Source organism: Fistularia commersonii, chromosome 16, assembly GCF_037954325.1.
Source record: "Fistularia commersonii isolate RoL2024-O1a breed Wild chromosome 16, RoL_Fcom_v1.0, whole genome shotgun sequence".
NCBI classification, from domain to species: domain Eukaryota; kingdom Metazoa; phylum Chordata; class Actinopteri; order Syngnathiformes; family Fistulariidae; genus Fistularia; species Fistularia commersonii.
This window is the reverse complement of record NC_141299.1, coordinates 5,423,596-5,707,751: the sequence shown is the minus strand read 5'-3', so window position 1 is coordinate 5,707,751 and position 284,156 is coordinate 5,423,596. Positions and strand designations below refer to the sequence as shown.

Sequence of the window (284,156 nt, the reverse complement as noted above, 5' to 3'; positions counted from 1 at the left end):
ACACAGCAAAGTTGGCCTAGTTTAACCTTTCATTGAGTCCTTGTGGGCTAAAGGTGTAATTAACATTCATGTGCATTAGAATCTCCTGTCCAAAAAAGCTCTATGGAAGCATCCAGATAAAACACATGCAGACCTGTGAGCAACGGACAGGCCATGCCGGCCCCGGCATTTCATCTGGGTGTGTTCATCAGATGAAAAAGTGGTTGCATATCCAAGATGATTCCCTCCCAGTACAAGTTGGGACGAGGGTCAGCATTCCTATGGATGATAAGTGGCATGTAGCATGATGAATTGATGAATTGTAAAGCTCGTATCAGATTCACCACTGAGAAATGGTGACATTGCTGATGCCACAAATGTAATTTGATCAAAATGGTTGATTCTCCACTGAGATTTCTAAATGTTATCTCATAGGAATTTTTTATCCTTCCTAATATGACTATGGAAAAATAGGTCATTGACATCACACCTTGATATTTTGTGGTAGAAGTTTATATTTTGTACCCAATTTATTTAGTTTTACTGTTGTTTGCTTGAAAAATGTTTGGAAAAAAAGGTAAAATGTCAAACACCAAATCCATTTGCCAAATCACAACTAACATGATGAGCCACATTTGTGACTTGCTAGTCAGGCTTAAGGTTAATCTTGCACAGACCTTGAATCCATTAATGGTTTCCATTTACTCTAAATATATACAGTTATGTGAAGTCTGGAGTGTCAGTATTAGCTTCATACAATTAAGAATTGATTAGAGAAATCTAGAGTTTTTCAAATCAGTGTTTTCTATAAACACTGCAACAAGTAGATCATGGTTCTGTTTAATGAAATCATGTAATAGTACTGATAATAAATATCACAGCACAAGCTCCTTGTTACAATCATACACTATAGATTCATACACAAGTATAGAGGGAAAGGCATACTGGATGTAGCCTTACTTCTTCATGATATACATCTGGCTCCAAATACAACCGCTCACTTTCATTTCCTAAAAATAGGCCCTACCAAGTTTGGCCTTGGACAATGACCCTGCAGAGGGCATCATCCTCTTCCAGTCAAAGACCACGGAGATGGCGTGTAGTATTACTGCAGTGAAGGTACAACTCATACTTTGCAGTGCAAAAGGCTGACTGGATTTGGAGGAATCGTTGTCACTATCATTTATAGCAGCTATGTTTCAGGATGAAAGCATTGCTTGCATTATTGAACCCGTTCCCTGCAGTAAGAGGAGAAGGCATGCATGCTTGGCACATGTAGCCACCCTCTACTATCTCTGCTTACCACTGTCAGAGTCTATCAACCTGGATACAGAATTACAGCTGCCACCCTGTTTTTAGAACCATGCTCAAAATACCAACCACTGATTGGCTGATTCTTTCGTGACATGTGGGAAAGATGTTCTGATATTCTCCAGAGGGGGATACTGGCAAGGGAGACAAGACAGTTCTTGGCTTCTGAACCTAACCCCAAATCCAGAATCCTTCCGGTCAGCCGGCCAAGCATTGCTGGCCTTCTACTCACAAGACAGTGGCAGCTGGGAATCAGTTGCATCAAATGCTTATCATTCCGATCATTAAAGATGAATTTTTGTTTATGAATTACCCACTCCCATCTGGGTCAGAATATGGTTATTGGTAGTGGAGCTGCCCGCAGTCCTCACAGAGGAGCCATCCAGGAATGACTTGCAAGACTAGAATGCCATATCTTCAACAGCTGACAGGGTGTTTGTGTGTGTGTGTGTGTGTGTGTGTGTGTGTGTGTGTGTGTGTGTGTGTGTGTGTGTGTGTGTGTGTGTGTGTGTGTGTGTCTGTCTGTCTGTCTGTCTGTCTGTCTGTCTGTCTGTCTGTCTGTCTGTCTGTCTGTCTGTCTCTGTCTGTCTGCCTGTCTGCCTGAGTTTGCGCATGTGCAAGTTAGTGTATGTGTGTGTCTGCACCTGTCCATGCAAGCAGAATGTAGAGTGGAATGCTGGTGTGTGAGTCAGAGCAGTCTCTGCTGATATTGAGCGCCGGATGTAGTTTGTCATCCATGTTTAGAACTCATGAATATAAACATGCCCTTTAAACGCGAGCTCAATCCATTAGGTATATCCTGGTGTGGAGTGCCATTTGACTTTGCATCATCTTGCAATCATTAGTATCATGGAACCTATGCCGTGTATCTTTATAAAAACAACAGGTTGTGACATATGTTTGAGAAGGGAATGAGCAGTATTTTAATTTCTTGCTGTTCATTTAATGCAAATATTGCCAGATGCGATAATACATCTGGCATCAAGTCATAGTGGTCATGTCAGTTTTTCACTGGCCACTGTACTGTACATTGGTAAGACTGTCCATAGGGAAAACAATGGGCATGCACAACACCCCCAATACCCTCTGCAAAAAGTGAAGTTATCAGTTCACCCGCTTGAACTAGTGTATTTGCAGTCCCTATGTCCTCTATTGTAAGTCGCTTTGGATAAAAGCGTCTGCCAAATGCAATGTAATGTAATGTAATGTAACTGCAGCAGCTCATAATGAAAACAGAGGTAGATGCTTACTGGTTTCCCTGGTTACTGTTGATTGGCAAATATCATTGTGCACAAGCTGTTGACCAAAGCATATTTGTTATGCTTCCCCACAAGCTCCAGTACGTGCAAACCCATCAATATGGATATCTTCAAATGCTAATGTGTTTTATCTGTATTACTGAGACAGTTGGGTCCCTGTCTGCTGAAAACTTAATGAAAGTGATGACTCATCCTTGACTGCAGCAAAAATCCAGGCAGTTTGTAGCTTATGAGTAGGGTCTCTCTCAGATCTTTAAGCAAAAAGGGGTCTAACTTAGAAGTGGCATGATAATATCCCTCCAGGGAATGTTGAGGAAATCTGCATTAATGTGAGTTGACTTATCTTGGCCCTTTTTTCATTTCAACTTAACAAAATATTACTGTGAAGAATTTGTTCCTGTGACTTTGACCGACAATGATCGATTCATTAGTCGCTGGAGGGAGTTGTCCAAATACCTGACACACATGTTTGTAATGTTTGAAAGATGTAAAACTGCAAGAAGCAGCAAACAAGTGAATATAAACAGATGCAAATTTCCCTCTGTGAAACCAGTGCATTCTTGCTGTGTATTAAAATGCCACAATTTGGTGATCAGGCTAAGCTTCATTTAGTTGTTTTGTTCAGTTTCTTTTTTTCTCAGTGCATAAAAATGTTTGTAACATTTAATGTTCTTTCTAAGCCTCAAAACCATTCTGCTTTCAAAACACAGTTGCGGAGTATTATGCAGCCACACCACTCACTGGTTAGGGAAATCCATCAGTGATGCCAAATATCTCAGGACATTTTGCAATTGCAGTGTAGTACCATGAGAATGTGCATTGCAACAATGTTCGCGGGAACATCTGATTTACAGAGGTTTTGTGTTTGGTTGTTTTTTTTACCCCGTGATTCACTATGCATAACCAAATAATCCCTTCAATTTCACAACACATAATATTTGACACAAAACAGGATATGCTTGCTAACACCGTGTTTACTTATTGTGCACTGATTGTTCTGCTCTCTGTCAGAATTTCCCACTGCTGAAGCTGAATTCACTCGTCCGTTTTGTCGGCCATCCTGCAGCTTCAGATATGTGTGGTTTCTTTCACCAAGTGCTGGAATCTGTTGTGTTAAAACATTTAGCCCCGTGAGTTTTTCATCACTACTGCCATTACTTATAACCACTAATTAACTTCAATATAAATATGTAGCCAACGCAATTTACTATTCTTTAGCCACCCCCACAATCCTCTGTCCTCTAAGAATTTATTGGGAAATATTGATTTACAATGTGAGAAATCATTACCATTCTGATGAGGTTAAAGGAGTCTGAATCAGCACCCTTTGAGTTCTTTGGCTCAGCTTGACCAGACAAGCGATAAATATGAATTGATGCACAATGATATAGCACGCATACATGTTGGAAAATCCCTAATTTTGTTGATTTGTAGTTGATTTTTTTTTTTTTGCTGATACTCTTTGTTGAAAAGAAATAAACAGAGTGCCTGAATTGGTATAGGTGAATGAACAATCAGCTCATCAGGACAACATTTGCAATCTTCTTCTGACTTAGACCCACAAGGAGCATAAACAACAGGATGAGATAGTTCAGTTTGCAAATACTCAATCAGTGAGTAAGTAATGTGAAAGGATTCCTAGAGAGCGCAGAGAAAATCAAGTGTGGATATTTAAGAAACAGCTTCGGAGGCAAAATACTTTGCATGGAGATCTATGAATGTGTCCTGAATGACAATGTTTAAGACTTAAAAGGCAGATACGTCACCAATGAGGTTTCTGCCCTGCACTTGCTTGGCTGGGTATGCAACCTAGATTTCATATTTCAAAGTATCGGTCAGCTGTTAAATGAAAAATGCTGTTATTTTACATTCTGGGATAAACAAGATGAAATCTTAAGCTATGTTTTAAAAAAGGACCTTCAATTATTTTTGACTGGCAGTGGTGGTTACAACTGGCATTCAATAAAGTTTCAAACCACAGTCATTATTCCTTCAAAATTCCTTTAAAAAGAGTCTATCACTGCAGTCTTGAAAACTAAGGGTATAGTTTCAAAGGATGAAAAAAAAGAAAATTGCTAAATAAATATTATATAAAAAATTGATAGAACAAAAATGATAAACTATTGGTTACTTTAATGGAGTTAAAAGAAAGTCAATAACAGAGAGGAAATAATTTTGATTTTGTTATTGTTATTTTAGAAAATGTGGATTTGCCAAATTCTCAAAAAGCAATTTGCACATTGAAGAAAAAAAGCTAGTTCTGCAGGTAAGAAGAGATTTCAAAAATAGCATTGTGCAAATGATGACATGAAAGTTACGAAATGATTATTTGAAACAAGTGTCAAGGATGCTTTATATCTTTCTCCCTTGCAATTCAGTCTTGTCAGACGGACTCATGAGTAAACAGGAAGTTGTTCATCCAAGGGGATTCTTAAAGCATGAGTCTTTAGGCAGAGGTTTTGGCCACATAACCCCCCACCTCTGCTCATCCAAAGAGACTGTCGGGATATAAGGCTTGCTTGAATGTAGTCCTCGCACACACCGAGTGGCACAAAACTTTTTCTACATGAAACTAGAAACAAACACGCAAATAATAATGAAAAGATTTGATAATATACCTCAGGGACTGAGAGCTGTTCCATGCATTGCCGTCAATTACAATTACCGTACCATCTGATCAGTGCATGTGTAGTTATAAGTTTGACAAAACTGACTGATATTCATACCAAGTAAGAAAAATAAGACTCAAAATAAAAATCATGTCAGACACCAACATCATAACCCCTACATGGGAGACATGAACATTTACTTGAACGGCACAGGACAGCAACAATTTGGCAAAATTCCAAAGCCACTTGGAACGGGTGCAGAAATATCTCAGATTTTTAATTGCACACAGCTTTTGTCATCTCACAAAGCTCCATCTGTGTCATCTTCACATTCACATCCTCTAAGCTCCTCTGTGGCCCTTCAGAAGCCGCAGCTGCCCATCGAGCCAGAGGTCAGTGGCTAAGGGCTTAATTATGTGTGGATTGTTGTTGCGGTGAACTGAGAGGGCCATCATGGGGCCCAAGCCTGGGGGAAATGTAACGCTCACACTCCGATGAGGTCACACAAACAGGAGCTTTGTGAGGAGAACGGAGAGAGGAGAGCAGAAAATATTTTCTGAAGCTCCACATTATACCAAAGCCATGTTTTGATAAGTCCTGGTCCTGTTCCATTTTTCAGCTGGACTCAACGTTCTACCAACGCCCAGGTTATTGAGTGCTATTATGCAACTCATCGCCAGAGAGAAAGCTTCTTTTTAACACTCGTCCAAAGGATTGTTATCTTTGCCATTATCTCAACCTGCAATCCTTCAATTCCTTGTATCTCATTGTGAGTATGTTCCTGCATACGCGGTAACAGGGCACACTGACTGACCCATGTCTCATGGTGCTTCCTGGCCATCACTCATAAAGGAGGGTCAGGATAAGAGTGTGGGATTGATGTTTAGAAGACTGCTGAGTAAGTGGTTTCATTATACCCTGAAGCTATCTTCCCTCCTCTCCCTCTCTCTCTCCTTCTCTCTCTCACACAAGCAGCCATACGCACATGCATTGCACACACAAAAGCATAACCAGCTGACCAACTGACACTCTGTAATCTTTATAGGTCATAAAGATGTGAGACCTTCCTCTTAAGCAATTTCATCAGAGGTTTCCAAGAGCAATAGATCTGTGTGTACGTGTGTGTGTGTGTTTTGCGTGAGAAAAACAGCAAGAGACTAAGGGGCTGCTATTTCCTCACAGGGCCTTATTTCACACAACGACCACCAGTCGAATATTATGACTTCACCCCTCTGCCGCCTGTAAGGAAAAGGGACAGGACAGTAACATTGACTACAAAGTGTTCCCAGGCCTGCTGTTAGGAGGTGAATAGTGTAACACACACAAATAATACATACACTAAGACTGTCAGGAGTAAGAAAATGTACATACAACTCTTGAAAATACATTGCCAGCCTTTAATTGTTAGTCGTAGATGCTAAAGGAGGGGAGAAGATGGGGGGACGAGCTCAGTGAATGAACTGGCTGCTTCCAACCCCTTATTAAATGCCATAACACCCTGCCTAATGTGATTTCTTTACCGAAATCGTGTTTGACATAGCGCATAGCAAATTATGGTGTTTCCCATGGTACACATTATCTAATAACTAAATCACATTTCCTCAGGTATGTGTAAGCAGGATTATAGCTGCTCCTCTGGCTGCGGTGGTCATGGGTTATGATTTTGCCGGCACTGGACACTGAGCAGGGTCTCAACACAGAGCTGGTATTCTTGTTTAAACTGTTAAGAGTGACTAGCGGATGACTTGAACATTAGTTATTTGTTGCGAGAGAAGCCAAATTCTCTGTGTAGCTATGTGTTTGATTTAGCTCATCGCAGAAGTTGTTGTATTTGGCTGCTTTTGGGGGCGGCGTGGCGCAAGAGGTATAGGTCCCTGGAATCAAATATTCCTGGTTCGATTACCGGCTCCTCCTGGTGTGTCACAGTGTTGTTGAGCAAGACACCGAACTCCTAAATGCTCCCCTGGCGCTGATAGACCCCAGCCAACTGCTCATGGTTCATCCAGATGGGTTAAATGCGGAGAAGGAATTTCCTCACAAGGGATTAATAAAGTATAAATTCTTTAAGAGTTATGTGCAGTATTCATTACGCTTGTTATACCCAAACTTGGCAAATTAATACCTCTCCTGTATACAACGCTCAACTGATGGGCCTGGTGTAGACCTCAGTAATTTCAAGTCAACTGCTCTGTTTACCCACATTGCTCCCTGACATCACCAAACACATTTCACCCCAAGCAGGAGAACAGATGAGGAATTGAGGAGGAACTGAAGATGCTATATATTCATATAATCCACAGTGTGGGAGGTATATATTTAGTGCACAGTTCACTGTATAAATGCACAGGCTAGAAAGAATCCTATCAACAGGCTTTGCAAGTTGATATCTAAACCACGCGGTACAGCTTTTAAGCAGTAAAACGAACAATATCATAACCTAATAAAACCGATGGACAAATCAAGAGTATGACAATATTATGACAGTGTTTAATTTAAAAGCAGTCATCATTCTAATGCAACAGAATACCTTCCCCTCCTGATTCATTTGGACAATTATCATAGGGATAAATTGACATTTCAGATAAACAGTCATTTTTTCAGATTACCTGTTAGTTTGTGTAACTCATACATGCTGGCTATGTGTACCGCAGCTCAGGAATTTCTGTTTGTTTCACCTAAAAGATACTAAAATGAAGTTTTATATCAGGTTATGCCTCAAAACAGTGGCCATATGTAAGAATATTCAGAAATTCTTGTCAAAATCTTCTTGTCTCTGCAACTGGACTTGAATTTCTTCACTTGAAGACGTTTCTGAAGAAGCGTCTCGGGATAAAGGGAGCACCCCTCAGATGAGGAGTTAAACATCTTTAAGTGAAGAATTTCAAGTCCAGTTTCCAAGACAAGAGGATTTTGAGATGAATTCACCATGACGTGGATGACTGAGAACCTCCACAGACAATATTCAGTAATGGTTGTCAGGATTGTCTTATAACCAAAAACAGCCTGTTGTGGAGAAAAATGTCAGAGAAATGGGGGATGCAATTTGCAATTTGAGCAAAGAAACCATGGGAGAATTTAGGATGAAATTGACCAGCTGGTGTACAGTGCACAGGATCCCCCTCCCCATAAAAAGATTGTCAACATACTGGTTTATTCAGGTGGTACATTTCTGATTTCCTGTTCCTCCTATTTGAATCTTTTTTCCAACACTCACAGGTGCAGCTATTGAGAGGACTCAATTGCTGTTAGGCAGGTCCATCATTCATTATAGATAGAATGCAGTATTGGCTCATAGCAATCCACATGCTTCTGTTGGCAATATCATACTTTCAATAAATTTGATGGCATATCCAATTAAATTGCATGAAGGCCACACAGCTTTGATTCCTATAAACTTATTAGATTAAGAAAATGTCTGTAGGCGGTGCTGGTGAGGGACTGTAACACTTTTCATAGTCTTAGAGTTGTTCCAGTGAGCAAGTGCTGATACAAAATACTGATGATCATGCTTTGCTACTAAGTTTAACCAATAGCAGTAGCTGTTGCCAAATGGTAACTTAAGTGCTGCGCTTGGACTGAGTAAGACAGAGATCCCTTCCAGAAGCTTTATGGTTTATCTGAAAAAATTAAAAGTGTGTGTGTGTACTGGATAGCCCATATTGAGTCAGACACAGCAGTGTGTCAATCATAATTCATTTCTAACTAGGCTAGAGGGCTTTCGTGATGTCATCTTGGAGAAACAGAGGGACAGAGGAGTGTGCGTGTGTCCGTGCGTGCGTGCGTGCGTGCGTGCGTACGTGCGTGCGTGCGCAGAGCGAGAAAGAGAGACAGACATACACAGGAAGGCAGAGAGAAACTGAACTGTCTAGAATGGAAAATACCCACAACTTACTCCACAACATTTTTAGATTAGATATACACTCTATGTACCAACTATTCGTCATGTTCGTGAACATTAATTGGTTTACATAGTCTCATTTCAGGGACTGATCTAACTTTGGAGACAAAATGCAAATTCCAGTGATGTAAATCATTGCACTTTAAACTCCGTGAAAATTTGAGATGAGGTTAAAGTTGGGGAAAATCACCAGGATATGAATGTTGGTCATTCATAATGGTAGAAAAACACAAAGATTCACTCCTGACTTTAAAAGCACAAATGATGAATTTACCATGAATCTACGATCTGCTCCAACATCATCCCTCTTAAACACAAATTTATTTTATGTGTGTGTGTGTGTGTGTGTGTGTGTGTGTGTGTGTGTGTGTGTGTGTGTGTGTGTGTGTGTGTTGCTCGGCAGTTGTGGTCATGCACTAGGGATGTTGATAAAGAATGTTGCAACTTTGGCCCAGTGAACTCAGACACACAAGGAAACACAGGCTGTAAAGCAATGAGCCAGAGCCCTGCTTGACAGGAGAGCGTCTGAGTGGTGTGGATGTTGGAATGGAATGGCTCCCAGCACAGCAATATTGTTGCAGCTATAATATATAAGGCTCTGAGTTCCCCAAAATAACTGGATATGGCTGGATAATTTAAGAAAGTGGGACCTGAAGTACAACTGGTGATTCAGCAAAAAACAATTGGCCTGGACAGATAAAATCGATAGCATAATAAAATTTCCATTTGTTAAAAAAGACGTTCATTCTTTCGAAACAGAGTAGAAAGGATGCTAATAAAGCCTCAGGCCAGCATGGGCTGTTGTCTCCCTGAGCCCGTCCCAAGCCCGGATAAATGCAGAGGGTTGCGTCAGGAGGAGCATCCGGCATAAAACTTTTGCCAAAACCAAACATGCGAATCAAATCTAACAATCTCTTACTGGATCTTTCGAGGCCCGGGTTAACAACGACCGCCATTGGTACCGATGACCTACAGGGTACCAATGGAAACTGGGCTACTGTAGGTCAAAGAAGGAGAGGAGGGTAAAGGTAGTTGGTGTAAGAGAGGAGGATACAGAGAATAGGTTTGGATGGAGAAGGTTGATTTCCTGTGGTGTCCCCTGAAAGGAAAAGCCGAACGGAGAGGTAGAAAGGATGCTACTTAATTGGCATGCTTTAAAAAGTTATTCAAAGTCTGTTTTTCACTGTATTTTACACATTAACATGGTGCAACGTTGGCACTACTTTTGATTGTTCCACTTAAATTGATAGTAACATCGTCGTTACACAATTGATTAGTTTATAAGGCATAAGAATCATCATTGCAATAGTCATTTCATTTGGCTTTGGGTTTAAATGTCCACCTGAAAATTGTTACTGTCAGTTTTTCTGTAAAGCCTCTTCTGTAAAGCCATTTCGACTGCTTTTGCTGTTACACTGGTTGGAAATTAATCAGCACCACAATTTTTTTTATTTTTCATTTATTTAATTTTTTATCATTTCTATTTAACAGCCGCAAAGTCAAAATATACGCAAACACACAGACACACGCACAAACACACATGGCACACTGGAGCAATTGTAAATACACATACTAGACTAATCTGGAGTAATACACTACTTCCCCCACTTGTATACACAGTGGAGGAAGCTGAGCAAACCACTCTGAATTTTGTGGAGACATTTAGAATTAAAATGATTCTTTCTAAATTTCAGGTTAAGCATTTCTCATGTTTGTATGTGTTTTGTGTGTCTGTCTCATACACTGAGGTATTAAATAGATGTATCTGTATGAGAATAGCATTATAGTATTGTAATTCTATTTCAGGGGTGGGCAATTATTTTGGCTTGCGGGCCACATTTCTTATTACATTTTTATGCGAGGGCCAACAAGGTATCATGGTAATTGCACAAAATGAAAATAATAATATTTAAATTTTTGGGCATTTTATTTCAACTTTAAAATCATTATTAATCATATGAATTATTCTTTATTTTAATTATTGACATTAAATTTTAATTACCGTCATTATTTTCTATGTGATCATCCATACAAAATTCAACAAAAGGAAAAAAAAGGAGTTTTTAAGAAAATACATCATTAAGAAAATAGTTTGACTGGGGAAAAATGCAAAAAATTGTGATCCCATTTTGATATAAAAGCATCCTTTTACACGTATTTTCTCAACCATTTGTTTTAGAACAAGAAAGGCATTACTGCTGACCCCGCACACGCATGTACTGACAGCTCTAGATAAAATGGCACCATGTGCTTTTGCAATTTAGTCAAGTTTGCAAACAGCAGTCAAAGAGATTTAGAAAGCTGAGTGTTTGGGGAATTACACGATTTGACAACATTCAAACCCCTTTGTTCTGATTTAGAGCTTTACAACACTTATTCAGGTCTCACTGAGTCCTTGGCAACTGGGTCACTGGTCACACTTTCAGAAAGTAAAGGTCAATATTGCTGACTAATCTACAAGCCAATACTTGTACCAGCAAAGACACGATAACAAGTTGTGAAAACAGTCCGACTCAAGTCTTGTGTATCAAAAACAAGTCCTTCATGTTGCTCAGAGATAGTGAATTTCAGTGCTGTAAATCACCAAAGCACTCATGCATAATTATCATACAGCAAATTTGCATCCACAGTTTGTGTTCCTTATACTCTGCACTAAATTTACCTGTCGTATTGGACATTTCGTAAATGTCCTCTTTAATGTGTTTCGTACCCTGAAATGGTGGTAGATTCTAAAAATATTCTGAAAATTCCTTTGCAATTAGAACATTATACAGACATATTTGGCCAAAAAGATTAATGCATGGTTCAGTTTCTAAGACAATATCCAAAAGTATCCATAATGCTACACTATATCTTCATAACACATTTGTCATGTTAATCTGTTTAATTGCCAATGAATTGGGATGCAAGACAGGATAATTTGGTTTTTTTTTCTCAACTTTTTTACTTCAAGATCAAGTGAGACACTAGAGTCAGTTTTGCATTAACGGATGTATCATTTACCAGTGATCAGCAATGGCAACGCCCTGTGATTCCAACAGATCACTGGAGAAACAAATCAGACTGGATACATTTTGCTGTGTGGCTGTGGATTTTTTCGCTAACTGGTGGCAGTCAAATGTGGGTGGGCAGGCTCGTTGTGATGTGACTCCTTATCACTTTCTCAAAACACATTGTAATAATGGATGTAAGAGCCACTGGCCTGTAGTCGCTTGGACTGCTGACATTGGCCTTTTTTCGGTAGGGGGATGATGCTGGAGGACTTCAGGCAACGTGGAACTGGGCAATGGGGTTAGGATTGGTTGAATATGCTGGCAAATACACCGACCAGTTCGTCGTCGCAGTCTCTCAGAGCCTTATCAGTTACTCTGTCCGGTTCTCAAGCTTTGCGGGGCTTCACTGATCGCAGTTTACGCCTTACCTCATGTGCCTGCACTGTGAGCTGCTGGGGGTTGACGTGTGCGACCTTTCCATGGCTGATGGCCCCGCCTCAAAGCAGATAAAGAAGTGGTTAAGTTTCTTAGCCAGTGCGAAGTCACCATTAGCTACCATGAGGTAGTTGGACCTATAGTTGGTGATATTTTGGACTCCTTGCCAAACCTCCCACATGTTACTGTTGCTGAACTGATCCATAATTCTCCTCTTATATGATATTTTGGCCTCTCCTGGGAAGTGGTAATTTGTGTGGCTGTCTTCTCATCTTTGCAAGCACACCAGCCCAGCAACCTACTAATAGAAAATGGAATTGTGGTGTTCTAACATAAGAACAACTTTATTAATCCCGAAGGAACATTGCAAAATGTGGTGTTCTGCTGACATATACGTTCTTGAAAATTATACCTGTTTTATCTGTCTACATAAAAGAGTAAACCTATATCTCTCACATTAGTTCACTACAGGGCCTATGGTATGTCTACTGACATTATATGAACATAGATCAAATCCACCTGTAATTCAAACTAAGAGATTTGAACAATAAATGATAGATATTTTCATAAGTTTATGGTTTAATATCTGATGAATTACAGTAACTACTTTTGGTCATTGGTGTAGATATAAGGCTATAAAATGCTTAAATCAGAAAGGAATTCCTTATTAGTACACATTGTGTCTTTGTATCAACAGCATCAAATTATGATACATGTTTTTACATGGTAGGTGTAAATGCAGTCAACAATTGGAGACATTAAGATATGTTTTTACTGTGGTATTAAGTGAACTTGTGTAATGGTTACTTAGGGCTTAAGCTGCTTTGTGAGTGCTCTGCTCACAGGAAGTTCCCACTGCTTTGGCTATCAGAGCGGATAATGAGTGTTTGTCACCCACTTTCGTCACAATTCTCTTTCTTTGAAACATTTACACTCACTGACATCTAGAGACACAGGCATAGTTCTGCAAAGACCATAGATCATTGCTCGGCAGATCTTTTCCCACACCAGCAGCAGCTGACAAGCCAGGATAAGTGTTTAATTTAATTTTAAGGTGATCAGAGATCCTGGGTATGGTTTTAGCAAGCTCAAATACCTGAAATTTTTCATGAGAATGTTTTCTTGTTGCCAATTTCATTTTGGTTTTGGGTTTAAAATAATCTGTTTGAAAAAAAATAACAAATGAGCTGTTTGATATTGTTTGTAAAAATGTAACTTTTATTTATTCACTGACATAATAGAATTAGATTTTAACAGTAATATGGTAACATTTGAGACTTCTGTTCAGCGCAGAATGCACAGTTTTACTTCTCAAATGTTGTCTTGGTTACCAAAAAGACAAGAGCTAGAGGCAGCAAAATGCCAAGAATGTATCTATCTTGAAAGGGTTGTTGTGAATATGTATGAGGTCAGGTAGCTTCGTCAAGAAGAAATTAGATGCATATGAAAGAAACCCACCACGATCCTGAGTGCAGTATAAGCGGCAGATGAATGGATGAATAAACCCCCAACTGAGGACTTTTCTCTCTATAGACTTTATACATAATACCAGCAGGAAGCTCAGAGATGATGGGCAGGAAGAGGCAGAAATCACAGATGGGTTTGGAACATCAGCTGTGCTGAAGGTTGTCTAGGACATGAATCTGAGAGCCATGAGAAACCTAAAAATTCACGTCACGCACCATTATATCTCTTTCCATAAATCTGCTTTGACCTGGCAAAATTACAGTACCAGCTGAGACAATTTGTACAAAATAAGGTGTAACTAATTTGACATGACAACTTGGAAGGTAATCAGTCAAGGATTTACTTTAATTTACAGGAAATGTGTCCAAAAAGCAACTCTGCAGTCCATTGGATCCTGTGCATTGGATCCTGTCCCATTCTACCTTGACATGTGTGGGTGGATCCTGCGTGTTTGTTGTTGAAGCAATAATAGGAGATATTTAGGCTTCAATCAGAATTTAATTCAGCAGTGGGTAAAGTATACAGAGCTCTGGGTCTGATCTTCTATTCCCTAACAAGCAATAAAGTGTGTCAGTTCACACAGTCTGACTGCCTATGTTTCCCTGACCTGCTGTTTTTATAATACAAAGAATGAAATATGCAGTATGAAATATGTAGGTGTCTTTTTCTCATTGATCACTGACAACTGTTATGGTCTTCCCTTCCCCAAGGATGTAGCTTCCATGGACTGGTCCATCTTTATCTGATTCCTTATGATTATGATTCCTTATTTATCGGATTCCTTAACACAGCACACACTTCCTCTGTCTAAAGAACCCTCAGTGCCTACTTGTTTGTTTTTGTTTATCATATGGAGTGGTTATCCATTTCTCTATAATTGTCTTCTTTACTTGAGGCCCTCTATTGCGGTCAAGCAACAGAGTTGCAAATGCACATAATGTTGTTTTGGTTGAGGACACATTGTTCTGCTTATGCACTCCTGTTCTTCATGACATCTTAATGCACTCAATTAGGTTTTAGTGATTTATCTTCCTGAATATTCCATCCATCTGCTCGATTATCCTGCACTCAGGGTCACAGGGGATGCTGGAGCCCATCGCAGCAGTCATCGGGCAAGAGGCGGGGTACATCCTGGACTGATCACCAGTAAATCGAAAAGCCACATATATCGACAAACAATGTTTCACTCACTCAATAATTCGGGGCAATTTTACCAATTTTTATCAATTAACCTGCATGTTTTTGACAGTGGGAGGACTGTGTCACGCAGACACGGGGAGAACATGCAAACACCACACAGAATGTTATTGAATTTGTATTGTAAACTCCTAAATATGAATATTGTATTGATAATAATTAATTATATTAATAATATATATTACCAAATATATAACTTGGTAAGAAATAATAGCCTGTTAATAATGATTGAGCATGATTGTAAAGCTGTACCGGTACATCACAGGTAGGGGAACTGTATTTCATGTAGGTCATACATTCTTATCAGGTTATTATAAAGTTTCAATAGGTTTTGTGCTCTCTTTCCTTAAAATATAAGCATTTCTGTTTTCTGCTACACATTTGCAAGAGATTTGATAACATACAAAGCTGCAAATTTATTGACCAGTCTCAAGAAATGATGTAAACAATTAATGTTATACTTTGGATTTGAACAACTGTAAATACTTTTGATTACGGTAATCATGCTGCTATTTTCTTTAATTGATTTGTCAACACATATGTGATTGTTGTCCCCTGTAGACTTCGTATGGGATTCATGAGAGACTAAGAGCGGAACTCTTTCTAGTATGATCTCTGTGATACCCTTTGATTATATACTAGTCAGTACAAACTAGAGCCACAAAAACAGCTTGACTGTTGCAGCTGAAAAAGGCAACGTTGAATCTTTGCAAACTGTCGCAGCAACAGCAACAGCAATCAAGAGATGACTGCATCCAGATGGCCAGGTGGCTTATTTTGGCCCTTTCATCCAAGAGGCTTCTTTATGGTGTTTTGTCTTCATTACTTTTATTTTGCACCAATGCTGCCCACTTTCTGTCATTATCTTTCCTTTTATTTTAGACTCCTACACCTACTTGGAGAGATTAAGCAACCCCACAGTCCCCATATTTCATTCCCTCCCCACTTAGCCTCCCAGCAGTATTATATTCCATTATAGGTTCATGACTTTTCTGAACACCAAACACTCTGACCTTGGATCCAGCCTTCACTCTCCAATCTTAAAATAGCTTTTCGAAACACATTTCCAAATGAAACTGAATGACAGTGATCAGGTTATAGCATGACTGTAATTGAGCATTAGCATTATCACTTCAGACAAGCAGGTTATACTCATTGCAAATGATCATTAGCGATCCGGGCTCATTACCAGCTCAATTACATTCTATTCAACTATGGATGTTCAGATTTATACCAAGAAACTTCATGGAGGAACTTGAAGTGTTTGATAACTAGTCATGTTTTAAGAGCATGCTTGTAAAACTTCAGGAGCACAATGAATTTTCAACTTTTTGGATACGCATCAATTCAAACTGTTCATCGGTTGCATGAAATATAAAGTTGAAGTTCTAGAATTGATGCCAAAATATGTGTTTTGTGTGTTCACTGACCGATAACCCCCACAATCTTATCAGCCCTCCCATCTTGATTCAAAGTGACTATTGGAATTCCTTCGTGGAGTTACTCAGATATCCTGTTCATACTGACATGAAAGACTGGTGTTGTGGATTCAGTGACCTTGACCTCTGATTGCTAAACAATATTCATTCCATCAGCGAGTCAAAGACAGCAATTTTTCAGGACATGAATAGAAATCCAAAATCAAAACCGCTATTTTTTCTCTGTGATCTTGACCCTTGACCTGCCAAAATCACAACTCATTCACTTGTTTCCTATTCCAAGGGAACATTTTTACCACCGATGGGAAAATCCCCCGTGGCCCAATTGATATTTTAGCTTTCAATTTTCATTATTTACTATTAGCCAGGAATAGATTTAATTATCGCTGTTTTTTAAAAAACATTTGCATGCCAGATTGTAAGGTCCAACAGAGGTTAATGTTTTAATCTGACAGAGGTTGTTCTATATTTTTGTGTAGAACTGATCAATATATTTACTGTTCATGGTTCAATAAGTTAGAATGGATTCAAGTGTTTAGAGATTGAGCTGCAAATGCAATTCTGGCATTGATTTGACACTTTGTGCAACACTATTTGTGTTGCTCTAAAAAGTCAGGGCGCTTTCAATGTTTTCCTAAAATCAAGGTTGTACCCATTGAATGTCAGCCTGCTTCCCTTGTTAATCGATGCGCGTCCATATTTTATCAATTCCTATCCATGTTGTTGTTGTTGTTGTTGTTGTTGTCTGCTGTTTACTTATTTGTGGATGTCTTTTGCTATCTTCTAATTGTCTCTATTTACATTTTTATTTGACACTATAACTGTTATGGTGCTGTGACAAAAGAATTTCCTCTATGGGGATCAATAAAGTTTCTTATATTTACGGTACAGTTAATTTGGAAGGTGTCATTATTTAATGATTATGATCACATATCAAATAATGAATTCATTAATCAATATGTAATTATAAAATGTTATTTTCAAAAGAATGCAGCCCTGAAATGCAGAGCTGCCAGTTTCTTTTGGAGTCGGTCCCAAGCCCGCATAAATGCAGGAAGGGCATCTGGAATAAAACTTATGCCAAAAAAACTTTAGAAATCAAACCTATGACTTCCATATCAGATTGTTCGAGACCCAGGTTAACAACAACCGCTATTGGCACCGATAATCTACCTAACGCCAGTGGAAATTGGGCTACTGTATGCCAAAGAAGGAAAGGAGGATTGCATGAGGAGGAAAGAAAAGGCAAGAGTGTGAGACTGAGAGTAGGGACTTTGAAAATTGGGACGATGACAGGAAAGGTTAGAGTTGCAGAGAAGGAAGTTGGATATACTGCATGTCCAGGTGGAAAGGTAGAAAAGCTAGCAGCTTCAGAGCAAGGTTTAATCCGTACGATCACGGTATTAATAGGAAGAGGAATAAGGTACGAGTTATTTTGAAGGAGGAGTTTGTCAAGAATGTTCTGATGGTGAAAAGAGTGTTAGACTGATTAATCTGCAGCTACAAATTGAAGATTTTATACTAATTTTGTCAGCGGCTATGGGTGGATGTGAGTTAGAGAAGGAAAAATTCTGGAGTTAGTTAAATGAAGTGATGCAGCATATTCCCAGAGGTGAGAGTGGTAGTTGGTGCATATTTCAATGGGCATGTTAGTACAGGAGGTGACAAAAAAAAATGATGGGGAGGTTTCGCATCCAGGATAGGAACACAGAGGGACAGATGGTGGTAGCCTTTGCAGAAAGGATAGAAATGGCTTTGTTAATACTTTTTCCAGAGGACACAGGAACATAGGTTAGGACCACACAGGCAGAGTACATCTTGTATAGACAATGTAATCTGAAGGAGATCAGTGATTGCAAAGAAGTGGCAGAAAAGTGTAGCCAAACAGCATAGGATAGTGGTTTGTAGGATGAATTTGGTGACAAAAAATGAGGAGGACAGGGGCGGAGCAGAGGATGAAGTGGTGGAAGCTGTAAAAGGAAAAGTCTTGTACAGTTTTCAGGGAAGGCATGCAGCAAGCTCAGGTGATAAAAGATAGACGGGGGAATGTATTGACAAATGTTAGAAGAGTGATGGGGAGATGGAAAGAGTATTTTGAAGAGTTGATGCGTGGAATTGTGGCAACTACGGAAGAATAAATTCTTGTGGAAATCTTGTCGTGGCAACTGAACTTGAATCTTTTTTGCTCATCTGAGAGGCTTCTTCAGTATGAAGAAGGTCAACAGTCCAGTGCGGAAAATAGGTTATGAAACATGTTCAAGCAAGTTGGAATGGGTGGAGAAAAGTTTCAGGGGGGATGTATGATAAAACTCAGCCAGAATGAAGGTATACAAGACAGCAGAGAGACCATTGCTGAATGGCTTGTCAGTGGCATTGAGGAAAAGACCAGAAGCAGAGCTGGATTCAGCAGAGATGATGTTGAGATTCTCTTTGGGAGTGATGAGGATGGATAGGATCAAGAATAAGTCTCAGAACAACATCACATGTTACATACTTTAGAGAGGCCAGACTGAGATGGTTTGGTCATGTACAGAGAGGAGATATTGAACATAATGGTAGGATGCTGGGTTTCCAGCTGCCAGGCAGGGGGCATAGAGGAAGACCAAAGAGCAGATTTATGGATTTAGTGAAAGAGAACATGAAATTGGTTGATGTGAGAGAAGTGGATACCACAAATAGGGTTGGTTGGAGGAGGTTGACTCCCTGAACAGAAAAGCAGACATACACTGATGAAAGTTCCCAGATTCTGGAAAAAAGACAAACACAGCAAAAGAATGGATTGTAGTTAAGGCTATCAAAAACAAGATCCAAACACCAAGAAAACAGTGAACACATTTCCCACAAATTGTAAGTAAAGCAAACGCATTAAGAAAAAGTATTGTCAGTATCATGATATTCAGCAAACGCCTGACCAAAATGCAAGGAGGCTCTGAGGAGGTGAGATGTTTAGGGGTTTATTTACGATGACAGGAAAGGGGAACTGTGCTGGGTCTGTGTTGATTCTGGAGTCAGAAGTCTCACGAACTTGCGGCGAAGCCGGTCAGACATAGCACTCTGGAACCAGGGACTTGCAAGAAACAGCCGAGTAGTAGACCAAAAATCCTGCGCCAAAGGCTGTTATTAAGGCCAGTTCTCATTTAGTTAACTTTACCCTTGTTTTCAGGGTATGCACGATCTTGGAAAAATACCGATGCGATGCAGTAAATGATGCTATGTCACAAAGATAGAACATTAATACGATCTCCGATACAGGTGATATTTCAGATAAGTTGTGTGATGCTAAGTTGTATGATGCTACGACCAGTGGTACCTCTGCGGCAGCAATCTCTGCCTGACGAATCAAACTAATTTCAGCTTTATCCATAGAGTAGAAGTCACATCAATGTGATCCTGTACATTTATTACAGATAATAGCCCAAAGAAATTCTTACACAGAAATAGACTGCACGCACAATCACAAACTTTCTCTCTTTCTCAAACTTCTAAAGAGAAAAAAGGAAAGAGCTTTTTTTTCTCTCCAAAATGTCAAAGTGTTATGCCAGTGTATTAATGAATGTGCATCTTCCCATCAAATCTTCAACATGCATGAAGTAAAATTCCTGGAAAACTACTAATGAAACTGTAAAGGGCGAAAAGAATTGGAAGTGTATTGAACCTAAACACTTGATCATTAGGGAAAAAAATGTCAGTATTGAGTAATACCAGTGGGATTAATTTAGCTGAGATTACAGTGCAGCCTACAACGTGTGTGATCCCCATAAAGGCCAAAAATGGATCTTATTTCATACATGAAACACAGAATTCCTCTTATGAACACTAACAGTAAGGCTAAGTGTTGTATATAACAATAGACAAATTAGCACTTATCACACACACACAGGCACACAAATACACCCGTACACTAAACAACCACCAGAATATCCTCCCACACACATACAAACAAATCCACACATTAAAAACAGTACAGCTGCACTGTGATAGTTGTTGGGTTAAATGAAGTAAAGCTTTACCGCATATTTGCAGCTCGATGGTGAACTTTGAGATGTGAATTATGGGTGAAAAACAATTCAAAGAGCTATCTGAGAATTTACTAGCATCAATCCCTTAGTAAAGAATGGTGCCATATTTCTTATAGAAATTCTTTTGTTTTAAGTTCCACTTCAGTATCTTACAAGACGGTCATCAAAACTGCAAAAGGGAAAACATTGGACGATATGTGGCGGAGAAAAGGAAAACACATGGAACTGAGGTCCAATTACAATCAAACGTGTTTGTATACCCAGAGGATATTTACCAGCCTCATCAACTGATCTATGTCAGCTAAAGAATGTGTTAAAAGTATCAGTTTTTTGTGTTTGTTTTTCTGTGTGTGTGTGTGTGTGTGTGAGTGTGTGTGTTCATGTATGTGCTTGTGTGTGCATGTGTTATGAACAAAGGCAATTTATATCTCTGTGCAAAAATCCTATTCAAGTTCGCTGGAGTTCATGACATAGCCAAGAGCATAAACATATACAGGGGAGGAAAATGTCATATTTTTTGTGAATAATAACTTCTCCTGAAATATATGATCCATTACCAGAGAAGACCAATCACTCCACCCCCCGGTCTCTCCTTTTTCTTCCGTCCAAAACATGCTCTCGTTTCACCTCTTGATTCAATAAATGCTCAGCTAACTCAAAGCAGATTGTGCAACATTTTATATTTTGCTTTTACTCGTGTTTGCGCGCGCGTGCACTCACACATGCATGTGCGTGCTAGCAGTTCAAGTGCCAGGGGCTGTTTATCTGACTTCACTCGATCATGAGTCCAAACAAAATGAAATTGAATATTTAATTCAAAAAACTCAAACAATCATTGCAGGACACAAATATGCTTCCAAACAAACTTAATTTTTTATTCCCACTAATGGTGCAAACTCACAGACACACATCCACACACACTGACACACACACACACACACACACAGGACACACAGGTGATCATCATTGTCTTCAAGTGGTAGAAAACAAAAAACAAATGTTTAACCTTAAGAATAGATCACCCCATTGCAAAAAAAACAAGCATTTGTAGAATTTTGGACAGAGTATTGTCTGTCTTCTCTCAGACACAATGGGTTTGGATCAAATTTCTATTGTTGTGGTCCAAGAGGAACCAAAATTACTCTCAAAAAAGCAACAGATATGTCTCTTTCCAGCAATAATGCCCTAAAGTCTCATGCAATTTTATGAGCAACCATTTTCTCTCAACGTAAACATTTCAGCATACTATTTACTCATCAAGATGTTTTTGGATTATTCCCCTTTTCTTCACTGTTCTGATTTATTGATGTCAGTTTGGATGAGACTCCTTGTTATGTTAACATTATTGCTGGTGTGTTATGACCCACCCCCCACCCCATGGCCCGTTTGATTTCTTTGGACTCAACATATGCAGTAAGCAGAGCGGTGCATCTTTCATTCAATCCTCTGAGCCCTGAAAGCCTGTCCCAGCAGTTCATTATTTGAGCTGAGGAACCCCCCACTGGCTTGTGTTACTTGGATTGAAAACCCTCTCCAAATTATCATCACAAAAATCACAGCAAGGACAATTAGGCAATTTTAATGGATGAATCTAAAAGGAGGAATTGTGAAAAGAAACTTTTATGAGAAGAGGTGCAAAAGGCAAAGGCACATCATCACTTTGTCAGACATTATGTTGTATTGTTCATGCTTAGGGAGGGGTACAATCATTCTTTACTCACGCCAAGTCTTTCATATGACTGTGCTTTGGGCTTGAAATGGATTCTTTAGAAAAATAGCACAAACCTGCTCACACATTACAACATCCTGGTAAGTGAAAACGAGTACCCAACAGCTTAGGTGTTGCTGAAGACATGAGTGTCTGAAGGACTCTTTGCAGTAGTATGAAAGATGTTAAGAGTGACAGACATTGTATGGAAAGGAGAATTTCACTTAATACAGTGAGAAAAATGAAAAAAAGTCAACATAAAAGTCAGCATACTGTCAACAGTATTAGAAAGTTGAGTAATTTCATTATAATAATGACTCACTGCAGAACCAAATAGGTTAACGCTCCATCTGTAGGCGTGCATACCCGCATATGGGCTTGTGTTCAGATGTTTGTGCCTGCATGTCTGAAACAGGAAATAAAGAGGAAAAAAAGGTCCCTTTTACCAGATCCGGTGTAAGGAGATGCCTGGTCATAGACAGACCGTGGTGTAAGAGGAGAGGTTTGAGCTAAGCAGACACTCAGTGGTTACAAGCACTGTAGCAAAAGCTTTGGTGGGAGATGATGGATAGCACAGGCAATACACTCGTACACAGGATTCAGTGCATGCAAGCACACTTTCTCATCTGGCTGGCACATGACACCATTTTGCTGTTTGTACATTGACACAAATAACAGACTACACACATCCAAACAAGCTTGGTGGCTGTTAATTTGTCGTCAGAATACCCCCAGGGAGGTCAATCATTCAGGGATTCTCTCCCCTCTGGAAAAAAAAACAATGCAAATGTATAAGTTATTAATCACTTAATCAACTCAAGTCATCTGACCTTTTACTGGAAAAGGATCGAGTGAGATGAAAACAAGTCATAATTTAGGAAGTGATATGAGGGATATCAAGATACCCTGGAAATTAAGATACAGGCAATAGTGGCCTGTGGAGACAGAAAATGAGGCTGATACAGTTGGGGAGTGGGACTGTGAGAAGGAGGGAGGACTAAATCAAAACCATATGTAGGCTGAATCTCCATTATTGTTCCCAACTCAAAACAGCTGGACACTCTTGGCTAATCCATCAAAATAAACATCTTCTCAATGGCCACAAGCTACAATGGCCCGTTAGTCATTCTTACACAAGAGCTTTCTTACGCTGTCACACTTGCTCGATCTCCGCACCCACGAATGAAATGCGAAAGAAACAAGCAAAACATCCATATAGTTCACCCAGATTTAGTCATACACAACACTACATAATGTTTATACTCAATGTACATTGATAGTAACTGTGTGGGATTTTTTTTTCTCAAATACCAGGCTACCTCTTTTCTAGCTGTTCAGCCTAAATGTACTGGCTGAATGTCAAAGCATTCTTGAACAATGATTTCAGGCACAAGGTAGGTGAATCATGCAATTGTTTTGCTCACACAGTCCTCATTTATGCCATTAGAATTTTCATCAATTTACAAACCGCAGAGAAGTGCTTCAAAGACTGCCTTCAGGTCAATATGTCTTTATTGAGGTTCTGGCTTCAGTCTGACCATGGATGCCAAGTAACCTGTTGCCAGTGATGTCAGTACTTAAAAACTCTGGTTTGCAACATTTTAAAGGAGATTTAGGAGAAGGAAGTGAGTTGTAAATTGTAAAAGCTGCTTTTATGTCATGTTGCTCTTCTTTTTATCGCTCCATTGTTTTGGTATCAATAGGTAGAGGTCTGTCGAACTGGCTCGCTCAGACATCAAAGAATTGAACGTCATTAAAAAAAAGGTGATCTTGATTTTGTCCAGAGGAAGAAAAAAAATAATAATACTGACTATAAGTCTGTCACATTCATCACAAAAAGCAACAATGCCTTTAATGTTTAAGAAAATAGTACCTAACTGTCAGTTTTTCATTTATCTTAGTCATATATATATTTTTAATGCCTTTTTTTTTAATTTTCTACTTTTAAAGATTGTTCCGTGACAGAAATCATCCAGGAGCAGCAGAGAGTTCAGTCACCTGCAAAATGTTAATGAAAAACACAATTAGTGGGAGAAAAATTACAACAAACAACCAAGCGGTGGTTTGTTGGAATTTTTCTCTTCATTCCAAATCCACATTTGAGTGTTTTAACTGTGGGTACACCAGGTATATGATGATGAAGATGTGTTTCAGCTTTCTCTTTAAATGACCTTATAATAATTAAAAATCATGTGTGTACACACACCATTCAAACCAGCCCACACTGACCATCACACACTCACATGACAGCTGAGCAGCTTTCTGCTTGACTTATGCCTGATGCTCCTAGGCGAGTAATCCCACCCATTAAAATAAGATTGTGCAAATTCTTCGATGTACTATCTTGAATTAAAATAAAATTATACAACATTTTGGGTTATTCTGCAAAGAATTCTACAGTTTGAGCTTCAAATATCCTTCCTTGGACCATGCAGAGAAAAACCCTTAGCAACCTGACATAACAAGGGGATTGAAAAAATTGTCCAACATTTTTCACTTTTATAAGAATAAAAGGACAATTTGCCAGTTCAACTTCATGGAGAAAAAGATGACTTTCATATGAGCAGGATGAAATGAGGCGGTGGTTGCTTCATTTAGGACTGGACATAATCAAGTACAGTCTCCTCCAGACTAAAGTGAAACACATACACACGCATATCTGACAGTGCTAATAAGAGAGGCAGAAGACCAAAAAATAGGATGGTTTGCAGATGCTCAGGAAAGTAATCGCACTGATTTTAAACTGAGGCTCTGACATTCCCAGACATCTGGCACTGTGTTTTAACAAACTCGACCACAGATGCTAAAAAGGGTTGAATTTAAGGATTGAGGGGAAAAGGGAAAAAAAATTGTAATAATGTTGCAGTACTAATATCCAAACACATTGTATCAGCAGGAAATAAAAAAATCAAAAGAGGAAGATTAAGGTCTGTTTTTTTACTAGAATGATTTAAAGTGTATATAAAGGTGCAAAGGGAAACACAAAGAGGAAACAGGGAGGAGACTGGCGAGTCTCTTCCTAATGTTGTCGATGAGAATGTCTGTGGCAGTCTGAATATTTTGCCACTGTCCATTGTTCATGTGCCCATATGTTTCCTACAAAGAACATATCTCTTGGCTTTAACTAAAGGGACTTGGATAAAACCTTGCCAAAAGACCAGGGTGTATAGATTTGGATATTTGAGTGGCCTTGTGCTATCACTGTCCAGTATCCTTCCTCTTCATTGTTTTGTCTTTAATTTCAACATTTCTGACTTGAAGATGCATTAAAATGTGTCCTGTCTGTACTTTGAAGTGTGTGGCACTGAGGGTAACTTACATCTGACCATAAGGCCACCTCATATCTCCCAGTAGGCTTTGCTGCTTCTCCTGCCAAGAAATACTTTGTAGGGTTTAGATCTGGAGAGGCCATATCCTGCTGCCTCCCCTGCTGTTGGTGTGTGTGAATGTTTGTGTGTTGGGTCAGGAAGTTAGTGGATTAGCATATGCAGTAAAAGTGTGTTTGAGTGTCTGCTTATGAACCCTGATGTGTTTCAGGGGAAAGAAGACTGGACTCAAGTTTTGTGTCAAACTGCATGTATGCCCTGTGTTCTGCTTTGATGAGGAAAAATCAATTTTCTCCATTCACACAAAACAGATTGCCAATAACAGCCCCATCATGGTACTGTATCTTTGATAGAATGAACAGGCCCTGGTAAATAATTTGAAAACTGTACAAACAGTGCAATTTATACAAACTGAAATTCTATTTTAAATGAAAGGAAATCAAACACAAACATAGTAAACAGCCAGTTCTGTCATTCACACTTGGTAAAGGACCGGCTATTTAGCTTGAAAGGTATATTTTCTATTTTTAATTTCTTGCTGACCACACTTTTTCCCAAATTTTTACAATGGTGCACCTCAGAGATGGGAAACTCAAAGCAAGAAGGTCCCTGGTTCAATTCCGACAGTGGGTCTTTTTCTGTGGAGTTGCATGTTCTCTCTTTGTCTGCATGGGTTTCTTCTGGATTCTCCAATTTCCTCCCACAGTCCTAAATATGCAGTAGGAGACAATAAATTGTTCATACATGAATGAGTGACGGAATGGTTGTATTTCTCTTGCTCATTGACAGCTAGGAAAGGCCCCAGCCCCGCTGCGGCCCTGAGAGCAAGATAAGTGCAATATATAAGAAATGAATCACTAAAAAGATGTTGTGATGTACCTTTGTTTCGTTTTGTTTCGTTTCGTTTGAAACTATCTGACACTTTCACCTCTAGAGCATTCATAACAAACTCCTCTTTCAATATAACTCCTACTTCTAAACAGTCCACCTTCCTTCTCCGCATCACATCAACAAACTCTCTAGCTTTTCCTGTCATTGTCCCAATATTCAAAATCCCTTTTTAGAGTCCCAGACTCTTGCTCTTCACTCTCTGCTTCTAAACGCACCCTACGTCTTTCCTTCTTCAACCCACAGAAGCCCAATTTCCATAAATACCCTGTAGATTATCGCACTAATGGCGGTCGTAATTTACTCAGGCCTCAACCGATATGAGAGTCGTGGGTTCGAATTGTATATTCAGTTTTGGCACAAGTTTTACGCTGGATGCCGTTCCTGACGCAACCCTCTGCATTTATCCAGACCTGAGACCAGCTCAGAAAGAGACAGGCTCCCCCAAGGCTGCTTCAATCCCGCTAGTGAAAAATTACTATTTGCAAAATGGCAAGCATAATAAAAAAAATGCTGAAATAGGAAGCCATCAGCAAACAACTTATTTCTGTGATTAAATATTTTTTTAACTGATGGATCCTTTTCCAAAACTGCAAATTACATGCAAATTTAAAGTGACGTTCTTTCCAGCATGCCAGGTTCACTTGAGCCTAGTTTGATCACTGTCCGTCACTGATACCCTGTCCTTCACATTACCGGCACATCATATTTACCGGTAAATCATGACAACGAGAGGGCTCTCAAAGTCTCTGAGTGTGAAATAGTATGACAGTTTATCCCAAGAAATACAATAAATACATATATCATTTAACATGACATGGGATCAGCCGGATTACTGTATGGGATCGTAAAATCTTGTCACTGTGTTGTTGAGCACAATGTAACCACAAGTGTAAGTCTTCTGAAAAAAGAAAAACAGGTCCTCCTATGTCCTCCTATTTTTTTAGTCAGAGGGTCTAAAATTTACATTTCTTTCTTTTAAGTGAGAGGGACAGGAAAAGGTAGAGATTCTTCACTGTTGCTCAGCACAAACTTCAGACTGTTTCGGGATAAAACTCTCCTGATCTCAACTTGCTTTCCTGTTAAAATAAAAGACTTGACAGTTTTACTCAGGTTGCAGAGTTCACTGTGAGGTCTTTGCTTTCTCAGTTCTTCTTGACTCTACTGAAGAGTACACCACCAGGTACCTACTACCAAATGAAAGGTCATGTGTGCTGATGCAGTAGCTACCTCTCAGCAGTGAAACCACCTCTGTAAATTGTCTTGAGAATCTATGGAGACAATAGTAAGTCTTTCTGTAAATTGGTGGAATGTTTCCCCCTTTTTGTAAATTCAAAACTTAAGTTTTGGCCGAAGGGATGCATTCGGTAAAACAGCACCTGGATATGTAGGCATGTATTCCTTGCTCACTCAGCAGAGACTTTTGGACCCCTGTCAAAAATCTTTTCAGTGTGCAAGAGCAACTCATTTGGGTTACAGGAAGAGATAAAAAGAGGAAAAAAAATAACAGAAACGCCTTATTGTTGGTGGCTGCCAGCATTTTAATCATTCTGATGAAGGTAAAAGCAACATTTTACCAGAGAGCAGTCCTGTCACCTTAAAATCTTTCCTATATACATTTATAAAAACAATTCCAGAGAATACTGACAATATTGATAAGTTAGCGTGGCCATATTTTTTTCTTATGTCACAATTTATATGTAATTAGCAAATAACACCTTTTATGTTCTTTACCTGTGTTCCTTCATTACAAGTTACATCATCAAGAGTAAAGTCCTCAACAAAATTAAGTGGCTGGAAGCAAAAAGCAGATTTTTTTTTACAGGCTTATTCTTAATTCAAAGGCTCAAACACATTCTTTTGTACCTAATAGAGATCCCAAATTATCTAAAACAGTCTTTGGAAGAAAATACATAGGACATAGACAACTGCAGGATATGTTATGAAAAAAAATATTGGCACGACATTCATTTTAGCAGATCTCCACCCTTGGATAGGTTTGACAAATTAAATCAGTTTTTTGCAAAGACACCTTATAAGACCACTGATTATCTCCCTCGATCTGAGGCTCCACACCAGATCTCACCCCGTGGGGTCAAAATGATCACAAGAACGGTGAGCAAAAATCCCAGTACCACACGAGGGGACCTAGTGAATTACCTGCAGAGAGCTGGGACCAAAATAACAAATGCTACCACCGGTAACACACTCCACCGCCAGGTACTCAAATCCTGCAGTGCCCGACGTGTCCACCTGCTGAACCCAGTACATGTCCAGGCCCTTCTGAAGTTTACTAGAGAGCATTTGGATGATCCAGAGGATGATTGGGAGAATTTCTTATGGTCAGATGAAAGCAAAAGAGAACTTTTTGGTAAAAACTCAACTTGTCGTGTTTGGAGGAGAAACAATGCTGAGTTTCATTCAAATATCACCATGCCTACTGTGAAACATGGGGGTGGAAACATCATGATTTGAGACTGTTTTTCTGCAAAGGGACCAGGATGACTGATCTGTGTGAAGGAAAGAATGAATGGATCCATGTATCGTGAAACTCTGAGTGAAAACCTCCTTCCATCAGCAAGGGCATTAAAGATGAAACATGGCTGGATCTTTCAGCATGACAATGATCCCAAACACACCGCCTGGGCAACGGAGGAGTAGCTTCATAAGGAGCATTTCAAGGTCCTGGAGTGGCCTCGCCAGTCTCCAGAACTCAATCCAAGAAAAAATCTTTGGAGGGAGTTGAAAGTATGTGTAACCCAGCGACAGCCCCAAAACATCTTTGCTCTAGAGGAGATCTGCATGGAGGAATGGGCCAAAATACCAGCAACTAGTGTGTAAAAACCTTGTGAAGACTTACAGAAAACATTTGACTCCTGTCATTGCCAACAAAGGTTTTTACAACAAAGTATTGAGATGAACTTTTGATATTAACCAAATACTTATTTTCCACCATAATTTGCAAATACTTTTTTTAAAAATCAGACAATGCGATTTTCTGGATTTTTTTTTTCTCACAACTTGCACAATTGGTAGCTGACTAAATCCTTTTTTGCCCCACTGTATACCGCTTATCCTGCAGTCAAGGTTTCAGGAGCTGTAGCCTATCCTGGTTGGCATTGGGTCAAGGGCAGCATTCATCCTGGACTTGTCGGCTGTTGATCACAAGGCCATGTACAGAAAAAAACAACCATTCATTCTCTCATTCAAAAGTTTTTGCAATTTACGGCCTCCAGTATTCATACTGTTTATGCATTCTCATCTCTTCACTGTTAATTTTTTAAATTATATTGTACAGTAATCATGATGTTAGCCTGCGTGCATCGCAACCAACCAAGATTACATGATTTCCCTTGCTATCACGCCCTGGAATTTTAACAACACAATGCTTTGGCAACACTTAACACTGATCCAATAGCATCCCACACACCCACACATATGCAGGGACGCACACAAAAACACACACACACATGCGCCTTATCTTTTAAACCACATATAGAGGCCATCCATCCATCCTTCCATCATCTGCCGCTTATCCTGCACGCAGGGTCATGGGGGATGCTGGAGCCTATCACAGCTGTCATTAGACATGAGGCAGGGTACACCCTGGACTGGTCGCCAGTCAATCGCAGAGCCATATTGAGGCTATTAAATGTAATTGTTCCATTTGTATGTCACAGTAATGAGGTAACTAAGTGTTCCCTTCTTCATGGTCTCCCTCCAGAGAACATTCAGTGCGTACCTCGCCTCGGGTGCTAAAACACTTGTTGGAGGAGAAAAACTCAGGTCTGAGCTCATATATTGTTCTATAGTCTTTTCTCCATATCTCTTGATCTACAAACACACACGCACATGCCCACACGCACACACACACACACATGCACATTGAGAAGGGTTGTTCAGCAGTCATTTTAGACTTGCAAATGTGATTCACGGATGTAGCATTGTGAGCACGATGGAAGGTTCATGATATGATTTGCCAAAGTGCGCTAGTCACCATGAAACACTGCCTCATAATGTAAACACACCTGTGTCCTGTTACAGTACCAGTTCAAGACCTTCTTTCCCTCATCTCAGCACTTGCCTAACCCCTAATTTCCCTACAGTAGTTTCTCACTCTTCCACTCCACTTTTGGTCAAATAAGCTTGCCAGTTTCCACTGTCTTTCCTTCCTCACTCTTTGCTCTCAGGTGTCCTCTTCGAAGAGGCTTGCTGCTCTGTATATTTGATGTTAAAGAAATGCCCAAAAAATCTGCAGAAATGCAGGGTTAAAAGTCTGTGTGTGTGTGTGTGTGTGTGTGTGTGTGTGTGTGTGTTTGTGTGTGTGTGTGTGTGTGTGTGTGTGTGTGTGTGTGTGTGTGTGTGTGTGTGTGTGTGTTTGTGTGTAGGATACATGGGGATGAGCAGAAACTAAATTGAAAACAGATGTAAGCTTTGCAGGAAGTTTTAAACACACACACACACACACACAAATACACACAGCATTACAATATTTCTCATTTATAGTAGTCTCTGTAATATAATACTGTCATGCAATAATGCCTGGAGCTATATGGCAAATGTAAAATTAAATCAGCTATAAACATGAGATAAGATCCTCTACAATGACTGTTGATGACTACGCTTGAATAGGGTAAGGGTTAGGTTAACATAATTTGGACTGGACACAAGAGCCATCTGAAGGTCAAAGGTAACTGGGTCAGTGTGTCACTGTGAAATGTATGTGCATACTTTTAAATTTGATCTGTTGCTTTTTTTAGATATCCACAGAGAAATTAAGTTTATGAAGCTGAATGTATGAAAATGTAATTTAATCCTTGTTATTGTTAACTTGGACTTTTTATTGTTTAAGTTAACTTTCAGGGTTGCAATTTGATTGGAATAGAAGTTGGAGATTTCTTTAATTCATATTAGCTTAAGAATTTCTTAAGAAATCAAAGAGATTACAGTTTGTGGTAAAGCCCACAGAGAGCCGAGCAGGATTTGGGTTCCCAAATAAATGCAGTTTGTTCTGTGCTGTTGGGTCTGTTTGTGCTCACCAGATCCAACAACACACAATGCGCTGCAGACAGACTGATGTTACAGCAAGCAATTAGCATATGTAAGTGGGCAAGAATCCCATTGTGGTGTACCAAATTGCCAATAGATGTGTGTCTCTGTCTAAGTCAGTCCTGCACTGTTGGGGAAATAGAGCTGTATGGTTTTATTGCATTTCTTTTGTTGTGGAATTTTGATATAATAAGATTGGGAAGAAAAGATCCCATCATAAAGTTGTCCATTAAACCAAGCCTATTATTATAAGCCAGTATGTAGATCGAGGACTTGTGAGCTGCTTTTGTTTCAATTTTGATCAGTCTTGAGTTTGAAGATGCCTTTGGGATTATATGCCAATATATTCAGTTTATGTCGGGTCAGGATAGAATCATTCCTTTAGGAATGGCTCTAGTAAATGGCCTGGCAGCTTTACGGCCATCATAGAAATTTGGAAGGGCCATGTCCAAAATTCCACAACTTTCTGGAATGTAAAAACATGATATCCCGAATTCACACAACATTTCTTGACATTACAGTACTTCATTGCTCCACAAAGCTAAGAACTATCAGCGGATTACACTTGGTGAACACAACTGCATCTAATCTATTTGTCAAGCAGCAGTCAGTGACGTGACGTGAGGTTCATGGCTGGTGAGGCACTGACGTCATCAGTCAGATTTACAAATATGAACCCTAAAGAGTAGCTTATTCACCATTTTGTTGGTAGCAGTTAACGTGTTTTGTGTAAAATATCATGTCAGCATTCGTTACATATACAAATTTTAGCATAGGAAAAAAAAAGCATAATTAAAAAAAAAATCGCTTACCTTTACTTATCAATGAAGTCCATGCGCCGCTCATTCTGAAGAAAAGCATCGATAACTTGCTTGTAGAAGTCTTCCTTATCTTTCTTCAGATTTAAAAGTCTCTCTGTCTCAATGGAAATCGCTGCCAGTGAAGACGGTCGTCCTTGATCGGTACTGTTCCGATTTGTATGTTTTGAACTTGTAGCCGAAACGGTGACCACCGGCCGGAGCAACTTTGTCGCCTCTGGAACAGTTTGGATGAGATCCTTCTGGGCCAAAGAGTTGAGAATCTGCCCGGGAGATTTACATTCGTCCCTCACCGTTTGTGAGCTACACAGCCCGATGAGATCGGAAAAAAAATAACTGGATGGCTGCACTTGACTTGCTAACTGTTTACTGTAGCTTGCTATTGCTAATTCTCTTATTCTGTAGCCGAGTAGTAAGAAGGATCCCTGGGATCAGCGGCGCCCTCTACCATGAGGCCCAGTCACTGCGTGCCTCACTTAATGTCTCTTCGCAGTAGTTTTATGATCGTTCATCACAAGTAACACGTAACAGTTGTTGATAAAAAAAAACTTTCACATATCAGCTAAACTGTGGAAATTAGGTTATATATTAAAAGTGTTTTTTAATAGTGACATATATGTAGACAGCAATACCGTCTCAGTGCATAGCATGCCAGCACAGTTAGCATAATCATCGTGTAATCCATAGTGGGCTCAGCTGGTTGCTGTGTCACTGCACGTCTCTTCTTCATATTTGAACAGTAAATGTGTTTTTTTTTTTTCAGCGGTTTTAAAAAAAAAAAAAACTAAAAAATTGTGAATTTGAGTGGAAAATTACTTTATAGTACAAATCACTGAATATATATAACCATTTAATTTACGTTTTCATTTTACATTTTTTTTCTTTCCATGATGTCAGGTAAGGCCGGCCTCCCCTGCCTCTACCGACTGCACGTCATTGGCAGCAATATATATTTACCCAGACATCTCTAGAAAGTCATACCCCCCTCCCCTTTGGAAGTAGTCCAGCTTTTGTAAAGTTATGTAAGTTATGTTTCCTCTTTCATCAAGTTGTGTGTTTACACTTAGTCTGAGTAGCAGATAACAATTCAAAATATCTAGAGTTCCAGAATCCTGTCCCATGTCCATGTCTGTGTATGGATTCCATCCACCCATTGTGTACCGCTTATCCTACTCAGGGTCGCAGAGGATGCTAGAGCTTATCCCAGCTGCCAGTCAATCGCAGGGCCACATAAACAGACAGACAACCATTCGCTCTCTCATTTGCACATCTGGGCAATTTCCCCAATTAACCTGCTGCATGTGTTTGGAGAGAACCCCACGCAGATACAGGGAGAATATGCAAACGTCACACAGAAAGGTCCCCCGTCGGAATTAAACCAGGGTCCTTTGTGCTGTGAGGCCGAAGAGCTAACAACTCCGCCGCAATGACACCTGTGTATGGATTCCATCATTGTTAACTGCAACAACTGCAGTTACATTACCTGACTGATGTGGAAATGTGAAATTGTGCACCCTGTTATGAGGTCACAGACAAAAAAACAATAATCCATTTTGGCATTTTTAATGACTATAATGACACTGGCAATTCTTATGGATAAAATAAGCTTGCATCCTTATAGACATACCAAATATATGTTGATGTCCTCTGGGAGCAGCAGATGTATTCAGTATATAATCTGCTAGTATAGTGTATATGTGACCAAAGTACGTCAGTAGTTGTTAGGGTGAGGGTCAGGTTTTGTAGTTTTCAATTAGGACATGTAACCAAAATATTTTAGAAAACATAGAATTCTACTCAATGCTCCTGTACTCACACATCTTCACTTACTCTAAACATTGGTATGTATGAACATGGTTTTAAAGTTATTCAAAGGCAGTTTGCAACCTTTTTTTTAACACTTTTTCCTTTAAAGGAGCTCAGGTTTTGCTCAGGTCTACTTCTTCTTTTCCGTTCAACTGTTCCTTTATGGGGGCGCCACAGTGAATTACTTGACTGCAAGATTCAAGATTTGAAGTGTTTATTGTCATGTGTAAAGTCTGGAAAAGTGTTATCCTGTACAATGAAATTCTTACATTGCCATCCGCAGTGCATCCAGATAAGTATTGATTAATAAGTAATAATAATCATACTGTAGTAACTGGATGTAACTCCAGGGCAATGCAAACAGTACTGGGAAATGAAAATATAAACAGAAATGTAGACACTATTACAAATGTGAACAGTTGTGGCAAGATGTGCAAGTTAAAGTTGAGTGCACCTTTGAGTGTGCAACTCACTAAGTGCAGGTGGAGGTTGTCCGTGTTGCATGTGAGCATGGCCCTTAGCATGGTGGCAGCTCTCTTATAGACTCTGGGTTGGTAGATGCTCTGCAGAAAAGGCAAAAAGGTTCTGGTGATCTTCTCAGCAGTCTTTACCGCTCCCTGCAGACATTTGCGGTCCAGGGCTTTGTTGCTGCCGTACCACGCCGTGATGCAGCTGGTTAAGATGCTCTCAACAATGCAACTCCAGAAACTACGGAGGATCTTCAACAATATGCCGAACCTCCTCAGCCTCCTCAGAAAGTACAGTCACTGTTAAGCCCTCTAAGCGTCTGTGTGGTGTTAAGGGACAAGGCGAGGTTCTCACTGATGTGGACACCCTGGTAATTGAAACTGCTCACCTTCTAAAGTTCAAGACCTCGGGTGAACAGAGATTGATGAGGTCTCCTCTCCTTCCTCATGTCCGTTATCATCTCTTTTGTCTTGACCGTGTTGAGGATTAGGTTGTTGTCCTCACGCTATGACCTAAAGGTCTATAGGCCTATCACAAACCTCAGGATGATGCCCTCGTGGGAGGTGAAACAGCTATAAGTGAACAGACACAGCTATAAGTGAACAGAGTGTAGAGGATGGAGCTGAGGACACATTCCTGAGTAGTGCCCATGTTTGTGATGATGTTGGCCAAAATCCTATCACCTATCCTGACAGACTGGGGTGCAGGCCAAGGGTGGACATTTTTTGGGTGAGCTTATAGGGGATGACCATGTAGCTGTAGTCCTCAAAGAGTATCCTGATGTATGAGTCTTTGTTTTCAAGGTGGGAGAGGGACTAATGGAGGATGGCGGCTCTAGCATCTGAGTTGAACCTGTTGGGGCGGTGCGCAAATTGCAGGGGGTCCAGGGTGTCCAGAATGTTGCTCTGGATGTGGGTCAGCACTGCTCTCTCAAAACACTTCGTAATGATTGGAGTGAATGCTACTGACCTGTAATCATTCAGCTAGGTGGGTGGAGTTGTCTTTGGAAGCGGGACAACAGTTGTTTTCTTGAAGTAGAGATTGGATATGGAGGTGGAAACAACAGCCAGTTTATTGGCACACACTTGGAGGGCTCCCAGATCTCATGATGTCACAAGAGATCTCATAACAAATCACAATGTCATCGACAACCATCAAAGTTTGTGATTATCCCTGTCTAACCACATCTGTCAGCCTGTCCATCACCATAGCAAACAAGAAGTGGGCTCCTTTGCAGGCCCACTTTCACCTTCAACTCTTCTGTTACATGTACAGCACACTATAGTCATACTTATAGTTATATAATGTCCTACCATTATGTTATTTCTCTTCTGTTGAAAAAAATGCAAGAGTGAGAAGCAAGGAGGTTGACATATTGTACAGGACTGTATCTGTGAACCAGGCCTCCATTTTCCAAAGAGGAATATCTGGTATTATTTCATAATAGGAAAGAATAAGTCATAAAAACATTATGAGACAATTTAATTGTTTCATTCAATAGTGCAACCAATTTCAAGTTCTTGAATTACAGCAAACAGATCTGCTGTGCATGTCTCTGTTAAGCACTGGCCATTCACTCTCTGTGCCTGCCTTATGTATGACCTATGATAATGATCCATCTATGCGTCACCTTCGACCCCACAAAGCTAAAACAGGTGTGTGCCCTGTGATCTCTAAGCAAGGAGGCAAGAATGTTTTGGTACACATGGAGTGCCCCTGCTGATGCTGAGTGATGCGTCTGAACTTTTTCTGGTACCAGTGGGTTATTGTTTCATGAGCCTGAGGTAAGATGAGAACACTAATTCTTTCAGATTTTTCTCACTTTTGCCCAACAGAAATCTGTGTGTTGACTTTGGAGTTTTGATTTAGAGCGATGACTTCGCAATTCATCATTTTGTGCATCTTTGGTTGTGAAGACATGAATGTAGCCAGGTGGCCAAGGGTCCCATGCTTGTCTCAACACACTTGAATACACAGAACTAAAGGTAAACAACCTGCAAACAGGAAATCCTGCCTGTCAAACACCAGCAGGACAATGACGTCAAATTTTTGACCCCCAATTGAGCAAGAACTGTATTGTATACATACAGATATTCCTTTACTTTGATGTTATATCATTTTATTATGATTTAATATGGGCCAAAATCCACTCTTTGAAACTGTTTAAATGAGCAATACCATGTTTTTGACTGTTTTTATCCAGCTATGCAGATGCTATATTTGATTTGCTGTGGGTTTTGTATATTCAGCCCCAACAATGTTGGTTTCTCATTTTGTTGTGCAAAAAAAGCCACCAGCAGAAGGTGAAATATTTTGGCCCTAAAATGGATCCTCAGTAACCAAGTCGCTATTGTCCTATTTGATCAATATTTGTATAAGCATATAAAAACAATAATAAAATCTCTTAAAAATTAGGACAAACAAAGAAGCAAACTAAGAGGCAGAAGTCAGCAAAAGTCACCGTTTGCTAACAGAGAGAGCATCTGTTGTAAAGCACTTTCCTTTTTGTCAAGGGACGTTCACTGTCGACTTAAAGACTGCTGTGATGACTGACTCATCAGCTTCCTCCGTGATCATGCCGGTACCCAGTCATCAGATGCTACTTCTGCAGTAACGGGTTGTTGACATCATCGCAGGAGAACATTCATCGCTTCCTCAAGCCGGCTTCAGTCATTTCTCAAGGATCTTTTGGATGCTTGTGAAAGAAATCTGCAGGCAAGGCGCTTGGCTTTAGTGTCTGTTTAAAAATAGCATTACCAGGAATTTGGCCAACAAAATGCAACAAATACACCCTGACAGAAGCGGGAAGGACGCAATCGTGGATCCTTAGGAAATTGTGTATGTCCAATTTCACACTCCTTTCTTCGCTTCTCATTTCTTGGAAAGCTATGTAGACTAACTTCCGTCCCTTTGTTTCCCTTGGACTGGAATTTGAACCCAAAACCAGCACAGTGTGGCATTATTACAGTTTATACGAAAGCTAAAGTTAAAACAGGCAACCTGTATACATCATCAACCCAGCATGAATTGTGCTAGTAAAACAATGGTGCCACCTCTGGCTTAAAATATATGTTATAAACTGTGATTTTTCAAGAAATAACAATTCTTTGTGCTTTTTTAACAACACATTCTAGTATGAGGCAACCAGTAAAGCATATTTATGCCTATTAGTCCTGCCAGTCAGGGTTCCATTCAAACTCAATGATAACTTTTTCACAAGGGGTAGGTCAGTGATATGGTGGTGAAATGATGGGTAATTCAATAAAAAGTTCATGAGACTCCAAATCATGAGCAAAAAAATGCTACGAGAAAGTTCCAAAACAAATAGATACATATTTCAACTGCAAGGTTTCTGGCAATAAATCTTATGCTTTCATCCATCTTCTGCCACTTATCCTGCACTCATGGTTGTGTGGGATGCTGGAGCCTATCCCAGCTGTCATCAGCAAGGATGCGGGATACACCCACCAGTCAATCGCAGGGCCGCATATATAGATAAACAACCATTCACTCACTCATACATTCGGGGCAATTTTCCAACCCTTGCGCCACCATGCTGCCCTATCTTATACTTCCACTTTGACTTATTTTGATTAAACTCCTGTAGCCTGAACCCCCCCGTCCAATATCAACCCCAACCTTTTCAGACTGTACCATATTGGAAGTGGCAGTACAAATGTCACAGTTCCCTGACATTCTTTTGGCAGCTTTATTTTCAAAATAGTATATGAAATATGATAGGGGGAGCAGCTTGAAACTGCAAGTTCACATGGGTAGCCTTATTTCATGCACAAATGTGAAATAAGAGTTCTTACAGAATAAATCAATAGTCACATAACCCATTAACTGTCTAACAGCCAATGGATTATATTGTATATTATATTATAGAACTATTTAAGTACCTGCTATATGTAAGTGTGTACTGGTAGTCGTATACTGTAGATGCAATGCTAAGATCCATGACATTCATAGATATGCAGAAATATATAGATATCTACCAAATTACAAAGGCACAATCAAAACTACTTTTTCTAGAAATCTTGGCATTGTTGTTGTGGTTAGTGCATTTGTTATCAATTTACTTTCTTTATGCTTTGCCTAGATTGTTTGTGTAAGTTGATGTGAAAAATATTTACAGAGCTTGCATGGGAGTAAACGGCACAGTACCTCGTAGGCCTTGGCAAAAATGATAAAAGAGTAGGGAAAAACACGATAACATGTGTTTCTATTGATAAGTAATTTTCAATCTTTTTCTGGCCAAAAGTGATTAAGACCAGGGGCCCTGTCATTTTTGTGTATCTCTTGTTCGAGATAGCTAGACAAACAGACAGATAGATAGATAGATAGATAGATAGATAGATAGATAGATAGATAGATAGATAGATAGATAGATAGATAGATAGATAGATAGATAGATAGATAGATAGATAGATAGATAGATAGATAGATAGATAGATAGATAGATAGATAGATAGATAGATAGATAGATAGATAGATAGATAGATAGAGAAAGAGGGGTGCAACATAATGTTTTTGCATGTGTGGGTTCAGGCTAAATCTGTTTAGCTTGGACTGAGAGGTGAAGCACCAGTTTGCCAATGAATAAAACCACCCTATCTGAGTAGAAATTGCCTTAAGGGGTCTCAAGTAACAGATCTCAGTTCAGTGACTGGCAGTAAATGGTTTCATCAAGGCATCAAGGGGTCTGTTTCGATGTTTTTCTCTGATTTTGTGTGTCCTTTGGATGCCAAATGCAGAACAGCCTCAGCAAAGTGTCAAATTATCTTTCTAAATGGAACAAACAACAAACAGACCATACCCTCCTCAGCTTTTATTCGCCAATCAAAACCCTATGCAGTCTTGTCAAAGCAGGCCTGAGAATGGTGTTTGTGGATCCCGCTAAGACTTCACAAACAAAATGATCAGCCCTTTTGTCCCCTTTTCACTCCCTTTATCCCAGAATCATTTTCCCATTCCTCTTACTGTGTCAGCATTCGCACGCCTTCTTTTTGAGCATATGGTGATCTAGTTGAGAATCCTCTGTAATAGTCATTTGAACCTCAGTGTGCAGTTGAGTATCTATGTAGACACTGATATCAGAATTCAGTCTGATTTCAACCTGACTCCTGCCACTGTATTTGACAGAGCTGTTTTGGAAATGGGCAATCGGAAAACACATGCACACACACATACACACATACATACATACTTACTGTTCTGTAAATACCACAATGGACTGTGATGCCCTTTAAGATTCTAAGTGGGAAGTTGCCTGGTGAGGAATAGAATTTCCAGATGGGATGCAAGAGAGAATCCCCAGTGTGAATTGAAACAGTTTGAGAAGGAGCAAAATAGAACAGAGGAATGTAAAAAAAAAGGACAAGAGAATATGGAATGGATGAGATTCAGCAATGTTTTCATCAATGTATCCACCTTTTCATTGTATGAATATACCATTTACTGCATCTGTTCACAAAATTCACCAAATAAGAGGCAAGTGCTAAGGTGACCTGAAAATAAAACTGCTCATAACATTCAGGTTACAAGGTATTATATATATCCAGTTTTAAACCCCAATGGATCCCAAGGGCCTGGTCCGTATTTGGCTTGGCTTGACCCTAGAGGTAAGCTTATTAGCGCTCCAGCCTGTGCATCCTATACCCCCAACCCCTGAATACCAAATGCAGATTCTTATTGTTGTAAAGCAAAAGCAAGGAAGACTATTTAGGTTTGTGAAGCTTAGAAGTGACTTAGTTATCTAGACAACAGTCACTTTCCACTAAGAGAAAAAGTATGCATATTTTCCCCTGACTTCCAATAAGGGACAGTGTTTGCGTGTATTTTTGTTATCTGTACATGGGAGTGAGGTCCTCTGTATCTGCACCACAGAGCAGCCTTAACTGACGAAACAACATAATCTTAGGACTATCACAGCGCACTATTGCTGCAACGCCTCAAAATAGTCATGGGGACATACCTGGTTAAGACATGGAAGTCAGTTTCCAAAGAATCACAGGAGACACTTTATCTAACAACACTTTAGTTAAAGACCATGGGCTACGCTGTCCCTAAATGAAACCTATAGCCTGTAGTACACAGTAATTCAGAATGTGTGCTATGTTTATTTCGGCTCAAACTAAACGTGTGGTAAGATGCAAGACTTGATCATCCGTACCTGACCATATTCAAGTAGCAGTATGAAACAGGATCTTTGACTGCATGTAGGTGCAAATCAGAAAGGAAAATACACACCCTTCAGCATCCTCATCTGATATCTTGACAGTTCCTGTTTTTAGAATAGCAACTATATAGGATATCGGTAATTTACAAACACATGTGTATGCTCAGTCACATAACACTGCCAAGCAAAGGAGGAAGGAGTGCTGCTGAGAACCTTTAAACAAAAAGACATTTTTAGAAAGGGGGAAACAAAGGGGGGAAATGACATGACGTTGCACAGGAGGGAATCTGAGGGTCATTGGTTTCATGATGGACACGCCTTGGAACGGTCTCACACATACACATTCAAATGCTAATTTCATACACACACATTTACGAAAGGCAGCCAAGGACCTTCCATTGGTCTCAAAATAGCCATTTCCTTGTCTTCCTACTTATGTACTCATATTAGAATCATAAGGATGTTTTGCATCCATGTTCTATTTCCTTCATCAGTCCCCAAGTAAACCAACATGTTTCATCAAGGCATGTGCCTGAAACCCATGCTATAATAAGTTTCTATTTCTGTCACCTCCTTTCAGCCATGCAATTCATAACTTACATAATTTGAGATGCTGCAGTCTTTACTAATGCCATTGTTACTGTCTGATATTACCCAGAATTTATCATAATTATTTCAGTTGGCGTCCATTTAATCATATAAGCCATGCACAACATTTAGAACAATATACTGTGTTTTCAAGACTAGTCTACCAAGCAAGTGATATACTTTGTGTGCCTCCAATCAACCCTAACTGCAAAGAATTGAACTGAGTTGAATTGAATTGAGGAGAATTTATAATTGAATTATCAGAACCAACTTTTAAAATGCAGGTGATAAACTCAGCAAAGTAAATCAGGAAATACAATAAGAGCTCCTGTCAGTAACTTAAAGAAATGTTTAATGTGAAGATGCAGGACATGTTAAGATGTCTTTCTCTCACATGCATGGGTTACACATCTGATTTGGATTATATTTGTTACAGATTATATAATCATGCCTCCCCTCTCTTCTTTAACTTTCCTCATTAATTTTTCTTAACTATTTGTGTGTTTGGCATCAGGTGAAGACAGAATTAGTGTAATAATAATGACTTTAAACAATATATTTATATAGCACTTTCCATCAAAGTGCCATACAAATGAGAGAATATAAGAGTAGAACTCAAAATAAAATCAAACTCACACATTATTTCATTCCTCCTATATTGAAATCGGGGATATGTTGTCCTTGAGGCTTCCTTTTAACCTACAGCATGTTTTAGACTGTGGGAGGAAAACTAAGCGAAGACAGGGAGAACATTCAAACACCACAGAGAAAGGCCCCGTGTCCAAGTCGAACCAGGAACTTTCTCGCTGTGAGGCAGGAGCACTAACCAATGCACAACTGTGCCTACAAGAAAATAAAAACAAAACAATATATAACGCAATAAACAAACAACGCAGCCTTCAGCTTTGATTTAAGGCCTGTCTAATGTCAAGAGGCATACTGTTCCACAATGTCAGTGCACAAAAAGAAAAAAGCCCTGGGAGTGCAATCTACATCCTGGGATGGATGACTTCACCTGGTCTGATAAATAAGATGGTACCAAGCTACTGACTATTTCATAGGTGAGGAGAACTTTGAAGAAAACACCTCAATGTCTGCTCTCGCCAACACAGAAGGCCAGTGGAGCCAGGCTAGCATCAGAGTAATATGTTCAAATTTACTTGCACTCGCTGCTCTATTCTGAACAGTGAGCAGGCCTTGGACATTGTCTGTGGGTAGCCCAGAAGAGCATTGAAATAATTAAACCGCACTGTCACGAATGACAAAACAGGTCTGATATTAGCAGTGATTCTAAGATGGAAGAAAGTGACTATGGTGACATTTTAATATGAATGTCAAAAGAAAGCATCCTGTAAAAGAACACACCAAAGTCCCTAACTGTCTCTGCACTGAATGACGCCACCGACTAAGGACAGAGTTAAACTGTCATAAAGATGACTCAGTCTCACTGGTCTACTGGTTATTATATCATATATGTATAATATGTATTTATTATGTTTTGACTGAGTTCAGAACTGAGAACCAGCTCTAAACAGAAACCAGACAAGCAACGAGTTTCTGTGCATCCAATCCATCTATGTCTGATGGCATGTACAGTTGCAGATCGTTTGCATGGCAGATAGCAAAGTTGATTTGAAATGCACACAGAATCTGGCCCAGTGGTACCGTGTATAATTAAAACAGCAGCAAACCCAGAACAGAACCCCGTGGAACCAAATACCTCACAGAGCAGGGCTCGGGAGAGGTTTGTAACTAATATACGAAATGCCATGTTAAAGAAATCATACAGAAAGCTTCAAATCACTTACTGTGATTTGAAGCTTTCAACACAATAAAGTCAGATAATCAGATAAAGATGGACACGAGTTTATGGGTAAATGAAGGGATTTTGTTGCATATGACTTCTAAGGCGATATAACTCCTTCAAGGGAACATGTGTAGCTCATGTACAGCTTCACATTTACACACATGTATCTAGTGGTGCAGAGGTGCAGAACTAACAACATTTTCTCAATTATCCAAATGTCAGGCCATATGGGATGGGTCTTCCATGTAACAGGAGATCGAGATTTGATCGGGTAATGAGGGATGGGCGGTGGTTGTAAAATGAAATAAGCTCCTCACTGCAGGAGAAAATAGAATTAAGATTCCACATGCATGGTCACCCTTCAGTCAATGACACTGCTTTTGATATTTGATCACATCAAATCTAGTATGCAAGGCCTGCTCATCTGGGGCCAAGCTCATTATTTTGCTGCCTTCTCTCTGTATCAAATTTCTTTGATATTAAGATGATAAGTCAAAGGAAGCCCAAGATATTCATTTCTTTCCAGCTCAAATTGAAAAAAGAATGTCAAAGAACCTCAGTTATATGAAGTTTTACGAAATGGTATCAGCTCTATGGAGTCTTTGCCAGTCCATATCTCTTTTCTAAGGTCTGCACACAAAGACGGTGGATTGTTGATTTCATGTGATTTTCTGTAGATCTCATTGTCACAGTCAATGCAGAGGTGGTGAGTTATTCCTGGTTTGAACAAACATTGGTCTTTCTAGCAAGAAATCAAGTTTTCAAGCCAGTTTACAAGATTGCATTTCACAATATTGCCCTGAACCAAATGCCTTCATAACATTGACCAAGTGCTTTGCAGTGGGAGACGTCTGTTCAAGTCCTGGCAAGTTGTAAGGGTGGCAGCGTGTGCTTGGAGAGCGTGCACCTGCTGCGGGTTGTTGCGCAATTGGGATCATATGGCTGGTACTGGTTCCCGGCCATTAGTGAGGGCTTAAAAGTCAGAGCTTTGACCCTCAGTGGTTGCTAGGTCATTCGCCAATTTCCATTTCCCACACGCTCCTACTCCCCTGGCAGTGCAAATCTGTGCATCTCACCGGCCACCCCACCCTGCGCCCCCCCCCCTTCCTGGTGTGGCTGCGCTCATCCTACATCCCCTCTACCTGGTCTGTGTGTACCTGTTCATTGGTCTCAGTAAATTTGCGGTTTACTTGCAAGTTTACTTACTTTGCAAGTTTACTTAGACCAATCCGTAACACATTTCTGTTTTACAAACTCTACTTTAATCAGAATGTTTTCCTCCAAAGTACCTAAACGTCAACAAATCTAAATGGTTCTGACCTCTCCTATAACTTATTTGAAAAAACTACAAATGAGTTAATCTGCGCTCAAAGCCACTCTGTTTTCGAAGCTTCTGTTGTTTTGACCATGATAACAGGTTCAATACGCTCCCCATCTCAGACAGGATTCAAAGCTCTGCAAGGTTCACACCAAAGTAGGATCCTAATGGACTTTCTGACCTTTTCATTCATTTCTGCAAGATATGAAAAAGACATGATAGTGCTACATGAGAGGCTGCTCATGGTTTTGTGACTTTGTGGAATAGATAAGCCTTATTGGTGCACTACTCATCCAAGCATTGCATTAACATAAAACAGCCAAGCCCTCGGGGCCACCTAATGTCCATTAAACTCAGCGGATACACATCTGGTGGAAAAGCTAGGGCAACCAGCGTTGCAGTTTCCTCCTTGCCGGGTTCACTGTAGGACTCACAGGCAGTAAAAAAGGCGCATCCATAGGGTAAGAAAAAGGTGCAAGGATTTGGGCAGATTAAGGACAGCACAACTTCCAGAAGAAACAAAGTTTTACAGTATTTAACCATTATTTTAGCATAAAGACCATGGTGGTTTTCCCACCCGGTAAATTCACTGGTATGTCATGCTAAAAAGTTTCAAAATAATTATAGACACAGTGAGACCAAAAAGAGACAGGAAAACACCTGATATTTTTGGCTCCCATTTCATGCCATGACATCGTAAACCCACACTCTGCACCACCACCAGTTACAAACTATAGAGTAACTGATCAGAAGTGATTAGATAGCTCAGCTGAGCTCAGTCCAGTTATTTTGATGTATTTTTGTTAATAATGGCACATTTTATTGCAGCCTGTCAGACTCGACTATACCCTGATTATGAGTACAGGTTGGACAACAGGACAAAGCACATTCACATGGAGTGGAACTAAAAGAGGTTGATCACATCAGTTCCAGTGATTTGGTTCAGAACATATGGCAGTAATATTCTTACAGTATGGAGAACAGAATCAAATTATTAAAAAGGTTTAACTGATCGACTGATTCAATCATTCAATAAACTTGTTTATATGAAGCCTTCCAAAACTCAATGTCTTTGTATTTCTTGTCCTTTGGCTCTCCTCACTGTTAGTCCTCAAATTGCCCGTGAGTAGTTGAGAAAGAAGCGTGATTTGATTTGTCGCACACTGTCCTCATGCACTCACAGTAAAACATTACAAAACATTTTTAGTTTCTTCAAGGTCTTTTGAGTAGGCTTTTGGAAGGGGTGGTTGCCAAAATCCAGAAAACATTTTTCAGCCTTCCTTTAATGCTTCTGATCTGTCAAGAGCAGTTTTGTGTGTTGCTGATTTTTAGATATCAGATGCATAGATGTATGCCTTCCCTTGAAAACAAGACTGAATTTAATTCCCACAATGGTGGTCAAAGTGCCAAGAAATTACATTTAAAAAAAGACTCCCTTCAAATGTCTCTTTCCAGAAATCATGACCCAGTTACACAGGATAATAAACAGATTTTGTTATATACAGTCTACAAAACTTGAATGTAGAAAGAAGACAGTGCCTCATAGACAAAAGCTGCCTGACATGATTTCTAGATGTTATTACTTTTGAGTTTCTGAATGGATTCCGCAGCACGACAGCACAGAAACCCATTCAGCCTCATTCCATTAAAACAGACATCTCTATGACTGATGTACACACTAAAACAGCCTGAATGGCATAACTGACGAGAACATATGTATGTCTAACATCCCAAATCAGTCTGATATCAAAAGAGTGTAAAATGAATCAATGATATGATATTAAATGCACTTTTTACATATAAATATGCAATCATAGCACTGTTCTATCAAAGGATGAAGCAGGCTGGACAAATGAGGCATGCTGTAACAGTCAAATTGCCTCTTTCTCAGAACAAATGCTTAACATTTGTTGCTTAACATTGTTATCTATTCTGTATACATATCATCTATCAAAAACTAACAACTGTTCTAAAACTTTTTTTATTAAATTACACAATGCAGTCAGCGTGGGAGATGATAAGAAGACATTTTGCTGAATATGACAAGTGGTGCTTTGTGATGTTGATTTGGTTAGACAAGAGCACAGACTGAAATTAACAATTTATAGTTTCTATCGCTTTTGTGAAAACCCAAATATTAGATGTTATCCAGAGTTTGGGTTTTGGTGAGTAAAGGCCACTATCCAAATTTAAACTAAAACTAATCTAGCATGAGGTGCTGGCTACTTTAATGCATGCTGGAGGTACCATGTCCCTGAAATGTTGGTGTAACAGTTTTGCAGGTGGGGATGCTTCCAGATCCCTTTTACTGAAAATCAAAAATAGATATTTTACATAATGTATTCTGTTTTTAATATTGCCATTTGTCGTTTTGGTTTTCATTTTTAAAAATACTTTATTTTCTGAGGAATTCCTAGGTTTTGGAATGATTATAATCCAAGGATCTTGGCCCTCTCATTTCCTCTGTATCTAGTTGTTTCTTACTTTATTGTGAAACCCCTTGTGTAGATGGTTGGTTCCATCCATCCGTCCATTTGATAGTGACTGCCAGACGTTTCATTGTGGCTCATGGACACCTCTGGGTTCATCTAGTTTACAGCATCATTAAGTAGAGAAAAACTTTGTGTAAAGAGAATACAGTACATTACGCAACAAGACAAGATAACTTTTTGTGATTTTTAACTGCTCCAAAAATGAAATCATGGCATGTAGCATGAAAAAGAGGGTGTCTGGGTTATTCATCACCTTTAGCCTTATAGGAATGTTACAGTTCTCAGCAGTTTTGAGTAAACCATTAAATCAACAGATCTCATCTGGCATTGATATTTTATAAGAGCAGAGCATATAGTTTGCCAGTAAAACAGGGTAGATCTTTTTTTATGATGCCGTGTAATTACAGGGACCAATTCATGATACATAAGGCAAATGGGAGCATTTTGTAAGGATTCTACTCCACTGAAGACTACGTTAAAACTGTTTTGACAAGAAACAGCCCCTGTCCCACACACACTAAATTGTCAGTAGTATTACATGGAGCACCAGGCTGCATTTTGTGAGGTGAAATTGATTTTAATACTAATTTGTTAGCATTAAACAATCAACAAAAGTTGTTCAACCAACTAAAGTAAACCTATAACTTATGGTGTAACATGCAAATGTCAGTTTCTCAGACACCGAGCGCATGTATATATATATATATATATATATATATATATATATATATATATATATATATATATATATATATACATTCCCAGAGGCTTTCTTTGTGTCTTGCAACTTATGTAAAATTACTGCCGTATCTTCTATCGTCTGAAGGCAACAAGATAGTTATTTTTTTTCACGAAGTGTTTCACTCAGACAATATATCATCATGGCATTTGGCTAAAATTGTGGAAATCATGAAAACTTGCTGCAGTAGTCTTACACAAACCTGCCCTTCACATGTCAATATCGCACACAAAAAGAGACATGGAACCAGTGATGTGAAAACTTTCTATAAAAACATACTAACATACAATCTGGACAACCTGCTAAATTGTAAACAACTTTACTTGATGATGATATGAGCTCAGATTTTACACTAATCACAAAATTAGAACGAAATGAATACTTAAAAATAGTACGACTAAAAAGAACAATAATAACAATAATATGTATGAACATGTTGCACTTGCTTCCCAGAGTTTCCATGGTTATGGTATGTGGCCTGTGGACTGTACATAAATGTATCTGACATGGAATGGAAAAGTGTGTTGTTAAAGCTCTGCTGTGGTTACCAATATTGTGTGACCCACTGTGAGCAAAAACACATGCTTTGCCGGCACCCATATCTGGTGCCAAAATGTCTAAGTGGAATGCCAACAGGGGGTCGAAGAAACCTGAAGGCGATTTAGACATGATTCTGGTAACACTGCACATTAAAGGAGGACAAAACTGTAACACAAAATGGCAGCGATCAGGAGGACACATCAGAATAAAAGTAATTTTTAGATTTTAACATGGATTATAAAGGTCAATTCTCAGGTGTTGCTGGTTATAACTTCCTGTAAAGAGGGTACTCTCGGTTGTCTTCATTGAGGTGAATCTGAGGCTTGAGGTGAATCTGACAACCCGACTCCTCTACCTGCTGAGAACAGCTGGGTTCTGTCTTGTATTGGAAACTGCAATGCAAAAAAAAAAAAAAAAAAGGTTTTATGTCACAGTCCCATCTGGTCTCATTTTATGTCTGTAATATTAGAGTATATTTTGTGAACATTTTGGGGAAATCAAAATAGATTATGTTCGTATAGTGCTGGAAAAAAGTGGTCAGGGAAGCGAATACTTGATAGATGATGGCACATGGGTTTGAATTTTAAGGGAGTCAGAAGTGAAATGTAGGGTTTCTGCATGTTCCTGTATCATCACATGTGAGCATAATATAAGATGAGGGTGTGAGCAGCACAGTGAAGTGAATGATTGTGGTGCCAAGAGTTGACCTCATGTGGCTTGTCATGCCCTTCTCATAGAAGGTATTTGAAGTTTGACTCAAGTCTCTCAGATCTCACATGTGGCTTATATTTGCTCTGAAATACCTCCCAGATCTATAGGCTGCTTTAAAATGGATGTAAACATGAACCTTGTTTCTCAGACCATCTTTATGATATCTATATAGTGCGATAGCTTCACAGAGGAGTTAGGTAGAACCGTTTACCATATCAATTCCTGTCAAAATCTTCTTGTTGTGGCAACTGGACTTGACTTTCTTCATTTGAAGACATTTCAAACCCCTCATCTGAGAGGTTCTTGAGTTCTGATGAAGCATTCAGATGAGGGGTGAAATGTCCTAAAGTGAAGAAATTCAAGTCAAGTTGCCACAACAAGAAGATTTTGAAAAGAATTCACCATGACCCGGTTGACTGAAAACCTCCAAAGACATACGCAAGCAATGCTTGAGTGTGTAAAGCGAGTCAAACATAAGGAGGGTAAGAGAAATTTCACAAGACTTTTGCATTTTTTTACATAATCCAAGTAAAATGCTAACTTGGGAGTGAAGCTGAAAAACACTGAACAATTGTGGTTTAAAAACATATTTCTGAGTTTCCTTGTTCTCTCATTCATGAATGCTGAAAAATATTCCCCAAACTTTGTGCTTGCTTGTCAGTTACACAACACTGTGGTGTGGCATCCTGCCTGTAATTCTTAACGGCCCCAGTTTCTACTTCAGACTTATGGAGAAAAATGCTCCTTAGCCGTAACTGATGATGGACGTGTGTTTGATACTTTCTCAGGCACATTTCTGGGAACTGTGTGAGCTCTGTCAGAACAAATCAAGTGTAGGTTGCAACATTTTTAAGGAGCTGAAAAGTCATTTCTCTGTGGGGTTTGACATTTTGGGGGTAAACTGAATCTTGATAATTGTATCTATAAGTTGAAACCACCATGAATACAGTTAATTCTGTTTCATTCCAAAGTAACAGCTATATGTCCTGGCATTGCATGCAAAAGAATTGTTCAGTTTATTGCTGTTGGTGCACACTGTGCATACTGGAACACAGGAAGAGGTTTGCCGGATCATATTCGGATCATACTTGCAGACAAGTCATTGTCTGCAAATGATTCATGCTGCTTATGGTGAGTTTGTTCCTGGGAAAATCACAGAGAATGGGGAATAGTTAAGAAAAAGGCACATTTCTTTTTCTGACAAGCAGAAAGGAAGTTCCTTTGAAATTAAAACTGGTTACATGAAAGTGAGTGTCCCTAAAAGACCATATTTTAAATTATATCCTGGGTACTAAATTGAAATAGTCATTAGTTTAATGGCTCAAGCCCCTACTAAACTTCATGATAAATTAAAATATTACTTACCACGCACATGCATGGTGTGACTGCATACATGGGGCAAATGTTACTTACTGATGGCTAAATCACACTAATGTTTTGAGGTTTTACTTGTTTGTGTTAGTGTTTCTCTGCCTTTAAAGTGGGAAATACTGGAGGAACTTGCCCTTTCCTTTTTTTTTTAAATACATAGATGTAAAAACGAGACACGGTTATTTTTCCAGATAGTTTCCTTTGCTTTAAATTACAATTACCAATTACACAATATAGGCCTGACACTAAACCTGTCTTTTGCCAATACCCACATCTGTGGTTTTCATTCAACCTGTACAAAATATGTAATTCACATTTAGAATAGGATGCAGTAAGTTTCTACATCCAAATTGTGTATTTTCTGTATGGTCTAGTTTACCGCTTAATATTTTCCCCAAACTATCATGAACCTTTACCGATTATTCGTGTTGTACCTTCTTTTATGTACTTGGCTGTCTTTTTGCCATCCTATTTAGCTTTTAGATGATGCCAAATAATTGAATAGATTTGACTTTAGAGCCTTTAAGAGAGGACCTGTGTTTATGCCCCAGGGGCCTCAGAAAAAAGGAAGCAAGATGGAAGCATCACAATACACAGGGCCTCAACTGGACTAATGACAGAAACCTGTTTTAGATTAGGCTTTGCACACAAACAGGCTTATGTATACATGTATATGACCCAACAGAAACTCGTACAGTCTACAAGTGGACAGTGGAAAGGCTGCCATCGGTTCTGATAATATGTTGCCTGCAATTAAAAAATAATCTATTCTGGCAGTTGGTCTAGGAGAGCTTACATGCAGTAAACATAGATCGCAAAGGTTATCACATTATCTTTATTCAACCATTCCCTCTTTCCTTTGAACTGTCAAGGCGTCATCTTTTTACCAAATGCTGCTCTCTTTCCTGAGCTAGCAAAGCAGAAATTCAACATTGAGGTGAACAATACTCTATCCATTGACCATACATCAACTCAAATCTTTATAGAATCCAGATATGCAATTTACTGTCAGTAATGCACTGAGTGTGATCATTTGCAAAGAAACAGTAATGCAATTGAGATAGAGATCATGGTTTATTTAAAAAAAGCCCCAATTGCTCTGTGTTAACTCAGCCAAGTAAACAATACATCATAACCACCATTCAAAACTTCATACTCAATCTCCATGTGATTTCACACTTTGCATTATTTTTAGCCACAAGTAGTATTGATTACCTGTTATGATGACATTATGAATAACCTGGGACAATAACTGCAGATAATTGAGGGCTCAGAAATGGTCAAAAAAAGATTTAAGCTTTTGTCCTTTGTATCTGACATGTTAATATACAGTATTTTCTAGTCTACCAGGGCACAACTCATTCCTTTGCGTCAAGTAGATCAGAACACTTAAGTTGGACCACTCTAATAGAATATGCATGTAATTTGGCTGATTTACTCTACCCAAAGCGTACATGTACACTCTATCTGGCAGCAGTCATACTGCCAAAATTTGTGATGCTGGAGTTAAATCTAAGCCAAGCACTGCAGTAGTAATTCATGTACCTTCACACACTTTCTCCATAGTGGGTTCTGGGTCTCAAAAGTGGCCTCATCTGTATATTATTTCAATCATAGTTCACATCCTTCCCTTGGTGCCTGCCTGGGATGGCAAGGAGAGAAGGCTAAACAGCATGAAAGATGTGAGAAGGCTTTCCAACTCAGTCTTTGCCCCTCTCCGCTTCATCGTTTCTCCAGTTTTTTGAATCTGGCTTCTGAAATGACAAGTAAATCATGACCTTTTTAATGGTCAATACTTGAGCTCCAGAAAAAAAAAAAAAATCAAAATGAAAAATTATCAGATACTATTATCTTTGCAGGCATCAGGGCAGAGTCGATTGCAATACCACAGTACCCTCTACTGGTGGTCTTCATAATGATTTCTGGCATCTGCCAAATCACTCGGTGCTATAATTGGTAAGTGCAATATCTGCCAGAAAAATTGCTCTCACTTAAAGAAATTGAGTATTGCAACCATGCTATCTAGGTCAAATCTTTTAAATCCATAGAAAACTGAGAATGTCACCATTTTTAACAAACTTGTGTAATATGGTATTGATATGATTACAATTGGAATTAATTTTTCTACACTGGCTGATAATTCATTTATTCACGTACAAGCATCAAAACTGATCAAAAAATGTTAAACATATTTACTTTTTTCTTATTCTTCAAATATTCATAAATACATTCACAATTTATTGTCATAAGAAGCCATTTCTTACCCAGTTTTTTTGAGTAAGCATCCAGTTTATATGCAGCATGTTCAAGTGCAGATACTTGCTCCTCTATTTGATTTATTTGGTCCAAGTAGGGCTGAAGGCTAGCATCTTAAGAAAACAGACAACACCCAGATGAAAAATGTCAGTAGGACTAACAGTTAAGATAGAAAAACACTATACTGTCAGTCTGTGTGCCAAGGGAAATGCCTTGAGATAATCTAATCACTGTTCAATATACTGATACTACATGTAGTGCGATACTACCAGTTCAATGTTCCATGTGTACTTTTCTCCTAAAATGTCAGTCAATAAATTTACAATTTTCTTTCCAGATCTAAATATATGTATATATCAGTGGTGGGCTGTCCGGGCTTGCAAGGCCTTCTCTGCTGACCTATAAAATATCTGAAGCACAGACTGATTTTAATTATGTATTGTCCATGAATACTTATTAAATAATTCCAAATGGTCGGTCTGCTTCCTTTCATAGCTTTTTCCCTGGTGCGATAATGTCAGCATGTCACACGCCCTTTGATTGGATAGTCAGGGTGTACTAGCCAGAGCTAGCAGGCTGCATCTTTAGCGAGCTGCACGAACACAAATATATTGTGTTGATATAACACCTAACTTGTCAACCCATGATGGCTGAAGGAAGAGAAGAAATTGATGTGGTTAGAGATTTATTGTCAAACCCATTTTCAAGAAAAGCTGGACATCATTAAGAAAGGTCGGACAATGGCGAAGCTAGCAGGCCTGTTACAGCGAGGAAAAGGACTTGTCCGTCACTTTCAGTCCACTAACTATGGGCGGTGCCCCTGGCTCACAGGCTCCGAGGTACACTGCAAATTGTGTTGCTGGGAGTGCTTGTTCTTTCCCATTGATCGGGGCTAGACCATTGGCTAGAGTAAAGAAGTTTTGTGAAACCGCTGAGTGAGAGAGAAGCAGACACAAGGAACTCTATGAGGCCACTGAACACATTGCAGGCGCTCCAAGTGCATGAAGAGGTCAAGCGCAAGATCCTTGCATACACTACCAACTCCATGGCAAGATTCTGGGCAATATTATTTGCCAGACACAGAATAATTTTTCAAGACCACGAAAAACTTGTGTTTGTCAACCTCCTCGACCCCAGACGTTTTGGGAACACAAGAAAATTTTCCCACATGCAGCCTTTACCAGCTTAACACTTTTCGATCTGTCTCGGCTTCAAACTGAACTGACTGTATAGTATTAGTATACCATGAATGATTTTGCAGAACTAATCTCCCACTGATTTCACTTTCTTCTTCTTCTTCTTCTTCTTCTTCTTCTTCTTCTTCTTCTTCTTCTTCTTCTTCTTCTTCTTCTTCTTCTTCTTCTTCTTCTTCTTCTTCTTCTTCTTCTTCTTCTTCTTCTTCTTCTTCTTCTTCTTCTTCTTCTTCTTCTTCTTCTTCTTCTTCTTCTTCTTCTTCTTCTTCTTCTTCTTCTTCTTCTTCTTCTTCTTCTTCCGGCTTTTCCTGTTAGGGGTCGCCATAGCGAGTCAACTTTCTCCATCTAACCTTATTCTCTGTATCTTCCTCTCTCCCTCCAACTACCTTCATATCCTCTCTCACTACGTCCATAAATCTTCTCTTTGGTCTTCCTCGAGACCTCTTGCCTGGCAGCTCCAGTTCCAGCATCCGTCTACCAATATATTCACTATCTCTTCTCTGTACATGACCAAACCATCTCAGTCTGGCTTCTCTGACCTTCTCTCCAAAATATCTAACATGTGCCGTCCCTCTGATAGACTCATTCCTGATCCTATCCATCCTGGTCACTCCCAAATCACTTTCACTTTCTTCAGCTTAAAGAAAAAGCTGAGTGAGAGCAGAGGGCAACTGTACACATTTGTGTGTTTGGCGCTGACCATCCCCAAGTCCACTGCTTCTGTCAAGCAACCATTTTCAGCCCTAAAGCGAATTAAAATTTATGCCAGAAATACAACAGGCCACGCTCGACTTTCAGCATTAGCTTTGATGGTGATAGAAAAGGACTTCTTGATTGAGATGAATCGCATGAATAATCTACATGCCAGAGTAATTGAACCCTTTTGAAGGAAGAAAGGAGAATGGATTTTGTGTATAAATAATTTGAATTTTTGGTGAGTAAAATGTTACTATTTCCTTAAATAATATTGCGATTGAATGAGGGTATTGTTATTCGATTATGTGTGTCAGTAGAAGGAGACTTGTGTACTCCGGGTTTGTTTCTTCAGCAACAGCATTTATTGTGGCTACACGAGTTATCTCTGCGATGTAACAGCTCTTTATACTGCATTTCTGCATAATAAGATTATGTTTATAACCAGTTAGTGAAGAGTGGATTGATGAATGGAGCACTGTAAAAGGCCTAAGTGTCAAACGCCCCCCATTGGTCTACATACTGTATATGATTTAAATTGTGCATCACAAAGCCCGAAAGCGAAACGGAAAACTACGCTGAGTTTGACAGTATTAGACGGACATTGATATAACGTCAAGCTCTTAATGAAATATAATTGTAGTTTCATTTAAGGAATAACACAGGTTAACAAGTAAGTAAAGGTAGAGTAAAACTCACATTTGGTGTTAAGATCCTGCAGGTTGCGGCTGATGTTAACACTGATGTCTTTCATCTCCATGTATTTCAGACTGGTCAGTTTATTCATGTTCTCCAGCAGGCGGTAATCTTCGCAAGTGGCTAAAAATGTGAAGAGGTAAAAGTGCACCACCATGTGAAAAAGTACAGTATATGTCAGAAATAACGGGTTTGTGTGAGTGCATTCTAACTCCGGATGAGCATGCGGGTGTTCATAAGTGCATGGACACAGCGAGAACAGTGTGGTGCTTGATTGAAAGACCTGTAAGTTCTCCTTGCAGAAAGATTGCCATCTTTTCGAACATATCAGTGCACAACTCGTTGATATCCGGCTCGGCAGGCTCCACAGCTTCCTCTGCTGTCTCCACACCTCCATCACCTCGAGGAGCACGTTATAGGAAAGACTTAGTCAATAACTTGTCGGCCCAGTAACTAAAGGGAAGATTTTTGTGGATTTATCGAAGTGATGAAGGTCATGCATTGAAAATGATCGCATAAGATACTGAAGCCGGGGACGGTTTGATTATCAAGTACTATTAGCATTAGCAGCTACGGAGGGTGCATGTAAACATTGCTCACTGTTGGTGCTGGGCTTCTTCGATGTGGGTACTGGGTTTTCCGCAGCCTCCTCTGCTCCTTCACCTTGCTGGCAGGAAGTCCCGGCCACGTTCAGAGCCGACGAGTGGGACGCGGGTGACCGGGAGATGCTGTCCATTGCGGCGGCATCGTCACCCGTAGCAGCCATTTTGTTCCTGTTTCGACGTTCCCTCGTCACATGAGCCGCTTGATCACGTGACGTCTGCTCGCATGCCCACGCGCACGCGTTGCCACACCCTTGTCATGTTAAGCGGTCGATTATTTTTAATGTCGTGTACGCATTATAAATATGTTAGGGGAAGATATAAAACGGCAATACGTTTAAATACATAAGGAACTAAAAGTATTTTACCACGCTACTGATAGGATTATTATTAAGTTTTTTATTATTGCACGCTTTACAAATGACAAATTTATCGTGACAAACGAATTACGTTTTATGTTTTTTTTTCTCTAACTCTTCCACTCTAATTGATAAATCATTTGATGGAATACTGTAAGATAAAATTTCGTGTTATTAACTAAAATAATTAAATCCCAACTTCACAATAAATACATAACGTTATTCATGTGCGTGCTGATTATTAAACGCCACATCTTGAAAACCAGTATTTCACAATGAAGACAGTAAAATGTGTCCCATTTATAAGTGTATGTAAGTGCAGTTGTGCACCCCCTAAATAAATCCACTGAATGAGACCTACACAGTAAGTGTAACGAACGGTCTCTTGTGATGTTTTTACACATATAGGACAAAGCATTGGGATTTATTTTAATTCTCCGGCCAAAGGCCAAACACGCATGAGTGATTCCAGCTGAGGTTGTTCTCTTCTGGCGACAAAATATGAGAAAATAATATAATCGCTTGTGAGGCATTTGCGTGCGTTTGCAAGTCGAGTCTGCATTTTTATCATACATATGATGAATAAATGTTTTTTTCTTTTACACTCTCCGCCTGGTTTTTTTTTCTCCCTTACATACGACTCCAACGGTAGTACAGCTTTCCAGCATTTTAAAAGCACACGAATATCTCAGAGACAACCCTTTACTCTCATTCATACCACTATAGACTTTACACTGAAATTTTGCAGTATACTATAATGAGGATTTCTCACTGGGAAGTACACAATATTTATGAGAGTTGTCTTTTTTTAATACGGTAATGAGTAAAACGGTTTGAGCAAAAACAGTAGCAAAAACAGTAACGTAATTTTGCTCATGTTAGTGTAAAAACCGAGATCCCGTGCGTACGCTGGGCGCGAAGCGTGCTTTCTTTCTACTTCCGCGTCACACCGGTGTGGGCGCTGTTGGGGGGGAAGCTAGCTCGTGACAGCCTCGTAGCCAGCGACTGGCTGTAAACATGGCGGCGTGCACAGCTATAGGGCTGTGCCGAGCAACCCGTTACTACTAGGCTGAGAAAAGGAGACACCCCAAACATGGAGACTGAAGAGGAGCACATAACAACGCTCCTCTGCATGGGCTTCCCAGACCCAGACGTGATAAGAAAAGCACTCCGGTTAGCAAAGAATGACATCAACGAGGCGGTTGCCCTCTTGACTAACGAAAGCCCCGGACTCGGGTATGGATATGAGCCGATGGAGAGTGGGCCTGCCCCCGGCGTGAGTACCAGCGGAGACGGGGAAAGCAGCGGGAGGACTGGCACAGGGGGGTTCGATCCCCCTCCGGCATACCACGACGTCGTAGACAGCGAGGTAAGAGTGACTTTCATTTCAGCAGCTGAAGGGACGAGGGCGGAGAACATGACTAATAGTAACTTGGAAATAGTGGGCTCGCCCATTTAACTAGCTAAACTTAGCCTCTTTGCTAAGCGAAAGCAACGAGCCAAACCACAGGTGTCAGAGCAGAATTGGACTCATTCTCCTTTCCTGCAAGACAAGTCAGGCCCTGGAGTGACTTCAGATTTAACCTGCAGACTCGAAACCTCCTCTCCATAGTACTCGATCTACATGACAACTCTCAAGTGACGAACTAGCCTAGCTTGTAGCCTGCTAGCTGACGTCAGTATTGAATTGTAGGCGCCAGTGTTAGCAGGACTATGAGTTGCAGCAAAGATGTGACACTCTCGGATGTTATGAAATCGCAGATATAAGCGTAGATTTACGCTTCAATTCTCTGCTCTGGGCAATATATTCTGGTCAGTCGGGTAGATCTCGCCTGTCTGCTATACACATGTTGGTAGCATTAGTAGGTACGCTAGTACGTGAGCTGATCGCGACCCGAGCTTCTGTCAGCACTAAATTACCCACGAACCAGACATATAGAAGCAATTTTGTTATTTCTGTGATTTATGTGCCCATTTAACGTATGGTTGGTGCGCATTTTCAGCCCCCAACGCGTTCGGTGTAGGACTTTTGTGTGGGGGATTGGGATGGCTCGGTATTTAATGCCCTTTGGATCGTTGGATTTGTCAATGACAGCCATATGACAGTTGACAGCATTATACCGACAGATGCTACCATTTTGTCGCTGTGCTTTTTTTCGGGAAGCTAATATATTCATCCACATTGCACTGGACACCCGTTAATACACGTACTCTCAAAGCAAAAGCTTTTGCATCATATGGCGTGTTGAGGGAGGATGTCCGTGCCAATGTCACCCCAAACCTGTTGCTTTTCTGCATCTCTCCTGCCTGCCAAAGAACCTTCACCTTAAGCCTTAATATTCATTGGTCCTCTTAGATTGTATCAATACAATCAATACAATTGATACAGTGATCGTATAGAAACGTTGCTTCTATGAGATTTTAAATATAGGTCAGTAGAGCATTTAAAAAATATAAATCTTGGGACGGGACACCTCTTCTTCATCTTCACTGGAAACTGTAAGTAGGCTGTTACATTATAATTGGTGTCATTTATTTGAAAGTAATACCCTCTGTTTGCAAAAAAAAAAAAAATGTGTTCTGTTTTCTTCAGTTTTCAAAAACAGCCAAAAAAGAGGAATCACACACACTTATACCATATACAAAGCAGATTAATCCAGACATATCTGTATATCCTTATCTAAACTAACCTGGTAATAATTTTTTAAAGCAGGTTTTATAATGGTGGTGTTCTCACACTTTGATACCATTAAAGAGCATTGTCTCTTTCCAATCAGGTGATGATACACTGATACCTATGATACCTATGCACAATTTAAGAAACATGCCATAATTATGAGATTTAACAAGACTTAATTTGGTTTATTCCCTTTTATTTATTCCAGTGCCTACTTCATTGGTACTCAAGACGTGTGCCATAGGTTTCTATGGCCCCATGATATCCACCTATATATAGCCTTGCAGTTTCCCTGACAAACACAAGCACAGGGCCCCAGGAGGGTTGCTGGGTGCATAGTAACTGAGGGACATGAGTTACCTCATCATGCTATACAACCCCACACATGCGGTGCCCTAGAGACCTGGAGCTTTCGTGTTTATCCATTTTCAATAGCCAGTTTTGGGGAGATTATGAATGATGTTTGTTAAAAGAAAAAGACAGAAACTATTCACTTCATACATTATTTTCCTCCTAATTGGACTGACTCAGCTTTGGTCCGGCTGAATTGTCATTTACTTCTGATTCTGAGATTGCCAGAAATAAAATGTCACCTTGTTGACTCTGTAAACCTAGTGTTTGGTTAGTCTTTCCTCCCTTCCTTTCATCCATCTATCCATAATTTCTAATTTTCCCAGAAATGGAAGGGGTGAAATATGATGCTTGTCTATTGGTTTCTTCTGTCCTGTCCTCCTTCCTGTTCTAAATGTGCAATATTTAACCTCTGTGTATCAGCACATAGTGTTGTAAACCTTACTCTGAATGCAATGATCAATTACAATGCTAATATGTAGAGAGATATTCAATTTTTAATTTGATACAGACGTATTTCCCTATGAGATTCAGATACACAGCACTCAGGGAAAATGGTCAAATGATTTATAGGTACCTGTATTGGTTATTTATAATTTAATAAATGCTTAATAGCATTACTGTCACAGTTAAGCACATGTTTTTACACATGATTGTAAATCAAGCTTCCACATAGTGCTCTATTGAGTACTTTAAGTACGATCAAGGGTTGCACGATATATTATTGTAGACAGAGTATATTGTAACTGGGAGCATGGGGATTTCGCAACATGGCCTTTTATTTGATCCATCATTGTTATTCATAATAGTTCTTCATTATAATCCTTTGTTGTTATGTCTTTGCTATTACAGGAAGCTATTTGCAAAGTTTTAATTCAGTTTATACTCCAATTAAATAATCAATACTGTATTCAAAATCAGCGATATTTTATCCCAATTTTTATCCCTGTTATGGTATCTCTCATCCCTCTTATGGTAATTATGGAGATCTTCTCCATCATTTTGATCATCTTGCATACAGTATCAGCGATTTGTCATACATTAGCACAGATTGCATTTTTTATTATTACATAAATAAGCAACAGTAATCTGAAAATCATATTATTATTGCTTAGCCTTAATGTAGACATTAATGAATGCAATGCTTAATTGCCGCAGATGTATGCTGTGATGTCCAATTCCCATTATTGTCATTATTTCATAGGAGAGAATGGTGCAGTTTACTCATTAATATTCAGATATATTCATCAATATGCAACCAACTGTATGATTTAAATAATTTAGTGATCCTTAGTCTGTTTTCTCCACAGAGATACTGCCATTGGATATTTTGTTTTTTAATGGCATTTGTACTAAACCTTCAATCTAGCATTTAAGAACTATAAGTGTACATGTAAAAGTTTGAACTTGCCATTCCTATTGTGTGTGAACTTTTCTTTCCAAATATGGTCAGCTTATCCTCTTAACATGTTTTCAATGTCCAGCATTGTCTCGTGTCTATACATCATGGTTAGCATGGTCACTACATCCAACTATGAACCATCTGGATTTGTTTTCAGAAGCATTTCTTCTTTCCCTTTCAGCTTTTCCCTTCAGGGGTCGCCACAGCGAATCAACCTTCTCCATCCAACCCTTTTCTCTGTATCCTCCTCTCTCACACCAACCAACTGCATATCCTCTCTCACTACATCCATAAATCTTATCTTTAGTCTTCCTCTAGACCTCTGCTTGGCAGCTCCAAGCATTCTGAAAAAATAGAGACAAAAAATGTCTAGATCACGAGCAGCAGGAGAGGAAACATTTTCCAAAAACTTCCTTTATACAGTCATAGAAAGGGGAAAGAAGAGAAAGAAAACCCTTTACATAGTCACTATTGGCTATTCATACAGCACATCAGCAAAATTTGTCACTCATTGTTCACCCATCATGGATGAATCATGAGCAACAGGCAGCCCCTTAGCAGCGGCCAGGGAGTAGTTAGGGGTTCACTGCCTTGCTCAACAACACTTCAGTAGGCTAGGAGGAGCTCGGGAATTTAGCAGGAACATTCAGTTCCTAGACGACCACGTCTACCACATGAGCTGTGCCGCAAAAGAACAGTTTCACATTCATTATAAAGGAATTCTTTGCATTAGAAACATCTTTGTAATTTTGTCAATGATTTCCATTGCAGAGGAGCAATGATGAGAACGGGAACTGCTCTGGGGGAAGCATGGAGTTTCCCACCACCAACCTGTATGAACTGGAGAGTCGAGTCTTCACTGATCACTGGTCTATACCATACAAGAGAGAGGAGTCCCTGGGCAAATGTCTCATTGCGTCCACCTGCCTTGCACGGCATGGTAAATGTGTGTGTCTGTGTGTGTCTGTGTGTGTCTGTGTGTGTGTGTGCACCCATACCTCATAAGTTTTGTTAGACTCAGCCATCTCCCCTTCATTGTTTTTGAGTGGGAAGCATGTTTTGTTTGGACTATGGCTGTTTTTCACACATTATTTTTGACAGTTGTGTTTCTTGGCTCAGTCTGTCCACAGCTCTTGTCACAGCCCACTTTCTCTAAGATTAGCTGTGAAATAAATATGTGAATCTAACAATTGCATCTCTATCAGGTCTTGCTGACGCAGATGAGAACTGTAAGAGGTTTATGGATCGGTGCATGCCAGAGGCCTTTAAAAAGGCAAGTAATAAAAGCAATTATGATTGATAATCAATCAATAAAAGCTTTATTTGATAAAATTATGTTCTGATGATTAAAAGATATTTAGACAAATTGTCCTCATTTTTGCTTTGTTCTTTTTACAGCTGCTAACCAGTAGTGCTGTGCACAAATGGGGCACTGAGATTCATGAGGGAATCTACAATATGCTTATGTTGCTGGTAGAGCTGGTTGCCGAGAGGGTCAAGCAAGATCCTGTTCCTATCAACCTCATGGCTGTCCTGACAATGGTGTGCTTTTTCTTAATATCAGTCTTTTAGTGTTAATAATTTTCATCTTTACCTTTTCCCCCTTTACTTCTTTACCCACATGCATTTTCAATCACTATTTTCTCAGATTATCATCAAAGGGATTTAATGAGCCACTAGTCATCAGTTAAGAGAAATGTAATTGAAGATTCTCATTGATTTTGTAATATTATACATATATACAGTAATTCACTTACATTATACTAGGTGCCTTAAATGTCATAATTACCTTTTGATTTAATCCTTATGATTCAAGACTTCAGTTGATCAAGATAAAGAAATGTATTTGGCATCCTTCAATAAAGACGTGGTTTACCGGGCTCCAAAAAATCAGAAGTTACATGTATATTCTAATGGTCTATGTCATGTGTTATTCTGTAGGCATTCAATCCTGATAATGAGTACCATTTTAAGAACCGCATGAAGTCATGTCAGAGGAACTGGGCTGAAGTGTTTGGAGAAGAGACTAATATGTTTGCTGTTTCTCCTTGCAACACCTATCAAAAGGTCAGTGTTTGTATAGTTTATGCATAATGATGCAAGTACTATATGTGAGCTGGACTGGTATTTCTGTAAATGATCTCCTATCAGCTTTGGATTGTTTTATAGTCATCCTGAGGGCAATGAATTTTATTTCCCTCGTGTTGTGTACCCGAGGCACAGGCATTTAGCTTAATATGTGGGAATGACACCCAGCAGATATTATGGAATGTGCTTGTGTTGTGAAATTTACAGTCTTCCCCAATTAACTTTCTTTGACGGTTATCTGTTTCAGGAACCTCATGGTTGGCTGGTCGATTTGGTAAATCGAGTAAGTAAATGAGCAAAATCTGATGTTTCCTAACATGCAGTACAGTATACGCTACATGTTTTCTTTTGTGTTTTTCCCCCCTCATATTTCTTCTTTTTTTATAGTTTGGAGAGTTGGGAGGATTCACTGCCATCCAAGCTAAGCTCAATACTGAGGAAATCGAAATAGCCGTAAGAGCACGTTGCTATCCCCCTTTCCCTGCTTTGTTCCCGGCGTACCTTAATAGTAATAAATTACTTCCTACCCTTAGTTATGGATGGAGAAATGGACATGGAGCAGACTTTGAGACAGCCTATACAGGCAAAAGGTCATTATGTCCCCCACTGCTCTCAGCTGTGATGTGCTGAATGTCCCTCTCTTTCCCCATCACAGTAATATTCACTCACAGCCAAAAACACCCTATCATCCCCCCACTATGTAGTGGTTGAAATGTTCTGTTGTGTTACACATTCTGTGGCATCCTTGTACTGATGCTTCCTTCTGGGAACCTGGCCGGAACCACAGCAGTGCATGGCCATTGATTTGGTGTGTATGGACACACACTCCCTCTAACCATTAGCATACTAATAGTTGAGAGACCGGTTGCACAGCACCATTGCACTGCTCAGTTGATTTGGGAACCCAGTGGTTTCTAAGCTGTCAGACATCTAACATAGTCAACAGCACAGGAGTTAGAGAATCTGTGAAGGAGAAAATATAATGGAAGAAGATCTGCTTTGGGCTCTCCAGGGTGGCTCATTCATTTGTCTGCTATGAAGAGGAAGTCAAGTACAAAGGGGGTGGATTTACTGCATGAATAGAGGAAGGAGGTGGAGGAGATGAGAGCAGAACAAGTCTAGAAGCAGAGATGCAATATAGTTGGAAAAAGAGCGAGGGCAACAGAGGAACCATTCATCCAAGCATCTGTGATTTATCACTGGGTGACAAATGACAGCTGGGCTCCTGTATTAGGCGATCTGTTTACGCTCCTGCCTCTTGCACAGTATCAGTTTAAACATGATCTGACCCCTAGCCTTAACACTCATTTGAGTCCAGTGGTAAATTTATGTTGTTGATTTGCATCCTATTTCCACCATTTATGATGGATTATCAGGGTTTTTACTCATCCCATGAAAATTTGAAATAACTAGAAAACACTTGGAGAGAGAAAGTGAAGCAAAATGTCCCCCTAAGTCTGTGCTGTCCTAGAAAATAATTTAAACAGCCTATTTTTCTACATGAATTTCCAAACCCAGGAGCAAATTCCCATTGCCTCTCAAGTTGATGATTGAAAAGGAACGTACATATAATTCAATATATGTATCAGTACATGAAGTCAATTCAACTTGCTGCTTGGAGGAATAACTGATTTAAATTTGCCCAAGTAACTTGTATAAAGTAGTTCCAACTCATACAGAAATCAAATATAAAATTGTAAGGTAATGCATAAATAGTCTGGAGCAGGACGATGGCACTATCTTAATGCAGACAAACTAATTAGATTGCTGAGAGTTCATGCAATGATTATAGTGATACTGTTGCTATAGAAGAAAGAGACTGAGCTGTTGTGAGTTGTGATGACAGGTGGTCGTACCACAGCAATTTGGTTTGGGTCATTCCTAAGGGGTCTCTCCGTCTGCCAATCTAGTGTGTTTCGGCTCTCGTCCAACCTCTTGGAGTTTGCGCTGAATACCTGAACTCCAGCCTTGTCCAGGTAATGTTCTATGCTCACACGCGCACACACACGCACACATAAATACACATAATACTTACCTTATTAGTTCTGTGTGTCCTGCCTTTGCTATAATTGAAATGAATTGCACCTGTACCTACCTATTTTAAAATACCTATTTTTTTCTACCTATACTGGGTAAAAATTACTTGTGTTTCAGATGACCCTTAGGCTCCATTCTGAGTTACATCCTATTTTTATTCAATGTGTCTATTGACTGTTTGCTCCCCTAGTGGTGTGTTTTTCCCTACAAGGATAAACAAAGTTTCCTGTTGTTTTTCCTAGCCCATGCTGGATCCTGTTATCCATAAGATGATCACATATGTACAGAACCTGGAAGAAAAGGATCTTAAAGACAAGGTAGTGTTTCATATTTGTCACCCTAATGTGATTCTTGCTTTTAAATCTGTTGAAAAAGCCCTAAGGCAAAAAGCATTTGACTTTCACCACAAAGGCCTGTTTTCAATTTCCTGGCGAGGAATTAACATTGGCGAGGATCTCAGCACACAGGAATTTGACATTGATTTTTTTTTTTTTCTTCATGAAAGCAGGATAGAAACATGGGGATATATTTTCCAGGGATTTCACAAAAAATGTTGAGCCAGCAGTTGTGATATGAATATTTGTAATATCTTATTCTGTAATGTGTCATTTTAATCATAGCGACTGGTGAGCATCCCTGACCTGCTCTCTGCAATCAAGCTGCTGTGTATGAAGTTCCAAAGGGAGATGGTTACTGTGGTTGATGATTTGCGTCTGGACACACTGCTTCGCATGCTCAAGACCCCTCATTTTTCTACCAAGATGAACTCACTTAAAGAGGTTAGCTATCATAGGAATTAAAATTATCAATAGTATTTTTGTCAGTTTGAGTTAGAGCCCATTGATTGATGATCCTGTGCAAATATATTGTGTCAGTTTATCAATCAAGTAATGTGATCTTTATTTATTTCACATTTTATATTCAAAATATGTCATTAGTTGCTGATATTGATCTGATCTTTGCAGAACTGGACAAGTGTCATTTAATCACTGAAATGACATCTTAACATCCAGTCAATGTGAAGTTGTAATCTTTAGCCATGGTTCTTTCGTTACTTTTAACTATATATATATATATATACATATATATATATGTATATGTGTGTGTGTATATGTATATATATATATATGTGTGTGTGTATATATATATATATATATAATTTATTTATTTATTCGGTTGACATGTAATGTTTGACCATTTTTAATATTAAGTTTTCTCTCCAGCATTATACTGATATACAGTGCCATAAGTTGTAATTAATTGTTCAAAAATATTGCATGTTGATAGAAGCCTTAATATGACAACATCAACATTTTGCGCAAATATCCGCTGATTTATCAAACATACTGCACCAGCTAAAAACATTCAAAGTCTAGCTGTTGTTTATCAAACTGTATTTTGTCTAACAGGTGACAAAACTAATAGAGGAGAGCACAGTAGCAAAGACTGTGAAAAATGCCATTGATACAGACAAACTTCTAGACTGGCTTGTTGAGAACTCAGTCCTGTCAATAGCACTGGAAGGTAAGAGCATGTGTTACACACCCTGGCTAAAAACAAATTGTTTTTAACACCTGTAATAAAGTTATAAGTGAAAAAAATCATTATTGTAAAAGGAGAGGCACCATCAAAAAATTGTGCATAATGCATAAATACTTTTGCACCAAGCTTGAAACTCACTGTGTTTATTGCATCTTACTTTTCTTACTTCTAGGTAACATTGATCAGGCTCAGTACTGTGAGAGAATTAAGGGAATCATCGAGCTGCTGGGTAGTAAACTGTCTCTAGATGAACTCTCCAAGATCTGGAGAATTCAGGTCAGGACCAATACACACATTCAGATTTAGCATGGCAAACTTTGATAATCTTTTAATTTGATTTAAATATTTGCATTGCAGGCAGGCCAATCATCCACTGTGATTGAAAACATTCATACAATCATTGCTGCTGCTGCTGTAAAGTTCAACTTTGATCAGCTCACACACTTGTTTGTACTCATCCAGAAGGTAAGCGGTATAGTCTTTTGTGGGTGATTCAATCAAATCTCTTAAAAATACTAGACAGTTTAATTTTGATGGTAATTTATTTTGCATGTGATTTAGAGCTGGGAAATTGAGAGTGATCGTGTCAGGCAAAAGTTGCTCAGTCTCATCGGTAGGATAGGCAGAGAGGCTCGCTCTGAAACGACAACAGGCAAGGTGTGTCACCTCTCTTCACATTAAACATTCACAAATAATGAGTATGGATTGATAACAGTTTAGGTTTCTTTTTTGGAATAGCCCTAAACCTTGGCGCGTATGTCTATGGCTCTCCATTCAGGTGTTGGAAGTGCTGTGGGAGTTGGCACACCTCCCCACGCTGCCTACCAGTCTGGTTCAGCAGGCACTGGAGGAGCACCTTGGCATCTTGAGCGATGCATACGCTGTTAAGGAGACGGTGAAACGCAGTTACATCATTAAGTGCATTGAGGACATAAAGAAGGTGAGATAGATCCGCAATACTTTCCTCTGCAGATGAGTGGTGTAATGTTACCCGTGGCTGAAAGAAATCAGTGATTTCTTCCAAATGATGTTCATGGCTTTTTGTATACTGGAAAGCCAGTACATTTTGAAACTGCAGTTTAACAGTCTTTTGCTGTGGACTCCACACTCCAAGCATGTATGTGTGTGACAGGTTTGCTCTGAAGTTAGCAAGTATTTGTTTATGCCGCTTATGACCTTTTATCTCAGCTTGTTTTCAGCCTTGGCATCTTTATGTGCTCTAGTTTACCAATGAGCCACACCTTTTTGGTTACACAATGCGTCAATCACAATTTTCATTTTTTTTAAAACCTCCTTCAAACAAGGTAAAAGTCAATTCAGTGACCTTTCTCTGCTCTTAGCTTACTTTCACTGTTGACTGAATCCATTGGAACAATTCACCACTGATGCTGGTGAAACCACGTTCAGGCTGTGATTTGAGGCTATGCTGTGCTTTCTCGACTTGATAATGTTGAATTACTGATAGTCATATTCACATTGTTCTGCACCATGTAATTCACGGGTTTCTCCTTTGTCTGCTTGTCATTTATCAGTTTAGTTATTTATTTCCAACTTTGTTGGAATGATTTTTGATTAAAAATCAAAACATCAACTGCAACAAAACTACACTCGTTCACACGGAATTGTGCACTCATAAACCTGAATAAATAAAGATAATTCAAGGACCACTTAAAGATCATTTTTTTCATGTAGAAGCAGATATATCCCCAATTTGCAGAGGTGTGTTATTCTGAAAACCAACCAAATTACAAAACTCATGTGAGTGTTCAATGAAAATGGCTGCAGATTCCATAAAAATACCCAAATACATATTTTTAGCAGACTCCTGCAGTGCTTCTAACGGAGACAAAGTAATTGTGTTGAGCGGCGTAAGCAATGTGTTGCAGCTGGATCTCGGGGGGTCTGTCGGTTAGAAAATCATGACTAAAAAGACTGATTTCATCCAACTCTCTTTTTCATCTTCACCCTAGAATTTCACATACGGTATCTGTACTCAGGTATGTACTTGAGTTTGTGTAACTCATTTATCAAGATTTGTCCACTGAAATCCCTTAATTTCCATGCAAAACATGTCAGATTTCGATGCCATGGTAGATCAGTGGTTAGCCCTTACCTCACAAAGTGTCGGTTCAACTGGGCCGTTTCAATTGGGAAGTCGCTTGCCCTCTATATGTTTGCGTTGTTTTTTGTCCAGGCTCTCATGATTTCCTCCCAAAGTCCAAAACATGCAGTAGGGTTAATGAGAACTCTAAATATTTCTCTGTGACCCTGTTAACGAATGTTATGAATGAATTAACCAAAAACTATTTCACACATTGCACAAAGGAAATACTGTTTGCTTGACTTTTGATAAACTTTTAGTCAAACACTTTATGGATATTAAATGCATAGCATCTATCATAATAGAGTATAAAGAAAGAAAGCACTGTTTGAATAAGATGCCATCGGTGTAACAGGAGTATTCCGGAAGAAATGTGTTTTATCGTTTTTTTTTGTGTAAATCATGTAGGTGGTCCAGTCCTATATCTGGCAAACTGGTGCACCTAAATTAATCAAGCTATAGTTATTGTCTTTGGAAGAAGTGCACTCTGTTTTTAAATCAACTTAATTTATTCTGCATTTTGAGGGCTGACCGATTGCTTACGGCCATACATACTGAAGTCTTAATATTTGTCCTACCTTAAACAAAATGTATGTTGTCTAGACTCACACTCAGGAGGACTCTAAAGTCAGCGACATTCAAAGTTTATTTCTTAGTGGCTCTTGGGGAAAGAGGAGAGCATACAATTTTGCCAAAGTAAGAGAAAAAGCACACATCGTTTATTACAGTTTCACCCCACAGTCTGTTCTATATCGCTGTTTCACACTTGCAAAAAAACATGTATTTGCAGAAAGGGCCTGGGGATTCATTGGACACAGGCTGATCATTCATTTTTGATTATAACATGGGACAGTTTAACCAGGTGTTTGCTAATCTTGGGTTTTCCTCACTTAAAGGTTTTGGCACTGACTAACATTTACACAGTGGTGTTGATCTAGTCCTGGTTAAGAGTTGGCTGTTGCTGATTTATCTGCTGGATGAGTGGTCATCTTTGGTGGAAGTGCTTGCATGTTTGGTGATGAAATATGAAATCAAATCAGAGCCATATTTATCTAATATCGCAACTTTAACTTTCCCTTTGCAAACATTTGCAAAAAAATGCCAAATGCCAAACTTTTTATTTTTGTTTTGAATCTTTAAAACACTATATCGATATACACCCCTGGCTCGGATTTTCTTTCTCACATTGTCAAGAAGCCCTCCCTACAAAAATTGTCTTCAATGGCAAAGTATGTGCAATTAATAACTTCATATTCATATGATCAATAAGAATAAAGAGGACTTTCAGAGATCACCGTTTTTGTAGTGTCATTGTTGTAGCCGTTATGTGCTCCTGTAGTATAATTGTGTGTGTGTGTGTGTCAACAGGCCTCCCAGCAGAGCAGTCCTCAAACAGTTTGGGTGGTACCTGCACTCCGTCAGCTTCACGAGATAACGCGCTCTTTCATCAAACAGACCTATCAGAAACAAGACAAGGTGACACTGCAGCACTAATTGTCAAAGCTCTTGCTCCCAATCACTGTAACAATTATTTTACACTACCTTTCCCCTCTCTCCCTGTAGAGCATCATTCAGGATCTGAAGAAGAATTTTGAGATTGTCAAATTGATCACAGGATCTCTCGTGTGCTGCCACCGACTTGCTGTGACAGCAGCAGGAAATAATTGTCTCTCAGGCTCCACCCTGGTGGATGGCCGATACACCTACCAGGAGGTTTGCATTTGCTGTATTATCTCTTGAACATCATTTCCCCGGGACAGTATTTGTAATGATAGTAAATTAATCCAATTTTTTACTGCTCATTAAAAAATGCAGAACACCGTTTGATTCATGACACATCTTCATTTTGACATTAGTAAAGTCATTTAGATTTTATTGACCGTACATCTGTCCTTGGTTTTCATGATACACAGGCAGCATTTTTCATTAGGCAGAACAATGCAGTATGATGATGGTCTCTTAAGCTGATTTGTATCTCTGAATCTATCTTTAGTATCTGGACAGCCACCTGCGCTTCTTGGCCTTCTTTCTCCAGGAGGCCAGCCTCTACCTAGTATGGAACAGAGCCAAGGAGCTCTGGGAATGCCTGGTGTCTGGGCCGGATGTCTGTGAACTTGACCGAGAGGTACGAAAGTATTATGTAAATGTACCTTCGTCCTCGGCTATTAATTTTTTTTTTAAAGCTCTTCTCTGTATGAGTGGTCTTGAGGACGTAGATGATCATCAGCAAACCTTTTCTGCCATTCATATATAGGTACACTTTCTCAAAAATAATTTAAGATAATCTATCCTGGAAGCAATCTGTAGGGGGCATAGCTCCACCAAGGTCAATGTAATAAAATATCTGTCAGCATGCGAAATGGCTCTGCATAAATTTAATCGGTAGTCCATTGCTCATGCTTCACCTCAATCAAGGCCTGGTAGTTTACAATCGTGCAGTCAGATAGAAGGACAGGCAGGAAAGGGCATTGAATGCATAACTCGACACTTCTAAAAATATTAAACATTATTCAATTTTTTGCTATTTTGATTAATTTTTGACTACTTTGATTCCTCTGTAGAGTCTGGCTCATGATTTGCATGTCAAGATTGGTTTTGATGTAGTCTATGGTCACTCTTGTTGGTTGTCTTTTTGTTAAAATTACCAAGCAGGTTTGATAATTATTAGTACAGACTTAGAGACTGTGTAATAAACTTCTTTGGGCATAGTCAAAGGTCATGATGGTTGCCAGAGCCTGCCCCATGACAAAAGGAGTTAATACAGGAGATCGTGGGAACACACTGGTTGTGTGACAAAAAAAATTATGATCCTACAAATGTGCACCTAATGGGCGAAACTGGTTTGTCTACAACTTAGAAACAAAGAAATGTTTGTACAAATCAACCATTAACTATTTTTGCCTTCCCAAAGCTTCTGTATTTTATTGATTCTTTTTATTAGGTTTTATTCAATATATGTCATTATTCAAGTTATATCTGCTTTTGGAAACTAGTTGAAGACATTCCAGTGCAAGTACGCTAGAATGTTATTGAAACCACCATCCATCCTGTCTGTGTTGAATCTGTAAAATAACTTGCTCATAATAATTATGCATCCAATGCCCATATCTAAAGTTACCAAATTGAAACTTTGACAAACTGTGTTTTGATTTGTACAGATGTGTTTTGAATGGTTCACCAAAGGACAGCATGACCTTGAGAGTGATGTTCAGCAGCAGCTCTTTAAGGAGAAGATACTAAAGCTAGAGCCATATGAGATCACCATGAATGGTATCAACAGTCTTTCAAAATTACGTCATTATTATTTACTATGATGCAACACTTAATATGTTCTATATGGTTCTCAGGTTTCAATCTGTTCAAGACATTCTTTGAGAATGTTAATCTGTGTGACCATCGACTGAAACGGCAAGGAACTCAGCTGGTCTGTTGATTTACTTTTTCTTTTTCAAATTAAATTTCTTGTTTTTTTTTCTGTTGTTTTTTTTTTTTAATTTAGAGCATTGAAAAATAGATCCTAATAGTTAAAAAAGTAATGTCTTATTTCAGTGTGTGGAACGCCTTGACCTAGCGGGGATGGATTTTATCTGGCGCATCGCCATGGAAACCCCTGATGAAGAAATAGCCAATGAAGCAATCCAGCTCATTATCACTTACAGCTATACCAACCTCAATCCCAAGATGAAGAAGGTGCTTATGCACATGTCTTTTCATCTGTTTGTGAGTGAGTGAGTGAGTGAGTGAGTGAGTGAGTGAGTGAGTGAGTGAGTGAGTGAGTGAGTGAGTGAATGAATGAACCCGGTCCTGCAAATCCTTTCCAAATGCGCCTAATGATAATAACACTATAACTATAGCCACAGTCTTGATTACTTAAAGATGACATCAAAGCAGTTTGTTTGCACCATCATTATATCCTAATCAGAATATATAACAGGCCACAAAAAAATTATGTGTAAGTTTCATAAAATTTCTTAGTATGTTCCTTCGCACATTTAACCTTTGTTCCTCTTATCATATGTTTAAAAGAAAAGGTCTATTCTGTCCCTTAACATTTACATTTTATCTCCTCAGGACTCAGTGTCTTTGCACAAGAAATTTATTGCTGATTGTTACAAGAGACTAGAGGTATATGGTAAAACATTGCTCCATTTGTTAATTTGGTACAATGCTGTTCACTTATCAGCCATTCTCATATGTAATTTCCTTTTTTTCAGGCTGCTAGTTCAGCCCTGGGTGGGCCAACTTTGACCCATGCCGTCACTAGGGCAACAAAGATGCTCACAGCCACTGCAATGCCCACTGTGGCAACATCTGTACAATCACCATCCAGGTAAAACAACAGGACAGCTAATGGTTGCTCAAGAACCTTGTTAGGGATTAAAACATTTATATAAATGTTGTGTCGAGTGCCTTAGAAATCCCTTTTTCAGTTTGAGAATTGTTAGGATGTTAAGATAATTTAGTAATTTCTATATTAAATAATTTTCTCTATTTGCTATTCTAGTTATACAGTTAGGCCAAGAAATATTTGGACAGTGACACAATCTCTATGATTTGGGCTCTGCATGCCACCACATTGGATTTGAAATGAAAAAATTACAATGCAGTTGAAGTGCAGAGTTGAAGGTTTAAGTCAGTAATATATATGATTAAACATGTAGGAATTGTAGCTGTATGATACAAACGTTCCTGATTTCAGAGGTTCAAAAGTAATTGGACAAATAAATATAATCCTAAGTAAAATGTTACTTTTCAATATTTTGTTGAGAATCACACACTGTCCAAAGCCAAGTATAATACAGTAGTGCAAATATGAGCCAGAATTTCACTCAGATATCCAAAAAATCAAATCCTATATTCAGACAAATATGAAATATGGAGGTGTAACCTTGTCTTAGAATAGTTTAAAAATGATACTGCAAAGGTTGGAAGAGACATTAGTGCTGCTAACTGCAGATTCTTGCTTGCATTTAGAGCAACAAGTTTAATATTTTGACTAAGCACTTGTTGCTTGCTGGATTTATATCGCAATGTTTTAATGAAACCATCCTATGGTCATATTTCAGATCCACTAAACTGGTAATAATAGAAAGACTGCTGCTTTTAGCTGAGCGTTATGTCATCACTATAGAGGTAGGATCTTCGTTTCCACAATTTGAAGTGTTAATTATGTCTTTGGCTAGTACTAAATGTTGTGTCTCTGTAGGATATGTACTCTGTTCCTCGTACAATTCTACCTCACGGGGCCTCGTTCAATGGACACCCTATCACCCTTCACATCACTTACGAGTCAACCAAAGACACTTTCAACTTAGAGGTACTGTAACACTCTTCCTGGTGTATGATAATGTACTTCTTTGGATTGAATAAAAGTTCCAGAGGAAACTGCTTACATTTTTTTCGTTATACAGACCCACAGTAATGAGACAATAGGAAGTATCCGGTGGAAGATATCCGAGCACTTGAGCTGTCCGGTGGATAATGTCCAGATCTTTGCCCATGATAGTGTGGTAAGTGTTGCTGACTAAAAGTGACACGTTCCATGTTCCTCATTTGTTAATAGACCATTATTATCTGTCACTCCCTCATTAAAGTATCATATACCTCTCCCAGTCATGTGTTTCCCCTGAAGCCAGTGCATGTTTAATTCTAAAAGCCATGCATTGTGAATTATTTTAGGCAGAGGGCCACTAGTCATTGTTGGCAGTTTTGTTCACTGCATCTATTATGTGGCAGGGGAAACACTGCCTTGAGCTATCCCTGTTATTTCTCATTTGATCCCTTCACTTTCCCCTCACCGTGTGTTAGTTGACCATGAATCGGGACCAGAAACTCCTGTCCCAGCTCGGCTTTAGTGATGAACAGAGCCTGACAGTGAAGAGTTCAGGAACAGGCACACCCTCCGGCAGCTCAGAGTCCTCAGCCTCTGCCTCAAGTAGTTCCAGCTCTGCTGTCTTCAATTCTGCCTATGCCTTGGAGCAGGTAACACCTAAATAACAAGCAAATAGGCTTAAAGCTGGACTTGGATGTTTTGAGCATAACCATTTCTGATAACTTTGCTGTGGATTCTCCCCCTTCAGGAGAAGTCCTTGCCTGGTGTGGTAATGGCATTAGTATGTAACGTCTTCGAGATGCTTTACCAGCTAGCAAATTTAGATGAATCAAGGTGAGATGGAATCGCTTTTTTTGCCAAAACAAAAAGAAATGCTTTGAGTTGCCCATGTAGAAAGAGTGTTTTTATTGTGATTTATGAGTGTGCATGTTTTCTAAGAAGAAAGCAGGTTTTGTAGAGCTACTTGAACTATATATTTTTACTCCTTGGATCTGACATAAGGACAGTCATGGGGACTGAAATTAGTCATCATTTAGTTTGAGGCCTTATTACTTTAGCTAATTAAGATGAATATAGATCATAATGATGAAGACATATTAAATCACTTCTAGTGGCCAATTATTTATGCTTTTTTGTTGTATAGGATCACCCTTCGTGTGAGAAAGCTTCTACTGCTGATCCCTACAGATCCAGAAGTGCAGGATGCTCTTGACAACTTTGTTCCCAAAGAATCCAGTGTCTGGAGCCATCAGGTTCATCAAGCTTTCAAAATACTCTCAGATTACGCTGCAATTATTTTATCTGATAAGTGTAAATCCTGTGATTATTAGATGCTTTGCTAGAGAGCTGCAGTTAGACTGATTAAATGTTACTTTGCATCACAACTTCATAGCTTTTTCAGATTTTCTTACTTATTAATGTCTTCTGTAGAAAACACTGTTCACCCTTGGGCAGGGAACAGGCTCTCGCTCTCCATCTATGGCTTCCAAACAACAGCACCAGCCCAGTGCGACATCCATCTTAGAGTCTCTCTTCAGGTCCTCAGCCCCGGGCATGTCCACCTTCAGAGTTCTGTACAACCTTGAGGTACGCATGTACATACTTGTCACAGTGTGATAAATATATTCAATGTTTCCCTATAGTGGAAATTTGATGGCACCAATTATTAATTTCAGGTAGAGTGTTTTTTCAAGCATTAAATATACAGATAACGTCCTGTGTCATAATTTCTATAGTTAGAGGTTGAAAGAATGCATGACCTTTTGCTTTGTTTTGTTTTTTTTGTCCTCTTCTCTCCTTAGGTGTTAAGTTCAAAACTCATGCCTACATCTGACGATGAAATGGCCAAATCTAGCAGCAAGTCCTTCTGTGAAAACTTCCTTAAAGCAGGAGGCCTGAGGTAAACTCACAACAGTGTTATAAGACATCTTTAAATCTTGACCAAAGAAGGTTACTGCAGTTCCTTAACAAACTGTTAGGAGGCATTTGATTTATGAATTATATTTTATAAGGCTAAATCCCGGATTTTTGTAAAATTCCACCAACACATTAAAGACATTAGAGAGTTCAGACACCAAAAGCACTTGTGGGCTGAAATTGTCATGCATTCATTAATTTTGCAGCCTTTCATTTTGGTGAGGTCAATCTTTTTCACAAAGCTCCGCTCTAGGCTTTAATGTAAATTTTTCAAAGCCATTATTTCCTTGTGTTTGTCTTTAGTCGTCATTGTTTGAAATCACTGTGGGTCCTTGTCTTTCATTCTGGTACTTGTGAAGTTGGTGCTAAATTTCAGTTGAAGAATTAATAAAAAGTATTTAACATGCTCAAAGCCATAAAACAATCGGTCAATACTCATTAAAAGTGTGCATATATGCCATATAATATCCTTTTCTCTGAAAGGAAACAGAAAATTAGAAATGATAGTATCTTATTCATAAGAGTACTACAGTATGTCTCTGTTTTAACCTTGCAGTCTGGTGGTGAATGTGATGCAAAGAGATTCCATCCCATCAGAGGTGGACTATGAGACCAGACAAGGAGTCTATTCCATCTGTCTCCAGTTGGCCAGGTTTGAATGTCTCTGTCACCCAACGATTGATTTTCCTGACCTATTTTGAGTCCACACTGATGATACTCAGCTGGTATGTGCAGGTTCCTTCTGGTGGGCCAGAGCATGCCTGCTGTTTTAGATGATGATGTCATCAGAGATGGTGATGCATTGTCGTCTCGACCGTTCCGTAATGCTGGACGTGCTGGGCGACAGCTGTCTCTTTGCGGAACACCAGAGAAGTCCTCCTACAGACAAATGTCATTATCAGAGCGCTCGTCCATTAGAGTGGAAGAGATCATACCTGCTGCACGTGTGGCTATCCAGGTATAACAAAGGCACTCAGTGTTCTTATCTTGATTTCTCATAGGTAAATCCACAATTATTTGATAATTTGCTTTTCTTTTCTAGACTATGGAGGTGGGGGACTTTACCTCAACCGTGGCTTGTTTTATGCGTCTGACCTGGGCAGCTGCTGCAGGACGCTTGGATCTGGTTGGCAGCCCACAGCCAATCAAAGAAACCCATAGCTCACTCCTTCCGCAGGGTGTCCGCACCAGAGTCAGCAGTACCGGTGAAATGAAAAACCTGTTTTTATTTTGAGAGCTAGTTTGTTTCATTCTGCAGAACCTGCTTTGGATTTCTTGAACTGGATTGCATTTCATGTACAATCTGGACCTTATCATTAACACTTACAATAACACAACAAATACAGAATAATAGGAACAAAAAATACATCTTAATTAAAGACAATAAATGACAACCAAACACAAAGAAATAGAATTAAAGACAGTATTGTAAATCACTTTTTGAAGATCAGTCTTTCCTTTGTACAGCCAAAGATAATAATGTAATCAGTGTTTCCTATCATGATCAACCAACACATTGGGATTTACAAATTGGCCATGAAGCTCCTTTGTCTTCTTCAGATGGAGCTGAGTTTTAAAGCTGCATGAGTCATTTTAGTCAGAGAAAACAGCTTTTAGCAATTCAGTCACTCCTATAAAAAGGCTCAGGTACTTACAGATACAATAAACAAACAACGTATAATAAAGCTTTACAGTAAATAGCCTTGTTCATTTTCATTGTATGACTAGTTTAATTTCCTACTTGTTCATTGCCAACTACAGCGCCAACATGTCGAGCACAAAAAAAAATCAAAAGTGAAATAAAGGTTTTATCCTCACAGGGAGTAACTGCAGCTCCAGCAGTGAGGGTGAGACCACACCAACAGCTTTGCATGCTGGGATTTGTGTCAGACAGCAAAGTGTTTCCATCAAAGATGCCATCATTGCTCGGGAGGCTCTGTCACTTCTGGTCACCTGTCTGCAGTTACGCTGTCAGCAATTATGTAAGACCCATGCAGGAGTACATACACATTGAAAGAAATCCATCCAGACATGTGATAATTACCCTTTTTAAATATTGGACCTTTTGATGTTAAGTTGTGTAGTAGTAATAGTAGCTGTATTTGTACCAACCCCTCCCTATCCTTCATTCTTTGCAGCCTCGTTTTATAACCTGCCCTCTGTCAATGACTTCATAATTGATGTTCTGCTTGGATCTCCTAGTGGGGAGGTAAATGTTTTATCCTTCGATTGTTAGCATAAAATGTATTTACACTATTGCAATGTCTGTGTATGTATATATGTGTGTGTGTGTATATGTATAAAAGTCCTTTTGCTTCCCCTGCCACTTTTAGATACGCCGTGTAGCTTGTGACCAGCTTTACACTCTGAGCCAGTCTGATACTTCAGCCTTCCCTGAAGTTCAGAAACCCAACTTGTTTCTCCTCTCAGTCGTTTTGACTGCTCAGTTACCTTTATGGAGTCCTACATCAGTCATGAGAGGAGTCAACCAGAGGTAATTCATCACAAATGCTCCAAACTGATGAAAATGTAAAGAAGTCTCATATTATTGATGCTTTTTATCCTCAGATTGCTATCCCAATGCACAGAGTATTTTGATCTTAGATGCCAGCTTCTGGATGATCTTACAAGTAAGCCAACCATATTGTCAAGTTAACATTTTAAGCAATATATCTAAAGTATTGTCATTTAAAAAATGAAACAACCTTTTATGGAATTATTGGGGTTTTTTTTTTAAGAGCAAGGCTGAAAAGTTATTAAAAGAAACAGTATTATTTTAAAAATTGATGGCACGTATTGCTATTTTCAAGATGTTTCTTTAAAATTACACATAAAATGGTCAGATGCTTTCAGGTATCCCATGAATAACTAAAATATGTCTTATTGATATGGACTAAAGTCTCAAAAATACTGATCTTTTTGTCTGCCAGATATAATAATCATGTGTCAGAAATGTCAGGTAAATAATGTTTAGCAAAATTCCTGCCTTTGCTCGACTGTTTTTGACACAGAATGCTATCTTCTTGTTTTTGTGTAGCTTTACAGCTTAAAAGTGAAATTAGAATAATGTTCCTTACTCTTCAATGAGGGATCTTTCTGCACCAAAGCAAACTAAAACTTTCTGCATGGTCCACCTCCATATATAGAAGGTTGATTCGTTTGCCTTGGTTGTCTCAAAATTCAAGTCAATCTAAAATGTAATGGTGGTGCATTTTATATATCTCTACAGCTCAATAGATTTTACAAAGTGTCTAATTATTTTTTACTCCCCTCCCTTTCCATGTCCGTTGACCTGTCCCTATGCAGCATCAGAGATGGATACGTTAAAAGTCAGTACCGCCACCATGTTGGAGGATGAGATCTCATGGCTTGACAACTTTGAGCCCAGCTGGAGCTCTGAGATGGAGACCAGCGAGGCAGACAACATCCTCCTGGCAGGACATCTACGACTTATCAAGACCTTGCTCTCTCTTTGTGGGAATGAGAAGGAACACTTAGGTTAGCATGTAAAGATTTTCTGTTAACACAACCCTCATCCTATCATACATTTTTCCTATATTCAGCATTCCACAAACATTGTGCAACTACCTGTAAGTTAGTTTTTGTGCTCTTTCTAGGATCTCCTTTTTCACTAATAGGGTTAGGGATAGGGATTTCAAATAGCCTACTAAAGGTCTGCAATCAATATACTCCGTAATTAAACATGTTCAACTTCATTCCAGATTTGTGAGCAACTGTATATTCTATGGTTTATTGCCAACTACTTGTATGTTACCAGCTTTTCCACCCCAGTCAAAGTTAAACAAATGTTTCATTTATCTTTGCAGGAAGTAAGTGATAGCCTATATTTTGTGCATGTCAAAAACAACTATGATTCCCTTTAATAAAAATCAGGGCAGTTATTTGACCATATTTGTATTTTTTAAAAACATTTTTAAGGTCCTTCCCTGATCCAGCAGTTGTTGGATGACTTCTTGTTTCGAGCCTCACGCATCATCATTAACAGCTCCAACCCCACAACTTCCCCAGCCCCGAGCCACGACTTCCACCCCAAGTATGGCTTTTATTCGCATCTATTGTTCGTTTTCAGGATGGTATTGATGTATTCTACTTTTTTCCATGGAAAAATTAGACAAAAAAATGTAATTCGGAAAACGTAATTTCTATATCTGGAGACTAGAAACGTAGCGGTAAAGAGTGCAATAGAGATGTTATGATCTGTCTCCCGCACTCCTTATTCAAATGCTGAGAAATTAAGATGGCATTAAACATTCTTTCTCTTTATTGTTTGTTTGTACGTTCAGATGCAGCACAGCCAGCAGCAGACTGGCAGCTTACGAGGTGCTGGTGATGCTGGCAGACAGCTCACTACCCAACCTTAAACTAATAACCAGAGAGTTACTGTCCATGCACCACCAGTCTGATCCATCACTCTGTAAAGAGTTCGATGTAAGATTCTAACATTTATCACAGTGTATTTTTTTTTGCATTATTTGCTTTTCTGGATGTTGAGTTGCACAACTACTTCTTTTTCCTCCCGTTAGTATCTGCCCCCAGTAGAAAGTCGGTCGGTCTCAGGCTTTGTAGGATTGAAGAATGGTGGAGCCACATGTTACATGAATGCTGTTTTCCAGCAGCTTTACATGCAGCCTGGCCTACCAGAGGTAGATGTTTTCCTCATCCTCTTTGCATAGTTTATTCCCCAGGAGTCTGTTATCACTGATTGTTTTTTTGTTTTAATTGGGTTTAAGGCTTTCTTGTCCATTGAAGATGAAACAGACCAGCCAGAGGAGAGTGTCTTCTACCAGGTTCAATCTTTATTTGGTCACCTGATGGAGAGCAAACTGCAGTACTACATACCTGAGAACTTCTGGAAGGTATTATTTCAGAAATAAGCACTGATTTGTGTCTTATTAGGTTTAAAAACATGTTTAACCCTTTGCAAAGAAATTCACAATGCATGTGTATAAACATGGCCTTTAAGATCTGCACAACGTAGTCACATACCCGTGTCCACATGCAGTGGTAACCGTTTTGAAAATCCTCTAACAACAGTGACAGCAAGCAGTAGTAAAGTGGTTCTTGCAAAAGGCATTTATCAACAATGACTCTATAGAAATAGATCTTACCTAATATCCTCATAGACCTATCCATTCTTCATTGTGATACAAGAGTAAATTTTATGCAATCTGCATATCGCTCATTAAATACATCCTTTATTCTCAACCATGTCACTGGTTTTAGCCATCTTGTGTTTCTAAAAAGAAAGTGACTCTGTAATGTCAAGTCGCTCTCCACCTTGGTAGTTAAGGGTAGGTCCTCAAATTAAACTCATCTAGCCAAGATAATTGGCTTGGATTGGCCAGATACTAAGGAACACATCCGATAATACACCAGATGGAGGGGAGACAGATAGATAAGCAAATATAAAGAAAACTTGCAGAACGGATCTTTTAATTTCATGCATATTGATGACCTCAGATCTTCAAAATGTGGAACAAGGAGCTGTATGTTCGAGAACAACAAGATGCTTATGAATTTTTCACCAGTCTGGTGGACCAGCTTGATGAACATCTCAAGGTAAATCAAATGCGATTTCAAGAAAAACAAACCATGCACAATATGAAAACTACCTGTGTACACAGTACTATACAATTATTAATGAATCTTTACTTTGCCAGAAAATGGGGCGAGAGCAAATATTCAAGAACACTTTTCAAGGAATATTCTCCGACCAGAAGATTTGTAAAGACTGCCCTCATCGGTGAGTCCAAAAGAATATTATTTATGTTGTCATGTAAAGATCCTTCAAAAATAACATCTGACCTTGTATTATTTAGGTATGAGCGAGAAGAAACCTTCATGGCCCTGAACCTTGGTGTGACATCATGTCAAAGTTTAGAGATCTCATTAGACCAGTTCGTGAGAGGAGAGGTGTTAGAAGGGAGCAACGCCTATTACTGTGATAAATGCAAGGAAAAGGTCTGTTATTTTGACTTTTGCATTTCATGTTTTTCTTTCAATACAATAATATTATTTGTACTAAAAGCTGTTTTTTTTTGTTTGTTTTTGCAGAGGACCACAGTAAAGAGGACATGTATAAAATCCCTCCCCAGTGTTCTTTGTATCCATCTCATGCGCTTTGGTTTCGACTGGGAAAGTGGACGCTCCATTAAATACGATGAACAGATCAGAGTATGGCGCTTCCCTAATCCAAGAATCATATACTGTGCTTCTATTTATGGGTACCTTAGTGATACAGTGCCTAGCTTTAGCTTCAATCTTGAGAACTCAAATCCTAGATTGTCTTGTCACTTCAATGTTGTGAAGCTTTTAGAAGGAATGTTTAAAGCCATTTATCCCAATCAAAAGCTATCTAATGCTTCTCTAACCAAGTGAAAGAAAATCCTTCAGTTTAATATTCTAACTGATGCTGATGTGCTTGTTGCACAGTTCCCCTGGGTGTTAAACATGGAGCCTTACACCGTCGCTGGAATGGCTCGACAAGACTGCAGTGGAGAGGGAGGCGAAGGGCGAAGCGACGGGATGCCGGGAGGGTCCCCAAGGAAAAAAGTTACAATCTCTGAAAACTATGAACTAGTGGGTGTAGTTGTCCATAGTGGACAGGCACATGCAGGACACTACTACTCCTTTATAAAAGATCGACGGTAAGAGGCACTCTATCATGCAGCAGTCATTGTAACTGGATCTAACTTTACCTTACTATATTTTTATATAAGTCAACATATTTGCAGGGCTAAGGATATTCACAAATTAGGATCTTAAATGTTCTCTGTGTGAGTGCTCCAACTCATCACTCAAGAGGCTCTTAACCAGTGACTACAGTAGTGGAGCGCTATACTATAGATTTCTAGCAAGACTTTATAAGAAATCCTTTAGGGAAATGGAATTTTGTGTTCTCAGAGATTATTTATTTATTTATTTATTTCCTTTTTTTCAGGCTCATGACAGATTTTAGATTTAAACAGAATGGAGAAAAAAGGCCTTGATCATGACTGAAATGCTTTGTAGCAATCTTTCCACAGTCTTAAAAGTGCCACTATGGGTTACTATTTTTTTCCTCAGAAGTTTAATTCCTAAAACTAATTGCTTGAATCTAGCCTTTAAATATTTTGCTGAATTTTTCTCACATTGCAATGTCACTTTGCGGTTGACCTTACAGGATTGTGTGGTTACATAATACGGGACAGGAGGGGGTATTACAGAACTATCAACAAATCAGTTTGTGTCATCAAATTCAGCCCACTATCAGTTTCAATTCCTGATACATTATTTACTAAAGCTTTACAGAGTAATATATTGATTGAAAAAATTGTAACATGTTTATGCATTTTTTTTGTTTGTTTTTGTGTCCAGTTATTTTCGTCCAAACAGTTGTCATTGATGAGACACCTCCTTTGTATATGTCAGTAACTTTCACTTGAGGATCATCTGATCAGGACAGAATTTGTTTCAAGGGCTCAAGGTCTTTGTGACCTAACAAATAATAAACAATTTCAATAACAACTGAAAAAGTCTGCATAAATAAAATATGATGAATTGCTTTCTCCTTTTCAAAAAGTCAAAATCTGACATCTTTGGTTTCTTTTCATTCAAAATTTTAAAACTACTTCTGGGTAGATTGTAATGTTTTCTTGTATTCTATTTCGAAGACATGGTTTATGCTTTTCTATCCTAATTACATTGTTTGCTCTCTCCTTACCTGTTTTTAGTGGTAGTTCCCGTGGACGCTGGTACAAATTTAACGACAATGTGGTGGAGGAGTTTGATATGAATGACGAAACTCTGGAGTACGAGTGCTTTGGAGGAGAGTACCGCCCCAAGGTCTATGACCAGTGTAAGTAAAAGCAGAAACTGCAGTCTATGTACACTGAAACTGAATTAAAGTGTGTATTAAAAACAAGTTTGTAAGACATGCCCATCACTAGTGCATATGGTTCACCAAAATGTTCCTAGAATGAAAAAAAAAAGAGAAAATTACATCAAGTTTCAAATGAAATCTGAAAGTATATTTTCTCCTTTTTTTCCACTTTACATCATTTATTATTATTTTAATATTGGAAACAATGTTTTCTGATAGTAATCTTAAACTCACACTTAACCCTCTAATGCCACCCTTCTGGCACAAAATATCTGCAGAAATTTATTTTCCGGTAATCTATTCAAGTGAAGAAACAATGCTGAAGAGTTGCCCCGTGTGTGTTTTTGTATTTTATCGTGTAGCCAATCCATACCCTGATGTGCGGAGGAGATACTGGAACGCCTACATGTTGTTTTATCAGAAGATCAGTGAGCAAAACTCACCTGTCCTGCCCAAAAAAAGCAGAGTGAGCATCATGAGGCAGGAAGCTGAAGACTTAACATTGTGAGTAAATGGTTTTTATCTTGAACGTTTGAATTTAGGTCATGATCATTTGCATCATCTATCACTTTGACACCGATCCGCACGATCAACAGTCAATTCCAAGCCATCTGGACACTTCACAGTGTCGCTCACCCTCAGTCTCTTTCTCTCTAAATAAATTAATATCTAAATAAACGATTGTTTATTTTATGCATGAATAGTCTGATTTTGTTAAATATCTATTTAAGAATGTGTAGTGAAAGATATCATTTATTTATATAATTTTACTGTCAGCATTCCAAACTTTGCCTTCAGATCTGTTTTGTAAATTTAGGTCTCCTTTTTTGTAAAAACTCCAAATTGTTTTGTTTTTTTTCATGTTAAATACACCTCATTGCTCACTGGAAAGTTTCCTTTAAAATTAAAGTTAGCGAGAAATTTGTCTTGGAATTAGCAAGAAATTACCAGAAAAAGTGGGTAGAAATAATTAAGTAAAAGACATATCATTTAAATTTCTAGTTATTAAAGTTTTACATATTAAAATCAGATGACTGACACAAATCACTCAGTGTATTATTGTATTGTGTTTCTGACTCTCGAATTAAACATTTACCATGGTAATTATTATTATGAAAAGAAGCCTAAACAGCATTAATGTAAGATTAGATCAGCTCAGGTCAACTTAATTAGTGCAACCCCTTTTACACAGCTGTGTTGTAAATATTTTCCAGATCTGCCCCGTCTTCCCCCGATGTTTCACCACAGTCCTCTCCCCGCCCCCCCAGAGCCAACAACGACCGGCTAACTCTCCTCACCCGCCTCGTCCGCAAGGGAGAGAAAAAGGGCCTTTTTGTGGAGAAGATGCCCGCCAGCATCTATCAGGTAAACTAACATTGAGCTGCTGATTCCTGTAAGAGCACTTGAAAAAAGACAGGAATCATCCGGGAGCTCCTAACCTTTTGAATTCTCTTTCATCTAGATGGTGAGGGATGAGAATCTCAAGTTCATGAGAAACAGAGATGTCTACAATAGCGACTACTTCAACTTCACCCTCTCTCTGGCTTCAGTCAATGCAGTATGTCTCTTCGGTGTTCATGTGCTTCTCTGAGTCATGAGGCTCAGAGAAGCACTTTTATCCATGCTCTTTTATCCATGCTTACTGTTTTAAATACAATGCATTCACAATAGAATAATTTTTACTTTGCTATTATGTTATATATTAAGTCAAAGGTCAGTGTGAAATGAATTCTTCCCAACAGTCCATTTAGAGCTTTGTGTTACTCATTATTTGTTCTATTTTCTAAATCCTTTAGTTCTTTTCCCCCTTCCATCATACAAATTCTTTCGTCCAACTGCTTCAATTTTCCCTGTTCCAGCAGTTTTGCTAAACCACCTGAAATGCCATAACATCATAGCTATACTAAATGAATAATTAATCCGTTTGAGTCCCCTTCATGAGGTGCTTTCATATTTCAATGTGTTATACAGACCAAATTAAAACATCCAGATTACCAGGCCATGGCCAAAGAGAGTCTGCAGCTGGCAGTTCACTTTCTCTTCCACACCTACCTGCACACCAAAAAGAAACTCAGGTGAGTACAGTCATATCACAGTTGCTCCTTTTTCCATGTGTATCCAGACTTTCTGTCCAACACAGACATGCTGTTATGTGCATGTCCCACAGGGTGGACACTGAGGAGTGGATGGCCACAGTGGAGGTGCTACTGTCTAAGAGCAGCGAGGCCTGTCAGTGGATGGTCCAGTACCTAGTCGGGCAGGAGGGGAGAGAAATCTCAAGGTTGGTAAATCCTGTCAAGCGGCTAAACCTCCTTGGTTGTCAACCTCCTTGGGCAAGATACTGAACCCCAAGTTGCTCCTGATGGCTTGATTAGCATCTTTCATGGCAGCTCATCAGTGTAAGAAAGTACATGAATAGGTAAATGACACCTAGTGTATAACACATACCTAAAAGGTGTCAAAGCACTGGTTGAGTGGAGACCAGCGCTAACTTCCAGCGCTGTCTCGGGCGGCTACCTGCCAGAGTTTCTCTTCACCTTAGTGTCTCTTTTTCCTAAATTCTCTACGTCTATCTTTCTATTACTTCTTCTTGCTTTCTTCCCTCAGCCGCAGGGAATCTTCAATCTTTGCAGTTACTGCTAACAGTTAAGACGATTCATATTTCATTATATTTCTTATTCTTCCTCCTTTCTACTATCATCTATTACTGTTATGTTTTTTACTTGAAACTCTGGCACAACAATTTCCTTTGGGATTAATAAAGTTGTTCTCATCTCTCTCATTTCAGTCATCAGATAAATCTGTATTGGTAAACACTATATTAGATGCTTAAAAGCTGTGACCAAACAACAGCTACTTAGAACAGTATAAAAACAAAGGGTGTGTTACCTTTTGATAAATAGTTTGTGATTTAAATTAGGTTTACTTTTACTTAAAAGCTGTCGAGCCACATCTGCAACCTCAAGGCCTGTATAAATCTATATCATTATGAAAAAAAGGCTTTCAAAAACTGAATCTGTTTTTGAACGCCTTTTCAGTCCACCTGCTGCAGGAAAGCTTTTGCCTGTTTGCAAGAAAGCGGCGTCTGAGCTACATCAATTTTCCCCCACAGATTTAACTTTGTAACAAAAAGGAGAGCAATCAATTCAGCTCCTTGCAGTTCCAGGAGCATCAAGCACAGTGTGCTATATCTTTAAAGGCGTGCTGTTTTTTCTCACTGAATCTTGGCGGAGATTTGATCGCTGCAGCATTTTGTAGCTGTCCCAGTGTCACGCAGTACTGCATTATTAGCTGCTGCCAGTGTTACATTCTAATCGTAGTCAATGCCTATTCAACTCTTGTCAAATATTTCCTCCATTGGAACGTTGCTACAACCACTTCCTAGCTGCCTACTAAAGCTGTCAAGCGCTCCTTTTTCCCCAATGAAATTCTATATTTGCACAAACACACTCTGTCTGGATGCCCTGTGAGCTGTTAAATGTCATCACAATTGTTCCGGCATGGTGGTGGGCCGGCAGCAGCCCACGCTGGAATGTAAATTGTAAGACTCAAGACAAAAATGTGTTTTTAAGAATGGTGTTGCCCTACAACACTTTGTCTGTAGGCGTGGGATGATCCAACACTATTACACTGCTGGTTCTTAAACATAGGATGCTTTTTCTTTCTCTCACACACACATGTCGAGGTTTATCAAGTTTAATTTACGATATTTTATCAAACATAAATACGAAGCAATGTGATAGTCCAGAATCTATCTTCTTTTCCTTTTGGCTGCTCCCTTCAGAGATCGCTCTATTTATTCTCTGTACCCTCTTCCGTAACGCCAAGTAACCTCATGTCCACTTTCACTACATCCAATAATCTTCTCTTTGGTCTTCCTTTAGGCCTCCTGCCTGGCAGTTCCAGCCTCAACATCCTTCTACCAATATATTCACTATCCCTCCTCTCTACATGACAGAGCCATCTCAGTCTGGCCACTCTTACCTTATCTCCAGCTAATCTAATGTGCTATCCCACTTATGAACTCATCCCTGATCCTATCCCTCTTTGTCACTCCCAAAGAGAACCTCAATGTCTATTCTGATACCTCAAGCTCTGGTTCCTGTCTTTCAGGATTCATTATACACTATTATTAGAACACCTAACATTAAAACAAAAACCCCATAGCTACATTTTTTACATCACATATTCTCTGTCTCCTGATCAGGGTGTGTCTATTGGAGTGCTGTGTCAGGGAGGTGAGAGTGGTGGTCGCATCCATCCTTGAGAAGACACTCGAAAGCGCTCTTCACTTTGGCGATCCAGGACTGGATGCACTGACCGATGCCCTGCTCTCCTTATTGGACAAAGATGTTGCTGAGAATGTGAAGAATTGTGCACAGTACTTTAGTCTCTTCAGTAACTTTGCTCAGAGGGTAAGAAAGGAGAAGACCCACAAAAACATTGATATGTTTCTGTTTGTAGTTTTCTATGACGTACAAATAAATTAGATCTAAAATATCCTGTTCTTTGTCTCTCAGGGCCATGGTCCATGTCAGTTGCTGTTAAAACATTCAGCCTATCGAAGGATGCTCATCTTCCTTTTGGGAGCCAACAGGCAAAACAACCAGGTAGAACTGTGTTTGCTGTACTATGGCTTGGTTCAAAACATGGTTCTACTCACTTTCCTTTTCCTCCTTGTTTCTCCCTGAGAAAGAAAAGACCATCATTTTCAGTTGCTAGACGTGTAGGTTAAATGGAGTCAGTGTTGTTCTCTGTATGTCTTCGTAGAACCGACGCTGGAGTCCAGCCCAGGCTCGTGAGTTTCTCCACCTCCACAGCACCCTTGCCCTTATCACTCTCCACTCTGACCTCAGCTCCCAGCGGACACACGGTGAGACCCTCACTCTTGGCTCTCCCTCTCACGCACCCCACGATACAAATAGTTTCTACCATCTATCCCTCATTTTGACTCTTGTATTCTCACCCCTGTGTGGCACAGCCCCAGAAGGGTTCAAGCTGCATGTGAGTAGCGTTCCACCTTCCACCCAGCTCCTCCACCTCCACTCAGACATCCTGGCCTCAGTCTTCACTCCAGAGGGACATCCTTACCTTCTTGAGGTGGCGTCATCATGAACTATTTTTATGGCTTTTATTTTCATGGAAATGAAGAATCCCCCTTGCGATAAAGTGTTGTTGAAATAATGGAACTATCCCAATCGGATTTTAGACAGTTAGTAGTATTAACATAAAAAAGGCTCCCAACCAGTATGGTGATCATTGTCCTCTTTTCTGCTTTTTTTGTTTGTTTTTTTTGTGAATATCCAGGTAATGTTTGCCATGCGTGAGCTCTCGGGCCCCTTGTCTCTTCTAATAGAAATGGTGAACTACTGCTCATATTGTAACGAGCCCTTCTCCCTGGGAGTGCTGCAATTACTCAAGGTAACTTTCTGAAGATGACCTGCAGAACTAGTGAGTAAATCTTTATTCGAGGTTTTCTTAACACTTTGTCTCTTGCAGACCCAGCTGGAGACGGCACCGCCCCACGAACTCAAGAACATATTTGCAATGCTTCAGGAGTTACTAGTGAGTGATTATAGAATCAGTCAGTCATCTCAAGACTGTATCAGCTCTGCCGGGATCAAAATCATTTTTAATCAATTTCATTCATTTCACTTTAGGTAGTAGAAGATCCTTTGCAATCCCAGAGGCTCAAGTATGCATTTGAATCTGAGAAAGGCCTGTTGGGTAAGTTTGAATTTCATCTGAATATTACTGATATTGACTACATCCTGTATGTGTATGCTTTGAAAGGACTTAGTGAGTTTGTCCCAACAGCTTTGATGCACCAGAGCAACAATGTAGACAGCAGACGCTGCTACCAGTGTGTGAAGTTCCTGGTTACTTTGGCCCAGAAGTGAGTATATTGCAGAGTCAGACATCAGGGCTTCAAAGATATCTTTATTCTCCTAGTAATTCTCTTGGTAAAACAGTTTGCATGATCTTTTGGCAAATAAGCCAAGCTAATTTGTTGTTAAGCTGCACCCACTTGGTTGCTACATCCCTGACATTTAACCATCGGTATCTGATTCTGTGGCATTTTCAAGTAGACAGAAGATGTTTTCCAAAGCTTTCATTATTAAAATATATGAGGGAAATAAAGCTCAATGTGGCCTCCTCTTCTTCTTCTTCTTCTTCTTCTTCTCTAATAATGTGAAGGACAATCGTCTAGAATAACACTGACCTATAATCACTTAGTGTTTTACGCTTCTGGATGTTGTGAATAATGACTTGTAGCAATGGCTGAATTCTGAACCTGCTTTCCGCTTTAGGTGTGCTCCTGCCAAGGACTATTTCAAGGACTTGTCTGGTCACTGGAGCTGGGCTGTACAATGGCTGCAGAAAAAGGCACATTTCACTTAGGCCTTTAAATATTATTTGACCATTATCTGGTCTTTCCTGTTTTTCTAAATTGTGCTTTAATTTTTTTGATATCAGCTAATGTTGTCTGTTGAATGTTGGGTTTTGTTTCTTCTGCCTACAGATGACTGAACATTACTGGACTCCACAGAGCAATGTCTCTAATGAGACATCAACCAATAAAACTTTCCAGCGCACCATCTCCGCACAGGTACGTACACAAACACACACATGCACGCAAAGTATATACTGTATATACTACAGACAGATTTTCCCGGTAAGGATCCCATTTTTTCCCCACCACAGGTAGACCAATAAACTCACTTGTACTCCTGTCTGTCTTATACACATTGCAGGACACGCTTGCCTACGCCACTGCCTTGTTAAATGAGAAGGAGCAGTCTGGCAGCAGCAATGGCTCCGACGGCAGTCCCGGAAACGAAAACGCCGAACACAGCCTTCAACAGGTAGAACTTCATCCCAGCCCAGGAACTGTAAATGGCTTTTCACATGAGAGGCGGCAATCTAAGCAGGAAAGGATAAAATGGAGTTGCTTTTTTTCGTTTTTTTAAGCATTCTACAGATATTAGCAGCAGTGTCAGAGCCGTTTTGTTCGTTCTCTGAGACCGCCGTTCCTGGCAGACTCCCATCGCACGACACAGTTGTCAGACTTGTTCTGCAGCTGACATGAAAACTGCAGATAATTAGTCTGTTTTTCAGAAATGTTAATCCAGCTGGCATAACAGCTTTACGCTTGCCTCACCATTTGTTTCTGTTCTTCCAAATAATAAAGCAATCTCTGCACCTTTTCTCTCTGGCAGGGTTCCGAGTCTCCTATGATGCTCGGGGATTCAAAGAGCGATCTGGAAGATGTGGACCCCTAGCACCTGCACTTGGCAGGACCCCTCCAGGATAGAGGTGGTGGAAATCTGGGCAGCCAATGGAAAAGGCTGCACTTTGCCTCTGATTGGTCCGGACTGTTTGGACTTCACAACATGCCAATCAGAACACTTTCTCTCCTGGTCGCTAAGGCAGCGGAGAAGCTATGAATAAATCATAAATTACTTCCTTTCAGACCAGCCAAGGCAATGATGAAGATGCATTATCATTAAGGGCGGAAGAGTTGATTTACGGGGGACGTGCAAAACCTTCCACAATCATGGATGACTTCAGTTTATCCTTTTATTCATTCATTCACTCAGAATGACAGCGAGACGGAGGATAAGTTTGGGTTGTGTTTTAACAATTTTCAGCTCATATTTGCCAATGTATCTACATAGACATATTCATATTGTAAAGATTTATTCCATAGGTGTAATTTCTGATGTAAAATAATATTTTAAAGTCTCCTGTGCTCTTCTCCACAGCCATGCAATTTTAAGAGGTCACACTAGCTGCTCTGGAGGAACTCTGCTTGTAGATGCATGTACACTTGTACAGAAACACCTCCACACATGAGCACTTGGGAGGGGTGGGATTCAGTATGCACTTTATCGTCCAGCCCAGTCTATTGTGACGTACAGCAGGATGGCTCAGTTCCTCTAGAGCCTCCTCGCACTTGTGTCCTCTTTTCTCTTTTGCTTTTAACACTATTTTCAGTGCCACTTCGACAGACACATGGAAGTCCTTAGAGCGAGCCACTCAGCTTGTGATATAACCTTTGACCCCCGGTTACTGCGCTATAGCCATGGGGGCACAGTACAATAGCTGTGTCCCGGACACGGGGCGGATCACGGCCCTCAGCAGATCAAAAAGAAGCAGTGCCACAGTCAGCACTTTCTCTGCTGCCATGCGCTGACAGGCAGCATCGTGCTGGATTTTACTTTTCTCATTGCTGTGTTTTATTTTCCTTGCCACCCTCTTTGACTCTGGATGAATTTGATATTTGTAGAGGATGCTGAGGGACTCAAGCCTTATGCAAGAAAAGCTGAACTCGAGGCGCATTGATGGATCACAGTGGGCCATCGATGCCTACTGAGAGGGAGCTCAGGAGCATGTTTTACTTTTAGGTGCCAAGGTTAGACACAAACACACTACAACAAATATTTGTGTGTGTCATTGCATCCACTTTGCTTACAAACACACAAGAACAGGTCCTCACCTCACTGTTACCTCTGCTTCATCAGGTTTGATATTGTTTTTATTATGTTTTTTTTTTTTTCTTCTTTTGCTTCTGTCTACCTTTGGAAACGCACAGAGGAGCAAACCCAAATGTAGCCTGAGTCTTCAGTCGAGAAATAGCACCCAGGTGAATACCATCCCAGCCCAGTCATCAGGACTTGAAGTGCCTTACCCTCGCATTCCCCCCCATCCCACCTCTGACGCTGTATTGTCCCGTCCACGAGGTGGTGTGACATCTTCGTTCCACCTGTCCTGACTGTGGCACAAACAAGTGCATCGGGGCTGCTTCCTCCCTGTCAGATCCAAACTAATGCAGGGAAATTTCCTCTGTGTGTTGTGAAAAATGGACTGAAGGATTGTAACTGCTGGTTGTTAATTCTCCGTATGTGGGTTAGTGTTTGAGGGGGGAGGGGGGGTTTACCCAAGAGTTGGCGATAATACAGGATTTTGGTGTTGGTCTCATGCTGCTTCTTTTCACTCTGTACTCACGCAGAGACATTTTGTAGATACCGATTTATGCCAGATAGATTTAGGAAGCCACATTTACAATCAGTTGTTCTGAACACATGAGCCTCAACTAGCTTTCCAGATTAGCTCTCAGCTTTAACAGGTCAATGTTTACAGTGTGAGGACCTACAAAGCAATCATGCAAAATGGTTTTACATTTGGAGTTGTCGTGTGATCACTCCACTGAGGCTTCTCTGCATCCTAGCTGTAGCCTCTGAGCCCAAGGAAAGGTTCCCACATCCCCTTCCCTCCCCCTCCATTTCACTCCATGTGAGTGTCATGTTGTGCTCTGACATGTTTGCATGTGTTGCAGTAAGTGGTGGTGAAGTTTGTCTTTTGTGTGTGATGGAGGAAAAAAAAGCACCCCCTAAACCCCTCGCCAAATGTTGTTTGCTGTGTAATTTGGTCATTAGCACTTGCTGTCACAAAGACACACAACTTCTATATGGCTGGTTGAATATTATCTGAGGGAGCTGCATGCAGTCTGTGCCAAGTGATTCATGGCCGTGGCAACATGCGTTGCACTCATCCAAGAGTCTCCTGGTTCAGCCCATCTGCTACAACAACATGCCTATTTGAAAAAAAAAAAAAAAAGAAAGGAAACAATCTTAAAAACAATCATTAGTTTTAATCCTGGGATAGAGGGAGGGACGGGGAAGTGCGTGGGTCAGTATTGGCATATTTGCGGGTTTTTACTGTCATTCAATTTTGAAATTTCACTTCTACCATCGCAGGATTCTGTAATGCATGTTAAAACTCACTTTTAATTTGTACATCAGAGTTTGATTAAGGGGAAATTTGATATAAAATAAACTGGAATGCACAACCTTTTGTATTTTTTTTAATGTGTGCTTGCTGTGTGTATATATATATATATATATGTTTGTGTGTGTATAGCTCTATGCCAGGTAAGAGATGAAAACTGCATTAATTTGATGCACCTTTATTTTCATCTGTACCGTCTTTTCATTCATTTGCCATTTTTTATAGGTATCGTTGCCATCTCAGTTAAGTGCTCTGTCATAGTCAAGTAACAATTCATTTTAATACACATATTCACACATTTTACTGTAGCATTAAACTATTCCCATCACATAGGGTGTTTCTAATATCTTGGCTCATCTACAAGAATGACCAGGGTAGAAACATCACCAATTGAAAGAGCCGCTTGCATTTAGTGCATTCAGTTGTATTAATTGATCAAATTAATGTGGCTGTGTTTCAGGATTTAGGATCTCATCATCTTGTATTTTCCCCACTGACAATGGATAAGAATGAAAGTAGGAATACTGGAAGGTCAATCTGATTGATTAGTTCTTCATGCCAAAAAATGACAATAATCAGACAGTAAGTAGTTCATTGAAAAAACATCTAGCAAAAAGATTTTGGACTGAGACACAAGTAGCAACACCTTTAATTAGGGCTTTATTTTCCATATTGAATTTACTGCAGCTTCAGAGCCATACGAGCCATTGTATGTTGCTGTTCAGTGCTCAGGATGAGCTAGTTTGTTTTTCAAGCATTAAGTGAAATAAAAGCTCCTCCTTTTAGACTTTGGTTCATGTAGAACCTTAAGAGACAGCAAAACAAACCACTTAGCTCATTAGTCAGGTTGATTACTGCCTGCTGCCCTACTGAGACACACTTGTACGCCAGCCACTACCATGGCCTGTAGGCTCACAAAAAAACTTTCATCAGATGGCCGTCACAGAATTTATTTTATTTGTAGTTTTTGATGTCAAGCAGTCGCTTTCTGGAAAATAAATAGCACACTAATGTCAATTTTAGTTTGATAAGTATAGACTGTGCTAAGTCAGTTCTTTCAGCATCAATAACCCTAAATCACAGTGGTGTTTTTTTTCAAATGTTTACAACCCTTGAAACAAACGAATATATTGTTGATATGGTGAATATATTGACTTTATATGGGGTCAAGTACTACTACAAGATGATTTTAAAATATAATTTTTAACTGGATTCTTTACTATCTCTACAATTGATCAAGCATGAAAAACAGGTTTCGATGTCAATGAGATGATAATGTGCTTTTCCAGAAATAATTTAAGTGTTATACTTCAAGTGTTGAGAGACAGTATCAAGCAGGGGTCGTCAGAGACTGTTTTGATGGTCTGACGCGACAGCACACAGCCATACCACTCACCACATCCGGTCCTGTGACCCTATGAACATGGCAATGGTTGCCAATAGCAACTGGCCTCAAGATAGCGGAGCCCTGAGGGATAGCGCTACAATCAGTGAGGGTCCAGTTAACAGGACAGAAAATTTCAACCTGCAAAAGACAAGGGGTTATATTTACAAGACAAGAGTAAAGGATGTGATGTAAAAAAAAAAAACTATATACATATGTGGTAATGCAAAAACAATTGACCTGCTCTTTGTCAGCTCTATGAAGGGATTTGCATTCCAGAGACGGAACTTGGCAGCAAACCGCATCTGATGTCACCCCTTCTCTCACCACACAACGCTTCCTGCCGCCATGATGTGGATCTGAGTCGAACAATTTCTCAGCAGTGGATCTTGATGTACAGCCTGACAAGAAAAGAGCTGCTTGTTGACCAGTGCAGGGAAACGCACGTTCATCCACAAGTTTAGGGCTCAATCAGATGAATCAGATAAAAACACTGACTGTGATTTGCAAGGAAAGCTTAATGTATAAACAAATGTAAATACATGGATAGGTTTCACCAGATATCCCACTTTACTTGGGACACTACAAACATTTTATTCCTATTCCTTGAAATGCATGTTAACTATTCAACATCTTTGCTGCTTTCACGGCATCCAACAGAGGAAACTGGAGATTGTGGTAGGTATACATTTGTGAATTCGTCCTAAGCAACACTCTACGATCTCCCTCGAAACGGGGCTCAGATGAGACGTGCCATATTTGGGATGTATTCTTATTGTAGACAGATAATTTGACAGCAATTAAGGTAAAGTAAGCTGAAAATAAGTAATGCTGAATACATTATGAAATCGAGCATGGGATTAGTTTTGACATGATGAAAGCAAAGCTCAGTATTTGGGTAGGGAGCTTGCAAATTGAGGGAGCTTGGAGTGCTTTTTCCTCTCATCCTCATCAACACTGTTGATGGATGAATAAACAATAGCTGACCAAGAAATTCAACAACAACATATAAACTTATTTTGTGTGCAGATACTTATCTTCAACGTCTTATTTTTTTAAAAATCTCCTTTTCATCCCAGTCATCCCAAACATTCAGAATAAAGGTTCTTGATGCTTTAAAACTCACAGTCAGCCCAAATTGCATGCTATATGTACTGTACCTAATAATGCAAATCCAAATTTGTTTAAATAAATATTCAACTTTTATCAAAACTATGACCATGATAAGCTTTGTCTTATTACTGTTAGATTTTGTCAAATTTCTTAAAAGCATTTCAACTCAGCTAAAAATTGAAAATCAATCAATAAATTTAACATCCTTTCATAAGTTTTGAATATGTTAAGAAGCATTTATCATAAACAAAGTATAAAAGGAGTGTTTGATGTACCAGATAATTGGTGCTGCTGGCTGGTACACTCTGCATCTCGCCCAGACTGGGGACTGGGATGAACCTTGCACTGCAGACCTGCCATCACACAGCAGCGGGCCACGGCATACACTCCTCTATCCCCTGCACCCTTATATGCAACACACTCCATCTGCCCACCGTCCACCTTTTGATGAAGAAAGTGTGTTACTTATGCATTGTATTTGTAAAAATTATATTAAAAGCATAGAGAGAAGCCACTCACGGTAACGGTTTCTCCTCTGCCCACGTGATCAGGAGCAAAGCTGCTGCATCCCATCATCTCTTCGGACGCACGACAGCGACAGGTTGCCTTGTCTATGTTTGAACCCCCTAATCTCTCTGACCACACTGAACGACACAGGAGCTCTGCAGCTGCAAACATATACAAAATGCTAACAACTTACATGCATGTCTATGTGTCTTGTGTGTGTATGTGTGCAGGTAAATCACTAACTTGCTACTTTACTGATTGAAGGCATAGCTGCCACCAGGTTTGGAGTCGTAAGACGATGTGTTTCAGACAGAGAGAGTAGGTTGATTGTATTGCTGGTTGAATAGTGCAGCAACAAATGCAGAACCTGGAGGGGTGAAGTGTTCTGATTGGATGACAGGATCACTGCCGCTAGACCTGCAGATTTGCACACCAAAACATAAACCAGTTAGGCTGCCGCAACACACAGGTTTTGATTTTTAAGTGTTTTTTTTTTCAATATTTATTTTGTGCTTGTATTTGTGTGTGTGTGTGTGTGTGTGTTTGTTTGCTTAGAAGTTTATTAGGACAGTGTACAATTACATTAAGCACAGAGGCAGAGATGTTTGTACCAGATTGTAGCTCATAGCTAATTTCCATCTGTGGTCCTGGACAATACAAATATAAAACTGTACAAAATAGACAATATATATAAAATATACAGATAGGCAATAAAATAACTATACAATATATAAACAGGCAATAAAATATGTATTTTGCAAGTTGAAAGTGCTATCGTTGTGATATTATTACTTTGGTCATCAGGGGGCTATCAGATGTTACCCAGAAGGGTACCATCTGATGGCAAAATACCCTTCTGGCATTGTTAGTGTGAGCGTGTGTGTGTGTGTGTGTGTGTGTGTGTGTGTGTGTGTGTGTGTGTGTGTGTGTGTGTCTGTCTGTCTGTCTGCCTGTGTGAGAGTTGGTGCATACCTGCTACATGTGCAGCCGCCTGCGAGGTCCCACTCCTGGAGGTAAAACAGGTGTTGCAGTCACTGCTGGCACTCACGATATCATCACCGGATGCAAAAAGATCAACACATCGGCCAAAGTTGGTGCCACCTGCTGCCTGGGACATGAGCTGGTCAGATAAATTCACCGCCCCTACTGTGATGACCTGCAATGAGACAACTTGGACTGAATGTGTGTGTGTGTTTGTGTGTGTATGGAATGCAAAGAGCCATCAGTATGTAAGGGTTCGACACCTCAGGCTCTGAAGCAGGTGAGTAGAGGCAGGCATCGTCCCTGTAGTTCCCGGCCGCAGCGACCACCACTGCACCCTGTGCCACCATGTCCCGACACGCCGTGTTTAAAGACTGGCTGAAGGCACCGATGAAAGGCAGCAAGACGATGACTGCATCTGCCGGCCGGCTTTTTAAAAACGCACGGATATACTCCAATCCTGATTCAGAAAAGACACAAGTCTAATCGATATTCATGATGCATTCAAGTTGCTCAATAATCATTCATATGTCTGTGGAGGTTCATCCAGGTCATGGTGAATTCTTCTTCAGTTCTGAAGAAAATCACGTCCAGTTGACACAACAGAAAGATTTTGTCAAGTATTCATTCATATATTATCTATACCGCTCGTCTCGTACATAGCTGTCATTGGCACAGATGTAGGGTTCACCCTGGACAAGTTGTCAGTCAATCAAATGGCCATATAAAGTTGCCAAATATTGCAAATATGTCCCGCCATGCTTTAGGGTTTTTTTTATATTGGGTGTAATTCTTCATGCCTATACAACAGAGCTGAAAGGTTTTCTTCAGTTGTTCAAAGCGCAAAAACATTCATTTAATTTGTCTCTTCTGTGTATGTAAAAGCTGCTACTCATGACAGCCCACAGAATGTTCTGACCACAATTATGAAACAGTTATTTTTCTCAACATAAAGCTGTTCATTTTCAAGTCTGTGGACTGACAAATGAATTTCTGTTGTTTTTAGCAAATGTATCATGTAACCCCCTTATTGGTACCACAAGAAGAGTATAATTGTACCCAATCATATTTCTTTAGAAAGAAAAAAAAAAACAGCAGACGTCTGCACTGTTATTTTTCCCCATAATAAGTCAGTCACACGAAAACAGATAGATAGAGCACATCCAGCACATAGAAATATTGTTTTTGGTTTTAACAATCCTTCAGCGTTGACTGGTCATTGGTTTTGGTGCCTTTATGTCATGTTATGCCTTTATGGTGCCTATACTGACACTATGTACAGCTATTGTCAGTAGTCAGAGCTGAGTCCCACCTGCCAGAGCTCCAGACACGGTCCCCCTCCCTTGACAATTTAGCACACGGACCAGGTTCACGCCTGCACCTCGAGCAATGCCAGAGTCCGAGCCGCTCACCACCCCGGCCACGTGCGTGCCATGACCGTCACACAGACTGGCCTGCGGGAAGGACAGATTCGACAGAGCTTACAACTCAGTTCGCTCTGTTTCGTGATCGACGTCCAGTTCAAGTAAGATGAAGGTGAGGACACTCTGTTATTAGTCGCATTTAAATTGTAAGTTTTCTCAAAGTTTGGGAAGTTTGTAACCTGTCTGTGTGCTCTGGTTCCATCTTCTTCAGGGACGCTGTTAAAGTCTGTGACGAAAACTCGTCCATCAACCTCTCTGTGGGAAGTCTGAACGCTGCCATCCATCAAATACACCACTGCCATCCCTCCGTCATCTGCACAGTGGAAAAAATATCAGTGTGCATGTGTGTGTGTGTGTGTGTGTGTGTGTGTGCGTGAAGCGGAGAGAGAGAGTCTGACTCACTGGGAGGCCTGTATGTTCCATTTTCAGAAGTGATCCCGTGAGGCCGCAGTAACTTCTGAAGGTTCCAGGGGGCGCTCTGGGCAAAGATGAATGAGTCCTCCTCGATGTAATGAACATGTGGGAGTTTCACTGCCTGAGAAAGATATCAAACATGTTTGCCCGCCTGATACAAAAGTAAGAACCTATCAATTATAAATGGGATGGTGTCCATCCAATTTGATCACGGTTGTTTGAAAATGTAATGTAAGTAGAATATACATGACACTGTTTTAAGGAGTCGTGATGAGTTAAACCTTTTTTTCTTTGTCCTACGTTAGATCTGATAATAGTCAATGACATTTGACATTCATATGTTATCGATATGTGTATCGAGAAACTCCTTCAACCAGCGATTCACATCAAAAATATACATTCAGTTATTTTCCTGCCTTAAACTGATATCAAGTGGTGAATTTAGTCCAAATATGGAGTAGCCACAAATGTAATGTAATGAAACAATTGAGCGAGTGTGAGCCCGACATCGGACAGCTATTACACAAAGACAGTATAAAAATGTAAAAGAAACAAGACAGAAGACAAAAATGAAATTAAAAAACGTGAAAGATATTTGCAGGTACGAGCCTACTGAGACAGCAAATGATCACATTAGGTGCTTTAAAACTGCACAGAGATAATCACTCAGAATATTCTGAGTGATTATCTGTATTATTCGTTTTCAAATTTAATATTTGTTATTTATTCAAAAGGAAAAATGACATGATTGGCAAGAGATTGGTTGTTATATCTGCTAAAAAGTAAAAGGGATAGTCACTGGTCCACCAGTGTCTTGAGAATTATCTTTCAAGAGGCAAGTGAGAAAACTGATCATTGTGAATACCGTAAATATATTTGTGATTATAACTTCATTAACTTAAATGACCAAGTTCAGAGGATGTAGAGTACATTTGAAAAAGTATTACAACACCAAGCAATAACTTTATGTACATTTTTGTGTGACATTGCGCACAAAAAGTCTATTTTGGAAGCAATAGAAAACTGCGTCTTTAGACATTTCACAATTGATATAAAATGTCCAAAAATAAATCTTAATCAGATGTCCTGCAACTTGTGTTTAGCATCAGTCGGGTCTAATTTAGCTTTTAAAAATCTTTGCAGCTTAGGCTTCAGATCATATAACAAGGCATTACACCCTTTATTACTGTGAAAGATTAAGTGTTGCCTTCAGACAGGAAAAGTACAATTTGGTGATTTAGTGATGCACTATGAAGCATCTGCTATGTAATTATTCTAATAAGTGGATATTTGAAAGGTCATTGACAGGCATGTCTTTTAGTTGGACACTGACAGGGACAAAACTACTGCAACAAAATAACACAGGAAGTCTCAATAAGGACTGATTTTTTTTTTTTTAATGCAGATCCGTTCTCAAAGGCATCATATACATTTGTGACGCTAAGACTCTTACACACTGACATTCCCTGAATGATAATGTCTCTACTTTTAGGTTCACTTATTGAGTTTAAAAACAAAATGGCTGCAAAAAAAAAAGTCTTAGTTACACAAAACAGCAGCAGCAGCAAACTGGAACAGAACCCTGGGAGATTGAGCTCCTGACTGCGTAACAACAATCGCTTCACAGAGCCAGAGGTCGGCACAGCAATACAGTGGATGACAGGATTTAAGAACTGTTTGCTTCCAAGGTCCATGTAAACTGTCTGAGCTCAACAGTTTGTGTGAATGCCTAAAGCTTATGTAAACACAGTTGCTACAAATTGCAACCTCCGTGGCATCCATTATAACCTCTGTGGAGTTTTGTTATTAAGCAGTGTATGTGTCACTCTCATGACGTCACCTAAAATTCTTCTCCAACTTCATGTTTATTTTAAGCGGCTTCTTTATCTCTTCCGTGCATACAGTGATGCACGGCTTTCCCTCTCCTGCACGAAACAGTTTGGGCCGGCTGATTTCAAATAAGCCTCTCATCCATTGTTATTGAAAGATCTTAACCCTAGAGCACTAACGTTAAAATAAGTACACCATTACTAACATTGGGTACATTTTACCCAATACAATATCCTGGATAAAATAAAGTTTTCATCAATTTATAGATGGCCCAATGGAATGAGGGAAACAAACATACAATTAATAACATCAGAGAGCAATCTGAAGCTACACAAGGATCCATAAAACTCAGACGATGGAAATCACATGACAAGAATTGTGTGGGTGAAAATCACCCGATGTTAGTGTTCTGGGGTAAAATATATAAAGTAAAATATATAGAACCAGTTGGTAAAGAAAGGGGTACTTGTGAGTCTCTAAAAGCATATTGAGCTGCGGGCCAGACACCCACTCTTAAAACCGTCCTATTTCAGAGAGCTGATACAGTAGTTAAGGTTAGGAAAGTCCCTAGTTATGCTACCATATGCTTCCTCTGCTGAGGGATATCCCATAATACACTTCTGTCATTCCTCCTATTCGTCCTATCCTGTTTGCACTTATGTCCCCTCATCAATGCATGATAGTAACCTCGTGGCTTCTTGGGAGTCCCTTGCAGGTGTCCGCTATTGTTATTTCTTTTATAATAATGTAACCATGTAGATTATGTGTTTGTTTTGATTTAGGGTTGTATGTTGGTGCTCTTGGAATTTGGTTTGTCGTTGTCGGCAGTTGCCTAAAGAGGTGGGGAGAAAGTAAGGGGTGTGATTGGTTCTACCTGCCCTTGTTTTGTGGGGACTTGTTTTGCTGACGCGCGGGTGAGAGGGCAGCTCGGGTCCGGTCAGACCCGTAAGTGAGTACGAAGTAAAGGCTCTCCTATCCTGCCGTAGCAGTATGCTTTTAATTAAAAAATTCTTTAGTTCTTTATTTTGTAACCCGAAACACCCATGGCCCTGGCACGCTACTGTTAAAAAGTTAGGGTTACAATAATAATAATTACAAATACGTCTTGCTCAACAACACTTTGACACACTAGGAGGAGCCGAGAATCGAACCAGGAGTGTTCGATTCCAAGGACGCTTGCGCCATGCCACCCTCATTTAATATTATGTCTATTAAAGTTATTGTAGCTTTTCAGTCAGGTAAAACACCTGGTTGACGGTAAAATGTCCGTTTAACAAGCAATAGCTGTCATTGGCCACAGCCACGCCGCACAAGGCTCCAATACCTCTTTTCCCGCCAATCCCGGTAAAACCCCCAGAATTCCTTGCACCCCAAAATCACACACAAGCATCAACAAAAATTCCAACATTCGTGACTCGCTACACTATTATTCTATCATTTCAACTATTAGCATGTAACAGTCACTGCCACAGTAAGTAGTAGGAAGAGATCGTCTCTATCACTTTCTTGCCTCCTATCTCTCTGTCCTCTCTCCGTTTTCCTCTTTTCACCCTGAGCAGTCGAGGCAGAAGGCTGCCGACATTCCATCCAAGATTTCTGCCTGGGAAAAGGCAATCATTTCTCCACCGCTGTCGCCAATCGCTGACTTGTGAGGTAATGTTGGGTTTCTGTGAGTCATTTTAAAGAGTTTGATCCAAGAGTTTGGTCCAAACCTGCTCTACATGTCAAGTGTCATGAGACAACAATATTTTTACTTGGCACTATATAAGATTTAATAGATTTTAAAACATTTTAATCTACTGTCAGAAATATGTGTTGTGTTTTTTTAAGCCTGTAAAACTGTAATAACTGAGGTATTACCACATCGAGCATGTCGCTGCTCATCTTCACCAGAAACCCCATGAGAGCACCGGAGAAGGTCCTCAGGATCTCCAAGATGCTGCCGCTTCTGGCTGCTTTGGCCTCCAGCCTCCGGATGGTCCTCCGCAAATGAGAGCCGTGCGTCCCTTGACGCAGAACGACGAGGTGGTGATCCGAGATGCGCCAGGATGCCTGGAGCGCACCGAGGAGATTTGATTGCTTCAATTCAAATATTTAAAATATCATAGTAGATATAGAAATCATAGACAACAATCTCTCAATATAACACGCTTTTCTAGAATTTTTCCCTTAAGTGAAACTCCTCCATGAGTGATGAGGGATTATTCTCCGGCCGGATTTTCCTTTTTCCCTATTTTTTAATTTTCGGAAATGATGCTTCGAGTCTTATTGCCTGGTTATTACCTTGTTACTCCTGAGGATCTCTGCAGCCGGTTTGACTCCGTCCTCCCGGATCCGATGTGGGATCACCCGGTCGTTTTCGGAGAAGTCTCGCGTACTTGCGGCCAAAGATGCGCACAGACACAGAGACCAGCCGATCCAGGCTGCGGTGCCGCGCATCCTTTCACGCACGTCTCTGGGTTCCTGTTCAGGTGAAAGTCAGATCAAGCAGAACACAAACAGATGATGGCTCTTTTTCTTATTTTGGTGTTTTGGTGTCTGCGGCTGCCGTGCGCCCTGCGTGTGATCCATTCAGATTTTGGGGGTGTATAATGTGTGTGTGTGTGTGTGTGTGTGTGTGTGTGTGTGTGTGTGTGTGTGTGCGTGGGGCGGGCGAACAATTGATTCTTGTGATCTGAGGCGGAGACTGTGACGTTTTCACGCCACCGCTTTTATATCGAATGATTGACTTCCATTTGAGAAAAAAAAATTAAAAATCGCACTTTTGAGAGCCACCCCCCTCCCACGCACACACACCACACACATACACCTTTTGACTTGGGCGATCACTTGAGTATTTGATTATGACACATTGCAAACGTGAGGAGTTTAGAAAAAAAAAGTCTGACCTCCAGTTGGCATGGTTGGAACCATGGCGAACTCCTATTTAAGGTTATTTATTTCTTTTTGCAAGTCGCATTATACGAGATAATAGCAGCATAGAAGATGAATTAATGAATGAGTAATAATTATGATAGATCCATGGATTTTTTTCTCCCCCAGCTCAGCTAAATGAGACTATTGAAGAAGGAGGATTATCCGGAGTCAGGGGACAGAGGGGTCAGACTCTCAGCCTCACCTCAGTCAACTTGATGTGAACGGTTTGAAATGAACTTAATACTGTTTTTACTCATTTCATCAACAGCATAACTCCTCACAGCCTTTAATGCATACCAGTTAGGCTTGTTTGGTTGTCATTCTTGATCTATTCTCCCTCCTGAGGTTGGATACAATTCTAAAAAATGTCACTGACGAGACCTTTTGATTCCATAGCTCTCCGTCCTGCATCCTCTGTGTTTTCTTGCGAATGTCTTTTGGCTGCAGATCAATCGGCTGATCTCTGATGGAAACAGTTGCATGTGGCGTTTCTGCCCAAGGCCAACCAACATGGTGGGATGAGAAAAGTATCTCAACAAAGTGGAAAAAAAAACAATGTTTCGCCTTTAAGAAATCAAACAAATATGGCGACAGAAATGAGAGCATGTGGAGCTTTTACTCCAACATGGCATCTCCATGGCACAGCACCTGCCAAGGATGTGATGAGGAGACTAGAGTGAGATATCTTAGGACACCCTTCCTTAATCTAGAAAATCCGCTGGTCTTCATCAGTTTATCTAGGTCAGGGGTGTCAAACTAATTTTGGTCCGGGGGCCAAATACAGGCTAATTTGATGACAAGGGGACCGGACCAGTAAAATCATTACCTAAAAGCATCACTCAGACTAAAGTTTTCCTTTGTTTTAGTGTAAAGGAGGTAAGTTATAAAAATCATTATTTGTAATGAACCGTTCCTCTAAGAAAATACATGACGAATTGATATTAAAAATGACTATTAAAAAATGATTGATGAAATTACACCCTAAAAATATTGTTGTGTTAAAAGAGAAAATCTTGTCACTGTGGGAAAATTTGCCACTAGAATTTATTAAAAAATGGATTGGTGGCATGTATAAGAGGAGGTATAATGTTTACAAGGCTAATGGTGGCTATTCGGATTATTAAATCAGTTGTTTTGATTTTGCCTGGGTTTTTTTTTTGTTTGCTATCATTTTTGTGTTTTTTTATAGAAATAAGAAAGAAAAGATTGTTTTAACAATATCACTTGATGTTTTTTCATCAAAAATAATTTTATTTTCAAATTTGAAGCAAAAAAATGCATTGCAAAGTCACTTTTTCATTTTTCCCTTGCCGTTTTTTTTTTTTTAAACCCACTGCATAAAACCCCCAGATGCATGCGAGAAAAAATGCGCGGGCCGCACGAACACACAGCTTTGATTTCAGGCAGGGTGCCACAAAATATTGTTCCGAAAGCCGCAATTGGCCGCGAGTCTGAGACCCCTGATCTATGCGGATATGCCTTAGTTGGTTGAGCAGGCATCCCTTCAATCCTCCATACTGCATGTTAAAGTGTCCTTGTGCAAGACACTGAAACCCCAGTTGCTCCCGATGGCCCTGTTAGCGGTGTGTGAATGGGTGAATGTGATCCATGTAAAGCGCTTTGGACCTGCGAGGTGATTGAAGTGCTAGGGGGCGGCGTGGGGCAGAGGGTAGAGAGATTGTCCTTGAAACCGAACAATCCTGTTCGATTCCGGCTCCTCCTGGTGTGTTGTAGTGCTGTTGAGCAAGACAAACTGAACTCCGAACTGCTCCCTAGTCGCTGATGGACGGCATCCAACTGACTTAAATGCAGAAAGGGAATCTCCCCACAAACTATAAGTGGGGACATTTATTCTTCAGATAACCTGGAAGGATCTCACATTCAGTAGGTTCAAACTGTTCAGTGAATGAGACAGTTATGTATCTGCACAAGTGTGATCAACTGGCGACCAGTCCGGGGTGAACCCCGTCTCCCACCCCAATGACAGCCGGAACAGGCTGCAAAACCCCGGTGATCCTGAGCGCAAGATAGGTAATGCATTCATTATGCTGCAGATAATGAACGAATTTGGAAGGAGCTGCGGTACCATCCATCCATCCATCATTTACTGTTTATCTTACACCTACGGTCGCAAGGATGCTGGAGCTTATCCCAGATGCACTGGGTGAGAGGTGGGCTAAGCCTTGGACTGGTTGAGCTGCAGTACCTAGCATGATAAATCTGATTTCTCTGGCCTTCCTCCATTTCTGCCAAATGAATAAAAAACAAATGTAACATTCTATAGCTCTTTTTTCATCATGTGAGCTTTTTAAAAACATAATCCTTTGCCAGTGTCTATCGATCTAGCTTTAAACCTGATACTCTTCCAGTTTATAGTTTAGATTTATTCTGAGTCCATAAACTTGCAATTCTTTCTTCCACTATAGGTGCAGGACAATAATTCATTTTATTCCTAGAAATTGACACACAACCTCCACAGAGGTCTTGACCCAGATTTGGGGAATCCCTGCGATAGTCAAGATTATACAAGAAGATTAATATCCCACACATGTTCAAGATTTTAGATCCTATTTCAACACCATCTGCTGATCAACAGTTAATGGCAATAATACAACAAAAAATTACAGCAATCCATTTTGGCATTCATGTTATGAGGGAAAAAATGTATTCAGCTTCAGACCTTAGAAAGTAAAGTTTTTTTTCTGATTACATAAAAACTTCAGCAGGGACCACTTAGTTTGGGTAGAAAGGCCTGCGATAAAATCACTGCTGAGCTGAACCCAAACACAACAAGGCCAAGTCAAGGTATCTGCAATGTTTAATATTTTAATGCAGGTCAATTCAGTAGTGTACAAAACAACTATGATTGTGTGTGTGCGCACATGCACATGCGCATGCACGCATGCATGTGTGTGTGTGTGTGCACTCAACCCTTTCAAATTGTAATGTAGTGACACCCACTGGCACTGTTTTGCAGCTTCATTCGCACTTCACACACAAACAAACATACTTCATGCAAAATCATGAGTGAGTGATATCTGGTTAAAAAAACATCCTACACACAATGTGGTATTTTGTGATTCAGCGTCCTCGAACGATGAAGTGGCGGCCGGCCTCAGACCAGGTTCAGAGCGGGGCAGCTGTGGCAGCTCGGGCTCCGGGGGAGTGCAAAGAGAAGTTTGCTGCTGTTCAACTTGTGGCCTGAGAAACCTGGCGGAGCCTCAGCATGCCTGCAATCAAAAAGGAACTGAGTAAAAAAGAAAAAAAAAAAAAAAGGGGAAGGGCAGAAATAGAAAGTCTGGTCTAGTTCCAATGTTTTGTGCTCATTTTCTTTCTTTCCTAGGAGGCAGGATTGGGTAACTGTGGAAGGCTTAAGAACACTCATGTACTTACTAAATAGTGTAGTATCTACCTTTTACTACATGGTAAGAACACATTGCTTAAATCTGTGCAAAGTTGGAACGTTGATCGTCTGATGAGGTGTTCTCCAGTCAGTTTCCTCACATAACTCCTTCAGTCACCGTATTCAGGCGGTCAATGTTGCTTTTTCTTCCATTTTCCTCTCTTCTCTCCCCCTGTGTTCTTCTGCCAACGCTACTCCATTACATCACCATTATTTTTTCCCGTAGCAATAAAATATTATCTTCTGTGTATTGGTGCAGTTCCCCCCCAGACACATTACTGTGCTGCTGTCGCCATGTTCACTCTCTTCATGCTGCTTAAGAGTCCTGTGATACTAAGGAAACCATGGGGAGTCATTAGTGCCTGGTATCACATGTGTCTATGGGCCATTAGTAGTGTGTGTGTGTGTGTTTATGTGTGTGTGTGTGTGTGTGTGTGTGTGTGTGTGTGTGTGTGTCCCATGTCCCAGTACCTCTCATGTTTAGCATCTGCAGCAGCATACACTAAATCCTCTCGGTTCTTCTCCTGAGTCCCGGGAGCCACAATGACCTATTAAACAGACTCTCCATTGTCAAATCCTCACCTGCAGCCATCACGATATTTCCAAAGTTGTGTGTCTACCTTGGGATAGCACTGGCAGAGGCTCCACGCAGTTCCGACAAAAATCAGAGTGACGCCCAGGGCGCACATTGTGCCGTAGATGTGCGGATGCTCCTGAATCATGATGAAGAGGCCAACTGCTACCACACAGAACCCCGCCGCTATCAGTCCGTAACGATACGGTTTCCCCTGTGCCATAGCCGCTGTAAAATAACTGTGCGGTAACCACAGACGCACTGGTAATACCTTGAGAAAACAAAACTGTTGTTTTGACTCTGGCCTTGAAGGTCAGGGTGGAGAAAGTGCAGTTAGGGTTCCAGTCTGCTGCCTATTACAGCCTGCAGACACAAAGCTCAGGTATAAAGTTGCAGGTGTGTGTATCAGAAAGGTGACCTTGGTTCAAGCTGCTGGAAAGAAGCAGGCTCTCCGCTTCTGCACAATATCCTTATTTAGCACTATTTAGTGTTTGTATGGGTTGGATGTCATCTTGGTCTTTCCAGGGTTCCCTCTCCTCCTTTCCGAGCGGGCCGCCGATAGCTCTGTTGATACTTCAACCCAAGTTTATAGTAACATTACAACACAGGACTCACAGCGGGCATTCCTCAAACACCAGATACAACACAGACGTGGGAGAAACACTGTATTGACATTCAGCTGTTACAGGTTCAGGCACTTTGCATTGTTGTTGAACTATCAGTGAATCTTGTGCAAAGTTAAGACTGGAAAGAGTACTGATATAAAAAGGAGGAAACTGTTGAAATGTGAGGAATGTTGTTAAAGTAAAGTGGTAGCAGGTCAGTAGTGGGTCACATCAATCAAAGCAGGCTGATAAAACATTCAAAAGAGATTATTATGGGAGGCTTGATGCCAATCTGGTGGCAGGTCTCTTTACTTTGTAGCAAAAGTTAGATTAAGTTTTTTGAAAAAAGTGCCTTTAGTATAGTGAGGCAAGTAAAAAAGAAAACTTGTTAATAAACAGCTAATTAATAGTTAATTGAACTTACTTCGTAGGTATTTTACTGTTCATGAGCAATCACATAGAAATTTTTGGAAATATTTCATATAATCTTTTTGTGTAACATAAAATTATTGATTTCTAATTAAGGGTTGCAGGAGCAAATACAACTTTTGCCAGACACATGAAAATGTATCCCCAAGAAAAAAAGTCAAACGATTGCCAATTTGTATTTAACTTTTAAGAAATGTCGGAAAACATCTATCAACATGGAACTTCTTACAATCCAGGCTGATAATTACTTTCCAAGTTATCTATAAATATTTTTGGATTGTTTTCCGAATGTTGCAATGAAATGCTTTTCAAGGAAAAAGTGCTTGGAAAAAAAAACCTTTGGAAATGTCAGATTAAAACAATAATAATAGTAATCATGTTTAATCAGACATGTCGCTACCTTTGCTTTAACTGGTAAAATGTTAATAAAGTTAAGTTTAAAAAAAGTCTAATTTTACTATTTATTAATGATAGTTGTTACACGCTAGCTACCATTGTTCCATTCACAATATGCCTGCTTTCTAAACCCAGGGGCCTCATGGGGCCCAGCTTTGTCTGAGTGTTTAACCAGCTGCAACCTCCTTCTCCCTCTTGGTCTGTGTTTGAGGCTCGCTACGGCGTGCTGACCCACAGCCCTCAGCCCTCAACTAAGGTTCAAAAGGCACTGACAAAAAGAAAACAAGTCCATCAGCGCGAGAGGTTAAAGCTGCTCATTGTGTTCTTGGCTCTTCATCACCGTGTCGTAGGAAGGCGGGGGCTCCATAGTCCAGGGCGGTGGGGTTGATGGGAGGGAGGGCTCGGGGTCCGGCGCCCTGCTGACGGAGTCCGCCGACATCTCCCGACGAATCCGGTCCAATCTCCTGAAGAGAACCATCGAGAGGAAAGTTTAATGTTTATTGTGATCCCATCCTGTTTAATTTCATTTATTAAAATTCTGCTTTGCTCACTTCAGGCTCCTGCCTCCAGCCCACACCCATCATCTGACTCAGCCATCAACCACAATATGTTATTCACTTTATCTTACACTTCTAACAATAAAACCATAGACTCCCACACATTCTTACACTTTCCCTAATACTTGAACTCCTTTCTCTCGGGTTACTCACACAGCTCCTTTTCTTTCTCATACAGCTCATTCTCTCTTTTGGCGCCTATTTATTATAAGCCCCCCATTGTGTCTGAATCTATGAGTAAGGAGCAATTACAGAGGACTGTCTCACTTTTAATGGAGAAATGACAGACATAATATTCCAAATTGAGACTTACTGAAATTCCGCTTGCAAAGATTATACATGTTTAACTTTCAGTTAGCACGTGTATAACTTTCACATAAATAACATGTAGCATTCATGTTTATATAAAGTATTTTATGGCCTTTTCTTTCAACTGTATCTATCGAAGGTTGAGCCGTCTGTAACGCCAGTTTAAAAGCAACGACAAGAATGACACGATCTTAATATCACATTGCAATTCAACATCAGACCCTTTTAATGCAACTGATCCTTCTGTCCTCTTACTCCTCTAACAATTTGAGAACTCAACTTACAATATTGTCATGTTGTTTTTCCAAACTCTTTACTTTAGTTTGCACAAAGATTCCCTGCAATGGATCCAAACAAATTCGACAACTCGATCCAGGGTATAGGCCCCAATACATTTGAGGTCTAGAAACACTGTGTTTTGTCAACTTGCGGCCAAAGGATAGAAAAAGTCTTGATGATGGAAACTTTGCTCCGGGAGTCTCCTCTTTTACAGCATTGGACAATGAGCAGAGGACGCCTTGTTTAAATTTAAATGCTTTGGTCGATTACCTCAGACAATGCCAGGGGTGTCTGTTAACCACATGCATGTATTTTTCTTCATGACCTACTTCTATAATCAGGCCGTAATCACAAAATCTGCCACTTTCTCCATCCCGCTATCAAAAGCCTGTGTTCTTCATCTCTCTTGTGCTTCGAAGCCAATGTTTGGGTGCAATGTTTAGGTTTTTGAAAAGCACAGGGCGCGATGACTGAGTCAAAGCCTAATGCACAGGGCAGCATTTAAACCAAGTTGAGGTCACAGAGAAACAGACTATGGATCCTGTACCATAATATGTGTATTGTCCTAGAACCTGTGTATCGCGATACGATAGTATCAAGATGTCACTGCAGTCGCAAGATCTGTTAATCTGCTCCCTGTCAGCCCTTTACACTCTTGTTTCTGGGAAATGTTCGCGTCAAAGCATCGTGCGCTTGTCTTAAGTTCGAGTGTACCTCTGGATGGCCACGGCCTGCTGCGGGCTGAAGCGCGTACCCGTGCGTGGGTGCAGGAGGTAGTGTCCGGGCACTGCCACCTGGAGATTCTTCATGGCCATGCAGAGCCCCACGACCAGAAGGCCCACGCCCCCCAAGCCCACGATCAGCCCGAGTCCGAAGAGCGGGGCGGATTTCCCCGGCAGGCCCAGACAGATGACCACGACCCCCCCCGTGGTCGTCAGCAGCAGGCCCAGACACAGAACCAAGCCCCGGGGGAGCGGCATCTCCGGAGCCCCTGCCCCCTCAAGGAGTCCCTCCGGCGGCTACAGCCGCGCGTCCGCTCCGCCAGCTGCCGCCAATGTGCGGGGAGTGAGGCGCGGCATCACGGCCGGATGTGTGTGTGTGTGTGAGTGTGTGTGTGCGCGCGTGTGTGTGCGAATTTACAAAGAACTAAGTTGTGCGTGGAACAACGCGGACACATGCGAGCGGCGAGCCGTCCGTGCCTTCACCGCCGCCGATCGTCGCGCCGGCCGACGGGAAATCTTGGAGCGGGGCTGCGGAGCAGATGTGGCCACTTAAGCTTTGTCATCGCTCTTCTTCTCATCATTAAGTTTCATGATGCTCGCATGGCGCCCTCCCACCCGAGATCCCGGGGGCGAAAAAAAAAACAAAAACGAAAACTCAGGGAAAATAAGAAAAAAAAAAAAAGAACACAACAAGCCCTCCGCCGCTCAGCCTGTATATCCTGCGACCTTCCACTTCCACTTCCACGCCTCTCCCATTGAGCGGATCCTCCGCCGGGCTGCTGCTTCCTTCTTCCCGCGGAGGAAGCACGTCCGCCTTTTTACGAAGTGACTGAGAACAGGGGGAAAAAAAAAGGCGAGGTTGGGGGTGGGGTGGGGTGGTGTTGGGGGGGGGGGGTGATGTCGCGCGTGACGTGGGGTGGGGGGGCCCGGTGTGGAAGGTCTTTCCTGTGAAGAGGAGGGCAGGCAGGGCGGCGCAGCGCTTCCACACTGGCGCTTCTCCCGTGTTTAAGCGAGGCTGTTTGCACGGGGGAGGGAGTGTGTGTGTAACTAACCCCTTGGGGGGGGGGGGGGGGGGCATCTTATTTCTAGAGCTGGATCTCTCTTAATCTATTTTCTGGTGGGAACTTCGGAAAAAAACGACTGACATCTGAACTCCTGCGGGGCGCATCCTGCGGGAGCAAGCGTGTACGCGCAAAGACGAGGGCACAGCTCCAGCTCTTGACTTCCGACTCGGCGAGTTGCGCACAGCAAACAAGGAGCGCCGGACATTCACTCATGTCAACAACAAGTCAAAGGCGGAGGCTTCTGGAATCTTGGCTACATCCCAGATGGAGCTTTACATGAAATGTTACCTCTGCAGGAATAATAATTATAATAATAGTAATAATAACAATAATAATAATAATAATTATAATGATAAGGATCTTCTCCTTTTGGCTTTTCCCTTCAGGGGTCGCCACAGTGAATCAACCTTCTCCATCTTCTTCTTATTATTGTGATAATCATCATTATTAATGCAATATAATATAATATAATATAATATAATATAATATGATATCTTCTTCTCCTCTTGGCTTTTCCCTTTAGAGGTCACTACAGTGAATCCACTTTCTCCATCTAACGCTATTCTCTGTATCCTCCCCTCTTCCACCAACTACCTTCATATCTTCTCTCACCCTGTCCATTAATCTTCTCTTTGGTCTTCCTCTAGACCTACTGCTAGGCAGCTCCAATTCCAGCATCCATTCACCGATATATTCACTATCCCTCCTCTGTACATCACCGAACCATCTCAGTCTGGCTTCTCTGACCTCTCCAAAACATCAGACCTTCTCCTCTGATGGACTCATTCCTGATTCTATCCATCCTGGTCACTCCTCAAGAGAACCTTGGTATCTTCATCTCTGCAACCTCCAGCTCTGCTTCCTGTCTTTTCGTCATTGTAACATGATATCATGCTATAATAAAATATAATAATTATAATTACTAGTATAATAATAATGATTATTATCATTATTATTATTAACCACTGAATGAGGGCGCGGTGTTTAGTGAAAGTGGTTATTAAATCTAGTTCAATGTTGTGAATGGTTGTTTGTCTCTATATGTGGCCCTGTGATTGACTGGCAAGCAGTCCAGGGTATACCCAGCTGTTACCTCTCACCCAGTAACTAATTAATACTAATTATTTAAAAACAAGCAAAAATGTTGTGGTAACTCAGTCTTTGGTACAATTCCAACTTTTTTGCTTGGAGTTTTCATTAGTTCATTAGTTTCATCTGTGTTCTCCGGTTTCCTCTCACAGTAAAAGCAACACGTTCATTGGAGATTTCCAAATCTCCCAAGATACACTATGCATGAGTGAATGAAAGATTATTCCTCTCTATATGTGTGCCAATGATGTGAGAGAGCTGTGATTGCCTTAAGGCCCCCGCGACTACAGGATAAAATATACACCAAACTTTATTTGTACGAATAGAAGAGATATCTAAAAGGGCATCTTGATATGATTAAAGTTCCTCCTCCTCCTCATTAGTTAAAAATTGCAATACTTGACCCCACAGTCCATAACAAGTAGGTCAATTGGAGACCTTATAATTGTTCAAACATGTGAATGACGTGTGTATGGTTGAATATCTCTATATGTGGCCCTGCCAGCAACTTGGGATCAGTCAAGGGTGAATCCCACTTACCTTGACTTGACAGCAGGCATCAGCTACAGCCTCCCTTAGTGCAGGAAAAGCGGTATAGAAAATGAATGAATGATGTTAACAACAACAACAACAGCAACAACAATACTAATATTAATAATCATTTTGATAATAATAACAATAACAGGTAGCACAGTGGCGCAGAGGTTAGTGCTTAAGGCTCACAGGGTCTTTCTGTATGTTCTGTTAATATGTTGTATCCATGTTTCCTTGGATTCTCTGGTTTCTTCCCGCGGTCCAAAAACACCCAGTAGGTCAATTGGAGACCCTAAACCGTCTAGGTGTTTGAATGACTACCCTTTCCAGGGTATATTCCACCTCTAGTCAGGTTCCAAGCCCCCTATGACCCTGAATGCAGGATAAGCTCTATAGGTAACGATTGGATGAATGAAGAATTATTGACATAATGTCAATCATAATCATGATAATAATCAAGTAAAAATCAAAGTAAAAAGTTGGAGATGTAAAATATTCTCTGAGTCAAAGTTGCTGATGTACTGTGTTATGGAGGCAGCACTGTATGATATAAGCATTATGCGTAGTCCTGGAAGGACAAAATATTTTAAGTAACAATAGAAAACATTTTGCACTTGGTTTATTCTGTAAAGATCTTTTCCTTACCAAGAAACTCATCAAACTTTTAAATCTTTTACTTTAAATTTGTTGAAGGTCATAATGGTGGAGATGTGAGTGTCAACTGTTGGTTTTTGAGCTCCATTCCTCCCCTTGCCACCGATTCCCTCTCACACAGATAATTTTACCTCATATTGACCGGATCTTTTCCATCACTCATCCATTAGTCGCTTTTTGAGCAGCAGCTGGTTCACTTTCACCGGGCAAAGGGAAATGCAATTAATAATAAATTTGCTGTCCATCTTAAACGTGAGGCCGAACTGGTTCCATCGAACGTGAGTGAGGTTCATCCTCCACTTCAACACAATTCTGGGTTATGAGTGAGTTTTCTGGACCATTATTGTTCTAAAACTTGTCTGCCACCGTTTTTCTTGGGATTTTAGCAGGATTGTTATTCCCTCCCACCAGCCACCCGATCAATGAACTGCATAGTTAATGATAGACGGTGGATGAACAGGTCCTGCAAGAATACAGTATGTCCCACCCATATTTCTATTTGTTCAGCTGGAGGAGGAAAAGAGGGCGCACATATTCAGAGACAACCCTGACCTTAAGCATGGGAATGTTTTGGTCATTTCCTTGCCCTCTAATTCGAAGTCATATGTTAGCCAGCGACTGACGTAATGTAAAATGTAGTGAACTTCAAACTATTTACACTGAAGTACAGATTTTAAAACCACTCCAGAAAGTACAGAGGCATAGAATGGGTACTTAGTTGCAGAAATGAGAAATAAGCTGCATCTGTAGCTTTCCAACACTGGATTATGCATGATAATCTGTATAGAGACATTTCCTTTATTCACAACAATTATTGTTCATTCACCCATTATCTATACCATGTATCACGCACTCGGAGTTGTGGGTGGCTGGAGCCGATCTCAGCTGTCATTATGCGGGGGGCAGGGAACATCTGGACCGGTAGCCAATTGAGATCATATAATTTAGAATCTCAGATGAGATGAAGCAGAAATAATAATAAGAATAATTATTATTGGTATAATTATTACTTTATAACCCATTCTGCAATTCAATTCAGTTGTCAGGTTGTGGGCTGCAACATCCTATGAGTGTTCAGTGCACTTGTGAAATGGCATCCACTTTCTCTCAGCAACAGTATAATGATTTTTTTTTTTTTTCATTTTTTTCATTTAATTCTGGGATGAACTATTCCTTTAAGAGGTGGGTCTGTTGGTAGAATTTGTGACTTCACAAATATTATGTAAGTCCATATTTGTCAAATTATCAGCAGACACAAGTTGTTAAATTGTTCTTCTGACGAAGGACGTGTTTGGTTTCATCCTGCTGACTTGCGATACTTCAACTGTTAGTCTGTAAGAAGCATTTTATAAAATAAGGCTTGTTATGCATCAACTTAGAGCCTCTGAGTCACAAATATGAAGATTGGATTTTGAAGTAAAGTGAGAGGCATGATATATCTGCCTGTTCATCTTTTATAATAAAAATATTTGACCACTTATATAATAATTTCTAGTATGACAGAGGAAGAGGGCGGTATTTTAGATTTTAATGCGCTATATTTGCTCCAAAAACTATGCCAGACGCACTTTATATTATAAACAAGATTATTTTTATCACTTGATACATGTTAGGGTTGAGCTTTTGTGTATGTCATTAATCTGTCATTTTTCTACATCTGTGAAGATAAAAATCCCAGATTGGCCCATTTTCTCCAAATATGCCACAGAGAAAAAGATACACCTATTTAGAGACACCAATATGAATATATATGATAAAACAGTCTGAGAAAACATGAATAAAATATACAGGAAGAGGTTGTCTTTGCATATAAATTAACCCCAAATTAAACTGGAATATGTTTATAATACAACTGTCATATGTATCCATTAGGCACAGTGGGACGGTGGTTACGCTTCCACCTCAGAGTAAAAAAATCTGATTTTGATTCTGGCAGGGACGTTTCTGTGTGGTGTTTGCATGTCCTTCTCGTTCCTGTGGGGGTTCTTTGGCCTCCTCATTGAAGACCCTAAACTTCCCATTTGTGTTAATGAAAGAGTAAATGGTTGTTTTTGTTTTCTCTATATGCATCCAGGTGATCAGTCCAGGCTGAACCTAGCCTCTGGCCAAGTGACAGTTTGGACCTGACGCTCCGAGTGCCCCTTGTGACCCTTGGTGCAGAATAAGCAGTATAGATCATGAGTGAAAGAATAAATAAGGGGATGTAGTTTCATTCCATGTGTTGACAAGAAATTAAATTCACATCCATCAAGTATTTTAAGCAGTATAGAGAATGGATAGATGCGATGGAAGGATGTATCCATTGTATCAATCCATCTAAATGAAAGTGAAAATAAACATTTGGTAAAAAAAAAACCTGAAACTATTTCCTTTTGCTGAGATTAAAGTTTACAGCGGTCCTAATTGTTTAGAAAACTACAACACTTAACCTTGTCTTCTCCTAAGACCTTGAGCTCTCTCATTGCATGTTCCCAGGAGGCGTGGCATTATCTGCTTTTGCGGTCCTGCAAGGCATCCTCCACCAGAGACAGAGGGCGGCTCACACTAAATGTTGATCTGTCCAAAGTTTCTGCCTGGTTAGGGGTCGTTTTTTCCTTGCCACTGTCTCCAAGTGCTTGCTGCTGAAGACTGTGCTTAAAATATCAGATGCATATCCATCATTTTACACACTAAACAAACGAAAATAAATAGATAGAAGCCATTGTTAACACATGAGGGACTTCACATCTGCCGGCTGCAAAATAGTAAACCTACTCGGCAGGATTATAGAGAATCAATTTCCACAAACTGGGTTTTTATAGTATACGTGAAGAAACGCTACAGGGTTGTCCTCAGGTTTGCCTTTTTGGCTCCAGACATTGTCATCAGAAAAGTTTTAAGAGCGAATATCTTGCAGACATATCCATTTTCCCTGTCGTCAGATGTTCTGTTATTCTGAGAATGGTTGAAAAATGGGCTGGAATGTGTAACCACAAGTCCTCTGTTTTTCAGTCCGACAGCTGTTTCTCAAACATGGTGTAGGAATGACATGCCAGTTTATAATCTTTCAAGTGCAACTTGTTGCAGTAAATTCATAGCAATTGATACATTACTATATTATTATAGAAGTAATTTTATGTATGCACTGTATGTATACATGCATGTGTATGCTGAAATGGTGCATATTTTCACAAGTTAAAAGTCGGATCAACATCCTATTTTCCCAAACATAGCAAATAGCAAAAATAAAGGATTTTTTCAGAATATAAGTACCAACTGAGCCCTTGGTTCGATTCTGGGGGGGGGGGGGCTTCTTGTGTGGAATTTTCATGGCTTCTCCATGTCAGCGTGGATTGATTTTCTATGGGTTCTCCAGTTTCCTCCCTCAGTCCAAAAACATGCAGTACATTGGAAACCCTAAGTTGCTCAGGTGTATGAATGACTGAGTGAATGGTTGTATATGTGGCACTGGAATTGACTGGTGGCCAATCCTGGGATAGGCTCCAGTTCTCAAGCTACCCTGACAGTGGGACAAGTGGTGCAGGTAATAAATAAATGAATTGATAACTATAGGAAGCAACTATTTTTCGGTTCTAGCTGTTGACAAGAAATCAAGTTCACATCCACCTAGTATTTTGCAGAAGTTGTATTTATACATTTATACATTCTGTTCTGTTCTGACACGTTTTTGTCCTCTGAATTTATTCATGCCATGAATAATCAAATTGCTCCTTTAAGTACTTTTTTTTGCATGCTCCTGGGCTCGTCCACTATACCTCACACATCTCGAGCCCGCTTCCTAAAGAGGTATTATTCCCTTAAGTGCAGCTGTAATAAATGTAAAACAATTTTCCGTGCCAAAAAAAGTGCAGTGTGTATTTTGACATATAGTCCTTGACTTTGACTGTAGCAAATAGACAGTGTCACCGAATGCACCAATATTTAGAAGTTGTGCTAAAGCTTCTGTTTTAAAGTTTTTTCTTGTCTTCAGAAATCTAATGAAATCTAGCTTTCGATCTCACTGTACCACTTTTATAATTGTGAGGCACCATCTGTTGTAGGAGGTCATGTGACTTGTTTGAAAACAAAACAATCATTAAACGATGGTGAGCTTAAATTGCAGCCGTAGTCCCTGCTCCTCCCTGCAGTAAAACTATAGGCATGAATTTTCAAAACCTTTTTTCATATTTCCCTCAGACGTCAATATTCTGAATACACTTTGTGTAGCTTTTATGCGCATTTTACAAGAATTCCACTTGGTTTTCTCCCTTGAATTACTGCACATCAAAGTAGCCAAGTAACATCAAATGTCAGTTCTCACAGTTGAAGAGGTGCTTAAATGACAAAGCAAATAATTGGGAAAGGTGTGCTTAATCTCAGTTTTATAAGATGACATTCACAGGAATAAACACATACATACAACTCACACAATACAGAATTTGTTCCTCCTTGACTTTAATTAAATATAGGTGCATATATTTTATAAGTCCAGTGTTTTCCGTGTGTGTGTGAGTGTGTGTGTGTGTGTGTGTGTGTGTGTGTGTGTGTGTGTGTGTGTGTGTGTGTGTGTGTGTGTGTGTGTGTGTTGATGACAGATCATCATTGTATTATCATATCTATCAGTATTGAACCATCATTGTTTACAGAAAAGCTTTTTTGTCAATTAACCATTATTTCCTGAAAGCAATATGTATAGTTACTCAAAAAAATTGAATGTGTCCAGCTTTAATTATTATCTATGCAACCAAACTTATAATTTGTTACTGCAGAACTTCCAGATTTTAGGAGCAACCACAAAATCATAATAGATTTCCTCTCCTGGACAAATATTATGTTCAAATAGTAACCAGAACAGACTAAAATAACATTTAATGCTGGAAATAGAATACTTGGTCCATTTTTAGAAATTACTCATGCAGTAAAAAAATGCAGAATGATGACAGGAGGTACAGCGCCGATGTCATTGTCAGCTCGTATTTAAAGCTCACACCGAATTGCCAGTGAGTTGTGAGAGGTTTTGTCTGATCAAAGTGAAAACTCATGAGGTCAGATGAGTCATTGTTTCCCTTCATTCAACAAGCCAAAGAGTATAAGACGATTACAGGCCCAGGCGGTCAAACCCAGCGTGAAGCATCGCAGCCATGAAAAATCACATTTAACCAGTAACAAAGCATGTTAATCCTCTGCTGATATACACTATTCAGGGTAAAATTCTCATCAAAATAGACTCGGGAAGGATCGACATTTCATTGGCCAGAACTGTTGAATTGGAAATGAAATCCTGGATTTTCTGAGTGTGTTTCTTCCATGATAATAGATGCCCTTAAGTTAACCTGTTTATAAGAGGAATATGGGTATTGGAATTGTCTATTTCAAAAACTGAGGTTGAGATTTTGATTTCAAACTCAAGCTACTTTCAGTGTGAAGACTTTAAACCTAACTTACATGTAAATATTTAAGTTTGTAGCAAACGAGTAGCATTAAATTATGTCAAATCCCATGAAAAACTTAATCTGGGCTTGTGTTACATCATGTGTAACAACAACATTAAAAGAGAAAGGGAGTTTATCTGAAAGATAATTTGATTTCCAGCATGTCCAAGTTACGAAGGCATCAGCACAGTAAATAAAATTCGGCACAATCAGTGCAGTTGAAAAGAAAAGACCAGCATTCTCATGAAGCCAGACTCAGTTAACCCTCAGATGTTTGAGAAATGCTGCCATATTATATCCTGGTGACATTATGAGAGAAAAAACACAAGCACATTCATTTATTTATGGATTTGGCTATTTTATATTCACGCAATTAATTCACAAAATTCATGAAATTAGTCACCGTGGTGTTATAGTGGTATTTGTTTCTTCCTCTTTGTTAAATATTTGTCAGTTACTCTGTAACATTCAGCTTAATCTATATATTACTGTCATAATTTAGCTATTAATAGGAGGTCTATGTATGAAAATCATGATACATCATTTTACTATTCATTCAATACATATCTTTGTCTGGTTAAGACTTTGGTTTTGAAATATCCTTAAGGATTTTGAAAAAAATCATTTTTAGCTATTTTGATTCTCTTAAATTGTATGGTAGATTTACTTCAGTAAAATTGTGATTTACAAATATCAGCTCAGCAGAAAATCAAGAAAGTAGGAATACATATGAACAACTTTGTTACAAAGACATTACCAGAAATCTTACATGAAGAGAGAATTTTTTTGTATTTCAAAGATTTTATATGTTAAAGGTCAGATCTTTTCAGGGGGATTCGGTACGGGGTAAAATAAAACTGGATTGAAAGTAGCCTTCGGTTATATAGATTTAAGTAGTTGTGCTTCCCATATTGCCCAGCCCAAATAAAAGCGTTGCGAGCAGGGTTATTTTGACTTTTAAAATGGTCTATAAAATCGTAAGTCTCAGTTGAAGTCATAAGGATGATTTCAACATGAAGCATATATTTTGCTAAATGAGTCTAGCTTGTCCTCCATTGTGTCCAACTCCTCTTAGTCTCAGTTTAGGGGAGTTTGGTAGAAATAAAAGGTTTAAAATACATACATAAAGTGTCTCTGTGCTTCATTTTTGGTTTTATAAGGCTTATCTAGCTGTAATTTCAGATGTGAATATATCTATATACCTTTGTTGGAATCACAGAAAACAATGTAAAACATGCGAAGACATACACCAGGGAGAAACATGCTTCAAGTATTGAAATGTCACGTCACAGCATCTACTAAGTCTTAGAAGCCGCCTATCCAAACTGAGGCCAGATTGTCACACCTCGAAGCTGATCTCTCTCGACTGACCGAACAGGGGCTCTGTCGCGAGGTGTGTGTCTGAGTATGCGCGCCGCAGGTGTGTAGAGCTGCATGTGGTTTTTATGGCAACTTCATAGGGAGGAGGGGGTCCTAGCCATGGAGGAGGGTGAGGCGTTGGACTATAATTCCCAGGGTCCATCGGAGGATAGTCGAATTCCTCCCCACGTGTGCCATGTCTGTGATACTCCAATGTCCTGCAGGTATCAAAACAGAGATCGAGGGCAACCAGGTCTAATCGAGCCTTAAAAACACTAAGAGATTTAGAACTAAAAGCATTTGGCATTATAGGAAAGTAAACAGCACTCTATCAACAGGATATAGAAGATGGAGGGGATCATGTTTCACTGAATACTGAATATCCCTATACTATGATGAAGAATATTAAAATGCAAGATGATGAACTCTGTCAAGCAGTGGCATGAGGAGGGACTCGAGTTGCATGATTTTGCCTTTTTTTAAATGAGTCAATGGGCTGGTATGAATTTCTCTGATTTCTGGTTTCCCCTTGACCTTGTAGGTGTGGTGAGAGAGAGGATGGAGAGTGAGCAGTCGTATGTGAAGCCAAATGACTTCCTCTCTCTGCATGACATGCCCACATCACTGGAAAAGTAATAAACTTCATCCCCCAAAATGTGTGGGGGACTGACTGCCTCATGTCTGTCAGGCTGAGCAACCAGTATTGCTCTCAGTGGATCAACAGTGAAATGGACTGGAGGAGCCATTAATATCACTAATGTACAACAGGGATATTGTATTTCAGTGAAACATAATATTCTTGTGCTTTGTTTTTATTCTGGTCCATTATAAATCATCCTTCTGTCTAATATGCGCATTAAAACATATTATAATAAGAATTGGCTACCTCTGTACCTATCGGTTCAATCAGGTAGACTAAACACAATATACCCTTTCATAACTTAGTATTTTATGATCGCATCCCTTTTTATTCCCCCCTTGGATTTCATTTTTATATTCTTGTTCTAAGTCAGATTTTTTTTAGACTTTTGATATTTACACTTTATTTCTTATTTGTATTGCTTGAACTGATGCTAGCAACTTTGGCTGTTCACTTTTTGCTTTAAAAATACAATTTCCCTATTTTGTGCGACTGATAGAGAGATGTTGTACGTTACATTATGTTACATAATACTGTCTTGTCTGATTTTCTCTTCTTATCTCATTTTAAATATAAATTTCCTAATAACAACCTTCTGGGATTTATAACTTGGCCAGTTTATGGCTCACTTGGCCAAAATATTCTGGCACACATATTACATTTGAAGTAGTTTATGAGTCAAACCAGACAGTGTTGGGTTTGCTATCTTTACTCAGAACCTGTGTGAAGACAAAACAATGACTTGGCCTGACCTCAAGGCTGTGCTGTAACCACAATCTATGATGAATCATTCATGATTGTGCAGGTCTTCTTCTCTGGACAGAATAGTTCAGAACAAAAATGTGAACCTATCAGTTGCTGAGATTGTCATAAAAATCTTGCTTTTATCTAAATCAAACACAGCAGTTTTGAAGGCATAACTTCCATAAATACAGAGATTTGTTCAATTTTATGAAAAGTTAGATACAAGATGAATAGTAGTCATCTTTTTCTTTGGTTATTTCTGTTGTTTGCAAATTTCCAGTAAATGAAATAATACCTTCCTGAAATGTCCAAAGTTTTGGTCTTTTTAGTAATTTTAAAAACAATTTCCAATAAAACAAAAAAATAAAAGATTTTTCTAAAATGAAAAAAAATTGAAAAGTGAGAAAAATTTCTGTCCTTTTGGATTTCTTTCCACTGACCAAATTTCAAGGTTTTGCATAAATTATTTATTTTTCATTAGTATGCATTTTCGGGGGGGATGCCATAACTATTTATAATTTTTATTATTACTATTATTATTATTATTATTAGGGAAGTGTAGTAGCTGAACTAACCCAATAAAAATATCCAGTCTTTCAATTATTCTAAAGGAAAACAATTTTGCCAACTTAATGGAATAATCCCTAGCATCAGAGGGAATACATACTCTTTTCTTTGTTTTCTCTTTTAAACAGATGTTCAACCATATAAGTACAATCTCTTTTTCACCCACCTGGGCAGGACCCCTGATTGGGACTCTGGAAAGCGTCCCCCCGAGTGTGTGAAGAGGCCATGACTGCTGATGTTAGAATAGTCGTTGAATGGATAATGCGGGCACTCGGAGTCGAACTCCCGGTGGTTGTAGTTCACAGCACTCTTGCTGTTCATGGCCCAGAAGAGCCCTAAGATGAGCATTACCACCCCCAGCACTACGCAGCAGAGGGAGAAAGCCTGCAAACGACTCTGGTACGAGGTCAGGAACGCTGTGGAGCCCCCGGTTACGATAAGGAAGGCTCCGATGAAGATTGTTCCATGGTGCAGGGACGGCATCCTCCCTCAGGACAGAAGCTGAGTCTGAGGCTGCAGTGTAGGCTGTGACCAGCTGGATAGTGTCACTCAATACAAAAAGACCCACGCAGTGTGTGCCCCATGCACTCTGACAGGGACCAGACATCCAAATGACTTGTATCCAGTTTTATTCTCTCCAGACATCCAAATTACTTGTATCCAGTTTTATTCTCTCTGACAGGCTACCATCTCAGAATTCTACCAGAGTCTTACTTCTTTGTCCCCATCATTTTTACTTGTCATGAAAAACAAGAGAAGCGCTTGACTGAATAGTCCATGGGTTGGTCCTTCCTCCCTTTGAGGCTCTCCAGCTGCTTTGGAAAAGTGCAAAAAAAAAACCTTTACTTTTTGGCATGGAAAGAAAATAAAGCTGTGTGGGGCTTTGATGCACATCAGGCTGTGTTTATCATCAGAGCAGATGGACGAGAGAACGGCAGAGCCCATTAAGAAATCTTTACTGGCGCCCCACCCTCCTCTGTCTAATGTGTCTGAAGGGCACCACTTTAGCCTTGTGTGTGTGCGCGTGCACATACGAGTGTGTTTGTGTGTGTGCATGTACGAGTAACGCTATCTTTGTAAGGAGTAATTTGATTTTCAGATAAAGGATAGTTTTGTATTTAATTTTTTAATGAATTCCTCACACCTTTCGGGCGCCATATGTGGATTCGCACGCGGTAGCATGGGATTTGGATGGGCAATGTGGTAAGATTCATGAAGGATTGAAGCATGCTCCAAACCTAACTTTAGGGCGAGAAAAAGTGTGTGTGTGTGCGTGCGTTTGTGCGTGTGTGCGTGTGTGTGTGTATGTGTGTATGTGTGTTCTTGGTCTTCATTGTGCTGTGGGGATGCAAAGCTGTTTTCAGTTACTGTGAGAACCCAAATTTCTGGGGAGAAAAGAATAGTGCTTCATTTCAGAGGTAAACATTTGTATTTGTTAGGAACAATGTTGGGATAAGTCTCCATGACATTGTTCACAATGACTTTTCCCTCTCAAGCCAATTATATACAAATGGGTTTTGCATGTTTTGAAATTGTAATAGGTTACACATTGAAATATGAAACAACTCAATCATAATGTCAGAAGAAACCATGCTTTATTGCAACATTTTCCATTATTTAGACTCATGAAACACAACCACAATATATCATAGATAGATAGACTTATCAACATAGGAATAAAATGTGTGTGTGTGTGTGTGTGTGTGTGTGTGTGTGTGTGTGCGTGTGTGTGTGTGTGTGTGTGTGTGTGTGTGTGTGTGTGTGTGTGTGTGTGTGTGTGTAGAATTAGATCTATGAAAAATATGTATACAGAAAGAGATGGCTTAAAAGTACTTCCATAATTATAATGGAGGGTATATAGTAAATACTATATACAGTATGTATAGAATGCGATAGTATTAATCAATGATAGAATCTTAAGAATCTTAAATATCCATCCATCCATCATCTGCCGCTTGTCCTGCACCCTGGGTCGCAGTGGATGCTGGAGCCTATCCCAGCTGTCATCGGGCGAGAGGCGGCACACACCCTGAATTGGTCGCCAGTCAATCGCAGAGCCACATATACAGACAGACAACGATTCACTCACTCGGGGCAATTTTCCCAATTTTTTGTCAGAATCGCACAAGGGTCCTTTCACATTACTAGACTGAGGTGTTAACCACTGTGCCACTGTTCTGCTCATCCAAAAAATTCACAAGAACTATTTACATTTGTTGATAATGCATTTAACCTGTATATATTTAATGCATTAATAATGCATTTAACCTGTATATATATTCTTTAATTTGTATGTTGTTTTTTTTGCTCTCTACCTCGCCACAACTTTCTCAATCTGAACTGTTAGATGGGTTACACGAGACGAGAGCAGTAGCTATTTTAGTGGCTGTTGCTGACCTTGCAATTATGCAACAAGTACTCAGGTACTCAAGTACTCTGAAACATTCTGGAAACCACTCTCAATTCTGCTTCCAATGCACAATTCGAGTTTCCCTTTTTTTTAATCAGTTCAAGTGCAATGATTTAGTGAAATTAATTCAAATTGTATAAAAGACAATGAAAATGAAAGCTAAAGGTTGCACAAAATTTTCTTATGAGAGGTAATTATCGCTACCACCGCCTGAATATGACCAGTGTTGGTGTGCGAAAACCTAATGCATGACTTCAAACTTGACAATGTGTTGATTTGGACACAGTTCTCACAGCAATTCTTTTTTCCACACTCCTTCAACCAGCATTTACATGTAATTCTGGCGTATTGAAGCTCAGTGTGCTCATGAGAACATAGATAAAAAGCCATTGTCCTCTAAGCCCGTGTGATTTTATAAACATACTACATACAACTTCATTTACATTTTTGTCAGCAATTTGCTCTTTAAATTAATGGAGATGTTGAAACTGTCTTTTATGAGGGTGATATGAGTGTTGTATACGATATAATAATATACTGTTCTTACACTGCTAACTGGATGACTGTTTGCACAGCTATGCACATAAGATCTGTAAACGACAATTGCACAGCAGTGTAAAATTGGTACTACCCCACTCCGTCCCTCGCTCAGTCACATCTATTTTTATTTATTATTAATTCTATTTATTATCATTTATTTCTGTTTATTAGTTTTTGTATTTCACAAAACTGTACACAAGACCTGTACATTTTCCTGAGTTATGTCACATTCAAATTAAAATTTGTATTTGTACTCAATGCGCCTGAGCCATTCTACCCCCATAAATGAAATTTAGGTCATCTGTGTTGGACTTATATTTACTTCTTCTGTTTTTCTTTTATTAACTGTATATTTCTTTTCGTACTGAGCATCTTACAGACCTGGAAACCAAATTTGATTGACAGCTTGTGCTCTGCATAACAATAAAAATCTCTCCTATTCTATGTTGTCTGTTGGTTCCCCAGCTTTGAAGCCTTGACACTACCATTTTGATTGTCACTAACTGTTTTTTTTTGTTCATTTTTTTTACGCAGAGTTTACCACATTTGGACAAGAAAATGAAGCGAGAACGTTGCTGCTAAACCCAATACCACACTTTAGGACTGCAGTCTCAAGACTGGTAGAATACAATCATTCATTCATTCATTCATTCATTCACTCATTCATTATCTATAGCCCTATCCTGCAGTCAGGGTCACAGAGCCTACCCCAGCTGTCAACGGGAAAGAAGACATTCTGGACCGGTTGCCAGTCAATTGCATGTAGAGATAAACAACCATTTAATTGTATTTTGGAGACCAGATTCTGCTGTGCTCAAGGTTGCTTGACCTAGAAATTCCCCAAATCCTGCTTGTATACAGCAAAAACCACTGTACTAACATTCTGCAGAATCTATTCGCCAGTCTTCATGTCAATTCTTCCTTGCCCAAGATGAATGGATGTGACAAATATGCCTGATAATTTGCTAAACTGTCTGATATTACAGTAAAAAGGGGGATATGCAGAGTGAAATGCAATTTGAGTTTGCAGATTTTATTGGGACATATTTCTAAATTTGTTTTCAGTCACAAAATGAAACTCCATGGTTGATAATAAGGCAACACAATCACATGGCAAGTTTTACAAAAAAATGATGATTATAGTTCCCCAAGCTGACTCAATTTTGTCAAAGCAACACAAGCTGCAAGTAGAATAAGAAGAAAAGTTTGAAAAAAATTATCAGAAATACAGCCCTGGAAATAAAATCCAATAGCCCTGATTCTAAATCTTCCTCCACTTTTAAGTCACCCTGTAGAAGCAGTAAGCCCCAAATTCCCTCTAATCACTCTCGGATATAAAATCTTTTTTAATAACGTTAAGCGGAAGTTTCCATCTTGAGCATTCTAAGTATATATCAGTGACATTTTGACCTTTGCACTTGAACTAGGGATAAATAAATGTCAGCAGTGAAAGACAAAATCTGCACTGTAGTTAGTCAGTGCCAGTATGCGTATGTATAACATTTGGCCTCATTGATTAAGATGTTTTAGTTTCTTTGGCCCAAAAAGTGGTCAGGTTTGTATAAAGCAAATGTATGTGTTATACAACATGTGATAAAGTAAGCTATAAATATGACTCTAATTCTGAATCTGACACAGACATAATTGTGCAAAACAATATATTTAGAAACTGGTGACATGGCTACTCCCAGTGTTTCTGATGGCTATAGGAAGATTATCAGAGATATTTACACCCTAGGACCAGACCAACTAACATCGGCCAACGGGCTATCGAAGTGTTCCTTTGACAATGATTCAAAGAAATTGCATTTCTTTTTTTTTTTTTAATAACCGTCCCATTTCCTGGGTATTTTAGCAAAAAGTGCATTCAATGATAAACTAAGATTCAGTCCAATCTGTTGTACAGGACTGTCTCAGAAAATTAGAATATTGTGATTAAATTCTTTATCTTCTGTAATGCAATTACAAAAACAAAAATGTCATACATTCTGGATTCATTACAAATCAGCTAAAATATTGCAAGAATTTTATTATTTTAGTATTGCTGATTATGGCTTACGTCTAAAGAAATCTCAAATCCTATATCAAAATATTAGAATATCATGAAAAAGTCATTTTTGTTTTTTTAGTTGCATTACAGAAGATAAAGAACTTTATCCCAATATTCTACTTTTCTGAGACAGTCCTGTATATCACTGTTTTCCTGGCTGAACCAGGTACACATCTCCATGAGGCACGCTGGATGGTGTGACAAATTCTCTGCTTTTCGATTGGTTAACACTCAGAGAGGCTACTTGGAATTTTGACCAATCATAGAACTTGATTCACATTTAATCCCGCCTATTGAAAAACTGACCAATCAGCATTTGGCAGGCGAGGGGCCGGGTTATGACCGAGCCGCGCTCACCTATCGCGGTAAAGGGGTGATCGGGGGTCTCTGTGTCTCTGTGATCGTCCAGTCTGGTAAAGCGGACTTAACCTTTCGAGAAGACCATGGATCCCCTGGTGTATGTCGTGTCTTTGCTCGTAATGTTCCTGCTGTGGATCAGAGTGAAAGGTGTTGAATATGTGATGGTTCACCAACGGTGGATTTTCGTTTGTCTGTTTCTGCTACCTCTCTCCGTCGTCTTCGATGTTTACTACCACGCAAGGGCCTGGCTCATCTTTAAGCTGTGCTCGGCACCCAAACAACACGACCAGCGGGTCCGAGACATCCAGCGACAGGTGAGGTCGCACCTGAGATCCACGTGTGTGCCTGGATTTGTTTACTTGTCAGTCACTTTTTAAAGCTGCTGCATCTCTGAGAAATTGCACTTTCTTCTCTGGCTTGTTGAACTGACAACCCTATTTTCTAGTTAGAAGAGCAACTCACTTGATCCAGGAGGTTAAAGCAATAGATGATTAAAAATATATGTATGTACCGGTATTTAGAATAGAATCCCTTGTCACTGGCGTTGTAAAGTGCATTCATCTGAATTTAGGGTTAAGGATCATTAGTTTTTCAATGATTTCAAGTAATAATAAAGTACACAACGTTGACAGCTTAACCCTTTAAATGTCATTAAATGTGATTCGAAGAACATGCAAATAAAAACAATGAAATACATTATAATAGTACAGTGCATAGTGGACCATGTATTCTCTTTAACATTTATGGACATTAAGCTGGTAACTACTGTCCATTTACTTAAAGAGCATTTCACATCACAATCCTAAGCCTTCAGTATTTCTTCAGTATTTTTAATACAAATTAGAGTAATTGTGTATTCCAACACATGATTCATATATTTAGACAACAGAATGAATAGGAGTACATTCATCTTTAAGGCCACAGAAATCTAAATCAGGATTACTTTTCTAATTAATATTGTTTCTTGATTCAAGCATTGATATTATACCCCTGCTACAGCTTTTATTATTGATGACAGTTGTTTTTAAATGTGTTGTGGATCTATAAACATCTTGTCAATGACCTAATCAGTGTGTTGGTATTTGCTTGGTGTCCTCCTGGAGCTGGTTTTGTGTGTTTGCACTGTCCAGTCTCATACACTCTAATACACACATTGCAGGTGCGCGAATGGAGGAAGGAGGGGGGTAAGACTTTCATGTGCACAGGTCGACCCGGCTGGCTGACTGTGTCACTCAGAGTGGGTAAATACAAGAAAACCCACAAAAACATCCTGATCAATATGATGGACATTCTGGAGGTGGACACAGAGCGACAGGTAGGAACAATCACCTCAATACTATGTAACAGACAATGAACTCGCCTTTGATATTTGAAATTTTACCCATGACTTCAAGAACAATTAAGGGTATTTATTGAAAAAGGTAAGAGGCAAATGATTCTTTTTTATTCAGTATTTTTTACAGATTATCAAGCATTATATACGGCAAAATTACTTAATGATATTGTAAAGAAATTGCAGTTTAATATGACTGAGTATATGCTGCATATCAGTTTACTGCTGGGCTTTCCAAAAGCTCTTGAATTTAGTTCATGTAGAATTACTAATATAAATCATAATAATTTAGCCTTTGGGTTTTTGTCTCTAACAGATGAGGGCTACTGACTGCATATGTAATGATGACTTAAACGTCATAGTTTATATTATAGCAACAGGGGATCTATTAATGGTTTTGCTCGCAATATGATGGACATACCATTTTCCATTTTTGCTCATAAACGTATTTATTGTTTAAGCAAAGTCAGTGCTAGCATGTTACTTAGCAAAACTGCTAACTCTGTAACTGTAGTGTAGCTAGTCAATGCTGGCATGTCACTTGGCATATTTTCATTGTCCTTCTTTGTTATTTAAATTTTTTAAAATAACTAGACTGATTTAAAAGAAACAGTGTTACTGGTTGGCCTTTTTTCTGCCAGCTCATCAAACTCTAGGGGATGGAAATTCTCAGGGCAGCATCAGGTAGTCACCAGTTAGCCTGGCATTGTGGTACATTGTGCTCCAGTACCTCACATTGGACATTCTCAACAATTAGAACTAGATAATATCAGCAACTTAAGACTAGCTCTTGTAGGGTTGCAGACTGTCTTGTTCAGCAAAGAATGAAACTCTTTCAATTTGGCTGAGTTGAAATTCTCTTTCAGGACATGTAAAGTGTAATGACAACTGTGGTACAATTTGGCACCATTTAATAAAATCTGACTTGACTTGACTCATCTAATGAGACACACGGCTCTGGGCCAACATGAGTAGGGATTTGACATTGAAAGGGTCTGCCGTAATGGTTGTGCGAAATTTGGTAGTGCTAATTACATGTTACAGGACTGCGATAGCAGGCTATAATTTCCCCAACTCTGCTGTCAACTATGCAAATGCTAGCATGACAGTTACCATTGTTGCTAGCATAGCTGCAGAATTTTCGGCATTTAGTGTAATTACAGACTACGGTACACGGATGCAAGACTGATTGTAGACCAATGGAAGTATCGTTTCTGCATCCTGCTTCTGATGATACAGAGATTGTTTTCCTACCAAATCTTGTGTATTTCTCTTTATTTAGTAAAGTAAGTTACAGGCCAAAGTTAGAAAATAGTTAACCAGTAATGTTCTAACAATTTTAAAAAAAGTGCAAGCCCTCTGTCACTGCCGATTAAAAAAAACATACAGCCACATTGTTTCTTTGTATTTAATAAAACTGTTTTTTGAAAGATCTGAGGACATGCACCACCACATTGAAACATAAGTTATTATATTTGCTTTTGTTTATATTTTACAATCAATAAATGCTGGGGTTTTGAGGATGATGCACCAGCAGGCCAGAATGATCGTGCATGTTGTAAACAAGACCCAAATGTCTTGTTAATGATCAGCATGGCCGAAACCAAAATCTATCTGTCATTGCACTGGAAAAATTCCACAATAATATGGTGGGTGAAAGTTGATCCAAGAAAAAGTCTGCAGTCATGCTTACCAGGAAAAATTAAGCATTTGCTATCTTTTCTCAGTTATAATAATAACTATTATTATTATTATAAAGTTATACTCTGTGGATGGATAGAAAATTGTCTGACTTCTAATGTCTAATATAATCTTTTAAGGTTGTCAGAGTAGAGCCCTTGGCCAACATGGGTCAGGTGACCGCGCTCCTTAATTCTATTGGCTGGACATTGCCAGTACTGCCTGAGCTTGATGACCTCACTGTGGGTATGTGTACCCTTTTTTTGGGAATTGTTAAAAAGTAAGATGAGATCAGTAGTAGCTCTAGATTCTAGAAATAGAAGCACAGATGATTCACGGGGTGCTGCATCTCTTTCATCAATCACAGCATCCTGTTTGGAGCTTCAGCAACATGTCTAATTTTATTAGTGGCTCAGGATAGTAGCTCAGTAGATGAAACTAAGAGGAAATGGCTGCAGTGTTGGGAGCAACCTTGGATCAGGTTTCAAAATGGATTTCCTGATGCCATAAACTGCACATCAACAGTGTAATGTTTTCCCAGAAAGCAGTTGTGCATTAATTTATCCTGATGCTCCAATAGACACATTTAACATGTGCAGGTTCACAGCATGGAATTTCTGCAATCTGTTTGACCGCTATGGTTTTGATATCAACCTCCCTTCTCTCTCAGGTGGTTTGGTGATGGGGACAGGCATCGAGTCATCCTCTCACATTCATGGGCTTTTTCAGCACATTTGTGTTGCCTATGAACTGGTTCTTGCTGATGGAAGCTTAGTTCACTGCACTGAGGTGAGCATTGTTGGTGTGTCTGTGTATGTGTGTGTTTTTGTGTTTGTGTGTGTGACAATTGTTCTAAAACTCGCTGGCCTTTGGACAAGTCCTATAGGGTAACCGAGGGAAATCACTTTTTTTCAGGGAATCACCATGGTAATGTAACCATGGTAACTTCTACTGCTCAGCAAGAGCAAAAGAATATATAGAGAGAACACATAATTGAACCAGGTTCCTTTTATTTTTTAGATAAGCTAGGTTCTCTTGATGAATTGAGATATCTATATTCTTTTCATGATTAAAGTAACAGATGAGTTTTATAGTCACAAGTGGGCAATGCGTTAAATGTTATCTATGGATTTTGCATTCTTATATTAAGATTTTTAAGGTCAAATTTGGTCAATTTTTATTTGAAAAATTGTGATTAGAAATTGTACTATTCATATCCAGGTCAATTTTCTCCTACAAAACTTATTTTTGAAATAATTGTAAAATCTCACAAGTGGTTAGTAAGTTTTCTCCATATACTGGTAAAAACAAATCAGCAAACTACGTGTGGGTATGTGTGCGTATGTGCGCATGCATATACACATATACACACACACATTTCAGGCATTCACTTTTAGCAAGTGGATACTATTCCCACTCTAGTTAATTTTACACTGTGGTGTGCTTCACTGCATTTATTTCACCTGAGTATCTCTTTATGTGCAGGAGTAACCAAATTTACCTGCAGATATCAATTTGTAATCTCATTTTATGTCGTCTCACAGTAAACTCTATTTATCACTTTTACAATTTAATTTTCATGTAAAATTCACTTACGACTGAATTAGTACAGCCACAGTAAATCAATCAGTTGGGCTTGAAATTCATGAAAAGTTTACATTTTTTGTAACTGATTAACAACCTCTTTTGGAAAAATGCTTTGTAAATTGTAAAAACATTCAGAAAATATTCTAAAATATTTTGTGTTGTCTGTGTTGTTTAAACTTGAAGAGGTCTATTTTTTTATCTTTTTGTTTATTTCCTCTCACCTTTTGATCAAGCAAATTTTATCTAATTTTTAAGTGATTAGTTAAAGAAGTAATCATTATGCTTAATGCTGCGTAATCAGTATGCTTAACACTTATTTACATTGACCATCTGCTGCCTAAACACAAAAGAGAATATCCTCTCAGAACCTCTTTGGACAAAATAGCGTTATTAGTATCGGTTTATATTGGAGCTGACTGGAACTTTCCCTCAGGTAAATACTGGGATCCCAGTGAACTGCAGCAGACATCATTTTTAAATAGAGGTTGTTTGGTTTGTGTCAATGAAGTGAGGCACGTCTAAGAAAGATAGAACTGAATTTGTAATGAAAGTTTGCAAACTGTGCGGTGTTTTGTGATTTTCAAACAGAGTGAAATGCTGTTGTCTTAAGAAAACATGTTAATTGCTGTGTTTGTAACCTGGTGAGTTGCTCAAATGCACTGTTAATGTAAGAAACTGCAAAGGCTGAAACCATGTGCATAGGTTGTGTGAGACTGCTTATATGGAAAATATATTTTCTTTTTAACCGACGTAGGAGGAGAACTCCGACCTGTTCCATGCTGTCCCATGGTCCTGTGGAACTCTGGGGTTTCTTGTTGCTGCAGAGATCAAAATAGTCCCCGCCAAAGCCTGGGTGAAGTTAAGCTATGAACCAGTCCGAGGACTGGAGAACATCTGTCAACGTTTCACAGAGGCATCGCAGAACAAACAAAACACGTTTGTTGAAGGCATCCAGTACACGCTGGACACTGCAGTAATCATGACAGGAACTATGACTGACCACGCAGAGCCAGATAAGGTGCGAGAGCACCCGTTAGTGTTCTGGCAGCTAATTTTTCATGTTTCATCGGAGTAATGATTTTTTTCTCTGACATCAGATAAATAGGATCGGCCTTCACTTTAAGCCTTGGTTTTTCAAGCATGTGGAAAGCTATCTGAAAGGTGACTTCTCTGGAGTGGAATACATCCCTCTCAGACAGTACTACCACAGACACACTCGCAGCATCTTCTGGGAGCTCCAGGTACATAAATTACTTAAAACAGACAGATTGACGCACATGCACATGCATACACTGACATTGCTTAAGGCAGGGGCGGGCAATTATTTTGGCTGTTGGGCCAGGTTTCTTTTTAATTTTAATGCGCGGGCCGACTAGGTATCATGTAAATTAAACAAAATGAAAATTGCAATTTAAATATTTAAATTTTTGGGCATTTTATTTCAACTTTAAAATCATGAATGATCAGATAAATGTACCAACATTACTTTGTATGTAATAATCCATACAAAATTAAACAAAAGTAAAAAGTAATAAGCTTCTAAATTCAATATTGACTGAAAATACTTATAAATAGTTTGGTGGGCCGGATAAAAAAGTTAAATGGCCGGATGTGGCCCACGGGCCATAAAATGCCCAGCTCTGGCTTAAGGCCTGTGTTGAAAGACTGAATATTTGCTAGATTTTTGCTTGTCATCATCTCGTGCCCTCTCTTTATTACCGATGGTCTTTCTTCCGTCTTTCCTTCCCACACACACACACACACCAACACATACTCTCACACACACGCAAACCATTAGCCATTAGTGTGAAGGGTGGGGCCACTCTTTTCCTGTAACAGTAAATACTGCGATGAATTATGGATGGAGTTGACTGATAGATTCCTAAAGGGACTCTTACTCGATTTTTGGATTAAGAATTGGTTTCTGTAGAAAGAGGAGGGGCAAAGTGACCACAAAGATGGACAATTGAGTTTTAACAGTTTATCAATGATTGATCATCTTGATTTAGTTTCCGTTAGTCAGTGAGATGGGACTTCCCTCTGGTGGAATGTACAAGGATTGCAAGTTAATTATCTGTTCTCAAAATTGAACTGAACAAATGGATCTGTCTTGACCATTCATGGTGGATACAACCTTGATTTTTTTTTTACATGAAAAAAACAGTCTCACTCGACAAAGTCTAAACAGAAGTCGTGAAATAATAACAATACTATACCTCTTAATTATTCAAAAACATTTCATCTTAAATTGTGGGCCCCTTTGTGAAGGTACATTAAAAGGCAAGACTTTTTTTGACATTTGACTGTGACAGTCTTGTTTTCCATGTTTTCTTTATTCTCTCATCAGCTATCAGATTAAGAGTAAGGAGCATAGTTTTAGTCAAACTTAATGCTCGTCATTGCATCAATTTGGTGTTCGTTTTTCTTTCGATTTTGTTGACAAAGTTACATTTCAGCCCTGCCAGTAAATTTGGCTCGTGACATGACGGTATTGATATATTTTGTAATATATTTTACCCTTTATATGTACCAAATTATGTATTTTCATCAGGACATCATTCCCTTTGGCAACAACCCAGTGTTCCGCTGGATTTTCGGATGGATGGTTCCCCCTAAGATATCTCTGTTGAAGCTAACGCAGGGCGAAACCATCAGACGGTTGTATGAACAGCATCACGTGGTCCAGGACATGTTGGTTCCCATGAAGCACCTGCAGGCTGCGATCACACGCTTCCACCAGGATATCAATGTATGACTAATGAGGACAAAACTTTTAAGTGTTGGTTATTATGTTTGCTGAAATGCCTATCAACTCACCTGGTCTTCTGGCATTTCAGGTTTACCCTCTATGGTTGTGCCCATTCCTTTTGCTGCCAGGAAGGGGGATGGTTCACCCGAAGGGTGAAGATGAAGAGCTGTATGTTGATATTGGGGCTTATGGAGAACCCAGAGTCAAAAACTTTGAGGCCAAGGCATCAACTCGACAGCTGGAGAAGTTCGTTAGAGACGTTCATGGGTAAATTTTATATTGAGCTGGACTAATTCTTGATGGTTAGAAACAATATAAGTATTTTGGAGTGCAATAATTCTGATATGAAATGGAAATCTTGAAATCTTACCCTATATTCTGTGCAATTTAAGCACATAAGAACTGCTAATTGAATCTATATAAGATTATCAAAACTTGATTATTGGGCTAGATTTAAATATTGAGTTTGAATAGATGTAATCAATTTATAGGGTTCCATCCTCTGTAAGAAAAGGGAACTTGACATTAGAAGCAAAAAAAAATGCTTATTTTAATTTTATTTTTGTATATCAGGAACATATTGGACTATAGTTATATTAAAATCTAATTCTCATAGGTATTTAAATCAAATATGCTTTATCTCAGTCATTAGTCTTAGGTGTAACTTAACATTTAGGTAAAAAAAAAAAACATGATATTCAACTAGGGTATGATGGTATCTAAATCCAACAAAACTGATCCAAATTTTTAGATATGACATAATGATCTGGTATTGTTTTTATTTAAAATGAATAGCTATGTATAAATATACTTGTAAAAGGCTGATAAACAATTGATTCAGCTGAAATCATACAAGAAGATTTTCAGGATGCTTCTACATTGGTAAATACATGCCTCTCTTATTACAAATGCAGGTTCCAGATGTTATATGCAGACGTGTACATGGACCGTGAAGAATTTTGGGAGATGTTTGATGGACAGCTGTATCACAGACTGAGACGGGAACTTGGAGCCCAGGATGCTTTCCCAGAGGTTTATGACAAAATCTGCAAATCTGCCCGACACTAGCAAGTCACCATTGACCTAGAATGTGTTTTTCACATGTTTGAGAAAGTCTGCAAATGGACTTTACTCAAGCATACTCGGAGACAGCCACTAGTTTTGTTGCATAAAACAAAGAATCTATTTTTTACAAGAACTGCTCTGGCATTCTTTAAGGAAGACTGAATAATTATTTTGTTGGCCACGTATTCTGAAGCCTCCTATCAGTGTCATAGAGAAACATAAATATGAAGTATAAATTCCTTTTCTGCATACTTTTTACTTCTGCCACTTTCTAATTTTCGCATGCTGCTTGCATAAAACCACAGAGCACCAGACATGTTGAGACCATAAAGATTGAACTTTTCCATGTTCAACAAGACAACACACGCCCCCGGCCTGTCCTTCCCTCGCAAGACAAATTCTTGGTGTTTAACTAGACCATCCTCATTGTTTGTTTTTTGCTTATTTTTTTTATTTTACAAGCCGTGTACTTAATTCCCTGTGCACATTTTACAAAGCTTTTTCCCCTCATGGATGTGATACACATTGAAATTTTGATAATGGAGTTTTCTTGAATTTAATGTCATAACAAAAAATCCACAATGTGATAAATATTTTTGATAAATGGCCATACTGGGCAGTAAAAACGATTTTGAATGCAAAGGATATAGGTCTTTATATCCCTGTAATATATCAATGATGGTATTGATTCATGAATGAATAACATTGATAATAAAAACAATTTACAATACATTGTATCATCCTGCTCCTTTACATAACAAGTACACGTGATGCCACTAACAAAATACACTTCAATGATTTAAGAGAGTGTAAAATAATAGTAATAATAATAACAATATAATTATAAGTGTGCGGGAACCATGTTTGGGGAAGTATTTGTAAAGCACAGACTGCCAGGAGTTCCGCCCTCCCGGTCATGACAGAGCGGGACAGCAGGTTCACTTGCCGCTGCCTACAGCAAACCGCTGAAGGTTATAGAACTCTCGGGAAGATTTTAAAACCGAGTTTTAACAAGTACAGGTAAGAGTTACCACTTTTTTACTTATCGTCTCACACAGGTATCCAATGCAAATGACTGGTTGAGTACGGTTATCCGTAACCCCCCACCACCCACTACCCGGCGGGGAATCTGCCTTATATATAACAACGCTTATCTAAATTGGTTTCCGGTTGTTCAGCTCCGACGTGGTTCATTATCATTATGACACCGCTTGTTTGCTAACTTGAGCTAACTATTCAAAAGGTTGCGATTTTTACCAAACACTTAGCAAATGTGACTAATGGAGTGACGGCGCTCCGCCTGTCTTTCCACCGCAGCTGCCGGTGTATGTTTCCGGGAAAGGGGGAGTCGCCCGGCGGTTACTCTTGCGGGAACAAGCCGTAGCGAGCTGCCGTAGGTGTGAAGGTGAAGCCACCCATTTGCTCAAGGCGGTTCCCTTCACTTGGAAGGCGGAAGTTTTATTTTCTGTAATTGCATCATCTGTATGTTAAATAGTTTTCGGGAGGAAACCTGCTCCGTAAGTCTTTTATATGTGTTATTACGCAAGACACCCAGCTGTTTTGGTGACCGAGAAGTCATAAACCGTAACTCCATAGCAACCCAGCATCGTCTTTGTGCAACTGCGATTTTCTTTCTTTCTGGTCTTGATCATGAATGAACTATCATTTCAAAAGTTGGAGTGAAGCGGTGCGCCGAAGGCTTGGAGAGAGAAGGTGGAAGAATGTCCACTGACCAAGAGCCCACGTATACTGTCAAGCTGTTGCAGCTGATACTGCTGTCAAGCTACTGGGGAATGCAGATCTGGGTCACTTTTATTTCGAGTGAGTATCAGTGAGAGTTTCACTGTTAAATATGTGGATCAGAGGTTCATTTTTTAGTTTTTTTTTGTTGGGATTTTTTTAAATTATTTTTTTTATTAAATAATTAATTATTTTTTTTATATCTTGTATTTAAATATTTCTGGGTAGTTGTGTAGCCTTACATATATGACACCAACACACATACTCTGTGTCCTTTCAGCATGATGAGGCTTCTCTCAGGAGTTTTTTTTCCAGAGGCATATGACTGAAACTTGTCTAAAACAGGATCACTGGTTTATCCCTTTGAATCTTCCTCTTCTCCTTTTGGCTTTTCCCTTTAGGGGTCACCACAGTGAATCAACCTTCTCCATCTAACCTTATTCTCTGTATCTTCCTGTCTCACATCAACTACCTTAAACCCAATAAAACATCTCAGGGACATTATGTTGCAGCCCAACCAGCGCTGCAGACTGTGCAAAAGATCAGTGATGCCCTGGTCCAGATCTGTGAGGAGATCCCCTGGGTCTCATACAACCACACAAACTACTGAGTATCACTTTGAGTTGCTATAATTGACATTTTGGCAAAATGCACTCTGTCTGCTGCATCCTTTTTTCACTTTCATTTTTGAAGTGTCTTTGATTTTACCCCTCTATAGGGTGATCATTTTCATTCCTATCAAATTGTGTGGCATTCCTTCATCCCATCCACTACATCACCTATTCATTATCAGGATAGATATCAAAGATATTTTTACCCATTTAGATCTGATGTGTCTTCAAAGTGTTCCTCTAATTTTTTGAGCAGTTTATGTAACTATTATCCCAATGCTAGTGGAGTTCAGAAACCAGGTAAATCAGCTACCTGATGGAATTTGTGTAGGTGATAAAAGTTACCACAAAAACTACTTATATTAATAATGTCATTGTGTTGTACAAATACAGTGTATATTTAAATATACAGTACTAATAAGATGCTTTGATTTCCAAACAGACTTTGTGATGAACAACCACCTTAATCGGCACACGTATGGGTTCATTCAGAGCCGTCTCGTCCCATTCTACCTCCACCTGGGTTCCGCCTGTGCCTTCCTCAACCTAACCATCTATGCCGTGTATCATCCCAGTGACAAGATGGATGACAGAGAAGCCTTCCAGGTGCACTTTTTATTTGTGTGGAAAAAAATCTGTGCAAGCTCTAAACCTGCAGGATCGTCGTTAATATCTGTCGTCGTTTTTCTTACAGATCTTCATCTTCTTTGTGTCTGTGACGATTGCGGCAATCAACGCACAGTGGTTTGGCCAAATGACATCAGAGATCATGGCCGACATGCACCTTATCGAGCAAGGGCATGGATTGGGTCAGGACATCGGCTTTTCATCAAACCGCCAAGCTTATTCCAAGCTGTGTGAGACAGATGTGAAGTACAGACACCTGAGCAACCGTCTTTGGCTGTACAGACTGCTGTCCTCTCTCTGTAACCTATGCTGCATAGGTTGCAACTTCTACAGCCTGTGTTATATGGCTGAGAACCTTGTTACACTGTAACAGACATCAGTTGGAATCCTGAATCACTGAAAAGTCACTCCCTTTTAGACTAATTATGTATAAATACAGTATATATTTAATGTCAGTCTTTCCCTCTGCCTCATCAGTCACCGATACAGAATTATTTTCGGGCAGATGACCGTCCGTGTTATATTTGTCTTTCACGTGTTATGAAAAATAAGAAATAACCCTTTAACATGCTTCCAATAGGGTACTCTCAGGAACATGAAACATTTTTAAAAATGTACATCTGTTATCACGGTGCAGAGCAGACTGCAGTCACATTGCTCTTTACGTTGAGAATTCCATGCCACCTCTTAATAAGGCTACTGTTTCCCTGCAGGTCAGGCCTGCTCTACCTGTCGGACCAGGTAGAATAATACCTCACTCAATGACAAAAGCCTCTACTGTCTGTTCTGGTTTCACTACTTTTCCTTACCTGTCAGGCACTAGCAGGGTTGGGCTACGTGTTTCAGGGTAAAGGGCAGCTGCTGTGAAGCAATTGTTCCAGTGGTGCATTTCGACAGGGTTCTCTGAAATCAAATTACAATTCACATCAACACACAAAGGGGCCAGGGATATGGTTTCTAAGCAGCTGGCTTTGACGTCAGCTCTAACTAACTCACATTTTTTTACATGCACTGTTTTCTGAACATTTTTTACTGTTTGAATGATAACACTTTTTTATGATTTAGAAAGTAAGTATATTTTCTGAGGAGAAAGGTTGTTTGCAGATTACTAATTATTGTTATTAACTTAATTAATAATTCAAATGATTATCTTGCAGGGAGAAAACAGCAGAACAGTTCATATTTGGGGTAGACGTATTGGGGTGATGGGGATCTAACTTAACAAGAGAAAACCATTATCCATCTTCTCTCAGCATTTCACTTTATTGCCAGTATGACATTACTAATGATATGCTATATTGGAAAATCCATTAAGCTCTTGCTTTTGTAGTCTCAAGTCTTTAAAAGCAGTTGAATGGAAGTTTGACTTTGTTGAAATTTGATTTCTAGAATCGATTTCGGATTTGTCATATTTGCTCTGTTAGTCATCATGTAATCCAATTCTATCGATATTGTAGCAACTGTGATAAGTATGAAGGCAAGTTATTTTGTGTTGCTTTCAACTGAAGTCTTAACGGTCAGTGCCTTTTTAAGCTTATCGTTTTAAAGCGTTTGCAACTGTTGAGCATTGTTTCCCACGAAGTGCAGGGAATGTGTGTTATATTTTTATACATGTTGAATTTTTGCTACTGAACCCCTGCCTGCTAATACTCTTTGTAACAGCTATAGAAAAATTGTCTGTTTGCTCTCAGTCTGTTGGTTCCCATCTTTGAAAATCCAGGTTTTTCAGCCTTCAGCACAAATAGCATGTTCTAATGAAAGCAATGGCTGTGGCATTTAAACTTCAACTCCTGCTTTGCTGTGAATGAAATGATATAGGTGCTAATCTGTAACTATTGGGGGACAAGCCCCTGGCAAAAACAATGCAATTTTACAACAATGATTACTTGTTGTATATGTCACTCTCCAGCTCACATTAATGTAAAACTCAAAGTCATCAGTTTTGAATGTGTATATAAAAGATGCATCTATCAATTTTAAGTACATTTTTTTACGTTGATTTCTGGGATTTTAGGCAGTTTTTTTCATGTTTGAGACGTGTGAAATTCTAAGTTTTGTGCAGGAACTCACTTTTGCCACATATGGTACTGGGTTTGTCTAAAATATTTTGATATGTATAGTTTGTATGTATTAGATCATGATCAGTCAGTTTGGCCATAGTTTTGTTCAACTTTCGTACCTACAGTTTTTTCTCAGGAATGAATGTGTCCAGTACAAAGTGGTCTCTAAAAGTGCAACTGTGTTAGATAAAAAAACAAACAAACACATTTTCAGTTTTTAGGGCCGAGGTTGAGAGGAAAAAATCCTATATGAGATCATCGGTATTGCATGTTGGTTTGTACTTAAAATGGCAATAAATAATGAAAGCCTTTGACTAAAGACGGGAGATCAAAGCTTTTTCTTACAGACTACTGTTTATAAGGACACAACAAATTCATGCACGTGAACAGAGTACATGTATATTTCTGCTAATAAAATGTTTATACATGTTTATAAGCACTGCAAGGTCTTGCATGATAGAATTATCATACTCTACACATACAGCATTTGTCATGTATCCTCGTCAACCAGAGTGAAAACATGATGGCACATAATACCAGGTGAAACTAGATCTCTCTGCAGACCAAAAGACTGAGCTTTATCTAAATGAAGACTAATGCTGTTCAATGTTTTTGTTTTTTGGGGTCAATAGTAAAGGCAGTTTACAAAAATGTTTAGTTTGTGTGGGACCTGTAGGACCATGATGGTTGAGTATATTAACATTTAAATACCTGTTGGTCAAACTACCAGCAGGCACTCAACTGTAAACGGTTTCAATGTTGGTTGCGATATTACAGTCTGGGCTGATGGCAAACATGATTTAGTAATATATATGGTTGACATCGATATTGCTTGGGGTTGTGTGTTGTTAAATTAAAAAAGTGAATGTCAACATCCTCTTGTGACATTTAACATCATATTGTTGATATTTTCCTCATCTTGGACCCATACTGAATTTCCTCATACAGACACTTCTGTAGCAGATCATATTGAACTGTTGAACTTCTTCAAATGTGTTGAAATCACATCTTTGAGATGTCATTAAAAAGCAGTTTAAAGAACAGCCAATGGGCCGACAAAGAATTCCTTCACCCTGGGACAACTAGCAGAGGATCCAAAAATCCTTTACTGGAGAATCTATCCTGCATAACGATATTAATCCTTATTCAGTACATATTGTACCATATATGACTCAGTTGTTATGATTGTATTGTGGCATTATTTCACCAACTATCATACAAAAAGGCACAACCAGCTGTATCAGGATATTTTTAATGCAAAAATACATTGTTTCAGCTAGAAATTTACTGTGTTTGAGATGAGCATCAACAAGTCACTTAACCTACAGAATGAATTTTAACCTAAAAAAGTAATAAATATAAAAATGATTTAGATAAAAATGTAAAACATCTTAACACTCATACCTGATTATTATAAGTTTCGACAGCTAATACTTAAAAGCCTGAAAAGTCCATTTCAGGATAAGTACAATAATCTCAACGATGAATGTAGCAGTAAGTGAGGCCACTAACTTTTTACCCTTTTGCAGATGACATTTCAGTTAAAAGTGCCGTAACATTGTGTGGAAAACAAATGTACGCAAAACACACACTTTGTTACTTCTGCATAGAGAGAACAAGTTACACCCTTAGAGAGTCTGAAACTGCAGAACTGAGGGAGCAAAGTGTACGCTCTTCATTTTAAAAAGGCTCTCCCAAAGTGAAGTAGCAACATTTAAAGCCACGGCGCTCAATGGGAATGACAGCCCACTCTCCCACCCACTTTGGTTGTTTGACGAATGACAATAGATAGTCAATGCCATAACGTTTGTACCAGGCTTATAACAGTGTATGCAAAAAAAAATCAAATTAATGGAACAGACTAAAATAGAAAATGTCAGCATCAGTGCATCACACCTGGAAGGCATCCAAAAGTTACATTCCTTGTAAACATTTTTAAAAAGATCATAAAAATAGGTTTGTAAAAATTATTTGCACACTTCAAAGTGACACATCTGTGCTTAAAACCACTGATTCCTCCAACTGTACACTCACAATTCACGGTGTCAAACATTGAACTTCGAACGTTCACTTTTGTCTTAATATCTGGAAATGTCAAATAAATATATTTTTCCATGATCCCTTCTTCTCAATGCTCACAAGTTTCAAAATAAGGAATATTTTCAAAAGAAAAAAATCTGAAAAGAAAATCAACCCACAGACTGTAGAGGGTTTTGTAACCATGGCAGCAGCGAGGGGAGGGATGGTGGCCGTTGTGTCCCAGCAGAAAATGTCATGGAAAGAGTTGCTCCAACACCATTCCCATCAATTCCTCATTTAACAAAAGACTTTATAAATATAAGTCATAATAAGAAAAGCACGAGTTTTGTGTCCATCACAAAAAGGATCCAGTGTCCCTGTCATACAACGACCTTGCCCTTGATGTCGAGTTTGGTGCTGTCACTCGCTTTACTGGACTGCTCCTCGGTAAACGTGATGTAGGAGTACACCAGGCTGGCTGCAATACTGCAATAAAAGAAGTTTTATTACTTATTATCAAAAACTTCTGGACACACATGGTACATTGCAAATAAAAATACACCAAAAATTTGTTAGAGCATAGTGCAACAAAAATCACGATACATTTATAAGTATATGTTAAATATCATTTTTCTACGCTGATCTTATTTGAGCTGCAAAACCCCTAAACTCTCTTATGTAGCCTTTTCTATCTCTAATTACTGATTCTGTTTTTCCCCCAGGAAACTTCCCAAAGAAAACCTCAAAATAAAATGTCATGGCTTTTACCATTGTATGAACCTTGCATACAGCCACCTAACACTTATAGTGATGATAATAAATAAAATTGGGGGGCGCAAGATGTGTAAATATCAGCAAAGACACAACTTGGATGACTCAACGAACCTGAAAATATTTAAATACCTCAGTGTCATTGAAACGTTTCAGCACATTTTTGGAAAATAAGCTAGTTTTAGTTTTTTACCTAATATTTAAACCTATGAAGTTTGTCCAGGAGAAAATGTAGTCTCCGCTGAACACCATCCCAATGTATGTCACCAGCACATTCTGCAAAACAGTGAGGAAATAAATGTTTGCGTTTTTTTTTTTGTAAATTTCTGGTTACTATCAGGTTGCAAAAGCAGTTGCTTACCTTAATGCAGCCTACTATGGTAGTTGTTAATGCAGAGTTGTACTGTGTGCAGAGCACCGTTGAGTACATCAGAATAAACCTGCAAACAATTAAATCTTCATATTACTCAAACACTTAGAGGAAAAAAAAATACTGTGCACTGAACACAAAGAATCTTCATCATTTGGTCAGACAAAACAGATTGGGTGTAATTTGGATGCTTCACTGCTGATCTGAACACAGTCCTGTGTTCTAGCATTTATAGTACATGCATATAACACTGAAGCTTTTGGAATCTTACCCCATGACACAAGAAAGGATGAACTGTGTAAGGAAAAAAGCATCTGACCATCCATCATACTCTATAGCCTGAGAAGAGAAAAGCAAAAATACATTGAGAATGACACAGGAAGACTTCGGATTAAGAATGCATTTCATAAAAGTAAGTTCATGTCAAGAGATGCATATTGGATACTCACACACCAAATTATAAATGATATTTGAGTTGCTTTCTTAAGATTAAAGAAAATAAAATTGCATGTCCAAACTCCAATGTTCCCTTCCTCTGCCAATTGATCACCTAATGTGGAGGTAAGAGTTTAACCTGTCATATTCATAAATTTCCCCCGTCTCCCCTGTAAAGCTTTGGATATTTAGCCAGAAATATTTATTCTGTAATAGGTTTGTCATCATCTGATTTCATAATGTAGAGTATCACGCAGTCAGTAACTTCTTTTTTTAAATGTCTCAAGTATTTGTACATATAACTATATTCTAGTCCATTTTTCTGTGACTCATATGGCTAGTATTCTGATTTTGAAAGGTTTTGTGTCAAACTGTTTTATTAATTTGAGTCATGTGAAGAAGATTAATCTCTGAAGTAACTATTTCATCATGTACAGCTTAATTGTGGGTAGAATGGCCTTGATTTTTTGGACATTTGCATTGAAAAAGGATGCAGTGCAATATCCTAAACCTTTTTGGTATTTTATTAATTATCCCTTAAATGTAACAAAACAATACATCTGAGAAAACTATGCAGGAAGCTTTGCTTTTCATGTAACAGAATAATCATAATGTCAACAAAGTGCATATCAACAAATAATATTATGCACTTTAGTCTTCATTAGTTGAGACTAATGACAAACTCAGTTTTCTGTTCAAAAATGAAATGTATTATATGGTAAGTACATGTGTTTCCTGGTCATTTGACCCATGACACAAATATCAAGACACAAAATTTTTGCTGACTGACAAACAAACCAACGAATGCAGGTATAAACAGAAAATCCAAGCTGGGTGGAAAGACCTTGAAAATCTATAGAAGAAAAATTACCTGGAAATCAGCAAAACAATACAAGACCATAAGCAAACCGTTTTCAAAGACCTTTACATTTACAAAAAATAAAATCAGTTAAAAATTAGAAATAGTTTGACCTTTGAATTAGCTCACAATTAGTACAAATCTTTGCAAGTGATATCAGTCAATCTGCCGGTGATTTCTCAGCTGGATTCAGAATATTAACCCTGGGATTTAAACACATATCCAACTACTTTTTCCTTGTGAATAGGGAGAAGGCATTTCCAGATTAACAATGTTAACCTGGGCCTGTTGCTTAGCAGACAGGGACAAGAGAAACTCAAGACAAGGGCCAGCCAATCAAACTGATGTAAAGTCCACCACAAGAACGTTAAGTCAACGCTAAGTATTCCATCTTTAAAAAGCGCCGTTCCCTGTCTACTGTGGCTATTCAGCAAAGTTGTGGTACTCCTGTTATTTCACCTCTAGGTGCATAATGGCAGCTTTGTGACTTTCTGCCTGCTGGGCCTCTGCTGGGAAAAACCAAAATCTCTCTGCCAACACTGACTAACAAACAGTCATCTCATATTTAAAGCACACACCCATAGCTAGACATAGACAAATTTTACTTAAGGATTAAATCCTGCAGATTTTTACAGTGATTGGTGGCACGGTAATAAATGTACAAGCTGAATTAATCATAATCATTTAGGAGATGTTCAGACACTAGATTAAAACATATCCATGGCACATTAAAACAATTAAAAGATGTGAAGAAACCTTACTTTTTTCATGTCTCCGGTTACATGAGCCAACAGTAGTGTGGGAAGAATCATAAATAATGCATTATAATACAGTAATCCATATTTCCCCAACTCCTGTGAAACAGATGGGCAGGGAGCAAGAATCAGATGCAGAGCCGAGTCTTTACAGGTCTTTCAGCATTCCTCATTAACTAGCACACTGTAAGTAGCACGTATCCATTTTGTGTGTTTATATTATCTGATCTTGATTCACATGGTTTAATGTGTCACACCCCTCTCTGCCAAGCTCAAATGACATTCTAAAACTGGTTCCAGTTATGTCTGCTGTAATTTTAGAGCTGGTCATATGCCCAGGCTCAAAAACAGGGAGAAAAGAAAACTAAAAAAGCAACAGGGCATGTCTGGCTTCAACTGACTGGTATCATGGTCAAAGAAAACAGGGACAACGTTAAAATAACAGCTGTTGAACTCATATCGGTTGGCAGTTATCCTACATACATGGTCCTGACACAGATATCAGCGGTAATATTTAAATCACTATGATGGTAAGTAAAAAGAATCAAAGTTTTTGTACATCAATTTCCTCCTTGTCACACATTGCAGGGAAGGTTTCGCATTTTGAATTCACAGACATCAGCTCAGCAGCCACAGACCAACAATGGTCACTATTCATAAGGGGGTGTTGCCACATACCTTGGCGTCCAATTTTTGCTTCACATAGGCTCCATTGGCAGCAGTCAGAACATCATTCAGAAGAATGAACACATAGCCTTCAAGGTCAAAGGACATGTCAGCACTGCGTGGGTACATGAGAGAAAGAAGAGAAAGTGTCAAGGAGGTAAATACCTGTCCTTTCAAAGGGGTCCTTAAAAGATATACGACAGCAACCAGGATTACAACTTCATCTAAGTGAAGGCATATCTGGGCAGGAAACCCCTTTGTAGTGAAGGTAATTTTGGCCTAGTTAAGGGTCGGACATCTGGATCTGGTACAACTTACCTTGCAGCTATAAACGCCCCGAGTATCATTGTAAATACTGTCAGCTGGATAGACCTGGAGAATTTCTTCCTGGCAAAGGTCAGAGACAGAGCAGTGAAATCTTACCACACTAGTCTGCAACTTATTAAAAATATTTCCTTCTACTGCATGTTGTAGTGTTAATAGTGATATGAAAACCTACTTGAGCAGAAATCCTTCAGCTAGCATTGTGAACAAGATAGAGAACCTCCTGAGGACGGTAAACATCGGCAGGCTGGTGGAAGAACATATAATTCATTCTTGACATCATCTGAAACGCACTTAAATGAACTTTTCAGGAAGTGACCAAGAAATGCCATTCAAACTCACTTTAGCCTTTTGGTTCCGAACAGACCAGTGATTTGATTTCCCACATAAAGAAGAGGGAGAGGAAACGTCTACGATGCCAAGGGAACAAGCATTACATGTAAAAGTTTTTATGGACCAGCCACCCTTACTCTGCTTGATTTAAAAGAAAAAAAATGAACTGTTTTTGTGGGAAGATGAAACTGACAGGTTGCCTCACCTTACGAGGTATGCTGTCATCGAAGTCAGGAAAGGTGATCACCTTCGCAGCCTTGCCCACCCACAGTACAATCACGGTGGCTATCATCTGCACACACATTTATGAGGAGATCGGTAGTTTGGCTTTCTTCAAAGTGTGAGATGGCTAGTTTTTGGTAAATCGTTTTGTTCAACTTACTTGTCCGATTCCGACGCATATTGAAGACGGGAACCTATAATAGTAGAGTAATACAATTGCACGTTATTAATTGCAAGCTAAGTGCACGGTTGCTAACCTCAAATTCAAACACACGTCGATGCATGTAGAAAAGCGGAGCGAAGCTTTGCCTCGGTATATAACGCTCGTTTATGATCGCTAGTCAAAAGTTGCAGTTAGCTAATAAGCTGCGCCGTGTCGGCTCCGCTGTCCGACCAAGGCAACTTCCAATAGCCACGGTGGGTTTTAGCTAACATGGTAGCATTCAAGCTACGAGTGTTAACTTTTACCTGTAGTTAGTGAGGACACTTTTGTTCACCACAACGATGAAAAACGAGCTGAGACCATAAAACCCGGCAGCAAACAGCTTCTTCACTACCACCGACCGAGGTTTGTCCTCCATCCCCGACAACTTCTCATTCCTCAATGACTTGGCTCCTCATTTGCCATCACATCGCTCCCTCTGTCCCTCTCTCTCTCTCCCCCTCTCTCTCTCTCGCCCAAGAGCGCGCACGGACCGGGAAGTGGGCGTTCCACGACTTCCGGCTCGATCATCGCGGAATCTGCGTTTTCTTTCCAGTCTCTCTTTCTCTACGGATTGCGACGGGAAATGGGCAATTCCACGACCTCATTGTTTCCCATCACATCAGCTGAGTAAAAAAAAAATCTGACTTTTAAATATTTATTAACTGGAAATGTACACTGCACATCGAAATGGAGCAAGACACCTGACAGTTTATAGTTTATAGTTTATTTGTATTTCTTATTATCCCCTTTTCTCTTATTTTTACTGTTTATACGATTTGTTCTACTATTATTTATTATTGTTATATTTTTCTTGTAACTCTGGCACAACAATTTCCTTCGGGATAAATAAAGGTGTTCTTATTCTTATTCTTATTCTTATTCTTATTCTTATTCTTATTCTTATTCTTATTCTTATTCTTATTCTTATTCTTATTCTTATTCTTATTCTTATTCTTATTCTTAAAACAGTATCAGTTTCACAATAGTTGACAAACCACAAAGATCATATAATAGAAAAATACAGCAAAATGGAAATATAGAAAACTAAATATATTTTTCTTCTTTTAAGAGCTCTTAAAGGGTTTGTGTGTTGACTTACTTTTAGCAATAACATATTCTTAAAATTGAAATTCCAGTCAAGCGGATTATATTTAATATTAGCTCTATATTCACAAATTGCTCATGTGCTGTGTCGCATCAATCATTCTATACAGAATTTGTCTGAAATTACACATGCTCAACACAAACTCATTTTTAATATCAAGTACCATTAGATATGATCTTCCCCATGTGTGAATGAGAGAGTGAATGGTTGCTTGTCTATATGTTGCCCTGCGGTCGACTGGCAACCTGTCCAGGGTCTACCCCCTCCTGCCCATCCGTCATCCTTGCCACCCTGACTGCAAGATAATGGGTAGATCATGGATGGGTGGATGGATGGATGGATGGATGGATGGATAATTTTCCTATTTCAGGACAAAAGGTATGTAAGTGATCTGGTATAATAAATACGATGTTAAAGACTGTCATTAATAATGTGATACCATTTTTTTATTAATATGTTCCCAGGAACTCTTTTAATCAAAGATAACTTTTCATTAGAAAACATAAACCACTTGGAATAAGCCTTGCTACATTCCAAATATGATAATTTTAGAGGAAGTAATTGTTCTGTGCTTTACTTTCCCTGCTTTAAATGTACTCTCATTGTAAAAAAGAAATTTTAGTTTATAATGTTATTATTGAAAATAACTAAATAAACCATTGTTAGTTCAGGTCCAGCTAAACTTGTGCTTATTGAGAACTGGTAAGAAGGACACATTGCAGCTGCTAACCTTCACAGTTATATATATTGACATAGTCTGAATTTCTGTCATCTTAATACATCAATATACACTGATATAATATCGTCATCAAATTAATAAAATCAAAATTGGACAATTGATTTACACGGCAACCTGTTCAATGGAACAATAACATTCAAGACTAGTAATAACTTTCAATTAGTTGAAATAATTTTCAACTTACCAGAATGGTGTGTTCTGTGCCAATCAAAATCTTTAAAAAGCATAAATGAAACTTTTGAGTCAAAAGAGACATTTTATGTGACTGGAGAAATACGAAGATAATATGTTAAAGGGGAATAAAGAAGCTGAAATTGCAATTAAGCAAATCATACCTTTGTCCATACAAAACAACTTTTTCAAGATCATTACAAAAAATTCTTGAATTTTTTGGGTATTACTCTCCGCTACTGATCAGCTAATAAAATGAAAATCATAGTTCTCTGTGTCATGTCATGAAGAACTTACAGTTTTCTACACCAATAAAAGCAATCTGGTTATAGCTAGCAGTGCTACAGATGAAAACCAAATATAAGATAACAAAAGGGACATTACATGGATCATACTAACTCAGCATGGAATATAGGCCTGTCAATGAGTGTAACTCCTATACTGATTGTATACCTGCAGTTCATTTTTTGTTTATTTGTTTTTTAAATTTTGGTGTTTAAATGTGTTTCAAGTCATGGCCCATATAACTTACAATAGGCATCTTCACAGATTCCATTATAACAGCTTTCACTAACTCTCCCTGAAGAAAATGAGCTTGCTATTAGCTGACCTGCAATAGGCACCTGGCAAACAGTCCATTCATTTGTAAATTACTTGAAACAGTAATTTTAGTGGAACCTTCAATTACCTTGAAGGAATTTTGACAGGGGTTTAGAACAAACCCCCACCCAGGACTAGTTGTTACCGAGACTTAATTAATTTGTAATTAAAGCTTCAGACCTTTTTCCCTTCGATACAAATTACAATGGCATCCCAATTAGTTGCTTTGAAATGCTGGTCATTGTTTGTTTCTCTTGCAGGAGCTCAAACAAAAAAATGAAAATGTTGAAGTGATCCTCAAGGTTACCGAAGCAACTGATAAATGTGTCCTCGAAAAAGATTCAAAGTGTGTGAGAAGTCAGCCTTGAACTCTGGTGCTACACAAACACAGACTTTTCTACTATTGTACTGAAAATCTCATCACATGCAAAGTTCTTTCTGTGTCCTGCCTCGTTAGTCACTATATTTGTTAGTTTTGATCCCCAACAGTCCATATACAATCACGAAACCAAAATAAAAAGATGAGTTGAATGAATTTCTTCTGATATAAGTAATGTAATATTCTTCAGGCATTAATTCTTTTGTAGTGTTGCAAAAAGTTTGGGAATGCATGAAACCAGAGACAACCCAAACTAAAAACCTACATCATTTAAGTGTTTGGTATGAAATTGTTTTAGTCCCCGTTGTTTTATTTTCTCCCATCTGTGAACATTTTTTCTATCACATGATATCACTCTTTTCTGCCTCCAAAACATATTTTAGGTATCTGTGGTATGAAATGTGCTATGAATTTGTTGTGAATATTTAATATTTGGTGGAGGAGAGAGGCTTGAGGTTTTCTTCCAAACATTGCTTTTTATCCATGACCAGCTTTCTGACCTGACCCTACAGAGTTGCATGTGTATTTTGGCAGGTGGTTGTGGGAGAAAAACCTGACGTGTCTCTGATAAGAGACTTGTCTGTTAATGTGCCACGCTGTCAGTCAGAGAACACTGAAGAACCCTCATTCAACTGGTTTCGGAAACAAAGCAGCTTGAGCTATGTCTGGACTGAATGCATCACTCGGGTACTTCTTGGCATGTCTGATTTTTGCTGTTATTGTTCGAATGCTTTTTAAGAACAAGCCATGGTTGGGTTTCGTTTTTGAGTTCGCTTCCTCTTTTATGCTGGTGGCATGCTGGCTGGAGGTGCAAACTATTGTGGAGGTGGGTCAGTGGGCCGGGGGCTTGGGTCCTGATGTGACCATTACAATACTTTTTGTTATGCTGCTCAGCCATGGCATGGTTTCTGGTGACACTTTGGGGAATCCCAACCTGAGTTTGTTGAAGTTCCTGCAGCTAGAGGCAACCACCCTGCCCACTCTCCTTGCTGTTGCAGCTCAGTTTCTTGGAGCCCATTTGGCCATTCTGGTGGCTGCTTACTATTGGAGCCTGGAGCTGACAGACATGCACATGATCAAAAACCTGATGGCAAGAGAGTGCAGCACATCCTTGCTTGTCTCTTTGCTCCAGGGATTTTTCACCGAGTGTGTCTGTGCACTCATCTTTCACATAGTCCACCTGAACCTACGACGAAGATCTGCTCTCCTCCGGGTGCCACTGATTGCTGTCCTTCTCACTTTTCATTCCCACGCAGGTACATTTTAAGCTTTAATGTTCACCATATCTCTTCTCTTGAATCTGGATCATTCAGTTTGCGTAGAATGATATGTGTGTGTGGTCCAATCTCAGCCATTGTTTTATCCTAAATCCACAGAAAAGTATATATCTCCCTATGCGGTAGTGATCTCTGGATACTGTAAATCGTTTTGAAAACCATGTCAAAGTTGTAATTACTGTAGGTATATACACTTTTACGTCCACATATTTCTACACTCTAAATTTTGTACTGTGGAAACTGCCTTGGCAACAGACATGTGTCTTTTGCCTGTGCAAAGGAGAAAAAAAACTAGAAATTAGTTCAAGCCTTAATTCAACATTTCTTTCCATTTTCCAGGTCAAGGATACACTTCAGCTTATGTGAATCCCTCCTTGGCTTACGGCCTCACCTTCTACTGTCCTGGATTTACCCTCCTTGAGTATGCACTTGTCTACTGGCTGGGTCCATTTACAGGTGAATTACCGTGAAAAAAAATCTTAATGTTTATTTCCATGAACTATATACACCCTGGTAAAATCAAACAAATGTTTTCCAGGGATGATTCTCGCTCTTCTTCTCTTCATGGGCCATATTCCAAGGATTTTTGCCAGGAACTTATTGTACTGTCAGAAAACCCGTTTCAAAGTACCCCAAGGAGATAAGAAGAAAAAAATAAAATGATCTGTTTTATATATATATATATATATATATATGTTTTTTTTTATAAATCAACCCATCAAGGATAATGGTGATGTAATTTTGAGAAAATCACCTACCACTGCATTGAAAAAACAAACAAGATCCTGTTCAAGAATGAAATTTAAACACTTTCAAAAGACCTAAATAAGTGACAATGTTCCATACTCTCAAAGCTGTTAGTATAAAACAAATACAAATGGAAAAACTACACCTTGTACTATATTAGCAGCAAAAAATGCAGAGTTGTTTTATATTACCAACTTTATTGATCTTAAGGCTGTCATACTTATTACATGACAATCGTTTTGTCCTTGGAAGACAGGAAGAATTAGTGAAAAATGTATAAGAACTTGAGGTATTTTCTAAAAGGTTAAATACTTGAAGGAAGGGGGAAATAGTTGGAAAGATCTGTTTACTATTTTCAAAACCTTTAGGACTTGAAATGAACTTTGCAAAATAAACCAGTTGTTCAAGACAGTGAATAAAGGTATAACACAGTTTCAAAACATTTTTTGTCTTCCTTTAATATCACTCAGGTAGAACACAACAGGCTAGCATCTAGACAAAAGATGCAGGGAGACAATACACTGGTCCAGTCGGAGCTCAGAGGTAAAAAAGTTAATAAACAACCCTAATTAAATAAAAAGCCCCCCAAAAAAATACACAATTCATACAGAAAATAGAGAGATCACTCATTTTTATTTCACACCCAGAGGAGGCAGGCTTCTGCTATTTACTGGCAGTACTTGAACCAGGTTCAGAAGCCCCTGATTTACGAGGCACGGTGTCTTTTGGTTGGTTCTCAGCAGAGGGACCTTGATCTGTGCATGACAAAGAATGAATACAAATGTTATACAAACACAAAAGTAGGTTTTAAACAAATCCAGATTTTTAGTTCTTTAGTTGGGGGTTAAAACCTCTGTATTTGGTCATAATTTACATATCTGTTGTCTGAATGTAAATTTTGTTTCACGAGGGGAAGAGTTCAACAGACTGCAGTGGCTTCTCAAGCAACTGATAAATGGCCACAGTATACTAGTATACTAATGAAAACTCCACAAAGCAGTGATCTAGTCTCACATTACCTTGCTGTTGTTGTTGCTCTTGCTGTGCCTCTGGACGATCAACCCATAGATGATAGTCTGGATTATTCAGTAGTCTCTTGCTCTGTCCACAACTGAGACATCGTACCACAGTGAAGCGAGTCTTGCCATCTTTCCCTATTTATGTATCGAAGAGACATAAAAAGGGACAAAATGTTTGAAATCTATTTCAATTCTGTAAGTTATGCAAAAATATTTTAACCGACTTACTTCGTTGCCTTGTTGTCGCAGTTACACCAGGAATTAACAATAAGCAGCACTTCTTGCACAAGGTTCTTTTTACTGACGGGTCTCTGTAATAAAATGTACAAGTAACAAAGGTTGAGGCCATGATTGTTTATACATTGTCTTTTGTCACATCCAGTTGCACATCCAGCACAAAATATGTGAAACTGTTTCTTGGCATTTGAGCCAAAGATGAATCATGAGCTTTGGCCACCACTAGACAGGGAACAGTTAAGGGTTCAGTGTCTTGCTTAACAACCCGTCGGCGGACTAGGGGGGGAAGCTGAGGAATCAGACCAATCAATTTTTATTTTAAACACCTCTTCTTGTCTTAATAATCATATGACCTTCTTCAGTAATACTGTCCTCATTCCGCCACATTGCAACAGATCCAAGGAAAACCAAATGAAATCAACGTTCAAAACCGGATTCAACACCAAACATTATATCTGCCTAATATGCCCTTTGTAAATTGAAGAGAAGATGTCACAAATTGGGGAAGGGTCAGATAGAAAAAAAATAAATCAAACTTTGACTCACTGTCTCAGAACTAGACGTCTCGCAATAGTCTTCTGCGTGAAGGCGTAGAAACGAGCCAGCTCCACGTTGTCCGGGTTTTGAGATAAAACTAAATGTGCAGCCTGTGGAGATTTAAGGCGGTGAGGGGAGCGAGCATGCTAACACTTTAGCCACAAAATATAGCCGATAATGCTGAGGAAACAAAATGAATTTGTTACCTGGTATAGATAATTTAATCTTTGGTAGGCTTCTTTATCTTTCAGGTGACCTGCCATAACACACACACGGTGTATTTAACGAGGAGGGGAGTCGAAGTTTGCTTGTTTTTTCACCAAGTTACTCGCTCCGGCCACCACTTTATTCTGAAATTACTCCGACAGGAAAACATTTCATTTCCGGGTTTGAATCGTCGGTGTAAAAGCATCAAGAAAAAATGACAGCTGTTGTGCAGAAAGAGATGGGCCAGTCCAGTTATTTAATCAATACAATGTCTTTTTTTTGTTTCTTTTTTTTTTTGTTGTAAAGCACGTCTTCTTGTTTTTTGTGAAACAATGTAAATTTCTCATCTTTCAAAAGCCATGCTTTTATTTTATTTGTCCATACAAGCTTTCACTCGGACCAAAATCAGCCAATGAGACCGAATCTCGTCGGCCGCGGATATTGGTTATTAAACGCCCTTTGCTAGTTGTCTATGATACTGCTCAAACACTGCACTGGATATTGACATAGCCGTGTCAAATGAATATGAATGCAGATGTGCGCCACATGGGAGGAATCCAGGCACTGTAAAACAAAACAAAACAGGAAATACAGTACCATGTCTTACTGAAAATTGAGACACGCACAGGAAATAGTTTCTGTATAACTTAATAAAAAGGAGTATATAGTGTCACACCCAGAGTACGACAAACTAGAACATTTGGATTTATTTTGTGCACAGACAAGGATGTTAGTCGTCCAAAAGGAGAAAAAGAAACAAATCAGCAAATTGTCTTTACCAGCTTTTGACAGCAAGCCAGTATATGGCAGTTTTAAAAATCAACTTTCATACACAATATACAGATGGGAAAAGAACATTTGTGTTTAGTCCAGAAGAACACAAATGACAGGGCTCACCATGTGGTTCTCATTTTTAATAACAACAACAGAGAAGAAAGTATAAACCCTGTCAATCTAACATTAACTTGCCTATAAGGTGCACCTCTGGCATCAGGAGACTTATGATACTGGTACAGTTGTCACTGACTCAATCATAACACTTGCTGAAGATGGTGAATACACTGAAATGTTTCCTATAAAACCAGTTGGGGGAAGAGTCCATGAGATTGAATGAGACCCACTGTATGACAAGAAGGGGGGACAAATGAAATTCAAGTATCAAAATAACCAAGACACTGACAAGCTGAAATGTAAATTACAAAAGGTAGTAAAAATCACAGGAAGAGAGACATTGACACAATCAACAATACATTAGGCAACATTTTGCATTTGTTTAAGGCAATTGATTAAAAAAAAAAAAAAAAACCTAAACAGAACTAGGCATCTTCTTCATTCCAAGTTAAATACAAGCCTAGTCCTAACCTGTCACCAGGAGATTGGTTTTACAAAATAACTACGCCTGACACTGAAACTAAGCACTTTGACTTGTCTTCTGACATTTGAGTGGAAGTCGAGTTCATATGGACAGCGGAGGGGTTGTGCTCTAGATTTTTGGTCTTCTTCACAGTGAGGTTTGTCAGGGCTTATAAGGCTGGTGAATCTAGAATGGCAAGTCACTTTCAGCCTATTGTCTGGCACAAAATCTAAAATCGTTGGCACATATCTGTGCACAGCATGGGTAGGGAGGGTCACTAGTCTCATCATTAACGATTGCCCTTCATGGCCTCCTTGGCTGCCAGGATGAGAGGTGTAAGACTTGAGAGGGGCTTTGCCAGCTTCAGGAACGGATGCTGGACCGCAGGACAAAGACCAACAAGACAAGAAAAAGGCAAGAAACAGTTGAATAATCCTGAACAGAATATAGCTACATATAAACCTAAATAAAAAAAGGAAGGCCAAAACTAGAAAGAGTGATTAACCTGCAGCAGCTCTTTTCCTCCACCTCTCTTTTCTACGTCCATTTCCAGACAACGATTAAGGAAATCTCTGAAGACTGGAGACAGCTTTTCAGGGTTTTGAAGCTCAGGAGTTCCATTAGTGGCAATCAGATACAATGCCTGTCAGAGAAATGATAATAGAGCAGTGAATTCTAGTTGCACATAAATTACATATATTATTATACTTGTCATGAGGTGTTATGAATGGAAAATGCAGCTCAAGTTGCTCTCAGGCATTACGTTTTTTTTTCCACAAGATGTGTGGATTTTTTTTTGCCTTGACAATCTAAGCTAAATAACAAATGTTATTGAGTGCTATTCTCTGTGGAGGAAGGAGAACAACAGGACTACCTCAAACTAACCTTGTGACCTGGATGAGTGTTGACTCAGGGATGCCTTAGTGCTACAGTGCTTCAAATCACACTGGAAAAATCAAATACTTTCACTTCAATTCTGGATAAAACACCCTGCTAATATGTCCAATTAAACAATATCCCCAGGGGCGATCAATTAAGTATTCTGATTCTGTGCTCAAGCTGTGCAAGGCCTTTTGTTAAAACATTGAATTCAGAAGATATTAATTCAGGTTTAGGCTTTTATAAATCATATGCACAAATGATACACAGGGACAAGACATTCATCCTTTTAGTAGAGTAATGTATCTTACAAAAACAAATACATCACAAGAACTTTAAGAAGCGAGAAAAGTCTTGTAACCTGATTAAAGAGTTTTATATATGCTGGACAACAGTCAGTTTACTTAAATGTCAATCCTGGAACCAAAAAATATGACTTTGATATTTTTTTCACTCGAAATGAAAAAAAAATGCTACAAAATAAAATCACAGCAGCCCTAATTCTGTTGATAAAAAGTGACATTTTATTGCACTAGGATTAAAAAAAAAAAACAACAGAAATATTATACTTTTTTAAAATTTTGCAACAATTGCAACTGATTAAGTAAGGTTGATTCAAAAAAATGATTGTATGATGATGGATTGATGAAATACTGTCAGAACCCCTAACAGAAAATTTTATGCATAAGAATGTAGGGCTCAATGGGCAATGTTGCAACAATTCATGAAACTAAGCAATACGCAAGATGCCATGACAAGACTTATCAGCAAATAATAGGAAGTGGGTAAATGTTCAAAAACATTTTCACATCTGATTATTAGTTATATTGCTTTTAATCATAGTTCAAATTTGAATAATTCCATTGCTGGCTGTGATGCTAAGTTCTATAATGTAGTTTACACTATAAGGTTGCTTCTCAGGATCGAAAAAAAATCTGTTCGTTGGATTGGTTTACAGGGTTTTTTCAAGTTATGCTAGGGGGTTATTGAAAACTCACCCGAAGTGGATTCTCATTCAGATAGGGAGGCTCTCCTTCAACCATCTCAATGGCCATAATACCCAGAGACCAGATGTCTACTTTAGGCCCGTAAGCCTTTCTGGTCACCACCTCAGGAGCCATCCAGTAAGGGGTGCCTACCATAGTGCTGCGTTTGCTCTGTTCTGGAGTGATCTGGGCACAGAAGCCAAAGTCGGCTGTTTAAGAGATAAAAGAGATTTATTACTGGGTTGAAGTGAATCAGTACTGCAGTTGTGATAAAAAGTGAGTTGTCAGTCTGTTCCTGAAACAGCAGCATAACTTACTGAGTTTGACAGAGCCATCCATCCCAAGTAGCACGTTGTCACTTTTAATGTCTCTGTGGATGACTTGGTTTGCATGCAAGAAATCCAGTGCTTGTAAACACTAAAAAACACATGGTAGGAAGTGAGGGAAAAGTTGAGTTTGTTTCATTGTGAGTCAGTTAAATTTTGACATATTAAATTATTCATTTAATTTTTTCCTGCTCTGAGCTAATGTCTGAGCTTAGCTGCTATAATGTTAATGCCAATTTAATGACATGGGACATCCCTCTTCTGGGTGCAAATATTATTTAAGGAACTGTTTTTTTGCATCTTTTTATGAATGATTGAAATGCATGTTGTGTTTTTACTCATTTATTTATTAGTAATCTTTAGCTCCTTCTTTGTTTGGTACCTGATGCATAAATAGTAAAAGATATGGATGACCTAAGAGCAAGAACATTTAAGTCAAAAATTATTACATGATGTTACATAAAGCATTTGTCAACAGGTATTCAGAAAAAGTCATTCAATTTCATTTGTTCCTGGTTGCAAAGAGTCTGGCATACCTCTCGACAGACAGCAGCAATCTGGGCCTCGTCCATACAGGTCTCTGTCACCACATCTGTCAGTGAGCCTCCAGCCAGATATTCCATTACCACGAAAAGCTCCTCTCCCATCAAGAAACTGAGAAACAAAAAGAACTCACAAACTCAATATTCAAATGCTTATTCTAATTATTTTAATGCGCTTTTGACTGAATCACCCAGTAACAGAGCAGAATGACCCTCCAGTCTTACCTGTCTAAAAAGTTGACGATGTTGGGGTTCTTCAGCTCCTTCATTACTAGAATCTCATTGATGATAAGCTCTTTCTTAGGCTGCTTTTGTAGGTTGATCTGTTTGATAGCAACCTGAGGGATAGAGATATGCAAAAATAATATATCAATATGTATGATTCTTATTTTTTTCATCCTTCTTATAAATTGGTTGATCTATACACATGCATTAATGACCCCACCCCCTACCTGGGGCCAAAATTGACAACTAATGTATCACCAAACATCACAACTTAGTTTGACTGTATTTGCAAGCTAGGGCTAATGTCTACATTCAGATGTTTCATTGTGGCCCTGGCATTATTATACTGAGTATTTGCAATCTAATTATGATGTTTTTGATTCTAGAAGGTCATCGGGAATGCTCCATACAGAGGTGGATGGCAAGTTTTAATGTTTTCTCTGACCACATGAAATCAATGAGTGAATAAAATATTTTGTTCCTCAATATTTTTAGTTTCACTTGTGAATCACAATGACCTTCACTTCTTAATCTATCTATTTTGCAAGTTAATCTCCACTTGCCCTTATTCATCATACCATACCTCCTGTCCTGTGGCAACATCAATGGCTGTGAACACTGTTCCTGAAGCCCTGTTGGTAGATAGATGAATCATTTGAATCTCTGCATATTTAAAGAATGGCACAAATACATCTAAGCCGATAAATGCAATGAAGTAACTGAGCCTCTAAAAAGCATTTTTACTGAGGTTTACTGTAACCAAACCCGTAAATCAAATAAAAGGCAAGGTGATTAGGATGTGATACCCGAAGTGGTATATGGGTGACAGTGAAAGTTAAAAAAAAACAAAAAAACAAAAAAGAAACTTCAGGCCATACAGTTTAACACTACAATGTTTTGGTGATGTAAATGTTAAACAAACAGTTTAATACATATTTCATAATAGCCTTTTATTTAAATTGTTTTCAGTGTCTTGTGCATGACACATTTGCGGCAATTTACACTTCTTCTTATAACCTCTTGTTGTAATTTCTTTGAAATATTTATGACTTTTTGAAATTGTTTTGGAAATTTGGGGAAATTTTTCAAATATCATCCACGATATTTTATTTTGATAAGACCATTTGCTTCATCTAAGGTAAAAAAAGAAAGTTTAGACGGAGCGACAATAATGCATTAAATACTCCTAATACGCCTATGGCCATTAGCTATAACAATAATGTAATTATAGCCAATATTCAATATGAGTTAATATCAAATTAAAAAAGAAATATTACTCTTAAAGAAAAATGAATGAATCTGACCGTATTTGAACCTTATTCAATCTCCTGTGATTAACTGATGGCTCTATACTCACCCCTGGCCAATTTTTTCATATCTTGTGTATTTCTTCTTGGGGTCTCCAATGCTTACTATGGTTCCTGTAAATGAACAATGACATTATAAAAACTAGAGATTTACGGCCTTTGAAAAAGGTCTATTAACTCAACTCAAGCTAAATTCAAGACAACTGGTCAGAAAAAGGGAACAAACAAGAAATGGTTGTTACACTTTTCCACGCATAGACCATATCTGGATACTTTCTCTGACAGATTTGGTTAGAACTGAGTTAAGTGTGCAGGAGGCAGGACATGGCCAAAACAAATAAAGCAGAGTTTAGCTTTTTCACAACAGGGACCAAGACTTACGATCTCATATCTCATTATTTATCAAGTTGAAATAGTTTTGATGATACGCTTCCTTGTATGAATGACACGGCGGATGTCTGTATTACACTAAAGTCACATGATAATCTTTAGCACACACTCCCTCTACTGTGAATTATCCATAGAAAACACTGTTCTGTCACACATGGACTGGATTTATGACAACAAGCCCTTTACACTAGGGAACCGGTTGCTTTAAGGCAATTTCTTGTGTGATCAACTTATAAGACATTTTCTGTCACACATATAGGCTGTCATGGGTAAAGTAAAAATAATTTAATCTTTATAGTGAACCTGAAAGTGTAAAAAGGGGCTTTATTCTTTTGTGCTAATGTAAAAATAGATATGTTCCATAAATGAGGTTTACTCAGTTTGTCCATGATCTCTTCATCCGACATCTTGCCCTTCTTCTTCTGCCTGTCTCCAGCCTTAGAAGCAGAATCCCCATCTGGGCATGTACTTGGGGCAGGAATGGGGTCAATGACAGAGCGAGTATACACCTATGTATAGCATCAACACAAAAAAGACACAGTCAAATCAACAAATCAATTTGCAAATTAAATAAACAATTTTCAAATGAATCTAACAAATTATATTATTTTGATGGATTTAATTGAAGTTTGTTGCTTTGGTCATACAAAATCGATTTTTGAAATACACTTTCAGAAGTCAACCTAGGAGGTTGTCTTACACTCTTTGTGTGTTCAGGTCTTGGGGCAACAACAGGAGGAGGCGTTTCATCGTCATCATCATCATCAATGTCTTTGATATTAGGAGATGAAGGTTCAGTGCCTTTTTTGACAGGCTAATTCAGAGGAAAAAAAAATAATTGGTATGCTTTTGCAGACAATACAACAGAAAAATTGTGTATTAGAATATAGTCCTGATACACTTACAGACTGCAGCCCTGGAGTAAAAGCATCCTTTTCTGTGTATAAAAAAACATTTATAACGTGTTTCGATAAATTATGTTGTCTCAAAGCAACAGGTGTATTGTCGGCTTAATAAATACTTTTTAATGAGACATGAACACACATCAGTTTTTTAAAGGTAATTTTCACTAAACAACAACAAGTAACTTTAATTTATCTCAAGCTTTACCAGAGGATGAGAAGCTGAGGTACTTCTGCCGTCCATTTCCTGTGGAATCGTAGAATTTCAGCACATCAAGCACAGCCTGTGGGTTTTTCTTCTGTTCGGACTTGGTGATGTTTGAGGTCTGGAGGAGTCGAGCCCATTGCTCTGGCATACCCTGTGCACACAAACATATAAACATATCAGGATGATGCATATTGAGGTGTGTGTTGATCAAATTGGACAGAAGCACAGATAAGTGAAAAAATATACAGATATATGATCAAATGACTCACAGTAAACTCCCCTGTGACTGCATCAAACCCAACATGTATGGTGTGTTCAAAATCTGAAGGTGGTGAGATCTCAGGTCGCTCTTTGTCTCTATCTTTCTTTCTACCACCTGAAAGTAACCAAGGGCATCATCTGTCATTTCCATGCAAATTATCGATTTATCAACTTGTATTTGTATGTAGGAACATGCTAAAATTTAATTTATGCGTAACAGAATTTATAAACACAGATTACGTACAATTGTGCGTACACTTGCAGTCCGCACATTTGATAAATACAGATTTTAACAGATAAATTGTGTCCTTACCATAGGACTGGGCACAAGGGAAGAAAATAATCTCCAAATATCTAGTTACATTTTGAAAAACAGACGCCAAATTTTCTGACACTTCGCTGATAATTTTTCTGCCATGTATTACTATTAGATTTCCTTTTTCAAGCACTGCTTAGCCAATTTCTAAAATGTGGTAAATTTGCAATTTAGACATTTAATGCCATTTACACTGCTGCTAATCTATGAAAAAAAAAATCAAAGGATAAAAATAACCAAGACATGATTTGTATCTAGTTCTAAAATTTGTCTCAAGTTTTTTCTACAATTAATTGATAAATTAAACGATAACACTGTAATATGACATTCACCTATGTTACTGAGTCCTAACTCATTACTTTATAAAATGATAAATCTAACCCTTCTCTGCTCCTGAAAAGATTGAGATGATCTTGTTGCGAGATTTCCTTTCCTCCGGGACAGACGGCAGCGGTTTAGAGCTGTGGTTGGCTGACAGCGAATCTTTGCCGGAGCTGGTGCTGAAAATGGTACTGCTCATTCGGACTGGAGGTGCAGGGGGTTTATCCTCAGAGTCTCCGTTATCACACATTTCTCTTGAGTGTTAAAAAACTCAATGGGGATAACAGGTCAGAGGACCACACTGGATGGACAAACAGAGGTCAAGTGAGGCAGGGCTCACATCAGCATGAGGCACAGGTGTGTTCATCCACCACTGGATACAGGAGTGGCGATGGACAATAAATGAGGCAACAGATTGTACCTGAAAACAAACATAAACGATGGTATTATAAAAAGCAGACTGTTAATAATCAGGGGCTTTTATCTACAAAGAATGAATATGACACAGAATTAAAGAAGCTAAATAGGGTGTGTGTGTGTGCAGTATGAAGGACACATAAATTAAGCTAAGGGTAATGTCTATATATATTTCAAAATGCAGTACCATTTGGATCAAAAAAAAACTTTTTATCTAGACATTCCATTTTCACAGAAAATTTAGCAAAATATTGTAGTTTTTTTCATCTTACTTCTCTATTTATTTATTTAGGGACGGTATACAAAAACATTAGGCTCAAATAAAGCAAAGGCAGTTGTACAAGATTCTGGCGAGACAGCTTATTTCAGTGTATAGTCCTAAGGAAACAAAACGGAGAGAAATAAACAAAAGAACAGTTCATCACTCACTTATAACTAGAAACGCAAGCCATCAAAGAGTACCAAATAAATCACTGATTTAAACATTAAATTAATCCATAAAATGTTTAATACACCAAGTTTGTACTTCTAAAGAGTAAATCACAGATGTCTCCAGTGCAGCCCATCCAAATTCTCTATTACGTACTTTTTATAAGTACTTTTGAAAAAGTACTTAACACTTAGCGTACGCAAAGACTTCAAGTAAAGACCATGCACTCATATAGTTGTACTACAACTAAGGATATAGTAACTGCGTTAATATGGAGTTAATACGAGGGATAATGGTAGAGACAGCCCAATTTTGAGTAGAGAGAATATCAACAGAGCTGAAATGGTGAACAAAGGGCTTTGGCATAACCTTGGCCTCATTCTGAAACTACAGAATTAATTTCCAAAAGGTTGGCAGCTATTTCGGCGAAGGAATTCAGTTTCATGCCCCGAGGACGACTAAAAGTGCTGACCAGAAAAGAAAAAAACAGTACAAGGTATAATACAAGTTTCTCCAAGCACTGACTCTCGAAGCAGTTGCTAGATAAATGAAAAGCACACAATTTAGTGTTCCGTGGATCAAATTAAACCTCTATTTCAGTCCACTGTTTTCCATCTGAATAGCATTTATTCACCGGTGCCCATTCAAATGTGTCCTTCAAATCATTAGCTCCAGGGGCGGCTAGCTAGCTTCCATTAGCATCCATTTCTTAGCCAACAAGTGTGCTAGCTACAGGCTAATGTTAGCATGACAACCCATACCAACATTTGCAATTCTGCATGGTCAGCGCTGAACTTTCAGCCAACGCTAATTAAGGATAACCAAGCAGAGTTTCGGTCCGATAAAGAAACACTACCAAAGCTGGTTGAGCTAGCTATACAAATGGTGTAAGGCAGAGAGCGATCCGGTGCAAATCCCTTTAATTTGCAAGCTAACGACGGCGACTCTCTCACCGGAGATTCCACATACCAGTTAAACTTGACTCCTGGTCGATCCTTGAAGGTTCGAAAAACGCTTATAAATCCGTTAAAAGTACTCCCTCTGAAACACGGGGCCTTGATGGTGCACTTTCCTCATAAATAACTTAGTAAAATGTGTCAACTATTTACAGTGTAACTTTTCTTCAATCTTTTCGGCCCTTGGATGAATCCGCTATGGCGAAGGGGAAGCGGAACTACCGACCCAGCCCTAGCCTATTCAGTTTGTGTTTCCAGTGAATAGTGTGTGAAGTTTGTCGAGTATGCGCGTCTTGCAAATACAGCCTGTTTAAGAAATTATTCTATTGACACTTGGCGCGACATGTCCAACATTTTCAGCAACCGAACAATCCCAAACCAGAGAACAAAACTGACGGTGAAAGCAAGTCTGTCGAAAGGGATCTTAGGTAATGTAGTTCTTTCTAGTGCAAGCGGTCTTTAAAAAGGAATAAGCTGTTTATAAATTGAGTTCAACCCAACTTATAAAGTTACCTCCAAAATGGACAACATCTAGAAGAGCGTATGTCATTAATGCACATTCTTCAACAAGAAAAGTAAGATTTGATTAACGATTTATAAATAAAACTAATATGCAGTGTACGTTTCCACATTGTGAATGCCCTTGTCTAATGAATTTACCACGCATGTACGCTCATCATTTCAAAATCTTATTAATTTATCAGCTTGCTCCACCTCCTCATTCATTCTTAGGTAAGGTTTTAACTTGGACTAATCGCAGGAGTCCAATAAAGGTATTATGTTGCATAGCTCATATGATTTTCCACAATTAATCAGATATAAACACAAGTTCACAGTCAAGTGCTATGATATGATAAAATCAATATTTCATTATATCATGCATACTGTTGAGTACACACCCTGTGCAATATTCAAATTTTCATATTTCTGTATTTTAACACTTACACATTATGGTTACATGGCAGCACTGAAGATATAATGTGACATATTTGTGACAGAAGTGGACACAGAGAATGGGGCTTAGACAGAGGAGGTTGATTCCCTGTGGCGACCCCTGAAGGAAGTAGCCGTAAGGAGAAGAAAAAGACAGTAAATATAATTTCCTTTCATTCATGTTTTCATAGATTTAGTCACAGTTACAACACGGAACACTCTAATTATGAAGGACGAAGGGAGGACAAAACAACACATTTTCAGGCCCTGTTCAGTCTCTCAAACTCATTTGGTCTGTTACTGGTTGAAGTATAAATTTGATTTTTAAGGTAAATTAGTAATTTTAGCCACCTATAATTATTATGGTTATTTTATCAATTTATTCTAATACATGTTAACGATGCAGGTGACAGGATACATTTTACTATAGATAAATACTATAAAGCTGGGAGGACTGGTAACTTTTCATGTCTGTGGAACTCCGCTCAAATTCAATTCAAATTCAGCTTTACAACCATAGTAATAACTGACTTTCTACAAATCCATTAGCACAAACCCCTTTTGATAACGTAGTGAAGATTGTAGATCAGTGAATGGTGTTGTATTTAGTGAAAAAAATTACTGTTTGCAGTAAGGATAAGATCATGCCTTCTAGGGCCCTTGGGTTAACCCTTGTGTGGTGTTCGGGTCTGTGGAACCCGTTTTCAATTTTGTGTGTGTATGTGTGTGTGTGTGTGTGTGTGTGTGTGTGCCCACAGACCCGAACATCACACAAGGGTTACAAAATGAGTAAATAGTGTCCTCCTCCAGTATGCTTCGAGCAGTATTTTCACTCTGGTCAAAATTGGAAAGGGAAAATAGTATTGTCACAGAGTAAACAAACAAAAAAATATAATTTTGTGTGTCAAAGAATCCATACTTTACATGAGTGTATGTCTTTATTGTTTCATGATTGATCCTGAGACCAAATTGAATATTATTGTTGCAAGAACATGGGCATATAGACCTCTTTATACTAGTCGGTGTTTCCATATGAATGTAGTAAGTACTATACACCAAACCATTGTGACCAGAAGTGTTATACTGCACACTGGCTTCATCAGAGACCCATCACCAACAGGAAACTGCAAAGTCATGTGTCCATGGCCCTGGAGGACAAAATATATATTTTTGTAAGTAAAATAGATAAATGTAGAGGATGAAACTCATAAAAGCAAATTATAGTTTAAGAAGATTTAAAAAGCACAACCTGTAGTTTCAGGATTTTAATCCACTGACATGTGCTTGCATTGTGAGCAGTGCAAGGGGCATTTACTACAGTGTAAGGATCCAAGTTGTTGAGCTGTGTGCCTTAAAACATGCAAAAGTTCAAAACAATTATGAGACAGTATATCAATGACCATATTTTAGCTAACTAGTATATAGGCATATGAACCATTTATCTCTGTGTATTTGAAGAAGCTATCAAAAATTTAAAACATCAGCAAGGGATCATAATTCAAACAAAGAATACAGAATTTTCTGTTTTGGTGTTAGTTTTCAATAAGATTCTACAATTAACATATCAGCATAACCGTTGTAAAAGGTCTTACTTAGGAAGACATTGATTTGCAAAACTTTCTTCAATAAATTTATTTGCAACGCAGGGCTGGATAATAGAAAAAGTATTTAAAACTCTAATTTATAGACAAATACATAGAGCTATTCCTTGCATGAAAACTTACTGAAGTGGGTTAAAAAGAAACAGCAATTAGACAGACATCTCTTTTTTTACTGTGCGAGTCATATATGTTTTAACATGACAAATTTTATAGGATATGTTTATTGAAAGTATATGATTGTCACCATTTGATTGCTATCTTTAGGGGGGTGATTTCCTGACAAGATTATGTCTCAGAAATTAACGACAAAACAATAAGATGCCATGCTTGGGAATATTATTATCATCCTTATACACATTCTGACAAACAGATCCAATAGTCATTTAAAAACAGATAAACCACGGTGGGGCAATTAAGTCATTTGTCCTGTAGAGTCCACCTTAAATACAATGATTACACTAAAATTTCAGTTAGATAGGAACATTAATGACCATCTGAATGATCAATTCTCCATATACTGCTTATCCTGCCCTGAATAATAAGACAACACAAATTCCATAAGACCCATAGTAAGAGGTTTGATAGAGCCTAACAGACAACAATTAATTTACAGTAGAAGAGTTACAGTACTCTGTTGGACATTCTTTTCTGAACCTTTACTTCTTAGAACTGAGCCACAAGTGACTGAAACAAGTGAAGTGCTTACATTCTTCTGTCCACAGCAGCAGCTCTGGAGGTTCTATTTCAATAGATACTGATGTTTTCCCATCAAATGAGGGCTTGTGATACCGGCCATGTATTGGAATGGTTACGTTTAGCAATCCAGGGTTTTGTTCATTTAGTGTGGGATACACAAAGGTGATGAATCCAGTGGCCTTGTGAGCAGGTACCTCCAGGTCAATGGCTGAATCCAACAACACCTTATATTGACAAAAGTAGTTAGAACAAACTGTCATTTTTCCGTTCACTTCCATTGAACTGGACGCTTTTTAGTAATCAGCAGACCTACCTTCCAATCACTTTTATCACTCAGGAATGCAAGCTGATATGGATCGACAAAAATACCACTGGGCCATCTCTGGACCAGCAAAACTCTAACACCACTGAATAAATCAGTGTTAAGTTCAACTGTGGTTACTGCTTCCCTAAAATACATCAGAAACTATACATCAGAAATCATACATTTTCTCATCCAATTTCAACCTCAAAGAGGTTGATGTTGAGTGAACAAAGATGTTCACAAAACCATCGTTTTGTGAAGCAAACGTAGAGTATTACCTGTGAAAGCCTCTGTTGTTTATATCCAGTGAGACTGAGGTCGACTGAAGCCACTGCTTTAGAGAACCACATTTTTTCTCGCCTGGAAAATCGAGTTTATTATTGTGATCAATGATGCGAAATTAAAATGAGAATATGACTAAAAATGCAAGAACTGTACATACATGATGATGTAATTAAGTGCTTTTTTTAATTAGAATATCACAAATGAATAAAGAATAAAAAGATGTTCTGTGGCTCTAATTTTCTTTTATCGATACAACCATCATTAATGTATCAATGGTAGGTGTTGGAGATTTAGTTTATTTCCATCCTGCTGGACTTGTAATTGTAGACGAATTATATTGTGTAAATTTGTACTGAAGTACACGAAATACATTTTCCCATGAACTTGAAATCAGCCTTTAACCTGTATCAAGGAATAAAGTATCGTGAAATGTGTAAGTCATCAAGTTACCAACTAGTTTCTAACTTTGTACATTACCCTTTGAGATCGAGCAACGACATGTCAAAAAACAGGCCAACCCAACGAGAAGCCCCAAATACATCCAAGTAGACATTAACTTCACCCCGCTCCGAATTTATCCGATTTATACGACAAGTATCATATTGTTTGCGGAAATGAACCTTGGAGGACCCTTTTGTAGTTTCAGGAGAGCAGTAATTGCGCCGGAATAAAAAGACTTCCAAAATGTTCTTCCCAAAATATCTTTTGCAATAATTGTACATACAAGGCTATTTTAAATATAGAAATATAATTTCAAATAATAAATACTTCTAATGAATCATAAAATATTATTATATAAAATACATTACCGTATTTATAATCAGGCATCAACGATAGGTGGAAAGGTCCATGGTGTTTCGTCTTGTTGATCGGTCTCTGTCGGACGTAGCACGACAGTTTCAACATTTAAAAAAAGATTATGTTTCGATTATTGTTTCGCAGTCATGTGATAGATATCGATTAGTGTGTAAGTGTTAGTCAAATCATCGAAATCATTGAATATGCTTTTCGAAGCGAAGCGATGCGGAGTGCAGTTCAGCCCTCCATCTATCGTCTTAATTTATGAAATCAAGGAGACCAAAAAGCTGCGAAAAAGAATAATACCGATGCGAAACTTCTCGAAATATTCGGGTAAGGTGTTATATTTGTGACACTTTCAAATAACCAGAAAAATATCCCTGTATTGCAGTGTAAGAAGTTTTAAGAAGAAAATTCAATTGTGTCTCTTTTTACTGTATTTATTACATAAAGACTATTTTGTCATGTTAAGCACTATCTAAAAATGCATTTTTTTGGTGATTCTTGCCGGAATGGAAATATTATGAGCTGCTGTAGATCCTCATGGGATACAAGAAAATTGATGAGTCTCGTTTTTTTGATAAAGAAGAGTTATATACTGGACAATATATACTGGACGTTGACAACCACAGTACACAGTAAAGATGTGATAATAATACATGCATAAGTCAAGGAACTGGCCTGTTACAAAATGGGTTCGCTCGCTCCCTTTTGTTTTCTCCAAATCTATGTGTTTAAGTCTTTTGTTTTGAGGTAGAGCAAAGCAAGGAATAGTCAATGTCGATACTTCAGTCGACACATAGATGTTCTTAGTGTTACAGAGGACCATCATTATTAAAAGTTAACAGGACAGTGGGGTTAATACAAATTTGACATTTTACACTTTTTGGCTGGTTTTTCAAGTAGCCCTACTGGGTTTGTCTGCACACAGCACTCGGGTGTTAAAAGCCACCTTTTCTCTGTGTTCGTCAAGATTACAGTCTGGCAGCCGAAAGGCTAAAAAACCACCCTCGGCACAAGGAGTACTTGGAAGGAGTGTCAATGAGCCAGTTGGAAAGACTTCACATTATCCTGCGAGACCACATGCAGGGCTTCAGCTTGGAGCACAGTCTTGCCTCATTCCATCTGGACCCTGATGAAGACCTGAACAAATTGGATGATGAGGAGCTGATTCGCAAGAAAGGCCAAATGGACAAACTCTTTGACAAGAACCGCAAGCACAAGCATGATCCAGACTTTATTTATGACTTGGAAGTGGATTTCTCAAAGACCACCAAAGAAAAGTGCAGTTGGGATGAAGAGTCTGATGATGGATTTTAACACCATGTCCATCATTCATTTAAAGGGAATACTAGTGGTTGTTGTGAATATAGTCAGAGGGTTCCCACTTTTTTCTGTAGATCATTTTGCTGTACTCATGTAAGACATCTTAAGTGGTCATCTATCTTGACACACTGGTATTAAATTTAGCTCTTCTTTTGTATTTGCAAGGTCCTTTTTTAAAAGCTGAAGCTGTTCAGTTATTCATTCATTCTATCAGTACTGTTTGTCCTGAGGTCTGGGTCACAACAGGCTGGAGACTATCCCTGTTGTGATTGGGCAAGACTACCTTGGACAATTAGCTAGCACATTGTGGCAATGACTCACTCCATCATTCACACATCTGGGCAATTTCAGGTCTACAGTTTACGGATTGCATGGTTATCGACTGTGGGATGAGCTGGAAGAAACACATGCAGATATGGTTAATTTGCAAAATCCACAAAGAAAGTCCCCCAATTGCAGTCAAACCAGGGACCTTCTTGCTGTGAGGTGGAAGCGCTAACCACTCGCCACTGTGCTGCCCTATTCATTATTTTGTGATTAAATTATATGTATTAAAGAATCCACCTCAAATGAACACATTCCCATTTGAAAATATTTTTTAATCATATGATCCAAAATGCTTCTGCGCACCAACGAACATTACTATTTAATTATTGAAATAATCAATTGTACGAGTGAGCCTTTTGGGGAAAATTGATTAGAAAATACAGTATTTAAATGGTTTTTCAAAACTTAACATTTTCTTGTGTGTTTCATGATAGGAAAATTTGTCAGCTGTTTCAGATTTTTTCCATGTTGCGGATGACCTTTTGTTGCCAGATGCACATTGACTGAATCTTCAGAGCTTAAGTGCAAATTGTTCTAAAACAATTTAAAAATAAGAATGTGATTTTCTCAACAGAGTTGAAACTACAAAAACTGAACAATGCTTGAGTAATAGTAGATATTTATTTGTTATAAAATACTGAATATACAAAATACAAAGACTTTGGCTCTTTAATTTGGGGTTTAGGCTGGTGTTATACTCTAACTCACATGTACATTGAAAGCAAACATGCAGTACTCTTTTTACAATACTTTCTGGAATTAGAGTTCCAAAAAAGAACAATAATCCCAGCATCTAAAGGGAACGGCTTTATTGATTAATACTTAAAACATTTACAAACAGTATCTCCACCATCCACTTTTAAACCGATGGAAAGTTACATGACTTGGTTGATTGGAACAGATAGAAAATTGCCAGGTTGATGACTGAGCTTCTGTGATTAGATTGGGGAATGTTTAAAAGAGCAGCCAACTGGCAGAATTTGGAGATGTGGTGGGGGTTGATATTACATCATTGATAATGTGCTTTCCAATTTCAGAAAAGTCTGTCTTCACAGCAAATTGCAAAATTACCTCAAAGGGAAATGTATGACAAAGGGACACTTGCAGACACAAAAAGTATAACACCAGCTTCACACCTACGTAAGAAAATTTCACAGTTAACTATGAAAGAAGCAAAACTCCAACTAAATAAATTTTGCATTTCGACCAATAGGTAAGCAAAACAACAAATATATATATTTGGGGAAAAAAAACTCTCCACAAATATTGTGCCATTTATAAAACGTATATATATATTTCCATATAGCTTGAAGCGATGTACTATGGCGAAGTTTAAATGAGATAGTTATATCATAAAACCAAGCCTGCAGTAGCAAATCTCTTCAGGGGAACATTGAATTCAAAGTGCTTAAATACCTCATTCATTTGATAAGAGACACTGACTGACCATTAGTACCGCTATACACCCCCCCCCAACAATAAATTTACCTTCCATATTTGCTTGTTTGGTTTCAGCTAATCAAAATATTTCAACTGGTATCAGTTGCAGTCATTTATGTAGTGCTGATGTATTCCCTCAGGAGGTAGGTAACAGAAAATATGACACACACACATATCCTTTTACCACCAGTTTTTGGTAAGGATTTAAAAGTTTAAATTTTTTAAAATTTCTCAGCAGGCTTTCGATTGATTTAAAAATAATTCTATAAAAGATTGTAATTTCAAGTACTCTAAAGCCATAATCCAGGATTTTTCAGTATGTTAGTTCTTCTGACATGATTTCAGGACAGACTTTTCTGCAGTTAATTTGAGTTACTTCAACTTCTTTGCCCAGATGAGTTTACCCAGTGTGCAAACAAAATAGGGGAATATATTATTTTAAAGCTACAAAAAAGTACTGTCATAAAATCCAATAACCCACACATAATATATCTGATAAACAAAATGATGTGTCGCAAGTTTGGATATACTCCAAATCTGGATCAGGCCAAAAAACAAAAAACAAGACAGTCCGACACACCATTCGAATGGAGAACAACAGGTGTTCTCTCTCTCTCTCTTTCTCTCTCTCACTCTCTCTCTGTATGTGTGTATGTGTGTGCATTTACTGTATAGACACACGCTCACACTATATAACTACACCAAAATTACATTTGATAGTTTAGAATTTTCGAGATGTCAAATCTCATTTTTTCTTCCTGTCTTGGGTGCATCTTGGACAAAACCTGAGATAGAAGAGAAAAACCAAGCAGTCATGAGTATTTGCATTTGCTGGAAGTAAGTCATGCAGTTCAATGTCTTTCTGCAATTATAAATATTCTTACCATTTCCCTTTAGGTTTCGTGGCGAGGTCGACACATGCAAAGTGAAACCACTCAATTGGACACTGTTGAAAAATTGCAAAATCTATAGTAAACAAAAACAAGTATTTGACGAAACAAATTGCAGCATGATTGCTATATTTAAAGGAAAAAAAGTAAATTCTTTTAAATGATGAAAACTCATAAAAATAAATTAAAAATATCAAAAGTATACATACACAATGTCACAATTTGTAGACATTTAACTTGTTTGCCAACTGGTGATGGTAGAGCTGCTTAATTATGCAATACTTTTTAATAGTTAAATATAAAATTCTGATGCTGAATGTTTTCACATCAATTACTTTGAACACTGACAAGTGTGAAATGAGGAAAAGGGAAATTTCATTATATGAATTCAGCTCAACTGCAAGTCTTGATATTCTGGAACAGTTTACAAAAACCTACATCTGGGTTATCACAGCCAATCATCTCTCCATATGACACCTGATGGCACAGGCAGTATGTTGGCTCGTTGGGATCAACTGGCATGTCCAGAACATCTGATGGCTGCATAGGCAAGAGGGCATCACTCAAATCTGGGCTGAAAATACAATTGAATACAAAGTACAGGATTAGAAAAGAAGAGGCATAATAAATACTATTTAAGAGTGGGGGCTTTGCCTACTGCAGGATTTCTAAACAATGAAAACTAATGTCTTTTTTTGAAGAACTGCGACCACAACAAAATACCTGTTTTTCATCTTTTTTTTTTTGGGAGAATCTTCATCAGAACCTTTCCGCCCTCTCCCTCTGGATCCACGCTTTTCACGGAGCCCCCGAGAATCTCCCTCTGAGGATAATTATTGCATTCATATTTGTATGTGGTGTTCTTACATGATCACTGATGAAGACCTAACTGTTCAAAAACTTACTTTTCAATGCTCTTCCATCAGTGCTTTCATAACCACTCACTTCTAGTTTTTCCTTCAATTCATTCTCAAATCTTGCCAGATCTGCATCAAGCCTACGGATGTGTTTGTCCACCTGCATTTATGTGGATTACAATTTGTGTTAACAGTTCAGTAAGGAAACTAATGTACATGCTTTATAGAAAGAAATTCATGATAAGGAAAATAATATTACAGATATTGCTTCTTGAGTGTGTCACACACATGATTAAATGCATACATCTAGAAAAATGTGATAGCAAAAAAGGGAGCTAACTGAAACACAGTAATTACCTTAAATGATCAAAACTTCAAAATTACCAAGAAACGTACCCATACTGTAAGGAATTAACTGATAAATGTATAAAAAAAATGTAGGAAAAAACATATGTAAGCAGCAAAAAGAACATTACCAGGAACATATAATAATTTGTTATTTGTTCAGAAAATATTTTTTGAAAATATAATCTCTAGACATTCCAGCCGATTTCCAATATTTAAACCGTTATTTTTCCACTCAGCACTAAGGGATGTTTAAGGGAATTGCTTGATATCAAAATGATATTTTGTTATGCCTTGAGTGGCTTTATAAGCTTTTGAGATTGTTTTGGTATAAGATGTTGGTGCTCTAAATGCCACCAAAGCTAAATAAAAGTGTTGGGAAACAAGTCAATGAAAAGCGGTATATAAAAACAAGACTAACCATTTCGTAAGTCTGCATTGCAAGCTGGACTTTGTCATCACTAAACTCTTTGCATTTGCTGTAAGCATTCTGGATCTTCTGAAGGTGTTCCACTCTTTGTTCTGAGGCCAAGTTCTTCACATTTGCAACATACTCCTCAGCTAGTTTGTCTATCTCGACTTTTTTTTCTGCACATAAAAAAAAAAAGATTAAGACGAGGCTGTAGAACACTGTTTAAATAAACAGGGAATAAAGTAAATAAAGTAAGAAAATAAACATTAATTTATTAACTTGCAATTAACTTAGCTAGCTGCTTACGTAAATAATGAGTGTGAATGGCATGAATTCTCCAATTGTCAAAAACTCATATAAAATCAGATCCATACTATACACAAGTACAACAACATTTAGTGTAGGGTCAAGACATTAATTCATTCACCTATTTTTTTATATATACTGTAATGTATGCAAAGGTGCAATCACAAAAAAATATATGACTTAGTAATGTAATTGCTAATTCAGACAGACACACCAAACTAAATTTTACCTTCGGTCCTGTTATCGAGGTCCCGCATCAGAGTAAAGTTTCTCTTTAACTCACATGGCAAATTCTCAATACCTAGGGAGATGCAGACACACAGCTTAATTCTTTTCAATAACATTGACATGGTGTCCTAGATTAATTTCCTTGTAACTACAACCTGTTTAAAACAAACAGCTAGTTATTAGAATGCTCAATTATTTTATACTGAACTCAATTATGCTCTTCTGCGATGTTGAATAGCTTGCTTGGCATATTTATTCTTTCTGCATGTCTATTTTACGTTCACCTTTTTCCTGTGTATGGTTTGTGTCTTGTCACAGTAAAAAAACTGTTGATGCAACTGCACTTTAATACTGCTAGCCCTTTTTTTTTCTTTGCAACTGCTCCTTAGTACTACTGTCACTTTAAAAACAAATCAAAAGAAATTGCACCTTAAGCAACTACCTCAGCATAACCCATTGTTTTCTGTCAAATTATTTATAATTTTTTGTACTTTTGCACTGTGGGTCTTAGACTAACAATATTTGAGTGCTCTGCACTAAGCAACAGGTTTAATCAAAATTGCATTTGCATTGTATTTGATACTTTTTTGAGAGCCCATGTGTAGTTTGTTTTGTGACAGCACTCTGCTATCAGCAGTTTAGCTGAGACTGAGGGTTCTTGTCAATTCCATTTATAAGAATCATGGCAAACGGTGAGTACGTTATTCTGGGAATATCGGGCAATCGTTCAAATACTCTCGGAAATACTATCAACTTAACATGTACGATTAGATGCGAGAGAACAAACGACGACTATAAGCTAGCTGTTCGAGTACAGCGATGTCAATGTGTCCGTTTCTGACAGGCACATCAAGTCACCCCGCCCCAGCGGATAAATGGTTAATGTTACCGGGGGAAAACGCGGTTGCCAACAGGTTGTAAACCTTCGCTCTACGACCCTTCAGCAAAAACGATGGAAACCAAGTTAACGCACTTAAAAAGTTTCAGATGCTCAAACAAGAAAAAGTAGACATTTTCCATCGTTAGTTACATATTTGGGTTTGCGAAGTGTGCGTTTTTTTACCCATGATATCATTTTCTCAAAATACGTTTCGAATAAACACAACTTGTTAGTTTTGAAATGTTATCTGAATTTAATGTGCCGAATGGTTTTGCAAAGGTGACTGAGCACATGATACTAAACGAAGACTTTGCCCAACTTTATCCTCCACGAAAGTTGCATCGCGATGCTAATCGGTTAGCCGCAAATCAGCTAGCGGGCTGGCGACATGACAGGATAATGCTAAAGCGGCACTACTTTCAATCGCCCTCGGATCCCATTAAAGTCTTCGATGTGGTCCAGTGTAAACTTGGATAAACGTAAAATATTCAATTTGTAATAACCGGACTCACTGTCGAGGTAATGCTCCAAGTATATTGCCGTCGCCATTTCAGATTAGCTGTTTTCCGTTTACGTATTCTCGTTAGCTCTAACTTGCCCGGAGAGTTGATGGGCTTGTTTTGAAACCCTGGGTCGCCCGGCGGTCAGTGGCTTGGAAACACATGCACGCGAAGGACACAATTTTACTGCTGGTGACTCGCATGCGCACTAGCGAGAACTCTCAACGTGCCTTTCTCATGACGGCAAGAATAAATGATTAAATATTCTCCCGATCAAACGATTCACCCGGTCTCGTCCACAATCGAAATCCGCCCAATAGTTTATTCTTGTCCGGTGAAAATCATGAACTGTAACCTTCCGCGGTCTCAACGCGGGCGAAATTAACAGAAACGAACACGCCCTCACGTTTGCTAGCGCTTTCCAACGCTGTCAGCTGATGGCTACGTCACGGAAAAACAAACGCTTCTTGAAAAAAAATATCCCGAGAGCGGCGCGTTTCATTTCCGTATTTGCTGGACTTTCTGCCAATATTTCATTTTTTCTCTTATCATAAATAACACAGTGAGTATTCTTGCATTCATACGGTGATTCTATATTACAATGATCATCCTTTGCGAAACATTATTGGGATACTTTTCTCTCTCATATAGCAACTCCTAATACAAACAACGTTAGTTGATGTCGATAACGAAGTATAACTGACCAAAATCAAGTGGATCAGAGGGTTCACATATCAGATTATCCCAAATTGTCGTCAGAGACGTGTAGAAGTCAAGTCAATGGATGAAAACGATATAGTTTACACTGCTAGCCGGCTAATGCTGAGACAGCCGTAGCTGCGCTAACGTCAAAGATCAGAGCAGCTGAGTTGACCCACTCAAGTTGTTGCGCTAATACTTACGAAGCTAATCTCGAGCTTTCTTGTTTTGGGTCTTATTCTGAGTGTGTCTATTCTAGATAAATTATTTAACGAGTCACTTATAACCATGCTAACGCTGTATCAAGTTCCCAAGTAAAATTAGGTTGACACAAAGTATCTATAAGTCTTTGTGGCCGAACCGTATGGCAGGTTTTTGAAAGCTTAGCATTTCCATGTGAATGTCAATGTGGACTTGTGTTGGAGCGCTGCTAGTCACGGGGTTTGTTTAGATCCGGCACACCCGGTCGATCACCATGACTCCCTCTGCCAAGTATCTCCCTCAACTGCCTGTGTGTGTATTTATTGTTTAGGTTTCCAGTGGGAGATGGCTATGGTGAAGAGCGGCTGGCTCCATCGACAGAGTAAGCAGGAACAATTATTCTACCACGTCCTTATTCGGCATTGTCAATTGATCACGTTGGTGGGAATGTTTTTTTTTAATTTTTATTATGAAGAATCGAAGCCGTGACGGCAAATCATTACATAAATGGGGGAAGAATTTCATTGTCCATTGGTTAGGGTCACAAGAATGTGCCTGCTTCGCTTCCGACACTGGCCTTCGTGTATTTGGTTTCCCCTTGCCCCTTTACGTGGGGTTGCTGATTTCCCCCAGTCCCCCAAACAGGCAAAAGGTTAAATGAAAACTCTAAACTACCCGAAACCAGAGGCAGAATTTAGTGTGTGAATGATTGTGTACCTTTTTTCTGTTGTCAATGAACGAAGTTAAACCCAGTGCCCGTTGGGGTTTCCTCCAGCCCCTCCCGCAACTCTGTGCGCAGGATAAGTGGTATACACAATAGATGAGTGGGTAAATCAATTAACCCCCATGACCTTTATTTAGTTAAAAAAAAACATCAACGTATTATTTAACTTTTGCAACAAAAATAGAAAAAATAATGGTGAGGAGCAAAAAAAGTTATTTGGATCTTGTAAATGTTCACAAAACACATGTATTTGCATCAATGATAGATGTTTTCAAACAGAGATAGGCAGCGATAGTATGTTTGTGTGTGTTTCTATGAATAATAAGCCCAGCGTAATATCACATGGCCTTCATTCTTTGTGAATGATAAGGGGAATGTATTAGTTTAATTATGTTTTTTAAATTTGTAATTCTTAATGATGTTTTAAATATGTCCATCATCTGGGTCACATTGCTTAATAATAAATGTTACTGTTGCTGCTAGAATCACACTTCTTTTTCAACTAAGGAATTCTCTTTGGTGACAGGTGAGGTATCCTCAAGAAATTGAACTGTCCAGTGGCCATAATAAAATGTATCCAGCATTGTCATTGTAATTTTCTTTCAATTTCAATTTGAAAACCAGACCTTTTTCAAGTAAATGCTCAATATTTGTTATTTTACAATTATATACAATATTTGATAATACTTATATCTAGAAATGCATTACTTTCAAAGCAGCGCAGCAATGTATAACTTTTAAAGCAACCACTGGAAATGCAACCTAGATTTATATTTTGAGATAATGTCAGGGATTGAAAAGTATCTTTTATTTACTTCCCAGGCAAAATCTGGCATGATAATAGGACTTGTTAATTTCTAGAATTGTCTCAGTCTTTTTCTGCTATTTGAATTTCTAACTTTTGCTCCCTTTGTATCCCTGAAGCTCAGTTTGCCATTTTACTCTCCAATTTATTATTTTAATAGTTTTTGCTCACTATTTCATGTAAATTGTATTGTTTGTGACCATGTCAGGTACTATATTACGTCGCTGGAAGAGAAACTGGTTTGACCTGTGGGCTGATGGGCGACTGGTCTTCTATAATGATCAGCAACGCTGTGACATGGAGGATGACATTCATATGAGGGTCAACTGTATTAACATCCGAAGTTCTGCTGCATGTCAGGGTAAATAACTGTCATTTGGTCTCAGACTGTTAACAATCTTGTACTGCTGTTCCTCACTGTGTATCTATTCTGTTTGACTTGTTCCATGGCTGAAAATGACAGAGCTGAATCCTCCGGATGGAAAGTCACGCAACGCTTTGTTCCAGATTGTTTGCAGAGACGGACGAGTTATCAGCCTGTGTGCAGACAGTGCAGATGATGCTTTGTAAGAAATCACTTGATAATCCGGGTCAATACTTGTAATTTGGAAAACTATCTTTGTTCTATCAATCTATCAATTCATCTGTTGGATTTTACAATGAATAATTTCACTATATACAAATAGATCACCTTTTTCAAAATAAATATAGTTTACCATTTCCAGACTCTCATTAAAATGACATCACTAAACTGGAAATTATCCTCAAACAAATTTGCTTAACAGACATCTACAAAATATGAAATTACATAACTATAAATATCAAGCAATCATGAAAAAAATAAGTAAAGATGATTATTAACAAACTTTTCATTTTTTTTTTTTTTTTACTTTTTATTCATCAAAACTATTTCAAGGGAGTTTAGTATAGTGCTCCTGTATCTGAGAAACACTTATGGTAGTTGATTTATTTCTGCTGTTTTACTATTGTTTTCTATTATAGTGTATTGTTTTAATTGTAGTTATATTTAGCCATATGTGACTCTTAAGAACACACATGATTTTGTCGTTGTAGGGCTTGGACCATGGCACTCCAAGATGCTAGAATCAATGCGGTAAGATTCTGCTCTAGTTCTCAATCAGATTGATATATAAACTAGGGGTGCAGACACGTGGATCTAAATCAGACTGTTGGTTGTATGATTCCTAATCAACTTAATGCATGAACATGAAACAGGGATAGACTACCATAGACTACTGCTTTTACTTTGCTGTCACTATTTTAACAATATGGAACTGAAGGACTGCATTTATGATTTTGTTTTCTATCATTTATAATTTTAGTAATTTTGAAGATAATTTTTGAGTTTGTGAATTGACTTAACTGTAGCTTAGGGTTTTAAACATGCAGAGAATGCTAAATTTAGACTTAGGTTAAATTATTTTGAATTAAGAACATCATGTCCAAGACACATTTAAATAATTGAGACTGTAAGTCCTATCAGGTAATGTAAGCATAGCATATCAGAATGCCCCAAATTTCACCGTGCCTCGAAATATTTTGTTCAGTCTCAGCATTTTAGTGTTGGATGTGATTTGTGTTGTATCTATTTTTAGGTGGTTGCGACTCCTCAGTTTGGCGTTGTCCCGGAAGTGATTGCTTCAGCTCCTCCCCCATACTCAGAATATGCTTCCCCACCTCAGGTAACAAAATGAGATATACAGTAACAATGGTAGTTGATTTTGTACTGATATATTTATATTTTTATGGTACTTTTAAGGTTTAGGAGAATACCATGGTTTTCTTATCCTGACTGTCACAAAAATGTTGCCACCACTTCTCAAAGACAAATTGTTTTTTATACTGCTGTGAAGGTTATTCAGTTGTTTTTATATGCACTCAGTAGTTCTTGTTTTGGCAATGGACATGTTCAGTCCCTTAAAATCAAATAATGAACTTGTCAGAGGCAAAAACATTTTGCTTTTGCAGCCATTTTTATGAAAATAGTTCCTCTGGAATGCACTTTTGCCATACATTTTTTTTTTACCATAATTATTATTTTAATCCTAAAAAAATGGGATACAAGTCCAAGGTTTGAAAAGAAAACTATATTTTGTACATCAAAAAAAAAGAAAAAAAGAAAAAGAATACCTAGCGAAAACACAAAGTTGAAGTTGATAAGTGCCACAGACAGGTGTGGTTGCTTGCCAAGTTGTACCTTCACTTTCTATCTGTGAAATCTTTGAATTTAACATATTTGGAATGTGAACAGTGCGAGTAGTCATTCATCTTCATGCCCTCATTTCCACTCCGCCTCACCAGGTATATGCCCCAGGTCCATATGGAGATTATGTTCCAGCTCCTCCACAAGCCACACAGATCGTCTATTCAGCTAATGGGCAGCCCTATGCTGTGACTTATCCTTATCAATACCAAGGTAAAAGACTACATGTTTCTCAGGCAAGGTGCAAATCCTTACTCTTATGTCGCATGCAAGATGGTTCACAAACACATGAAATTAATCCGTGCATGAAAATACAGCAGGTCTTCACATGATGTCCAGTAACTGGATGTGTTATAATCATTGTATGTGGTAGTGGCTCTGTGTGGCTACAACTTATTGTTTTGCACATTATTGCCTGAATAAGACAGATCACTGACATTTTGTCATATTGAAAATTGTGAAATGTAGTCTTAACATCTTATTTTTATCTTATTTTTTCATAATTCTCTAGCAATGAGGTAGTTATTTTTGCTAATTTTCCAAACTATTTTCCTGAACAAAATGATTGGATTTTTTTTTTCCCAAACGAGGGTGGATAAAATGTATATACCTATGATCAGTCTGCCTTTAAAATGGGGAAAAAGTAAAGTTAGGGAAAGAAATTAGCTCAAATCCCACCCTCATTTTTCAACCTGGAGGGGGACTTTACCATGACATGTATTGGTTTCAAATAGTGTTCCTTTAGATAATCTGACTTCCATTAGAGAGAGAGAGAGAGAGAGAGAAAGAGGTCCTAATATATTTGGAGTCATCCAGTAATTATTAGGAATAAATTAAATTAAATTAGATATTAAAAAAATGACCACTGTATTTTTAACTTACAGTTGTAGTGTTGACTGTGTTGCTGCTGTTTGGTAGGTGGGTACCCTGCCACTGGAGTGAACCATGTTGTTATCCAGGAGCGACAGCGCGAGAGTGGAGGAGATGTGGCAATGGGCATGCTCGCAGGAGCGGCAACTGGATTGGCACTTGGCTCACTGTTCTCTGTCTTTTAGTACATGGAATAACAGTATGTGTATCTGCCATGATTGTTACATGACAGCTTCTTGCATATTTATCTGATCAATAATGCTAGCACTTTCTCCTTGTATCTGTGTGCCACCTCCCATCCTTTTGTGTCTGCATTCAAGTGTTATTAACCAAAATCATGTCAATACTTATTTCTAAGTGTTATATTTAAATGGCTACTTCTATCAGTGGCCCAGCACACCATTTCCTGCACATGGGTTTGTCACATACTTAGCGTAACTTAAAGGCCTTTTTTTTTTTAAAATACAGGTTTTGTATTATCTTTGTGTTCTATTCATGGTTTACTGTTTTCTCACATTTGTTTTGTATCTTGGTTTTATCATTCCACATTCCGTCCAGTTCTCAGGTTATTTGAGGTCGGGGCAGCCTTGCATGAGGGCCATATGCAGACGAGGGAACACACAAAGCAATAATGTCTCATTTCAAGGTCCACTTTTGGTGGCATTTTATTTCAATGTTATCACAACAAATAAGTATATATATAAATATATGTGTGAGTATGAAGAAACAGTCTGCATGAAGTTAAAAGGGATTGCACTCCTAAATCTTGCATTTTGGACATTTTACTTTTTGGCAGCTGTTACGTTATTTAAACATAAATCGGTCTATTTGAAAGAATAAAGCTGAATAAGGTCTAACACTGACATTTCTTAGTCTTTAAAATTAGTTATAGTGAAGTTGATCATGACTTTTGCCTTCGCTCCAAATGACTTGAATATTTTCAGCTTTTCCTGTTAATTGATAAAAGAACCATTTATCAAAACATTGTTAGCTGCTTTCAGAAGACTGCTAATGTGTATAATGACAATAAAACATGATTTCAGTCTACCCAATAATTTTGAGCTGAATATGGCTGTCTTTTTCTACAGGTATTTGTTTGAATCTTTAAAATAAATGTATGACTTCAAATGTGCTAATTAAAAATTACCCTTCATCTGAAATGCAAATGTCGGACTCCAAACTATATTTTAACAAATATATACACTAGTCATTGACTTGTTTTCATTTTATCTTTTGCTTGTTCACAGAAAATATTCAAATACGACAAAAGTCCAGACAGAACACTAACAGGTTTTATTTCCCAGAAACAGTTGAAGAAAGACTCAAATGTGTGACTATTTCAAACCCAAAGGCACCAAATAACGATCAATGACGACAATGACAAGACGTTTAAGCTGCTGAGAAAACTGACCACCAACCAGTAACTAAGAAAAAAAAACAGTTAAAGCAAGAGAACCTTAAAATGACATCTACAATATTTGTTGTCATGGAAACTTCACAACTGTATCCTGGTGTACTGGTCAAAAGAGATAACTAAAATGATGGGTCTTATTTTTCATATAAAAATCTCGTAACCTAGGTGACAACAAACAATTTTAAAACTAGATCTTTCCAGTTAAGTATGATTCTACTCAGAAGAGGTAGGTAGAGTCGGAGAAGTGTCCTTTACTCATGCCGTCACAAATATTTAAAACAAGCACACAACTACACAAGGCAGTGTGAAATGACCCATCTAAGGGAGGCTGTGTTACTGGTTTCAGTAGAAGTCGTGCAAAATGCAAATCATACACAGGAGAAAACAGGAGGTTTTCATCCAAAATGTCACAAACTTCTATTAATGATTACCATGCAAATAGAGAATTTCTTTGATCAATTTAAGACAATGTAACCACTTCCTCCAAGTATTAAATGTTTATTGACATGAGCTAATGTTTCTGGTGTCCAAGCCACATTAAAGAAATATTTGCATTTATTGGCCTTTAATGCTATGGCATTTACGTAATTATTTTATTCACCGGAAATTAATGTCAAGGTTTGGCAACATTTTCTCTGTCAAACCAGAAATCAACCATTTCTGTATTTTTAGCAGACGAAACTAGGATTGCTAAACACTGATGAGAGTGTAGAATCTGTTGTGATGCTTATTATGTATTCATCTATTTATTTATTTTTTTAACATCCAAACACATCACACTTATTAATTGTGCTGATTGCCTTCTCTGTATTAAGGTATATTATTGACATGTTGTATTTTTCTTGAACACTAAATGTTTGTTTCCATTTAACATCTGTGGGTGGTTTTATGGTTCTACTCCATAATTGAGAGTTTGTTAACTATGGCTTGGCCCAAAGTGACATTTTAAGACAATCCATGTAATTCACTATCACTCTGGTCAAAGATGTACAGAGGGATCACTAAAAATAAGTGTCAAATATGTCCGAAAAGTTATATAAACATGAGACTCAGTTGAAGGATAAATAACTACCGGTAGTCCTAAAACATGTTATTAAAAATGACTTAACAAAAAGCAATCGATTCATTTTCTGTTGACAATTTTATCACTGATAATTTATATGGTATTATAACAGTGTAAAGTGTGTGGTGTGGTGCAGGAGGTAGAACAATTGTTTTTGGAAGTGGACATTCCAGGTTCGATTCCCAGCTCTTCCTAGTGTTGTTGAGCCAGACATTGAACACCTAACTGCTCCCCTGGCGCTGATGGACAGCAGCCTACTGCTCATGGTTCATCCATGATGGGTTCATTGCAAAGAACGAATTTCCCCACAAGGGATTAATAAAGGATATATTATTATTATTTTAACTTTAGCATTTCTGACCAACACTAGAAGCTTGTAACTTCCGTAACCTCATAAATTACACCTTTCAACATGTGAGGCAATGAGTTAACACGAATATAATAGATTGACAGAGTAAGATGAGTAGATATAATCAACCTTCTTGCCCAAAATCTTCAGTGAATTTCTTCAGCTTCTCCAAGTCCTCCTCATTCACTGTTGGTTTGGTGTTGGACAATGACCTCAGCATGTCATCCTTTGGATGACAAAAGCAAAGAATAAATCAAAACAAGTGAAAGACAAAGTAATCACATCACTGTATTGCATCACATACCATGGATACAGCAGGCTCCAGCAGCTTGTCCTCTGGCACATCCATCCATGTCATCTCTATGGCATCAGCATCACCTGGTGAGCATGGGGTCAGGAGGTCATCCACTACAACGCTGGGATTGTTCCATGATGACCCTTGAATCTGAACATAAGGCAGGACATGGATTGGATGAATTAGACAAACTAAGATTTGGTAACACAGAATAGGCACTAACATAAACACACATTAAATTATATAAATAATTAAAAAAAAAAAAAAGTTGGAGTGGTGTGGCGCTAGAGGTGGAGCAATCTTCTTTGGAACTGAACATTCCTAGTTCGATTCCCTGGCAATTTACCAACATATTAATGCAACACAGAGGAGCCTTGGTAGCTTGTGGAAGAATATCCACAACAAAGAAATAATCTACCAATACAACTTTCCTTATTTTTTGAGCAAAGCATGTATACACTACATATGCATATTTGTAATTAGGCCTTTTCAACCTTTAGCCTTTTTCAACCTTCATATTGTCTTCCCTGAACTTTGTAGTATTTGTCTTCAAGGAACAAAGTGATCCTGAATCATTTTTTGTTTCAAGCAAGAAATTCATAACTTGCCACTCATTTTTTGTTTCACCAATTTAGGTTATCTCATTACAATACATTTTCTTCCAAAATATTCAATAGTTTTGTTGATATGAAAAAAGTCAGATTCTTGAGCTTGAAAAGAAGTGATATTGATTTTACATATGAGACGGTACTGAAAACGCAGAGAAAGGGGAAAGGTGGGAAATAACAGAGGGGGTTGGACTCAGAAAGCTCCCTCCAACACTCTGAGGGGGAAACCTGTGAAATTACAATAAAAACCTTCTGAAATCCCATGTGTTTATAATTTTCAGGATAACCTGGAACCACAATTGCCTTTTTTGATTAAGTTATATATATATATCTGTATTGCGAATTTCAAAACTTAAGACATGGTGTGGAAGTGAACCCTAGGCAACACAAAGGTTATAAACAAGCAAAGGTCCATAAATTATAAAGGCAAGAAAATAGAAATAACACATGTTCTATCACTAACTATTGCGCTAATGCAATCAGAAGTTTGAAATCATATTTTTGTGAAAAGACTCTGGATGTAACAGCGGCTTATACAAGCCTGATGAAAAAACACAAGCGCAATTAAAATACTACTCAAGCAGACACATTTGGAGACAAACATGAATTAAATTGGTTTTGAAAAGTTTTTGAATACCAGTATTTCCCCACTTAACCTCAAAGTACTAATTGTTTTGATTTCAGTCACAAATTGAAAATGTCATTTTAGATTTAGGTAATTCTGAAAGACGGTTGACGAGTGTCAAGTAAAACAAAAGATCCATTCCTAGGCAGATATAAGAACATATATTTGTATAAACAATGACGTAGTTCAACATCATGTCCCTTATGTTGATTGTGGGATTATGAGTGCTGATGGACCAGTGTAATTTCCGAGATATTCAGATTACCTTATTTGATTAAACTCAATCTTGGACCCCCATTTTACTGTACCTTTTTGAAGTGCGTAGCTGACTGCACCTTCCGGACGGGCTGCATAAGTGCATCTCTGACGATTATACTGATATCTGCACCTGAGTAACCAGCTGTGTTATTCCCCAATGTAATGAAGTCAGCATCTGTGAGACTGTTGGGCGTGGAGCCCAAATGGAGTTTGAACATAAAAGAACGGGCGGGCTCTTCAGGCAGAGGAATGTAGATTCGTTTCTCAAACCTAAGAAACAGACAAAGGTTTCAAATCAGCATGACGGCTTCCACTCCTCAGACATAGGCCCCTTTTCCGATGAAACATTCTTTAAAAGAAGAATACTTTCCGAAACTGTTCCTGATGTTTTAGGTGATGGCTCTTTAGAAACTCAAAAAAGTTAACTTTTTACCTTGCAAACTGTTCCCTTTTGAAATCTATAATTTTGATAAGGAAGCTGGTATGTTTATCTTGATATTTTATGGATGAGCACTTACAGTCCTTAGTCATCCTCCTTTGTTGATCAATGGTTTTGTGATCTCATTTTGCGTATTGTCTTACAGGACACTATATTATTGTGCTTCAGTAGTGATATAGTAAAAAAAACAATGCATGCTAAATTGATTTTTTTAGGCTGTATGAATCTTGCATATGACAGAAAAATGACACATTTATATATTTTATCAGGTTTGGCTCTATTTTCAAATATCTTTTGCTACGCTTCAGATGCTCCTTTGCAACCACGACTATCAGACTGTTCAACAGCAGTCTGGACAGCACAAAACTTCTAACCGGGCGGATTTGCATCTGAACTATTGGCCACTAACTACAACTGTCACTTACTCAAAACACTTTACACCTGTCCTCACATTACAGTTTATCTATTTTCATCCTTCTACTGATATTGCTTCTGTCCTATGCCTCTTTCTTTATTTATATCTATTGTTATTGTTAAATGTATTTTGTTACCTGTCCAAAAATTATCTTATCTTATTCTTTTTCACTGTTCCAACAACTTTACATATGGATTTTTTTTAAGAACTTTGTATTCAAATTTCTAGTAACAAAGTTTACTGATTCACAGGTTAGTTGAAATGGACAGCGGATATCGTATTAATGAATGGTCTAAAACAGAAATCACTTAGCACTAAATGAATCATGATAAACATCAATTCATTTTCACCAGTAATTCATAGCAGACCCAGGTAATGACAAATAGGATTTAACTGCCTGAATTATCTATCTAGTATTGTATCATGATGAACCCTTTTATTTACACCCCATCAAATATGAGATTAGTATTTTTTGTTGCATAATTTTGCAACGTTAAACCCAAATCAACAAATTGGCTTTAATTCCACATAGAGTGCAAGTTAGACAAAAAAATGCTACTTTAATAAAGTTTCCTAGCAGTGAATCACCGAGAGAAACAAACCGTCTTCTGATAGCTGAGTCCAGTGTCCATGGGATATTTGTTGCACCCAAGACCAGGATTCCCTCATTATTGTTTCCAACACCTGCAAGGAGAGGAACCTTAGATCTTGGCCAAGAATATTAAAAAACATATTCATATTGAAAAAAGGTTTGTTGTTACCCTGCATCTGGACCAGAAACTCTGTCTTGATCCTGCGAGCAGCTTCACTCTCATTCTCGCTCCTGGAGCCACACAGGGAGTCGATCTCGTCGATAAAAATAATAGACGGTTTGTGTTCTCTGGCTAAAGTGAATAGCTCCTTCACCAACCTGAAGAAAGAGGGGGTGTACAGAAACAATATCATGTTGATCATCAAGATCAGGGGTGGCCAATTTTTTTGGCTGGCGGGCCACATTTCTTGTTTAATTTTTATGCGCGGGCCAACTAGGTATCCAGTAAATAGAACAAAATGAAAGTTGCAATTTAAATGTTTTGCCATTTTATTTCAACTTTAAAATAATTCATGATCATATAACTGTGCCGACATTATTTCGTATGTAATCATCTATACAAAATTAAACAAAAGGAAAAGTAAGGGGTCTCTAAATTGATGAGTAACAAACAGGCCTGCTGATCCTCATTCTAATGCCAGAAATAGGTCAGTTTAACATTATAAAGATATTGGTTGTAGTTCAGATGGGATTGAAACTCTGTCTAATGTTCAAATCGAATGATTGATATATCTTTTTAACATTTGTAAGAGGTTGCATTTCAGCTTATCAACAACGACAAAAAAAAAACAAGACAAAAAAACAAAGACAAGAAGTGGATTTCGATTGTTGCAAGTATTAAGCATTAGATATTTTGATTCTACCATCAAAATAAACTGTCAGCACATATTAATGTTTGAATAATGTTGGAGTCCAGTTGGGTGCCTGCTGAGAGAGTAGACATAAAAAATTGACGAGTATAAAAATCTCATCAGTTTTCTAAATATATCTATCCATCTAAAAATAACTGTATGTATAATACTAATCTGGAAAGTTTTCATTTAAGACAATTTCTACACCAATAACAATATATCTGAGAAAGTCTTGTTCTGGGTTTGTTCTAGATTGTTCTGGGTCTAGTTTTAGAATATCAGAAAAGTAATGCTCACTTTTCACTTTCTCCCAACCACTTGGACACCAGGTCAGATGACGAGATTGAGAAGAAGGTGGAGTTGTTGGCTTCAGTTGCTACTGCCTTGGCCAGATATGATTTCCCTGTTCCTGGAGGGCCAAACAGAAGAATCCCACGCCATGGAGTTCGCTTTCCTGCACAAAAACAATCATAGAAGACTTTTCAAATGCACTTGATAGTTCTGGGTTGCTTCAAGGTGAATTGTTGAACCTGTGAACAGATGAGGGAACTTGATGGGCAGGATAACAGCTTCTTTTAAAGCTTCTTTTGCACCCTCAAGTCCGGCAACATCATTCCACTTAATGTTGGGCTTTTCCATGACAATGGCACCTACAAAACACAGGGATATGAATGACTTTTACATTTTATACAAAAAAAAAAACATATATGTATTTCATGCTTTATTTAACTGTAATCAAACAATATTGTAACTTGTTAATTTACCTGACAGCTGATTTTGGAACTTTTTCTTTTCTGCATTTTCCCCTTCATCACTTTCACTTCTAAAATAATGAGCATCAAAAATGATGTATCAACACCAAACAAGGATAGATCTTTGTGACCAAGTAACACATTTTGTGGATTCAACTAATTTGGAAATTTAAGTCAAACAAGGGTTTTACCAAAAAGTCAATTCTGCGAATGTGACAATATTGAATAACAATGATGAATTCTGTCTGCTTCGTCGATCATTAGTACCATTTCAGATTCTTGAGTTCCTTATTATGTGCAATATCAGTACTGATATGACCAAAGCAAACACTATGACACTGATTCAGGCTAAATGAACAGTCTCACCCTTTATCATCGGACTCTTTGACAGGTTTGGCTGCAGGACTCTTCTTCAGGTAGTCTTTCAGCTGCTCAGCTCTTTCCATGTAGTCAGCACACTTGGCCCTGATGCTCAGCTTTGAGCGGTCACCCGGGGTCTCATCTGCAGGAGTGATGCAGCCAATGATGTCAGCATTTGTGGGGGAAAGAAGTGACATTTAGAAAGATAATACCACAAAAAATGCTTAAGAATCAGATTCTTATTGGATAGATGTTGCTTACACTTGAGAACATGAAGGAAATATTGCAGGGCACTCAGGTAAAGTCTGAGGGCTTCCTCATAATTTTTGGCTTTGTCCTCCTCTGCAGCTTTGCTGGCAAGATTGATCGCTTTCTGAGAGCAACAGGGACATGAAAGAATAGGAATTAAGGGACCACATTAAAATTAAGTGATGCCCTCTCTTTAAATAAGTAATAAGAGGGCAGTTCCTGGATATCAAGTTATGAGATGGATCTCCAGTTCTCTATGAGTGACATATTTCTAAATATTACATTATCAGCTTGTCAGTGCCATTACATGGTTGCAGAGGTAGATCTGCACTAATCCAGCAAATTGAGGTACTATATATATTAATAGGTAGTTTCTTAAGATATCGTTGTTGGGATGGAAAGTGATACAAAGGATTTTCTGGGTTCTTCATTCATTCTGCAATTTAAATGAAACCATGTGCCATTTAAAGAGGAAATATAACTTTGTTCAATTGATGACTGATGACCAAGGTACTAAGAATCCTGAACATAGCTACATGCAGCAATTTGTCACAAAAATACATTAAATGCTGATTTAAGTGCTTTAATCAAAAGTGACATGAATCCTCAAAGTTCATACAGCATAAGCAAAGCTCAAGTCAGAAGACAGTTTATAATCAGATGGACCTAGGGTGGAGTTTGGCCATTTGTCCTACTCCTGAGTTGTGTTGTGGTTGTATGTCCATTCACTGAAATACTGGAGTGAGTGGGAAGAAATGTTGACCTGAGCAACGGCGGTATCCAGGGGCAGAGTGATGTGCTTTATTTTCATTTAACGTCAACAATTTATGGGCAGTTAATCTGGATCATGAGCAGAGATATGAATGTGCCGCAAGGGGACATACCAGTCAAGAGTTGTTTTCATGAAAAGCAAAAAGGTTGGGAGCAAGTAGCACAGGACTATGCTATTATGTTCTTTCCCCACAATCTTGTATGTAATCTGAAAATCCATGGCAAAGGTTTTCTATATAAAATGACATTTTGCATGGTATCAAAGCAGGAACTTGTTGGTGAACTGTCCTTCACCAATGTACTAATGGAAAGTCTTTTCATCTGAACTGCGTTTGTTTGAAAACGATTCTTGAATCGAGAAAACAAGTCAACATCTGGCATCTACCTGCTACAGCAGAAAAACAAATACAAGAGAAAGGCTCTTTCACATCGACAGGTAACCCCTGGCTCTTAATACAATAAGATAAATCATTTTAACCGTCTGTTAAAGGTTAAAGGCTGTTTTAATCACTGTGACATGATAATTCCAGCGATCATTAATGAGACCAGATTCCATGACAGCTCACTCACCTGTAAATTGCCACCTGCCATTGGGTTTGGTCGGTCAAACCTTCGTCTTTCTCTCGAAATTAAAAAAAAAAGTACAAGAACTAAAACCACAATTACCGGCTTTTCTCACTTGTTAGCGGAAAACTGAGTTTAGTCTCCACTTTTACTGGGAGTGTCGTCACTCTTCCGCGTTTACACAAAATTACCTGATTACCCGAAGCTTCAGCGGTGGTCACGTGACACAGCTGCTATTTTGGGACATCACACACGATACAGCATATCTATAGAAACACACACACACACACACACAGATTTAATTTACCATTTGAATCTAAACTTCATTTAAATTGGCATTGCAATCGATATCACAGACAATACTGGCCTGCAAGATAAAGTGTTAGCCTTGGAAAATCAAAACCAAGTCAGAATATAAATTTTAAATGCTTTTCTGTGGGAATTCATCAATGCGTTTATACATTTTGAAAATAATTTTGATTATGTATACTTTTCTGCATTTTGCTTTGCTGAAATACACATTACACACTTCAAGAATATTGTAACTGCATATGTTCTGGAATGTTTGTATGTTTGTAATGCTCAAAGCAAAAGGAAAATATAGATGTTCTTACAAAATTAAACATGCTCATTCACGTCAATTTATAGATGCAAATCTTCAGGACAGATACCCCCTTCAAAAAAAACACCAACAGGAATAAACAGAAAAAATTGTGCAAAATAATACGCAGTAAAATTGACATTCATTAACAAAGTTATACTTTATTAGACTTAAAAAGACAACTTAACAGTGCAGAATGAATATGTAAGACTTATACTACAAAGGGTAAACAAGAATTGATGCATATACCATACAAGAATTGGAGAAAGAAGATGCACAGAGTTGACAACTGCATATGGGCAGCACATTATTAGCGCCGCTACTTATATTGTTAATATTTAATACAAGTGTATTCATATTGTAAGGGTTTCAGTTGCAAAGCTAACACCTTAGGCTGAACAAACTGTACTTGTGTGGATTTGACACCATTGTGAAACCAACGCATGATCGTAAAGCAGCAAGTCATAAAAGACAAAAAAAAATTGTCATCAGCTTTTTCCATAGAAGATTTGGGGGTGTAAAACTCTAAGAACACGGTCATTTTTGGTGAGATCTGCAGGGAGTTCATTGTTCTGTGAAAAAAAACAACAACAAAAAAACAGGGATTAATTTGGTATTCTTCTCGATTCTTGAAAGACCTCAAAAAATGCTGTTGCAACATACCTTATTGGGAAGTTTGGGGTCTGCATTAGCCCTGATCAGCAGGAGAACAGTTTGAAGATTCCCACCCATAACAGCAGCATGTAGGGGAGTGGAACCGTTCTGGAGACAAATCATAACAAGATTTCCCTGTGTTTGCCACTGACCAACAAATAATCCAGTCCAGCAGCGTAAAGTTTGAAAAGACTATGAAAACATGGCTCACCTTGAGGAGACCAAGTGAAGGAGAAAACTTTAGGAGTTCCTCAATGACGCTATTGTGCCCCTTTATAGCTGCTTTGAATAATGCTGTGGACCCATCCTTGCAAAACAACAGAGGATTATGATACTTAGATGAGCGATGCATTTTATCTTGAAAAACTTCTGTTACTGGAGAACAAAATATTTTCTTTATTCTGCATGTGAAATGTAAAGTCTGGGAGGCTTGAGAAAGAAAAAGAATCAATCATGTGCTTCCCTGAACAATGGAGGGATAGCTTAACATAAATTACTTTGTAAAGGCCAATTCTATGATAGTATGAGGTAAATGGGAAGTGAAATATAGATAAAAAAAAGATCTGTGCATCTGTTACTTTTTATCTGATATTTGACAATAAAACAGAAGACAGGAAACAAGAGACTATGAAGTAAATACACCAAATTATATTTAAATTTTCTTTAGTTGCGATTACATAATTAGACTTAAGGTTCATAATAAAGAAAAATGACTGATAATCAAAACAGTATCAAAAAGTTTAAAACTTCTCATTGAAGTCTTCAAGTGTTGCAGCCCTTTTTTTTCTGATTCTATCATAATCTAAACCCACTTGTCTGTCAGCATCTCGATCAGCGCCACGTAAGAGCAGCACCTTCACTGCCTCACTGTGGCCCATCTGAGCTGCCATCCATAGGGGGGCAGTGCCATCCTGGAGAGATTCATTAGAAGTGAAAGATGAAATAATTTTTCACAGAACAGGAGAATAACAAAGGGAAGTGCGTCCTTATAAAATAGAAGCATACCTCCCTTGCTTGATTAACTTTGGCACCGCTTGACAGCAGTAGACGGATCACATTTATATGACCTTCCTGCGCAGCAAGGAAAAGAGAACTGGCCCCGTCCTGAAGACATGAAAGACTCCCAGTAATAATTGTTATTATTGTTATTTCATTATTTCCTATTGAATTTTCCGAGCATATTTAAGGTAAAAGAAATCAACATGTCCTCTTGTTAAGACAACCTTTAATAACGATTACCATCAACTTGAATGAATGAGAAACTTCAGAGTTTACCCAGACATTTAACTATCAGCTAAAGAAATTAGCAAAACAATAATTAACTTTGGGATGAACAAGACTGATATAGCTCTTGATGTAAACAATTTCAATATGAATCTCAGCTTTCAGGCAGATAAAAGCAATGACTGGATGTTCCAGTTTGGAAAAAGGTCAACAACATCCCCTGCATATTATTTTATGAAGGTGTTTACTTCTTGGATCAGGACAGGCTGTCAGTTGTGTCTTACTGAGCAGACTGCAGAAACCGGAGAGGCTGGATTCCAGCTGCCGGCACATCGCGCAACTAGCCATTATGTTCTTGACAGACAAGAGCCTGAGAGTTTTAATATACTCACATTCAGTTGGTCATGAACATTGGCTCCGTTTTTCAATAGTGTTTCCACCACTTTAGAGTGACCGTATTGAGAGGCAACTGTCAATGCTGTGCCACCACCCTGCCACAAAAGTACATATAGAGGAAGGCAGCAGTCAGTGTTTTTTATCAAGAGGCGTGGACTCAAGACCAGCATGAAAAGAAAACCATTTGTATTTAATAACAGGGGGCTGACAGCTGTTTTAGCAGCATATCTGGTGCCTCTTTTTACCCTATATATCTGTGAGTCGCAGTGTTCCGTGACCGGATCACCACCTTCACATGCCGTCTTATAAAAAGAGTGTGATAACCCTGCTGGCATACCTTTGTTTGGAATTCGGTAGAGGCTCCGAATTCAAAGAGGAGCTTGACAATGTCATTGTGTCCCTGCTGGGAGGCGAAGAACAGAGCAGTAGAACCTGTCTGGAGAAGTCAAGAGGAAATGATTTGCCTTGACGTTTCCCATACTAATAATGGAATGTGAACACATTTTGTTGCAAGTCTATGGCTGTTATAATACATGTACAGAGGGGGATCTTTAGGATGTATAAAATTCAATCCATGGCTTCAGGCCATGTGTAACCCTGGTATTAAAGGATTTTTGCCAGTTCTGTGTTCTGTTTTTTACGAATTTGTCTCGTAAAGTCGGGACCTCGTTTCCCAAGACAGCCTTGTCATACCTCTCTCTGGTAGTTGATGTCGGCTCCTTGCATGATGAGTTCTTTGACACACTCATTGTGGCCACTATAAGATGCCACCATCAGCGCTGTGGTTCCATACTGAAATGAAATGCAGCCACAAGTAATGCTCGTAATGAAATTATAACAAAATTATTTAATTAGCAATACTTAATGATAACTCATAAAAGTGGTGATAAGAGGCAACCAGTGAGCAATTTAACGTAAAAAAGAAACAAACAGAAATGCAAAACCTGGAGGTCCACAGATGGATTATGGGTAAAGTATAGAGTTAAGCAGCCAGGACATGCATAAGTCTTACACTGTCTCTGCAGTCAGCATCAACACGACCGCTGTTGAGCAGAAGCTGAAGCAGAGCCAAGTTCCCTTTACGTGCTGCCCAAAACACAGCATTAGCCAAGGGTGTTTCCTTCTGGGGATAAGTACACACAACAATTGACCTGAAGCTATTATCAGAATAATTACATACTGAGACATGGAGACAGCAGATCTGGAGCATTGGCCTTTTTCAAACATATTTAAATGGACTTGATTTTTTGAAATGGGGATGTTACACTTGTAAAAAAGGGCCAGGAGCCATTATTTTTCCTATTGAGGTAGATCATGATATCTGTTTAGCTATAAAAAAAAAACACATTCAAGTCACAAAGCATCAATAAATTGGATGTAGCAAAATTATGTTTCAGATTTAATTTAAATGCTGGAAAGGGGCCTGAAAATGCAGCGTTTTTAACTCACTTATATTGGAAAGGTTCAGTACAATTTTCCTAAAACAGCTTACTAATTTCTAACTGTGTGTTTTTTTTTAAATTCGCACTAGTTTTCAGTGAAATTCTCACATATTCTTAAGTAAATTCATGATGAAAATATGCTAATTTCTTACTTTTTTGTACTTTTCTTTTTTCTCTGTAAATTCTTGTTGATTTTCTGGAAAACCTTTGGAGCTTTCTTCAAATTTTCTCACAGATTTTATAGGAATTGGTCAACGGGATTTTTTTAAATCAATTTATTGCAGAGACTTATATCTGTAATGATATTGATTAATATCATAATACTTTTGTTTTTATTTTCTGTGCTGGTGGACTGTAATATTTATCAATGTAGAAAACATTAAATCCAATGTAGAAAACATTAAATCCTGGTGGTAGTGACATTCACATTTTCTTTCACATCACCCAGCTCCTGCACCAAAAGACAGGTAAACAAACACACTTGACCTTTCCTGAGAAGTTAATGTTTTTGGATAAAAAAATGAAGTACACCTAAACCCCTTGCCCTGAATTGACCCAACACATGTAGATACACACACACACACACACACACACACACACACACACACACACACACACACACACACACACACACACACACACACACACACACGTATCTGTCTTGCGTCATTGCATTTGAAGTCTGCAAAGTACGCACACCACACACTACAATTTTCTCCTGTCAAAATCAATGAACCCTGGAAATAATTGATATGTATTGTTTAAATCTCAGGGGTGAGCAGGTGTTATCCGTTTTCTCATTCAGGCCTCCCGGCTGCGCGTCGTGCATGATGGAAAAAGCTTGTTTACCTTAAAAGACATCCTGCATTTCTTCATTCGTGACTCATTTTACTTCCTGCGCAGTCGCTCATTTGAGAGGATGGTGAAAGACAATCGTCGGCTGTGCTCCAGCCTGATGTGGGTGTTGGCGGCGCCCTATCGCGGACATAATACACAAGAGCCAAACAACCAGCTCAGCTCATCCTCTGCAGTGCCGCGCCGGGGACGCAGCGTGCAGCTAGAGGGCGCTGCTGTGGATACAACATGGCTTGAAGCCCGATACATGATGCATGGGGGAACTATTTCCTCATTGAAAACAAATGATGGAAACAAAAACATGACATGATTATTTAATAATAATGATAATAATAATAATAATAATACTACTAATAATAATAATAATAATGTAGTGAGTCACAAATGTTGATGCTTTTTTTCTGTGAGATTTTGGTGTTGCTGGGAATTTTATAGGTATGGTTTGGGGTGCAAGGAATTCTTCCTTTTTTTTTTTACCTGGAATTGAGCGGGAACAGTTAGTTGTATTGCAGGCTTGTGTAGCGTGGCTGTGACCAACAACAGGTATTGCTCATTAAACTGACGTTTTACCGTCACCCAGGTGTTTTCCCTGACTAAAACGCTGCAATGATATCAATTTACCCCTCTTTAAGCCACTACCTTATCGTGGTTGAGAGGTTTGCGTGTCAAATTGATCCCCAGGAGCTATGTTGTCCGGGCCTTTATGCGCCTGGTAGGATCTATCAAGGGGAACAGGTCCTTGATAAGGAAGCAGCAAAAGCTCAAGAAGATCCCCAAGGGATGAAAAAGACAAATAGACTTGGTTTTGCTTGTCCGGACGCAGGTCATAGGGGCCCCTCCCCGAGGGACGGGGCTTGATGGCGAGCGCCAGCACCTTTGGGGTGGCCAGGCCCAGGCTGAAGGGCAATGTGGGCCCCCCTTCCCTTGGGCTCAACACCCATATGAGGGGCCATGGGGGTTAGGGGTCATGCGAGCTGGGTGGTGGCTGGGTCTGGGAACCTCAGTAGTCCGATCCGTGACTGCAGAAGCCTGCTCTGGGAACATAGAAAGACAATTGAAGATGTGTTACCCCTCATCCGAGAGGCTTCTACAGTCCTGATGGCCTGTGGGAAATTTCCAAATAAGTCTGCAACAGACTAGGTCAGAGGGTGGTGTTATGCTAATGGAGTATCATTAGGTTGGAAGAAGCAACTTTTGGGGATTTATCTCTTTTAGAATGTGAAAAGGTAGAATGTGAAAAAATAGTTGAGATTAAAATGAGCCTGAAATGAACAAATAAAGACAAAAAATAATCAAAATTATGGGATAGAAACTCAAAACTGTTAAATGAACGTTATATTGTGGAATATTTGTGATTTCAAAAAATATCAATTCAATGTACATGTTCTGAAAAACAACATGACTTTGAAAAACTGTGTTTATTTCCATTATAATACCAGGGGGGCAGCTGCGATAGGCTCCAGCATCCCCTGTGATCCTGAGTAGGATAAGCTGCAGACAACGGACGGATGGGTGGAAAATACTAAAAGGAAAGGAATTGTCAGCATTAATAATCATTCTACACTTTTTTCCCCCACCCACTTCCCTTAATAACTAAAAGATCTTGGGAACCTCTGAATGGGGCAGATATATATTCATGGTAACTGAACATCTGCTATTCTTCACTGTCATATATGTGCATAACTCTGGCCTCTCTTACAGGAATTATGCTGAATTACATTGTATTTTCATCGCTTCTGACTTTAAAAAATGTGTCCATGTTATGAATTGAAACATTTGTACATTATAACCCCATTTTCTTCAGCTGTGACATGTTTGAATCTTATGCATTGAAACCCGTGTTTCAGTGCAAGCGCTTTCCACATCACCTGTTTTGGAAAGATATATTTAGGGTGTTTTTAGCATTCAAACTAGTATTTGGAGGATTTACAGCATTGCAGCATCTGCTCCTTCAATGTAATTACTCAGGAGGGAAAGCATCTTATTTTGGTCACTAATGCTCTTCTGAGGTGAGGGCAGGAGCATTAATTTAGGAGTTCAGTAAAGTATAGAGGGAATGCCGGACACTTTTTGTCAAGCTATAAAAACAGGGTGGGCATTGGCCAATGTCAATGTTACTTTCAGATCATGGGAACCAAACAGACAATCACCCGAAAAGGTAAGACAGTCAAGGATTTTACTTCATATACACTTATTACAGCAAAACAACAACAATATTATCTGAACAAAATTGAGTTACTGATCAAACCTTCACAGAATACTCTTCAGAACCTTTTTTTGAAGGGAGTAATTTGTGTGCTTAAATGGAAAGCATTTTGTGTCTGTATGTTTTATTTTTAAGTGTGCTTTAAGAATAAATACAAAGCTGATTTTTTTTTTCTGTTCAAGAAAACAAAACCAATAGCTTAAGAAGTCCATATGATATAATCAGCCTTGAAATGAAAAGGCATCGCCTGGTTGATAAAAAAAGAAAAGGAAAAAACAATCTTGGAAAAGTTTCAAGTTGTGCCTTGTTGCCAAAATAAGAATTATGGGTAAAGGTACTGTGCTGGAAAATAGTAATCGGCTTCAATCAGCATGATATAACACATTTACAGTAATAATAAAATATTAATTTGTAAATAAATTTGTAAACAAATAAGATTCGTTTTATCATGTCTCACAGTGCTTAATTTGTAATTTATCATAACTTTCTCATAAGGGAATCATTACAAAACTGTTTAAACATTTTGATTTAATATTTTTAAGAATTGAACTCCTTCATGAACATTTTTGTGGGTAAAATAAAATGATTTACATGTGTCCAAACTTTCATAATTGTCCTACAGAAAAGCTAATTGTGAATTATATTATTTCAGATTATTGATAAAATGCTAATTCTTATTGTCTTCTTTTAGAACATCCTGAGTTGAATCATTTTCAAAATCCTCATCCCATGATATGTTTGAGAAGATTTTTGAAACGTTTTACAGAGTGTATGCACCCCATCAGTTAAAAAAACACAGAATAAAAGCATTAATTGATATAAACATTATGCTCATCCAGCTTCATGCCATGTATCATGCTTTGCAAAGTTAAGGAAAATGAATTCAGTAGTATTGATAAAATTGATATTGTCTTCCCTGTCACACAAAGGCCAGAGGCAAAATAATCAAATTATATGTATATAAATGTGTGCATGTGTGTGTGTGTATGTGTGTATATATATGTGCTTGATTTTTTTTTCAGAAGTTAGCAATGTTTGCAATATTTACAATACAAATCTTGGGACAAAAATATAAATATTTCCTAATTCCAATGGGAACAGAACTAATGGAATGATCCAGATGAAATCATCAGTCAATTTTGCTGTTACTGTAGTCTGGCAGGTCAACATCTTGCTGACAGCAGCACTGCTCACCCTGCTGCTGTGCAGCCCGAAGCTTGTTGCATCCGAATCAGACGAGATGGGACATGTTCCACTCCTCACCGAGTGGGACATGTGGAAGAGGAGTAATGACATAGCTCATGATGAGAAGGTGAGTCCCCATTCAGTTACAAACACCATAAATATGTACATTTGTGTCGTCATCAACTTGAGCTATTCAGTGATTTGGTTTGTGTTTTTCTGCAGGATGAATTTGAGAGGAAGACCATCTGGGAGGGGAACAAAAGAATGATTGACGAGAATAATCTCCAGTTTTCAATGGGAATAAAAGGGTTTTCCATGGCAATGAACAAATATGGAGACCTGGTATGCTGTATTTTCGGGATGGTTCACGTAAAACTAAAGCTCTACAGGCAATTCTGATAAAAGCAAGACATCATTAAAACACATAACAGCTCCACCCGAAGGGAGTACATTGCGTCAGGAAGGGCATCTGATGTAAAAGGAGTCAGATCCACATGAAATATGCCAGTCAAACCAATGACTTTCATTCAAGGTTGGTCAAGGTCCGGGCTAAGAATGACTGACAGTGGTGCCGAGGAAGGGGGATATACTATATGTCCAGGAGACTGGGGGAAAGGTACCATTGCAAGAAGTTAAGGCGCAGGATTTTGGTTATTCTACCATGGTATTGGTGGAAAGAGAACTTGAGTAGGAGCTGTCTTGAAGGAGAAGCTTGTTATGAATGTTCTGGAGGTGAAGAGTGATAAGTAATGAATCTGAAGCCAGAAATTGAAAATGTGATGTTCGCTGTTGTGGTTAAGCCCCAAAGATAGGATGTGATTTATAAAAGATGGGGAAATTCTGGAGGTGAGTAAAATGATGTGATGCAGAATACACCTTAAGGATTAGAGAGTGGTAATTAGTGTAGACTTCAGAGGACATGTTGGTCCAGGCAATAGTAGTGACGAGGAAATGATGGTTAGGCTCGGTATCCAGGATAGGAACACAAAAATAAGGATGGGAACAACTATAGTGAAAACTTTCTTCTAGAGAAAGCAGGAACATAGTGTTACCTTTAAGAGTAGAGATGGACTTTCTACAGACGATGTAATCAAAAGATCAGTGACTGCTAAGTAGTGACAGGAGACTATCAGATACAGATGACTGGACAGCTGCTGCTGTGGTAATGCGATCAGGGAGACAGGTAGGAGAGTACTTGGTGTGTCATCTGGAAGGAAAGAAGATAAGGAAACTTGGTGGTGGGATGAGAAAGGAGGGAAGAGTATACAGAAAAAGTTGCCCTTTTCTGGCAAACCATACTGCTGCTCACAAATGCTGACTTCTGTTCTCAGTCTAGTTTCCACTACTCTTACCCATAACTTTATCTTAGGGCTTATCAACTTTATCCCTCCATAGTTAACGCAATTCTGCACATCCCCCTTATTCTTAAAAATGGGGACCATCACACTTCTTTGCCGTTCCTCAGGCATCCTCTCACCCTCTAAGATCCTGTTGAATACTCTAGCCAGAAACTCCACCACTGCCTCTCCTAGACACTCCCATACCTCCACAGGTATATCCTCAAGACCAACTGCATTTCCACTCTTCGTCCTCTTCAATCTCTTCCTCACTTCACTTTTACCAATCTCCGCTACTCTGTGGTCTACATTAGTCACCTCTTCTACCCTTCCCTCTCTTTTATTTTCCTCATTCATCAGTTTTTCAAAATACTCTTTCCATGTTCCCATCTGTCAATACATTCCCCTCCCTCCCTCAGTCTACCGCCATCCTTCCCCCTGCGTTCCTATTCTGTATACCAAATCTGCCCACCACTTCTTCTTCACCTCTATTGCCTGCACCAACATATCTATTGAAGTCTGCACCAATTACTACTCTCTTATCACTGGATTCTGCATCACTTCATCAAACTCTTTTCAGAACTTCTCCTCCTCTAACACACATGTCCCACCTGTGGGGCATAGCCACTTACAGCATTGAGCATCACACCTTCAATTTCTAGTTTCAGACTCATAAGTCTATCTGACATTCTTTTCCCCCCAGAAAATGCCTAACAAACTCCTCCTTCAAGATAACTCCTACTCAATTTCTCTTTTTGTCACTACCATGATGGTTCACCTTGAAACTTGATAAAATCTTCTAGTTTTACTACCTTTCCACCTGGTCTCCTGGACACAGAGTATACACCTTCCTTCTCTGCATCATGTCAACCAACTCTACCATTTACTTTCATCGTCCTAATATTCAAAGTCCCCACTCTCAGTCCCCGACTCTTGCCTTTCCTCTTCTCTTATTCTTCAAACCACTGTCGCCCAATTTCCACTTGTACCCTGTAGGCTATCGGCACCAATGTGCTTGTTGTTAACCCGCGCCTCGACTGATCAGGTATGAGATTCTTAGGTTTGACTCGCATATTTCATTGCATGTTTCATTTGTTTCTTTTGTTTTTTACACAGAAAAGGCAAGAATATCAAGTATTGCAAGGTGCGATGATAGATGCCCAGTTTGTGAAGAGAGGGAGGTCTACCTCAGCCCAAAAGCTGCGCAACAATGCCAGAAGATTAAAAGCCACAGCTGTTGACTACAGAAACATGGGTTATGTTACTGAGGTTAAAGATCAAGTAAGACATTTCATATTTGACATAAAATTGTGTTTAATTCACACTAAAGCATGAGCACCTTAAAATAAATTGTCTCTCACAGGGATACTGTGGCTCATGCTGGGCTTTCAGCACAACAGGAGCTATTGAGGGACAATTGTACAAGCAGACAGGCCAGCTTGTATCCCTGAGTGAACAAAACTTGGTGGACTGCTCTAGGTCTTATGGCACATTTGGCTGCAGTGGTGCCTGGATGGCCAGTGCCTATGACTATGTGGTCAGGAATGGTCTGCAGTCCACGAGCACTTACCCATACACGTCAGTGGTGAGGCTCCATCTTCACAAGAGTTTAAACAGTCATATGTCCCTATAATTGTATCTAGGATGGTAACATTCCTTTGTCTCGACAGGACACGCAGCCCTGTTTCTATAACAATGGACTGGCAGTTGCTCATATAAAAGACTACAGGTTCCTACCCAAGGGCGATGAGCAGGCTTTGGCTGACGCAGTTGCAACCATTGGGCCAATCACAGTAGCTGTTGATGCAGATCATTCAAGTTTCCTTTTCTACAGTTCAGGTTAATTGTCCCTAAATGCTAGAAAACAGAAAAATCTGTATCACTCCGTTTTACTTCCATTTGCAGATCAGGTTTGATTCTTTTTTTGATGCAACTTCACCCTTCCTAGTAAATCACAAGCAAGTACCTTAAAAGGCTGGGTATAACATAAATATACATCATCAGATATCAAAGAACAGAAATGCTCCCGGGTCTTCTTAGAATTGCAAGATTCCTGCTCCAGTGATTTTTTTGACTTGAACAATTAATTTTCCTTCATTATCTGAAAAAAAACAAGAAACTGTATGATACTACATTTAGAGTGGGGAGGGGTGACACAAATCTGCTTGAATTTCTTTCACAGGAATTTATGATGAGCCCATGTGTAGGACCAATAACCTGAGTCATGCAGTGCTGTTAGTTGGCTATGGCTCTGAAGCAGGCCAAGACTACTGGATCGTCAAAAACAGGTTTGAACATATAAAGTCAGAATTTGTTACTATTCAAGAAAATTACAATTTTCATAATTTCAGAATGAATTTTTTGTTTTCCTTTTAGTTGGGGCACCAGCTGGGGTGAGGGGGGCTACATGCGGATGATCCGGAATGGTAAAAATACCTGCGGCATAGCAAGTTATGCTCTGTACCCAATTCTTTGATTCTAGCCATTGCTCATACAACGCATGTTATGTGCATTTTACGTCTGAAATCTATATATCCTTTTATACCAAAATTACTCACTTTAAAGTTGAATGAATTTAATATGCAAATAAAGCTAGAATATGTAACATCCATCCTTAAGTAACACATGCTCCCTCTTACAAAAAAAGTCAGAACTCATATGCATATAAAATGGAATGTCCAGTTGTAAATGCTTGTAAAGTCAGGCTTGGGAAGTTTTCACAGGTCTGCAAATTTCAATCTCAAGTTAAACAACAAATAAATATGTTTTTCACTGAACTGAACGCTACCCATTCAATGGATGAATACTGGAGAGGAGACATGTGATATCCAGACCTGAAGTTCAAATTCTATCAATTTGAAAGTTTAGACCTTTACGAGTAAGAAGCCTAAAAAGTTGAATGGATTTTAAATGTCATTGCTATAGGCACATGAAAATTATTGTTTAAGTTTAAAAATAAATCTGTGCTTCTTTTTATTCTGCAACATTAGCAGTTCTCCACAATAACCAAAAGTGTAACAAAATACAACCTAGTTTTCTTGTAAACCTCTTTCGCTTTCAAAAACAGCGAATGAACCATCACTTACATCTGGTTGCTATGGTGATAATGATAGCATTTTGCAGTTTATAATGATGATAACTTGTTTTTTTTCAGTGGTTAGTAAATTAGCATCACTACTTTTTGTTGATGCTTACAGTATATCTGAGAGGATTTGATACTCTAGTCTCGACCCCTGCTATCGATGCTTGCAGCATCAATAGCACTCTATAATCCTCTATTTTGAGATCCAGTTGGCTGTTACACATTATTGATAGCTAGACATGAAATATATGGATTTATGCTCATGGGTTGTGTCTCAGATCATTGAGTCTGGGTGGGTTTGAGAGACCTGTAGTTTGATGTATTTTGTCATATCTTCAGACTGTAAAAGCATTATTCTAGTTCTATAGCACCAATTTAATGAAGCAAGTATTGAGCTTACACAAATGATCATGGAAACCAAAGGTCTGAAGAGACACAACAAATACAGGAGATGCTTGTTGTATGAGTTATGATTTTTTTTAAAGCATTTTACCACATTTTATCAGCAACCGCTGGAGCAGCTGAAATAGATAAACGCTTGACTGACCAAAAGATAATAAATTCATATTTTTTTGGGGGGGGGGAGGCTTTATTCAATTATATCACATGCAGTGCTACCCAACTTAATTCTCTGCAACCATGCCCATTAATCTTGGAACCTGACTGTAGTTGAGCCTGCATATATTCATACTCAGCCTTCGTTCTTATTCAAGTTTTCCACGTCTGCAAAATAAAAGCACTAGGGCTCATTTGCTAGACGTGGTCTGTAATTTGATTAGAGAATTTGATTAGATCCATAACTGTAAAAAAGCCTTTTGTACATGTCATATCCAAAAGGGTCAATGTTTTGATGGGAAGTTCAAACATGTTTCAGGGAACACAATGGTGCCATTTTCCAACGTGCACTCTCTTTACACCCTGTGCTTCTCTTACTTGCCACAACTTGATTTTGAACTGGCATGTTACCTTTGTAATACATGTGCTTAATAAAACTTTAAATACTCTTGCTTTTCAGTGTTATATTGAGATAATCAGTCAAGGATGAAGCACTCAGAACTTTTGCACAAGACTATGTGTCATAAAAGAATATCAGCCAGAATGAAAGGAAAAGTATACAAGACATTGGCGAGACCAGCAATGCTGTATGGTTTTAGGGACATTGGGATTGAGGAAAAAATAGGAAGCGTAAATGGAGGTGGCGGAGATGAAGATGTTGAGGCTCACTTTGGGAGTGATGAGGATAAATAGGACCAGGAATGAATCCTTCAAAGGGACAGCACATGTTAGATGTTTTAAAGATAAAGTCAGAGACTAGACTGAGATGGTTTAGATGACATGCAGAGAGGTGGGGTAGTAAATATATTGGTAGAAGGATGCTGAGGTTGGAATTACCAGGCAAGTGGCCTGGAGGAAGACCTAAGAGAAGATTTATTGATGGAAAGGGGACATGAGGTTACTTGTAAGAGTAAACAGAGAATGGGCCTTGATGAAGGCAGATCATTCGCTGTGGGAAACTTTGACGGGAGAAGCCAAGAAGAAAGTAACAAAAAAAAAAGACACAAAAAAAACCTTGGATATTAGACATTGATATCATGCAGTGTTATCTTTTCATAGGATAATAGTTATTTTGATCCAGAAAAAAAATGAATGCTCCTAAATGTTTGCAGTTTAAAACACAGAGGGATTTGGAAAATTGTTCGCATCAAATGAAAATACTAACTATAAACTGAGTATACTGTTCAAGTAAATGCCATCCGTGCAGAAAGCCACATTGTGACCCAGTCAGTGGTGGCTTCGGTTTTGTTTTATTTACTTGATTGACCTGCTGTAGGTTTCCATGGAGATCAGGCCCCTTAAGCCAATGGGCTGCCCCAGTCCCTGCTTGGTGTGTGCCATGGAGCTGCAGAGGACTTTTTTGAGTGACCCATCTGCAGGGGATCTGTGGTGTTAGTATATGCACTACCATATTATCATAATACACATCATTTGTGGCCCAGCGAAGCAAATACAAAAACGCTGCACAAAATTTTAATTATCTACTTAACTGTCAGCCCAGGGAACACTGTGACATTGTTTAATGGGTTAATAGAGCGATGCTGCCCAAAGGACCTCCTGGGCCCAACTATGCCCCAGATGGAATCTTCGCTTTTGCCCTGCTTGGCCTCGATAGAGATTTAGTTCAACAAGGGACAAATCAGTTTCTATTTATATATCAAGACTTTATTTACTCATCTTTAGTTTTGACATATAAAGACATTGGCTCAGAAGTGGTCGAATGTGCAAAAGTGACAGAAAACCAAGTGCGACAGGTTTGCTGAAATGTAACAAAGTAAGTCTGTCACCAGGTTTGGGTGACAAATCAATAGTTACCTCTTTTTTATCTTTTTTATCCATAAAGCTTTCCCACTTGACAATATGAAAATTGTGAGTAATCATTTTAACTTATATTACTGCAAACAAGCAATTTATCAAAGTAATCGATTTTTCTAGTGTACATCTTTTCTGAACACTTGTTTCTTCAGTAAATGACTTTGTGCAGTGTGCAGAAAAGCAGACCCTGCAGCCATGCAGGATAATTGCTGGGAAATCAATGATGATGATAAACTAACGACGACCACAAAATTCAGTGTTGAGGTCTTGACCTAATTTGGCTCATCACTTTGGAGTTAGATTTAGTGAAACAAGTTTTCATGATAAATGTTAAGTCACTGCATTATTTTGGAATTTTCTTTATACAAGAGCTTTGCTAGTATTGTTTTATCTGCCCGGTCCTCGTCTAGAAGAAGGAATTAAAGCTTCCAGGATGCCGGCTGTAGGCCTGACTTAATTCTTCTCCACTCTATAAAAATAGTCATAGAAAAAATGTTATCAGATTACATTTTATTTTTCAGATTCTCTTGAAATGTGTCTGGCATTGCAAACACCTTCATATGAATTGCTAAAATCCACATATGTACAGAAATGTGTTTTTTTTGTTTCCCAGATTATTTTATACCACAAAGCTTTGTATAGTGGCATAATTGAATTTAAATATTTTCTACATTATTTACACAACACAGTTGCAAAAGGATGTTGTCTGATCAACCATGGCGTATCTTCCAACTTTTTTTTTCTTTCCCCCCCCCCTCACAAATTTAATTAACAGAGGTTTTTACATTTTTTGTGTGGGTGTGGAATTTTTCCTCAGAAAAAAATATTCATAGAAAAAACAAACCAGTGCAATAAAATCTTTCACTGATTATTGCTCATAGAGAAAAATAAATATTAAATGTAAGTATGTCATGTAAGCCTTCATTTAAACAGGAAAAAATACTGCAAGAGGTTGCATGTTATGCAAGTTTAGTTTAACCCTGTCATAGCAAAAAATGAGTATCATTGAGGTTAATGATAATTCATGCTGGCGGAGAGGAGTTAGAAGCCAAACAGGGTCAAAACGCAAATATCATCAAAAGCAAGTCAAAATGCTAATAAACATTAAATCATGGTTACATATCTTTGCAATGTCCATCATTAAACAGAAACTACTTAGTCCGTCTGTAAAAACAAATGCAACTTTTCAAAGCAACCTTGTATATTGACTGATTATTGACAATTTTATGCATAGCTTAAATAAAGTAAGTAAGGCCACACAGTGTAAGATCTATGTCCGTACATTTTTTACAGTTACTGCAGCCCTAAAAACGGTTCAATGCCCGCTCTATGACTGATGGAACTTTGCAGAGTTAGGTCCTCTCTGCTGGAAATGTCCATTAGTATATGTCTGGCAGCGTACTGTACTTCCTGTCCCAGTATCCACCAGATAAGAGCCAGTCCTGGGAGTTGGTATGAGGGTTTGGTCCCTGCTGAAACCACCTGGGAACACCACACATACAAAATCAGTAAATACAACCTCAAAGGAGACTCAACTGCATATTGTAAGTCAAACGGACAAGGGGAATTGAGCGGGGAAAGTAATGCATGTTTAATCAAAGGGAATTGGGTATGCTCCGTCAGACACGGTTTTGTCAGCTACTTCCTTCAAAATCAAATAAATATTGTACTGTTTGATCTTTCCTTTGTGGAAGCAGAAAAAGCAATAACACTGACTCGGAAGCCTGAATTGAGTAATTCTATTAAGTGCCACTAGGGGGAACTGCCATGCAGGTGAAAGGAAGAACAGAAATTATTAATCTCACGGTCCTCGAAAGGACCTTAACCTGAAGGGAGGTACACAGGTTAAAGCAGGATTTTATTGGGGGGGCTTATAAGGAGTATTTAGGAAAATGAACATCGCAAGCTTGCATGATTATCAGACACATTTTTTAGATCAGTCAAATGGTGCATAGCTCTAACCTTGGGCCAAGAGCACTCCTTGACATCAAAGTAAGCGATGCAATGCAAAAACAGAACAGGAAAAGGAATTAAAAAACATAATTACAGTTGGATTATTACAGAACAATGACAAGGGAGATATTTATACTGTAAAGGTAAACCATATTAAAGGGTCATCCACACCAATGATAAAAAAGTTATTTCCTTTTAAGTATTAATCTTGTGTGAGTCCGAATCAAATCCATTAGCATAATTACATGAGTGTGCAAAGCAATTAAAAGCAAAATATGGTGAGTTTTTGATTGGATATTGTTCCAATTGATGTATCAACATGGAAACCCTTGCTTAATCAAAGACAGTTTTTTTTATTTTCTTTCAGTCTATTTAAACAGAGATTGATGCTTTATCTCAGAAAATGATAGAGCGGATAATCAAACTGCAAATAATCACACAGAATTATTCAATGCAAATTTTTGTCTTTTGTACTAATATGACCTAGAATTGTATTGATATGAAATTAGGACCTTGAGGTGGATCAATTTGACATGGAATTGTTAAATCCAGTAACAAACACATAAGCACACGTATAAGGCATTGAAATACCTTTTGCATAAAACTGAATTCCTGCACAATCAGACATTTCTTTTTCAAATAACAAGCTAACCTTGTCTTCCAATCTTCCTCTGATTTGGCCCGGTTCTTACGTGCAGCTCGCTGTTTCTCTTCAAGTCGTTTTTTCTCCTCACTTGCGAGATCTATTCAAATAATCACATGTTATGGTTTTAGACTCTGCTACTTTTATGCATTGTGAAGGGGGGGGGGCTGACAAGCTTCTGATTGTCAGATCACTCAATGATTGCTTCAGTCCGATGATGAAACTTTCAAGGATACAAGCATTTTTCAAACACTTTGTGCTTTCTGAAAAAAGAGGCACATCTGTGTTGTAAAAGTATAAACTTGATCACTAAAATCACACCTCAATATGAATAATTTATTCAGATCCGTGTCCATGCTATGGTAATGATATCATCGCTTACATGGTATGCAGCTCTATACAATTTCTTTCTAAATCCAACTACATCCATCCATTGCTGACAGCATGGATGAGAGACGGTTTTACAGGGTTAAAATCTGCTGTTTATGTCACATTTCACTATGGTTACAAACTCTTATATGGATACAAATGTAGGTCAATCTGGCTGCTAGCACTGCCAGTAAAATTGATTTGCTCATTTTTATCAGGGGCCCATTTTATTCAGGAGCAATTGTCCAAAGGAAGAGTTTTTTCAAATAAAGATGGAGTCAGATGCACCTGAGAGACAGATCATCTCCTTTATCGCACTCTCTGTATATGTACATATATGCAAAGATTTTTTCAATATCCAATCACATAAGGTCAATACGCAAGTTAAGTCCAGTGACCTTTTTCATTATTGAGATGCTCTTCTAACTGTGCAGTCTTCTACTTTTGAGAAATAGCTTTAACTGGTTCCACTGCGTCTTACCTCATAGTACCTACTATGATAATAAAAAAAACGGTTACATTGAAGGATTGGAATACCAAGTTCAATTGCTAATGTGAATGGGGTCATTGAATTTTGATCCACTTCTATCTTTATATGTGACGAACAATTATTACCGATATCACCATTTTCCATAGCCCGAATGTCTGGTCTCAACCTGCAGTCAGTCTGCGGAATGACTCCCTCCATCTCCTTGTGCAGCTCATTCAGCTGCATTGCAAACGATGTAAAGCTATACATCTGTAACCGATAAATAAAATGTTAGTCAAAGGCCATTTACTGGTGTACCCATTCTCAAACAAAGATGCCTGTCTGACCTGGGCAGAATTTGGGGGCCTGGGAGCAATCCTCCACAGCAGCTGGCTTCCAGGAATCACTTCCACAGTATTTGCAGCTGGAAAAGGAACTTCATCACTGCCGCCCTGTGCATCGGCGGGAAAAACAGACATGAAACAAGTACAACAAATGCAGCACAACTTTGAGATTTCTTTTGTCATTCATAATTAATCATCTCATGACCCCTTTATCTTCTAACACAATTAACAGCAAGAACCCTAGAAACTGAACTACTTGAGCCAAGTAGTTCAAATCAGCACCAAAATAGGAAGAAGAAATTCATGCCACGACAACAATTATGCATCAATGGTAAACAATCTAAACTATAATAATAGCAGTCAAAGCGGAGCAATTGCTGTAAAAGGCTTTGGAAAATAAATAAGGAATATTTAATTGAAATTCATTTTATTTTAGTTTGTTTTTTATTGTAATTCTAAATCTGAAGATTATGATGGCCTTGAAATATTAAAATAAAACATGTTTAATTTTTCGTCGCTCAAACTATGTGCTACAACTGCAGGATGTGTGACACCTACAGGAAACCCATTTATTTTACAGCACTAACGTGCAGATGCTGTGAGCTAAGGTTCAGGGGCAATAATTACATTGACCAGGTAAAAAAATTTAATTGGCTGTTTAATTTGCAAGTATATATTTTGCAAATATAATTTGCAGCGTTGAGTAAAGTAGTCCTTTTTTTATTTGCGGTGACAGATGACTCCATGACCCAGTACACCCAGTGATAAAATGATGATGGCACATGGACACAGACGGCATGTTTGGTTTGCTGCGGGTGGAGAATATAAGTTCGGCCTTTTATTTCATAAAGACAAGAAAGACTTTAAATGTCATTCTTTTCTTTCGGCGTTCAACATGTTTTTGTTGCATGCAGATATACAATTTTGTTTGCTCTGTAGCCGTTGATTGATTTCACTTTTTTATATATAGCATAAAGGGAAAGAAAAAGAGATGTATGTTGTGTTATCTTTATTTTAGATGTCAAAATAGTTTTGTGCGGCCCAGTGCTTTCCCTGGCCCTTTGAGTGTTTAAGGTTGCTGACCCAAGACCTTTTTTGTTTGCCTCTTTTTTCAAACCTCTCTTTAAAAAACACCTTCAAGGCAAGGGAGAAAGAAAACCTTTTCACAATATTTATATTACTTTATTTCCTAATGTGTGGAAAGGTTAGTGACATTTTCAGACTATAGTTACTCACTAACTAACACAACAATACTTCATGATTTGACGTTAAAAGCATTAATTCCAAATGAGTTTTTACTTCGACAGTGCTTCTGAGGTAAATAGAAGATACACATATTGTATTTTAAAACAGGTAATGTTAATTCGGCCATGTCTTTCGTTTGTTCTGCATTGCAATTCAATCTGCCCTCACTTTCTATTAATGTTAGATATTGGGTTCGTTCAAGAGCCACATTTTGATCAATATAGCCGCAGTAATTGTACTGCTGTGCATGAAAGAAGCGGCTAATCGACTGAGACTAATACATGCTTTCACAGATTACCAAAAATTACTGAAAACGATAATATAAAGCCTAAATTACTCTGACAAATAATATAACAGAGCAATACCTGCCTGTTAGGCCTCTCTCAAATGAAAATGTGCTATTGCTGCTGATTTAGTTCTATTAATTCTTATACATTGTGCTCACTGTTTTTGCATTTGCATTTCCTCAAGAATCAGGGTGTTTCAATAAATGCCGAAAAACAGTGTAAATATAGCAGTCTGCACTGTATTGCTACCTGTCGTTTTCCATCAGCTCAGACAAGATTCTAATGAAAAATCACAGTGATGAACTCTAGGGGGCTCTGCTCATACCAGTTTGACAACTTTTTTGTCCTCAGCCTCTTTCTTGTTACTTTTCTTATGCACTTCGAGGGCAGCAGGATCAATCACATAAAGGCATTCTGTCCACTTCCCATACAGAGCGCACATCTTCTTTTTGCTGCAGAAAACAAATGCTGAATTATAATTTTTCCGCAGGCAACAGAGTTTTAAGATAATCTCTGGCGTCTGAACAGTTTCCATATGCAGTTTTGCACAAATGGTCATATAAACCAGTTGTGGACATGTTGTTACCCTGTATATCTCAGTGACACTTTATCTTTTCATACAAAAGTTATTTGGCTGCACAGCCCATGCCCCTATAGAACTGGTCCTACGAGCAATGAATTATTGAGAAAGTGAATTGTTAATTAACAATTTGCATGATGATTGGTTTCTGAAAGTTGGAAAAGTATTGAGGAGGAAAAACACAACCAACTTGATTTAACTTGTCCTTATTAACATCTGATTACAACTCAGTACATTTAAAGCTTATTTAATCACACTTAATCTACACTGTAATAAATTATGATAAAGTTTTTAAGCAAAGTGAATATGTTCTAGTGAGCACGTACGCTGATTGTCAGGATGTTTACCTTCCAGCTCACACCAGGGAAAATATTATTTTAGTTGCTAATTGCATCCAGTTGGGAATTGCAACAGGCATGATATTAAAGTTAATGACAGCATGTCATAAATTGTGCAATACATTTAAAATAAAACTGTCACTGTGCCTACAGATACTTTTCAGTCCTGTGGTATTCTAGGAAATACTCATTCCGGAATTATATTAGTAAAGATAAATATTGATACTACACATTTATAATGCATGTACATTTACGTAATTCATTTAGTGAGCTAAGGTGTTTTTTCCACTTAAACTTTATGCTTTGTTATTTTTTCCCGCTGATTAATTGAAAAATAAACTAAATAGATTCTTCCGTGTGTGGCCAAGAATGAAACTTTAGCAGCTATTCATTGGACTTTATATGTGAAAGACATTTTTGCTTATTGGGCAAATAACATACAGCATGTCGGTGTTTTATTCAGGTAATAGTAGGCAGATTCTCATTAACTTATTTCAGGTTTAAAAGAGCCAGGCTGCTGTTGCCAAATTTCGAAATGCTTTTTTTGCATAATTCTAAAAAAGGTCTGACATCTGTATAAGTTGTACCTCTTATCCAGAATATACCCTTCAACCTTATGCAACTCTTTGCCAAAAAGACCGCATGGTTTGAAATTCAGGAAGCACCTTTCACCAGTTCTGTACAAAAACGGAAAACACAACAGTAATGAATAGTTTCCTTCTCTGTCAGCTGAGTCATCCAAGTTCCTTTTTTTCGCTGTGACCTTATTCTACTATTTTGACTAAACTTCAACAGAATATTGAACAGCTCTGTGCAGCCTGTTCCATTTAAATACATATGCAAATGCTGAGTGGAGAGTGTCATATTCATGGATGGAAATGCCTGACGCTCACATAAGTCTTACCTGTGATTGACTATTTCCACATTTCCATATTGTTCAATCCACAGCTGCCCCACGATGATGTTGTGAACACAGCATGTGGGATTAGTCCATGTGTAAGTTTCATTGTGCCTGGAGAGATTGGACGCATTGAAGTTGTGAAATAGTATAGCCCATGTGCAAGATCTAAAAACGGCCATCAAAATGATAATTTTCTAGTTATGAGATTTCTTAAAATATGCTCCTCACATGGGCAGCTCCAGTGTAATGATGCCTTTCGGTTCAGCTTCCACACTCTTTCCCCAGAATTTGAGTTTTGGATAGATGGAACCATGAAAAACGAAGTCTTCCTTCAGGCCCTCTGCATGAAAGGCGCTCACGGGAGGGTGGTGGCTTACCTGCTCCGATATGAACCTGAAACCCAGATCCTCTCTAGAGTAATGGAAGACATGGGGAGATTTATTATGGGAGCAATCCAGGACAGATGAGAGGAGTACTGATATTGATGTGGCCAGCTCAGGTCATTTAAGCGAAGGTGTGTTTACTGCAAGATCTCACGTACCTGACCAGTTCATAGGTTTCTCCAAGCAGAGGATTGAAGGGTTTGCCAGTTCTCTCCCACTGGGAGGCCACAGCAGACACCGCGAATGCTGCTACACACTGTCAAAAGTAACTAACATTGTTACCGGGCGACGTTATAATCCAACTAAATGTGGCTATTGTTGGGGCAGGTTTTGTATAAGGTTTTTTTACAAGTATGTACATAAACAGGAAGTTAAACACATACCTTCATCCTGTCAATGGGGTCTGAAGAAAGGTTTGCCTGGTGGATAAGGTACGTGTGCTCCATGTACTCAGTCAGGCGCTGCAGGAAGCTCAGCGGCTCATTGAAAATCACTGGCATTGTAATCTTGGAGAGTTCCTGAAATGTACACAGGATGTTTAGCTACAGAGACTTGCCTTCTATAAAAGCTAATGTACAGCTGAGGCTGACGGTAATAGGGTGATGGATTTTGATGAGAAATTAAAGGGTCCCACCCTATATTTCCCACAGAATCCCAAATGTTCTGTCACGTGGATATAAGATCTTTGGCTAACTAAGACTTAAGCGGCAATCTGTTCCATCATCTCAAAATTTTTTTCACTTTAGAGTGGAGGACATTGAATGAGCCTCAGGGATCACATCCTATCTTGTTAATGATAAGAACACACTTGGATTTGGGTAACGGTCAAAAAGTGGAGCACTAATCATTCATACCATCCCGATGCAGTTCCTCAGAATACTCCAAATACTGAAGTCATTTCTTGAGAACATCGGTGCAGGTAGCCTGTCCCTAAATAACAAGCAGGCGGGTGGACAGACAGACAGACACACATTCACATACACATATCAACTTGATAACAACTGCAAGGTAAATTGATTAATTTAATAATTGCAAACTGCCACACATGGATATCAGTACAACTTTTTCTCTAAATTATTCACACTATTATGTTGAAAGTCATGAGCGGCAACACAGAAATGAAAAGTGTGAAAGGGTGGGTGGAGCTAATGGTGCTCATCATTTGATGAGTTGTGGATAAAAGCGCCGGGGTTCAGCCACCCGGTTAGGAAGCTGCAACGGCCTATGGTCCCACTGACCTATACTTTGTCACCCTGTTGGGTTGTGTCTCATCTTTGTTGCCGTGGTGATCGTCCGGCAACATGCTGGTGGGACTCCTGCTGAACATGAAGGATCCTTCCTCGTCCTCCTCAAAAGAGTGACTGGCCACTGTCTCAAAGCCGCTCAGGGAGAGCTCTGAGTCTGATTCTGATAAAGATGGACATGCAGAGAACATGTGACTACAAATTGTCTTTAAGTTATAAGGAAAAAGTATAAGCTATAATTAATCCAAACAAAGATCAAACATTGAGTGTTGTTGTTGTTTAGAGTTATTAGTTATGTAGCTGTCAACACACCTGCGACATTGTTTTACTATTAAGGTGTTCATCCACCAACAAAAGTAGTTTTCAATAATCAACCTGGAACAAATTATTGTCACAGTAACCGAAAAAAAGCAAAATAAAATACAACACTCCAATTAAAAGACTTGTGTGTTGGTTAACTAAGTGTCAAAGCTCAGCTAAAGCAGGGGTGTGTAAATAATCGAGTGTTATTCAATTGTTATTGATTAAAATAAAACAAGGCAAAACTTTTACAGTCATGCTCAGCATAAATGAAGTCTCATCTCCCAACCTAATGAAGCCATGTGGAAAGTATCAGGACACATTGTCAATAGGATCAAATTATATAAGAAGTACAAACATGTGAAATCCACAAAAACACCTGCAGGTAAAAAAACAAACAAACTTCAGGTTTAATGTATTACACAATTTAAGGTTATTTCAACAAAATCAGGAAACACTAAAGTTAACATCCAAACATACCAAAGACATTCACCAACAGGAAAAAGTATTCCAGCGTCCTACAGGTGAATGATAAAGAGTTTCAGAGGGAGCGTGTCAAAGAACTGCCAGCATCTCCCAAGAGTGTTTGATAAGTTGTCAGCTCACCAGACACCGCATCGTGGAACTCGTCCTCACTGAGGGCACTCGGCTGTGATGATCCCTTGACAACGGATTGCTCGAGTTCGTGGTGCTCGGTGGCAAGAGTCTGCAGCGCTTCCGAGAGGATCTTATTCTTCTCTACCTCAAGCTCCAATTTCAAACTACGCACCTGAGCTCACCACACACAAACAAACACACCGTGTACACACACGCACACACACGCACACACAAACATGCAAACATTTGAAAATAAACATAACCCCTTACATTGACTATGTAGCATGTTTGTTTTTTTTTCTTTACATGTTATTGCCATTCCAGAAAGACTAACAGGGAAACCAAACGTACTAAGTAATCAAGCCTGAGAACAACTGCAATGGCAGTGAGTCTGCGACGTAAACAACGTGCTGATCAACTGATCCCCCTTCAGCACCGCCGTTATTGGACCCGAACAAAAACGGGTTGGAACCAGGTAATGCAGGGGAGCTGCCTTGACGGCTCTGGTCTCAAATGGCTTTTCAGGTGAACATGATTCCCAAAGACAAGAGGAGATCAAATGACGGTAACAGACTCATGTATAAATCGTCAGCTGGACCGCACTTTGGAAAAACTCCAGCAGGAGCTTTTCAGAAAATCTTGAAAAATAATCATTGAAAGTTTATCACTCATGAGAAATAAAAGAAAGATCAGGTCACGCATTTTGAGGTGGAGGGACTTCTGTAAACTGAATGATGGTGGATAATATCCCATCATAACATAACACTGAAGTATAAGAGGGCAATCCTTCTGCTTAACCCTCTACAAGTGGCCCACAAGTGCAAACCAGTAGAGCAGGGGCTGGAAATTATATTTTTATGAATAGAGGCCAGGCATCATGTATAGACAAAGAGACATGTGCTGGTGTTATTACTAACTGAGATGGTCCCTATTCACTGTGAGCTCAGAGACTCTGCAGTCCTTTTATCGTAAGAGCTGCCTCTGCAGCTCACAGTTCAAAAGGCTGCGCAGCTGAGTGATGGGAGGCCCAGGCCAGGTGTAAGCCCTGAAAGCACTGGACTGGCTATCACACAAGTGGGAGCAGCGCTGCCTCTTTTTATGAACCTAGACAAATTCAGCTCTTGCTCAAGAGCAGGATCAACAAGTGGGAGGGAAAACACAAGGCGATAACGGGAATATTTATTTTACTCTGTTTTCTTAAATACAAGAGTTTGACATCCAATGCCCTGCGATGAAATTCTGCTAATAATGCTGTAGTAAAAAAAGGACAGAGTTCAAGGATGAAAGAATGAATGAAATTGAGTATGCCTCAATTTGCATATTCAACAACTTACTTATTTCTACCTTACAACTTGTGAATGTACCAGGCTGCTATGACAAATTATTTTCCCTCTGGCATTAATCAAGTCTGTCTGTACATCTATTTATCATAACAGTAAACCACTGCAGGATGGCAAACAGCAGCATCAGCAGGGAGCAAATGGTGACTAATTTTAAGTCCGCTGTGACAGTTGTATGGGCCTTGTATTATGGGACTGCTGTTGGGCAGAGAACTGCTGGGTCTGAAACCAGTGAATTGAATTATATGTTATGGATACATGATATATGTTATGAATGCTTTAGCTTTACTAACTATTCACAAGCCTTACGAACACTGGGGAGCCCGATGTCATGAGCACCAAAGGAAATACTGGATTTAGTCAAGTACTACATTATGATTTAATTGCTCTGCAGGGTTGGTTGCTACGTGTATAAGTGGTGTCAGTTTTTTTTTTTTAAATCCTCGTAGGGTCTAATTTATTCGCTCGGTCCTTCCATTATCATCAAATCTATTGAATCACACATAAAGGAAAACCAATGCAAGAGCTTATAATCACTGCACTTGACAGGGCTGCTTATAAGATGGTAAGAATTCTGCCTTTTTAAACAAGTACAGTAAGAATCCTCTTGATAATGGTATTTATACAGTATGCATTCTTAGGGTCAGGTCATTCAAATCACATAAAATCTTCCGAGTAAGAAATAAAGGACAGGCATGAAAATGTGTTTCAGGTGAAATATTTTTAAAAAACAAAGAAAAGAAAATTAATTTTTTGGAATTACATTTTTTTATTGTTGGATCGGCATATAATTGTTGACTATGTTGTCACTCAAGTATCATACTTTCAGTCTGACTTATTCACTACTGAAGAGGTAAACATATTTTCTGTTTCTACTTTACTTTCTTGTTGTCAGGGTTAGGCTTCGGCAGGCGTGGGCTTGCTGAGCACAAAATTGCCCCAGATTGCCGGCTCCCCTGGCGACTGGCGATCAATGAGGACTTAAAAGCCAGAGCTTTGAGTCTCACCGGTTGCCGGGTCATTCGCTGATTTCCCTCGGTCTCCCACACAATGCACTTCTTTCCCTTCCACCTATGAGTTTATGTCAGCTCCTCTCACCTGGCCACCCATGACCCGACCGTGCTTCTTTTTCTGTGCACACCAGTTGCTTTCACCTAGTTACCCGTCGCTGACTGGACTTCTCCCTAATTGGTGTATAGTAGCGCGTTCCTCTGAGCCGCCCGTCCCCGAACGGGCTTCTTTACTCTTCGTTGTATGCTAGTGCCTCCTGCCCATACTTCTTCACGTACCTCTTCCCCCTTCCGACTAAACTTGTTTTCAACCCCCATCTGTTTGATGCAGAGACCTGTGTCTGCGTGTGGGTTCAGCCTCCTGACCCATAATATTTGTTTTGCTAATTTGCTCATAACCTCACTACTTGGTAAATTCATCCAGTCATGATTTATATCTGATTCTTACAATTAGTAATCTAAAAAAAGGCAATGGATAACATTGAAAAAATGTGCAAGAAAAAATAAAAGGTCATCGAAAAAATGAACTGTACAAAAAAAAGTACAAGGAAAGTACAAGAAAAAACGTACAAAAAAAATGCTAATTAACAAGAAATCATCAAAATAAATTAGCGAGAAATAACATATAAAAACACAAAACAAATTAGAATTAAGTTTTTGTCATACTGGGACACAGTTAAATTAATGTATCAAATCAGCTTTTTGATTTTTCTTTTTTGTAACTTGCAGGTATTGTGATATAGACAGATTTAGACCTTCTGAATTTTGTGATGAATGTGATATGTGGGTATCTGTGATATTCTTTTATAAAGCCCTGTCCAGTTCCCATGCTTTATTATAACAACTGAATCTAATCAAGTGTTATTTTTGTGGAGAATATGCTGATAATGAAACACATAAGAGAAAGGCATAGCCACTGTCAGAAATTTACTGCATAAGAAAACACAGATCTGTCCTGGCAATTGAGACACCTACCCCTTCCTGTCTGGAGAAGAGACTCAGGCAGATGCTGAGGCTAGAACTGGTCTCACTGGACAGCTCACAGATCCCCTGCATTTTCTGCACAACTGCAGATGGAACCCCTGTGGGAGGAACATATGGTTGGCCATTGGAACAAAGTAATGAGTGAGCTTGTAGAAAAAGTCAAACTCATTAAGAGGAGGGAAAAGGAGGACAGTAAAGTTAAACTAAGGCATATGATGACATAATAACACGAACAGAAACAGATGGAGGATTTCACACAGTATATTGCCTTCATTTAAATCTAGGTTTGCATTTTACCTGTTCACTTGTTCTTTAAAAAGTTTAAACACATACATCTATAACACCACAGCTACAGTGAGATTTGTTGTTATACTGAGGAGCAATTACATTTAACTGTATACAGAAATCTGACACAGTATTATTCATTTGGTGTTTTTAACTTTGCTAAGATCATTGAAAACTTACAATAATGTAGTTTTTCCTTGGAACCTTTTCCTTAAAACTTGGAATTGTTTACTTATGTCAGGTTTCCTAGAGTTACTTAACCCCTTTGATGTAGTTTGCGACACGCTTACTTCCTGTCTTGGACACGTATCATTTCTGATATCTTTTAGATAAGTTCAGGGAAGTTGAAATTCAGAGAAAACTTTGTATGATTTTTTGTCTGAGTTAGGGTCATTTCTTGCTGTTTTTCTAAAAGCACACAAATTCATGATTACATACACATGATTGCACACACACATAAACACGCACACACGCACACAGTATATATTAATTTGGGATTTCTTTAGCTAAAGGTAATATATATTTTTAAAAGGTGAATGATTACCTTTTTAACTATAACCATCTATCACCCTTTTTGAGAAAATAATGAAAGCTGGTGGACTGAATGAAACGGATAAATATTAATTGATAAGATAAAACTAGCCAAAATAGCAAATGAATATTTCGTTTGATGTTCTTTTGCTATTTTGGCTTTACTACAATTCTGCATTGCAGTTTGTAATATAATAAAAAATCCTGGTCTATAAAATTACAACATGTAATTTATAACGATATTTTGTCTAGTCCTACAGATTTTATACATATATTCCAATGACGTTGAAGTAAAATGCTTTACTTTCTGCCAGTCCATCATTTTTCAGCATAGATAAGAACGATGCCACCTCCTGCTCCAGTTTTTGACGGCTGGCCTCCGCTGCCTGTGTTAAGGGATGAGAGGAAACATAAACGATCATTACGACATATTAATCAATGTTTTTTTTAAATCCATTTTTTTTATTTTTATTTTATTTTAAGCCACCTGAAGTGCATCTGTTAGCTCGCCTAGAGAGATCACTTCATTGTCCTCCTCCTCACTGCCTTGCTCCTGAGAGCAGTAGTGTGTGCTATAGGCTGAGTGCTCCTCCACAGCATCCAGCCATGCCTGCAAAACAAGGAACACACGGTCATCCAACATTGTTGTAATTGTTTTAAAGACACATCAGTCTGGTAGTTACAACACAGGAATATTTTGGAACTACAATCATCTTTCTGTAACTCCTGTGGTTGCGTTAATATTTTTCAAAATAATATAAAATAAAGGAAAATGATAGGCTAGCATGAAGAGTGCCATTCCCAATATTTGTATTACATTTCTAGATTGTGTTTTATGCTTGAGTTTAAAAGACATTCTACAAAGAACTCATCCATTACTTGACTTTATTACATTTGATCTGGTTTAAGGCTTAATTTGATTATGTACTGATTCCTTTAAATAATATGTCAGGAAATATAAGATGGAACATATTGAGTGTATTCTACTTCATAAATGGTTCCATAATTGTGGATATTTTAAGGTTTCACAAGTTTGGTGATCTCTATGACAAATTTACATTATAATACAAAAGTGACTGGTGGTCAAAAAACGTGGTAATTGAGGAGAAAAGACTCTATGCCCTTAAATGGATAAAGTTAATTTTCAGTTTATTATCTATGATAATTGTCTGTGGAGGTTCTCAGGCAACCGGGTCATTGCATATTCTTGTCAAAATCTTCTTGTCATGGCAACTGAAGAAAATCAAGTCCAGTTGCCACAACAGGAAGATTTTGAGAAGAATTTATGATAATGCATTTTCCTGCCATTTAAAATTTACTCTTAGTGAGGAAATGGAAGCGTTACTTGGAATAAATGGTTAGTTAAAGATACAGCGCAACATGAATTTGGGTGCATTGATGAAAAAGCCCAAATGGACTCTCATGATGTGTAAGAATTACAATGACATTCAACAGAGAAATGAAAATTACCTTTCTTGTTTCCTCTGGGTTGTTTTTCGGCGGCACTTTGAAGTGATGAACGGTGTCATCGAAGCACTTAAGGGTGAAGAAGCAGTTGTCCTTGGCTCGGACCTGAAAAATTAACACGTACAAATTGAAGCTTTATCCTCAGAGAAAGCTCAGCAGAGCAGGTTGAAAATAATTTAATAAATTTTGACTTACCAAACTGTGAGCGTGTGTGAGAGATTTACAGCCTTGTCTTCTGACACTGGCAATGGCATCAGACCTTTGCAGGAGATAGTTGGGCAATTTCAGATTCTGTACTTTTGAAGCGGCAAACAAAATCCTCAGTCTTTGACACATTTGACTAAAGCAGCCAGAAAAAATACCTACTGTTTTGAGTACCAGGACAAAACCCCGTCCTGGAGAACGACCCAGTAGGAGCGCCAGCCGAAAAATCTGGAGCTCTGCAGGACGACGTAATACAGCATAAGCCAAGAAGAAGCAGTCTGATTGTTCTTGATTTCTTTTTTTTTTTTTTTTTTTTTAATTGATGTTGGCTCAAAGAGCGTCTAAAATCTCGAGAAAACAGGGCACACTTGGAAGCTGGCTCAGCAAATTAAACAGAGAAAAGCTGCATTTAAAAATGTACATGGCAAATACTCAAACATGAGCAACAATAAAAAAAGCTTTGACTGTCAAACAGGAGTCAACTATTTCTGGGTTGATGCCGTGACTGATTGGATCAGCGGGAGAGGGCATGGGTGGGGTTGTCCTAAGTTGGCTGTTACATCAAACAGAAACGAGCAGACACCTGGCCATTATGGTCAGTGTCGCTTTTCACATTTTCCTGAAATGTTGCTTTACTTAATTGGAAACGTTAAAAAAACAGAAAGCTTTACAAGAACAGTTCTTAGCCATTAAAGGCAAATCCAAATCAATGTATTGCAATTCCACTGTTTGTCATACAGACAGATTAATTTATTCTAGAAAGAACTATTATTGGAAGGGTCTTTACTGCTGCTCCAGCTGACAGACTGCATTTTTATTGACTATTAACAAAAGTAAGCTGTTCAATTCATCTCAAAGGACAGTGCTAATCTCCAATAATGGGCTCGAGGTTCAGGATAGAACTGTTGTCTGTGTAGGTTCCCAGTCATCTGGGTCATGGTGAATTCTTGCTGAAATCTTCTTGTTTTGTCAACTGGACTTGAATTTCTTCACTTGAAGACGACATTGTTTCTTTTTTTAAAAGAAAGCCCCTTGAAACAACTCTCAGTGGCAGAATCATCACACATTTGAAGTTAAGACAATGGCAATTTAAAAGTAACAAAATTCTGAAAGCACAAATCACCCAGTGTGAAGATAACAGTTGATGGCTCTTTCCTTTATTGGTCATAAATGAAGATTATCGATGGGAATTTGTGTGTTATGTTTTCAACACAGGTGCAGGATGTTTAATTCATAGTGGTTTGGAATATTTAAATACTGAGATTCTTTTGAATAAAAAATGGATCGCTTAGTGTATTTGTGTGTGATGAAGGAGGCTGGAAAGTGCATACTGCCATGCAAGATGTTGCATTGAGGAACTGATAAGCCACTGCTTATGTTTACTCTGACTTCCTATCAAAGAAACAATGAAGATCTTTTTAGCTTTTTTCATGAACATCTGATTTCAAAAGTGCTTGCTTTCTAACAAATGTCATAACTGACATCAGAACTGGGCCAAAAGCTAGTCGAATATTTATGTGTGGTGTATTATACTGTATGTACAAGTGCATATAAAAGTTAAGCAGAATTCATAAGGAAAGCGGTCATCTTGCACACTAGTGCACTATTAGTGTACTATTAGTGTACCAATTAAAATTCAGAGATAAAGGATAAAGAGAGCAGAGACATAAATCACTCTTTAAACATGCGAGTGCAAAACATAATGTACATTTAAATGGAGTAATTCACAATTGTAACATTGAGGAAGCAGCGGGTCAGAAGGTTGGATGATCAGAAAATATTTGTTGTTACAGTGTTAACCATAAAGTTTCATATTTAGTAACTAAAAATCTTTGTTGTAACTGATGATTGAAAGGTTTCTGAAGCCCATGTGATTTGGCTTTCTTTACTGGATTTGCAGTTGCATCTCTATATCACATAAAGAATTTTCCATGCCAACTTTCTATTTCAGCTGCAATGTTGGCCGGACCTTACCTTCCAGAGGAGTCCCTCATACTTCTTCACGTGTCGGGTCATTACCTGCAGAGACCGCAGAGGAAAAAATGAGGAAACCTAGAGATAAACATAAAACCTATCAAAAAAAAACACACAAGACAAGATATTAGCTCAGCACTCACGCGGTGAAAGCTGCCCTCGAGTACTTGCTTCATTGCTGTGTCACTGGCCAGGTCAAATGCAGTCTGGCCTGCGTGATTCAGAATAAAAAAAAGAGGAAGTTAATCACGCACAAACCACCATGCACACACAACATGCACACCTGTGCCTGATATGTGACTTTCCCTTTCACGTCATTTGAATTGACAATCACATCTGAGTCCCAAATGAAACACCTGCATTGCAAATATATAATCAGGAGTAATACCCCTAGAGATTTCCAAGGTTGTGTGTTCAAAATGTTGATTGTGAGGAATATGACTAAAACTTTGGTCATAATATTGTAATAGACTGTAATGTCATTTGTTATTTTATTTTCCAGTGACAAATTTCATAAAGTCAACACATGCTGCAAAAGGAGAGTAGCTTCAACAATTAAACCGGTCCACTGATTTAGAAAACATGTGAGGGACTGTTTGGACAAGTGGGTCTCTGATGCCAGGTGTGTTGTTGGCCGGACTAGCTGCATGGATTTTACTCTGTTGTAGGAAAAAGAATGCAAAATTACCCCATGGCTGCCAGCTATTCCTGTTGGATCTTACCATTCTTGTTGTTGATATTGGGGTTGGCGTGACTCTTAAGTAACCTCAGAGCACACGGTTTCTGGCCACGATAGGCTGCACAGTGTAAAGGAGTATTGCCCAGCAGATCGGTGCAGTTTATATCTGGCGGTTTCTTCATGCACAGCTATGGTGAAAACACAGGAAAAGGAAGGCAAACAAATTGGTTATCTGGAAAAAAAAAATGTTCTCTATCTTTTCTTAAAAAGAGTGAATCATGCATCACTAATTTGAAATCTGCGGCCAACCATCTGGAAGTTCTATGATAGCAAAATTCATAAGCAGTTTATTTTGCATGTTTTTACCCATAACATTACCAGTTGTATTATCAGTGATACCGAGGTACAAATTTAAATTTCGACCTCAGAATTTAAACCCTTCCTATTCCTATGTTGCTAAACAACTACCTGAAAAGAAGTCTAAGCTTTGCAACTTCCGTGTTATTGTCTCAAAGTGACATTACCTTTCTGACTATGTTGCTCTGTATCTTTTGGAACATTCATTTAATTGCTACAAACCAGCTTGGCCAGCGTTGAAATGTCTCCTTCTCGAGCAGCTTCCAGAAGTTGCTCTTCCAGTTTCCTCTCCTCTGTTCTTTCAGCCGCTGGCATAAATAAAGTGATTGGATATGAAAGTATTGGATGTGAATTATAAAGGTGACTTGCGTGGCAAAAGATGGGAGGTTGTTCTGTATGTTATATTTCTTGAATGGCAACATGTCTCTCTCACCTTCTAACATGCTTCTGATCTCTGGATTTTGAGTGACATCTTTGGGAATCTGTGCAGTCCCATTGATGACAGTAGCACATGCATCATAGTGCAGCAGCAGCATGACAACCTCCTGATCGTGGATGATTGATTGATTGATTGATTGATTGATTGACTGACTGACTGAATGGATGAATAAAGGCATGCACAAAATCATACTATCCACACAGAGATGAGAACAGCGGCAGAAAAACGGAAAGTGGAAATGGAAGAATCCGGCTATAGAGGTACCTTTCTCCCTGTGAAGGCAGCTTTATGCAACGGTGTGTCTCCCATATTGTTAGGTAAGTTGACGTCTGCTCCTGCCTACGATATGTAAGAACACACTCTTTTTAATGAAGTCATTTAAATCATGTAATGTAATGGGATGCAAACAGTAATAATAACTGTACCTTAAGTAATTCCTCCACTACATCTTTGTGTCCAAAATAACAGGCCAAGTGAAGAGGCGTCCAGCCCAAGTTGGACTTACTCTTTCCTGAGAAAAAAAAACATACTGAATTGCAACAGCTCAATGTACAGTATGATTTCTTGTTCCCAGGTGTTAATGCGGTACCTTTGCAGTTGATGTTGATTTGCATCTCGTCCCTGACCATGGACAGGAGCAGCCTCTGAATGCCTGAGAGATCTCCATTTCTAGCATAACGCAGGAACTGCTCATCTGGCTCCAGCTCCTCCATGGGACCCCTGGGCAGCAGGAAAAGGAGGTTTTAGCTTTGTAGTTTTAAGTGTAATCAAAAAGGTGCTCTCAGAGGCGCTTATGCATTGAATCTCTGACTCTTTGGGATTTTTTTATTTTTATTAAATCACTTTTGGATTAGTGAACGTTAATAAATGTAAAATAAAAATCCCATTTAAGTTGTGCTCTGAATTTTTTGTCAAAGGCTTCCTGCTGGGAATGAGCATACAGCAAATTGCTTAGATCTTTTACATATGATACATAAAACTCTGCTGTGTAAAAAAAAATTAATGCACTCATTGAAAAATCCTAGACTTACAGTTTCACCACTTTTTAAAATAGTATTTTGGCTGATAAACCACAACCACTTTTGTAGTTGTTCCCTTCCGGGCAATGAAAATGCAACAAAACAAAGCCACAAAATATGTATGAGACACAATACACCAATGTCTATCTTTTAAAAACTTGTGCTCATAAATGACTGACAGTGCAACACTAATGTTAAAGTTTCATGTTGGTCAATATATACAACACATGAATACTGACAAATCTGTGAAAAGGCTAATAGTGGCAGAATTATATATAATGGTTTTGGCTAATACTGGTGAAATAATGAAGTGCTAAAAACTCTTTGGTGGGTCTAGAAGTCACATGTTTCATCTGCCTCTTAGTGGTGAAATACCTAACACGCAAACAGTTCAACAGTTATTTACAACAGAGAAAGCCTATTGGATGAAAGTTGAAAAGTCTTCCAGAAATTAAGCAACTTAACCACAATAAAATGTATCAGCAAACATCAAGTAGTCTGCCTTTACTACATTCCCCATAGTGCACATGATTTTCAGCAGAAACTCCTTATGAGCTCACAGTTTCATGAAAGAGAGTTTCTGGTAAAAGCCTTGCATTTACAAACTCAAGCAGAAACATTTCTGTGTCATGTCATTATGGTGTTAAAACTTTCAGGGTTAGAGGACATAGACAAATTCTCTGTAACCAGTCATCTGGTGGCCAGCTTTAAAATCAAATGTCCTAAAACATTTGGCTTGGTTTGGAGAAGTTATCATGTAACATTACTATGAACAATAGCCTTCATGGCTGACAACACATGAAATTAAGGTCACATGTGACACATTGTGCGAGAGACTGGTTTCTCTTGTTAAACTGGGGAGGAAGGAAGATAATCCAAAGGATTACAGAAGTGTCAGTCACCAGACCAGCAATGTAGGAGAGGAGTCAAGCTCCTCTTTGTACACCAGATATCCGCATGACATTTTACGTTTCGAGACCGCGACAAAGCATGCTGTATGCAACATCATGGGATGTCACATGCTGATGAGGAAGAGTAAATGAACCAAAAAGGAAAAAAAAGATGCAATCAAATCTATGATGTGTATTAGGCAAGGGAAAGGACAACCTGACTGGCTCCACACCAGGTTTAAATATATGTGAAAAATATATCACTCTGGCTTTCTGTTAAATATGGCCACCATAGCAAACTTTTGTGTGGTGATATAACAGTAAGCCCTTTCCACAGGTCCTGTTTGTACACAGGTAAGACATAAATCACAAATTACAATAAACAGGATGTTAGTGGGGATTCTCAATTCCACGTTGGTGCTGAAAATCCCTGTGAAATGTGTGTTATCAAATTTAGGCTGATGTTTAATTGCTACTGATTGGGGGGAATTTGTTGCTTGTCCTTGTCATGTGATTGTTAACAGACTAAACTGGAATTTGATGATGTTACAGGAAGTTGTCATTTATCTTCAATTCATTCTTAACTTTCTATGAACCTAAAAATATAAGGAGGTGATTAAATTAGCTGTAAACTGTTTCAGTTAATCAATTTATTTCATGGATTCACTGGTTATTTTGCGGATGGTCAATGGATGAGAAAAGGCCAGCAAACTTGTGGCTTGATGACATTCTTACTTCTTTGTAATTGTAATTCCAAAATACAGTACATTCATCTCAAATTAGCAGTAGGGTAGGAGAAATAAAAGCAAAAAATGAAATCAGCATAATGTTGCAAAATTTTCAGTGGCAATATGCAGCTTTTGAAGTATTTCACATGTTTATGTTTTACATGTAAATATACGCGTGTGTGTGTGTATATATATATATATATATGTCTATAATTACTCTTTAGCCATCTTTTTCAATTTAAGATTTAATATGAAGAGTCTGTGACACTACAAGATATGAAATGTCTGTGACTTTTTCATGGTTAATTTTATTACCTCAAGCTGTTTTCATTACATCAGATGAGGAGCAATAAAAGTTAACGTTTTACTGGAGACAATTACATGTGAATATATATCTTGTTATGCATTCTTTCTATCTATCTATCTATATAGGTTCCAGTATCCCCCGTGACCCTTGTACCTTCAATCCTGTCATATTACTTACCTTCCAACTACTAAGGTGCATTTAAGTGCAGCTGCAAACCGAAGGTTGGGAAGCATGATTGTTACTGTGAGTAAATACAATCTTTTCTGCCTGAGAAGCTAAGAAAGCTTGCATTAATGCCACAGAATTGTTACATCAGTAACAATAATGCAGTGTTATAATGATAAACATTGGATATGGGATTTTTATTTAATTATTACATTTTACATATTAATACTTGAGTTAAAATAATAATATTGCCTGTGTAGTAAAGTTATATAAGCAAAGTAATATTCATATTTGACCAGTGAAGGGTCTTACACACAATCCAACTGATATATTGGTGAGCAGTATACTGTCCAGCATATACCTTTCCCAGGTATATCAATATCAATTCATACACATTTCTACATTGAAACTTTACAGATTGGTGACTATTTTTACATATTAATTATGTGATAAGGTTGTCCTCAGTGCTGTCTTCCTAAGAACCCAATCCCCATCTGGTTTTGCTGAAAGTCAGATGCACTGCCAGATTCATTGTCATTTTTTAACATTATTTTCAACCATTTATTATACAACCAAGGCCTTTTTACATGTTGAGTTCCATTACAGTCAATAATTGTTTTTGCTGAATACACTGATTAAGTTTGACTTAACATACACATAAAATGAATCTCTATGACAGTGTTTCCTAACCTTTTTTGAGCCACAGCACATATTTTATATTAGAAAAATCACTCGGCACACCATCAACTAAATATGCCAAAAACGTTTTTAATTGAGTAATAAGAAACTGTAGTCTCAATTTACTTACTCAGTGTGAAATCTGGCCTGTTTGACTGAACACAAAGCTGATATATTTGCGGGAACTGACGAAACGCAATCCAACTTTCATTGTATTGTTTTGAGCTCACCTTTTTTACTTCTTCTGACCACTCCTCATCCTTGGGCCTTCATATGGGTCAGAATGTTCTTCAGGACCAGAGTGTCCTGATTGATTACTTTTTATTTTAAAATATTCATCCATTGTGTATCACTGCTGCTGGCTCACTCGAAGCATCACTAACAACTCTGCTGTTTGAGCAGCAGCAGGCAGGTACACAGGTTAATTCATTACCTGTTGCCATATAGTGGAAGAGCATTAAATTATTCTGCCTGTAACACATTATCTACATTGATTAAATCATTTTTGGACCATTCAGGTGAAAGTGGACCTTTTTCCACGGCACACCTGATGATCTCTCATGTGCAGAGTGGTTGGGAAACACTGCTCTATGACACAAAATACTGGCCTTGATATTGTTTATGTTAATGGAGATATATCAATGAAAGCAAGCGGTAAACAGGCGCAATGCACCAAAACAACACCGTAGTAAACAAGATGGTCGATGAGGCTCAAACTTACTGTTCCAACTTGATCAGTCCAGTGAGATGGAATCTGGTATGTTCAGACGGCGCTGATCTCTTTGTAAATCACACACACGTATGGACGCACGCAAACTATCCGAAGCTGCGTGTGGTGTTTTAACCCCCCTCGTAGCTGCGACGTTGTGGCGCAAACACTGCGGCGCATTTCGGCCCGGGTCTAGGTTTGTCACACGCAACTCCAATTTAGCGGACGTAATATCTCTGTTTTGCGAAATCTGTCTCTCTTCACTCACGCACACATGTTACTCTGTTTTGTGTTTACACTGGTATCAGCTGATCTTTCCAAAGGGGAAGTTGTCCGAATGATTCCCCCGCTCCTTTCAAAATTAAAGTCTGGAGCGCAAATCGAAAACGTGCGAGTCTGGAATTTACATCGAAACATGTTATATCCGCTCACACCTCAATACCACTGCCGTTTACCCCCTTATTTGGTCTTGCCATTGTGTTTTTTTCTTGCTTTAAAAACATTTGACGCTCATAGAGCATCGGGACCCGGAAGTTGAAACACGTGACCACCTGCTTTGCCCCGGAAGTACTTACTGCCTGAATACTGTCATACACCAACTGCACTTAAGTCCCTTCGTTTATTGACTGACTTTGTCCTGTTTCTTTTTAGATTCTCGTTCTTTTGGAATGAATAAACGGGCAATATGATAAGTTCGGAGAATGACGGAGACCTGCAGTCTCAAGTAAGCAGCTTTTGTTTTGACAAATTGTCAAGACAATCTTACAAGTTTCTCTCGCTACATCTCTTGCCCTGTTGTAGTGATTTATGTTGAGACTGCCGGTGTCAAAGGTCAGATGTTTACCATGTACAAATACATATCTAAATGCACTGCGGACAGCAAAGTAAGAAATTCATTGTCAGGGAAAAACGTTTCCACACAATACACATGACAATAAACCTTTTGAATCTAGCATCTTTCCACGTTTGTTTAAGAAACTGATTCAAATATCCATTTGGCAGCAGAGTGGACATTCAAGATACACTCATATATAAACATGCATGTTGCTCCCAAGGTAACTGAATTCATTAACACATGTTTGAAGCCCAGCAGGTGCTGCACATTGCGGCAACACACACACACACACACACACACACACACACACACACACGCGCATCACTACAGAGTGCATGCAGCTGAAACAGGTTGACAAGAGAGACAAAAGGATGGACACAAATGAAGTCCAGGCATACATTAATAACCTTCTAGGTTTGCGAGCTTAACCTCATCTGATCACTGTGCTGTTGTTGGATTTATTTATTTATTGATTGATAATTTATCATCTGTTGTTGTGATTATGATTATTACATGTTAACAAAGAGCAGGTATCATGTCTGGATTAAACACTTTGCAAGCAGTTTTAGAGCATTTTCCAAAGAAGAATAAAATTAAGTAATTATTTGATTATTGTACCAGATTGATTATTTAGTTGCACAACAAAGTTGTGAATTAGAGCTTGTGTAATGTTTTTAAATGAATTATTTTGTGTGTAAGCGGGGAACATGTTTTTTTTTTGACTAATGTTATCAGAATTAAGAGGCACAACTGATGTTCTAGGTTTGTTCATGTCTCCTTCCAATCAGATTGAAGAAGTTGAGGCTCTCTCTTCAATTTATGGTGATGAATGGTGTGTTATTGATGAAGCATCCAGGATATTTTGCATCAAAATATCTAATGACATGGAGAAGCCAAAATTCACAGCATGTTTGCAGGTAGTGGACAAATGCAGAGTGTATGTCAATCATTAGTGTCTTAATATGTACAGTTTTTTAGGCATTTTTATTTTTTTAGATAATTCTCCCACCTGATTATCCAAGTGTAGCTCCACCCATCTACCAGATCAAGTGAGTATATTTGCCTTCCTAATTTAATCTTGCAGTGATCTGCTGAATTTAAAGACCAACATCCCACTCAAGAACCTATTCTGTGTCCCACTCAATTACCCTTTGTTTGTTCTCGGCTTTTGAAGTGCGGCATGGCTGCGAGGCTCCGAGAGGACCAAACTGGCAAACAGCCTGGAAGACCTCTATGTGTGAGTGCCACTCATAATTTCTGTTTTCACAAGGAGAAGCCGCAGAGTGATATTTGTCAAAACTGAAGCTTTTCTTTCACACACGGAAATATTTCAATCCTGACAGGGAGCATGTGGGGGAGAGCATCCTGTACATGTGGGTGGAGAAAGTTAGAGAGTTCCTGGTTGACAAATCCCAGGGCACTGAAACAGGTGATGTGCAGAAAATACCTTTCTCCTTGAAGGTCACTCCTGCATGTGCAAAACAGCATATACTAACACATGCCTAAGCTTTTGCTGTCCTTGCTGCTGTTAACACTGGGATTTTTTTTGTGCAGGTCTTAAAAAGTGACTAATTTAGACAATTTCTCAAATGAATAAACATCAGTTCTATGCCGAAATACCACTTTTTTACAAGAGATATGACCTTTTTATGTGGAGTTGGCATGTTTGCTTCAGTTTCCTCTGGGTCCACCAGTTTCCTCCCGCAGTCCAAAAACATGTGGGTCGTTCATTTGAGACCCTTAAGTTGCCCAGATATGTGAGTGAGAGAGTTAATGGTGTTATGCCCCTGTATTTGGACATGTGATCAACTGGCAGCTTGTCAAGGGTGAACGCTGCTTCTCACCCAATTTCAGCTGAGATTGGAGCAGTAGCCCTGTGATCCTGAGTGCAAGATAAGTGACATAGATTATACATGAATGAATTATCAGAGAGATTTTTTTTTTCTTTTTTCATTTTTATCTAATTCCTTTTTTTTTTCAAATTAATTTTCCTTTTCTAGATTTTTACTGTGGAAAATTGTAATAAGAATAATATATATTTTTTACAGGTTTGTCCCCAATGCATTTTCATGAATCCCCATTCTTATGTTAAATTGTGTGTTGCTTCCTTATTCATCTCTCCCGAGTAGCGTTTCATATCGCTATATCCAACGGGAATCGTGGATATCTATTTCAATATTCTTAAATGATTGGGATAGATAAAAATAATCGTCCACTTTTATCTTGTGCAGCCTAATTTGGATGTCACAATTTCAGTTTTTTTCAAACAATCATTATGTATAATTGTGTTTATGATTCCCTTTTCCTGGAAAATGTCTTTTTATGTGTAATCTCTGATACACTGGAGCCTGCTGCTTATTGGCTCCTTTTGCTCTGGCTATTGTCTTACATGACTTATATACTCTTTACAAGTGGGAAAAGATGTCAATTTTATTAGGAAGTTAAAAGAAATTGTATAATAAAACCCTCTCTTTTCAGTTTGTTAATTGCTATAAACAAAAAATATGAAGCAAATGAAAACTCTTTCTTACTGCCTGAACTGTGTTTGTTGCTGATTTCCACTGAAAAATAAAACATTGAAAAAGATGAGTTTTTCTGAAACTCCTCAAGACAAAATACTTTTTCTTCAAAATCAAAATTACAGTTATGCTGGGAAAAAATGGACATCTAAACAAAGCTACCACAAAATTGCTGGAGTTTAAGGGGCTCAAATATAGTGGATGAAGTAATTAGTTTAAACATTCATGCGGTTTTTCAATGTGTTCACATGATTTCAACTTGTTGGGGAAAAACACCACAGGCCATCTGTTCAGTCATGTCAGATTCAAGGACTTGTTTCCACAGCGCTCAAACATATAAAAGAACCCCGGCATAAATCCTCTATGTCATTATCTCAGATATTTCATTGATTTTATAATAGTTGAAACTACAGGTGAATCTACTTCCCTTACAAGTACATTGTCCTTATCAGATCCTTCTCTGCTGAGATGCTCTTTTAGTCGATAAATGGCCCTCTACAGGGTCTAAATGTGATAAGATGTGCACAAAGGGTTTCGTGGGCATCAAGAGTATCCTCAGTGTCTGACTTTGAGTGGCTGCATTGAATTAAGATAGCTATCTGTGTAATGCCGCCTGTTACCTTCGCAGCATATTTTGAAGAGTCAAAGAAATGTGAACAGGTATCCTGGGAAGTCTCCCTTGCTGTTTTTAGTTAGGAAGGAGCCCTGTGGTTTCCTATGTGCAGCCAGAAAGTGAAATCAATGCAGACTGTCCTCCCTATTCTTATGGCGCATGAAACAGTCTCACTTTGCGATTTATGCGGTAATAGGACTAAATCACCGCAGCACTTAAGCTCAAAGAAGCTGGATTGTTGGAAAGATTATTTATATGACTTGGCAGAATAAGAAAAGGGGAAGAGAAAATTCACATTTCAAAGAAAGAGAACTCAGAGGCGAGTCAACCTAGCTGAAGATAAGTAAAGATAAATAATCGCATCATGAAATTTAGTCGAACCAAGATGGTTATAGAAGATTTAAAATGTTGAAAATCCCCCAAGTTATGATAGATATGACTGCCCAAGTTTTTTTAAATGAATTCTGTCAGCTTTACCTCTGTACAACCCCACTGAGTGTGGCTGAGCTTATAACTTACTGTATAACAAGTTAAGCTGTGTTGAAGGTGTTAATTCATGTTATGGTGAAATACAGGCATTATTTATGATTACAAAGAGCACGGACAAAAGCACTAAATTCAACTGAAGCATGAAAGGCTTCATTCACACACAAATATTGTCTGGTTTTCCTTGATATGGCGTACTTCCCCACATCAGCTTCATCTCCGACCAAAGCAATTAAGAGACATCAATGAGTCTAGCAGTTGCCCTAAGAGACAATTTCCTTCATCATCCTGAAAAAAAAACCTCTCCAGCCAGTTTTCTCATAATCTCACTAACACTCTCAGGCTTCTTGGGAGTAAAACTCACTGCTGAAATTCTAATTAAATGGCCTTTTCCCCCAAGTAAGTGCACTAAAAACAGGGGCTTTTGTTAAACTGTCCAATAAAATCCAATCAGTAATTTTACTACAACCAGACACAGATCCTTGGTTAATATCTTGGCTTTTCATTTTTTAAATTTATTAAATTAATTAATTGTGTGTAATAATTATCCTGCTCCCAGGGTAATGGTGGGGCTAGAGTCATCCCCAGCTGTCATTGGTGGAGAGGCAGGCTGCACCTCTGACCAGTCACAAGCCCATCGCTGGCCACATATAGAGACATGCAGCTATTCACTTTCTCATCCAGTCATCTTCAATTAACCTACTGTCTTGAGACTGTGGGAGAATATCCGCATGCAGCACATCATTTTTCCTTCTCTGCACCTGATCATGGTGCAGTCACCTATAATGCAAGCTTGACAAAGTCTGCAACTGCTTGACTACAAATCCACATTATCTGAAATTAAAATTCTTCCCCTGAACTTGTTGGTGTGAGGACAAACGCTGTGCGTCAAATCTATGTTGGTTATCTAGGGAAGTAAAAAACTGACATCTATGACCTTTCCTACAAGGAATCATCTCTCCAGTCAGTTTGATAAGCATGATTCTTGCTTAAAAAATATATTTGCCGTATTGAATATGAGACAAGCTATAATGACTGCCGTCATACTCAGTGATTACTGGGCATTAGTGTGTGGAGGTGGTCTTGAATGGCAAGCCCAACGACATTTTATTAAGACCTGTAAAAGCAGCTGAGTCTGAAAAAGAAACAAGCTTATTTTTAAGATATTAACAGATATAGTTTTCTTTCTGGCATGGCCGACAGTGGATCAACAAGGAAAGATGAACCTGACAGCTGAGGAAGAAGTGGACAATGAGGATGTTCCAGAATACAGGAGTCTTGTGAACACGGAAAATACCAATCTTTTCATGGATTTTGCTCATGGTACGACCCACTCAATTGAGCAATGCATTTCTTGACAACATTGAAATTCATTGATCATAAATCCTGCTTGGGTACATTGTGCATTCTACCATTTGTCTTGTAGATGAGGAGGTGCCTCCGATAAAACATGGGAGTTGTATCACAGACAGACGAAGCACTTTCCAGGCTCACCTAGTGCCTGTGGTGACTCCCAGACAGGTATCAGTACATTGAGAAATTATTTTGGACATAATTAAAAGTGAAATGCTATTCAACATCTGAATTAAAACTATACTGGATAAATTGCACAGATAGAAATAATTCAGTTTAAAAATCCTGAAAATCCTGTTTCAATAAATTGAGTAATATTTGTTCACAATATTTGAATGTATGCAAAGTAAAAGTCTGTGAGGATTTTGAGTAATTTGTATCACCTGGCTGTTCCAGAGGTATGTTTTTGTCTTTTTGAAATGAAATAATCTTACAATTTAATTCAAAATCAGGTTGACATTGTATGTTACACCAAGAAAATGTCAAGGTCACAAGAGGTAAAGATTTTGCTTTTTGTGTATGTGAATATGTAAATATTTAAAGGACATATAAGTTTGCTTAGTGAAAACACACCCTTAAAAATTGATTATATCAATCTCACTGGTTATTTGTATCATAAATCAAATAGTTTACATTATATATTCAACTCACTGATGTCAAAACTTGCATTTAACCAAATCTCAACATCTGCTCAACATGTGAGCAATAAATAAAGAGCTATCTGAGGAGGTATGATAGACATTCAGTATTGATTTCTGAAGTTTGATGTTTTCAGAGACTAAGAATTTATTATCTTTGAAAGGCTTATAATTGGCCAATACAACTTGCTGACTGACTTAGTTGTGTGTTATTGCTAAATTCTGGCCAGATTTTTTTTTTTTTTATCAGTGCCCTACTCTGTACAACGGCTAAGACTTACAGGGAAATGATACCGCAAGGCAACTTTATAGAATATTATGTGATTCAGATCAGGTACTTTAGACCCATTCAGCCGTATTAAAATCATAAAATATGGATACTTTTTGCACAGATGATCAGGCAGGGGGCCGGCGTGGCTCAGGTGCTAATAGTGGTTGTCGTGGTGCTTGGCATTCCTGGTTTGATTCCTGAGCTCCTCTTAGCCAGTTGAAAGGATCTTGAGCATGAGACTGTGTCCTAAATATTTCCTGGGTGCTGCTCATTGGCTGTTAAATGCAGTGGTCAAATTTTGATGATGTGCGGTTGTTTTCTTTCTAGAATATTCAATATTTACTTTTAATGATAGTTTGGATTTTTGTGAAAATCCAATTAGGGCAAGAAAACCGCTTCAATTGGCAGAGCAGACTAATATTTTCACATAGTAACCGTACAAAGCCCCTGTACATGTATAATGCATCCTTGGTTAATATAGTTGTGATCTATATCAATGGGCAAATAGAACGTAAATAATTTTTCACCTCCTGAGGTGCAACTCTTGTGATTTTCAGAATGTCACTCCATCAAAAAAATTTGAATTAGAATAATTAAACAGGGCCCAGCTGTGATTAAAATTTTTGGCCACCACATCCAGTGGTGTTTCTGAAGCCATCTTTGAAATTAAATCCAACATATTTTTTTTCGTGAAATTGGTCACATATGAATGGGAGTCAGAATACATTTCCAAGGAACCTTGTAATTTCACAGCTCATGACCAAGTTACATTTCATTGAATGACATTCTGAGGCTGTCGTGTGAATGACTAGTACTGAGAATTGCACATTTGGCTACATTTATTTCCATTGTTCTCTCCAAGCCTCTTTGTTCCTTAATCAAGCCTGCAGTTTGTCACTTCCTGTACTGGCTCCTTCTCAGGTATCTGTTTTTTTTTATGTTATTGTTTATGTCAGTGGCTCCCAAACTACGGCCCGGGGGCCGGATATGGCCCGCCTCCACATTTTTCCTGCCCCCTGAACAATACCAGAGGCATTATGTTTTTTTTTTTCATTCTGGCCATGTAATTGTGACTTGTACATGCATAGAATGTAACATTCTATTCCACCCTTCTGCAGTCTGGGCCTTATCTGATCTTTTTTTCGGGGAAAAACTTGAAAAGGGTTATTTGGTAATATTCATTTTATAAATAGTGTTATTTATTCCAATAATAATGTTATTATCTATTTTCTGTTTTTTTTCCTGTCAAGATCCTAGAGAGGCTCAATTTGAGGTTATGTGTGGCTTTTTGGAAAACAATAAATGTCTACATTTAGACACCTCTGCAATCGTCACACTTTTTGTTACAAACTGGCCCGGCCCCCTGTCGGAGGAGGGAAAAGTTATCTCGCCCTTGCAGGAAAAAGTTTGGGGACCCCTGGCTTATGTGATGTCGTACGTCTAATACCGCAGTGATGATCAGTGCAATTTTTTCATTACTCATGTAGATAACGGAAAAACAATGTTAAAAAAAAGGCCAAGTCAATACAGTATCTATTACCTGTCATGTTTTTTTTGACATTTTGCTTCTTCCTCAGCTTAACATTTTCCTCTATACACTAAACATTTGTTTGGCCTCACCTCACCTGCTACTGGCATTGCTGTGCCAATGAGGAGCAGGAAGTATGGCTGTAAAATGCAGCTGCATGTGTGTATATTGAAAATCAGATGGCATTCCCTAACAACGGGGTGATTATTAGGAAATTAAAAAAAAAAAAAAAATCTAAGGTAATTTACTCAAAATTATAACTTTATGAATTCTTTTGTTTTTGGAATATGTCTGATTTCCATCCGTGCAACCCAAGGAGGGGATCAAACTACCTTGGTAATCCAACTTTGAACCAATAAACTGATGCCTAAGAAAACATTGTTTTACCAAAAAGGTAACATAATTTGAGACTCCACACATCACATCAAGTGTGGGGAGTTATGCCGATGACAACATTCCAGAGGTTATTTTAAATACCATTTATGGTAACATGAAAACATGATCTCTAATAATCTCTTCTCTAATAAACTGTTGACAATGACTGTGACAGTAGCTATGCAGTTTAAGAATTATTCACCAGAGTTAGGAAAACATCTGAAGCCTCATCATGGGTTTTCACGTCACTTGTTTTTTCCCAATAGAAAATTTCCATGCTAGAATGTCTTATTTTACATTCAAGCATTAGTAAAGGTAACGTGAACCCTCTTATGAACATACCTACACCAAAGCAGTTTGGATGTTGTAGCATGTGAGAGTGAGATCAGGAATATGGTTTGATGGTCATTGCTCTGTTGGTCTTGTGTTGCAGGTTAAAATGGTTCTAGAGAAACTTTTTGAAAACAAGAAGATTGCCAGTGCCACTCACAACATTTATGCATACAGGTTAGTCATCTCTGATTTATGTGTGATTCATCACATTTCAAGGTTTTATTCTGCAATCGTCATTCACTCTTAGTATTAGGTTTACAATTGCCATTTTTAGGCACAAGAGAGCCCGCAACATCAACAACAACCGTATCTATATGACCCCATCATATAGATGGTTGTCTTTTTTTGCATCTTTTACACAGAGGACAAGGTGCAACAGTGGTCTAATAATGCTGTTTTAATATCCTTCCTGCCTTGTTAATGTAACTCAAAACACCAATGGCTTTATTACAAAGAGTCATCTGGAAACCCCCTAATAAAAGCTATTTTTAGGGTGTTATGTGGTGTACTCAACAAATAATTGGATGGGTCATCTCTCAGTCCCTGCCTATCAGAAGCTGTCACCAACTGAAGCCATTGAGGTGAAGAGCAGTAAATGTTTTTCATCAAGAAACACCTTCAGTACTTCTTAGAGTGAGAAAACTAACACTGTTACAGAATCACTTTGCTGTTATTGAAGGTTGAAAAAAAACCAAAAGTAAAGTAACATGCTTCTACTTACTGGGTGAATTGCAAATCAATGACTTTTAAGCTTTGGAAGATACATTGATCTCTCGAATCAGAGTCAGCGGATGCAAGTCATTTTGGTTGAAAGATTCAGAAATGCAAATAAAATCATCTAAATGAATCCCATTCTGCACTCCAAGGCTAAATATCACCCTGTTCCGTTTGTATAAACAGTTTAAAATTCTGCGTTTGAAGATGTGATGAAAAGGGATCTAATGTGACTCTTCTCATTGAATTCTCTGAACAACACATTAAAAGGTACAAAACAAACTAACAAAAAGCAGCAGATAATATGAGGGTCTCCTAAGGGTCCAATGATAATATCATCAAACATGAATCAATAATGATAATAGAGTTCAGGTGCTGAAAAGTAGAAGATGCTGACACTTAGTCAACCTACAAAGAAAACAGAGGGAGGAGTCGGCTAATGTCACTTATTGAGTTTCTGACTCAAATGTCTGCATGCTCTCCTGCCTAATTGTAGAATTTACTGTGAGGACAAGAACAGCTTCCTGCAGGACTGTGAGGATGATGGGGAGACAGCAGCGGGAGGCAGACTCCTTCATTTATTGCAGGTTATCAACTCTTCAGTAATTACTAATCCTGACCCGGTGTGTGTGCTACATTCCTTTTTATTGGTACATCAGACACATTTTACATCAAATTTTTAGTTAAGAAGGGGGGGAATGCAAAAGGGTCAGATAAATTAGATATATAATGCTGCTCGGGACTATTGTTCTAACTGCACCAAATTTTCAGATTCTATCCAGTGCTTTTTTTTTTTTTTTTAATTTGGACTCTGAGTGAGTATCTCACACCACACTGTTCATTGCCAGTTGGTAGAATTGGGCATTTGTTACTCCTTTTGAAATTTTGATTGTTCATTTTCACAGATGATGTAAAAAAAATACATTGCCATCTCATGTTTTTTTCAGTTGTTTTCAAGACATATGTTCTGTTTTTTATAAGAAATTATATCGCTATCCATCTAGTGTGTGCACAGTGAATGGTCAGTGAATGGGTACCGTCGGATGTTTGGACAACATCAATAAAAACCAACAGTATTTTCCTTAAAATTACAAGTTATAGATTTAGTCTATATTAATTCCCTGAAATTTTGGATGGATTATGGATAGACATTTGTGCAATTGACCATGCTGCTTCAAAGTCCTTCAGTTTTTTATCTGTGAGTTTATTGATTTATGACAATGGTTTTAAAAACAGCTTTGAAGCGATGTTGTTTTCTGATGCGCGTCTACCTGTAGACGCTTCTTCTTTTCCTTTCAGCTGCTCTGTTCAGTGGTTGTCACTGAATCATATGACTCCACTTTACTCTTTCCTCGCATCCTCTTCTCTCAGACCAGCTAACTTCATGTCCTCTTTCACTACATCCATAATTTTTTTTTTTATTTTATTAAGATTTTTCCGATTACGATTCCTTGCAGGAAATTATTTCACTGCATTTAACATTTCATGGATGATCCATGAGCAGCTGGCAACCACTTAGCAACGCCACAGGAGCGGTTAGGGGGTCAGTGTCTTGCTCAACAACACTTTGACAGTCTTGGGATGTTTAGTTCCAAGAAATACCGCAGGGATCTTTGGTCTTCCTCCAGGCCTTCTGGCAGTTCCTTTGCATTCTTCCTACGGTGTTTTCATGATCTCTCCTCTATTAATGTCCAAACCATCTAACGGACTGTACAAACTGTACATACACTCCACAAGGAGGACTGAGAAAATAATATGACGTCATTTTGTTTTCTCAGCCCTGGTTAGGGAGTTCTTGCAGTTTGTTCTAGACACATCGTCTTGGCACGACTTTCTTCTCGTGGGGTGTTTGATAATGATTGTGTAATTGGTCAGAAATGTGAATAGGCCATAGTTAATGTGAAAAAAGGAGAATGATCATCATTCCCACTTTTCTGCTCGCAGCAAAGGTTGTATAGGGTATATTTAGTTTATGGAGATCTGCTGGGTGAGAATGTTAGGAAGTGTGTAAATCTATGGCACACATCTGGCAAGACATATAAAGACAGGCTAATTGAAAGTAATTCTTTGAAAGAGGTAGCTGTCATCTTGATCTTCTACCATTTTCCAATAATTGTACCAACAGTTGCCTTCCCATTAAGCTGCTTGCTAATTTTATCCCTGATGTCCTTACACAGCTCTCTGGTCTTGGCTATTGTGGAGAGGTTGGAGTTTGTTTGATTGAGTATGTGGACAGGTGTCTTTTATACAGTTAACAAGTTCAAACTGGTGCAGTGAATATAGGTAATAAGTGGAGAACAGGAGAACTTCTTTAAGAAAAACTAATAGGTCTCTGAGAGCTGCAATTTTTACCGGTTGGTTGGTGATCAAATACTTATGCCATACAATAAAATGCGACTGAAATACTTAAAAATCATACAATGTTTTTTTTTGGATTTTTATTTTTGATTCCATCACTCACAGATGAAGAGTATCTGTGATAAAAATTACAAACCTTTACATGCTTTGCAAGTGGAAAAAGCTGAAAAATCAGGAGTGTATCAAATACTTGTTCTCCCCACTGTATATGTATATATGAGTATGTGTGTGTGTGTGTGTGTGTGTATGTGTGTGTGTGTGTGTGTGTGTCTGTGTGTCTGTGTGTGTGTGTGTATATTTATATATAATAACACAAAAATACATTTTTTCATCTGCTTACACTACACATTGTTAGATAATAATCTGAAAGAGTGCAGATGGTGTGTTTAATATCTCAGGAAATATTCCCCTTCAGATACTTTTGATCTCTCTACTGTACTGTAATTTCACCGAAATAATCTTTTCATTTCTTATATCAAAGAGACACTTGTCTCTTGGTTTGTTTTGTCAGATGGCACTGTGATTCACATATACACACCCACATCACGCCAAAGAGTGCAATTGTCCACACATTTTTTTATTTTTTGTCTTTTGCCTGTTGAGATGGATATGTTGGCTGGTGATCTAAGTGTTTTTGTCGTTCTGTGCTGTGTCAGGGCTGAGCTTTTCCAGATGAGTGCCACAACTCCTGCCACAGTTCATACTCAATCATAAAACGATGAAAGTCAACTATGCCATTAGAAGTTGCACTGACAAAAATCAGAATGAAATTGGGCTTTTTTTTTTTTTTTGCTGTGGAAGACAGAAAGTGTGACCCTCACTTTCGTTTAGATCCTTTGGACCATGACAAAGTAATAACATTGTGCTATTCAGAATTTCCAATGTTTGCTTGAGAGTTATGAACATTTAAAACTGTTCCTTTATCTATCTATCTATCTATTTATTTATAATTTTTTATTTTAATCGTACCTCAAGTGTTCGGCTCTAATAATTCAGAGCGTGAGTTATAAAACCCTCAAATACATTGCATTGGCCCTCGACATTAGCAACAGTTTGATGTCTTTTAGGCTAGTTTCTGATGTGCACCACTTTCCTTTCTCACTTCTTAAGAGTATTTCTTATATCACACAGGCAAAAAAGGCTCCAAAATAGAACATTCAAGATTCCAGTAATTAATTATTTGTCATTTGTATTCATTTTGAAAAGCTCTAAGTACGTTTGGACCCTCACTGATTCTGAGAAGACCCCCACCAACATCCATGTGACGGCCTGTAAACAGGGGTTGCAGCTGTTCTTTCATTTCCATCTTGTCATGATGCCTGTCCTTAACTGCTGCCACTATTTACATATCAAATTGTACTTCTGTAGCTCCAACTATCGGTCAGATACGGGGTTAAATGTAAATAGTACATGAATACTTTTCTATCTGGGGCTACTTCATCGATCTTCATTAATTACGCAATCTAAACTCTTTGAGTGAATAAGAGCACTTTGTTTAAGCTTTATTACACATTTTTTGAGTCGTGGGCTCATCGTGGAAGTATATCATCAATTGTTTTAGAGCGTTTGTCTTGTGTTTTTTTCAAGTTATATGGTTAAATTGTCATCTCTGCGTAACAAAATGACAATCTGTCATGCAAAGCTGACATCACTCTCAGGTAAATGTTTGGGATGTCAGCATTGGTCTCTCACCATCATTCAATAAGTGGGTTTATATTTGGGCAACTGTTTGCCAAAACCCTTTATGATCCCCATAATCCAGCATTATTTCCAGCCTGTTCCTTCTGGTGGAGGTTAAATTTACTATTTTGTCTACTCAGCCTCTGGCCTTCATTGTTGTCTTGTAGCCAACAATGAGATGAAAACTCTCCAAGTTCCCCCAGAGGGAGTTCCCTGAACTCCTTTTGTAACTGTTTTAATGATTTAGAGTTTTATTGTAAAAGACCCTTCTAAATATTTTGCCTAAAGTGGGCATCCACCATTGTTATTTCTTTTCTAAATATTAAAGCCCTGAATGCATAGTTCTAGCTATTACTGTGTTACTGTTATTATGTGTAAGAAATAATTTGTGCCTGTCCCTTCAAACCCTCATACTCCTCTCTGTCTCTATCCCACTCTTGTCTTCCATCTATTTGTCCTTTTCTCCTGATCCATGTTATTCGATCCCAACCAGGCGAGACAGAAGGCTGCCCAGATTGAGCTTCGATTTGCCAAAGGTTTTTGCCCAGTAAAAGACAGACTTCCCTCGCTACTGTTGCACTGTCTAGGAGAAAGGTCTGGTTTTTTTAAATAATTTTCAAAAGAGTGTGGTCCAGACCAATCCTCATGTGTCAACTGTCAAGGGACAATTGTGTTATGATTTGACCGTATATAATTAAAATCTGACTTTACTTTCTTTGAATTTTGTCTCCCCAACCGAAGACAATATTGGTTGAACTTCCATAAAACTTTTCGCAATTCTTTTTTGACACAACGCAGCTTTTTCTCATGTTTGAATTCGATGCAAAGACGCATTAGGTCATTTCCGACAACTGACTGACCTTCTGGAATTGAAGTGATAGAATCAGGTCCTCTGTCTTTCTGTCCCTCCCTCGGAGGAAATATACTGATTAATCTTCTATTTGTGGCACTCGGCGCACTGGGTAATTTACATGAAGAGCTTTTTTTCTCAATCCATTCTTCTCTAATCTCTTTCCTCTCAAAGAGCCTTTCTTCTCCTTTACCTCATTTAGATTTGTGCCTTCTGACGGTGAATGTCAATGTGTGAGGTGATGAAAAAGAAGGAACTGATTAATAGTGTTTGATTCCAGATGTGCCTGATTCCCCCGGATCCCTCGAAGAGTGTGAATGGCAGTACAGGGACAACTTACGTTAAACAAAGAGACCCAATTAGGACGGTCTTGAATGAGATTCGCAATAATTGTTAGCATGCCATCAGCAAGCCATATTCCAGGCTGTTTGTGAACATCTCTGAAATTATGATATGCTGAAAGCAGAAAAGTTTTACTAGAAATGTTTCAAGTGATCAAATACCCGACCCTTGATAAGTGGTAGAAAATGGATGGAAGAATGATGAAATAACAACAAAAAAACAACATTATTCCAAACGGATTATTGATTTATTTGTATTGTTTATCACACAGTCTGCTTTGGTGTGGGACATTATGCGTATTTCATGTCCTACAGTTTTGTTTTGACTGTCTTTCCGATACTAGAGAAAAGCTTATGAATGCAGAATTCAGCATTTAAACAGACTATTTTTACAGCATCATTGGTCTTTTATGGATCTTTTTTTCACAAAAGTGCCCCAGTCATTTTTTTCCAACTCTTTGCACTATAGATTATAATATAATTCCTTGCACTCTTTCAATATATAATATTGGGAAAATTGCTCAATCTATGAATGAGAGAATAAATTGTTGTTTGTCTTTATATGTGGCCATGTGATTAACTGGTAACCTGTCCAGGGTGTACCCCTCCTTTCGCCAAATGACAATTGGGATAGTCCCCAGCATCCCCTGCGACCCTAGTATAGGATAAGTGGAAGATGGACAGATGGACATACATAGTGGTTAGTGCTTCCAACTCACAGGAAGAAGGACCTTGGTTTGATTCCCACAAGGGGCCTTTCTATGGGGAGTTTTCATGTTCTCCACTTGTGTAGGTTTCCTCTGGGCTCCCCAGTTTCCTCCCACAATCCAAAAACATGCATAAAGTTAATTGAAAAACTTGGAAAAATTGCCCAGATGAGTTAATGATTGTATGTCTAAATCTCTAAATGTGTGCAAGATAAGCAATAATGGATGCATGTGTGTGTGTGTGCATCTCTCTCTCTCTCTCTCTCTCTCTCTATATATATATATATATATATATATACTCACACACGTATATATGTATATGTGTGCATGTATGACTATATATATATACATAAATATATATATAACTACAAAAATCTATATTGATTGATGAGTATTTATATATGTGTGTGTGTGTGTGTATATATATGTATATATATAAAATACAAAAAAAAAGGAAAAACAAAAAGTAGAATTTTACAAGGCAGTGGTCTGTAATACTGTATCTCAATTTAGGAATTAAATTTTTACATCTCTTTTGATTTTTAAAATTTGGAATATCAGGTGTGTGTATAGCAATTATCCCTTATGTATTGTGCCTCCCGACTTTTGCACATATTGAATGTACACATCTTCTCCTTTATATGTCAAACTACACCAAATGAAATTATAGTCCCGACAGTATTATTTTTGACAGAAATTTAACAACAATAGATCAGAGCTGTTCTTTTTGAGTTTGACTTTAGACTGATAAATATGAATCACATTGGGATTTCGGTAAGACTTAAAAATGCTGGTTTATACTTATTAAGGGTCCAAGAGTACTCGAAGGCTGAAAGCAAATCTGACGAGGTGGCACCATAAAGAGTTTTAAAATCCAATTACCGGGTTTTAGAATCAATTCCATAAAAAGGGATTTACAAAGTGAGGCATTAATTATGTGTGAGCTTGTCAGTTGTTTTTAAAATGCCAGATTTATTTAATCCGGTTATTTAAAACATATATTTTTTGATTATCTTTATTTGTCTCACATCTGCTTCACTTTCATTAACCCCCCATTGACAAATCCCCCTGCATCTGCCTGTATTTCTCAGATTCTGGACGTGCGCAACGTCATGGTGGTTGTGTCTCGATGGTATGGAGGCATTTTACTGGGTCCTGACCGTTTCAAACACATCAATAACTGTGCTCGAAACATCCTGGTAGAAGAAGGATACACTGCCACCACGGTGAGACTCTCTCTTGACCCTGCTTATTTTTCTATCGTATCCCAATGTCTTATATTCTGTGGAATTTGGCTTTGCGTTAGGATGCCTGATGCAGGAAATTAAGTTTATTAATATGTAACAAGGTGTTGGCAACAGTTCCATTGTTCCATATCAGTATAATACCAATATACAGGGGCTGTGGTCAGAAGCTTCATTATGGGTAGTCTTGGCATTTGTGCTTCAATGCTATGACCGGCTAGAAGGTGAAATGATGTCTTTCAGTCTGTAGTCCTGTTTGTTTTAAATAGACTAAGTAAAACTTCTGCCCCTTGAAGCTGGCAGAATGTCAGTCACACGAAACACACCCATATCTATTCATTAAAGCATTTAATGTATAAAATCCTCCAATAAGAAGCAGTTTTTTTAATGAAACAAACTGTAAGCAACTGATTTACCGAGCTGATTTGTGTATAAACCATTACATCCCTACATGGAAAGATTTTTGTGTCATGATTTGTTTATGCCAGATTCTGACAGTATTCTGACAGGGCTCGCAAGCGAGCCGTTCTCTGTAAACCCTGGAGATACTTGTATATTGAAATCCCACTGGATTCTCAAATAGCTGGACAAGCGTGTCACACTCTTAACACTTTTTCCCACTGGATGTGTCGAAACTGTCTACTGGCTTGACCAAAGCATCATTTCCCTCAAGGAGCCAAAGTATAAAAATTAATCTTCTTTTCAGGCGTACAAATGTTTCCAATGTTAAAAGCTCTTTTTTCCAATTTGAATTGTTTCTATTTCTGCTGTTTCCTGCTTTATGCTGCACCACATAGTGCTAATTCCTTTACGTCAACTAAGTTAGTTCTTTCAAGTTCTAAATTAAATTTCTTATAAGTACCTTGTAGAAGGCAGACGTTTGGAGGTTCATGGTAGTGCTTACATTTCTGGATGCTGTAGCCTTTACTCATCTAACTGTCCCTCTCACATTCCTCTGTGTGCAGCTTGGTAAAAATAGAACCATTTATTTCCCTCAAATCTGCTGAAAGTTACGGTACTTTAACCCTTCTGATGGAAACATAAGTGTCTATTAGTCAGACAAGATTGGTCCCCAGGAGCAATGTCCAAGACAGAATCTTACGATTGATTAACAAACAGTCAAATGGCCAAATATGGCCTGTTGCCTTAATATTTCATGCTATTTTAGTGGATGAAATGTCTAATGTATGATCCAAGTGTTGTGGGAATATTTGATTGCAATTCGCTTGACTATTCACTTCGTATGAGCTACAAAAAGGTATTTGTACAAATAAAGAACGCTGCTATTTTACAGGTCAGAAAATGCACTGTGAAAATGCACAGGCAATGAAATGCAAGCTCAACAACATCAAAACTACCTGACAGATCACAGCAAATGAATATTGATTATTTCAAAATCTTTCTCAGGTAAAGAAACCCTTTTGTGGAGATACCTTTGGTCTCCATTCAAGAAAAGGGGTTTTGGCTCAGTTAGTAGAGCAAATGTCCCTCCAATCAGAAGGATGGTGGTTTGATTCCCAGCTCCTCCTGTCTGCATGTCTTTTCAGCTCTGCACTAAAGTGCTCTTAAAGTTGTGACCTAGTTAAAGAACCTCTGCAAGATGAAGGATCAAAACAAATAATCTGGATTAAAGAGGATTTACAACAAGGATAATACCACAGTTAAAAATTCAGCAGCAAAGACACCGATTCAAAATTTCTAAAGAATTCAAAAAGTTGCTCAAGTGTTGGACTAAAATGCTTTGGTGGACATAACAAGTTTGACTTCTTTTGGAATCATGAGAGTACAGATTTGAGAGAAGCAGGGCATGATCTGATGTGCCAGTCATTCAGTGGGAAATGAAAGTGGGTGTCTGCTGTTGTTGATAAGACTGGCGATAGAAATCGCAAGATAAATCAAAGTGCACAGGATTTTATTTTTTGCCCAGGCAATACTGCAAAACTTACAGCTGATGCTCATTGCAAATGAATAATTACACACAAAACATGCTGTGAAAGCAACTCAGGGGTTTCTCCAGTGAAAAAAATTGGATGTTCAAGGCAATGACATGACTTTCTGTTGCACCAAACACATACGCACATACAAACCAGCAAATACACAAATCTGTTTATTAAGAAAATATTTGAATGAAAAACTTTGGTTATTACAGATTGTTGATTTTTTTTTTTTTTATCACACCCATACGCATGTAGGTACAGCTTGTAGTGTGACATGAGACATGGAGCTGTTACAAAAAATGTAGATAGCTCATCTTTCTGTTTCCACAGTAACTCCTTGGTAGCTGATACATTAGGAATACTGGTTCATTTGAAGTGTCTGGTTCCTGCATGTTCTGGAGATCAAATGCTCTACCCTCACTTGTCACAAGCCCGGAGTTTTATGAAGGTTGCTTTGAAGATTTTTTTTCTCATATGCACAGTTATCTCTGTGATAACAGGATGCATCTTTTAGCTATTGCTGCAGCTAAAAACCCCATCCAGTTTGACAATTATGGCTGTTCTTTTTTTTTAACTCTTCTCTGAAAGTCTTCTCTTGGCCTTCAACATAGTTTTCAACAACTACTGCCTACTGTCTTTAATTGGCCGCTGGCAACATGTGTATGCAGTTAGGTTGATACAGTAATCAATACGCCCGACAAAGTTGGATCTCGACTTGGCTGCCAAAAGTCTAACCTTACACACACACACACACGCACGCACACGCGCACACGCGCACACGCACACACGCACACACGCACACACGCACACACACACACACACACACTAAGGTTCCGACTTGCCACTGTGACTATTCCCAACAAATGCTGATTGGTGCTGATTCCGAATTGTGGGTAAAATTGGACAAAAAAATCTAGTAGTGTGCCCTTTATGCAATCAAAGTAGCTTCTAAACCAACCCTGAGCACCAGGTGGTCAACTTTTGGTCTTCTTCAGGCTTATATACCTGAAAGGTCAGAACTGTCGAAACTGCTTGGGTAGGAAGTGAAATGTCCTCCAGAAATGAACTCAGTCAAGTTAACAAGATAATAGTTATCTAGGGGGATTAGATTATGAATTGCCCAAATCATTGTAATTTCTATTTAGCTAATTAGTGTAGAAAAGTGGTGAGAAAAATCCCGCCGAAAATTCCCCCAAAAAATTTGGGTTAGCACAGGGGTGGGCAAAGTTTTTGGGTCAGGGGCCACATTGATTTTTGAAATTTGACAGATGGGCCGGGTCACCACAAAATATGATACATATTAAAAAAAAAAAAACACATTTGACATTTGCTTTGACAGTAAATCCAGCTTGGTTTTGAAGGCTCTGACAGTTGCTTGCATTTTATGCACAAACCGTTTTTTCCCTTGTAGCTTCACATCCAGCTCATTACGTCCAGTATGTCCACAGTAAAGGCTAAATCAGAAAGCCAATCTGTGTCATTCAGCTCAGGAAAAGTCTCAAGTAGCTCAAAAAATGAAATAATCTCCTGTTTGAGCTCCCACATTCATTGATCCAATCAGTCAGTCATTCACATCATGTTTGAATTCTGTACCAATCTTTGGCAGGCCGGATTAAAAAGATCAAGGGGCTGGAATTGGCCCACGGGCCGTAGTTTGCCCGCCCCTGCTAACAGTTAGCATGTCAGACCAGTCAAAATCAAAGGAGATTACTGTAAGACTCATTCACTTACTCACTCAATATTTGTTTTCATGAGACCTCTTCACTTAGTATGTTGCTTGGCAGTAATTTCATCAAGACCATGTTGTCTGGTATTACCTTTATGTCTAACCTCAGCAATAATATGGTATCACAGTATTAACTGCTTTTATCTCCATATCAAAGTACGTATAAGAGCCTTCCTAGCTTAATGTTTTTAGAACAGCACCAGGCGTTTTCAGTCAATGAAGCATGCTTTGGTGAATATCAGCCCCAATTAGCTTCAAAGATGATACACAGCTAAGGCTAATGGGAATGTAATTTGCTTTGAAGATATTGATTCTATGTAAATGAAGAGACAAAATAGAATTTGGCAAGTTACTATTCCTTTGGTAAAAATTTCACTAATATAAAATTAATCCCAGTGTATCCAGTAGGATTCAGTCTTTGTGGTCAAGACTGGAAAATTGATGAAAATAAACTTGTTCTTGGTTAGTTAGAGGACTCTGAAGGCACCAGGGCACACTAGCCCACCCTTTGTGGAAATATTTCAATGTGTACAAAGCAGTGGATCAGCACTCACTGACAATGCTTTAACTTTAATAAAAGTGGTCTTATGGTTTAAAAGGACACAAACATTTTCTGAGAAGAGAATGCAATTCAATAAAACAGGACACATAGAACCAATTATATTGTGTAAGAAACAAAGCACTTCAGGAACTTGAGCTCAGTCCCCAGCTCGTCTGACACAGTGCAAGCATTAAATGTCACTCCTGATGTGGTGGTGACTTGACTCAACATTTTTATGTAAAATTCATGTTGAATTCAAATGAAGAATATGGAGTGATATTTATGTTAATCACGTAAATAAATTAAGTCTCTCACTTCTTGCCATAGCTTTTAGAAAAAGCGACTAAAAAACAATATCTGCACTTGTAGTATTACACCTCACATTCTCACAAGAACAGTCACATCTGTTGACAGATGTCATTCACAAAACACTTAATGATTCTGCATGTGGGCCACTTGAATTGTCAGGGTAATGATTAGAACAGGATGTTGCATAAGAGCCCTTAAGAATGCAGTGTTTGGTTTGATGAAATTACAGGAATACATTAAAACAGTGTGGTGCTTTGCAATCAGCACACTGTCATGCATATTTTGGGAGGCGGAGGAAACAAAGTAGGAGTTCATGGGTATAAACTGTTAAGCAGCACTCAGATATTATGCATGGATTAAAGTTCAGTGCTAAGAACTACTGTATTTTTCTTCTTTTACTTTCGGCTTTTCCCCTCAGTGGTCACCACAGCAAATCAACATCCTCCTCTGTATCCTCTTCTCTTACATGAGGGTCATGAAGTAATGTCATGTAAGATAGTCATTAGCCAGCCTCTCCTCATGGTAATTTTTACTTCTTGTTTTGCAGGATGAGGGTACCAAAACGGGAGGGAAGACCAAAAGGATAAAAACCAAGAAGACTAAATAAAATATGATTGATATTTAGAAAATGTTTCATTTCAGTTTCAGCTACTCATTTAATTTCTGCTATTGAATGTTTACATTAAAATAGTTTTTAATTTAAGGATTCATGTTGTTTAAGGATTCAATTAAAATGTTTGAAATCAACAAAATGTCACACCAGGAGGATTCATCTATTTTATACCAGCAAAAGCAATGGATTAATCGGAAGAAACCAATAAGTTGTATTGTAATACTTCATTTGGTCTTGATATGCATTAACACTTGTCTTTGCAAGTGTTAATTTAACAGCATCTGCATGTGAATCATATTCATGTTCAATTTATTCATCGTTTCAGGGAAATATCATCCAGGAACTTCTCAACAAAACCAAGTTCACTGTGATAAACTGCCACACACTATGCCCAAAGTGTTGAGGAATCCACATGAAGTTTCTCCCAACATTTACTTCAGTGATTTCTGTGGGTTTTTGCCTCATCTTTTCATTTTGATGTCACTCAGTTCTTGGGAACACATGCTCTGCATACAAAGTACTTTGGGGTGGCTTTAAGCAGATGAGGACTGCTTTCTAAGAATACCAGGAGCTCATCTGTGCACTTGCCACTTGCATTTTACTGCAGCTTATTTACTGTTTGTTTTTTAAAAACGTAACCTTTTCCCAATATCATGTGCCGCAGTTCACAGCAGAGTGAGATTCCTTAAATTTCCCCCACGTCTGTTCATAAAGTTGCCTGTTTATCTCAGCCAGTGACTATAATCACATTTAATTTACATAGCCAAGAGTTGCTATGCTCTGATAAGCTATCATCATGCCCGTGATCATATCTTCAAGCATCTGGTGAAGCAAACCATCCATTGTATACCGCCTATCCTGCACTCAGGGTCGTGGGGATGCTGGAGCCTATCTCAGCTATTATTGGGCGAGAGGTGGTGTACACTCTGGACACATACAGAAACAAACAGCCGCCCATTCCCTTAATCACACATCGGGCATTTTTCCAATTTTGTTCAATTAACCTTCTACATATTTTTGGACAAAGTAGAAACAAAGAACCCAGAGGAAACCCACCTAGTGCCAGAGAGAACTTGCAAACTCTCCACACTGTTGTACCAGGGTCTGTGCTGTAAGACAAAACGTTTACCACTGCCCCCTCATGAAGGAAACATGGAGCTAAATTTATAATCAAGGATGTAGAGAATAACTTGGCCTCCCTGTTGGATTCCATCCGTGCACTTTTTTTGCTATTGTTATGAAAGCACACATGGTGAGAGAACTGGCTTGGCTCAGAGGAGACCTTCATTTCATGCTTTGTAGCAGTAATCCGACTATTATTCATCCATTTTTTTCTACCACTCATCCTACAGAGGATAGGTGTGGAGCCAGGCCAACATTATGAGATGCCATGTGTCCCTATTTCAGGTCACCTGTCAGTCTCAGGGTTGAAATAGAAAAATTTGACTTTATCTCCCTGGACTGTCTTGCCATGAGTTGTCACTACAACAGTTGTTCCAAAAAATTGTAATATCCTTTCTCCTGCTTATCAGTATGAAAGCCCGATATGCTCGAAGTCTAAGAAGTCACTTCAAATATACTACTCGCATACAACATGCATCAAACTCTTATTGAATTTTATTCAATACACAATATATGCTTCTTTGAAGCATATACCGTCTGTATAAACCACATAAGCATATATTATATACACTGTAAGGCCAAAAGTATTCACTCACCCATCCAAACAATTGGAATCAGGTGTTCCAATCACTTCCATGGCCACAGGTGTATAAAATCAAGTATCTAGGCATGCAGACTGTTTTTTTTTTTTTTTTTTAAACAAACATTTGTGAAAGAATGGGTTGCTCTCAGAACCTCAGTGAATTCCAGTGTGGAACTGTGATAGAATTCCACCCATGCAACAAATCCAGTTGTGAAATGTCCTCGCTCCTAAATATTCCACATACAACGGTCACGCCTTCAATGGACTCTAGAGCAGCGGACACGTGTTCTTTGGAGTGACGAATCATTTGTCTGACTGCATTGTGCCAAGTGTGAAGTTTGGTGGCGGGTATGGTGGGGGGTAGTTTTTCAGGAGCTGGGCTTGGCCTCTTAGTTCCAGTGAAAGGAACTCTGAAAGCTTCAGCATATCAAGACATTTTGGACAGTTCCATACTCCCAACTTTGTGGGAACAGTTTGGAGCTGGCCTTTTCCAACAGTACTGTGCACCAGTGCACAAAGCAAGATCCATAAGACATGGATGACAGTCTGGTGTGGATGAACTTTACTGGCTTGCACAGAGTCTTGGCCTCAATCCGATAGAACACCCTCGGGATGAATTAGAGCGGCGACTGAGAGCCAGGCCTTCTCATCCAACATCAGTGTGTGACCTCACAAATGCACTTTGTGGAAGGATGGTCAAAAATTTCCATGAACACACTCCTGAACCCTGTGGACAGCCTTCCCAGTAGAGTTGAAGCTGCAAAAGATGGACCTATGTCACGTTGGACCCTATGGCTTAGGAATGGTAAGTCACTTAAATTCTAATGAGAGTCAAGGCAGATGAGTGAATACTTTTGGCCATATAGTGTGTGTGTGTGTGTGTGTGTGTGTGTGTGTGTGTGTGTGTGTGTGTGTGTGTGTGTGTGTGTGTATATATGTTTGTGTGCATTTATACTCTTTAAAATAGTCAGCTTTATGGTATGTTAACTCACTGATCCTCTTTTTTACATTTATTTCAAATGTAATTCACAAATAAAGCCCCAAAAGAAAGCGAAAAGATTAAAGGTCTTCAGTAGATTCAAGCATGAGCTGTATTTTCAGATGTTATTTTAACTACGGTATTAGGAAAGTTATCATTGAGATGTTCTTTATTTATGCAACACAATATTGAAATGTTTTATCCTTTATTTACTGTGATCATAATTGGTTTTGAAAAGTTATTTTAAAAAGTTCGTCTTACAGTATGGCTTTGCTATTGTATGCCCCACCGCCTCAAATCAGTACTTTATTTATTGCTGTTTCTCATTTTCTGCATTTATATAATGATGATGTCACAGCAATGAGCATGTGGGGTCTTCTTGGACACGATATGTTTATTCCATAACGGTATATGAAAGTTTCATCGTATTAACATCACCCACCCAAGCTTTTCTCCCAAGGACCGAGCAGTAATAGGCATTTTACATAAACCAAAGCGTTACATAAAAAGTGCAAACAAAGAGCGGTATAATTGGTGTGTGATGCTACCATGACATTTCTAGCGCTAGAGCACAGGCTGCGAAAACAGGCACCATGTCAATTCAGTACTTGGCTTGAAAATGAATAGAACAGACGAATGAAAATGAATAGAACAGACTTAGTCAGTACAAATACATTGGGACATCTGCATGAAATGTAGCTAAAATAGAATTTTATTCAGGAAGTGATGATGTGGATCAAAATAGTAAATAGATTATAGGTCTTGTAAATTTTCCACTTGTAAATGATCAATATATTCTGCTATACTATTAATACTGCACTGTACAGCAGGATTAAAAATCACACAATCATCACAAACCTTTTAGATAAATTTAAAAAAACACGGAGAGTTAATGGGTTTAGGTTTGTTTTTCTTTTAGCTCCATAAAGTTTTGAATATGGAATCAGTTTAATTTCAGTTGGAAATACATTTCAGAGTATAAATTCAAACTGATTTCTTGTACTGCGGAATTAATTTAAGCCGTTATTAACCATAAATATCAAGATTAAGAGTGCTGAGCAGACAATGAGAGAATTAAACAAACCACTGTCCGGCAAACCCTGATTAAAAGTGATTAGTGTTTAATGTTGTATTGTATTCATTGTGCATTTGTGTGGCGTGAGTATTTCATTAAAATCATTAGCAATTCATCTTGTAAATCAGCAAGTTTTGAACAGAATGGGATGGAAGAACATGTTACATGTGTCTATCGTTCTCTATAAAACAATTGCAGACCCATGTTAAGGAAGAACTATATGTGTTTCCACAGCATCGGATAATACAGCAAAACTCCAGCCACCCTCACTAAAAGATTTCTCAACTCATATGACAAGCAGAATAAGATCACGGAGTAAGGCATTCTAAAATTGTGAGGTAGAATCCTCCTTTTGCAGTCAAGCACTTTATTTCACAGTTAGGATGGTTGTTATCTGATGGGCTGTGAGCAGCTATAAAAGTGTTTTGTTTTTTTTTCCCCGGCCTGACTGTGACCCACAAGCAGAGTACATGTTATAATTGCAGACCTTTATCGTTGGATTTTTTTTTTTTTTTTTTCTGCCATACTTGTTTCAGTAAGTGTTCCTTTAAGTTCAGAGGGGCCGTTCCCCAGGTGGGGATCAATTTTGCAACCAATATTCTTTCATCAGATGTAGCTCCTCTGCCTCTAATTGCTGTTGCTGAACAAAGTGAGTAGTGGGAATTTCAGCCTCCTAAAATGTTCCTTGTCTGTTTCTTTCACTTCTTCTGTTATTTATTATCTTCACTGTCTGAGACCTTTGGCTTGAGAGACAACTCTGAAATCCTTCAACCTCTAAAAGGAAAAAAAAAATAGGGATTTTGCTGTTCTTGTAGGTATAAAATTTATGCAGGGTGCAAGAATCTTTTTATCCGACTGCTGCTTATCCTGCACTCAGGGCTGCGTGGGTTGCTGGAGCCTATCTCAGCTGTCATCGGGCAAGAGGCAGCGTACGCCCTGGACTGGTTGCCCATCAATGGCGCGGCCACATATACAAACAATCATTCACTCGCTCATTTGGGGCAATTTTTCCCCATTCTTCTTCCAATTAATCAAACCGGGGTCCTTCGTGCTGTGAGGCCGAAGCGTGAACCCTGTGCCGCCCGCAATAATCTTTTTGGTGTACATAAATGTAAACATCTTATCAAAAACCATTCTTGTGTCATTTCAGTCCAGCTGAGAATTAAGGTCTGATTTTGTACATAGCATAGAAATGACCATGTGGAATAATGAAATTAAATGCTCATGCATTAGGATAATTAGACCAACATGCAGAGCTCGTGCATTTCACTCCACACTTGCCTGCATTTGAGGATGATATGAAATGACGAATATAAATGGCATACAATGACATAACCACTGGATGCGTGCAGTGGAGAGCGCATAGCAAAATCTGTCTGTCCACCTCTTCAAATTTCTGATTTTTCAATGAAACAAAGTTTGAAAACGATCTATCTTAGAATAATCACAAAATGTACTGACTTTGCAGGGCATGTTTAGTTCTGTGCGGTGCAGAATCATTAATCTTCACACTCTCAATTTCATACCAGCAGCATTAATCTAATGTGATCTCTGCTGATGTAAAGCGGTTTGCTACTGCAGGAATGTAATCTGCAGTCATTTTTTTTTCTTATTTGACCTCTGACTGGACAAATCCATTTGGGCGGATCTCAACTTTTTCTGCAGTAAAGTTTAATGATAAATGTTACTCTACAGCAGGCCTGGCCAACCTGTGGCCCCTGAGCCGCATGCGGCTCTTAAGTTCATGTTGAATTTTGTGTTTGGCTGCTCCAGCGTTCTCTGCGCACAGTTAAAAAAAAAAAAAAAAATCAAACACAAAAATCGATATAAACGTAACAGTCGCATGTGGCTCAGGAGCCACAGGTTGGCTCGGCCTGCTCTACAAGCTGTGTTAATCCTGGCGTGTGTGTGTGTTTTTTGTTTTTTTTTTTTTTCCTGGAGGAAACCCATGCAGACACGGGGAGAACATGCAAACTCCTCACAGAAAGGTCCCCTGTCGTAATTGAAGCAGGTTCCTTTGTGCTGTGAGGTTGAAACCCAGACCACCCCCACTTGTATATTAGTATCTTTATTTTATTATTCTTATTTGTATTTATTCCTGCGAATCTCTTCATATTGTAGCGCTTTAGTCAAGAGGTGACAGGTGATGGTAAAACATCTGTTTTAATGAGCACAAGCCTGCAATGCCACTCACTGTTCCCGCTCAATTCCAGGTAAAAATAACAATACATTGCATCACAAACCACAGACATTCCCAGCAACCCCAAAATCACACAGAAAACAAGCATCAAAATAAACCCAAACATTCTTGACTTGCTACAGCTAGTTTATTTCTTTCTGTATGGAGCATCTGAGACTACTTAACTTCCTCTTGGAAGTAATTCTGATTCTGTTGCTGATTTGGCCTGTTTAATATGGTTGAGTGCAGCATTATAATAATGTAGGAAAGCAGAGGACGGTGCCAACTAGTGTGGCCATAGTGTTAAAAGAAATCCCTGATGTTTCTGCTCCTGGTGGGTCTGCCTGTGTCTGGTTCCAATGTTACTTACCTGCTGCCAGAGCCTCTCACTGCTCTTGGATCACTCTAGTTTGCGTTGAGTCCAGACTTTTGGCCCTGGTTGAAATCCTGAGGGTTCCCCGTTAAGCGCCCTGAAATCTCTTAAATCCTCGTTTCCCTTCACAATAAAAGCCCGACACTTTCACTCGGGTGCGCAGAAGTTAGATTTATTGTATTTTGGTCTGTCTGAGTGAACTTGTGAACTCCCTAAGGAACGTTTGCAACTGTTCTGCGTGTCTTCGCTGCCATCATATTTAGCATTTTCTTTACCATATCGACTGTGAAACAATTGAGTCTTTTTTTTCTTTAATTGCTTCCAAGAATCCCCGCATCTTTTGTCGGTGTGTTTATTTTGAAAGTAAAACCGGACATTGTTTATTTTCCGCTCCGGGGAGTCTTGATGGCGGGGACAAAAGCGAGGGTGCGCTCCTCCGCACCGCACATCCAGCTGCTGTCCACAGACGCACGCAACGGAGAGGGGATGGCACTTTTCACCAAAATCATGTTTTTTCAGACTATAAAACATCCTCGCAGACGAAAAATGGAAGATTTTCTGAAAGTGCCGTCTCCTATTCACACATGTTCTCGCAGGTTTGGCGTCTCTGTCAAGCGGAGCGGATCGTCACGGCGCGTAATTGAACAAGTTCGGCGTTCTGGCGCGGAGGCTCCGCAATGAGCCTGGCGCAACACTGACAATGGGTGCGCACATCTTGGAGTCCAACTCCAGCGGCAGCTCGCCTCCAGCTGTGTCGGAGGCTGGGACTCTCCTCCCGGGCTACCTGGTGGTGATCCTATCAGTTCTCATGGTGACTCTGGTTGTCGTCGTGGTGGCGGGGAATGCTCTGGTTATCATGGCTTTTATTGTGGATAAAACACTGAGAAATCAAAGCAATTACTTTTTTCTCAACCTTGCCATATCTGATTTCCTCGTGGGTGAGTGGGCTCTTTTGTTTCCTCCCTATCAGTACGTTCAAATTTGGCTCTTTCAAGTCTTTTGTTCTTCCCTGTAAACGAGAAGCCACCAAGGGCTGTTTGTGCACGCCGAGCACACGCTGTAATTACCCCACTGTGTGTGTGTGTGTGTGTGTGTGTGTGTGTGGTGACGGGCGAGTTCATTGTGATATCACCTTTACAGAGAACACACGTGAAGCCTCTGTAAAATAGATCATGTCTACGTTGTAGAAATATGTTCACATCCCTCTATGCTGCTATTATCTACAGCTTCACTGAATGATATCCCTTATGATAGAACTATTTCTTTACATTTGCAGGGCTACATGCTACAATCTATTATTTTTATTTCATTTTATTTTTTTTAATTTTAATTTTTTTTTTAAATACTTTTTTCAATTTAATCCTAGAGCCCAGAGAAGCAGGATGTTACTATATCAGGTGAATCATCATGATGTATGTATATATGTGACTGTTCCAGGTGCTTTCTGCATCCCAGTGTACATTCCGTACAACCTGACAGGCCGGTGGATGCTGGGTAAAGGTCTCTGCAAGGTGTGGCTAGTCATGGACTACCTGCTCTGCACGGCCTCAGTCTTCAACATTGTCCTTATTAGTTATGACCGCTTCCTGTCAGTCACAAGAGCAGTAAGTATATGGTGTGCAGGCAGTCATTATCTCGACCACTCACATTCACTGGTGTGTGTGCATGCATTTGTGCACAAACACACACTAACCCCCCCACGCTGGTTTCTAAAATATGTTACCCCTGTGGGAGTTTAATCTGCAGGGTGGATTAATTGACATTCACAGCTTTATTTTTATGGGGTCTTTAGCGAATCATTTGCTCAGGTAATTGGTTGGTTCAATCGGTCTGTAAATATTTGAACTGAAAAGGTTTTAAGCGTTTGTTCTCATCAAGGTAAAATCGCCAAGCCATTATTTTTTAAACCAAATTGCGGGCTGGGTGTAGTACTGTGTGTGTAAATTGGGATTTCAAGGCACCTCTGCCAAAATTGTTTTGCTTTGCTATGAATTTCACATAACCTAGTAATATTATAAATAGCCTCCAATAAATTATAGAGGCATCTGTTTTATTAGTGTATAATTTTCACCTTGTCTCTTCTCTGACCCCTCAATTTCAAAGAGGAGATGCTCCTTTGTTCAGCCAAACTTTTCCATTATACATCGGGTCAATATAGGTCAGTATAGTTTGAAGGGGTCTTCCACTTTTTTTTTTCACACGCAGCAGAGAGCTCTTATGGTGACACAACCATTCTAAAATGGATTTCAGGCAAACAATCCATTGCATAAAGTTAAGCCTGGCCAAATCCCCTCAGATAATATTACAGGCCATTATCAGCCTTTCTCAGATCATCTGTATTGAGGTGTACAGTAAACTGGCCACAATTAAACCCTACAAACCGATGTTTTATTGTTATCCAAGGGATTATTGTGTCGTAGCTAAACTGCTTAGAGACATTATGTTGGATACGAATGGTGTAATCTATATTTGGTCAAATGTAGATTCTCACTTTATGACTGTATGGTTAGGTTTGAAGAGAGGCAGCCCCTCTTCGATACAAATACTCTGAGGAATTTCACACAGTTCAACATCCACACTTCGAAGTGAATGTGTTAAGCCTGTCTGTTCTTCAGCCATACAGTGACCCTGTTGTTGATTTAGGTTAAATGCCTTGCCGAAGGGCACTTCAGTGGTGGTAATTGGAGAAAATCTAATTAAACCGCCCACCTCTTCTGTCTAGTTTTCCACCTTTTAGGTTGCCATTGCTAACGTTTAATGAACATACTAACAACAACTGACAGTGGAGCCATTTTCTGTAAGTTGTGTCTTTAACCAAAATTCAAATATAAACATTCAAGCATTTGGCACGAGATGGTATTTTTTTGGGCTCCCTGCCCAATGTTGATATTTAGGCACAGGAGGCAGAGCAATCGTTCTTTGGAACCGAACATCCCTGGTTCGGTTACCGCTTCCTCCAAGTGTGTTGAAGCGTTGTTTAGCACTGAACCCGTGGCGCTGGTCAATGGCAGCCTCCTGCTCATTGTTCAAACACGATGAGTTGATTGCAGAAAACAAATTTCCCACGGGGATTAATTAAGGATAAGTTATTATTATTTCATGTCCACTTGATTCTCACGTACAGCTGTTTATTTCCGAAGTTCAACCAAAGTGTCACTGCATCATTTTAATATCTGGGGCAGCTTTCACAAACTATCATTTCCTGAAAAGAAAGATATGCCATGACTGTTATTTCACACACACATATATATGTATACACATATAGAAAGATTGGAAGCTCACATACTGGAGTATGAGAATTGCCTTTGTGTTGGACAGTTTAGACCCAAGATGCGTCTGATGTGACAGTGCATTTAAATGGCAAAAAAGAAAAGTTCAGGATGCCTCTACTGCTGTTCTGATGTAATGGTCTTGACGTTTCATAATTGAAATATGAAATTGCCTTTGGTATTTAATGCCACAAATGTCAAACAACCTTGAAAGCCATCAGTTAGGTGACATATTTTGTAATGCGTTTCACTACAAGTGTCAAATTTTAGTCATCATTTTTATTTGCAAAATGAAGTACCAGCATCTACATATTTGTTGGATAGGATTCTCACAATGAAATATTTTAATTCTGATATTACATTCTATCCTTTAAATATTGTGACAACCTCTATAAAAGATATAAAGTATATAAAATATATGGCATGATATCTGTGGAGGTTCTTAGTCATCCAGGTCATGGTAAATTCTTGTCAAAATTCTCTTGTCATGGCAACTGGACTTGAATTTCTTCACTTGAATGTGTTTTACTTCATCAGTTTATGGTGTAATATAACATAGCTTATGAAGCAGTAGCTACAAATGAAAGACTTATTTATTTCAACTTTTGAATAATTTCTAACCTCTGCAGCTAATTTTTTTTGATTAAGGCTGCAGAGAGGACTACAGTAAGTGCAACTGGGAAAAAAAAAAAAGTCCCATTCTTGTATATTAAACATTTGAAAATGGAGCCAGAAGCAGTTCCTGCTGCAGTGATGTGGCTGTGCATTAAGTACTGACTATGATGAGGGATTTTTAAAGTTTGCTGCTGCTCAAGATTCATAGGACAGCAAATAAGAACTAAAAGGTAAATAAACGAGTCTGGTTAAATGATGGAGTGGCAGCGAGGGATAGGTGATGTGTTTGGGTGCGGACTCTCCCGTGTTGGATCACTGGATCTGACCGGGAATCTGCCGTTCTACTTCTGTCTTAGGCTGCAGTGACACACAGAGGAATAAGCGTCTCATGAGTTGGTTTTATTCACAGCGTCACTTGGTTCTCCGTGGCTCCACAATACAAGCGGTGCCTAATTTGAATGAGCCACTCAGAGCAGAGAGTGATTGTGTGTGTCAGCCAAGAATACGTATGTTCGCAGCTGCAGCTGTCTGAATCTGAGATGGAAGGAGTCCATACACACTCAATCCGTGTGTATTTTTGTGTGTGTCACTGAAAAATCCCACATTTACCTCTGTTCTCACATGCAGGTGAAATACAGAGCACAAAGAAATATGACTCGTCAGGCTGTGTTCAAGATGGTGGCGGTGTGGGCACTGGCTTTCCTGCTTTATGGCCCCGCCATCATCTTTTGGGAATCGATCGTGGGAAAGAGCGTCGTCCCGGCGCACGAATGCTATGCTGAATTTTATTTTACATGGTACTTCCTCCTGAGCGCTTCTACCTTTGAGTTCTTTACCCCGTTTGTGTCTGTGGCCTTCTTCAACCTCATCATCTACTTAAATATCCATCAGAGGGACAAGAATGGCGGCGCATGCAGTGGCAACAATTCTAAATCACAGAAGAGCAGTAAAAATCACAAAGATGGTGGAAGCTGGTCTGTGTTTTTTGTCAAGACCCGGAAGGTGTCATCCACTGAGCCCACGGCCATCTCTGCAGTTATTGAGGACGATGACATCCTGTCACCCTCCTCGAGCGGGGATCCTAATACCAGCCAAATATTCATGCAGACCGAGGAGAAGTTTACACCCTGCAGGAAAAACTCTAGGCTCTTCCAATCCTCGGCCTCCTGCATGGCAGCCTCCCGCAAGACGCAAGGATCTCGCCTCTCCAGAGACAAAAAGATTGCCAAATCATTGGCTATTATTGTCTGTGTTTTTGGAATTTGCTGGGCTCCGTACACGCTCCTAATGATAATACGCGCCGCCTGTAGTGGCACATGTGTGGCAAACTACTGGTATGACATCACATTCTGGCTCCTGTGGTTGAACTCGGCCATCAACCCATTCCTGTATCCCCTCTGCCACAGCAGCTTCCGAAGGGCTTTCTCAAAGATACTGTGTCCTAAAAGACAATCAGTCCAGCCTCAGATTGAGGCGCAGTCTTGTTAGATTGTACTTCCATGATTTATTAACGCAGAATTGTTCAATGTAAAAAAAATCTACATACCGTTCTTCCATCGTAAAAGTTAAAAAAAAGAAATAATTGGAGAAGGGGGGGGCAGATTTTACAGCAATATAAGAAAATGCTGAACAGCGTGCGTGAGAGGATTCACATTTCTTTTTCTAAGGATAGACTGATGCACACAGTTTTTTTTTTTTTTTTTCAATTCAGTTGTAAATTTTTAATGATGTACACTGTCACTTCAAACATGCATACAGAACCTCATGGATGATCCCTCTGGGGATTAGAGGAGAGACACAATTTGGGCTTACTTATGTTTGTGTAGTAAGGTTGCGAAATTATGTCTTGTGTAGCCATAGAGGCGGTGAATACAATTATTTTAGTCCAAGGCATCTATGGCATCAGACAGCTCACCAGGCCAGCAGATTACGGTCTTTCTGCATGAAAGCACAACGGAGTGAGACAAAAGACTGGGCTTAGGTGTTTTTCTCATGGCTCAAAAGCCTTTCCACTACTTTTTTTTTATCAAAGTGATGTGGAGAAAGGATTTCAAAGGTCCTACAGGAGTTTGTAATCTCACCACGCAGTACATAGTTTCAGAGCAAAGAGTCAAATGCTTTGCCATCCTTTGACTTTCCCGCTGAGTGAAATGTTGCATGCTTCTTGCAGCCACAGGATGGCAAATGCACAGTCCTTTGGGTTTAAAATCCTCAAGAAAAAGAAAGGTTCTGAATTGAATGTTTTAACTGCAGTGACATATTTTATCATTTGATCTGAGAAGCGGGCTTTAGGTGGTTAAAGTCTGCTACCACAATCTGCACTTCACTTTTTTTTGTTTTTTTTTGTTTGTTTCTCTTGTTTGATCCTCAAAATGTACAGCACTATAAATTAAAGGAGGTCTTCTGTACAATAACCTTTCGGGCAACTAATGCCAAACTGTTGTGTTCTTTAAATGCAGTATTTAATTGCAACATTTGCGACATCACTGTTTTGCATTTGACTACTTTGTAATCAGCTATGAATAATGGAAAAGTCTCTCTACAAGACTTCAAACTTTGAAATAAGTAAGTTCTTTTTTTTTTTAAATTCCAAATTTGAGCCCCACCCTTTAATAAAGGTGAATGTTAATGACAAGAGTTAAAGGGTTTCTTGAAATGAAGTGTATTTTCCAAACTTTAATCCTCTGCCCCTATTTTACATGGCTATGTATTGTCCACTTAGTGTCAACTTCAACACCATAACTACATGATTAGAATACTATAAATAACCACTGCAAAACTGTTATTTTCCTTTTTGGAAAACCATATAAAATGTTTGGCTTGTCCGTTACAAATGTCTGTCAGTCAGGGTAATATGATGAAAACAGATTCTGGGTGATATTACATAAGACTTCCTCTTTGTCTTTTCTACATCTGAACTCCTGTGTTTGAGCTCTTGATCAGCATTTCAGGGATTTTATTGAATATATGTATTTGCTTTAGAAAAAAAAAGCTGCTCTGTCTAAGCTGCAATCGTTAGCGGTATTTAACAAAACCCCATCACTTCATTTCATAGCCTCTAAGTTCCCAGTGCAAATCAGTGTAATTAATAGTATAATTGCAACCCAGAGGTGTAAATACCCACACATTTGGTGTCAACTACAACACAGGATGAGTGTTGAACCTACTGAGATTTATACATGCAAATGTGAGTGTGCTCTCTAGGGGTTAGTTATATACATGTCATTATTTATTGTACCTAATGATATATTTATTTGTTGTAATTTTTTTTTAAATCTTTTTTTTAAGTATTTAAAATTTACTATTGGCCTTTATGTCCTCAATAACCTGTATGTTTGTTTATCTGAAATGTTATCTTTAGTGAGTGACTAACATACAAAGCTCCTCAGGATGTAATGACAATAGGGGTTTAAGATGAAGACTCATTTTACATTGTAAGTGGGTTGGAAACTTACTGTCTTAACTTGGAACGTTGCTTTTTGTTAAGTTAATTCAGAGGCCAAGTGGGGAAAAAAAAAAAAACGCCCTTGTGCCACCGTGCATCTTTTTAAGAGGCTTACAGTTGTGATTACTGCTTTATAGGAATGAGTGGAGGATGGAGCCTGTTTTCTGTTTGACCGCCCCTCAAAGTTTACTTAAAGGATTTGGATGTTTTACACATTTTGAAAATACTGTGCCTAGTTTAGAAACAGCGTCACATATCCTATTACTGCTGAACATCATGGTGCTGATAATTAAGTGAGACTAGCTGTTTTCATATTTTTATTGTCTAAATGCAAAGCTAAGTGGCCACTGGTAGTTCAGAAGTAAGTCTAAAGAGATGTAACTTACAACCCGATAAGGAGAAATTAAAATATTGTGCCTCTGCTCCAAGTGTTTTGGACGCTTTAAGGTTTGTCGGTTGCCGGTAGGTAAGACATGACTGAATTGAAAGAATCTTGTAGCACGTTGTGTAGAAACTTGTGTATGAGATATGGCACATAAAAGTTAAAATAAAAACAATGACATTTCCTCAAGTCTCATATATTTAAACCAGAAATCAATTCTGTGCAAAGAAGGAAAGGTGAAAGGTGTAACAGAAATTCGAGGCGTTGACATTGTGTCATATTTTCAGCGCAGATTCTCAATATATCCGGAAAAAACATCTCAAGGGACTTGCTGTATAACAGTATGGCCTTGACCTGTGGAAAAGTGGAAAATGTGTGAGTTTTCACTCGAGCAAAACTTGATCCTTAAGGACTTTTGTATACATATATATATATATATATATATGTGTGTGTGTGTGTGTATATATATTCGCCATCATAATTTTTTTTTGAGGCAAAAATATGTAATTTAAGTTGGAGTCTTGCTTCTACTTTGCCGTTTTGGTAGACCAAAAGATGTCCTTGAAGTCTAGAGTCCTGTAAATACGCCACTGTGAGAGCTCCATAAATAATGCAAGCTATATAAATTGTTGCGATTGAGTTCAAAGATTTTGGAGAATGCCATTTTAACAGGAACAGATGAAGTTTATAAGAATCTTGTAAATCGAATATGTCTGTCAAAGAGTCAACAAACTTAAGAAAGATTCTATCTCCGCATTTCCCATGTCAACCGCTGACTGTGAATGTAACACATTACATTAAGTACCTTTTAAAGATCCTTCTATTATAACACCATCCAGTGAAAAAGCACTTTTGGAGAATACGGAGATGAAAGCTCTCGAGGATAATGTCACGCCTTTTTTGCTAAGTAGTGTTTTTTAGCCTCTCCTGACCCCAATGGGTGGGTTTATGCAGCGGTGCCTGCAAGTGTAAATACACATTTTGTGGCTGTAAAACATCATCAGACAAGTGAAAATGCTGTTTCTCAACAGGACCAGATGTGAGAGACTCACAAGACATCCCCATTCGTGCTTTTCAAAAATCGAACCCCGTGTCGAAGATTACAAGTGCGGCCCCCTCATCCCATCTCACCACATCTTCCAAAACAGGTGACAAAGTCAATTTGGAGGCATTTTTTAAAAGGTCAGTGGAGGATGCGATGAATAGACCGTGGTTAAGGTGACCAGTGCAGCGACGCAGGTGGACTTGCAAGCAGAAAGTAAATTGCTCGGTATTGTTTCGGTGCTCTGCGGGAAAGCCAGGAACAGATATTCACCGCTTTTCAAAAAGCAAATTGGAAATGGTTCACATCCTTCGTCTTGAATTACTTTGGGGTAACGATATGGTGACAGTAACATAATTGTTACTGAACCAAATAGCTTGAGCACACAAAGAGCCTTGCAGGACTGCTGGGCAAATAGTCAGGCTTTGTGCATTTCTTGAGCGGCTGATTTTAAGAGGCACGCTCACCTGCAGCCCCAAAAATGTTACCACAAACAAGACATGCTATGAATGACAGATGGTAAGCCTCATGCAAACAAATCATTTGTCAAAAGAAAAGGAGACATAATTCCTGTGTTTCTTATTCATAAGCATTTTTCACAACACTTCTGCCTACTTCACTCCCAGCTCAATTCCTCCATTCTTCAATGAGTTACATCATCCACAATATTGATTGATAAGTACTTTTTAGGAGAAAGCTCTTTAGACTAAAAGCTTCAGAAATGTTAAAATATCTTTTCAGAAATGATGTTTGGTTTAATTTCTCCAGTACACTACACGCAACGGACTCTGGGTTCTTCTGAATGGTGATGAACGCTTGAAAGCTGCAATCATGGTTTAATGGCGTCTGTAACAAGAGCCGGTGAGTGAGTTAAGTAGTGAGGTGTACAGAATGCACCCTGGGAAATCTGCTGACTTACAAAAGTGAATAAACAAAAAAGAGTGGTTAAGTGGAGTTTTAGACTGTTTTAGAAACTTGTTTATTCACTCAAATTCATTGGAAAAATTATAGTTGAGAGAAATCGGTTTTATCATTTAGGATACTCAAGTGTTGAAAGTTTGTCCGGCCAGATGGTTTGTCCTCATTTGCCGCCATTAGCGACAGAATGAGTGACAGGCCGAGACGAGAGACAGATGGAATACTGCAACATTGAAAGCCTTTGTGACATTTTTTGAAGTTTCAAGGAAAAGATTAATAAATCAACCGCAGAGCTCATTAAATGTCATGTAATCTGACAGCCTTACTGGTAGTGCAACTGCAGGAGGAGACCTGAATCAAATTATTTCACACTTAAACCCAGAGTCAAGAATACACAGCACATTTTTAGTTTTATATCGCCAATGACTCCTCATAAGTTCTTTAAAAATGTATGTACATGTTTGACATAAATTCAGACTTATATAAATTTTATGTGCATATTTATATCAAATTTACATATGTTCATATATGTGTGCTGTTGTACATGCATGGACAAAAATACACACAGATGCATATAAAATAATGAAATGTGAAGTGCGCTAGAACAGCAAAGTTGCTATAGTATTTTGAGTCATAGACACAATGGTTTCAGTGCCATCTTCAAGGAGCATGGAAGGTAATGCTGTAAAGCTATTAAGTGAATGTAGTTATTTATTAATTTGTCGTCATACTGAGAACACTTTGAGACATCTGTTGACTGTTGCAAAAGCGAGAAGTTTCCAGAAGTAAGACCTCATAAAGCTGATCCTCTGTTCAGGCTTCTGGAGTTCATCACATCTGGGGTTTTGCACACCACTGCGGGGAATTCATTTTTCTCCAGATCAGCTTCAACGGGCAAACCATCCATCCATCTTTCCATTATCTACCGCTTTTCCTGCACTTCGGGTTGCAGGGATGTCGGAGCCTATCCCAGCTGTCATTGGGCCAGAGGAGGGGTACACCCCGGTCTGTGGCAATTATTCCAATTTATTCTAATTATCCTCCTGCATGGATTTGGACTGTGGGAGGAAATGAGATGCAAACTCCACACAGAAAGGTCCCCTGTGGAAATGGAACCAGGGTCCTTCGTGCTATGAGGCGGAAGTGCTACCCACTGCATGGTGGCGTAGTGGTCCTCTAATATAATGCTCGATGGTCTCTATTTCAGTTGTCAGTCCACCAACCAAATTTAGTCAGGAACGATCCAGGGCTAAGAGAGAACACAATAGCTATGATCAGGTTTCTAACCAAGCCAAAGTAATATTGACATCTCAATATTATTGAGATGTCCGAATGACATCATCTTATTTCCTCTCACACATTCAACATTACATTCAAACCCTTAACATTCAAAACCAGTGTAACTACTGACAGTGGAATATCTTGCCTCTATCTATCTGTCCATAATATTGCATTCCGGAAACACACACACAAACACACACAACGGAAGAGTGACTGCCAGTGGTATTTTTGTTTTTCTCACTTCCATAATGTAAAAATAGCAACACCCGTGACAGTCACCAGTCAATTACAACACATGGGCCAAAGCAGGTGAGATTGAATCAAATTTCAAACCTCAAAAGCTAAACACATGTTATAACAACATTACTTTAAATATGTATATTTTATCCAGAGAAATATCTACATATTTGATCCAAAACTCTGATAATCCAGAGTCTGCATCAGAGGACAGACCTGCTGTCCTACATGCCTGTCTTCCAGAGCACTCCCCCACCCAAGATCTTATATGGACAGTGCTTTTCCCCGAGACACTTTATAATTAAATCAAAGATTAAAAGAGGGGTTTTACACAAATATCTAATAAAAAAAAACATGTCCACTGCAGCAGCTAACAATAGAAATAGCACAAATACATCCAATGTGGCCTTTTGAACATCAGATCTGTATCACCTAAAGCTGTATTAGTTAACGATTTAATATCAGACTATAATATTGATCGTTTCTGCCTGAGTGAAACATGATTGTATGAGGTCATACACTCATATTCCCTGCAATTCTGGTCGAGGAGGCAGAGTCACTGCCATCTTCCATTCTATCAATCAGTCGAACACAAACATGTATTGGCCTTCCATCTGCATCAACTTTTCTCTTCCTGGACATTCAGGGATCATTTGTATTTCTCAATTCCAATTGTTGAAAATGTCATTGATGTGGTCACACTGCAATGTTATGGCGGGTAACATGAATGGCATGAATTTTTAGAAATGTAGTTTCTGGTTAATGCACACGCTTGAATTATTTATTTGAAGACAATCAGAGTTAGCAGTGTTAAGAGCAGGGGACTGAACACACAGCCCTGAGGAGCCCCAGCGGGGAGTGTGTTGCTGCTCGAGATGTTGCGACCTCATCCTCCTTTCGGCCTCACACAGAAGGAGTCCAGTTGCCAGTTGCAGAGGGAGATATTGAGCCCCAGCTGTTGTAGTTTGGTGCTCAGCTGTTGCGGGATTATGGCATTGAACAACATTCTCACATAAGAGTCTTTGGTGTCCAGGTGGGTGAAGGCTGGGCGGAGAGCTGAGCAGATTGTGCCCTCTGTGGAGCGTTTGGCCCGGTATCAAAACTGGTAGGGGTCGAGGGTAGGTGGGAGGATGGATTTGAGGTGTGCCATGACTAGTTGTTCAAAGCACTTCATGATGACGGGGGTCAGTGCTGTGGGGCGATAGTCATTGTAACTAGGGTTTCTTCGGCACGGGTACGACGACTGTGGATTTGAAAATCCCAGCAGAAACACACATACCTATATTAGCTGTCTATCAGATGATTCTGTGGCGAAACCTGAAAATATCATTCCATCAGCTCTAAATTCAGAATCATGACTTGACAGAAGAGGTAACTCACTTGCCAACTTTAGTTTCTCCTGTACTCGTCAGTTGCTCGATAGTGTGATAGGTGCGCCGATGTAGATTTTATACATATAGCAGAGGATGTGGCTTTATCTATTAGTGATGTCATCAGGTGACCAACAGAGTTATGTCCTTTATGAATGTGAAAGTTATTTTTGTATAATTTAGCTATGACCCTGTAACTGTTAGTGCTACTATTACGAGCTGTAAAGATCATTTGTGTCTTATCACATTCTTCCTTTCTATATCTTTGTCTTTCAATTTCTTTCTACCCTAACTGGTGGAGACAGACGGCTGCCTAAATGTAGCTTGTATCTGTCCAAGGATTCTGCCTCGTAAAAGGTAGTATTTTTCCTTGCTGTTGTCACCAAAGGTTTGCTCATTTGGAAATGTTGGGTTTCTCTAATAATATCAAAGAGTCTGTTCCAGTACATGTGAAGCGTCATGAGACAACTGTGTTGTGATATGACGCGATATACTTAAGTCTGACTTAACTTGACTTGACTAGTTGCAAGAATGTTTTATTTAGAAAAATACAGAAACATTCAAAAAAGAGATGATAATCTGTGGTACGAAGAACTGCAACAGCAAAGGGGATTCATTTTCTTTTCACCCCGTTGTGTTTAAATTGCAATTGCTACAAAAGAGATGCGTTATTGTCTGTCAGTCAGGGGAGAGTCGCTCATCTTGAAGTGCTGCTTTAAATCATTATAAGACACTGAAGAGCAACGAAAGACTTATTGACTGAATGAGAGTCTGGATGCAACAGAGTTTTTTTTTGTCGAATGAGCTGCAATTATCTTTACAAGATGTGATGTTTGGAGCCGGAACAAACCAAAATGGACAAACGACACTCTATGCTTCATGATAATACACAGAGAAATCGTTGATTTTATACATGTAGCAGATGTCCAATCAGCTCACAGAAATCTCTCCCTGCTACAGGTAGATGAACAACTACCTGTAGACTTCGAATCAGGTCGAATTAAATAATATATCACACACTGGCTTTGTGACTACTTTGTGTTCGGCAGTGTGCGCTGGCAGACACTATTCAAAAAGGACTCCAAATTCTCAAAGATGCAGCATGTGCTGAAACTAAATACAAACATTTCCCGCATGGCACCATAACCAAAGGACAGCAGTCATATCGATTTTTTTTCCTTTGAAGACATTTTGCTGAAGTCTATTGTTACGAATCCCTGTAACATTGTGAGATTTTATAGAAAACTAACCAATCACAAAAATAGATGAAGACAGCCAAATTGCTGTATTAGTTTGCAGCAAACCCAGAGACAGCAGACTCATAACAGTATCATGGACCTGCAGTAGGTGAGGTCCATCAGAACTCGCCAGAACTCATAACTACTAAAAGGATTACTTCTTCAACAAAAGAAAACATGGTCTGCTTCGGGGGAATGGCGATGCAGTGGGACTTCAGCTGAGGTTCTGTTGAGGTCCCTGGTCCAATTTGGACCGGGGACCTTTCTGTGTGGAGTTTGTTGTTCCTCCTATGTCTGTGAATTTCCTCAGGTTTCAGAAACATGCAGCGATGGAGTGTTGAAAAGAGGTAAAGAAATGGGTTCATGCAGGTTGGAATGGGTGGAGAAAAGTGTCAGGGCTACTATGTGTTAGACCACGATCAGCCAGAGTGAAAGGAACGGTGTACAAGACAGTGATGAGACCAGCGATGCTGTCTGGTCGAGAAACAGTGGTGTTGACAAAAAGACAGGAGAGAGCAGAAGGTCGCATAGATGAAAATGTTGAGATTCTCTTAGGGAGTGACGAGGATGGATAGAATCAGGAATTAGTTCATCAGAGGGACAGCACATATTAGATGTTTTGGAGAGAAGGTCAGAGAAGCCAGACTGATGGTTGGGTCATGTACAGAGGAGGGATAGTGAATATATTGGTAGACGGATGCTGGAATTGGAGGTCTAGAGGAAAACCAAAGAAAAGATTTATGGATGTAGTGAGTTGGTATGAGAAAGGAGAATATAGAGAATAGCGTTAGATGGAAAAGGTAAATTTCAGGCAACCCCTGAAGGGAAAAGCTGAAAGGTACAGAAGTAGTAGGTTAATTGGTGACCCTAAATTGCCCAAATTTGTAAATGATAGAGGAAATGGTTGCATGTCTCCATATGTGACCCTGTGATTGACTGGCAACCGATCCTGGAAGAACCTTGTCTCTCACCTCATGAAGGCAGGGATAGGCTCCAACCCTCCATCCTGCAGAATGAGACGGAATGAGATGGAATGAGCAGTATAGAAAATGAATGACTGAATAAAAAAGCAGTGTAGCTATAGTTATAACGTCCTAAAGCTGCAGTGTCCAAGTTTGTAGTTTCCCCACCACTGACTGACTGCAAATACGAGGAAAACAATACTTAAAACTGATTTCAGAATGTGTTTATTTTACTCAACAATCTCATTAGAATCCCGGATTGAATTGCTACTTTCTTTCCCGAAGTTACTTTTACCATTAGAACGTAATCCCCTTTCTTTTCCATCACATATACTTCCTGCCTTTTTGTTATTTTTGCCTGTTTATGTGTCCACCCTCCCTATTCCTAATCTCTTCTTTCATCAGTTTTACATCTCATAATCATTGTTTAACTCCCTAATCTCTTTATCTTTGTTGGACCCTCTTGCTTGCACAGTTTACCTGTTTTACCACATGGTTTTAGGCCATCCTGATAAACAAATCTTTGCTTGCTGCCAGAAGGTAACAGCTTGGTCTGTGTCATTACCATCAAATGAATATTTTTGTTGGGAACAGGTGTACACTTTCATTTCATCCTCATAACGACTGCAGGAAGACAAATTCTGGACACCAAATATCTCACATGTAAATGCGGAGAGACATTGAGTCCAATCCTCGGTTGGTTCCTTAAACTTTTCTCTCCCTTCTGTAATTAACAGATCAGAAATAAAACTCTAATAATAATTGAACAGAATCTTAAATCTGCAATCTCTTCAACATTTAAAGCATATGCTTGTTAACAAAGACAAATAATGAGCATGAATGGCAGTGATGGTGCTGATTACCCCGTCAGTTGCTCTTGTTTAAGAAATGGAAATTCATATGAGGTGGAGGGGTCACCTTTAAGACCTGCAACTTGCTGTGTATTTTGCAAGACTGACACTCATAACAACCTTCGGCAAATATTCAGGCAGTTATTAAAACCTTTGCGCCTTGTTATATCACCAACAGGAAATTATATTATTTTGTCTGAAGCACACACACACATGCAGGCTCTCTCTCTCTCTCTCTCTCTCTCTCTCTCTCTCTCTCTCTCCCTCTCTCTCTCTCACATGCACACACACACACACACACACACACACACATGCACACAGATCCAGATGCTGCTCTTGCTGAGACACTTACTTACAGTCTCTCATGCTTTATGCACTGGTAAACACAACTCACAGCAGAGAATATTACCAAGCATCCCCTCAGCAGCAGGTGGTTTGTCCTTATCTAATATAGTTGCTTCTTCCAATAAACTTGTTCGGATTTGTCCCAGGATTTGTTTCTTTCATAACGGTGCCATTACTTTCAAAGTCACTTGCGTGCTCACGCTTGGAAAATGTCATACACACATAGTGACACACAACTGAAATCAAAGTGAGGGTGCATTTGCTCTCTTTAAATTTCACTGCTGATAAACTGCACTGTTGGTTAAAATAAGGTGGTTTGGTTGAAAAATATTGCCACCAATAACTTTAGCTAATATTTGTATAATGTTTCAAATAATCTAAACATCTATAATGTTTCATTAATGGATTCACAGATTGTAAACCAAGTTTTCTTGTTAAATACTGAGAAAGAAGGACAAATATGGTAAACATGAAAGTGGAATCTTTTACAATGACAGGTTATTTTCCCCACACAATAGATAGATAGATAGATAGACTAGTGTAGTTAATATGGGTAATGAGTGGCAAACAGGAGGGCTTCTTATATAAGAACTAATAGGTCTATGAGAGCAGCAATTCTTACTGGTTGGTAGGTGATAAAATCATTTTGTCTTGCAATAAAATGCAAATTAATTACTTAAAAATAATACACTGTGTTTTTCTGGATTTTTTTTTTCTGTCACTCACAGTTGAAGAGTACCTATGATAAAATTGCAGACCTCTACATGCTTTGCAAGTGGGAAAAGCTGAAAAATCAGCACTTGTTCTCCCCACTGTGTATGAAATAAGCACTGTTGTTGCTCTTGTAAAGTCAATGCATGGAGTTTATTTTTATCCATTTTAAACTTGCTCTGCTGTTGACTAATGTGTTAGACTAATGTGGTCGATGGCTGTGAGAAAAGAGCAAACAATATTGATAATAGATATTGACTTTTCTTTGAAATATGGAGGGGAAATGCATAAATACAAGCAGAAATTCTGTCAATAAGTCTGATACTAAACCTAATTATCTGAGACTTTCTCTCAATTTTAAGGACATCAATAATGAAAATACAGCCTGTTCATATCATGAACACACAGCATCATCTCGAGTAGGAATTCAATTTGATCAAAACAAATCCCATCTTGCATGTTTGGTTGATTTTCCAAAGGTCTTTGATTGTATTTGGTTGTCTTGAAATGTACACAATTGAATTTTATATAATAAATGTCATAAAGCAATCCAGGCCTTACTGAGACGCATGTCTGCCTGAACCAAAATAAATGATGGGTTATGGGGGAAAAAAAGAAGAAAAAACAAAGGTTGTATTCTTTTTCGTTTTTTTTCATTACTTGTGAATAATTTGCCACACAGGCAAATTGAGCATAGGCAGTTACTTGGCTTAAATCCAACTGTGTTGTTTATTTATTTGCTGAGTCGGACAATAACCTGCAGACGCTACAAATGGTTAGTGCGTGGTGTTATATAAGATGATGAGGAGTGAACTATTCAAAATGAAAACAATTGGACACTTCAGTAAGAAAAGGCATGAGGAGATCATCACAAATATTCTGTTTTGTTTTTGCTACTCCAGAATACTCTGTTGTATGTAAATACTTGAGATTCTTTTTTTTGAGGAATTCATCAGTTAGGAATTTGATTTTTCACTAAATGCAAGAATAATCTTTTGGTCAGCAGTTAATAACTTTGAAAACTTCCAAAATCTTCTTCTTGGATCTGGGGCTCTCTGGTAATAGCCAACTTTCGACTCAGGGCTGGAGGGTATCCCAGTAATTGTTGGGTGAGAGGCGGGGTACACCCAAGACCGATCACCAATCAAAGGCCCATAAAAATAAAGATAAGCATCACTCTCCCATTTATATGTCTGGAGAAATTTTCTATTAAGATAAGATAAGATGAGATAAGAACAACTTTATTAATCCCGAAGGAAATTGTTGTGCCAGAGTTACAGAAAATATAACAGTAATAAATAATAAAAAGAAAAAGGCAGAATTAGAAATAAAAATAAACTATAAACTATAAAGTGTCTCAGTGAAACTATAAAGTGTCTTAGTAAACAAGTGATAAAACTATAAGTGTCTTAGTAACAAGTGAGGTAAGGAGTGCACAATAGTATGATAAAAGGAAAAATTGTAGTGTAGCTGTTATGAAATGAAATATTGCACAGTTCTGAATATTGCACAGTGAAATGGAATATTGCACAGTTTTTTTTTCTTTTTTTAAGTTAAAGATAGGTTTTTATGGTTGCCGGCGGCTGAATGGAGAGGAATTAAAAAGTCTGATAGCCTTTATTAACTTTTTGGATTGTGGCTAGAAACTGGAGAACCTGGAGGAAACCCACATGGACACTGGGAGAGCACGCAATCTCCATCTCATTGGTGGAAGCAGAAGCCATTATGCCACTGTCCTGCCATTTTATCTAGCATTTCCTAATTATATTATATATGCCTATTTTATACATGGTGTAAGAGACAGATTGCAACAATTTTGGTATATTAAATAACGCTGAAAGAAATTCACAATGAAAATACCTATGTTATACTGTTAATTTGTGGATATGAAAAGATCGGAGATAAATTAAAGCTGAAGGCAAGCTATTTTTAATTCATTCAAATCAGACAAATAATTTTAGTAGAAGTGAGATACTTCAGTTTATCTAAGCCCTTCCCTGGCTTCCAAAAATGATTTTTTTTCCAAAAGTGTCTTGTGGCAAATATACCGAAGCCAGAATATTCAGTTTGATATATTTATCGTAAATATATATTTAATATATTTACATACTTATGATTACTAAAACCCAGAATATCTATACCTGCACTGCCCTATCTACCTTCACTGTGACTTTCCTTCTCACTGACTGTCTCAAAACAGACTTTATGCCTTCCCCTTGACTTTTAATCCATCGCAAATTGAAAGATGTTACGGGAGATGACACAGACTCCAGAAGGTTAGAGCTGTCTGTGCTTGTATCTACTCAATCCTTTTAAGTGAATTTGTTGAGGAAAAAGTAACACTCTTCTCAAAATGACAAGGGATTCTTAATCAAGTTCAGGAAAGACATCAGACTCAAAAATTTGCTTGGCAGCCTTGACAGTATCAAGCCTAATCAGAGTTGCCTCCTCAACATCCTCCTGCTGCTGTCTTGTCCTGAGGGATCCTCACAGAAAGCATCACTTCGAATTATATGCAGGAATTTCTAACAAGACAAGCATCAATGCAGCCCCCAAGGGGCACAAACCAGTGCTCTCCAAGAGCTTCCAAGCCTAGATAAATGCAAGGGGTTGTGTTAGGATTGCCATCTGATGCAAAACTTATGCCAGACTAAACATGTGAATCAAACCTTTAATACCAGATCAGTTGAAGCCTGGGTGAACAACAACTGCCAGTGGTGGTGATAACCTAAAGTGGGGGTGAGCAAACTCCGGCCCGCGGGCCACATCTGGACCGTTTGCCTTTTTAATCCGGCCAAAGATTGGTACAGAATTCATACTTGACGTGAATGATTGAATGATTGGATCAATGAATGTGGGCTCAAAGGGGAGACTATTTCATTTTTGGAGCTACTTCAGAACACTTGAGAATTTTCCTGAGCTGAATGACACAGATTGGATTTGTGATTTAGCCTTTGCTGTGGACATACTGACACACATGAAAAAGATGGATGTGAAGCTACAAGGGAAAACCCTGGTTGTCCATGAAATGCAAGCAAACATCAGAGCCTTCAAAACCAAGCTAGATTTATTTTCAAAGCAAATGTCAGACGAGTCTGATATTTACTATTAGCAAATGCATTTTTTTTTATATATGTCATACCTTGTGGTGACCTGGCCCGTTTGTCAAATATTAAAAGTCAATGTGGCCCCTGAGCCAAAAAGTTTGCCTACCCTTGACCTACAGGGTCCAGGTGGAAACTTGGCGACTGCGGGTTGAAGAAGGAGAGAAGGACTGGCTGTTTGTAAGTTGAAAGAAAAGAGGGTAGGTGAGAGTCTAGGACTGAAAGCAGGGGCTCTGAATTCTAGGTCTATGACAGGAAAAGCTAGAGAGTTGGGTGATATGACACAGCAGGAAGGTGGATTTACAGTGTGTACAGAAGATCAGGTAGAAAGGTAGCAAGGCTGGAAGCTGATGCGTTGGCTTAAAGGTGTTCTATCATGGTATTGATGGAAAGAGAAAAGAAGTAGGTGTTATCCTGAAGGAGGAGTTTCGTGGGAATGTTCTGGAGGTGAAAAAAGTGTCAGATAGTGTGATGAGTATGACACCAGAAATTGCAGGTTAGATGTTCACTGTTGTTTGGGGTCATGCTCTGCAGGTGGAATGTGAGTTACAGGAGAAGGAGAAATTCTGGAGTGAGTTAGATGAAGTGATGCAGAATACCCCCAGAGGTGAGAGAGTGGTAATTGGTGCAGACTTCAATGGGCGTGTTGATGCAGTCAATAGAGGTGATGAAGAAATTATTGGCAGATTTTGTATCCAGGATAGGAACACAGGGGGACAGATGGTGGTGGATTTTACAAAAAGGATGGAAATGGTTGTAGTGAATCCTTTTTTTCCCCAGAAGAGGCAGGTAATGTAAAAGAGTAGGAGCACACAGGCTCTCTTGCTCCATCACAGAAATAAACCCTATTTTTTACTGTCCAACTCACACATGTTACAATACTTTAAGGGATAATAAGGAAATAACTGCAGCAGGTTTCTGGTTTCAGACTGAAACACTATGTGAGGTTGTTTTATGGACACTTCAATCACACAGTCTGTGTGACACACAGTCACATTTTGAGTAACTGTGTGTGATTCAAGTCAACAAGTTTTACAGCCCAATCAAATTATATGAACATGTTTGCCTCTGACCTTTGATGGCTCATCCAAGAAGATAACATTTTGCCAAGAAGATTGACAATGTTTACAAAGTCTGGATTTTCTTGATATTTTTAATATTGTAATATATATATACATATATATGTTTATTTTGTTTTAACAACACAATAGAAAGATCCTTTGCAACTAATGAATCATGCAGAATGTGTTTTTTCTCAAGATATTTCCTCTGCACACAATTTCTAGGTTTGGTTTAGACAAGGAAATAAAGAAAAGTTATATTTTCTTTAAGTTAAGACATAAAACATGATAAATAGATAAATGCTGCTTTTAAAACCTAACACTACATTTGCACACACAAACACATGCACAAACACACCAAGACACACACTCATGTGTATGTATAAAAATACAAATACATATTCATATACATATGGCAGTGTATTACTATAAACTGGACAGGAAGGAGTAAAACTACACAGAATAAAGAGCATAAATACACATTAAGAACATTTGCACATGGACAAACAAGCGAATAAACAGATCATATTTACATAACAAGAGCGGAAGATTGAGAATTAACTGAATTATTGCATTCTGTCCTAGGAGGATGCTCTCAAGGTAACCTGTTAAGAAATTATAATGAAAAAAAGATCCTAATTATCTTCACATGTCTCACCCAGGCAGGAATTGTCAGCATGTTTTATCACATAACAATACAAGGTAAGCGTTGTGGAAAAAAGAAAAGAAAATGAAGGATACTCGTATGGAAATCAATTATGTAAACACTCAACTTGAAAGGTTGGTCTCCACTGGGGGGGACCCAATTATATTAATCTACTCACGGCCCATCAGCTTGTCTGACATATTCACACTGCGCATGTTAGACATTAGGACTAATAATTCCTTCTGCTCAGCGCTCAACACATTTTGAGTTATTTTGTTGTATGATTATAAGCTGTAATTGAGTTGTGGTTCATGCTGCTATGTGGAAATTAAAAAACACATCTGGCTCAGGTCCCTGAGATGTACAGTATGGAGGCAAAGTTGTTATTTGTTTCCGCTTTCATTTGCCTCATCTTTATGCAAATGATACAGATGCATAATAGGGCATTTGAAATTTTTCTTGAGACTATAGACTTTATTTATCAATCAGATCACGGTTTCTGTTAATTTGGTACTATCAGTTTCTACTGTGAAAGTCTTTTGTTCTCCAGCATGCCACCTGGCCGTCAGAACTGGAATGCTAAACAACATTAACAGAGAGTTAGTCAACATTCTGAGCATGGCAGAAGCACTGGGGGTTGAATACAAAGAAACAACTGATGAAACTGTAACTGCAGATGTCGGCAGAAACGGACTGAAAGCAGAGGCTGGGAAATAACCATATTAAGGGTGTTGGGATAAAATAAATTGTGCAAATTATTGTACAGTATATTGTTTGTTTGTACTCTGAGAAGACAGGCAATTTAAATTAGTTACAATCTTATTTAAAAAGCTGATGCTTGTTCATGCACATAAAAATGTAGTTTTAAAGCTGTGAATAATACTGATAATAGAATACATCCGATTTCTATTTTCAGACACCCTAAGATGCTTTACGATGTAGCAAAAGATAAATAAAATAAAATAAAAAAATAAATAAATCAAATTCAATAAAATAAACTGCTGGAACATGGGAGAAGGCAGGTTTTGAATAGGGATTTGAAGCTGGGTAAAGAATCTGAGTTCCAGATGTGTGGTGGTGGGGCAACACAGGGAGTAAGGGCAGTGGCAGGAAAGGCTAAGTTCCCCAAGGTAATGCATTTTGTTCAGGTGATAGGGGTCAGAAAGTTGGACTTGACAGATTGGATATGGGGATGGGGGGATGTGTCATTGGAGGTATGAGAGGCAAAGGATATTGAGGGCTTTGTAAGTGAGGCAGAGGTCAAGTCAAGTCAAGGCGGATTTTACTTATATGCTGCCAAAACACAGCACACTTGTCTCGTTGCACGGTGCACACCCAATATTCCCTCATTAGAAAGCCTTTAGTGACAATGGCAAAGAAAAACTGCCTTTTTCCTGGCAGAAACAATTAAGCTGTCTCAACCTTCTGTCTCAACCTGTCTAGGTAAAAAAAGAGAAAATTAAAAAGAGGACAGATAGATAAAAAGCAACACTGTAATAGAGACAGAGGAGGCTATTAGGATTGGGACAGACAGGCACAAATGACCTAATGACAAATGAACTAATAATGGCCGAAGCGCTTACAGTAAATTGGTAATATATCAATCACTTTAATATTCATAACAGAAAAAACAATAGGGTATGAGGAGTTTGCCAGTGGAGCTGTTGGAGGATGGGGATTATGTGGTCTCTGGAGTGGGAGGAGGTGAATAACGAGGCAGTTTTGTATATTGTACTTTTTGGAGGTCAGGCCGTAGGAAAGACTATTACAGTAGTTAAAGCCTGGAGGCTATGAAGGCATGAATATAGTATTTCTGCAGTGGATTGGGTGAAGACAGCCAGACGAGGTAGCTCGAGCATCTGGTCAGGATGCCTCCCGGAAGCCTCCCAGGGGAAGTTTTCCGGGCATGTCCATCTGGGAGGAGACCACGGGGAGGACCCAGGACACGCTGGACAGACTATGTCTCCAGGCTGGCCTGGGAACGCTTTGAGGAGGAGCTGGACCATGTGGTGAGGGAGATGGAGGTCCGGGCCTCACTGCTCCGGACGCAGCCCCCGTGACCCGACTCCGGATAAGCAGGGGGAAGATGGATGCATGGATGGATAGATGAATTTATTATTGAATTATCTGGAGCAATGTGCTCATACATTAATCAGCATTTGGATTCTGTTAACTGCATTATAATCTTACGCAGCTTTTTCCATTTCTTTTCAACACGATCATAAGATTTGCATAAAGTCAGTTCACATCTATTTACATGGAACATAGAACAAAGCAAAACAAACAAGCTTACAGATAATAATAAACAGGAAGCAAAAATTAGTTATGCACTGCAAAGAAACAATTTTCAGTTTTTTCATTGCTTAAGTGACATGTTCAATGAAGTGCTCCTTGCAAAGTTTAATAGAAAATGCAGATTTGTTACATTCTAGGTTTTCCCCTCTTACACCTGCATATTTTGAAAATGTAAATGATAATCCAGGGTTATATTGTTCGATTCAAGTTTACCTTATTTGGATA

The 284,156-nt window shown here is 38.7% G+C and overlaps 22 protein-coding genes across 32 annotated transcripts; 9 read left to right on the top strand and 13 right to left on the bottom strand.

Moving 5' to 3' along the window:
- Positions 1-47,791: 47,791 nt before the first annotated feature.
- On the bottom strand, positions 47,792-56,050 carry bloc1s2 (biogenesis of lysosomal organelles complex-1, subunit 2). 2 transcript variants are annotated; one of them, XR_015107288.1, is made up of 6 exons: positions 55,855-56,050; positions 55,538-55,654; positions 55,258-55,377; positions 52,681-52,785; positions 51,962-52,170; positions 47,792-48,726 (listed from the first exon to the last, which is right to left on the bottom strand). XR_015107288.1 is itself a non-coding variant. In XM_086162106.1 (5 exons), the coding sequence occupies exons 1-5, from the start codon at positions 56,018-56,020 to the stop codon at positions 52,139-52,141; spliced, it is 540 nt and encodes a 179-aa protein (XP_086018232.1). In that variant the 5' UTR covers positions 56,021-56,050; the 3' UTR covers positions 51,478-52,138. The 2 variants fall into 2 exon arrangements, 1 of the variants encoding a protein (XP_086018232.1); XM_086162106.1 differs by lacking the exon at positions 47,792-48,726 and having other exon boundaries at positions 51,478-52,170.
- Positions 56,051-57,190: 1,140 nt separating this feature from the next.
- Positions 57,191-93,397, top strand: usp24 (ubiquitin specific peptidase 24). 2 transcript variants are annotated; one of them, XM_086161835.1, is made up of 66 exons: positions 57,191-57,584; positions 61,417-61,585; positions 61,851-61,918; positions 62,044-62,187; positions 62,587-62,712; positions 62,981-63,016; positions 63,121-63,186; positions 64,644-64,709; positions 65,013-65,087; positions 65,391-65,549; positions 66,180-66,294; positions 66,485-66,588; positions 66,670-66,777; positions 66,874-66,969; positions 67,091-67,252; positions 69,782-69,889; positions 69,977-70,126; positions 70,407-70,538; positions 71,572-71,683; positions 71,761-71,837; positions 71,963-72,103; positions 72,485-72,538; positions 72,628-72,743; positions 73,480-73,546; positions 73,620-73,730; positions 73,825-73,923; positions 74,222-74,395; positions 74,494-74,579; positions 74,890-74,998; positions 75,177-75,332; positions 75,548-75,645; positions 76,219-76,314; positions 76,398-76,620; positions 76,705-76,867; positions 77,483-77,644; positions 77,801-77,871; positions 77,996-78,156; positions 78,231-78,292; positions 78,969-79,160; positions 79,602-79,716; positions 79,967-80,111; positions 80,207-80,326; positions 80,414-80,539; positions 81,144-81,242; positions 81,344-81,426; positions 81,503-81,644; positions 81,738-81,857; positions 82,116-82,330; positions 83,396-83,520; positions 83,907-84,048; positions 84,813-84,909; positions 85,007-85,102; positions 85,516-85,619; positions 85,712-85,825; positions 87,752-87,959; positions 88,065-88,154; positions 88,315-88,417; positions 88,526-88,644; positions 88,852-88,965; positions 89,044-89,109; positions 89,205-89,271; positions 89,362-89,440; positions 89,856-89,931; positions 90,068-90,154; positions 90,300-90,410; positions 90,765-93,397. In XM_086161835.1, the coding sequence occupies exons 1-66, from the start codon at positions 57,309-57,311 to the stop codon at positions 90,825-90,827; spliced, it is 7,716 nt and encodes a 2,571-aa protein (XP_086017961.1). In that variant the 5' UTR covers positions 57,191-57,308; the 3' UTR covers positions 90,828-93,397. The 2 variants fall into 2 exon arrangements, with proteins under 2 accessions (XP_086017961.1, XP_086017960.1); XM_086161834.1 differs by having other exon boundaries at positions 84,759-84,909.
- An 872-nt stretch (positions 93,398-94,269) lies between these two features.
- pcsk9 (proprotein convertase subtilisin/kexin type 9) lies at positions 94,270-103,552 on the bottom strand. 2 transcript variants are annotated; one of them, XM_086161933.1, is made up of 12 exons: positions 103,273-103,552; positions 102,850-103,041; positions 99,148-99,280; positions 98,925-99,058; positions 98,634-98,775; positions 97,585-97,781; positions 97,313-97,496; positions 96,596-96,757; positions 96,353-96,501; positions 96,109-96,274; positions 94,961-95,121; positions 94,270-94,861 (listed from the first exon to the last, which is right to left on the bottom strand). In XM_086161933.1, the coding sequence occupies exons 1-12, from the start codon at positions 103,426-103,428 to the stop codon at positions 94,667-94,669; spliced, it is 1,971 nt and encodes a 656-aa protein (XP_086018059.1). In that variant the 5' UTR covers positions 103,429-103,552; the 3' UTR covers positions 94,270-94,666. The 2 variants fall into 2 exon arrangements, with proteins under 2 accessions (XP_086018059.1, XP_086018058.1); XM_086161932.1 differs by having other exon boundaries at positions 94,516-94,861; positions 96,584-96,757.
- Positions 103,553-107,583: 4,031 nt separating this feature from the next.
- On the bottom strand, positions 107,584-108,237 carry bsnd (barttin CLCNK type accessory subunit beta). Its single transcript, XM_086162198.1, has 3 exons — positions 107,929-108,237; positions 107,780-107,856; positions 107,584-107,641 (listed from the first exon to the last, which is right to left on the bottom strand). The coding sequence occupies exons 1-3, from the start codon at positions 108,103-108,105 to the stop codon at positions 107,584-107,586; spliced, it is 312 nt and encodes a 103-aa protein (XP_086018324.1). The 5' UTR covers positions 108,106-108,237.
- A 297-nt stretch (positions 108,238-108,534) lies between these two features.
- LOC147225667 (uncharacterized) lies at positions 108,535-112,005 on the bottom strand. The gene is made up of 2 exons (XM_086161749.1): positions 111,172-112,005; positions 108,535-109,776 (listed from the first exon to the last, which is right to left on the bottom strand). Exons 1-2 carry the CDS (start codon positions 111,435-111,437, stop codon positions 109,617-109,619), a joined length of 426 nt encoding a protein of 141 aa, XP_086017875.1. The 5' UTR covers positions 111,438-112,005; the 3' UTR covers positions 108,535-109,616.
- Positions 112,006-118,990: 6,985 nt separating this feature from the next.
- LOC147225666 (uncharacterized) lies at positions 118,991-124,038 on the bottom strand. The gene is made up of 2 exons (XM_086162027.1): positions 123,408-124,038; positions 118,991-121,508 (listed from the first exon to the last, which is right to left on the bottom strand). Exons 1-2 carry the CDS (start codon positions 123,722-123,724, stop codon positions 121,271-121,273), a joined length of 555 nt encoding a protein of 184 aa, XP_086018153.1. The 5' UTR covers positions 123,725-124,038; the 3' UTR covers positions 118,991-121,270.
- A 4,543-nt stretch (positions 124,039-128,581) lies between these two features.
- On the top strand, positions 128,582-137,741 carry dhcr24 (24-dehydrocholesterol reductase). The gene is made up of 9 exons (XM_086161710.1): positions 128,582-128,915; positions 129,761-129,916; positions 131,755-131,860; positions 132,285-132,403; positions 133,956-134,219; positions 134,299-134,442; positions 135,753-135,950; positions 136,039-136,217; positions 136,865-137,741. The coding sequence occupies exons 1-9, from the start codon at positions 128,685-128,687 to the stop codon at positions 137,016-137,018; spliced, it is 1,551 nt and encodes a 516-aa protein (XP_086017836.1). The 5' UTR covers positions 128,582-128,684; the 3' UTR covers positions 137,019-137,741.
- Positions 137,742-137,914: 173 nt separating this feature from the next.
- LOC147225664 (transmembrane protein 205) lies at positions 137,915-142,369 on the top strand. Of its 2 annotated transcripts, none has more exons than XM_086161712.1 (4): positions 137,915-138,035; positions 138,690-138,836; positions 139,809-139,972; positions 140,061-142,369. In XM_086161712.1, the coding sequence occupies exons 2-4, from the start codon at positions 138,737-138,739 to the stop codon at positions 140,361-140,363; spliced, it is 567 nt and encodes a 188-aa protein (XP_086017838.1). In that variant the 5' UTR covers positions 137,915-138,035; positions 138,690-138,736; the 3' UTR covers positions 140,364-142,369. The 2 variants fall into 2 exon arrangements, with proteins under 2 accessions (XP_086017838.1, XP_086017839.1); XM_086161713.1 differs by lacking the exon at positions 137,915-138,035 and adding an exon at positions 138,393-138,532.
- Positions 142,370-143,289: 920 nt separating this feature from the next.
- On the bottom strand, positions 143,290-149,475 carry LOC147225663 (nucleotide sugar transporter SLC35D2-like). Its single transcript, XM_086161711.1, has 12 exons — positions 149,276-149,475; positions 148,968-149,001; positions 148,791-148,877; positions 148,595-148,662; positions 148,428-148,499; positions 148,247-148,315; positions 147,941-148,043; positions 147,269-147,361; positions 145,485-145,552; positions 145,205-145,283; positions 145,037-145,119; positions 143,290-144,558 (listed from the first exon to the last, which is right to left on the bottom strand). The coding sequence occupies exons 1-12, from the start codon at positions 149,386-149,388 to the stop codon at positions 144,453-144,455; spliced, it is 975 nt and encodes a 324-aa protein (XP_086017837.1). The 5' UTR covers positions 149,389-149,475; the 3' UTR covers positions 143,290-144,452.
- Positions 149,476-152,667: 3,192 nt separating this feature from the next.
- Positions 152,668-153,946, top strand: aqp12 (aquaporin 12). The gene is made up of 3 exons (XM_086162036.1): positions 152,668-153,262; positions 153,623-153,739; positions 153,822-153,946. The coding sequence occupies exons 1-3, from the start codon at positions 152,668-152,670 to the stop codon at positions 153,944-153,946; spliced, it is 837 nt and encodes a 278-aa protein (XP_086018162.1).
- A 517-nt stretch (positions 153,947-154,463) lies between these two features.
- Positions 154,464-156,177, bottom strand: rpp21 (ribonuclease P subunit p21). Its single transcript, XM_086161895.1, has 5 exons — positions 156,030-156,177; positions 155,833-155,933; positions 155,278-155,360; positions 155,050-155,184; positions 154,464-154,785 (listed from the first exon to the last, which is right to left on the bottom strand). The coding sequence occupies exons 1-5, from the start codon at positions 156,084-156,086 to the stop codon at positions 154,694-154,696; spliced, it is 468 nt and encodes a 155-aa protein (XP_086018021.1). The 5' UTR covers positions 156,087-156,177; the 3' UTR covers positions 154,464-154,693.
- Positions 156,178-156,929: 752 nt separating this feature from the next.
- Positions 156,930-165,995, bottom strand: pak2b (p21 protein (Cdc42/Rac)-activated kinase 2b). Its single transcript, XM_086161975.1, has 15 exons — positions 165,864-165,995; positions 164,108-164,348; positions 163,419-163,525; positions 163,150-163,300; positions 162,945-162,976; positions 162,740-162,853; positions 162,416-162,548; positions 161,700-161,763; positions 160,926-160,974; positions 160,343-160,455; positions 160,112-160,229; positions 159,567-159,666; positions 159,262-159,458; positions 157,890-158,027; positions 156,930-157,760 (listed from the first exon to the last, which is right to left on the bottom strand). The coding sequence occupies exons 2-15, from the start codon at positions 164,295-164,297 to the stop codon at positions 157,674-157,676; spliced, it is 1,593 nt and encodes a 530-aa protein (XP_086018101.1). The 5' UTR covers positions 164,298-164,348; positions 165,864-165,995; the 3' UTR covers positions 156,930-157,673.
- A 409-nt stretch (positions 165,996-166,404) lies between these two features.
- Positions 166,405-170,270, bottom strand: pigx (phosphatidylinositol glycan anchor biosynthesis, class X). The gene is made up of 6 exons (XM_086161976.1): positions 170,147-170,270; positions 169,663-169,744; positions 169,394-169,529; positions 169,091-169,304; positions 168,033-168,133; positions 166,405-167,931 (listed from the first exon to the last, which is right to left on the bottom strand). The coding sequence occupies exons 1-6, from the start codon at positions 170,220-170,222 to the stop codon at positions 167,794-167,796; spliced, it is 747 nt and encodes a 248-aa protein (XP_086018102.1). The 5' UTR covers positions 170,223-170,270; the 3' UTR covers positions 166,405-167,793.
- Positions 170,271-170,522: 252 nt separating this feature from the next.
- On the top strand, positions 170,523-172,404 carry cep19 (centrosomal protein 19). The gene is made up of 2 exons (XM_086161376.1): positions 170,523-170,800; positions 171,441-172,404. The coding sequence occupies exons 1-2, from the start codon at positions 170,671-170,673 to the stop codon at positions 171,785-171,787; spliced, it is 477 nt and encodes a 158-aa protein (XP_086017502.1). The 5' UTR covers positions 170,523-170,670; the 3' UTR covers positions 171,788-172,404.
- A 318-nt stretch (positions 172,405-172,722) lies between these two features.
- On the bottom strand, positions 172,723-179,035 carry ing5a (inhibitor of growth family, member 5a). Of its 3 annotated transcripts, none has more exons than XM_086161374.1 (8): positions 178,881-179,035; positions 176,600-176,671; positions 176,074-176,240; positions 175,356-175,467; positions 175,174-175,273; positions 174,889-175,024; positions 174,445-174,506; positions 172,723-174,345 (listed from the first exon to the last, which is right to left on the bottom strand). In XM_086161374.1, exons 2-8 carry the CDS (start codon positions 176,625-176,627, stop codon positions 174,306-174,308), a joined length of 645 nt encoding a protein of 214 aa, XP_086017500.1. In that variant the 5' UTR covers positions 176,628-176,671; positions 178,881-179,035; the 3' UTR covers positions 172,723-174,305. The 3 variants fall into 3 exon arrangements, with proteins under 3 accessions (XP_086017500.1, XP_086017499.1, XP_086017498.1); XM_086161373.1 differs by lacking the exon at positions 178,881-179,035 and adding an exon at positions 178,209-178,346; XM_086161372.1 differs by lacking the exon at positions 178,881-179,035 and adding an exon at positions 177,991-178,281.
- On the top strand, positions 178,402-186,029 carry plekhb2 (pleckstrin homology domain containing B2). Its single transcript, XM_086161375.1, has 8 exons — positions 178,402-178,540; positions 179,210-179,260; positions 180,616-180,768; positions 180,871-180,973; positions 181,482-181,521; positions 182,024-182,110; positions 182,730-182,844; positions 183,550-186,029. Exons 2-8 carry the CDS (start codon positions 179,224-179,226, stop codon positions 183,684-183,686), a joined length of 672 nt encoding a protein of 223 aa, XP_086017501.1. The 5' UTR covers positions 178,402-178,540; positions 179,210-179,223; the 3' UTR covers positions 183,687-186,029.
- On the bottom strand, positions 184,776-193,274 carry LOC147225655 (vacuolar protein sorting-associated protein 4B-like). Its single transcript, XM_086161369.1, has 11 exons — positions 193,113-193,274; positions 191,784-191,895; positions 191,529-191,664; positions 191,175-191,233; positions 190,941-191,060; positions 190,708-190,864; positions 189,729-189,877; positions 189,570-189,651; positions 188,164-188,383; positions 186,632-186,772; positions 184,776-186,553 (listed from the first exon to the last, which is right to left on the bottom strand). Exons 1-11 carry the CDS (start codon positions 193,131-193,133, stop codon positions 186,452-186,454), a joined length of 1,299 nt encoding a protein of 432 aa, XP_086017495.1. The 5' UTR covers positions 193,134-193,274; the 3' UTR covers positions 184,776-186,451.
- A 574-nt stretch (positions 193,275-193,848) lies between these two features.
- ankrd29 (ankyrin repeat domain 29) lies at positions 193,849-198,555 on the bottom strand. 2 transcript variants are annotated; one of them, XM_086161370.1, is made up of 10 exons: positions 198,273-198,555; positions 196,994-197,101; positions 196,675-196,773; positions 196,319-196,417; positions 195,978-196,076; positions 195,367-195,465; positions 195,174-195,272; positions 194,573-194,668; positions 194,371-194,469; positions 193,849-194,279 (listed from the first exon to the last, which is right to left on the bottom strand). In XM_086161370.1, the coding sequence occupies exons 1-10, from the start codon at positions 198,297-198,299 to the stop codon at positions 194,196-194,198; spliced, it is 909 nt and encodes a 302-aa protein (XP_086017496.1). In that variant the 5' UTR covers positions 198,300-198,555; the 3' UTR covers positions 193,849-194,195. The 2 variants fall into 2 exon arrangements, with proteins under 2 accessions (XP_086017496.1, XP_086017497.1); XM_086161371.1 differs by having other exon boundaries at positions 196,994-197,104; positions 198,273-198,554.
- Positions 198,556-200,337: 1,782 nt separating this feature from the next.
- On the top strand, positions 200,338-207,042 carry cts12 (cathepsin 12). The gene is made up of 8 exons (XM_086161765.1): positions 200,338-200,436; positions 201,639-201,796; positions 201,892-202,011; positions 204,123-204,287; positions 204,370-204,591; positions 204,677-204,845; positions 205,189-205,294; positions 205,383-207,042. The coding sequence occupies exons 1-8, from the start codon at positions 200,406-200,408 to the stop codon at positions 205,480-205,482; spliced, it is 1,071 nt and encodes a 356-aa protein (XP_086017891.1). The 5' UTR covers positions 200,338-200,405; the 3' UTR covers positions 205,483-207,042.
- A 1,244-nt stretch (positions 207,043-208,286) lies between these two features.
- On the bottom strand, positions 208,287-232,207 carry osbpl1a (oxysterol binding protein-like 1A). 2 transcript variants are annotated; one of them, XM_086161763.1, is made up of 29 exons: positions 231,890-232,207; positions 227,971-228,101; positions 227,807-227,892; positions 227,646-227,720; positions 227,376-227,487; positions 227,165-227,250; positions 226,629-226,773; positions 226,050-226,117; positions 225,907-225,951; positions 224,095-224,168; positions 223,924-223,987; positions 223,732-223,833; positions 222,749-222,871; positions 222,566-222,647; positions 221,437-221,543; positions 218,121-218,283; positions 217,209-217,377; positions 216,825-216,900; positions 216,354-216,488; positions 216,129-216,226; positions 215,816-215,998; positions 215,591-215,698; positions 215,274-215,363; positions 214,094-214,220; positions 212,240-212,344; positions 212,039-212,162; positions 211,064-211,154; positions 210,421-210,438; positions 208,287-209,940 (listed from the first exon to the last, which is right to left on the bottom strand). In XM_086161763.1, exons 2-29 carry the CDS (start codon positions 228,092-228,094, stop codon positions 209,838-209,840), a joined length of 2,883 nt encoding a protein of 960 aa, XP_086017889.1. In that variant the 5' UTR covers positions 228,095-228,101; positions 231,890-232,207; the 3' UTR covers positions 208,287-209,837. The 2 variants fall into 2 exon arrangements, with proteins under 2 accessions (XP_086017889.1, XP_086017890.1); XM_086161764.1 differs by lacking the exon at positions 210,421-210,438.
- Positions 232,208-232,462: 255 nt separating this feature from the next.
- Positions 232,463-256,610, top strand: impact (impact RWD domain protein). Of its 2 annotated transcripts, XM_086161746.1 has the most exons (11): positions 232,463-232,601; positions 233,501-233,629; positions 233,709-233,761; positions 233,887-233,949; positions 234,056-234,141; positions 237,534-237,653; positions 237,757-237,851; positions 240,929-241,002; positions 242,039-242,129; positions 248,570-248,704; positions 253,783-256,610. In XM_086161746.1, the coding sequence occupies exons 1-11, from the start codon at positions 232,563-232,565 to the stop codon at positions 253,840-253,842; spliced, it is 945 nt and encodes a 314-aa protein (XP_086017872.1). In that variant the 5' UTR covers positions 232,463-232,562; the 3' UTR covers positions 253,843-256,610. The 2 variants fall into 2 exon arrangements, with proteins under 2 accessions (XP_086017872.1, XP_086017873.1); XM_086161747.1 differs by lacking the exon at positions 233,501-233,629 and having other exon boundaries at positions 232,500-232,601.
- A 3,990-nt stretch (positions 256,611-260,600) lies between these two features.
- LOC147225650 (histamine H3 receptor) lies at positions 260,601-265,743 on the top strand. 2 transcript variants are annotated; one of them, XM_086162169.1, is made up of 3 exons: positions 260,601-261,097; positions 261,597-261,763; positions 264,671-265,743. In XM_086162169.1, exons 1-3 carry the CDS (start codon positions 260,860-260,862, stop codon positions 265,529-265,531), a joined length of 1,266 nt encoding a protein of 421 aa, XP_086018295.1. In that variant the 5' UTR covers positions 260,601-260,859; the 3' UTR covers positions 265,532-265,743. The 2 variants fall into 2 exon arrangements, with proteins under 2 accessions (XP_086018295.1, XP_086018297.1); XM_086162171.1 differs by having other exon boundaries at positions 260,602-260,863.
- Positions 265,744-284,156: the final 18,413 nt, after the last annotated feature.

Bases quoted from the DNA above. Each gene is read 5' to 3' on its own strand.
- bloc1s2 (XM_086162106.1), bottom strand. From the start codon at position 56,020: ATGGCTGCTACGGGTGACGATGCCGCCGCAATGGACAGCATCTCCCGG. The intron at 55,378-55,537 runs GTCTTTCAATCA...TCACATTTTTAG, and splicing joins TCTGCAAGGAGAACTTACAG to CCACTTGCGAAGATTACCGC. The intron at 52,786-55,257 runs GTGAGTTTTACT...TGTTTTCTTAAG, and splicing joins GCAGGATCTTAACACCAAAT to ATGCTAGCCTTCAGCCCTAC.
- usp24 (XM_086161834.1), top strand. From the start codon at position 57,309: ATGGAGACTGAAGAGGAGCACATAACAACGCTCCTCTGCATGGGCTTC. The intron at 82,331-83,395 runs GTAAGAGGCACT...ACCTGTTTTTAG, and splicing joins TCCTTTATAAAAGATCGACG to TGGTAGTTCCCGTGGACGCT. The intron at 88,418-88,525 runs GTGAGACCCTCA...TGTGTGGCACAG, and splicing joins CAGCTCCCAGCGGACACACG to CCCCAGAAGGGTTCAAGCTG.
- pcsk9 (XM_086161932.1), bottom strand. From the start codon at position 103,428: ATGCGCGGCACCGCAGCCTGGATCGGCTGGTCTCTGTGTCTGTGCGCA. The intron at 99,281-102,849 runs GTAATACCTCAG...TATCTTTCTCAG, and splicing joins GCAGCGACATGCTCGATGTG to GCAGTGAAACTCCCACATGT. The intron at 97,782-98,633 runs GTGGGACTCAGC...TTTCTGAATCAG, and splicing joins CGTGTCTGGAGCTCTGGCAG to GATTGGAGTATATCCGTGCG.
- bsnd (XM_086162198.1), bottom strand. From the start codon at position 108,105: ATGGCACAGGGGAAACCGTATCGTTACGGACTGATAGCGGCGGGGTTC. The intron at 107,857-107,928 runs GTAGACACACAA...TCTGTTTAATAG, and splicing joins TCTGCCAGTGCTATCCCAAG to GTCATTGTGGCTCCCGGGAC. The intron at 107,642-107,779 runs GTACTGGGACAT...TGGTTTCCTTAG, and splicing joins GCAGATGCTAAACATGAGAG to TATCACAGGACTCTTAAGCA.
- LOC147225667 (XM_086161749.1), bottom strand. From the start codon at position 111,437: ATGCCGCTCCCCCGGGGCTTGGTTCTGTGTCTGGGCCTGCTGCTGACG. The intron at 109,777-111,171 runs GTACACTCGAAC...GGTTCTCTTCAG, and splicing joins CAGGCCGTGGCCATCCAGAG to GAGATTGGACCGGATTCGTC.
- LOC147225666 (XM_086162027.1), bottom strand. From the start codon at position 123,724: ATGCCGTCCCTGCACCATGGAACAATCTTCATCGGAGCCTTCCTTATC. The intron at 121,509-123,407 runs GTGGGTGAAAAA...TGATACCTGCAG, and splicing joins CAATCAGGGGTCCTGCCCAG to GACATTGGAGTATCACAGAC.
- dhcr24 (XM_086161710.1), top strand. From the start codon at position 128,685: ATGGATCCCCTGGTGTATGTCGTGTCTTTGCTCGTAATGTTCCTGCTG. The intron at 132,404-133,955 runs GTGAGCATTGTT...TAACCGACGTAG, and splicing joins GCTTAGTTCACTGCACTGAG to GAGGAGAACTCCGACCTGTT. The intron at 136,218-136,864 runs GTAAATTTTATA...TTACAAATGCAG, and splicing joins TTCGTTAGAGACGTTCATGG to GTTCCAGATGTTATATGCAG.
- LOC147225664 (XM_086161712.1), top strand. From the start codon at position 138,737: ATGTCCACTGACCAAGAGCCCACGTATACTGTCAAGCTGTTGCAGCTG. The intron at 138,837-139,808 runs GTGAGTATCAGT...ATTTCCAAACAG, and splicing joins CTGGGTCACTTTTATTTCGA to ACTTTGTGATGAACAACCAC. The intron at 139,973-140,060 runs GTGCACTTTTTA...TTTTTCTTACAG, and splicing joins ATGACAGAGAAGCCTTCCAG to ATCTTCATCTTCTTTGTGTC.
- LOC147225663 (XM_086161711.1), bottom strand. From the start codon at position 149,388: ATGGAGGACAAACCTCGGTCGGTGGTAGTGAAGAAGCTGTTTGCTGCC. The intron at 148,878-148,967 runs GTAAGTTGAACA...ATGTGTGTGCAG, and splicing joins TATGCGTCGGAATCGGACAA to ATGATAGCCACCGTGATTGT. The intron at 148,316-148,427 runs GTAGGTTTTCAT...GACCTTTGCCAG, and splicing joins GCTGAAGGATTTCTGCTCAA to GAAGAAATTCTCCAGGTCTA.
- aqp12 (XM_086162036.1), top strand. From the start codon at position 152,668: ATGTCTGGACTGAATGCATCACTCGGGTACTTCTTGGCATGTCTGATT. The intron at 153,263-153,622 runs GTACATTTTAAG...TCCATTTTCCAG, and splicing joins CACTTTTCATTCCCACGCAG to GTCAAGGATACACTTCAGCT. The intron at 153,740-153,821 runs GTGAATTACCGT...AATGTTTTCCAG, and splicing joins CTGGCTGGGTCCATTTACAG to GGATGATTCTCGCTCTTCTT.
- rpp21 (XM_086161895.1), bottom strand. From the start codon at position 156,086: ATGGCAGGTCACCTGAAAGATAAAGAAGCCTACCAAAGATTAAATTAT. The intron at 155,361-155,832 runs GTGAGTCAAAGT...ATTTTATTACAG, and splicing joins AGACGTCTAGTTCTGAGACA to AGACCCGTCAGTAAAAAGAA. The intron at 154,786-155,049 runs GTAATGTGAGAC...TGTCATGCACAG, and splicing joins AGAGCAACAACAACAGCAAG to ATCAAGGTCCCTCTGCTGAG.
- pak2b (XM_086161975.1), bottom strand. From the start codon at position 164,297: ATGTGTGATAACGGAGACTCTGAGGATAAACCCCCTGCACCTCCAGTC. The intron at 160,975-161,699 runs GTGAGTATAGAG...ATCTACCAACAG, and splicing joins TATGAAAAAATTGGCCAGGG to GGCTTCAGGAACAGTGTTCA. The intron at 160,456-160,925 runs GTATGGTATGAT...TCTATCCCTCAG, and splicing joins ATGTTGCCACAGGACAGGAG to GTTGCTATCAAACAGATCAA.
- pigx (XM_086161976.1), bottom strand. From the start codon at position 170,222: ATGTCTACTTGGATGTATTTGGGGCTTCTCGTTGGGTTGGCCTGTTTT. The intron at 169,305-169,393 runs GTAGGTCTGCTG...TGTCAATATAAG, and splicing joins GTGATAAAAGTGATTGGAAG to GTGTTGTTGGATTCAGCCAT. The intron at 167,932-168,032 runs GTTGTGCTTTTT...TTTGTCCTCCAG, and splicing joins TTAAAATCCTGAAACTACAG to GGCCATGGACACATGACTTT.
- cep19 (XM_086161376.1), top strand. From the start codon at position 170,671: ATGCTTTTCGAAGCGAAGCGATGCGGAGTGCAGTTCAGCCCTCCATCT. The intron at 170,801-171,440 runs GTAAGGTGTTAT...GTGTTCGTCAAG, and splicing joins AAACTTCTCGAAATATTCGG to ATTACAGTCTGGCAGCCGAA.
- ing5a (XM_086161372.1), bottom strand. From the start codon at position 178,027: ATGGCGACGGCAATATACTTGGAGCATTACCTCGACA. The intron at 175,025-175,173 runs GTATTTTGTTGT...TTGTATTTTCAG, and splicing joins AAAAAAAAGATGAAAAACAG to CCCAGATTTGAGTGATGCCC. The intron at 174,507-174,888 runs GTAGGTTTTTGT...ATTTTTCAACAG, and splicing joins TTGGCTGTGATAACCCAGAT to TGTCCAATTGAGTGGTTTCA.
- plekhb2 (XM_086161375.1), top strand. From the start codon at position 179,224: ATGGCTATGGTGAAGAGCGGCTGGCTCCATCGACAGA. The intron at 180,974-181,481 runs GTAAGAAATCAC...TTGTCGTTGTAG, and splicing joins GACAGTGCAGATGATGCTTT to GGCTTGGACCATGGCACTCC. The intron at 181,522-182,023 runs GTAAGATTCTGC...ATCTATTTTTAG, and splicing joins AAGATGCTAGAATCAATGCG to GTGGTTGCGACTCCTCAGTT.
- LOC147225655 (XM_086161369.1), bottom strand. From the start codon at position 193,133: ATGGCAGGTGGCAATTTACAG. The intron at 191,234-191,528 runs GTGAGACTGTTC...TCATTATTTTAG, and splicing joins AAAGAGTCCGATGATAAAGG to AAGTGAAAGTGATGAAGGGG. The intron at 186,554-186,631 runs GTATGTGATGCA...TGTCATCCAAAG, and splicing joins TGGAGCCTGCTGTATCCATG to GATGACATGCTGAGGTCATT.
- ankrd29 (XM_086161371.1), bottom strand. From the start codon at position 198,299: ATGAAGAAATGCAGGATGTCTTTTAAG. The intron at 197,105-198,272 runs GTAAACAAGCTT...ACTTATCCCCAG, and splicing joins AATGCAGGATGTCTTTTAAG to AAGGAAACACCCTTGGCTAA. The intron at 195,273-195,366 runs GTATGCTTCTAT...GAATCTCTCCAG, and splicing joins AAGTTAATCAAGCAAGGGAG to GATGGCACTGCCCCCCTATG.
- cts12 (XM_086161765.1), top strand. From the start codon at position 200,406: ATGGGAACCAAACAGACAATCACCCGAAAAG. The intron at 202,012-204,122 runs GTATGCTGTATT...TTTTTTACACAG, and splicing joins TGAACAAATATGGAGACCTG to AAAAGGCAAGAATATCAAGT. The intron at 204,846-205,188 runs GTTAATTGTCCC...TTTCTTTCACAG, and splicing joins TTTCCTTTTCTACAGTTCAG to GAATTTATGATGAGCCCATG.
- osbpl1a (XM_086161763.1), bottom strand. From the start codon at position 228,094: ATGGAGGAGCTGGAGCCAGATGAGCAGTTCCTGCGTTATGCTAGAAAT. The intron at 226,118-226,628 runs GTAAGATCCAAC...TGAATCACGCAG, and splicing joins CAATATCAACAACAAGAATG to GCCAGACTGCATTTGACCTG. The intron at 222,648-222,748 runs GTGGCTTAAAAT...CCCTTAACACAG, and splicing joins AGCTAACAGATGCACTTCAG to GCAGCGGAGGCCAGCCGTCA.
- impact (XM_086161746.1), top strand. From the start codon at position 232,563: ATGATAAGTTCGGAGAATGACGGAGACCTGCAGTCTCAA. The intron at 233,950-234,055 runs GTGAGTGCCACT...CAATCCTGACAG, and splicing joins AGCCTGGAAGACCTCTATGT to GGAGCATGTGGGGGAGAGCA. The intron at 234,142-237,533 runs GTGATGTGCAGA...CATGGCCGACAG, and splicing joins ATCCCAGGGCACTGAAACAG to TGGATCAACAAGGAAAGATG.
- LOC147225650 (XM_086162169.1), top strand. From the start codon at position 260,860: ATGGGTGCGCACATCTTGGAGTCCAACTCCAGCGGCAGCTCGCCTCCA. The intron at 261,098-261,596 runs GTGAGTGGGCTC...TGACTGTTCCAG, and splicing joins CATATCTGATTTCCTCGTGG to GTGCTTTCTGCATCCCAGTG. The intron at 261,764-264,670 runs GTAAGTATATGG...TCTCACATGCAG, and splicing joins TCCTGTCAGTCACAAGAGCA to GTGAAATACAGAGCACAAAG.